We start from the raw sequence: 224,974 nt of genomic DNA, 5'->3' as shown, positions 1-224,974 counted from the left end.
ATAATCTCTTTCACCGCTTCTCCGACAAATACAAGGCCCTTACTTTTTATGCGAAGTAATAGTTTGTTTTTATTTTACACTGATGTCGGTTGAATTGAAGGCATTGCCCTACCGCATTCCATAATTTAATTCCAACTAATGGTTTAGACTCAATTTATTGCCCCCTCCCCCCTGTCACATACTGTTCTCGTTATATTGTTAAACTTAATTTGAAAATAATCTCTTTCACCGGTTCTCTGACAAATACATGGTTACGAAACTACAAGCTTAATATACAGCAATCTCTTTTTGCTTAAAACTGTTTTAATTTGACAGCCAAAACAAAACCCTTTGACTAGACCGATAGCGTGAACACACCGGAAAAAGGGTGACAGCTAATTATAGGCCTCACATTGGAGTATTGTGTCAAATCAGAGCAGGCTAATAACAACAGAGCGATGGATGTCTCAGTTAGAGAAAAGATTACAATTGAGAAAAGCCAAAATTTAACGAAAGGATAATTATTTCTTTTTGCGAGAATTTGGGGTTGTAAAACAATGGGTTAGGGTAAAAAGAATATATTTTATGTTTTCCATTGATTATAATGATGTTTGTATGGTTTGGGGGGGGGGGGAGGGGTTTGGGGTAAAGGAATATATTTACGTTTTAGCTGAATATACTGGAGGATGTCCAAGGAAAATTCGTTTGAAAATAAAAATGCACTTACATTGCTAATTGCGGCTGCCAAGACCTCAAGCTCATCAATACTATCCATTCTAGGTGTTTACACTGTGTCAAAATACTTTCTGATAATTTAATCACATTGCATGTCCGTTATATACGAAATCTCACGGGCGATTTGTTATGTAACGGGTAAAAATATATGTAACCAGCCCTCTGATTGGCTGAGATGGGGGATGTAACCGACTCGCTGATTGGCTGAGAAGGAAACACGTGATCTAACTGTTTCCGGGAAACTCTTAACATTTGCCTCGAGGAACAACAACAAATACTATTTCTGGACACCATGACATTCACCTCGAGCGTACCAAAAACAACAACAACAACATCGACCTTGACATTCGCTGAGAGCGTGCACTTACAACAACATCAACATCGACCGTAGAAATTTAGGTCATTGACCCCATTAACCACGTGTTCTCCCTAATGACTCTATGCCCAAATTTGGTGTGGGCGTGGGAGTCTATGCCCTTATTTGGTGTGGGCGTGGGATCAATAGGGGCCTTTCTACTCGGGTCTGACAAAAAAAATTTTTTTGGGGGGGGGGGTTAAATCTCCCTTTCTGGACACGCCCCTGGCTCTAGAGTACCTTTTTTTACACATCCTGAAAGTTTTTATAGGTCAATAATTTGTAGTTTTTTTTTTCTTTAAAGCCGGATTTTTGAAGGGCCGTCTGACTACCCGTATGGGCCTACATGAGCAGACTGTTAACTGACTTTGGATTTTTTTTTTTTTTTTTTTTTTCCTTGGACGAAACAAGCAAATATTTGAAGAGTCAATCTACCCAGAACGGGATGTTATTCCGGCCAAGATACTTTCATTCTCGAAATTCGCATATACAGTAAAATTGAATTGACTTTAATCAAACTTTATGAGTGCTCCAGGAATGCTAAAGCTTCACTTAGTTCCATTTCAAGGAAAGCTTATTCCTTTTCAATGACATCTGCCATCCCGTTCCTACAAGACGCAACACCAATTGACCTTTCTCATAAGAACAAAATAGGAACGATTCGAAGCGAATCCGCATTAGGCTACATTTTTAGGCATTTTTATCTTATTCCTTACTTAAATCAAAAGAAATTATTTGCTTTTTACTATCATCGCCGCGGTTTTTTTTTCTTTTATTTCTATCCAAAAACTTCTGCAACACCGTTCATGACAAATTTAAATCCTGATTTGATATCCACTTTCTGAATATCGTAGGTAAGAATTTACTACGGTCGAGAAACTTCCGATTATTTAAAATTATTGTCATATTTCTTTTGTAAAATTGAAATAATTGCTTCTTGAATTTTTTTGCCATAATATTTTTTTTTCGATTTAATAGATGTTGAATCCTCATTCTTAGCCGGTGTCAGCCGTATTTTTTTTTTTTTTTTTTTTTTTCGTGGTCAGAACAAGCGAATCTTCCTCGGCGAGAGAAATTTACTCTGGCCATCACGGAAAGCTTACGGTACTTTTTTTTTATCTTTTTTTCGAAGACATCTACCATTCCATCCGTACAAAATACAACACAAATTGTATATTTTCAAAAGAATAATAAAAAACGATTTTTAGTGTTAATTCTCTTCAGCTAGAACTAGCTCCTGTCAAGAAACCTTCCATTTTTGGGGTAAATTATTTCTTACTTAAATTTAAATAGTTCATTGCTTTTTGGAATCATTATTTCTATTATATATTATCTCTATTATATTTGTCTATTATATTTAAATACCACTACAACGCCATCCACGCTAGACATAAATCGAAATTGACAAGGCCGTATCCAGGGAGGGGGGGGGGGGTTACCCGGTTTGAACCTTCCCCCCCGAAATTTTTTACCGAGTCGAAAATAAGTCGAAAATTAGTCAAACCTAGGTAAAAATCAGTAAAATTAGTCGAAAACTGAGTCAAAAATTAGTACCCCCCCCCCACGAAAAAAAATCCTGGATCCGCCCTTGGAAATTGACAACTTTCGCATGGACACCCTAGCCAAGAATCTTTCATAGCTTTTGTATCAAAATTAAAGCAATTGCCTTTTGTATTTTTCAACACAGTAATTTTTTCGTTTTCTGCCCCCCAGTTCAATCCAGAAACCAAACTACTACTACTATTACAAACAACTCACAGCAGCATCAAGCCACTTGAGGCCAAGCAGGGGCGGATCCAGGGGGCGAGGGGCGCGCGCCCCCCTAACACAGTCTAAAGTAGTGTAATTTATTAAATTAGCACAAGTTTACGTTAATTAAACTTACTCCTAACGCAAGTTTATCGGATCAACCATTCCCCCCCCCCTAAAAAATCCTGGATCCACCACTGAGGCCACGAGAGCTGCACATGCTCCTCCTCAACCCTAAAGTTTCACTCCTTTCCCCCTTCCATGAAGTTCCCCTTTAGATCCTTCAATGTGACCTCTTTCCATCCTGTTCGTAGTGGACCTACTTTTCGTTTGAACACGGACGGACGGACGGCCAACAGACACAATCTTTGACAACCTCTCATTATTCATCCATAAAACAAGGCCTAATCATCTAAATCTTTGATGCATCATAGCCTTAAAAAGTAGAATCGAAGCACATTTTTTCTATACAGTGTATTGTTTGATATACGGTTATATCAAACGTGTATACAAAAGAGTGATATACAAGCGAGTACCCAAGAGTATTCTTACGCAATTCCTCTGGAAAACATTAAACAGATCCTCCTCAGCCTTTCCAAGCACCCACGAGTAAGAGCCATACTTAACCCTTGTCATTACTGTGGCTTCCAATATTCTCAGTTCGAAGACTAATCGTCTTATTCTTCTGAACTTTTTTCAACTTGGAAAAAACACCGCGGGCCTTGACTATTCTACTTTTATATTACCAGATGAACTTTCGCAACATTATTTTCAAACCTATTCCTGCACCCTGAATTCTCAAAAATCTCAAAAAAATCATTCATCTTTCTAACATTTTCATCTAAGATACTCAAAATCCCATTTTTCTTTTATTTTCACGTGGACAAAACAAGAGAATATTTCCAAGTATCAATCATTCTCAGCAAAAATTTACTCCATCCAAGGTAATTTCCATCTTAACTAAATCTCATCTGCCAGAAAATAAAGCTGACTTTAATCAAACTTTATGAGTACTCAAGATAAACTGAGGACCTATTAAGATCCATATCCGAGAAGGAGCTAATTTTCTAAAGGACCGAAAACCCTGACAACGACAGGGTAATTTGGGGAGCCGGCTTCGCTATTGGGAGGGAATAACCAGTTTGTTTAAGTGGTCTCTTAATCAAAGCATATCAGATTGGCTAGCAGTTTAGCTTAGATTAATTAACAGCCGTAAAGGAAACTTAATGACTTATTCTTCCGGGGGACGTAAAAAGGAAAATGACAAATATTTTATACGACATATGATGATAAAAACAGTTGTACACTTAAACAGGCTTGAAGAATAACTAAGGAGGCTACACTGCTTTCATCATACAAGTATTCCAAGAAATGGACTTTTTCAACAGAGACATTGAGAAGGCAAACTTATATATATGAAAATGCATATATACATATATATTCGAATCTATATATTATATACTACTACTAACAACTCACAGCAGCATCAGGCCGCCTGAGGTCAACACAGCTTGACCTCCTGAGGTCAACACAGCTTGAGGCCTCCCTCCTTATACCCTCCCAAGATGTTCCCATTTCTCTTAATTCTTTCCTTACAACATCCTTCCACCTCATTCGGCGATGACGCGCTTTGGCACCTAGACAGTTGGCGAAAAAGGAAAATCTTCGGCAATATGTCATCCTTCATCCACAGAACAGGTCCTAACCATCTCATCCTTTCTCTCATTACAGCCCTCGAAAGCGGGATTAAACAACTCTGGAGTTATTTTTAGAATTTTTATTGTTTTTTTTTTTCTATTTTGTTGAATATGGCTATTCGGTACACAGCAAAAATATGCGTATAGATTAATTAGTCTGTCACTGTCTTAATTTAAAAAAGCCAAACTTATTAGAATTCATTTGTTCCAACACAGGGTCTTCAATTGCTATAGGACGGGGGGGGGGGAGAGGTCCCTCCGAGACCAGGGACTACCACCGGGTGGCAGCGAGGTGGAGTCAATTGGGGGCTAGATCCACTCACCCTCCCCCCCCCCAGACTGGGATAATACCCTTTTTGGTATTTTCATGGAAAACAACTTTTTTTTTGTATTTTCTTGAAAAAATCTTTTCTGGTATTTTCATTGAAACGAAATATAAAAAAACGAAATTCACCCCCCCCCCCCCCCTCCTCTGGATTCTGAAGAATATATTTTACCAGTTAATGGTAAAAAGAACTGCAAAACAGTAAATAAAATAACTTGCATATTGAAAAAAAAACGGTAAAATGCTCCCACAGAAACGGAGAATGATCAAAAATTCTTTCAAAGAGTCAATAATTAAAGTGTTATTCAATAAGTCAATTCGAGTGAAGTTTTAACCAAAGAATATGTTAGAACAATATTTAGAAATCCAAGGACGCCATAGTATCTGGAAACAAAATTTGGAGTAACAAACGGGAAAATATTCATAAAGACAAGATTAGAACTTCTTTATTAGCCAACCTAGTGAGCTTTGCAAGAAAAAAGACACAAAATAAGAGAGCACAGCTCCTTCTCTTTTTTAGAATTTTTTTTTTTTTTTTTTTTTTTTTTTTTTTTTTTTTTTTTTTGGGTTTGTTAGGGTATCCAACATATGAAAAGAAGTGTCGCCATCTAGACGTTCGAAAAATCCCAATGGGTTTTAGTACTGAACGGTAAAAAGAACGATAAAACGACACAAATTAACTTGTTCACTAAATAAACGCTAAAAAAAGGCAGAAATTGAAAGGGTAAAAAAAAATTTCCATCGAGTGGGAAAGGACAATCAGGTACTGCTTCAAAGAACTAATAAAGGAAATTTCATTCAAGCAGTCAATTTGAAGTAAGTTCTATTGAACTTTAATCAGAATGAAAGGAAACCCAAGAAAGCCATATCTGATAATAAAATCTTCGGCTTCAAATGAAACGTACAAAACACATAAACAAGCAAGGAAAATACCTTAACAATTTAATTTTTAGGAGGTATAAAAGAAAACGACAAAACTATGTTGACATAACATGACGTAAAAACTGCTATAAAGCTCAAAAGCTGTTTAAAAATTTACTAAATTAAAATTAATTAAGGACTGTTGCCTCGGACAGGGCAAAGTTATGAAACTCAGAATATTCTTAAAAACATAATAAAGGGAAGGGAGTGGCTGTTTCTTCAGAAGTGGTGAAAACAATGTGAAGAACAAATAGACAAATTGCGTGTTAATCAAGGACATAACTGAACAAAGTTTTATTCGTGGAAACTTGCAATTATTTTTTAGCTGGTAAAATAAAAATTTAAGAGAAATCTAAAAAGGGAGAATTAAAATTTGTTGGTGATAAAATAAAAACTAAATCTACAAAAGAACTAGGAAAACAAAATCTAGAAACCGAGAATTTTTTATGAGAATGTGGCTCTTGCAAGAATTTGAAAGAAATTAAGACGGTGACAACCACAGTATATAAATTATAGGCAGTATGATCTTTCCCTATCTCACCCATTATAAAAACCCAGACCGCGGTGCGAGTGCTCCAGAGAACGTAGAAACATAAGCGACATTAGACCTTTTCACGGGTAGACAAGTCAGATTTCTCTTGAACGCGAAACTTGGCTTCAACGTTGGAACAATAAATTTTGAAGAAACTAATTTTAAATTAATTTATTCCAATACATATATGAAAATCGGTAATTAGTAGTGCAATGTTATTATTGAATGTTTTTAGGAATTAAAAGTAGGTTTCGAAGTCTCAAATTGGTTTCAAAGGCATTTTGAGAAAGTTTCTGCCGAAATACGTGTTCCAGGGTAATTGGACCGCTGATGGCAGATCAAATGAGAGGAGCTGTTTGTACGCGCTATTGCAAGAAGAAGTGGGAGGAGCTGTTTGTACGCGCTATTGCAAGAAGAAGTGGGAGGAGCTGTTTGTTCGCACCGAGAATGAAGAGCCAGAAATTATCTGCGGTAAACTTACTGCTATATCTTTATACTGTGGTGACAACAGAGAATTAACTCAAAAGAAGTGACACAACCCTAACAAGAAAGGAAGGTAATACTTATTTTGTTTTTATTTCTCTTTAAGGAAAGGAAATATAGTTAATGTTGCAACAGTGAAAAATGATTATACTTCAAAATCTGAGAAATTGGGCGAAAGAGTCAAACACACAAGAACATAAACTTGAATGAAGGACGCAACTGGAGCAATCTTTTGTTGAATTTGAAGCATATAATGCCAGTTATGTGTTTTTAGTTATGTGTACTATGTGTTAGGATAAGCCAGTTAAAAGACGATTTTGTGTGAAAGGACACTTTTTACATACTTTGAAGAAAAATTTGTAGAAAGAAAATAATAACCACATTTATAGACCATACTATTTTATGAATTTCAGGAAAATCGTTAAATAGTAGCCTACGCCTCTCAGAACCCCCTCTACCAACCGGAGTCCCCTGTAATTGTCAAGACACATATCTTTAATATATTCAACGTGGTAAGTTTAGCATGGCACAACATGGCACATGTTGGCTTTAGATTATAGAACAGTCAGATACAAAACTTAAAATTCAGAAAATCAGAGTATCGAACAGGATAAAGTAAACTTCTCAGCCCGACTGTAAAACAATAAATATTTATGGGCAGGGGTGTCAATTTAGGGTGTTAGGCAAAACCCACCCAAATTTTATTTCCCTTCCCCTCTAAATTAAAAAAGAATTATTTTTGGTGTATTTTCATTACAAAAATACCCCTCCCCTTGATAGATTAAAAAAGAACACTTTTTTGCACCTTCGTTAAAAAAATGCAAAAGATCCCCCCCTCCTCTAAATTCTCATTAAATCGCCACCCTTGCTTGTTTGTGGAAGTCGTTTTTGGAACAGTTACGACATTTATACTACGAATGAGAAAATTTCTTCATTAAATTTCAGTAGCCTACTTTCCAAAATTTCTAAGGATTCTATAACCTTTATTTTACTCAATATTTAAGTCGGTATCAAGGTTAAATCGTTTTGAAAGAGAATTTACCCATGCCATGGCTTCTTCGAGACTTAATTCTCCGTCGCGCGCCATCTGTAAAACACGCCGTCTTTGAGTTTTCGGGTCAGTTGTCAATAATGCAGGCCTGGGGTATATAAGAGTCATTGTTTTGCAATTCTAAAACAAGAAAACTAAAGATTAGAGGAAAACACCTTCTGAAAAAATTGTTCTGCCCCGAAAATTACTTTTTTTGTATTTGCTCTCTTTGCGCACTGAAGAGACGATTCTTTTTAAAGACAAGAGATCAGATAACCTCTCGAATCTGAACTATTCTAAAGACGAAAGCAAAATTTCAAATAAATATTTTCACTCAAATGAAGCAAGGAAAGTTAATAACAAAATATAACTCAGCAATCAAGTTAGGAATTTTTAACACATCTTTGAATCACATATGCAAGATCTCAATCCAGAAACGGATTCAGGAATTTTTATAACTTTGGTAGGGACCTAAGCAATAAAAAAAAACTGCAAAAAGAAGGATAATCAGAAATTTACAAAATAATGAAGGACATCGCATACATCTTTAGAGGCCCGCCAACATGCCTCACTCAAAAAGTCAATCAGCGACTCGGCTCAATAGTAACCGAAGCTCTAAAGAACGGATTTTGATATCAATAGATGCATCAAAAGAATCATCTTATTTAACTGATTCCAAATATATATAGCACATCAAGTTTAGTATTACCCAATTTTTTATTTAATTCTGGAATTATATAAAAGTCCCAATTGTGGCTGAAATTTTATTTGATATTACATGAAAAAATACAAAAACTTAACAGACACATCCCCTCCAAATGCCACAGCATGATAATGATAATTGAAATTCAATCTCAATTTGACACAGGTTTCGTGGGTCACTGCGTCATTTGAGCTTTACCGAAAACAAAATATGTTTCTTATTATATATTAAACAGTCAGTCTAATTTCATTCGTTTTTTTTTGCAATTAAATAAAAAAAAATTTCAACTGAAAGTAGGAAGTAAAACTTAAAACGAACGGAAATTACTCTGTATATGAGGTTCTTTAAAAATACTTCTCATTCAAATTCGTGCTTGAGCAGTCTTTCTTAAAGAATTGTTTCAAGTCAAACTTTAGCGTAAAGAGCGAGGGCTGCGGAAGCGGTAACCCCCCTGATAAACAGAATACTTTCTTTTCGTTAACAGTTTTACTGTTGCTCCTTACTTTCAGTTGAATGAACTTGTTTGTTAGTTTTTTTTAAGTTTCTGGCCGTTTTCCAAATCAAGCCAGGATATTCCATCTCCTCGTGTAAAATTTCCCTTGAAGACCCTCCAGCAAATTTTCCCCCAATGGCAAATTCTCCCCCGTGAAAATCCCCCAGGAAAAGTTCCGTATATTTCCCAACAACAAGTACTATATGTGAACAACGAGCAAATTCCGTAACTTCACAGGGACTATGGAAGGTCATGTCATCCACAGAGACAATTGGGCCTTTCAACTATGCTGAGTAAAATGGTTATCTCAAATTTTTGATTGGACGTCTTTGGGTGGAAAAGAGGCATTAGAGGGGGACTAGTTGTCCTCCAATCTTTTGGTCACTTAAAAAGCACACCAGAGCTTTTGATTTCCGTTCGAATGACCTCCCTATCGACCTTCTAGGATCATTGGTTCGATAAGATCAGCACTGAGAAAAAAACGAACTAAAAAGAAAAAAACAAAGACGCATCCGTGATCTTTCTTCTCAAAAAAAATATAAAATTCCATATTTTTGTAGATGGGAGCTTGAAACCTCTACAGTAGAATTCTCTGATATACTGAATCTGATGGTGTAATTTTCGTTAACACCACTTGACTTTTTGAAGGTGTTTTCCGCTTTTTCGAAAATAAAAATTTGCTCAGGCTAATAGCTTTAGATGGTTAACACTAGACTTAATGAATTTTGTATATTTGGAATCAACATAAAAAATTTAATTTGTTTGATGTGCCAATTGTAACAAAAATTTCGTTTTTTAGAGTTTCGATTACTATTGGGCCGAGTCGCTTCTTACTCACAGTTCATTACCACGAACTGTTTGATCTTGGTTATACTTGGTTATCTTGGTTACGGTGATATTGTTTTTTTTTTTTTTTTTTTTTTTTTTTTTTTTGATGTTAAGACAAACATAAATACACTGTTCTAAATAAAGATTATTTTCAGTATAACACAAATGACTCTCTGGCCTTTAGAAAGTTTGGGGGGCGTTAGTCCTACTCCTGCTTGTGGTAATTTCTGTTCGTTTTAAGTTTGGACTTGACTATTCAATGCAATTTCTGTTCATTTCGGGTTTCATTTATTGATTTGTATTGGCGTTGTTTTTTTTTATGTTTAACATTGTTTTGCATGTGACTCTTTTGTATGTGTTTTCTTTTTATTACTTTTGTTACTCCACTTTATTATAATATTAGTGGGTCACAAAATTAATTATTATTATTTATAGAAATTTATGTTCGTCTTAAGCTTAACTTATTATTTGACTTTATTTCTGCTTATCTTTTATTTAATTTAGCTCTTTACATTGATGAAAGAAAATAAGTTTTTTCAACTGAAAGTAAGGAGCAACATTAAAACTTAAAATGAACAGAAATGGTTACTTATATGAGGGGGGTTGCCCCCTCCTCAACACCTCGCTCTTTACGCTAAACGCTTACGCTTACCTTGTGTTTCAGGAGTCGTTCTTAAAGAATACAAAATTCAAACTTTAGCGTAAAGAAGGAGGTGTTCAGGAGGGGGCAAGCCTCCTCATATAAGTAACAATTTCTGTTCGTTTTAAGTTTTAATGTTGCTCCTTACTCTCAGTTGTAAAAACTTGTTTTTTTTTATATTTAATTTCTGATCGTTATTAAATAATGCCAGGACATCTGGCTCCACCTCCACGGAAAAATCCCTCGTCCCCACAGATATATCCTCTAGACAATTCATACCTGGTGAAAATTTACCCTCTACAGTTGCCCTTAATATCTCCATGCGTAAAATTGAGTCGGCAAAGAGAAAGCAAGACATAAGAAGAATTTCGCATAGGAATCCTGGCAAGTTTCCCCCAGTGTAAAATTTATTCTGAAAAACTTATCCCCTGGAAACTTCCCTCCCGACAGAAAATTCCCCCCGTGGAAAATCGCCCCCAGCAGAAAATTCATCCCCTCGCCCGAAAAATGTATGCATACTTCCCAATAACAAGAAATACTATACGTACACAATGGGCAAGTTTTATAACTTAAAGACCTTCCCCAGGGGCTGTGGTGGGCCATGTTGTCCCTAAAGGCATAGTTACTGGGCTTTTCAACTATGCTTAACAAAATGGCTCTCTCAAAATTTTGATCAGAGGATTTTGAGGAAAAACAGGGGTGGTAAGAGGCTAGTTGCCCTCCAATCTTTTTAGTCCCTGAAAAGGGCACTAGAACTTTTAACTTCCGTTCGAATGAGCCCTCTCCTGATGTTCTAGGACCACTGGGTTGATACGATCACCCCTGAGAAAAAAAACAACAAATAAACACGCATCCGTGATCTTTCTTCTGGCGAAAAGTACAAAATTCCATATTTTTGCAAATATGTGCTTAAAATCTCTACAGTGGAGTTTTCCGATACACTGAATCTGATGGCGTGATTCATTGTGAGTCATTGAGATTCAATGATTTTTAGGGGGTGTTTTCTTCTTTTTTCGAAAATCAGGCATGTTTTCTCAGGCTCGTAGTCTTTGATGGGTAAGACAAAACTTAATGAGATTTATATATTCTAATCAGCATAATAAGCCGATTCTTTTGATATATCTATCGGTGTCAAAATTCCGCTTTTTAGAGTTTAAGTTACTATTGAGCCGGGTTGCTCCTTACTTAAAGTTCGTTACCACAAACTATTTGGAAAACTTTTTGGGAAAAAGCTTTTTTAATGAATGTAGTTTTAATGACTGTGTCAACTACCATATAGTAAATTACAGTGACAGCAAATCACCATAGACCAGAGTTTAAACGCACTAAGTAGGGAGTAAATTCTTCATACCGCTGCAAAATTGGCAGCTTACATTTATACAGAATTTATTTAATAAAAACAGCTGAGAATCTAAAATCAGAATAAACTGCAAATAAATAGTTTCAGGATTGGACAGCCAAACATAATGGTTCAATTATGCTGTCTCGCATATTGATGGCACATTTTCTAAACTAGAATTTTTTTTTTTTTAGGAAAGGGTGCTATAAACCAGAGATCACTACTTTCCCTTTTGACAACGAAATAAGCAAAGGATGAAATTCCCTTTTGCGAGAAAATTACATCGCGGAATAGGCTTTCCTCTGGAACAGAAAATCAGCTTTAACAGCCACTAGCCATCTTGCAGCTGGAGGTACTGACTTCATAAACTATAAAGACCGGATAGATTAAAAGTTCTAACGGGAAAGAAAGCACTTCTAGGAAATTACTTAAGATTTAAATCCTTCTGCTCAAAGTAGAAATTTTCAATGGAGTTTTGCTACAAAAGGAAAGTCATAACTAATATGAAAAGTTTTACAAGGTCACTATTTCACAGCCATGTTTAATCAGTGTAACAGCTTTGGCTAAATCAATCTTCGAAATAAATGTTTCGCATTGTTCATGGACATTAATTATAGAATTCTATAGGTCATTTCTAACTAAAGAAGTTTTAACAATGAAATAATAATTTTACCCAGTCAAAAAACATAGTTGCATTTGTTGATGAAGTTAAGATTGCGCACAACTACAGCGCCAATTATTACGCTGTTCCTAATTTCTCAAGCTGAACATAGTTCATGTTTCAAGAATAAAATTCGCAATTGACCAATCAGCGTCAAGAGTTAATGCATACTTTCTTAAAACTAGAGATGATGACAGCTTGGAACAACTTTTTTTTTTATCTGTAACAGCCATCAAACAGTTCGTGGTAACGAACTGTAAGTAAGGAGCGACCCGACTCAATAGTAACCGAAACTCTAAAAAACGGAATTTTGATACTAATAGATGCATCAAAAGAATCAGAGATTTATGCTGATTTCAAATATATAAGTTTCATCAGGTTTAGTCTTACCAAAAGTAACCCGCCTGAGAAAATTTGCCTTATTTTCGAAAAAAAAGGAGGACCCCCCCCCCTAAAAGTCATAGAACCTTAATGAAGATAACATCATCAGATTCAGCGTATCAGAGAACTCTAATATAAAGGTTCCAAGCTCCTATCAGCAAAAATGTGGAATTTTGTATTTTTGCCAGACGAAAGATCACGGGATGCCTGTTATTTGTTGTTTTTTTTCCCCAGGGGTGATCGGATCGACCCAGTGGTCCTAGAATATCGCAGGAGGGCTCATTTGAACGGAAATTAAGTTCTAGTGCCCTTTTTAAGTGACCAAAAAAATGGAGGGCAGCTAGGCCTCCTCCCACGCTCATTTTTTCCCAAAGTCACCCGAACAAAATTTTGAGAGAGCCATTTTGTTCAGCAGGGTCGAAAATATAGTAACTATGTCTTTGAGGATGATTTAACACCAAATGTCCCCCGGGGAAGGGCTGCAAGTTATGAACTTTTCCCAATGTTTACATATAGTATTGGTTATTGGGAAGTATACAGACGTTTTCAGGGGCGATTTTTTTCGGTAGTGAGGGGTGGTTGGGTCGGGGGTTACGTGGGTGGATCTTTCCATGGAGGAAGTTTTCATTGGGGAAAGGACATTGCTATTAAGGAGGCACCAATTTCCCAGCATTATTTAAACAAACGATCAGAAATTAAATAAAAAAAACAATTTTTTTTAACTGAAAGTAAGGAGCGACATTAAAACTTAAAACGAACAGAAATTATTCCGTATCTGAAAGGGGCTGTCCCCTCCTCAACGCCTCGCTCTTTACGCTAAAGTTTTTTATTGTTTTAAAAAATAAAGTTGTGAGTCGAACTTTAGCGTAAAGAGCGAGGCGTTGAGGAGGGGACAGTCCCTCTCAAATACGGAATAATTTCTGTTCGTTTTAAGTTTTAATTTCGCTCCTTACTTTCAGTTAAAAAATTTGTTTTTTTTTATTTAATGTGGAAAAAGACACAGTATTAGTGTAGGATATTTGGGAACAAGTTAGCGATGACAAAAGCTTTGCTAACCAATCTTGTATTAATTTTCCACTTCTGCAACGAAAATGTGAAGTTAAAATTAAGTTAAAAAAATATAGCATTCATAAATCTTGGCTATTTCGTTGACAGTTGTGACTATAGGGTGGCTCGGTATTACGGTTCACGGCAACAAAAACTAAGAGCTAGAAGATGAGTTTTCATTCCCTAACTGAATCTGGTTGTTACTATCTACTAAGAGATGTAATTTCAAAACGAATTATGGCCAGGCCAAATTATAAGCACATTTTTGAATAAAGTCAAAATAACGCACGACTCGAAATAAGACCAAAAAATAAATCTTCTTTCAAAAATAACATAAAGAATTTATTGATGAGAAGAAATGGGTGAGGAGTGGTAAATGTCTTCTGTAAGTATCGGTTCAATGTTTCTATGAGGTTAAATTTTTGTAAAAATTGCAGTTTTTCTTTTTTGTTCTTTTAAATATATATATATACATATATTAAATGATAAAAATATTGATTCCTGCCACAAACAAATCAGTATAGATTTGCATGTGGCATGTCTGTTGATATAATTTTTTTTTAATATTGTTCCTTAGCTAAAACCAATTTTTCTGTCTCAACTTTGCACCCAGTCCGTAATTTATCATGTTGAACATCTTTCGACTTTCAATCATAAAATTTCCGATTGACCAATCAGGGTAAAGATTAAATGCATAATTTTGAGAAGCTCAAAAAAATAGAAGCTTTAACTATTAGCTTACTATTAACATTTATTATATGTTAATAACAACAATTAATAAAAAGCAATGTTGATTATAATCAAAACATAAAAAATAACAACAATTATTTACTATCAACAAATAAAATGACTCTCCTTATAAAAAGGAGCAATTAACAAAAACTTATAATTGCAAAACATATGAAAAAATGATTCAGATTTAAACCTTGTACTATTTGACCAAAAGTTTGGCCAAAGTAGATCTTTCAAGGGGTATAAATGGAAAACAAAAGCAGCTTGGAACCTGCAAAAAACTTACCAAAATTAGATATAAGATAGAACGTTCTTAGAAAAGCAAAACCTCCCTTTTGAGTAAAAATGCATTTTTAACGAAAACCTAGCCAGTTTTAGAAAGACACGCTAACATATTGTTTAACATAAACTTTATATTTCAATTGAAATAAAATAATTTTCAATAAATGATTTATTCATTCTGAGAATTTAATTTTTGCGTTATTTTACTAGTTTTAAGTGCATCGTTGTTTTTAACCTCTTTTTGATGTGTTTGTCCTGTTTTTGTTTACTGACCCCGAAACTCCAGTTTAGCCCTTCAGGGCTTGTGATAGCGATTTTTTAAAAATAAATATCTTGTCTTATTCCCCATCTTAAATCAGCATTGTATGTGTTAAGATTCGACCTTAGCGCCATTTTTTTGTAAATAAGTGTTTCATTTTTTTTGGGGGGGGTGTATACTTATTAAGATTTAATAAGTAAAAAGGTTCAATAGAAATACTTATTAAGGTTTCTATTGAATTTTTAAGATGACCAAACTACTTTTTTTTGTCGCATCTAAAAATTCAATATCAACGCAGAAGCGATTTTTTTGCGACACTTACGTGGCTAAAAATTATAATGGCATCCATACTAATTTTGGTTAAGTAACTAAAGCTTTTATTTACATCAATTACAACAAAAAAAAGGATGGCTTGTACTTCATACTGCAAAACACACGAAAAAAAAAACAATTTTAAATAACCTGAGGCCGACACAAAGCCTCATATCCCACTACGGGAATATCCAAAGAAGGGGGGTACTGGGTTTGAACCCCCACCCCGTAATATTTCTCCGGATCGTAAATAAGTCAGGAAAATACAGGTAAGAAAAACCTTAAACCGACCCCCCCCCAAAAAAAAAAAAAATATTGGTAACCCCTCCCACTCCTATCGAATAAAAATTCTTCTAGTAACCTCCCATCAAATAAAAATTCATTTGGTATACCTCCCCATGAAAAAGAAAGGTGAATATGGTCCTGTAGTTCGCCCTACTCAAACGCTTATGCGCCATAACGAAGAACAAACAGAAATGGAACTTGAAAATTAATTTTAGAAAAATACATCTTTGAATTTAAGGAATTTAAAGGTGGCTGGAGGGTATATAGCGTATATTAATTAGTATATTAAAATATTAGTATATTATTATATTAATAATTAATATATTAATATATTATATTATATATTATATTAATATATTAATATTAATATTAATATTAATATTATATTATATTTTATTATTTAATATTATATTATATTAATATTATATTATATTATATAATATAATATTATATTATATTAATATTATATAATATATTAATATTATTATTAATATTATATTATATTTTATTATTTAATATTATATTATATTAATATTATATTATATTATATAATATATTATTATATTATATTAATATTATATAATATATTAATATTATATTAATATATATTATATTATATATTATATATTATATTATATTAATATATTATATTATATATTATATTAATATATTAATAATTATTAATAATTAGTATATTAATAAGTATATTAATAGCGTATATATTTTTATTTCAAAAAGGGCTCTTTCCAAGCGCAAGAGTTACTAACAGCCTTCTCTATTCATAAGGCAAGAATTTTAAGTGTTAGGTTAGGTGTTTTAGGTGTTTTTAAGTGTTAAAGTTTAGCTGTCCGTACATTGTGCCTAGTGTACGGTAGCCTAGAGCTGACCCTGAAGAGAAATGCAAACATTATTTACAAAAAAAAGAAGAAAAATTCCTGTGAGATGCAATGTCGCATAGGAACAGTGTTGAATGAGCACTCATGGCGCGAAATATCATTACCAACATGTTCATTTGTACAGTTGATGGAGCTGAAGTAAGTCAATGTTTGTTTTTATAGTTCTTGTAGAGTCAGCTCTTAATAAATTCCAGCATGGATGAAAAATCTTCGAGACAGGCGTTACCATTGAAAAAAGGGAGACAAATTATGTACTTCTAGTCTCTTCGCTTATGCCCGCCAGAACTGAAATTACTACCCTTTGAAAACCAGCTGTTAGTTCCAGCGCCGAAGAACAGCTTAGAAAAAAAAAATATTTTCTTTCCCCACTTACGAAATCATAATTTGGTCTAAGATATTTGATAGTATATCTGGTTGCTCAGATCGTATCAAAGGCAACGGTTAATCGAATTGGTGTCCTGGGATACCTAATTAAATAAAACTGACGAAGAATGCTATGACAAGGAAAATACGACAATTTTGTGTGGGATCTATCAATTTTATAAAGATCTATAACATAAAATATTATTTTTCATAGACTATATTTTATTCAGCATTTTGTAGATATTTGTAATTATATTTCCCTCACTAAAGGCTATGTGTGGCTCTTCACTAAGCTACAAAGGTAGCTGAATGTTCTAAGTTTACAGTGTTGTGACAACAAGTCATTTCGGAAAAATCAAATTTTCCGAAATGACTAAATTTTCGGCCAAATTTACAAAAATGCAGATTCATTTTTGTAAATTTGGCCCTGACCACGGTCTGTTACAGTTCTTTTCGTAGTTTAATTTAATTGCTAGTGTTTGTTGAGTTTTTTTTCTCTCTTTTTTATTATTATGTACTCCACTTGTAATACTTTTTGTTAGTTGTGGGTAATAAATGATTGATTGATTGATTGATTGATTAGGCAAGACGAAGGTTTAAGACCACGTACTCGGTTCAAAACATTATTCTTCAAAATGTGTCAAGCAAATTGCCTGTTTTTTTGCGTTTTGTAAAATTCAAAGAAACAAATGGAGGAGACGGACACTTTTAGAGTGTCTGTTTGCTTATTCCTGACTTATCAACAGTTGCTATTAATCTGTTAACTGAAAATACTGACATTTGAAAGTCTATTATCTTTCTTCTGCCAAGCAAATTGCTTCGCCGCCGGGACCCGGCACGCGGCCGGCATCTATATATGGTTTCTCATTGTTGCTTGTCTTCTGACCTCAGACGATTTGAGCCGTTTCCTGATGGCATTAGGTCACCACTTCTTGATGTTGTGACGTCACCATAGGTTCGTTACAACCACCCTGGGAAAAAAACCAATGTTCCTTAAGGTCCTGACCTATTTAGATTGTTCTTGTGACCTGAAATGCTCTAATTGTCGTTTTCGCAAATCTTCTAACCGCCCGTGTCTTTGCTCTTCATTTTGATTTTTTGACTCGCTCAGATTCTTGTTGTCGCTTGTCTTCTAACCGCGTATGACTTTGCTCTTCATCTTCATTTTTGACACGCTCTAATTCTCCTTTTTGCATATCTTCTAACCGCCCGTTTCTTTGCTCTTCATTTTCATTTTTGACACGTTTTGATGCACTGACATTATAAAACTGGTTGCGTTCAAACCTGTAAGCTTTATCACTTAGCGAGTTGATTTTATCTAAACATAGAAACAAACTATTTCAAAAATTTTCAGGTATTTTTCAAGTTTGAATTAAAACATTAAATTTATTCCTCAGGCACCACAAATATTTTTGCAGTTTACATAAATAACTTTAGCTATTAACAAATTTTTCAACTTTTTTTTCATGTCTTAAAAAGACATTGTATGTACTTATAACAAAAGAAATTCGATAATAATGTTTTTGGAATGTGAATTGAAAATGGTATGTCTATACTGCCTACTAAGTTTCAAACTTTTGGTTTTCTTTTTAATGTTTTTGAACTATTTTAATCCCTTGTTAAAATATATACAAATATTTTTGCAATTCCCAGTTTTTTTTACTTATTATGCAATTTAATGTATTTTCATACTGCAGTCTTTTCTAGCAAAGATATTTATTCTTCTAGCAATGCCGATTTTTTTTTTCTCTAAAAAAATAAAGGCTCTTATCAAATTTTCTCAACCTCCTGACCTATCTAGATAGTTTTTTATTAGGCCAGCATATCCCAGAATGCCATAATTTCCCGAAAAACAAGGAGCCGTTTTCTAAGAAGAAAGTACATACACACATACACAAACATTGCTCGTTTATATATATATATATATATATATATATATATATATATATATATATATATATATATATATATATATATATATATATATATATATATATATATATATATATATATATATATATATATATATATATATATATATATATATATATATATATATATATATATATATATACGCTCTGAAATATCTAAATTACGCATTACAACTATTTTCGTGCTCACTTTTTTATTTTAAGGAATAGGATGGCAAAATCAGCATCTTCTAATATAAATAGAAAAAAATGAAACTTAGAGAGGAAAGAAAATAACAAAATGAAAAATCAAATCAAAAAAGGTGAAAAAACGAGGATTTTGTCTAAGAATGTATCAATATAATTAGGAAATTCTGGCGTGCAAATATGCATATATATATATTTATATATATATATATATATATATATATATATATATATATATATATATATATATGTATATGTATGTATATATGTTATATATATATATATATATATATATATATATATATATATATATATATATATATATATATATATATATATATATATATATATATATATATATATATATATATATATATATATATATATATATATATATATATATATATATATATATATATATATATATATATATATACATATATATTTATATACATATATATTTATATACATATATATTTATATACATATATATTTATATACATATATATTTATATACATATATATTTATATACATATATATTTATATACATATATATTTATATACATATGTATACATATATATTTATATACATGTATATTTATATACATATATATTTATATACATATATATTTATATACATATATATTTATATACATATATATTTATATACATATATATTTATATACATATATATTTATATACATATATATTTACATACATATATATTTATATACATATATATTTATATACATATATATTTATATACATATATATTTATATACATATATATTTATATACATATACATATATATATACATACACATATACATATACATACACACACACACACACACACACATATATATATATATATATATATATATATATATATATATATATATATATATATATATATATATATATATATATATATATATATATATATATATATATATATATATATATATATATATATGTATGTGTGTGTGTGTGTGTGTGTACTTGAAGGGCTGAAAGATATGTAACTGTTAGTTATTTCAGCCCTTAGGCACTCCTAATTTTTGTAGAAGTAGTACTTTGACAGTGTATCTGGTTGCTCGGATAGCATCAAAGACTAGGGTTAATCGAATTGGTGTCCTGGGATACCTAACTAAATCAAACTGACAAAAGGATACTTTGACTGAAACTGAAAAGGACAAAAGATGAAAAGCAGGACAATTTCATTATTGGGCTAAAATCTTATCCTTTTCCTGAATATCTTGAAGAAAAGTTGCATGCAATCTTTCCTCGAAAAACTGAACAATTCTTTCACACTGATGGATTGCCAAAAAATTGAGTTTTATGGAGATCGAGCGGATATAAGGATATGTATATATATATATATATATATATATATATATATATATATATATATATATATATATATATATATATATATATATATATATATATATATATATATATATATATATATATATATATATATATATATATATATATATATATATATATATATATATATATATATATATATATTTTATCCATATATATATATATATATATATATATATATATATATATACATACAAGCCATCCATTTTGTTGTTGTAATTGATGTAAATAAAAGCTTTAGTTACTTAACCAAAATTAGTATGGATGCCATTATAATTTTTAGCCACGTAAGTGTCACAAAAAAATCGCTTCTGCGTTGATATTGAATTTTTAGATGCGACAAAAAAAATAGTTTGGTCATCTTAAAAATTCAATAGAAACCTTTATAAGTATTTTTATTGAACCTAATTACTTATTAAATCTTAATAAGTATACCCCCCCCCCAAAAAAAAAAAATGAAGCACTTATTTACAAAAAAATGGCGCTAAGGTCGAATCTTAACACATACAATGCTGATTTAAGATGGGGGATAAGACAAGATATTTATTTTTTTTAAATCGCTATCACAAGCCCTGAAGGGCTAAACTGGAGTTTCGGGGTCAGTAAACAAAAACAGGACAAACACATCAAAAAGAGGTTAAAAAACAACGATGCACTTAAAACTAGTAAAATAACGCAAAAATTAAATTCTCAGAATGAATAAATCATTTATTGAAAATTATTTTATTTCAATTGAAATATAAAGTTTATGTTAAGCAATATGTTAGCGTGTCTTTCTAAAACTGGTTAGGTTTTTGTTAAAAAGACATTTTTACTCAAAAGGGAAGTTTTCTTTTCTAAGAACGTTCTATCTTATATCTAATTTTGGTAAGTTTTTTGCAGGTTCCAAGCTGCTTTTGTTTTCCATTTATACCCCTTGAAAGATCTACTTTGGCCAAACTTTTAGGTCAAATAGTACATAGGTTTAAATCTGAATCATTTTTTTCATATGTATTTTGACAATTATAAGTTTTTACAGTTAATTAGCTACCTTTTCTATAAGGAGAGTGCATTTCGTATCTTGTTGATAGTAAATAATTCGGTTGTTATTTTTTATGTTTTGATTATAATCAACATTGCTTTTTATTAATTGTTGTTATTAACATATAATAAATGTTAATAGTATGCTAATAGTTAAAGCTTCTATTTTTTTGAGTTTCTCAAAATTATACATTTAATCTTTACCCTGATTGGTCAACAACTTCACAAAAAGACAGTATCAAACAACAGTGGCCTTACTTTCTAACTGGTTTAAAAGCGAAAAATAGTGTCAAATTTTCGATCCCAAATAGCCGGCATCCTCTCTGCGAACATTTTAATCCAAAATCCAAAATTTTAACCGAACCAAATTATTACTAACCAACTTTTAAAGAGGACGTGTAAGAAGTGCTCTTACTATTTTTGGAAAAGGCACTGAGTGACAGAGAAGTTGGAAACGTATTTACATAACGGATGCCTTCAATGATATTGTTACGAGGAATGAAGGGCAGATTTCTAAGAGTTAAGTTTCCTACATCAAAAGAAGAGACTATCCTCAAAGGAAAACTTAGACAAAAAAGACCGCTCAAAGGGTAACCTACTTGAGATTCAAAACAAGTTAAAGATTAATCAGCAGTTTTCACCTTTCCCCTTTTTTTCCGTCTTTGACAAAAGCTGGATAATATTGCCTTCAAAAATTGGTTTATAAATGGAGACAAAAAAAAAATCATCTTTCCAAGAAATATTCTCGGCATTATTAGCATCATAATTGACAACAACGTCGAGATATAAAATTCAGAATCAGATAAAAACAATAAAATGAAACTACACCAAGTCAGTTGAGGCAGTTAAAACGTATTCATCTCTGACAATCGAATTTTATTTCATTTATTTCATACAATTTAGGGACGATTTAGGGCCAAAAATAATTCACCAAATTCTTGTATAATCACTATTTATAAGCCAGTCTAGATTTGATTAATAAAACATTATTGATGATCATTTTCAGTCCCTGACAGAGTAGACAACATTTCATACAAGAATTGATTTAGAAAAAGTGACAAAATAATTTTCTTGTAATTCAAATTCCAATTTCCAGCTGACGAAACATTACATTTTTGAGCAAGTTAAGATTTTATCAATAAACATTATTTTCAGAATGAAAATGAATTATTCTTTACGTGTCCTTTGGTTGTCATTACACTCTTTGATAAGGCATATAGCCTACTACCCTCCCAAGTACATAATACGTATCTCAAATTTTGGTACAAACATTTTACTAGGCCGTCCAGCATAGCTATTTAAAGGCTCGGTAAATGCAATTTCGAGTCGTATCACAGTAAGATACTATTCGTTACCGTACTGATGCATATACCAAAGACTACGGGTAACCTATAAGAGTGGAAACTGGCACTAGTGTCGGTAAAAAAATCCTCAACACCATCTAGCGTTCGGCGATACTTGGCCTTTTCTCAAGCTTTGGATTTTTTTTTTTTCAGGAACTGAGATAAGACACTTATTACTAAACTAATTCTACCAACGACATAAATCAAATCAATTATTCCTATTATTACACTGAAAAATGCCAAATGTCGCCAACATTAGATAACGTTGAGGTTTTCTTTGTCGAGACTAGAACAAGTTTTCACTATTGTAAATTGGCCATACTCTTTGGTATATCCCTTTGGTATCCCTTGAAATTTTAGGAAATAAAAAGAACTAAATTATTAAGTTTTCGAACGATTAAAAACGTGGAAAAAAATGCAAATTGGCCCACATCGAGATGGGGGAGACCAGCTTTGGCATATATGCACAAGAAGGTTTTTTTTTGTCGCTAATTTTGTATAATTTGAAAACAAGATTTATCTCTAATCTAAAACGCCAATTGACTCGTCCACAATTCTGTAGCAGAGAAACAGAGATATCCTTTTTTAAGCCAGGATAACTTTCACAGTGAAAGCACAAATATAGATTTACCTGAGGAGTGTTTTTTCGTCCTTGTCTTGAATGTGACTGGCATACATGTCTCGGCGACTTCTCACGTCTAACCCTCAGCGTTCGCAATAGTTTAGAAATTCCCCCAGGCTTCTTCTTTTGAGCCATCGAAAATTTTCCACCAGGAAATACACTGAAGCAAAAAAAAAATTAATTTATTATTTTAAATACTCTAAGTTCAATCCCGTCTTGTGGATTAATTCCTCTTACTCTTTCTTTTCAATACCATCATCATTAATTATATAACTTATTATATAACATGAGACACCTTTTCATACAACGCATGGCACACCTCATACCACCCACAGGAGACTTCGCCCCACGCATGGCACACTTCACGCCAAGCTTAAGCCTGTTTTCTGTCGGTGCTTCATGATTTCTGTACGTGATTTCTGAAAGTGGGCACCTCCTAGGATTCCTTGCTCTCCTTGCTAGCACCTCCTCGAGTAAATCTAAGAACTTCACTTTTCCTGCATAAGGGGTACACTTACGTCATATGGCGCTTTTTTGCACTACGTTTGGCACAGCTCAAACTATTAACGGCAGACTTCGCATCACGCATGGCGCACTTCATACCAAGCCTAAGAAGGTCTCAAAATTCACAAATACAGACAAAACATTGCTACAAATAAAACAAAATGAGTAGTTGTTTGGCAAAAAGAGCGTTAGAGTTCCATGACTAAAACAGTATTCAAGAGTAGGCTATTTATGAAAAGAATGGTGCTTCTTTAAGGCTGAAGCACGCGGGGAGTGACTTCAATCCTGATCCCCCCTCCACAAAATTTTAATATGCTTATGAGTTGTTTTCATACCCTTCGACATATTTCATACCATCCTCATTCTTACTTATTTTTTTTTTATTTTTTTAAATTTCCCCTATCCTCTGAAAAAAAAACGCCTACTTACGTGTCTGTTACTCTCGTTCATTTCAGTTCTACAACAAATGAGGTTATATACAATACAAATACTCTTCGGTAATAACCATACATCAAAGTGTAACCTATTTATTACATTTCAAGTCAGCTAGTGAAAAGAAATAGTTCCAGTTCAAAGAGCAAAACGCGTTGATTTCCAAGGCCTTTGAACCCTGAATAGCTATCTCTTGGGTGTTCTTACTGAAAATACACCACCACAAATATACATTTTGATTGCATTTACTTTCCTTTCTCTCACGAACCATCAATTTTTCTCATAGTATGATTGCCAAAATCGTGACTTAAATTTAATTCAAAAGAAATCTTTGAAATTAACATGAATATAACAAATTGGATGGTAAATTTTGAGACGATTCCATTACTCACGTAAAGACAGGGCACACTATTTGATGCCTTTTTTATGTTCTTTTTTAAATATAATAATCGTTTCACTCGCGAATCCAGTTTAAAGCCCTTAAATGGACCCTAAAGTGGCATCTAATTTCAATAATTCCATTGAAATATATAGACCAAGTGGTTTTCACATGCCCAGTAAACCAATTCAGCAAACCCATTCAATTCAATTCAGCAAACCCATTAAAAAAAAGAAAATTAAACTAAAAAACAAACAAACAAGTATAAACAAGCGTAAAGGATTAAGTGTAAAGAAGTAAATAACAAGTGTAAGGAGCAACATTATAACTTAAAAGGAACAGGAATTATTCCGTATATGATTGGTGCTGCCCCTTCCTCAACACGCCCTCCCTGGTTACACTATAGCCTAAAATTCTTTAAAAATGCATCTCATTAAAACTCAAGGGCACTTGTGTTTGAGCAGTCTCTCTTAAAGACAAGTGACAAAAAGTTAAACTTTAGCACCTAGAGCGAGGGCTGAGGAATGCAATTTTGCGACACATCTACAGCTTTACCAGCTGAACTTGCCTGACTGGAGCTGAACTTGAAATAGAAAGACAAGATATTTATATCACTGGATTTGTTAGTTCCAGAACTATCCATTCACCGATGCAGAATAATAATATTACTAATAATTCTTTTTAGACAATGATCTAAGCTTGGTTAAAAAGTAAGGAATTTACCATTTTCTTCCGTTTCCAACTTATTTCCGAATCTAGAAAAATAGCAAGTAAACATAAATGTAATTCGGTAAATGGATAGGGCTGAATTTCAACTATCGAACAGCAATAAAACTTACGTACATTACGTACGTAAATCTTACGAAAGTCCTAAGTCTTACGTACATTAATAACGCAGAATAGCAAAACTTATAGAGAAAACGTAAACCTTGATACCATTTATAGTCCTGTTTAAATGCGAAGTAAATAGCCTACACAAGAGCTTCGGCACCGTATTTTAAAGGTATTCTCGCACTAAAAGCGCTTTAAATTTGACTACTCTTTCTTTCTTATTTAAATGTGCAATAAAATGGTTTCCCATGACAAAAGCCAAAATCAAGCAAGCCAAACTGCAATAAAACTGCATTTGAATCATTCGCTACGAGGATGTGGGAAGGACATCTTTTTCCAAACCCGTTTTTGTTTCTTTTTAACTAAATTCGAGGTTATATTTCTGTTCAGGAGCTATCTATTTCATGATTTGCTTCTAAATAATTATTAATAAAATAAATATTGTAATTTTAATCAATCTGATTTCTTATAGACGGTAAAAAACAGCTTACTGACCAAGACTATAGTGATTAAAATATTATAATACAAAATAAAAAAAAGTGTCGAACATGTTTGTTTACTGTTATTAAAAATACTCCTGAACAATTAAAAATACGTGTGATACACAGAGGTACAACCTTCAGAGAAATCAGCGACTTCATCTTGAAGAAAAGGTGTTGAAAATACAGGAAAAATATTTTTTTTTGCCAGTGTGCACCAATTTTTCCTTGTGGAAGGCATCCTTTTAACACATCTCAGAGAGAGACCCCCCCCCTCTACTTACATGTAGGCAGATATGTAGACGAGGTTACAAGAGTGAAATAATTTTTACAAGATGGAAAAATAATACCATCAAAACAGTCAAATATTCTTTGGAATGACCTTCTAGAAGACTTTTAAGTGTGGTAAGGCCATTGGCCGAGACCCCTACCCCCTCCTTTTACATGTAGACAATTGGCAAACAATTGGAATAGCTTGATCCCAAATTGCTTTGGAGTAGGCTGAAATGCTGGAAAAAGGGGATTTTCAAGTCTTATAATGTATAAAATTATCAAGAAAATTATATTTTCAGGGTTGAGAAGCAGTAACTTAAATGATGTATGCTAACGCACCATACATTTTAAAAGGGACTGAAAAACTGGAAATGTGATTTAGGTACCCCTGTACTAAACGGACTCCTTTATATACTGCAATGCAAACCAGTCACGAAATAGACCGAGACGCGTGATGAAAAACAGGTTTACGCTGCCTTCTGGGATATAAACTAAGGCATGAACTTTATTTAAACAGTTGTTTTTGGGGTTTACGGCGGGGGGGGGGAGGTGCCTAGGCTATGTTAGGTTACGTATTTAACATATGGTATGCTTTGCCCCTCACCCCCCCCCCACCTAATGTGCAAAATATATGGCCCAAATTTGTTTCTAAACTATTATATATTCATTCTATTTTATTTCATTAGCATTAACCAAACTAGCACTATATAAAAGAGTCCGTTTAGTACAAGAGTACCGTTGATTTATTTAATTTCTTAACTAGTATTTTTTTCTTCTTTTTTTTTCACTGGTAGCTTTTAGTTTTTAATCTCTTTCAGTTCTTCGTTGATTATATTTGTTTTGATTTCTTGATTTTCCCCTTTTTTAAGGTCGAGATTACTTTTACATTTTTAATGTTTTGTGTTTCTTTTTCGCTTATGCGGACGCTCTGTCATTTCTACAGGTGACTTATTTGCGACATGATTTTCCTTTTGAATTTATCTGTCCTAAAACTTCCGTTTTTAGCTATTTATTTACTTATTTTTCGATGTTTTTTACTTTCTTAAAACCATGTCAATTTTTCCAGAAGAAAATGTGCGTTAATTTTCTTAAAATAAAACCCCTATTTTTTTTAATTCATTGAATGTATTCAGGTTTAGGAACAACGTTGTCAACAGGTCATTCTACGATTACTGTAATTATTTAATAGTTATAAGGTTCAATATTAAAGCAAATCTTAGCCGCGTTTGAATTAGCAACTCTGTCGAAACGACAAGAAATTTTGCACTTTTATTTTATTCGTTTTATTTTGCCGTTTATATCAGGAATTTCGCCGTTTTATTTCATTCGTTTTATTTTAGTCGTGTTTTATTATTTTATTCGAATTTTGCCTAGAAGGATTTTATTCTCCATCGGCACAACGGGCGTTCGGTTTACTTTGTAATACCAATTAAAACATGGTTCAAGTATAATTGACTAGTAATAAACATAATCTCCAAAATTATTTTATCCGAATTTCGCCTAGAATGATTTTATTCTCCATCGGCACAACGGGCGTTCGATTTACTTTGTAATACCAATTCAAACATGGCTCAAGCATAATTGAGTAGGAATAAACATAATCTCCAAAATAACTACAGTTAAACCTTAATAAGGTCTATTACTATTTGTTTCACTGTTTAATTCGAAGGACCTGGGGGTTGGCTTAAACCATATAGTGATTGTTTTTGTGAATATTTATCATACTATAGGTTCTATCCTTTTAAGAAAAATGATGAAACTATTTAACAACAACAGTGGCAAAGGTTAATTATAATCATTAGCCTAAATTAGGCCCTTTTGGGCTAATTTCATCTTCTTTTTTTTACTGAACGAGTTTTTTTTTACCTACTTTTTGTCCCCCGACAGGCTAGTTTCAATGAATAGTATCTATAAAATTCCCATTTTCCTAGCTCAATAAGCTGAAAATAGCCAAAATTGAGTCCACTTATTAATAAAATATAACTAAACAATATACATATATAAGATAAGATAAGTTTTATTCTTCATTATAAATACACATACAATATTACATGCTATTATTCCCCCAAAGGCTCATTGGCCTGTACAAAGGGGGAAGACATATGAAATGCTTACTCAAAAATGAAAAACAAAACACTTGCTCACATACAAAGGAGAAGAAAAGAAAATATAGATACAATGAAAACTATAGAAGAAATAGAATAAATAAGCTAAATTAATTAATTAGATTAAACAGACTATAAAAAAAAAAAAAAAAAAAAAAAAAAAAAAAAAAAAAAACATAAATAAAAATAACATCTACGAAGCCAAAAATTTTTAACAATTTTTTTTTTTTTTTTTTTTTTTTCTAAACAAATCGAATGAGTGGCACCCTCGAGCTGATTCAGGCAACTTATTCCAAACAATATGACACGCCATTAGAGGATTAAAATCTGACCTTATACAAGGAGTAAAAGGAGTAAAGAAGGAGTAAAGAAGCCCCAAGACCTTTTTTGTATTTATTCCTTAGGAGCATTACGGAGCATACACACATGCACTTATAAATACGCACTAAGTCCTGAAACTATTTTCGAAAAGATAATTGGTGGAGTTAAATTAAAACGTAGATTTTTGTTCTTTATCACTATTCTCTGTTGTTTTCTGGTGTTGGTAATGAATTTATAAATATACTTAAAATCAAATGACTGTTTATTGTCAAAAAGTTTTACCCGTTTTTATACTTTCTTGTCATTTTAAATATAGCTGGAAATGCAATGTAGTCGAAGAAATTATTTACGATGGACAAATGGACCACTGAAATTTTTGGCCACAAATGCATAAATATCTTGCATACATATTGTGTATGGTTACATCTATAAATGAAGATTCTTTACCTGGCTAGACACTTTTTTAACTGAATTCACTGCATATAAAAAATTTATAAGAATCATGAAAATTCGGCACTTGTCAATTCAAAGAAACACACCCAAAAATAGAACTTACGTTAATCCTAATGATGTATACCAAAACATGGTGATAATACATACCTTCGAAACAAAATTATGAAAACTACGACAAAGAATTATGGAAAGCAGGCTACGCGCAACCCATTATATTAAATACCTGATCCAACTTAACCTAGCCCCTAACCATCTCTGTATATTAAAAAAAAATAATTAAAAAATATATATATATATATATATATATATATATATACAACTTCTTTTAAATAAATCTTCTGTCCTGCCCATGAACTTCCAAGAACAAGCTATCCTAGGGGCGTGTTTAAGGAATAAAAATTTCCTTAAGACTGATTATAACCATATAATAATACAGTACACAACATACTGATAATGCAAACAATTACATACATGATGTCTTTCCTCGATGAGCTGCTACTGGAGTAACACTAATAACAATAATAATAACAAAAACATCAAAACATTTCACCATACTCAACCACACACCTCAAGCAACCATTGAAAAATCAAGACTCAAATATTAAACCAAAACTCATAATTAGAATACATTTTTCCCTTAATTTTATTTTTAAATGCTTCAAACCAATTTTTTAATAATTTTAGTATTACATCTATCCAGAATTGTTATTAATTAAAATAAAGGAGAAGTTAGATGGTAGTGATTGCACCTGAAGCACCTATATCCAAAGGCATAATTATTGGACCTTTTAAACCGTGATGAACAAAATGGCTATCTCAAAATTTTGATCGGACGATTTTGGGAAAAAAGCGGTGGGGAAAGGGGCCGTGTTACCCTCTAATCTCTTTGGTCACTCAAAAAAAGCACTAGAACTTTTAATTCCGTTATGAAGAGACCTTACACGATATTCTAGGACCACTGTGTCGATTACGATCACCCCTGGAAAAAAACTGGCTCGTTCCTCGTGTGAGTATTCAATCAATCAATCATTCTATTTATAACCCATCACAAAAATCTGGGCAGAGCCCAGAAAAAGACAGATTAAAATCAAGAAAAATAAAAAAGAAACAACAGAAATAAAAACACACAACTACAGACAAGGGATAAACAGAAATGACCAAAGATGTAAAGACTTCTGGCATTCAGTAGAGAAATCACAAATACGCTTCTCAATAACCCCAGCTGGGTTTACCAATTGATACTTTCTTTGCAGAAGAGTTAGTTCTCCAAGTTGGAAGTTCCATTAAATACTTTGCAAATTTAAAATAAAGGTGATGAACTTGCTTTCTCTTACCACAATTAAAAAAAGACCATTTTTTTTATTGTAATTGGGACAATCAGATCTAAGCTGAAATATGTCTGGAAAGTACACAGGTAAATTATTATTATTATATTTAAACATAAAAAGTAGGTAATAAAAATCCCATAATCCAGCAAGCCAGTAAAATATAACAGAATTACTTAAAGACTTAACGCACAGCAAATGAATATAACAATTTTTTTCAAAATCGGTATTGGATTTACTAGCAACAGAAACGTCCCAAACCATACCGAAAAATAATGTAAAATATACAGATATTTTTATACAAATCATATAACGATCTTAAAATGCGATTTGGGACATTCCGTGATAATATCTTTGATATACTCAAAACACTGTTCCTAAACGAAAAAGTTTCATCAAGTGTAAAACCTAAATTAGTTAATCTATGATTTCCTTTCAATTTCACCATCACTATATTTTAACCGGGTTTAGGTGAATCGCTAAATGCGAACAAAATTCATCTAATCCCAAATCACAGTAGACAGAATATAGCAGTATGATCATTCTCTATCTCTCCCATTATAAAAACCCGGACAGGGGTGCGAGTGGAAAGAAACAGGCTAAACAAGCTAAGGCAGAAAGAAGTGGGAGGAGCTTTTTGTTCACGATGACCAGAAACGATCTGCGATAAGCTTACTGGTATATTCAGAAACAGGCTAAACAAGCTAAGGCAGAAAGAAGTGGGAGGAGCTTTTTGTTCACGATGACCAGAAATGATCTGCGATAAGCTTGCTGTCTATAAACTGTGTCCCAAATGTACTAAGAACATTATGATAGGAAGTGAAATTGCCACGATTTTGCTTGAACTCGATTTTGCCGAAAAAAAGGGGGTTTCCTTTTCTTCTTTTTATCGTCGCCCCAATTCAGAATATTGGAGCGACGATTGGTACGCCACTAACCTAAATTTGCAACCAGGATGAAATTACATATTTGAAAATTTTGCTTTTATTGCTGGCGAAACACTAAACTTAAACTAGAAATTATTATTTTTCGTATTCTCCGTTCTCTAGCCGAAAGAATGGAGCCATTCTTACGACTCCAGCCATTCTCATGCCATTCCAGACCCCTCTGTCTGTATTTTGGCCTAATGTGGACTGTAAAAAAGGATTATTTTTTACATCATATGGAAACAACTAAGTGTCCACAAATTCATCGAATCCCAAATATAATAAGAACATTCTGATCGGAAGAGAAATTGGCATGATTTTGCTTGAACTCTACCAAAAAACCGATGTTTCTTTTCTTTCTTTTTTTCGTCACTCCAATCCAGAGGAAACAACATTTTTTAAACACAAAGAAAATAACTTACACAAAAAAATTTGGCTCTTCCACCGTTTGGCTCAATAAAACTTAAAAGCTTCCTCGCCCTAAAATCACTTTTAAAGTCACTTCAGTTTTTTAGTATGCATCATAAAATGGTTTTTCATATCACAAAGTCCAAATCAAACAAGTCATATATATATAAAAACCGCATTTCCAACATTCTTGACAAGGATGCAAGAAGGACACCTAGATAAATCGAAAACAAGTACCGCTACAAAACGAGAAAAACGGGATAGTTCCTTTTTTTTAACTCTTCCGCAATACTATTGGTAAGCGAATATTTTTAAGAAAAGAGGAGGATACACTGTTGTATGCATGGGAGGGTGGTTCCTTTTGGACCCCGACACCTTCCTTTGCAATGTCAATTACGAGATTACAATCAATATTTTTTACCATTTTTCGTAAAATACCCCTATTTTTTAATGAAGATACGGACAACAGAACAAGATTGAGCAAATTTATTCAAAACAGAGAGTTGCGGAGACTTCGCTGTTTGTATAAATCTTCGACTAAAAAAAGGATTTTTTTAGGGGGGGGGGGGTGTTTAGAAAGAAATAAAAACACTTCAAAAATGCGTTATATTCATTTTTGTTACGTTTTTACGTGTCATACAAACAGTTCGGGGGGGGGGGGTGCAAACCCCCTACCCACCTGGATACGGTCTTGATACGGATAAAGAAAACCGCAAGAATTTAAACTTTTTAGACACTTCAGAAGTATTCATCCACTTTTCAATAATCAGCTAGCAAAGGGTTCAATTGAGTTGGCGCCAAGCTGTCTAAGCATTGTTTACTACTAAATATTTGACATAAAAACGAATGCAAATTTAGTCGTGAGGTAACTCGTTTTAAAAGCTTCGTTGAATCGTTTTTATTCTTTAATTGGCTCCCACCGAACTAAATTCTACTAAAATAAATAAATATTTCTAGGTAAAAAAACGAGATGTTTGCAAAATTTGTTACAACCAGCTTTTACCGAAACTAATTCCATTCCTACTGCTTCCTCTTCCCACTGCTTCAGTTTAAACAATTTTGTTACAACAATAATAGTAATAATACAACGACCAAAGATATTGAAAGGGTTTTAGATGAATCACCCCCCCCCCCCTCATGGGCACCGACAGGGGTTAGCAAAAAAGAAAAAGATAAATAATCCCATTAAAATCCAGGCACACACAAAACTCTTGGTGCCACTTGTTCTCCAAGTCCCACACAGGGTAAATTTTCTGGTGCGCATATACTTACTATTATTCTGGTGCTGGTACGCACCAGTATGGCATTTAGTGCGCATATACTTACAATATACTTACTATACTTACTATTTGTTTTAGCACAAAAAATTGAGATTCTAGAATTTTGATAACTTTATTACAAATTGATATTAGAATGGGCTATTTTTTGTTATTTGCACCAGAAAAACAATAATAAATCGGCTAAATTTTCAATACGTGCCTAGCTAGAACATTGCTTCATGCCATTGTTACTACTAACTTGAAGATGTCGGCACAAAACCCGAATTTTTACCAGTACAGATTATGGAAACCAGCTCAATATAGTGTAAATGTACCTTGAAATCGGTTTTTAGATCGTTTTCTTCTCTATTGCTTATTTTATTAACAATAAAGATTTTTGTTGTCTTCCAGCATTAATCGCGCATGATTACGCTTCGGAATTTATTTTCAAATGAAGAAAGAAGATTAGATGAGATCTTACCAAGCGGATGAGCCAGTTTGTTCCCCTCCAAACCCATATATTACATCTTCTTCACAATGACTAAGGCAACTTGAAGGCTGAAAAAAATCAACGATGAAAGAAAAATCTAGAACTTTAACTATGAAAGTAATTTATTTTAATTAAAAAAAAAACTGGTGAAATTTGCGGAAAACACTAAAAATTACACTAAATAGCACAAAAAATACGAGATTTCTGGGAACGGGCAAAAATTTCCCTGTGTACGCGCTAGTCATCGATTTATACTTTAATATAAAAATTTTAAAGCATTTTCTGGCAGCGAATAGCAATCTCTTTTTGTTATGAGATAAGAAAAACTATTGTTTGAATGAGGCCCTTTTACATCTCTGGAATTTTCAAATCCTCGAAGCATTTCTTTTTTGTCTTCTTTTTGGAAATAGATTCAGATCTGTATAAACGATTTCTATTCCCAGGGAGGAAGGGTTGATTATATAGAGTCTCATGCTTTCTCTTTTTCAGACATTTATATAGCCAAGAGTGGCTGTGGTATTCCCTCTGCCATGTAGCCTATATTCAATATACCTTAGCTTTTAATTATGACGTTAATCTGTGTTATTTGAGTAAAAGTTGTTCAATTAATTTACAATGCTTCACCTAATTACTGTTAAATCAAATATATCAATTAATTAGTATCCAGAACAAGAGATTTCGTATTATTAGTAAGTACAAGTTATTCAGGCTAGTCTAAAAAAAACTTTATAGACTGGTCTATAGAATCTATGTGTTGTTCCTCTTGTGTTTTAACTTCTTTTTTTTTCGAAAATGATTGGTGGAATTTGAACCAAAATTCAAAAAATTTAAAAACAAAAATAAAACTTCAGCCCCCCAAAAAAAGTCATAAAAAATTGAAAATTAAACTTAGGACACTACAGTTAGCCCTAATTTAGCCCTATAGCTAAAATTTAGGCTTAAAATTTCGCACACAAAATTGTAGAAAAAACAGTTTGACGGCCTTTGTATTCTACAGTTTTGTATAATATTTTATAAGTGTTATGAAATTTAAAATGTTGTTTCAAAGGTTTGTTTACAGATGAAGGTGCTATTTCAAGTTTTCCATCCTATCACCGCATTTCCGCGAACTTTAAGTGACAAAATTTTTTAATTAACCAAATGTATTTGTCAAGGAAAAAAAGTTGGTAGCAATTGGGACGACGGACACAAGTTTTAGTCACGACAGCTTTCTGAGAAACACTAAGAACCGTAACCAAAAAAGACCCAATGGAATATGTTCAGCTTTTCTTTGAGAGGAAAGAAGATATTTATAGACAGGGTTGCCACCCGTTGAAAGAAAAAATGTCCAAATTTTAGTGATTTTGTAGTTGATTTAAGGGTTTTCTTTAATAATCTAGTGATTTATGTGCTGATTTTCTTTGTTTATGCAAAATAAAAAATCACTAGAAACAGTGATCAATCACTAGGGATGGTAACCCTGCTTATAAAGCAGTTCAACAACTTCTGCAACGTCTCAGCGGTTTTGCAAAACATAGCTTAGTTAGCGCGTACCCTGAAATCTAACGATTTTCAATGATGTATGATTTATTAAACCATTTTCTAAAATTGTCAAGTTTAGATTATTTAACACTAAAACTGTTAAATAATCTAAGATTGTTAATCATTTTGAAAAATAATTACTTAAAATGATTTATGACTTATTAAATTATTTTCAATTTTTTCACGGACAGGCTCAGGTAGAGTACTTGCGTAGTTCTTGTTCTTCATAGCTTCTGTTCATTTTAGGTTTCATTTATATATTCATGCTACTGTTTTTAAAAGAAACCTTTCCGCCAAAGGTCTCATTAAGTGTATCAGAGACCTTATTTGCATTTCCAACACCATGTAATCGATTTTTTTGCCAAATGATTGATAAATTAAAAATCTAAAATCCAAACTTAATAAAACATAAATAAAAATCTAAATAAACAAAAATATAATAAAAAATAAATCAAACAGTTCGTGGTAACTGTAAGCAAGGAGCGACCCGGCTCAATAGTAACCGAAATTCTAAAAAACGAAATTTTGATACCAATAGATACATCAAAAGAATCAGATTTTTATGCTGATTTCAAATATATAAGTTTCATTAAGTTTAGTCTTACCCATCAAAAGTTACGCGCCTGAGAAAATTTGCATTATTTTCGAAAAAAGGGGAAAACCACCCCTAAGAGTCATGGAACTTTAATAAAAATCACACCATCAGATTCAGTCCATCAGAGACCCTACTATCGAAGTTTCAAGCTCCTATCTGCAAAAATGTGGAATTTTGTATTTTTTGTCACAAGAAAGATCAAGGATGCGTGTTTATTTATTTTTTTTCCATGGGCAATTGTATCGATCCAGTAGTCCTAGAATATTGTGAGAGGGCTCATTCGAACGGAAATTAAAAGTTCTAGTGCCCTTTTTAAGTGACCAAAGAATTGGAGGGCAATTTGGCCCCCTCCCGCACTCATTTTTCCCCGAAGTCACCCAATCAAAATTTCGAGAAAGCCATTTTGTTCAGCATAGTCAAAAATCTAATTAATATGTCTTTGAGAATGACTTAATCCCCCACTGATCCCGGGGGGAAGGGGTGTAAGTTATGCACTTTGCCCATTGTTTACATATAGTATTGGTTATTGGGACGTATACAGGCGTTTTCAGCAGGAATTTTTTTCTGGTGGGGGGGGGAGGGGTCGGAGTAGGAGTTACGAGGGAGAATCTTTCCATGGAGGATGTTTCTTTGGGGGGAGGGACATTTCTATGAAGGGGGCGCCGGATTTCCCAGCATTATTTAAAAAACGATCAGAAATTTAAAAAAAAACAAGTTTTTTTCAACTGAAAGTAAGGAGCAACATTGAAACTTAAAACGAACAGAATTGATTACGTATGTGAGGGGGTTCGCCCCCTAGTCAATACCTCGCTCTTTGCGCTAAAGTTGTTTAGTACTTTCAAAAGAGCTATCTATTCAAATTAACCGGCCTTTGTGATTCAGGGGTTCGTGATTCGAACAAAATTCTAACTTTAGCGTAAAGAGCGAGGTATTGACTAGGGGGCGAACTCCCTACTATACGTAATAAAAACATACGAATATAGAAATTCGTTACGTGAGTTAATTCTTAAGCTACGTCAGAACAAAATTTCGAGAAAGCCATTTAGCCAAAAAATGAAAATTAATATGCGAATTTTGTTTTAATTATTCATGTACGGTGAGCCAAAATCAAAGCTGCATTAATTCAGAAACGTTCAGAAATAAAAAAAAAACAAGTTTTTGTAACTGAAAGTAAGAAGCGACATTAAAACTTAAAACAAACAGAAATTATTCTGTATATGAAAGGGACTGTCCCCTTCTCAACGCCTCGCTCTTTACGCTAAAGTTTGACTCTGTCTCACAATTTTATTTTTTAAAACGATAAGAAAAACTTTAGCGTAAAGAGCGAGGCGTTGAGGAGGGGGCAGCCCCTTTCATATACGAAATAATTTCTGTTCGTTTTAAGTTTTAATGTCACTCCTTACTTTCAGTTGCAAAAACTTGTTTTTTTATTTATTTAATTAAAATATAAACCAGCAGCCTTCTTTTTTTTTAGTTTTTTTTTTTTAAAAGGAAAGTCACTTTATTAAAACTCAACTTTATTTACTAACCTTTAATTACTAACTTCATTTATTACTATATTACTTTATTACTAACCTCAACTTTATTAAAAAACTATGTTTTCTATTCTTTTCAGCTATGCTTTTAGTATCTTCTTTTTTATTGTCTCCGTTTTTATTTTACGGATCTACGGATTAGGCATAAATAGTGTACTAACAGAAAAAGTGGAACAACTGAGACACTATACTTCAATTTTGGACGTTCAAATTTCATTGAGTATGAGGAAAGATTATTGAGACTTTCATACTCTTTTGAATTTTTAAATAGGATTTGATATGAAAAAACCAGGATGATAGAAGAAGCTAGGGTTGGAGGCATTTATATTAACCCTTTCTCCTCTCCAAAAAAAGAAGTCACCACTTCATCAACAGCAATTTTGTCATCCTCTTTAGTAGCGCTTGCCTATAGACAATACAGCAAAACATTAAAAACATATCAATCTAATATTTTCAATCAATTTTAGTCACGCCCGTCAAGTTGCTTTTCTTCTTCCTTTAAGGGTTTAGCGGCAAACAATATGTTAAACTTTACTAGACTGTTCACACACCCATTGATACAGAGTAAGTAAATATTAACATTTAATATCCTTTTATCAAGTTGTACAGCAGCACATACAGATTAAAATGTTTGCAGAACTCACTCTCACGGCAGGGTTGTTATCGAACATAAGCAAACAGAACTTTACAAAACATGGAGAACAAAGGAAATAACACGTCGAAGAAACAGGACAAGGACTGCCGAATAACCTGACATAACATTGGTGAAAGTATTTTTACAACATAAAATCGAGATTACGCACGACTACAGCGCCAATTGTGTATGCTGTTCGTAATTTCTCGTGTTGACTATTGCTAAACCTTCAGACATAAAATTGGTGATTGACCAATCAGAATCAAGATTTCGGTCAGTTTATTTTTTGAAACTAGAAAAGACACAAAGATATAATATTAGTAGGAATTAGCTGGGAACAAAATAGTGTTGACATAGGGTTTTCAGGTCAATTCCTTTCCAAATTAATTTTCCGCTTGGGTAATGTTAAAATTCACAAGAAATCCACGTCAGTGATAAATCTGTAGGTGACAATGATGTGTTCCGGGCAATTCAAGCAGTTGCTGGATATAGAATGCCGAATAATTTCGGGTCTTTATAGTTTTGATACCTCTCTGGAGATCCAGTAAGAAAAAAGTTATTTTTCAGCACAAAAGAAAAGATGTGATGCAATCAACCCCTCTTTCTAGGGCTATAATGAGAGAAGGGTTGGGATGGGTAGGACAAGTTCTACCGATGAAGGGTGACAGATTACCCAAGATCATCCTTGTCGGACAACCATTTAGGGTCAAATGTAAATCAAGTCACCCCCGAATGGGGTGGGAGAATGTCGTAAGAAATGATTTAAGGGAAATGGTAACTTCTTGGGAGGGTGCAAAGAGGGAGGCTTTAAATAGATTGGGATAGAGGAGGAGCGTGCGTAACTGTGCTGGCACCGGACGGCTGAGTGCTGCAGAGAGTTAGTAGTAGTAGTAGCATCAAAACAACCATAGGTCGTAATTTTGACTGCGTATACCTGCGCATTGTCAGACTGTTCAAATACCAAGGACAGTGAAAATGCAATCTGAGAATTGATTCAGTGGAAGCTTATACTCAATCATTTCTCAATCTAATTAGGAACATTGAGACTTCAATTTTTAATAAAAAGACCTCCATATGTAGCTATGCAGTTTTTGGCAGTAGCAAGCACCGAATAAAAAAAGAAATGTGGGTGAAAAATCAGAAAAAATAAACTAAAAACATATGTAACCCAACAACTTTAAGAATAAGTAGCTTCCCTTTGAAGGTGTACTTGTCTTTGGGTATCATCAGATCGTTAACGTTTGAATTTTTTCCAAATGAAAAGTGTTATTAGACCGATCTAATTGGTTTCATCTATTTATTTGACGGTTCAACGAGGAACACTGACACAAACATAATACTGTCTTAAAAACTTCATAATTTTGAAATAAACAACGGGAAAATACTGGGAAATCGCGAATATAAGGTACAAACAAGCATAGGAGGCAAATATGTTGTTATTTTAATGTCTTGGTACTTTAAGAGTTGGTTCCCACTATGCGTTGTGTCAGAATGACATAACATCGTCCGCCGTAATGGCTGGAAACCTCCTTTAGGTGGGTCACATCTTAACAGAGCAAAATAAGATTTTACTGGCAGTTTGTTATCCGCTGGCCTTTTACAGTATTCAAAAGATAAAATCTCCAAGTACTGTATAAAAGTAAAGCAATCGCACCCCGTTGTTTGGACGAATTAACTTACGTAACGAACTTCTATATTCATATATTTTTAATACGTATATTAGGGGGTTCGCCCCCTAGTCAATACCTTTCTCTTTAAGCTAAAGTTCGAAATTTTTTCAAATTATTTAAAAATTACCGCTTAATCACAAAGACCGTTAATTAGAATAAATAGCTCTTATGAAAGTACTAAAAAATTTTTGGCTTAAAGAGCGAGGTATTGACTAGGGGGTGAACCCAATCATATATGTAATATTTTCTGTTCGTTTAAAGTTTTTGATGTTGCTGCTGTTGCAGTTGAAAAACTTGTTTTTTATATTTAATTTCTGATCTTTTTTTTAAATAATCCTGGGAAGTCCGGCGTCCCCTTCATAGCAATGTCCCTTCCACCATGAAAACTTCCTTCGTGGAAAGATCCTCCCAAATAGCCCCCGACGTTGTTTCGACATCAAAATAACTAGCTCAGAGAAGTAAATGAAATGAAGAAGGGCATCTTGGAACAGCTGCCACAGCCACGTCATTGATAAATGAATACAAGTACGGCAACTTAAAATTCTATTGAATTCTAGAAACGATGACGGATACATAAGCAATTTGGTTCGAGTAGTTTTTCCGCGATGATCTAGATTTTTGATTTATGATTGTAAAAATTACATAATCCGTGACAATCTCGATTGGTCAAATTCGTTTTTTTATATAATTACCAGTCTGGATTATTACTTGAATAGAATAAACAAGAAATTCCGTTGAGAGCAAGATTCTCGACTGAGATTGCAAGAGCCGGCGACAACATTTGAAAATTTTAGTCATGAATTATGATAAATTCTTCAGAACTCATTATCTCTAATACTATCCTCGTAAAATTTGGCAAATCTGTCTACAAAGCCTTCATTCCGTTTGATGACAGTCTTAGTCTTTGTATATCTTACTCCATATGCCAATACAGAAATAGGATATTTGAACGTAGAAATGACAGCTCTAGCAGTATCATATCCAACATCAGTGTCAGAATCAATAAGGTCAATGGTTGTATTAATAACATCAATTGTGAGTTTTGAAATTTGTGGCATTTTTACGAGCTAAACGCCCAGTTGGCTCCATCCGAATTGATATTCTTCAATCTATATTGAGGTATAAATCCAGTAGATCCTCTAATCCAGTAGATTGTCGCGAAAAAACACCTTAGTTGTTTTATCAGTTCCTTTCACCAAACAAACCTAAATTCATATCATCAACGCCTGCTTATTTGTTTGGTCACATTTTACCCAAGGAGTATGAACGCCTAATCTAGAAGCGGTCCAGGCATCGGGTACATAAACAAACATTCGGCGAAATATTTTTGACCTAAAAGATAAGAGCTGCCGAATAAAAGATAAGAAAAATCACTTTTTGACTTTTTTTAGCAGAATTTTTTACTTCTGACTGAAGTACCAAAGGCAGTGAAAATGAATTCTGAATGTTTGAACTTGTTAAGCGGAAACTTACACAGACGCATATATGTTAAAAATTAGGGAAAATAGAGAATTTAATTTTTAACGAAAAACCTCCAAATCGATACACTGGAATGAAACTATCTTACCTCCAAATGTGATCCGACTGAAACAATCCTATGGCCAATACCGCTTTTTTTCAGGAGAGCTTATGAAGTTTTTAAGATTGTTTTTTCCAGTACTTCAAAAAGCGATTATAGGGGAACAACAGAACTGTAAAAGTTTCTTTTGTAATTATTGACTATGTAACTATGAAACTATCCCAAGTCCAAATAAGGACTTAGAATAGTTTCAGGGTGTGTTAAAAGTAACTTTGCAACATACAAAGAAAAGGGCGATTTGGAAGACATCTAGCGGTGTGATGTCAATTCTAACTGCAAATTTATATTCAGCACATAAATTCGCACAAAATAAACAACTAATCAACTTTATCGATTTTTGGACATAGGATAGTTTCAATCGGAGAGCATTTATGGAGGTAGAATATTTATATTCCAGCGTAGCGAAATGCATTTAAGTAGGTTTAGGTATCGGTAGATATCAAATTAAAAAAAAAAGAAACGCAGGTTAAAAATCAGCGAAAAAGAAGCTAAAAACATATGGCACCAATCAATTGAAGTGGGTGTTGCTTTCCTTTGAAGTTATAGTTGCCCTTGGGAATTGGGAACCAACAAGTTGTTAAAACTTATGGATAAAAAGCTTTGTTAAATTTAGTTAATTAGTTTTGCTTATTTATTTTCACAGTTCAATGTGGCAACACTGACGAAAATGCGATTTTTACCCGAATACATAGTTTTGAAGTAACCAAAACGATAATCTTACAAAATCGACGTTTTCAGGAATGAGACAAACCTAAGAAATGTTCAGTGGGTAAAAGAGGTTTTATTTTGATACCCATGGTATTTTATGGATATGCAGATCCTGCACTATTGTTGTCACCACGTGATCGACTCTAACGGTGAAGTGAGAACTGAGTCATTCAACAACAAAAAAAGCACGACATCTAGCACTGGAAGCTAAATTTTAAACAGCAAAAAATTGCACGATGGGAGACATTTTGAAAAAGTGAAAGCTATACTATTTGAGTAATTATAGTTTTTAAACGAATGAGCAGGTTGTAATTAGCGTCTACCGCTTGGGTAGGTACGCTTCAAAAGAGAACATTGCATATGCTTTCTTCTCCCTGCCTATTACGTTTTTTTTTCAGTTTAAGTTTAAGTTTTTTTATTATAATGAAATATTCAGTTTTGTGACAGACAATAAGGTCAGTTCAGGAATTACATACTTTTGAGGAAATAGATACAAGAAATTTTTATTCCAATTACATTGTTATAGTTTTTTGGAAATAAGAGTTTTAATTTGATAGTTGAGCTTTCTGAATCATGTGATGATGAGAAATAATAGACCGGGTGGCTCAACAACCTGGGCTCTATGCAAAGTGACTCAGAAAATTTTTAAGAACAAATTGGCCAATCATGCCGAAAAAGATAAATATAATTTTTAAATGACAAAAAAAATTGATGTTCACGCTCGAAGTATCGATAAAACGTGAACTCTTTCATTATAAAAGAAAACAAGCAGAAGGAAAAACGACGAACAAACTAACAACATCAATATGAAAAATAACACTGAAAACATGGTAAAAACAACTAAGAAATTAAAAAATGAAGAAGTGAAAAAAATTAATTATCTTGACAATTGAGGCCATTTCCAAGGAATAGCCTCCTGACCCCCTGAGAGATCAAGAGAAAGTAGAATTTGCCTAGGCAAAAATTAAAAAAAAATTAATGCATGGTACAACCCTACAATCGCGGTTGTCTTTTCTGTATTTGGAGATACCTCGGGCTCTTCAGTTTGAATTTGACTAGATTCACATATACAAAATGAAACAATTCATGGGAGTATTGGCGGCATAAGGTACGGATAATGGATAGAAAGATACCTCACAACGTATTATGTTGGATACCCCTTGGTCTTTGCGAGTCAAGAAGACCCTATGTAGCCCTCGACAGGCTGCTAAAGAGGAAGGCAAAGTTGGCGGGGACTTTGATGGGGGGAGATCTGTACGAAAGCTCAGAAAGGTCAAAGTAGCGAACTACTGTTGTTGCCCATTACATCTCTGGGCGTAGGAGGGATGAAGTCTAAGTAAGTAAGTCTGTAGGACACTTGAGGGGTGGGAGGTAGTTCCGCCTTTAAAGCGGAGGACGAGACCCCCTTGGTAGGACGCTCTTTTGAGTCGGTCATATTAGCAAAGCCTAAAACAAAAATTGGTGCTTAAAAGACGGCTAATTAGACAAAATTAAACTGTTATTAGCGGGTATAATAAGGGCATATCCGATCATTATAAAAAAAAAGCACAAATTGAGCCTAAAACGATGCGTTTTTAAACGTCGTGTTTGCTTGAGGAAGAGACTAAAAAGTTCAATTCTGAATATACTCAAGTCTTGTATTTTAGTTCCTACTTGAACCGCTTGAATCATTGATCGTCGAACAATTGCATTTCAAGCAGCTTGGCTAGCTTAATAACCCACTTTGCGGACAATTTGATTAGGCAAAAATATACAAGTACAAGTCTTCCAAATAATTATACGATCGTTTCAATGAATTATTCATGAAAGAGAACCCTGTTCACTCTCGACTACTTTTTGGACTCTGATAAAAGAAAAACATAGAGTGACCATGTCCATTTGGCCCATTTGGGTTTTAGCAGGCTGCAGTTTTGGAGTTATATGGTTTATCAGTGATCTATTAAAACGAAAGTGCGATTATTCCTTACCCGGGCGTATATGCACTTACAAGGAGAAAGTAATTTCCCAAAAGGAATACTCGAGGTCCTTGCGCAAAACTTGCTAGTCTGTAGAAACATGATAGGCAAAATGTACCTGCTGGTACTGCTGCTACTACTGTTACTACTGCTAATAATAATACGCTATTACTGTTATTATTGTTCCTACTGCTACCACTACAACTATGATAGTAGTACAATTAATGCTAAGCGTAGGCCTATGAAGGTGAAAATTTGACAGAATATTGAGCGGGAATTTGAACTAAATCAAAACACACTATGCCCATGCAGATTGTTAAAAGGGCGTATCTCAACAATAGATTTGGGTATTAAGTCGGAACGTCGTGTGTTTAAGGGAATGTTGAAAAAAACCAAAGGTGGCATGTGCATACTGCTACTAATGCTACTAGCTACTACACAAGCTAGGGTATTAAGGAGAAGCTTTCAAGGAATATTTAGGCAGATGTTGTTTTATTTAGGCAGATATTCGTTTTAAGTTTTGATGTTGCTCCTTACTTTCAGTTGAGAAAATTGTTTTGTTTTTTTTTTATTTAATTTCTGATCGTTTTTTTTAAATAATGCTGGGAAATCCGTTGCCCCCTTCATAGCAATGTCCCTTCCGCCATAAAAACTTCCTCCATGGAAATATCCTTCCACGAAACCCCCGAACCCCCCCCCCTCCCAAACTACCAGAAAAAATCCCCCTGAAAACTCCTGTATACTTCCCAATAACCAATACTATATGTAAACATTGGGCAAAGTTCATAACTTGAAGGCCTTCCCCGGGGACTGGGGAGGGGGGCGGGGTTAAGGCATCCTCAAAGACATACTTATTGTATTTTTCGACCAGACTGAACAAAATGGCTATCTCAAAACATAGATCGGGTGCCTTTGAGAAAAAAATTAGCGTGTGAGGAGGCCTAGTCGCCCTCCAGTTTTTTGGTCACTTAAAAAACAACTAGACATTTTTAATTTCCCTTCGAGTGACTCCTCCCGCGATATTCTAGGACCACTGAAAAAAAAAACAAGCATCTGTGATCTTTCTTCTGGTAACAAAAAATACAAAATTCCACATTTTTGCAGATAGGAGCTTGAAACTTCTATAGTCGGATTCTCTGATACGCTGAATCTGACGGTGAGATTTTCATTTAACTTCTATGACTTTTAGGGGATGTTCCCCCCTTTTTTGAAAATAAGGCAAATTTTCTCAGGCGCTCAACTTTTGGTGGGTAAGACTTGATGACATTTATATATTTGAAATCAGCATAAAAAACTGATTCTTTTGATGTATCGATTGGTATCAAAATTCCGTTTTTTAGAGTTTCGGTTACTATTGAGCCGGGTCACTCCTTACTTACAGTTCGTTATCACGAACTGTTTGATCAATTGCGACGAAACAAAAACTGGAAAAACAAGTTAGGGGCAGCGGCGGATCCAGGGGAGGGGCAAGCCCCCCCCCCCCTAACGTAGTCTAAAGTAGTGTAATTTACTCAATTAACGCAGGACTGCGTTTTTTAGAGTTTCGGTTACTATTGAGCCGGGCCACTCCTTACAGTTCGTTATCACGAACTGTTTGATCAATTGCGACGAAACAAAAACTGGAAAAACAAGTTAGGGGCAGCGGCGGATCCAGGGGAGGGGCGAGGGCCCCCCCTAACGTAGTCTAAAGTAGTGTAATTTACTTAATTAACGCAAGATTGCGTTAATTAAACTTGTTCCTAACGCAAGTTTATCGGATCAACCTATTTTGCCCCCCCCTAAGAAAATCCTGGATCCGCCCCTGGTTAGGGGTGGGAAAATGCATTGAAAACATAGAATCTGGGCTATTAGGGGGTGGGGATAAAGTAAAACGGGCCTGCATGCAAAATGTTTTAGCTACAATTGTTCTGCATATTATGAAGTAAGAATTGTTTAATTAGGATTAACCTAAACTTCACTTCTTGGGTGTGGTGGCTATAAGACATAAGGGTACTTGTCTAGAATCCAGAAAACACGCGAGAATTATATTGCAAAAATAAGATAGGCATTACCCGGTACTTATATGAGACGCTGTATAACAAAGGGTTTCTCACTCAGAGGACTATATAGAAACTTTAGTTTTTTGGGGTTTAGGGGGAATAAAAGGTAGTTATGTATTTAATATACGCTATACTTAACCCCCACCCCCTAATGCGCAAATATATAGCCCAAATTTGTTTCTGAACTATTATATTTTTATCCTATTTTGTTTTATTTCATTAGCATTAACGAAACTTCACTTCTCGCGTGTATTCTGGATTCTAGACAAGTACCGTATTTTTTTCAGCGAAGTCCAAATTATGTTCTGGTCTAGAGAAGGCATAGGGGCTGTGAGCCCTAATCATGTTAATGTCTGCTCGTTTTGAGTTTGACTCATCTATTGTAATTATTGTTCGTTTTGGGTTTCATTTATTTATTGATTCTGATTTGTGGTAGTTTTACGCTTGGTAGATTATTTGATTCTATTTTTGCTCATTTTTGGTTTAATAGTTCTTTACTTTTCCTTGAAAAAAATATTTTGTGGAATTTTTTTTTTTGAATTAATGCTATGAAGCATAAACTACTATAAATGAAACCACAACATGAAATCACTATATGTTTTTACGAATACGATCATAAGAGAAGACTAAAAAATTTAAATGATATAATTGATTGGCTGAACAGACCTCTTGACCGTCTGTGGTCAGTGATTTGTTTTAAGGGTAAATCAGACACGTATATAGAGGAGGGGTGTAAGCCTTGGTTCCAGGACCCCGAAACCCTTATATTCCTGAATTTCTGGACACTTCTTATTCAAGCCATCAAGTATATTTATTTTTATCATTATTGAGCCCACAAAAAGAAAAAAATTCAGCGGACGTGCCTAGAGTACAAGAAAAACTTTCGTAACAAATTCGTATATAGAGGACAAATTATCTAAGATGGGGATTAAGGGGTTAAATAGGGTAAGAGAGGAAAATTAAAAGATTTCTAGCAATTGCACTAGGCTTAAGTTTCTGCAAAATATCCCGGAATCAAACAGAAAAAAGCATGTACCTTTTCCGACAATTTAGCCAAGAGACTTTTCATCATTACGACTAGAGAAAAAAAAATACAACAAGACAGAAAGATAAATTGGCATTTATTTTCATTCCCGGAAACATGTTTCCGTTCGGACCATTACCTATCCCTCCTCAGGTACAACCCTCCTCTGTCTCTTGTTTGATAACTCTGTTTAACCGACCTTCGACCCAATGACGTTCCGTTCTTCTTCTTTCATGGTAATAATGTTTAATCTTTTAAAATATATTTGTACTTACGGAATATTTTCCCGGGGCGTATATCGTTTGGGGAGCATCCAAAAGTGAAGTTTGAGAATTGTGGACCATAGCACTTGTAACACCATTCACAGGTAAAATTGGAACTGGAAACAGAACTATTTAAAATAGATAAATTGCATTAATATATAACTTAATATAAAGTACAACTTAATATATAACTTAAATAGACTTGAAAACCTCTCAAGAACACTTGGGCCCAAGATTACATTTTGGAGATTCGTGTGTCTCCCCCGGCTATTTCAGGGGGCAGTTGAATATACAAAAAGCGCATTTGTCTAAATCAGGGTAGCTTAAAATCTGCTAGTAGCAAATATTACGCGTCTCAGTCGAAATTAGTGGAAGACTCCATAAAGCTCCATAGTAAATTCCTATTTACCAATAAACTATTTACTAGTAATAAAGCTACTATATTTTTATATTAACATTGATTACATAATAAAATTACATGATTAAAACACAAAAAAAGAGAGATTAGGGCGCTGTTACTTTGTCATTTTAGACTAATCTTGAAGAGAAGGGGGGTCAGTTCCTCTTGTCCTTCCGTTTGCACGTATTCGTGCATCTTAAATACCATGAACCTCTCGCCTGTTAGATAAGGCTCAGGAGCCTGTAGATTGTCTGCAGGAACAATTGTCAGAGCGAAATTGAAATTTCAGCCAAGCGAATTGAGAAGAAATCATGACGTTACAAGGTCGAACCTTAAAACGTACAGGGATTAGGAGGCACAGTTGGGGGGCTACCATTCCGTAAACCCCCCTCGTTCTCAGCCTTTAAATATAAAATAAAAATTCTTTAAACTGAAAGTAAGGAGCAACATTGAAACTTAAAACGAACAGAAATTATTCTGTACATGAAAGAGGCTGTGCCCTCCTCAACGCCTCGCTCTTTACGCTAAAGTTTGACTTTCTCACAACTCTTTTTTTAAACAATAAAAACTTTAGCGTAAAGAGCGAGGCGTTGAGGAGGGCACAGCCTCTTTCATATACGGAATAATTTCTGTTCGTTTTAAGTTTTAATGTCGCTCCTTACTTTCAGTTTAAAGAAATTTTTTTTATATTTAAAGGCTGCGAAAGCGGGGAGTTTGGGGGTGGTAGCCCCCCAACTGTGCCTCCTAATCCCTGTACGTTTTAAGGTTCGACCTTGTAACTCAGCCTCTTTAACTCTTTAGAAAACGTAGTTTTTTTCAAATAATTTCTGCACGTTTTTGTACAGTTTATTACTTATTATTGCTTGACTAACTGTTAGCTGATCGTGTCAGGAGTTAAAGTTGGGGGGCTGCCGCCCCCCAAACCATCCGCTCTTGAACATTCTTGTGTTAAGGCTTTTAATTCCTGAATACTCAAATCACGTCGTACAGGGTGCCTCCTAATCCCTGTACGTTTTAAGGTTCGAACTTGTGACTCAGCCTCTTTAACAGCCCCCCAACTGTGCCTCCTAATCCCTGTACGTTTTAAGGGTCGACCTTGTAACTCAGCCTCTTTAACTCTTTAGAAAACGTAATTTTTTTCAAATAATTTAAAAAAGAAACTGAGTTTCTTTTCAAAGTATATAAAAAAGTTTCTCTGATGGAGAATCGAACCCGGGTTTTTCGCCTGAAAATCGGGAGTAACAGCCGCTGGACTGTACAAACACAATATTGACTGTTGTTTAGCATATTGAAGCTATTTTCGACGCAAGCAAAGTCTCAAAAATCTTGATATGTGTTTTTTGGAAAACCGGGACGGAGTGATCAAATTGAGCTGAAATTTCGAGGATAAGCTTCCAGCCCCAAGGAAAGCTTGTCCTCTAAATTTCAGCCCGATCAGACAACGTTAAAGGGGAGTTTGTGGTGGGAAAAATTAACATGGGCTAATATAGGAAAACGAGGTTTTTCGTAAATGTAAATTCGGGGGATAATTTTTTCGGTCTGAAAATATCAAAAGGCCCTAACAGGTCGAATTCTGCTTCTAATGAGTCCTCATTCAACCGGATCCGTTGCCAACTGTGGCCTGTAGGTGTGGCTAAGAAAAAAAAAAGAAATTAATTTTAATTGGCTATATTTGGTTTTTTGAAAACAGGAAAGGAGTGATCGGATTGAGCTGAAATTTCGAGGATAAGCTACCGGGCCCTAGGAAAGCTTAACCTCTAAATTTCAGCCCAATCGGACAACGTTAAAGGGGGCTGTGGTGGGAGGGTCCAAACTTCCGGCCCAGTTTACCCCATGAAGATAAAGTCGGAGGAGGATGAAATTTTGCAAGTTTCTTAGTTTGAGCTTGGGCTACAAAATGCGATTACCGCCGTCTCTCTGCGACCTCTAGGACCTGAAATCGCTTAACATTGTGGTGGGTCGCCTCTTTATAGAGGCACAAGTGTGCCTCCTTGACTAAGCATTCACGTTTCTGTATATCAATATAAATATTCAAAACAGTCTAGTTCTTTGGTGAACCAAAAACACATTGAAAATTTGAAGTCTTGAAGAGTTCTCTTCAAGAGACACATAGAAAGGTTAAACATATGTGGATACTCTAGGGAAAGCCGGAATCTCAGCTATTCAAGGGTTATATCTTCATCCCAAAACTTTAACATAATTAAAAAAAAGCTCTTTTGCCTCTTAGAAACAGCTTCAGAGTAGATATCGAGCGGGATATTTTATTTTCAAATATCATTCGGGATATTTGAGAGCATGATGTACAGAAAAGGGGTAGAAAAATTGATTACCACCCCCCTTCTCATACATCATGGAAAAAGGGGTACTTGTAGTATATACCTCCTATATAATATTCTTCTAATATGTTTCTCTGGCGCTCAATCCTAATGAAATACACCAAAGTAAGTTAAAAATATAATACTTTAGAAACAAACTTGGGCTATATATTTGCACATTAGGGGGAGGGGGGTAAAGTATAGCGGGTCTACATGTCTGATGTGTTAGGTACAATTATTCTGCATATTATGTAGTAAGAATGTTTTCTAACTTCACATTGTCCAAATACTTTACCGTCCCCCCGCCCCTAATGTGCAAATATGTAACCCAAACTATAGGCTACATTTTTCATCTATTCTGTCACTTCTTTTGTCTTGTCTCAACGCTAAGCTGAAAGAAACTAACGCAAAAAAAACGGTTCTATAATGTTTCAATGAATGAACAACTTGAGCGGTAGGGCGTTTATCATACAAGTACCAAATAAATAAGTAAAAAATGCAGTTGATTCACTGGAAAAAATGTAATTTTTTTTCTTAAAAAACACATCCATCTAGATCAAGTCGTTAAGTGTTTACACCAAAATTGCATATTGGCTATACCTTTGACTAAAATCATGTCCTTTAACGACCATTCATAGGCAATAACATAAAGATACTGTAGATGTATTATTTATTTGGCTCTTATATAAATTATTTTAAAAAAAAACAAGTTTTTTTTAACTGAAAGTAAGGAGCAACATTAAAACTTAAAACAAACTTATTTTTTTTCTATAGTTTCTATTTTATTTATATTTTCTTTTCTTCTCCTTCATATGTGAGTAAGTGATCATTTTAAATTTTCTTTTGTTTTTTATCCTTGAGTATGTAATTCATATTGAGTATGTTTTTTATCCTTGAGTATGTAATTCATATGTCTTCCCTCTTTGTACAGGCCAATGAGCCTTTGAGGGATTTATAACATCTAATATTGTATGTGTATTTAATGAAGAATAAAACTTATCTTATCTTATCTTATCTAAACAGAAATTATTCTGTATATGAAGGGGGCCGTCCCCTCCTCAACGCCTCGCTCTTTACGCTAAAGTTTTTATTGTTTTAAAAATAGAGTTGTGAGAAAAGAATCAAGCTTTAGCGCAAAGAGCGAGGGATTGAGGAGGGGACAGCCCCTTTCATATACAGAATAATTTCTGTTCAATTTAAGTTTTAATGTCGCTCCTTACTTTCAGTTAAAAAAAATGTTTTTATTTATTTAATTTCTGAACGTTTTTGAATTAATGCAGGTTTTGATTTTGGCTCACCGTACACAAATAATAAAAACCAAATTTTCATATTGATTTTAATTTTTTTTGGTTAAATGGCTTTCTCGGAAGTTGTTTGATTTTATTTACGAACGTACTTATTAGTAATAAATATACGTAACTTACGAATTAAATTACGTAACGAACTTCTATATTAATATATTTTTATTACGTATATTAGGGGGTTCGCCCCCTTGTCAATACCTCGCTCTTCATGCTAGAGTTCGAATTTTGTTCCAAATCTTTAACAATTACCCCTTAATCACAAAGGCCGTTAATTAGAATAGATACCTCTTATGAAAGTATTAAGAAAAACTTTAGCGTAAAGAAGGAGGTATTGACTAGGGGGCGAACCCAATCATATACGTAATAATTTCTGTTCGTTTTAATTTTTGATGTTAATCCTTACTTTTAGTTGAAAAACTTGTTTTTTTTTTGTTTGTTTTTTTTACTTTCTGATCGTTTTTTTTAAATAATGCAGGGAAATCCAGCGCCCCCTTATAGCAATATCCATTCCCCCCTGAAAACGTCCTCCATGGAAAGATCCTCCTACGTAACCCCCGACCCCCCCCCCTTTACCAGCAAAAGTCCCCTTTGAAAATGTCTGTATGCCTCCCAATAACCAATACCATAAGTAACATTGGGCAAAGTTCTTAGATTGCAGCCCTTCCCCCGGGGACTATGGGGGATTCAGTCATCCCCAAAGAAACAGTTATTATATTTTTCGACCATGCTGAACAAAATGGCTACCTCCAAATTTTATTCGATTGACTTTGGGAAAAAATGAGCGTGGGAGGGGGCCTAGTTGCCCTCCATTTTTTGGGGTCACTTAAAAAGGACACTAGAACTTTTAATGTCCGTTCGAATGAGCCCTCCCGCGATATCCTAGGACCATTGGGTCGATACAATCACCCCTGGGAAAAAAAAATAATAAGAAAAAATAAACACGCATCCGCGATCTTTCTTCTGGCAAAAAAAATACAAAATTCCACATATTTGCTGATAGGAGCTTGAAACATCTACAGTAGAATTTTCTGATATGCTGAATCTGATGGTGTGATTTTTATCGAGGTTCAATGAATTTAAGGGGATGTTTTCCGCTTTTTTCGAAAGTCAGGCAGATTTTCTCAGACGTGTAACTTTTGATGGGTACGACTAAACTTGATGAATGAAACTTTCATATTTGAAATCAGAATAAAAATCTGATTCTTTTGATGTATTTATTGGTATCAAAATCCCGTTTTTTAGAGTTTCGGTTACTATTGAGCCGGGTCGCTCCTTACTTACAGTTAGTTACCAGGAACTGTTTGATACAAACAAATCACACGGATAGTCAAGTTGAAATAAAATTTTAAACATAAAGCGAGCGTAAATAATTCTATATATTAGAGGCGATATCTACCACACCTCTTTTCCTCCAAAGACATCCGACCGAAATTTTTAGCTAGCCACTTGATTCAGCGCAGTTGAAATGTCTAATAACTATGCCTTTGGGGATAACATGACCCCCATAGTCCCTGAGGATAAGGCCGTAAGCTACACAATTTATCGATTGTTCAAGATTAGCATTTATACGGGATATATACGATTTTTTTAGATGGGGGGGGGCGGAAATATTTGCAGTGGGATTTTCTGCTGGGAAAATTTTTCGTGGAGAAAAAACTAACTCATAGAATTTGACAATATTTTCATCCGTAAAAATTTAAACAACAAGAATTTGTTAGTTCCCAAAGCTAACTATGCTTTCAAAGGAAAGCTAAACCTTCTTAAACTTTTTGATGTCACATGTTTTTAGCTTAATTTTGATGATTTTTTACATAAATTTTTTTTTTTTTTTTTTTTTAGTTTGTCGTCCGCTACTGCCAAATATGCAAAGTTCATACGGAAATCTTTTCAACAAAAATGGATGTGCCGTTTTTTTAAAATTTTAAGACACTTAGGCTATGGTGTGTAAATTCCTCTTTTTCACTTTCCTTAGCACTTCACAACTAAACAAAAAAAAAGGACAAATCAAGTAAAATTCTCAAATTTAAAAAACCCTATTTTCCACGGGGGGGGGGGGGTGTTTTCCGCGGGGGGGGGGGGTATTTTTTGGGCCGCAAGAGGAGGGGGGTAAACGCTTAGAGCCGAATAAAAATGCTTGAATTACTAATTCATTCTGGTCGGTTGATATTTTGGCCCAGTTAAAGCCAAGATATTATGCTCCAAAGCACAAAATGGGGGACAGTAACTTAATGAGCCAAAATTTTGTTTATACTTAAAACTGACATGAATGTTAAATTACACCGTTTGAATGGTGTAATTTAACACCATTTTCTAAAACTATTTATAATCATTGCTAAAAATAGGGCACCCCTTTAGCAGCTTTTCTCCAGGTAATGAGGGGAGAGGAAGTCTAAAACCCCAAAAATGATTTTTCGGTCATAAATTTCAATTCTTGCATAAGGAAGAGGGGAGCATTAGTAAAATTTGTATCATTGTTAATTGTCTCCACCTTTCTCACCTCCAATCAGGCTGGCTACACATATGAATATAATCTTCCATTTTACAATCGAAATGGTTTCGCAATAAGGAGAGCTGCCCTCCCCTTATCACCCTTACTGCATGCTCAGTTCAAATATATCCCTTTGAATGAAGGAAAGTTAGAAGTCAACTCCCCTAAAAGATTTGGGGCGTATGTTCCACCCCGCAGCAGTAGGGGCTTTTAAACTGGAAGGTTATCTAAAGAGCTTAACAATGGTACTATACTGATTGGCTATTTCATAATGTTCATATTAGGCTATAGCATCTAAATCCGTCCCAACACTGTTATTTTACAGCACAAAATTGCGGAAACAATTCTCTTCCCGAGTGCTGGGACGATATCTCTTTTATTACTTAAAAAGGCGTTAGAGCTTTGAATTTTCTTTCAAACGAGTCTTATTCCAATACTCGGTAATCACAGGCTCAATGCAACTGCCCATGCAAAAAAAAAAAAAAAAAAAAAAAAAAAAAAAAAAAAAAAATAGATGAAAACAAATCCAAAATTTATATTTTTCTAGGGAAATCTTCACTCTCAGGTTTTCAGATCTGATAACGTAATGGTGTAATGTTCATCACGGTGTCACCAATTTTTATGTATGACCCCTCCCTTATTTTAAATATTTTATAGATTTACTTATCTTAATAACTTTTGGGAGGTAGCTTATAATGAATTTTACATATTTGGAATCAGCATAAAAGATCTTTATATGTATTGTTTTCAAACAATATATAATGTTGCTATATCTTGTTCTAAAGATTCATTTTTTATTTGCTTTTAAATATTAACCGACCAATCAGTATCATGGACAGTTTGATATTACATTATCCGACGAAAGAAAAAGTAAAATATAAACTGGGAATATAGAATATTATCCGCTCTACAAAACCTACCTTCTGCGATAATGAAAGTCACTGAATTTCAGTCCAATTTGTACCACTTTTCATATTTACATATCTTATGCAAATCACTAAAATTCGTCCCAATTTAGGAACAATGAAAAACCGACCATGTTTACTAAAAGGCCAGTTCAGCCTTTGGGAAGTTTTCCATTATTAATTGTTGTTACTTTGTTTTCTCATTCTACGTGATGGTGTGATATGATCACACCATCATATCACAGTGAAACAAATTGTTATTCTAATAAATGAAAACAAAAAAAAGGGAAAGGATAATACTACGAATATTTTCAATATTGTTTATTTATATTATGCAATCTTCCTTTTTCGCTGATCAGTCGGAAGTCTGTTGTTTCTATCTGTAAATATTATTGATTTTGGTTTTATTGCACCTCGTTTTACTTTTCACTCACTCTCCTTCTCTCTCTCATGGTTGCCAACCTGCACACTTTTCGTGTGAAATGCACTCTTTTTCACCTCATACGGGATGTGGAAGTGTGAAAAACACTCTTTATAGGTGTCGGTTTTAATTCGCTTGAAACGTTACTATTTAGCAACTTTGTCAGAAGTGCAATTAACCCTAGAAACATGCCAACTTGCACACTTGTCGTGTGAAAGGGACTCTTTTTTACCTCAAAGGGGATACGCGCACAAATTGCTTTACTTGCACTCTTTTTGAGCAAAAATCACTCTTTTTAAGCCTTGGCCCGCAATCTTTTCAGACGTCGGGGGTTGGCAACCCTGCTCTCTCTCTCTCTATTTTTTTTAATTAAATTCTGTTCGTTTTTACTGATATAGTATTTTTCATTGGTAAAGCAAAGAATACCTGAAATCTTTTCAGTTTCTTTTTCTATAGGAATCCAAATTTTGGCTTACTATTTTTATGTCGAACAAAATTTTTCGACAATTCTCAATAATATACACCCTTTTGAAAATCTGGACACACACAGTTTTCTTTGATTTAGTTTTACACCTCCTCATGTTTCTCTTAAACCTGAAATTTAATACGGGTAGGCTACCCTAAACTTAATTCCTAAAACATTGTATCTATGCTATCTTTTTGATTTCGTTCAATTGTAAGAGCAGAAGTAGTAATAATAGTAGCCCTGAAAGTTTCATTTTATTACTCTAAGTCTAAGTTCTAAGTAATTACTCTAAGTTCTTAAGATATTGCTGAGACGACTTATTGACAACCAATATACACATAGTGCCTTTTGATTTAGTTTTAAAGCGACATAAAGTTTTCTTAAAAGTTTCTACTTTATGCCCCATTCTTCTACTAAGATATTCCGCATGAATATCTTGACAGTCTGGATGACTCAAGCCATTTGATTTAGTTCAATAGTAGCAGTAGTAGTACTAAAAGTAGCAGAAAGAGATAGTAATAATATAATATATATTGAAAACCCGTCGTATGCAATAAATGTACAATGACAGAGTATACAAAAATGCGAAAAGAGGAAACAAAAAGATAATATACTAAAGAAAAAAAAATAATAACAACAAAAGCAAAACTTCTTAAATAGTATACAAAATAGTACGAAAAGTGGAAACAGAAAGATAACATACTCAAAGATTACAACAGAAACAACAACTTCTTCGAAAAAAGCAACAAAGACAACAACTTTTGGAAGGATAAAAAAATAAATAAAAAATAAAAGAAATAAAAAAGGGAAACAAGAGGGAAAATTAAACAAGCAAACTTGCCCACTCGTGCTTTAGAATTGCTGGTTTTGTTTTTTGTCGGCTAATAAGTGTCTCAACAGCTAGATTTGGGTCCGCTAGGTTGTAGCACCGAATCAGAAAACTATTGTTTGTCCAAAGTGACACTTTTAGTAGGTACTTTGCAAAACGGAAAAATAAAGAGCGGATTTTAGACTTTTCACGGTTTGCCAATAAATTCCAGAAAGGGGTCACATATAATATATGTGGCAGAGCGGTAGCGTTGTAAATACTTGCCAATAGTGGACGGTTAAATCTAAGAGTGGATTTAACGATCAAAGCATAGGAGCTGGAAATTCGCCGTTCAAGATGTGAGATCAGGAGGGAGCGGGTATGCTGCAATGAGGAACCTATTGGCAGTCCCAGATGTATTATTTTATCAACTGGTTTTACTGAGCAATCCCCTAGTGTGATATAAGTAGGAGGGTCTTTCTTCCAATTTTAAAGTAAGACTTCCGACTTTTGGGAGTTTAATCTCAGACCGACTTTCTCGTAATTGGACTGCAGACATGAGAATATTTCTGAAAGGCGATTAAGCGTCCGGCTGAGATTCAGCGTGTCATCAGTATAGCATACTAGGGAGATGTCAATGGAACTGAGAATGCATGATGAAGGACACCTGTCTTGAGGTTCAATAATGTAGTTGTTGAAGAAATTGGGGGGATAAAACTGCTCCCTGACGGGCACCTTTACGGACTGGTATCAAAGCTGACCGTGGGGCTGGCGGAAGGCCTTTATCGGGAGGGAGCTTGAGTCGCACGCGAAGGCGAGAATAAAGATCACGGAAAGCCCGGATGATATTTGAATTCAATCCTCTTTTAGCTGAGTTTAGCAACATAAGCGCATGAATCAATGAATCAAAGGCTCTCTGCAGGTCTAAGCTCCCAATCGCTAGACTTTCTCCTGATTTGTGTGGATCCAGGAGTGCATATGCAACGACATGGAGCGCTTCCGCACAACCAATGCCGCGTTGGAAACCGAATTGTCTTGGTGGACTGCAACACAGTTTTTCAAACTCATCTGCGAATAAAAGTTCAAATAACTTGCAGAGAGAGGTAGCAACCGTGATTGGACGGAAAGAGGAGCATTGCATGGTAACTTTTCCTTTTTTAAGGAACTGGCGTAATATCTCCAATTGAGAAAGTGGTTGGGACAATACCCTGAATGAGGATAATCTGCATCAGGAGGGTTACATGACTAATGAGAGCAGGCCCACCACTTTTTAGATGGAGTGCACTGATCCCGTCAATCCCAAAAGATTGTTTAGGTTTTAGATGAGAGATGGCCTTGCATACAGCTCCCTCCGTTACAAGATAATCACTCCGGGGACAACTATCTAAGAAGTCGTCCAACTCAGCTTCGTATCTTTCGTTGAGGTCGGGGTCAGGAGATATATTGGTAGGCCTGGAAGTTTCAGCTTAATACACTAAGCCCTTACTGAGAAATTGCTAATACATCCGTTTGATAAACCACATGTACATAGTGCGTTTTGATTCAGCTCAACACCGCCCTCACCGTCCTCTGAAAGTGTAAGTAGTAGGACACGTAGCATTAGCAATAGGAACAATATCAATGATAGCAGTAGTAGTATTAGTAGTAAGCAGAAATGGTACTTATATTGTGCTTTTTTCGGCACAATACCTTCCTCATGCCCTGATAGTATCACCTTGTTACTTTAAGCCGTTTCTGAGATATTACTGAAACGTCCTTTTTTGATCGTTTTCTTTCTTTATGAAACATCCTGTTCATAACCTGCATGCACATAATATGCACTGAATTAGCCGAACGTCCTCCTCAACAGCCCTGAAAGTTCCGCATCAATACCTTTAGCCTTAGTAATATTAGTACTAACAGTAGTAGTAGTACTACTACTTGTAAAATGCACATTGTGCATTTTTATTAGTTCAACATACCCCTCAACATCCCCTGAAAGTTTCAACCTAATACCCTAAGCTATTCCTGAGATAGAGCTGTTACGCCCTTTAATAGCCTGGATCCATACAGCGTGTTTCAATTTAGTTCACTATATTCTTCAACGTCTCCTGAAAGTTCCAGCATAACACCCTTAGCTTCATTAGTACTAGTAGTAGTCGTAGTAATAGTAGTAGTTGCAGATGTAGTAGTAGCTGTAGTAGCGCTACCGGTCGTAGTAGTAGTATACTTATTTTGGATTTTACCTCGTTCAACATCCCCCTTATCATGCCCTGAGATATTCAACTTGATACCCTAAACCATTACTGGGGTATTGCTGAAGCGCCCTTTTGATAACCAGCATGCACAGAGTGGTTTGATTTAGTTCAACATCCTCCTAGACATTCCCTGAAAGTTTCAACTTCCTACCCTTAGCTTCAGTAGTAGTAGTCGTAGTAATAATAGCAGAAGTAGCAGCGGAGGTAGTGGTATTAGCGGTATTCGCAGAGTGCCTTTTGGTTAGTTCAATATTCCTCTCAACAAGCCCTGAAAGTTTCAACTTAATACTCTAAGCTGTTCCTGAGAAATTGCTCAAACATCATTTTGGGAAAGAGAATGCACACAAAGTGTTTTGATTTAGTTCAATATCCGCCTAAATATTCCCTGAAACTTTCACCGTAATAGCCTTAGCCTCATTAGAAGTAGTAGTCTTGGCAGTCGTAATAGTAGCAATATTGAAAAAATGCATATAGTGCCTTTTGGTTAGTTCAACACCCCTCTCAGCATGCCCTGAAATTTTTAACTTAATACTCTAAGCCGTTCCTAAGATATTGTTTCTATGCCATTTTGACAACCTGAATGCATATAGTTTGTTTTGATTTAGTTGAAGCTCCCCCAAAACGCTCCCCCAATTACTCCCCCAATTACTGCTCCTATTTGCAGTAATTGTAGTAGTAGTATGCACATAGTGCCTTTTGGTTAGTTCAAAATCCACCTCAACATAAGCTTAAAGTTTTAACTTAATAATCTAAGAGATATATGAGATATTTCTGCTATACCCATTTGACAATCTGCATGCTCATAGCGTTTTTTGGTCTTAGTTCAACGTCACCCTGAACATTCCCTGAAAGCTTCATCTTAATATACTCAGCTTCAGTAGTCAGCAATAGCTGTAGTAGAAGTAGTAGCATTAGCAGCAGTATGCACATAACACCTAGTGTTTTTTCAACATCCCCCTCAACACAAGCTGAAAGAAACAACTGATTTCCGTAAATAGTTCCTGGGCCCTTGCTGATATGTCCTTTTGACAACCTACATGCATATCGCGTATTTTGATTTGGTTCAACAGTGTCTCAACACTCTCTGAAATTTTGCCCTTAATACCCTTAGATTTGGTAGCAATATTAGTAGTAGTAGAAGTAGTAATAATAGTAGTAGGGGTAGCAGTAATAGTAGTAGTAGTAGAACTAGTATTAGGAGCATGCAAACCTTTTTGTTACTTCAACATGCCCCACAACAAATTCTGCAAGCTTCAACTTCATACTTCAAGTCGTTCCTAAGATGTTACTGATACGCCATTTTGACAACGTGCATGCATACAGCGTGTTTTGATTGTTTTCCAATTCCCCCTCAATGTTTCCTGATATTTTAGTAGGAGTACTAGTAGTAATAATAGTGGTAGGATTAGTAGTAGTACTAACGGTAGTGGCACTTGTGGCAGTAGCAGTAATAGTATGTACATATTGTTTTTTGGTCAGTTGAACATACCCCTCATCAAGCCCTGGAAGTTTCAACTTAATACAATAAGCAGTAGCTATGATGTTGTTGATGTCCTTTTAATAACCTACATGCCCATAGTGGGTTTTAATTTAGTTCAACTTACCCCTCAATATTTCCTGAAATTTTCACCTTAATACTCTTAGCGTTAGTAGTAGCAGCAGCAGAAGCAGTAGTTGGAGTAGTAGTAGCAGTAGCAGCAGTAGTAGCAGTATTTGTAGTATCGTGCACACACTGTCTTTTGGTCAATTGATCTTCCCCTTAAGCATTTCCTGAATGTTCCACCTTAATACCCTAAGCCATTCCTGAGGTACGCCCTTTTGACAAGCTGCTTGCACATGGTGTGTTTTGACTTAGTTCAACTTTTCCGAGTACTAGTATCATAGTAGTAGTAGTAATTTTGTATTGGTAGTAGTAGCAGTAGTGTTGTATTTGTAGTAGCAGTAGTAGTGTTGTATTTGTGTTAGTAGTAGTAGTAGTGTTGTATTTGGAGTAGTAGTAGTAGCAGCAGCAGCATTAGTATTGGTTACAGAAGTAGTATGTACATATTGCCTTTCGGTCAATTGAACACCCCCCTTAAGATGCCCAGGAAGATTCAGCTTGATATGGTAAGCCGTTCCTAAGATATTGCTGATGCACCCTTTTGATAATCTGTATGCACATAAACTTTTTTGATTTAGTTCAATTTTCTCCTCAACGTTTCCCCGAATTTTCCCCTCAATATCCTCAGCCTTAGTAGTAGTAGCTACAGAAATAGTAGTTGTAGTAGCAGAAGTAGTAGCGGTAGTAGTAGTAGTAGCGTGCAAAAACGGCCTTTTTGGTCAGTTGATCATTCCTCTCATCATCCTGCTGAGACTGCAGGAAATGAAAGACTAACTTATAAGTCTCTCGACATTCTTTCACCAATTGTGATATCGACAAACTTTAGAATACAATTTTAATTTTCTATAAAACTCAAGTATGGTCAGTTTTCAGTAAAGCGATAGCCCACAGTTTATTTGAGCACGCTTTGTAGGCAAATCTTGCATAATCTCCGAACCAATAATGTTGCCTGTTTTAAGTTTAAACTTCACTCTTTACTTCCGAAAGAACACTTAAAAAAATTAATTAGTGGAATGGATTAAACAAAAGACAGTGGTTGGAGTATGTGGATGAAAGTTGCTAAATAGCGAAAATTGCCGAAAAGAAACTTGGGCCCTAGTTGGGACAGAATATCATCAGTTCTCATGTAAACATGGTGATTAATTTATGCATGACAAAACTAGAAACGTAAAGAGAGCAATGGAATGACCACAAGAGAAGGTATCAGATAACAATTTTAAGAAAGTCTTAAACAATACTTTTTGAATAGTTGGGACATTCCTTAGCGCACACCGGAATTCAGATCAACCAAGACTAGATTTACTCAAGAATTTACTCCTTAATCCACCCTTTAGAGGAAAAAAGACCAACAGCCAAAGTAGGGAAGGGGGAGTTAGTGGATGAAGATTAGCTAGATCTTTTCCAGAGAAATTGCATACGGATTGTTCTGGGTATCCGGCTGACTGACCGTATTTCAAACGGTAGGCTGTGCGAAAAATGTGGTTAAATCCCGCTTTCTAGGGCTATAATGAAAGAAAGATTGAGATGGCTAGGGCACCTTGTACGGATGAAAGATGACAGATTTCCAAGGATTGTTCTTTTTGACCGGCCGTATAGATCTAAACGAACCGCAGGTCGTCCTCGTCTTGGGTGGGAGGACGTCATAAAGAAAGATTTAAAGGAAATAGGAACTTCCTGGGATGGTGCAAAAAGGGAGGCTTTGAATAAATTGGGATAGAGGAGCAGCGTGCGTAGCTCTGTTGGCCTCAGGCGGCTTGGTGCTGCGGTGAGTTGTAAGTAGTAGTAGTAGTGGTATAGATTAATATTACTTTGAGAGACGATGGGCATGAAGGTGTTAGATAGATTTTTGCTTCATTGAGGAATTGGCAAAAGAACTGTCATCAGTGAGGGACTAGTTGCATTAACAGTATTAGTAGCAGCGTCAACCTCTCCGATTTTCTGTATTAAAGTTGTCAGAAAATTGACAAATTTTTTTTTGTTCTCTTTAATCAAATGAGTCAATCCTCAAGCCTTTCCCAAATAATAGGAATCGTGAGCATTCACTAATAAGACAGTAAACCAGCTCGCGAAGACCAATAAAAAATTTATTTTGAGAAAAAAGACTTGCTACTTGGGCAAAAACGAGGACATTTGACAATAGGCTGGTGTAGGATGGTAGGCAAAATATGACATTTAACAATGTCTGGGTCAAATTTCCAACTGTGCTCAGAGAGTGACATCTTAAAGCAAGAAAAAATCTACAAAGGGGCAGAGGTCATGTCAAGCAAAAACAGCGAAAAAAAAAACTAAAATGTCATTCTTAAAAAGTCCATTTGAGTACAGATACATATTTTTTTATTTTTTTTTATATAGAAATAGGGAAAATTCTAGAGAAAAACGGGAATGTTAATAGCTCAAAACTAAAATTGATGACATAACAGAGGATTTCTTACGAGAACATGACTATCATAAACCCAGATGGGCCGAATTCGCTATCAACTGATGAGATTCAATATATTAACTACATATGGGGGGAATTGTTCTATATCTTCCTGTGGATTAACTTGGGCAAAAACGACTACCTGACCTCCTCCCTTAGTCAAACGGACAGATGAAGCAAAAGAAAAAGAGTGGCTTGAAAATTGGAAGATTTCGTTGTTTTTTACACCAAAGGCGAAGACGGCAGGTAAAAAGAGTGGTTTGAAATTTCGACAGAACTGAGTGACTGGGTACTCATCCATCCGGTCAGATCATAGCACCAGAGAGAGCTGAAGAGCTTGCATCCCATGCTACCGTAAAAAATATTAAAACTAAATGAAATGTCCATACACTTAGCCTTTAATTGCCAAATGTGGTACAAACCATTTCACCAGAATAGAATCGCTCCCCCAATCCCATTCGGAAATGAAATAATTTTTGAAATTCTAATCGAACATAAATAAGTCAAATGAAATGTCGTTTAATTTTTAGATACACCTTAAGTCCAAATCCAGCCATTGAAAACAGCTGATGTGGAAGTCAATTCCGTATAATCACACCTTATGCGTGGCACAAGCCAGCGACAAACCATTAACAAATTAGAAAAACACAACATTATCAGTGATCATCTTACTGATTGATGAATTGTTGACGTGTCAATTAACTTGGCCCCGTTCAAGTGCATTATTGCATTAACGGACGGAACTTGTTTTAATGAATGTAGAATGAAGACTTATGTAGTTATTAAAGTACCAAGGACAGTAAAATAAAAATAATTTTGCCCCCTGGGCCCATCTTGGGTTTATTCATACCTGAAAACCACAATTTTCCAGTGGCGGCTCTGGTTTCTATTGCGCCCGGGGCAAAATCTTTATCAACCCCTTCCCTGTCCCTCAGAATCTTTCAGGTCAAATTTTAACAAAGATTTCTAATTAATTAACAAAATTTGAAAAAAAAAATCACAAAAAAATTAATTAATTTGGTCTACTTAATTTTATTTTCAAGGAATGGTGAAATGAAAACTTTAGATTCAATTTGCTTATACTTACTGCCAACTGCGCCCTCTACTTTATTTTAATAATAACAAATTCAAAAATTACAAAATAATTATAACCTCTAAATGATTTATTTGAAATTTTGCACATCTAAAATTTCTGCGCCTGGGGTAACTGCACTTCTGTCACCCCTAAAACCGACTCTGCGATTTTCCAAGATTTCTTCTTTGGTTGTTTCAAAATTATGAAAATTTTAAGGCAGTATTATATTTTGGTCAATGTTGCGATACTGAACAGTGAGAACAAATAAGCAAAACAAAAAGTTAAACAAAGTTTTACCATCAAGTAAAAAAATTAATATTTACTATAATGATATCAGAGGCTATTCATTCATTGTTGTATTTTTAATATAGAGATAAAACATGTTTCTATCGCCGGCAATATAAAAAGTTTTATTTTTATTAGTTAAGGAGAATCTGCAGATTCAAAAGGCAACTACAGCTTCAAAGCAAAGCTACATCTTCTGAACTGTTTGGCGCCATACATTTTAGCTTAGCTTCTTTGCCCGCGTTCTTGAGCCTCAATGGGGGGGGGGCATTTCTTCCCCTAGATTTTGTAAAATATCTCTTTTTGTACTTCTGTTGGAAAACGCCTTTTCCGGGTATACATTTTTACTTTACTTTATTAATTAACACGATTATAACACTTCACAATTTACAACTACTGCACTAATGAAAAAGCCTAAGTTTTTGCTGGTGTGGATTAAAACGGCTAGCCATTTAAAAAACACACGAACAAACAACAACTAAATTAACTAAAAATGGGGGGGGGAGCAAACCAAACTCCTTCACATTATCAATTCCAAATTAACATCTACCTCCCGACCTCCCTACCACAGAAGCTCCCATCCACCCGTCCCTCCCTACCATCTCCATTCACCCTACCACCCCATCCACCCATTCCTCCCTACCACCCCATCCGCCCATTCCTCCCTGCCACTCCCATTCACCCGTTACTCCCTGCCACTCCAACCATCCAAACCTCCGAACCACCCCTTGCTCATTAAAAAATAAACAAAATAATATTAATAATAATAAGTTAAATTAAATTCACACACTTATTAACCTTTTTTTTTATAAATATTCTTTTAGTTAAGGAGAATCTGCAGATCAGGTAAGGAGATACTCATCGAAAATATCGAAACAAATTGTTCGCCCTAGATTTTCAAAATACATCCCCCCCCCTACATTTTTGAGTTAATACTGCTGAACACAGTTCCTTCTTTTAATTTGGCGTCCATTGCCACCGAAAACTGAAAACTATGGAGGTCTTTTTCATTTAGTTTAATTCAAGATTTTTCCTAGTTTTTTGAGACACATAATTGATGGAAGATATCTATAAAGATTAAATCAAATTTATGTCTGTGTGCGTCTCCTGTATGCATTACTAAACTGTTCATCCAATCGCCAAGAAACTTTTTGAAGTTGTTGAGTACATTCTTGGTTTTAGGTATAATCTTCCCCATGGCCCTCTTGATAATTTTTACGCTGATTGATATTAGAGACCACTGAACACAGATACTTGATAGTTCATATTGTTCATATTTTCCTCAGAGGGTGTGTCTTCCGGGGGGGGGGTTGAAATTTTCCGGTGGGGAATTTTTCGGGGTGATTTCCCTTGAATTTTCTTTATTTTGAAATCGTAACAACGCGCGACGGATAAGCTATGTATACATTTATACAGTTCTAAAGCACGGTAGAAGATTGTCTAAATTATCTTACCAGAGTTAATTCCATCATGAAGCATCATTCTAGGAGACATATTTTTCCACTCTTCTATCCTTATCTCTTCGAGGACATTGAGGACATCATTGTAAAATGTCTTCAAATCGTCAGCGTAATGGGAAGCTAATCCTTCAAGATATCCCCTGTCGCCCGTCTGAAACAGAAATAAGGCTCTGTAATGGCAACAAAAAGGTAAAATAAATATTAGAAAGTATATTCTGGTTTTGTACTAGGAAAGGCTAAGTAAAGCGCGTTAAATTCCAACGTAGGACTATAGAAAAAACATAGCAGAACAGAAAATTCGAAACTGTTTAAGAAGTTGTGAATTTTAGTCACGTCTCATTTCTCTTAATCTTATTTTGTTGAAAATTCTTTGCAGAATCAAATAGTCCGTGCTAATGAACCGCAAAAAAAGAAATGACTCGGCTATATAGTAACCAAAACTCTAAAAAAGAAAATTGATAACAATTAATCCATCAAAAGAATTGCCTTTTTATGCTGATTCCAAACACATAAAAAAAAATTAAGTTTAATATTACCCATCAAAAATTACGAGCCTGAGGAAATTTGCCCGATTTTCAAAAAAAAGGAAAACACACCCAAAATACAAGTGATGTTAATGAAAATCACAAAATAAGATTCAGCATATGAAAAAACCCTACTGTAGAGGTTTTAATCTCATATCTACAAAAATGTAAAGTTTTGCGTTTTTCACCAGAAGAAAGATCAGGAATGCGTATTCATTTGCTTGTTTTATTTCAGAGGTGATCGTATCAAACCAATGGCCCTAGAAGATTGGGAGAACGCTTTTTCGAATGGAGATTAAAAGTTCTAGTGCCCTTTTTAAATTACCAAAAAGATTGGACGGCAAGTAGCCCCCATCCAACGCCCCTTTGCTTCCCCGAAGACGTCCGGTAAAAATTTTGAGGTAGCCATTTGTTTCGCAGCATAGTTGAAAGGTTCAATAACTATGCCTCTGGGGAAAGGGTTATGAGTTGGGCAGTTTGTCCATTGTTTACATAGCCTATAGTATTTGTTATTGGGAAATATACAGAATCTTTTCGGTAGAATTTCCATTGGGGGGGGGGGGGGTCCACGGAGAGGATTTTCCATGAGGAGGAAGTTTCCTGGAGTAATTTTTCAGGAGGAATTTCATAAGCAGGGAGGTGGATTTCCTGTCAAAATTAGAAGAACGGTCAGAAATTAAATTGTAAAAAAATATTTTTAACTGACATTAAAGGACAACAATAAAACTTAAAACGAACAAAAATTATTCCGTATATGAGGGGGGCTGCAAATTCTTCATCCCTCACTATTTATGTCAAATTTTGACTTTTTGTCCCAATTTTTTATAACAACTCTGAAACAAAAGGGCCATTGAATTTGAATGAGAAGTATTTAAAAAAAATAAAACAGAAAATTAAGACTCGATCGTAAAGAACGAGGGTTGAGGATTGGTTAGCTCCTTCAGGTATAGAATAAACTTTGTTCGCGGTAAGTTTTAAAGCCGCTCCTTACTTTCAGTTGAAAACACCTTCTTTTTTTTATTTGATCAATGCGTAGATTTTGACTAGTAGAGAGTAGCATTGATGAGATGAGTATATGCTGTCTCTCTGCTGGCAAGAGTTGTCACTGTAGCCTACATGCAAAAAAGGCGGAAAAAAGGATTTTGCCTTTTAAACATTACGCAAGTACCAATACGGGAACTCTAGCACACAACATAATTTTATAGAGTATCAAACACCTCCCTGGGAAAAACGTCCTAATCCCTCGGAGGAACAGCATTAATGTATTCCAAACTACATTTTCGAAAGGGACTAAAAACAAAAATAGCCTGAATCTGCAATCTTTCTTTAAATTTCAAGAATAATCTTTCTTCCAATATTCAGCATTTCTTGGAAAGCCAATCAAAGCGGAAACAAAATCAAGGAGACAAAGAACGTGCTTAAAGATGTGCGGTGAATCTAAAATTTAGAAGGATGGTTGCTATTTCAGAGGAACTACCACTTTGAGACGACATTGTTTTGTCTATAACCCGAAATGGGAATTTAAGCAGAATTGAAGTGGTCTTAATGAATCCCAAATATTGATTCACTCTCTAAAACCTAATCCCTGTTTTATCACTGATTTTATTTATTACTTCATCTCCTGTTGAATTAAACAAAAACTAAGATATATAAACAGATTGTTTAATTGAAAAAATATACCCATTAAGTATTTTTTATTAACAATTTAAAGTAATCGGGATGCTACGCTGATTGTAATTACAAAAATAACATTTAAACTTCCGAGTCCCCAAATCCACACGGTGGATTACAAGTTATTTTCTCATCAGAATTATCGCTTGGGGTAATCTACAACATAAATAACGGCAGAAAAAAATAAGGCAAAACCTTACTTCGGATGCCTCCATTGTCAAGGATTGAACACCCATAATAGTTGATAATTTTGGCTGGCTGCTGACCATCGTCAGCGGGCAAAACGACGGTAGATATTTACCAAATCATATTATTGAGTTTCAAATAAAGTGAATATACCATTCGATGCCTTTTTTTATGCTGATTACGAATATAACAATCATTTCTATCGCAAATTTAGCCCCCCCCCCCCTATATCTATATGTCAATTTAGGATATATATTTGCACATATGGGGGCGGGGGTTAGGTTAGGGAGGGGACTGCAATTCATTTCCGATAGAAATGATTATTATATTCGTAATCAGCATAAAAAAAGGCATCGAATTGTGTATTCACTTTATTCCTAACTCAATAATATGATTTGGTAAATATTTACCAAAACGTCGTCTGCGTGTATGATATACCTGCCCAATATGGACAAAAAGTGAACGCCACAAAAGGTTTCTAATATAATAAAATATAACACTTTTTGCTGGATTATATAAATATTAGCAAAACTCGGCGTTACAAATCATATACGAGTTGGAAAGAAATATAATAAAACTAATATAAAAACTTATCTTGAGCCTTTCTACAGCTTCTTAAAACTATTTATAATAAACTTAATACGCGTATATGATACATTGGAATTATTTCTGGTATCAACACGAACACTGAAAGGTAAAATTAAGAAATATGAATTTGAAAGCTGAAAACAAATAACAAAAGCTATAAAAATAAAACATTTGCACCCAATTTCAAAGTTATTCAAGCAAAGATCGCAGTGAGGGATAGCTCATAATTTAAAATTATAGACATCATGCGACACACAAAATTTGGCAGAACTGTACAACAACTGGCGCGAAGAGTAGTCATGTGCCTAAAGTAGCATATGCCACGCATGGCAGAATAAGCGGCGCTCCAAGATATACACCCACGTTGTGAGTGGACTACCTATCAGTTACAGTTACTAATATATAAAAAACGTAATTCTCCAGGATTATCAAAATAGTGTTATTATGTAACACTATGTCAATAGTACTTTTACACCTCCCATAAAACTTAATTGGAATAAGCACGCTAATTGCTTTTAACACTGGTTTCACTTCCCACAAATTCCTCTCGTTACGGCTAGATTGCAGACGACAATTATTACTTAAGATTGCTTAGCTAAGTTCTTGAAGGGAACTTAAAGAGTCACATAACATCTCAACTCCAAACACAACCGACGTCTCCAAGATTGAGAGCCGCAATAAAATACAGATAAGGAAAACAAGCTTGGCGGAATCACCAATGTTATGTAAAAGCTGAATTCAGACAAAATAATGATTCGGTTTATCAACTATGTTTTTTTGTTTGTATATTCTTTTGGTTGATACGTTTTTTGCCGAATTCATCGATTCTGATTATCATATTTCACACACAGTTCAAATAAATTAAACAATAGTAAGTCCGACATGTGTATAAGGGTTGGGCATGGAGTTCCAGGCCACCCCTAAATTTTATTGATTTTTAAAACTGTTTCTCTATTTCAAAAGACCTTCACAGATGAATTCGGTACTTACGTATTATAACAACCACACTGTCGTTCTTGATCTGTTTAAAACCGGTTTCTCTGTGTTCACTCGGAGATAATAAGCTTAGCCTGAGTGAGATAAATTACTATGCAGGTATATTTTAATTAAATATTCAATATATAGAATTGGTTATGTATTTTATATAATGCGTTCTGGGCTGCCTGTTTTCACTATTCTCTCTTGTCGTTACCATAATTTTGTTACTAAAGTATTATATTTTCATTATATCTGGTATATTTCATTAGGATTAAGCTAACTTCACTTCTTGGACGTGGTCGGTATAATAGGTCAGTACCATGAATTCTCTACACTCCCCAGAAAAAAACCTGTCCTTTATATACAGTAAAACTGATTTCTACGCAAAACGGATGATACATTGTATAACCTTTTGCTATAGAAAAACTATGCGGATGCGAAACCACAGAGTGTACGTAAGTTTTAAGTTCTGAACCTGCTTCCAACGCTATCAAATTCGTTATGCACCTCCAAGGTTTACCTTTGCATTTACGCCCGTCCGACCCTGCCTTCAGTTTGACTAAGGCAATCAAACAGTTCTTGGTAACGAACTGTAAGTAAGGAGCGACCCGGCTCAATGGTATCCGAAACTCTAAAAAACGGAATTTTGGTACCAATAGATACATCAAAATAATCAGAATTTAATTTTGATTTCAAATATATAATCTTCGTCAAATTTAGTCATACCCATTAATAGCTACGCGCCTAAGAAAATTTGGCTGATTTTCGAAAAAAGGGGGAAAGACTCCCTTAAAAGTTATAGAACCTTGATTAAAATTATACCATCATATTCCGGGTATCAGAGAACCCTACTGTAGAGGTTTCAAGCTCCTATCTACAAAAATGTGGAATTTTGCCATAAGAAAGATCACGGGTGCGTGTTTGTTTGTTTTTTTTCCCAGGGGTAATCGTATTGACCCAGTGGTCCTAGAATATCTTAGGAGGGCTCATTGGAACGGAAATTAAAAGTTCTAGTGCCCTTTTTAAGTGACAAAAAAAATGGAGGGCAACTAGGCCCCCTCCCACGCTCATATTTTTCTCAAAGTCACCCAATTAAAATTTTGAGATAGCCATTTTGTTCAGCATAGTCGGAAATATAATAAATATGTCTTTTACGATGACTTAATCCCCCACAGTTCCCAGGGGAAGGGCTGCAAGTTATGAACTTTGCCCATTGCTAACATATTGTATTGGTTATTTGGAAGTATACAGACATTTTCAGGAAGAATTTTTTCTGGTGGGGGGGGGGCTGGAGGAGGGGGTTACTCGGGAGAATCTTTCCGTGGAGGATGTTTCTTTGGGGTAAGGGACGTTTCTATGAAGGGGGCGCCGGATTTCCAAGCATTATTTAAAACACGATCAGAAATTAAATTTAAAAAAACAAGTTTTTTCAACTGAAAGTAAGAAGCAACATTAGAACTTAAAACGAACAGAAATAATAACGTATATGAGGGGGGTTCTCCTCCTAGTCAAAACCTCGCTCTTTAAGCTACCGTTATTTTAGTACTTTCAAAAGCGCTATCTATTATAATTAACTGGTCTGTGTGATTCAGAAGTTTGTAAATTAAATTTGGGTTTAACTTTTAACGTATTGAGCGTAGTCTCGATTAAGGGGAGAATCCCCTCATATACGTAATAACATATACGTAAAAAAAAAACATTAAAAAAAAACAAGCGATACGGCTCAATAGTAATCGAAACTTTTAAAAACGGAACTTTGATGTCAATAAATGTATCAATAGAATGGGCTTATAATGCTGATTCTAGATATATGCATTTTATTAAGTTTAGTATTACTCATCAATGGCTACGAGCCTGAGAAAATTGACCGGATTTTTTTAAAGAGGGGGGGGGGGGACCATCCCCTAAAAGTGAAAGAATTTTAATGAAAATCACACCGTCAGATTCAGCGTATCAGAAAATCCTATAACATAGGTTTCAAGCTCATATCTGCAAAAATCTGCACCTTTGTATTTTTTGCCAGAAGAAAAATATACGAATATAGAAGTTCGTTACGTAAGTTAATTTGTAAATTACGTCAGAACCAAATTTAGAGACAGCCATTTAGCAAAAGAAAAGTAAAATTTTTATGCCAATTTTGTTTACTTATTCAATGACGGTGAGCCAAAATAAAAGCTGCATTAACTTAAAAAACGATCAGAAATTAAATAAAAAAAACAAGTTTTTTAAACTGAAAGTAAGGAGCGACATTAAAACTTAAAACGACCAGAAATTAGTCCGTATATGAAAGGGGCTGTCCCCTCCTCAACGCCTCGCTCTTTATGCTAGTTTGACTCTGTCTCACAACTTTATTTTTTAAAACAATAAAAAACTTTAGCGTAAAGAGCGAGGCGTTGAGGAGGGGACAGCCCCTTTCATATACGGAATAATTTCTGTTCGTTTTAAGTTTTAATGTCGCTCCTTACTTTCAGTTTAAAAAACTTGTTTTTTTTTATTTAATAGCTGAATGAAGTCATATTAAGTGCAGCATTTAAGCTAAATCCAATCGACTCTCGACAGTCCATTACCTAAAGGTCAGAGGTTTCAAGTTGGAATGTTAGAAATGTTCCTTTGTACGCTTTCAAACACGCCCCTGGTTTAAACTTTGGTCTTTTCTCTCCCCCAGTTCATCAGCTTTACCGAGGAAAATATGAACGGGGACCAACTAATGAGATAAAATATGGACTAATAGAGAAATTTCGTCTCGAAGCTTACCCGTTTTGGTTGGCACCATCGATACGAGAACTTCTTTGATATTACATTGAGAAAGCCTAAACTCAGTTTTACAATACTCTGAACTTTCAAAGGAAGCAACGATTTTTGGAGGGGGGGTCTTCATAAAACTGTGTTTGTACGCTGAGTATTTGCAATTCCTTGAATCTTTGCAGTTTAACTTGCTTGTCTCAAATTTCCCTGGGGAGGAGAGGGTCATTGAGGCTATTACTAGTGAAATTAAATAATTAATAGTAATGTAGACATCCGAAGCGGTGCAGATATATAGTTTTTTTTTTTGTCTTTTTAGCAGTTCATATTTCGTCTACTCTGATATCTATGAAAAGATATACTTAAAAAATCATGATAGAGTAGTTATTTCTTGCCGAACAAATATGCTACTATCGAATGCATATATTCCTTTTTAAACAGCACATAGATAAAGCAATAACAAAGTAATACTATGGAATCTTAAATTTGTCAGAAACCTAACAAAACAACCATTTGGTGAATATTTCAAAAAAAAAATGTAGCCTACACAGTAAGTTCGCACAGATCCAAATCCCAAGAGGAGGGAGGGGGGGGGAATAAAACAATAAAGTGGTCTTTTATGCCACTAGTTTCCAAAGCTTCGGGAGAAGACCTTTAGACCGATCTCGGGGTGGCGCGGGGTTTATCCACGATTACCTTTATGCGCACCCCGCACACGTGGACATAAATAAGCGTGTATGATATCATAATAAAAAAAACGAAGCCAACAAAAATTAGAATGAATTCCTTGAAGCCAGTCAAGTTAAATAAAAAAAGACCGTGATAAGTTTAACAAAAAACTGTCTAGAAAATTTGTCTGACAATTTTGCAAACAAGGGTCCCAGATTAGATAGTAATTCTGATCAGATATAGGCCTAAGGCTAGTATTTTCATTTTTTTTTGGGGGGGGGGTGCGACACAAACCAAAGCCAAGTTTCGATTCAAGCTGAAAAAATATTTTTTTAGATAATTTTTGTAATGTTATAAATAATTGTTTTGAACAATTTTTGATGAGCGTTGGAAATGAATTCTTAACTAATAAACTTTTTATTTCTAGTTTTAAATAATCCCAACGTGGTGTTAGATTTTTGTCCTCTATATTCGTAAAGTAAGGTTGGGAACCACATGTTCCAATGCTGAAACATATAAAATATGAGAACAAACATATTTGTTTTCCTTTTACCCATCTTATGTGTATCTATACCAGATAGTCGCAATTTTCAGCGATATTTTTGGTTATTTGAAAATCGTGAATTTTTTCGGGCACTATCACTTTTCACCAATATTGCCACATTGAATCGTCGAAATAAATTAGTAAAACTGATTATTTAAATTTGACAACGCTTTTCACCCGTAATTAATCTTTAGTAATAGTAATCTGTTGGTTCCCAAAGACAACAACGCCTTCAAAGAGAATGTATACCTTCTTTAATTGTTTGGTGGCGTATGTGTTAACTTTTTTGCTGTTTTTTTTACCCAGGATTCTTTTTAAAGTTTTCATTTTCTGCTACCAAAAACTGATAAATACATATGGAGTCTTTTTCCTTAAAATATCGATTCTCGGTACCTCCATTTTTTTATAGATATATATGATTGTGTAAATTTCCATTAAATCGATTCAAACAATCTTATACCATTTTCACTGTCCTTCGGGCTCTAAGAATTGCCACTCACTCGGTGTTTTTAAAAGATCAGTGAAAAATTAAAAGATTGATTCGATAAATTTTGTTTCATTTTTTCTTACTCTCAACTAGTCAATTGGACCGTAAATATGAAAATATATGTAAGAAGAAGGTTTGAAACAGCATTGGAAAGTTCAAAATAAGCATAAAATTGGAATAAAAGGCTATGAAACACAAAGATCATTTAGTTATTTTCTTATATGAAGGAATTTAAAAATTTAATTTTTTTTTTAACGTCGTCATCTACACGTTTTCTCTCATCTCGGGTATTTGTCACAGGCAAAGAGCAGCTTTTTCTATAAAATGCGTTGGCGTGAAATTATGGAACAGTATTCCGCTGGAAATAAAGATTCTTTTTCAGTTCCGTCATTTCGATACAATTATAAAAAAAAAACATTTACTTTCTACTAGTACAAATGAATAATGTTTAGGAGGATTTTCTCTTTATTATGTAGTGCACAGTGCCTTTTTTCAGTATTCTTTCTGTTTCAAAATTTAACACTTTGTTGTGTTGACAATAGTCAGTGATAAATGAATATGAATACTCGACTTCTCCAGGGGCTAGATTTAGGCCCTAGGGATCATTGATCATTCCCTCGGGCTGTGTTTTATTTGTGTGTTTATATTCTTTATATGTGTTTTTTTGACAAAGTTCAAAGTTTTCAAATTTCGAATTTCGTAGCAAAATCTATAAATATCTTCTCCAATCAAGTTTCTAATTGTTAGAGAATTTTACTAACGATTACTTGTTAACTTGCGGAAACATGTGCGTTATTGAATTCAGTACTAACATTTTCAAACAGTTCGCGGTAACGAACTGTATATTTAAGTTAACAAATACACATTCAAATATTTAAGTTTCATTAAGTTCAGTCTTACCCATTAAAGACTACAAGTCTGAGAAAATTCACCTGACTTTCGAAAAAAGGGTGAAACACCCTCTAAAAGTTATAGAATCTTAATGAAAATCACACCAATCAGGTTCAGCATATTCAAAACCCTACTGAAGAGGTTTCAAGCTCCTATCTGCAAAAATGTAAAATTTTGTATTTTTTGCAAGAAAAAAGATCACAGATGCATTTTTTTTTCAGGGGTGATCGTACCGATCGTATTGTATTGCTTTCTCTTTTCAGTCTCAATTTGACGCGTGGAGTTGTCAAGGGTAATTGTCTGGGTAAATTGTCACCAGGATTGAATTGTCTAGAGGATTTTTCCGTGAGGAGGGGAATTTCTCCGTGGTGGTAGTGCCAGATTTCCTGGCATTATTAAAAGAAGCATCAAAAATTAAATTTAAAAAAAACAAGTTTTCTCAACTGAAAGTAAGGAGCAAAGGTTCGTTTTAAAAACTTAAAACGAACAGAATTATTACGTATATGAAGCGGATTGATCTCTCTTCAACGCCTCACTCTTTACGCTAAAGTTTGAATTTTGTCCCAATTCTTTGAGAAAGACTCCTGAAACACAAGGAACGTTTAATTAGAACAATAGGAAGTTTCTTTTTTGTTTTTTTAAGTGCTAAAAAACTTTAGCATTAAGAGCGAGTGGCCAAGCGGAATTATGCCAAAAACACAGATCTGATCCTTCATAGTAAGAGCGACAGATGTAAAAAAAAAAGGAGATAAATTCAAATATGCGTCAAGATTGATTTATTTTCATTACTTACAAAACTGACTAAGAATATAAAAAAGATGGAAGGAACGTGCTAGAAGATAAAAGTTGGACGATCTGTCTTTCTGATACTCACACAAAAACGGACAATCAGCAACTCTTTTTTTCAGCAGTCAAAACAGAGCATTGTTCCCAATTCCTGACAAGGCATTGCCACCTTGAACACTTTTAAGCCTCACAAAAAGGCTTTTCGAAATGCCGAAATTCCAAATAAGGATAAACTTATGGGACCATAGCTTATATGACTAGTAAGATTTCCTTAACAATGGTGTCGAAGATGTCTGATAAATAGACATATCGATGCACATTCTGGGGATAATGTTTCACTTGATTTATCAACAAGATGAATAAACATAAAAGCTAGCGCTCTAGGTAATCGGTAGCTTTAGACATATAATTTCATTAGAGCAAACTTAAAATCGAAAAGAGCGAGACGAGACTAGAAAAATAGAGAGCACGCACAAGAAAAGGCGGAGGGTCAGCCCATCGGGTAAGACAAAAATTTACAAAAAGTGAAAATGCTATGAAATTCAGAAAAAATGATGCTTTGGTCCCATAAATTCTCTTCTCCCCATAAAAAACTTTTTGGAAGCTCACTGACCTAGTAAAAACTGATACAGTCGCCCTTGGTTACAACGTGGGAGATACAATAAGGTCTCAAGTCCAAATTAGACTTCTTCAAGAAAAATTTAAGTAGTTTCAGGTCAATCGCTTTTGAGACAAATCATCAGTCTCTTAAGCTATACATCTGCTCAGATGCGAATATGCGGTGAAAGAAAACGGACAAATTTACTTAAAAAAAAGGATGTAGAGCAACTGGCTTGTTTTAACAGCTATAAGATTCCATCAATTACGGTAATATTGAATACATTTCTTTGGGTTACCGTCAGCCATGTGAGCATGGAGAAGGATTTCATACTATTACTCCCCCCTCCCCCACATCTTAATATGACTGTAATTTCTCTAAAAAAAATTTAGTGCTTTCGTATAGCCTAAAATGTCAATTTTCAGCGTTATTCAGCTGTATCGCCTTCCCCAGAAATGTTGCCTCACTCCTTCAGAACGACTTCGGAATGGATATTTGCCTTGCCAAACTGATTGCAGATATTGTGATAAATAACCAACGACAATAATAGATTTGAATAAAAACTAAAAACGAAAGAAATATTGGCCCTACCTCAATGAGTCAGCGCAAGGGATCAAGAAATAAAAACGGTAAGAGATCAAGAAAAAAAACGGTAAGTCGTATGTTGATCTTGGGCCTTGTCATCTCTTCGTTGCAATCTAGCTTTAAAAAGTAGCACAATATCTCGTCAAGGGCTGACTGACAGCCCTTGTCAATGCTTTCTTAATGCATGATTAAAGTACAGATTAATGACTTTGAAAACAAGGACTATTCAAATAAAGGAGTGGTAATTAAGATAAAAAAAGCCTATTATTATTTAAAAAATCATGGTCGAAGTAATAGTGAGGTCAAGCCTCAAACGATAGCCCCGTAAGACTTCCACTGAAATGTGTTAAATGCACATGCAATCTTCGTCACATTCCTTTGTCGGCTGGATTTGTTTTTCTTTGGGGAGGGGAGAGGTCAGACGAAGGAGAATTGAAAGATTATGGTCTTTGGTGATAAAATCACCGTCGTAAAAAGTTTATGGCCTGTTATTAGTTTTATTTTTGATTATTTAGTGTTAACGGATTGTCCCATTCGGACTTAAATTTCACCACTTCTCATCCAGGTCTTCAACTCTAGTCCAATTCCTGTTTAGCCCAGGGATAGTCCTGTTTAGACAGGACCATGGATAGTTCAAAGGCGTAGTCGTTTACACTTACAACTAATACTGCGAGAACCTTTGCATTTCAATTTGACTCAAGTGAAAGAAGTTGCATCAAATAGTGCAACTAATACTGGCGTCGCATCGCAGACTTCAGACACCCGAGGCTCACATATCCCAAAATCTCAAAACTGTTGATTTTTTACCAATCACCCCCTCTCCACCAAAAAATAACTCCAATGCACGTCCCATCTCATACATTAGCGACCACCCCACTCCCTGTAGGCTAATTAATAGAGGCGACTAAGGGATTCTTTCTTTGCGTCTAGATGATTCTTTACGGTTAAGTCACTTAAAAACATATTAAGTTCCTTCCCACACTCTGCCTAGTTGCAAATCAAGACAGAAAAAACCGGAAAACGTCGTTTTGATAAGTGAACTAGAGCTTGATTTCAGTTGCACAGTTTTTTTGCGTATTTGATAACTTGTCGAGTTTTATATTTAGCGGCTGTTCTTTCCTGTTTTTGCTAACAGTATCATGTTTAACTACCATCGTTATTTTACCAGACGGAAAATAGAGACCTCCCAAAATCAGTTCCGTTTCTGGGAGACAAAAGTGGAGAGGATCCTTTTTATCCAAAAACAAAGACCGAATGGAGGTTGTGTCTTCAACAGATTTGCCAGATGTTACTTTGAATTGAGTAATTATCTCCACCAATCTTCTTTTTTTGAAAAACAGCTAGTTGTAATGACTGTAATTGAGGGTTGAAAAAAGCTCTTTAAAATTCGGTCTTTCTGGAAAACTTATTTTACTTAATGAGGGACCAGGTGAAGGCAATTAGGCTTCTGTTGCCTTCTATCCGTGTGATATTTCATTTTATAGGATAAGCTAGGATTAAATTGTTTTCTATGTAAAAAAGACTGGTAAAAGATTAATTTCTGAGAATCAAAAGCGAGCCAAAGCTTAAAAAGAAAATCAGAAAAACTGACATTTTTCTTCTATTGATTTTTACCAGTTTTTTTTATAATTATTATTACTTCCAATGAGCCTACTGAAAACCAATCAAATAGAAAAAGACACAAGCCATTCTTATCTTTGGCATACATAACTAATACTGAAGTTCCTGATGTACAGAATTTGTCCCACCGCGTATATGAGACTTACTTTTTAGAAAACACTGTAAACTCATTCGGAATGGGGCACATATTTCAGGCTGTATTATACACTGGCCCACAAGAGTTTAACGAAACGGCAGCAGTGACAAAATGCGGGTGCTCTTGTCAGACACGCACACTTTCCCAAGTATTTTTAAACGTCAAACGTTAAGAATAAGCAATTGGAAGTTTTGTGCATTATTATACTTTCGCTTCATTTTATCAAACAGTTCGTGGTAACGAACTGTAAGTAAGGAGCGACCCGGCTCAATGGTAACCGAAACTCTAGAAAACGGTATTTTGATACAAATAGATCAAAAGAATCAGATTTTAATACTGATTTCAAATATATGACTTTCATCAGGTTTAATCCTACCCATCAAAAGTTAGGCGCCTCGCCTAACTTTTTTTTAACTTTTTTTTGTGAGAAAGTTTTACTTTCTCACAACTCTATTTTTTTAAACAATGAAAAACTTTAGCGTAAAGAGCGAGGCGCTGAGGAGGGGACAGCCCCTTTCGTATACGGAATAATTTCTGTTCGTTTTAAGTTTTAACGTCGTTCCTTACTTTCAGTTAAAAAAACTTGTTTTTTTTATTAAATTTTTTATCAGAGACGAACTAGCGTTTCCCTCATCAGGGTCTCAATCTCTGTCCACTATACCACCTGTCTCAAATACACTAAGCTCAGTTTTAACCACAGTAGACAGAATATAACAGTAAGCTTATCGCAGATCATTTCTGGTCATCGTGAACAAAAAGCTCCTCCCACTTCTTTCTGCCTTAGATTGTTTAGCCTGTTTCTGCATTAGCAGTAAGCTTATCGCAGATCATTTCTGGTCATCGTGAACAAAAAGCTCCTCCCACTTCTTTCTGCCTTAGCTTGTTTAGCCTGTTTCTGCATAAAAACCCCTGTCCGGGTTTTTATAATGGGTGAGCTAGAGAATGATCATGCTGGATAATATATGAACTGTGGTTTTAACGAAACCAAATGCAGCTATTATTGTACACCTTTTACATAAGGTCTCTGATTCAACTGTTGTCCTCCTCTTGATAGGGTATCAGACTCATTGAGCTCCATTAAGTGACTTGTAAAACTGTGCAGTAGGGGGCACCAGCCTCTGTGCAGTGGTCTTGGAGAGGTACCTCAGTTGCTTCAACACGTGTTGACGTAGCAGCTGTCAGCATCGTACAAGCGTATGCCCTACCCACCTTTTCGATAAATTCCGACATTACTACGAATGTCATACCAGTCAGAGTATAACTGTAAAGCGATGCTTCCGTTATCCCCGCATTTTCTGATATTTACCTAAAAGAAAATCTGGATTCTTCGAAATTTCCCCGAAAATCAACGATTTAAGTTTTCCAAGATATTTCAGAGAGCCCAATTTTCTTATGGGGAAATGTGTGGATACCCCGACAGCTATAACGACGGTAGCGCATAAGTAATATAAAAAAAAACACAAATAATACTTTACTGCCCAGTGGGTAAGTTTTTCTTTCTTGTAAGATATGCTTAATAATAATAACATTCAGCCTGGTAGTCGCTGCTTTTAGCTTCCAAAGTGCACCTGTTACCAAAGCAACCCTAAACAGTCTTAATGAATAAAAATCCCAACAAAACAAGAGCCTAAATCAATCAGAACATGTGATCATCCCATTGCCAGCGTCGACCCTCCTACTCAATTACCCCAATTTCAGACTCGTAAATCTATCACGCTAAAGATGAACAGTAGACAGTCGGCAGCGACTTTCCTACCTTTCAAATTCATTTTATAATTCGTATTTTCAAACCCCCCTCCGTCGATAGTGTAAACATTGAAAGCAATTAGAAAGGATTTTCAACTTAACCGTGATTGCTTAGAGATTCAAATGGAGGTAGGGACAAATATTGGGGAGAAATTGTTTAATCTACAAAGTCTTCTTGGCACCCAGGATGGACGCCAAACAAAGCATTTCAAAGAAATAACAGTCCGATTATTTCCTAGTTTATATTAGAACAGATAAACAAATCGAGAAACAGTTCCTACATAGATCGTTTCTGTGTATAAACATCCTGTCACCTTTATTTGAACAGAAGCAGCGTTATATGCGATAAACAGTTTATTGATAAAAAAACCAGACGCCCTCTTTTCAAGTAGTAAGTTCGTCCTAACTAACAATATTTAAACATGGGGCGAAAATGAGTCTCTGAGATGCTAAATCAAATTGAACCATTAGTATTCTTGTGAATATTAATTTCAAAGCAGTTCATTAGCTCTGAACTTTGTATGCTCGTGAGGATACTCTCCTCGGGGCCAACCCCGTGAAGACTTAAATCTTCCTGAATTTCTGGGTACTTTTATTCAAATTGTCATATAAAGTTTTATTTTATTTTTGTGTTCAGGAAAAAAATTCATACGCATATTACATGCCTGGCCTGAGATGCATTGTACAAGATTACTCCTGACTGACGAAAAGAGAGCCGAAGATTAATGAAGCGTTAAGGTATGTCCACGGTGGAAGATAGAGAAGCTTAAATAATTTGTCCGAATTCTATTCAAATCAACAGTCTTAAGAATTGGCGACAAACCTGAAGCATAAAGAACAGTTTACTGGGATCATAATTTCTAATTTGATCAGATCCTATTATAGGCTATGCTCACACTAAAGTTTTATTAATTCTGCAGACCACCAAAAAGCTTCGTTTGGAGGGGGGGCTCAGCCACACCAATTACATCTCAGGGAGCGGAGTCTCTGCCTCCCCTGTTTGTAGTCTATTTTTCCAATTATTTGTAAAGTAATAAATCAATAGCTGAAAACAAAAGAGCAATAAGGCAAAACAGAAATTATACTGTCCCCAACAAATTATGGGAGAATATTGTAATTTAATATTTACGTTTTCCCTAACAATAAACATTTAAAGAGCCAAGAGAAAGGGGACGAATGAGAGATGGGATGGGGGGTAATTATTGCTAATCCGTCTATAACAAATGCTATAAAATGTGCTGGAAGTTTTTCTTGATGCTCACGAAAGATCGATAAAACCATATTTAATAACTCAAAGCCAAGATTATCTTATAGTAATATTGTTCCTAATAGGGAAATATTAACTATATCTGATTTTTAATTCAAACGAAATTTAAGAGCAACACTGGAACTTAAAACACACAGAAATTATCCTAGGGTGTTGCTGCCTCCCTCAGCTTCCAAAAGTAGGAATCTTGTTCATTCACAATACTTCAACAAGGAAAGGGCTTGCTTATTCAAACTTGATTTAAAGTCAAAAACCCAAAAACACCAACTGGATGTGCTTGTTGCACTCAAAACGCTTTCAGGAAAGTACTAATCAAACTATGGCCTAGAGAGGGGAGTTGCGGGTACGGTACCTCCTTATATATGGAAGAATTTCCGTTAATTTTTAGGTTTTAATGACGTTCGTAATTTTCATTGGAAAGAAATTGTTTTCTTACACATTTAAAATCTAGGTTAGATGCTAATATCATATCCAGTTATATAACGTGTTAAAGGTAAATTATTCGATGAGAAACAAAAACCTGTCTATATATGAGGGAGGCTGCTGCCCACAACAGGCAAGAAACATAAGAACAAGGACTCGTTTAGGCGCATTTGCTTTACTGAATGAAATTGGATTTTCCAAAAACACAAGGGAGGTTTTCACTCCCAAGATATACCCGCAAGACATACTTGAGTTCAACTCTTCAACACAACGCTAAAGACTAAGGTTCCCGTTAGAAAACTACCGTTAGTGCGATAAGAGCTGTTATTCCCCCGCCCATGCCCTTAATGTCCGCTTAGTTCAAATATCTTCCTAAAAATGAAAAAAAGATCAGAGGTTAAATCCCCACCCCATATTTATCAGTAAAGCATCTCGGATGATTTGAAAATGTGTACCTAAAAAAATAGTATACATGGCTTTAGCACCCGCCCACACACATGCAAAAGCAGATTCAACCGGCTTCCCCCTAGTAGCTAGTCCACGGTTGTGCAATAATGCGTAACTGTTAGCACTACTAAATAAACCGCCTATTATAATCGTTCATATTGTACGGGATGCATGTCTGTTTTGACAGATCCGCTCACATACGGCAGTTTGGCCTCTGAAGTCGGGGTGTTATCAGTGGGGGTTCTGGCCTCTCTTGGGCCCGTGAAAACATTTTGATTAGGCCCCCCTCACTTGTCTCCCAAAAATTTTCAGGCGAAATTTCAACAAAATTTTCATTTACAGCATTTTCATCTATTGACAGTAATCTTCATTTATTGACAAAATTTTGAATTTATTTTAAGCTGACTTTCCTTACTTTATATGGGAAAAGACATAGGGAAAATGAAAATATCGGATTCAATTTGCTTATACCTACTGCTAACTGCGCCATCTAGTTTATTTTAGTAAAATAAAATTACAAAATGATTATAAATGTTAGATCATTTATTTTAAATTTTGCGCCACTAGAATTCCTCAGAAAGGGGCAAGTGCCCCCTCCCTATAACCGCCTATGGGTGTTATACAACTAGCAACAAAGTAACACAGAAGTAATTGAGGGTTATATTTGGAATACAAAATTAAGGTCCCAAAATCCAACTTCTTGACTGGACAGAGAAAATGAAGTAAACTTTGCAAAATCTTGGTACATTCACAGCGGCGAATTATGACATGCTTTGAATATTGATAAGGCAGAGACGCAGAGACGCAGTAACAAAAGAAGTGAAATAAAATAACTCACAATCCAAAGACCAATGTTACCGGCCTCAAATACGCATGAACTATTCTTGCAGTAATACTTTGAAATGACGGAGGATTCTAAACGTGAGATTAGCCTAAGGCCAAAGTTGTTAGTGATGTGACTCATCTCCTCAAGAAAATAGTACCTGACCAGGTTTTTCAAGTAGGAGTCATAAACAGCCCCTCCCCTGTCCGCGATTGTTCAACTCTTCCTCACCTGGGTATTACCTACACGAGTGCATGACAATTCCTTATTGGTTTTTGGATGTTTTCCAAAAATCAACAGGTTCTTTCGTAAATAAAAGTCAAGATGAAGGGTCACAACTATGAGGGTGTCACAGGGAGTGGTCTTTGGGACACATGCTCCCATTACCAAAGAAGGTTGAATATTGCACATATTACTGGGTAAGAGGAGCGAAAAAGCCAATGGGAGAGACCAAGTTTTTGTGGTACCCCCCCCCCCCATCCAATTACTAATTCTATATCTGTTCTTGCGTGTGTGTAAAAAACTTCTAGTATTCTGTGTTTTGCGCGACTAGCACGCAATCTACGTAATTATGATATCTGAACCAAGAAAATGCGAGAACTAAACTTTCTATTATGAGTTCTCGCCTCAACAACTGAATGAAGCGCAGTTATTCGGTTAATAACAAAATTATTTCATGCTCTCATATTTGGGGTGGCAGGAGGGGAACCCTTCAACGAGGTCTCACGTGAAACAAGCACAAATAGCCTGGAAACCACCTTAAGCAAGTGGGACACATACGTGCACACTGTGAAAATTATTCTGTTTATACATCTCAACAAAATCTAAACAATTATCCTGTCTCTCAAATCTGCCATAAATAATCAAAATAGCCTAAATGGTAACTGAGTTTACCTTAAGATTACATAAAACCCCGTCATGTTCACTTTAAAACTGGTAAAACTAACGTAAACTACATCTATAGCCTATATACTGTGTGAACACCAAGACTAGATTTATGGTTTCCGGGTCACAATTTCTTATGTCCTCTCAAGTCATAAATCCTCGACTTAATACCTTTCAACTAATGGGATCAATTGACTTAGCGAGGTTCTTGGTGCAATTATAAGCTGAGTCACCACCCATAGTGATATAGCCTACTCTTGCAAATGGTTCTAGGCCTCAATGCATATCGAAATTAGAGCCGTAATTGTCAATACACTTAGGAATAATACTGGGACATGGGGAAATAGTTTGGAATTACTCCCCTACCACTGGTTTTAGTCACATAGAAACAAAACATTATGTTCGCTATAGGCAAGTGGGTCAAAAAATGTATTTTACAAAACCTACCCCTTTGGGGCAAAGCACATCTCGTCCGTCCTAAAAGTAGATGCGGCCTAATGGCAACTATAATAATTCTCGCATAAATTTAATTGGAAATATTTTTGTCTGGCACATCCGTGTTTGATCAAGGAGTCATGCACAAGGCCATTTCGTGTATGCTTAGTCAGGACAGAATATATGACCCAGCATAGATATACAATCCCTTGGCTTGCCCTACTTGCTATAAAAAGTCATTAAAATCCTTCAAATTAGGGAATTGAAGTAGGAACTACAAGAATGCTTGAAATCTTTCTTTCTCCAAACATTGAAGGATAACCTAAGATTGATTTTATGTTATGCTAGCTGGAAACAAAATTGACATACCAGAGAATAAGAAAAAAAAATCCAAGCTCAGTCTCAACAAATTGAAAAACCATAGCTTACAAATAAATTTTGGTCGGTTTTTTTTTTTTTTTTTTTTTTTTTTAGGGGTGCTACTTATTTTTGTGGGTTGGTTATTCTCCAGTTTATTGCTCCTGAGATGAAAGTAATGAAATATGTGTTAAATTATGTCGACACTGCTCTTGCACACAGATGCAATGATTCACGTCAAACAATTAAATCTAAGTTTAATTTTCTACCTGTGCTATTTCTGAATGCATATCAGTACACAGGGTGGGGCCGTTGATTGCAAAAATTTCGTAAAAAAATGTGCATCGCATCAAAAAATGCACTTTTTCAGGTGTCTAATCCGTAGCATCCAAGAATTGTCTCCTCCCTTCCCTTTCGAGGCTTTTTCAATAAAAATTAAGTTCGTTCTGTTCAGCAAGAAGAAACTGTGAAATCAAAATTGGATTGGTCAAAACAACTCTTTCAGAAACACTAATGCAAAGGGGCAGTGTGATCCCATCTTCAAAGGGCAAGAATAAAAACACATTCGACTTGGAAATCCCAATTTCCTCAGTTAAACAAACTAAAATTGAAATCCACTGGAAAATCAATGCAAAATCTAGAGACATTATAAAACGAGTAGGCTTCTGAATATGGAGGAAAAATCCAGTCAACAATAGCTGAACAAATCAATTGAGCCTTTTCGTACACTGGATTGATACAAAATCAATAGGCATACTCTATATGTAGGCTTTCACCTGAACGGATCAATGCATCTATTCTTCGAGGTTTACAATAAACTTCGGCAATCAGAAGCAAAAACTTGTCTGACGGACTCACGTAGTGCGACTATTCTTTTATTTCACCAAGTTTACAAAAGATGGAATGACAAGGTTGGTAAACCAAAGCTTCCTCAAGCATACTTATTTACATGAACCAATGTAAGTAGTGGCGAAGACCACACTGCCTTTCCATCATAAACAACTAGTAGAACAATAGGGATTTTTTTTTTATTATTATTTAAGACAGTGGAACGCAACTTTAAATGAATATTTCGACCCTATAACCAAGGGCCGTATATAGGCCCGTGGATATAGGGTCGGAATATTCATTTAAAGTTTCGTTCCACTGTCATATAAAAAATTTCCCTATTGTTCTACTAGTTGTTTATGATAGAAAGGCAGTGTGGTCTTCGTCACTATTTACGTCTAGCTTAAGGGGAGTAGTTGACCTATGATATCTTTTATTTTATTAATTTAGGCAAAAAACACTCTAATATTATCAATCAACAAAAATTCTTAGAATCTTGCAGAAATGAAAACCTTATTCCTAAGTCTTTAAGATAAAAACTCCATTTAAATACTCGAAAAGAAGCGCTACGGCCCTTGGATATAGGGTCGAAATATTCATTTAAAATAGGGTTCCACTGTCTTAAATAAAAAATTTCCCTATTGTTCTACTTGTTGTTTATGAACCAATGTTCACATGCCTGTCTAGAATAAGCTCCGTGCAAAGGCGGTTGCCTTGCTGAAGACATTCTGAAACCCATGATGAGGGATGGATATAAAATTATATTGATCGGGGGGGGGGCAACGAAATTTGGGCTCATTCAAACTTGGGATAAAAACTAAACTTTAGCGTAATTCCAAATTCCAACCCCACTGAAAATTCCCCCCCCCGGACAATTCCCCCCAAATATCTCCACGTGTAAAATTACTGCGGCAAAGAGAAAGTAAGATAAATAAAAGGCATTTCATAAAAAATTCCCCTGGAAAGTTCAACCCCGAAAACTTCCCTCCCCACAGAAAATTCTCACCGTGGAAAATCCCCCCCCCCCGGAAAATGTCTGTATACTTCCCAATAACAGATACTATACATGAACAATGGGCTAATTTAATAGCTTACAGCCCTTTCCCCAAAGGCTGAGGGGGTGGGGAAATATATGTAGGCTATGCTTCCCAATAACAGATACTATACGTAAAAAAAATGGGCAATTTCATAGCTTAGATGCACAATAAGGCATAGTTAATGGAACTATCAACCATGTTGAACAAAATGGCTATGTCAAAATTTTGATAGGACGACTTTGGGGAAAAAAGAGGGTTGGGGGCTAGTTGTCCTTCAATTTTTTTGGTCATTTGAAAAGAGCACTAGAACTTTTATTTTTCGTTAGAATTATCCCTCTCTCGATATTCTAGAGCCATTAGTTCGACAGGACCACCCCTGGGGAAAAAAACAACAAATAAACGCGCATCTCTGATATTTCTTCTGCCAAAAAATACAAAATTCCATATTTTCGCAGATAGGAGCCTGAAACCCCAACAACAGGGTTATCTGATATGTTGAATTTGACACTGCAATTTTCATCAAGATTCCTTGAATTTTCTGGGGGGTTTCCCCCTTTTTCTCAAATCAGTCAAATTTTCTCAGGCTCGTAGCTTTTTATGAGCAACACTAAACTTATTGAATCATATTTATATTTGTAATCAGCATAAAAAGCAAATTCTTTTGATGTAAATTGACTGCAAAATTCCGTTTTTTAGAGTTTCGGTAACTATTGAGCCGAGTCGCTTCTTATTTTTGTCCATAACACAAAATGTTTTAAAAAATTTAAAGGTATCAAGCAACTAAAATGATTTTTTTTTTTTTTTTAAGATAGGATAATCCGATAACTTCACTACAATTTGCAAATTTAAATTCTAGCCTTTATTTTCAGCAAAAACAAGTATCTACGTCAAGATAAAAAAAAACACTATTACAGAGAAAGAAAGGATGTGGTTGGTCTTGGAGAGAGAGAGGGGGGTGGATCATGGAATTTTGACGGGTTAGGCGAATCCTTCCAATTTGGTAGGCAGTTTCAGGGGACATCAATCCACGAAAATTTAGCAGGGGTGGCGAAATGTGCTCTTCAAAACTTAGGGGGGAAATTCTGTGCCTCTTTCAATTTGTTTCAACAAAAATGCCAAAGACGGAATTTTTCGATGAAAATACCAAAAGATATTATTCAAAAACTAAGATGGAGTAAAAAAAAGATCTAGGGGACAGTTGCCCAACCCCCTCAATGATTGACGCACCTGGCAGGTACCTACAGCCAAGGAAACTTTCTCCAAGAAAGGTTTAACCCCGTACCTTTACAGCGAAGGCACTAGAAGAATTCAGTTTCGAACTCCGAGTTTGACCAGAAAATTTGAAGCCTGCTAGCTCTGCTACACAAAAGAGCCAGTAGTTTAAAATTCCTGGAGGAAAGTCTATTTAACTTTAGCGATGTGTCTAATAGATTTCAGGCTGTTTGGGTAATTTCGTATAGTAAATTGGTGCGGCTCGGAATCGGCATGAGTCTTTGAAGATCCATCATGACTGCCCTCTTAGCCTAGTATGCCTTCCCACAAGTTGAAGGTTCCCAAGTCTTCCCGGAGAACTCTCCTTGATTGCAGCTATGTACTCGCCAAATCTCAAACAGATCTGGGTACTTTCGTAATGATGAAAGATGGATTCCAAGAAGGGGCATCCGCTTCTGAAAATATGGCCCCCTTTGGCCAAAAGTAATTGTCCAGTAAGTAACAAGCGGGTATTATTGTTTCCGTGTAAAAATCAGAAAGGGATATATGCGTCTAAAAATCGGCACTTTTATGTCCAATTGGCCCAGATACTTGCCCGACCAGTTTAAAGTCGATCGATGAAAAAAATGCCTACTTTTCTGTTGAAGCCTTGGTATTGGAGGTAAGTCTAGAGGGGCCACGGGCCCATTCCCGTTCAAACAAGGTGCCCAGGGATTACGGACTCACTTCGCTCCTCGAATCATACAAACTGGAAGTCCTTAGACGATTCTAGTTCAAACCAGAGCAACATGCCTACCTTTCTGCTTAAAAGTGATAGGATGGGGGCTTCCGAGAGGCTACTGACAACGTTGGCTATCTTATCACACAGACTGAAAATCAATGAATTATTCCAGTTCAAATATGGTGCAATATGTCTACCTTTCTGCTAAAAAGTTATCAATAGTGCGGAGGGCCTTGGAAGGACCAGTGACCACGGTGCCTTTCTGATCACGTAGACTGAAAATCATTACATGATTCCAGTGGTGCAAAATCTCTAACTTTCTTCTAAATGTTGTTGGCTAGAGAGAAGGGGTGTTGGAGGTTCCGCTGACATGTTTCTTAAGAAAGTGTCAAAGACCTAATTTTTATATTCAATCATGCATATTTAAGTTCTTTTCATGATTCCAGTTTTAACAAGGTAAGATATGCCCACCTTTTACGACTAAATTGTAACTGTGAAGAATTGCACACCTTGTGTCGCTTGCCCTTGGGCCTTGTCCTCCTACCCTATGGATATACCTTTTTTAACTTTCAATAATTAAGAGTGAAATAGCTATCTCAAAACTATAATTCGGTGTCAGGATAAGTTACAATGGTGTACATAGACAAAAATGGGTACGGGAGAGGGCTTTTGCTCTCTAGTAACTTTTAACCCTTTTGCCTTGTTGTACTTTAGTAAGGGCAATAGACCCTAAATACAGACTCTTATCATAAATAGCTTCAGCTGCTACAGCACAGCAGTGATGATACTATCCTAAAGAATAGAAGGATTAAAGTTCAAAACAAGCCGTGACAATGAGGATCGCAGTGGAAGGACGGGAGCCAAGTTCCTATCCAGAACGCCATAACTTTTGTATTGTTTCTTATCGTCCCATACTCTTAACATAATATGTGTCTTCTTTATATTTTGACCAACCCACCCAACATCAGATGCATTCCTGTTTATGTTCCTAGACCGCTTTATTTGCAAAGATCTACATCAAGGTATAACACTCAAACTTCTTTCAGTAGTGATGTCAATTCGTCGAAACAGCAAAAAAAGGTGAAATATACGAAAATCATAGGGAAATACGAAACGAATCATAAAAATGAGATTGCAGTGCCCCTACCTCTTGCATCTTTATATCCGTAGTTTCTTGCTATAAATTCTTGGTAATATTCGAGATAGAATTTAACTCATGAAAAACCTTAGCTCCAATCTTCGGCTAAGTAGTATCATTGCGCCGAAGAATGATGCGAGTCATGCGAAAACCCCATAGAAAAGAAATCTTATTGAGCCAGATTTGTTTTTTACTTTTCAATGGGAAGATTCAAACTTCGAGCTTACCGCAAGAAGATTAACCCCTCCCTCCCCCTTCCCCTAATACAACCAATTCGCAATTTTTACGGCCTACATATCCATAAGATTTTCCCATAAGCTCCGGAAACACACCAAACCATACGCTAAAAAAAAAGGAAAACTTCAAAGGAAAACGGACTCTTAAACAACCTCTATCTATGTACAAAGCTTCTAGAACCGCAATTTCTTTTAAAAAGGCTTGACCAAGCACATATATGATATCAATCCAGACACCTCGATTGCTCTCTTCTATCTAAGAGGTAAACTAAGCTAAGTTTCTCAAAACATTGCTGAAAGTGTGTGCCAGGATTTTTTAAAAGCACCAATGACATTAAAACAAAAACTTCTTCGGTTCCCTGGACCCATCTAAGGTCTATTAATACCTGAAAAACACGATTTTTTGAAGATTTTCCTTCTGGTTGTTTTTAAATTATGAAGTTTTCAGGGCCTTACCATATTTTTGTCACCTAGCACGTTTAATCGTGAACACAAATCAGCAAAAGTGTCCGTAAAAATTCAAACATTAACAATCGGTAGATTCTCGAAGACAACTACACCCTTTAAAGGAAAGTTATAACTTTTTATACTGTTTGCTGCCATCTGAATTTAGCTTTTTTTTTGCTGATTTCTCGCCTAAGTTTTTTTTTTATTTTTTTGTGCCCGCTACTTCAGAAACTACAGAACTTCAGATGGATAAATTTTTCATTAAAAAATTTAATTCCCAAATTTTTTCCAATTTTAAATTATATACGGTTATGTAAATCCCCGCAATCAGTCCAACAATCATATTTCATTCTCACTGTCCTTAGTGCTTGAAAGTAGCACGTGTTAATCTCCGCAAAGTGAGCACACTCGAATATCCTCAAAGTATCTACTGTCTGTTCTATCATTTTCTTGTTATGGTATGAAACTGTCGCAGCGACAAAATTTTCTGCGACACATTTCTATGACCTGTTACGACCCAATCTGCCTATACGTACATACACCCTTACATAGGCATCTGGACCTGTACAGGGAGGGCTTCTAGGGCGGCCCTATAAGAATTATGCCGAAGAGAGGGGGAGAATTTTAAGGGGCATGTTGAACTAAATCAAACAATACTATGTGCATCCAGGAGGTCGAGAGGGTGAATCTCCAATATCTCAATAACGGCAAAGGGTATCAAGTTGAAAATTTCAAGAGATCTTGAGGAGGATGCTGAAACTAAATAAAAAGACACTATCTGCATCCAGGTTGTCAATAGGACATATCTACAACATCTCACGAAGGGCTACGGATATTTGGTGGAAACTATCTGGGAATGTTGAGACGGGCACTGGATTAAATGAAAAACCACTTTGTGTGACCAGGTTACCGAAAGGACGTATCTGCAATATCTTAGGAACAGCTAAGGGTATGAAGAAAACACTTTCAGGAAACGTAGTTGAACCAAATCAAAATACAGCTATGCTCATCCAGGTTTTGAAAAGGGAGTATTTGCAATATCTCAATAACAGCTAGAGCAATCAGGCTAAAACTTTCAAGGGACGTTGAGGGTGATGTAGAATGAAATAAAAAAAAACAATATCTCCATCCAGGTTGTTAAAAGGACGTATCAGAAATGTCTCAAAAATAGCTAAAGGCATTAAGGGTAATGACACTATCTTTTAGAAGGCTTATGGGACGCTAACCCTACTTCTGTTTAAGGTAATTTCAGTTCGTTTTAAGTTTGAATTGATTTTACCTTGAAATTTTTCTGTTCATTTTGGATCTCATTTAGTCATTAATAGTGATGTCTGTTGGTTTTAAATCTGAATTATTATTTTAATTTATTTCTACATTTCTTTGGCTTAACGCATGTCTTTATTTGTCTTTGAAAAGCTTATTTTTTGAATTTTTTCTTGAATTAGCTCTATAAAAGGTTGTAAAAAATTTTACTACATAGGACATTTGCTGAGCATTGTATTTTTCTCAACTCTTCTGTCTAATTGAAAACTACACCAACTCAAGAGCATCAAATTGGTTTGTTGTAACTTCAAGTTTCACCTTCGTTTTGGATTAGATATAAATTTAATATTCTAGTTATAGATCCAGATTGCCACAGATTTCCATCAATATCCAGATGAGATGCTACGAAATAAGGATAAATTTTTCGAGAAACAATTATTTTCTAAGATGAAAATTTATCTCAGCTCCTGTCAGACAGGGAGAATTAAAGAAGAAATAAAAAAGATGAAATTAATAAGGTCCTAACAGTATTTGACTGGCGTAATAATTGTCGTATATACGTCAATCCAAGGAGGTGAACAATCTGTATTGATAGTCGTGGGTGAACAGATGATCATACCTTCTTCGATTATGACCTGCGTACAATTCCGATAGGGGTTCATGATTTAAGCTTAGCGAAGGAAGAAAGTGTGTATTGTGGAAGCTTTCTCAGTAAAACTTCATGGTGAAACATAAAAAAAAATCCTGTCTTATACAACAGACAATATGAATTGTCCGTTTCTATATAGCTCAAATCGTAACCAGAAAAAAACTGCAAATATGCCAGGGGTCTAGCTATAGACTGTAAAGGTGTTTAAAGCTTTGACTGGCGTCATAATTGTCGTATAATGTATGGCAACCCAAGAAAGTACGTACTCTATATTGACAGCGTAGATGTAAAGATGCTCACGACTGTGCTATGGCCTCATGTACAATTCCGATTGAACTTGCCGGCTGAACTTATCGAAGGGAGTCGGTGTCTATTGCGGAAAATTTCTCAGCTGAACATTCTAGTGCAACATAAACAAGGCACTATCTTATGCAATGACACTACGAATCGTCTGTTTCTCAGCAGCTCAAATCCGCCCAGAAAACAACTGGAAATGTGCAAGAGGACCATCTATGCTCCCAATCCTTTATTTTGCTTGAACGTCTCTGCCTCCAACCCTGTTTCTGTGAATAGCTAGCGTAAATCAAAGTTTCACAAAAAGTGTAATCAAAGATCGAACTTGAGAATCATGATTGCAACAGCAACAACATAGTGAAGAGCGAATCCCAGCCAATTGAAGCCAAAAATTAAAACCGTCATTTTAAGTCAACTTTGACATGTAAAAGAATCACCATTTGACACTAATTCAAATATGGTAACTATTACCAATATTAAACTTAAAAAAACAAACAAATGACAACAAATTAATAGAATCAAAAAAGAGCTTGAAAATTTTGGGGGGAAAGCCACGGGTCTGAAAAAAAAACTATGCCATTGTAATCACCATGGTAAACGCCCTAAACAGGAGGTTTTGAACCACCCATCCTGAAAAACAATGGAAACCTTTTTTCCATGGGTTGCATGGGTTGATGTGTCTCCTTTTTTTCATTTTATGCCAAGTTTAAATACATACATCAAAAGAATCGACTTATTATGCTGATTCCAAATATATAAAATTCATTAAGTTTATCATAGCCAGCGCAATAGCGCTGCCTAAGTAAAGAACGATGTTGGCACTATGTATTATTATTTTTCATTTTTTTTTCTTGGTTTTAGACCAGGGCACTTCGTATCGAAGGAGTTGTCGTAGAGACTTCGAAAAGGGCTCATTCCATTGGAAATTAGAGAGTCTAGTGCCCTTTTTAATAGTCAAAAGTGATTGGAGGGCAACAAGCCCCCCCCCACGTCCATCATTCCCCCCAACACATCCAATCAAAATTTTTAGATAGCCATTTTGTTCAGCGTAGTTGATTTCCAGATAGAAAATATATTTTTGAGGAGGTCACTCCCCCAAAACCATCAGCGCAAGGGTTTTAAGTTATGCCCTGGGGGCATATAAGAACAATATTGGCACAAAGTATTATTTTTTTTTTCCTTTAGACCAGGGCACTTCGTATCGAAGAAGTTGTCGTAGAAACTTCAAAAAAGGCTCATTCAACTGGAAATTGGAGGGGTTTGTGCCCTTTTTAATAGTCAAAAGTGATTGGCAGGCAACTAACACCCCTTCCACGCCCACCATTTCCCAAAACACATCCAATCAAAATTTTGAGATAGCCATTTTGTTCAGCGTAGATGATTTCCCCGTAGAAAATATGTTTTTGAGGAGGACACTCCCCCACAACCCTCAGGGCAAGGGTTTTAAGTAATGCCCTGGGGGCATATAAGAACGATGTTGTCACAATGTATTATTTATTTATTTTTTTCATTTAGACCAGGGCACTTCGTATCGAAGAAGTTGTCGTAGAAACTTCGAAAAGGGCTCATTCAATTGGAAATCAATGTGGCTTGTGCCCTTTTTAATAGTCGAATGTGGATGGAAGTCAACTAACACCCCTTCCACGCCCGCCAATTCCCGAAACACATCCAATCAAAATTTTGAGATACCCATTTTGTTCAGCGTAGTTGATTTCTAGATAGAAATTATGTTTTTGAGGAGGACACTCCCCCACAGCCCTCAGAGCAGGGGTTGTAAATTGTAATATAAGGTTTTTATAGAAAGCTTTTACGAAACTTCAAAAAAGGCTCATTGGATTGGAAATTCAAAGGGCTAGTGCATTTTTAATAGTCGAAAGTGATTGGAGGGCAACTAACCCCCCTCTTACGCCCATCTTTTCCCCAAACACATCCAATCAAATTTTTAGATAGCAATTTTATTCAGCGTAGTTGACAGTTCTGGAAATTAGGTCTTTGAGGATGACAACCCCCCCCCCAAAGCCCGCAGGGCAAGGGTTGTAAGTTATGCCCAGGGGGCATATACGGTTTTTATAGAACGCGTTGTCGTAGAAACTTCAAAAAGGGCTCATTCGATTGGAATTTGAAATGGCTAGTGCCCGTTTTAGTAGTCGAAAGCGATGGCAAGGCATCTAACACCCCTTCCGCGCCCACCATTTCCCCAAACTCATCCAATAAAAATTTTGAGATAGCCTTTTTGTTCCACGCAGTTTAAAGTTCAGGAAATTATACCTTTAAGCAGGACACTCCACCCGCAGTCTTCAGAGCAAGAGTTAAGAGTTATGCCCTGGGGGCATGTAAGTTTTTATCGAAATCTTTGTCGTAGAAACATGAAAAAGGGTTCATTCGATTGGAAATTCAAAGGTCTAGTGCCCTTTGTAATAGTCGAAAGTGATGATAGATAGGGCAACTAACCCTCCTCTCACGCGCACCTTTTTCCCAAACACATCCAATCAACATTTTTAGATAGCCATTTTGTTCAGCGTAGTTGATTTCCAGATATAAATTATGTTTTTGAGGAGGACACTCACCCAAAGCCCTCAGTGCAAGGGTTGTAAGTTATGCCCTGGGGGCACATAAGGTTTTTATAGAAAGCGTTGTCGTAGAAACTACAAAAAAGGCTCATTCGATTGTAAATTCAAAGAGATAGTGCCCTTTTTAATAGTCGAAAGTGATTGGAGAGCGACTAACCCCCTTTCACGCCCTCCTTTTTCCCAAACACATCCAATCAAAATTTTTAGATGGTCATTTTGTTCAACGTAGTTGAAAGTTTTGGAAAGTATGTCTTTAAAGATGACAACCCCTCCACCTCCACAGCCCTCAGGGCAAGGGTCGTAAGTTATGCCCTGGGGGGCATATAAGGTTTTTATAGAAAGCGATGTTGTAGAAACTTCAAAAAGGGCTTATTCAATTGGAAATTGAAAGGGCTAGTGCCCTTTTAATATTCGAAAGTGATTGAAGGGCAACTAACCCCCCCTCTCACACCCACCATTTCCCCAAACAAATCCAATCAAAATTTGGTGATATCCATTTTGTTCAACGTAGTTGAAAGTTCTGGAAATTAGATCTTTTAGGATGATAACCCCATCAGAGCCCTCAGTGCAAGGGTTGTAGGTTATGTCCTGGGGGGATACAAGGTTTATATAGAAATTTGTAGTAGAAATTTCAAAAAGGGTTCATTTGATTGGAAATTGAAATTGTCTTTTTTAATAGTCGAAAGTGAATGGCGAGTAATTAACCCCCAATATTTCTCACGCCCAATATTTCCCCAAACATATTCAATCAAAGCTTATAGATAGCCATTTTGTTCAACGTAGTTGAAAGTTCTGCAAATTATGTATTTAAGGAACACAAACCCCCCAGAGCCCCAGGGCAAAGGTTGTATGCCTTGGGGGGCATATAAGGTTTTTATTAAAAGCTTTGTCGTAGAAACTTCAAAAGGGCTCATTTGATTGGAAATTGAAAAGGCTATTGGCTTTATTAATAGTGAAAGTGAATGGAGAACGACTAACGCCCCTCTCACGCCCACCATTTCCCGAAACACATCCAATCAAAATTTTGAGATAGCCATTTTGTTCAGCGTAGTTGATTTCAACATAGAAAATATGTTTTGAGGAGGACGCTCACGCACAGATCTCAGGGCAAGGGTTGTAAGTAATGCCCTATGGGCATATAAGAATGATGTTGTCACAATGTATTATTTATTTATTTGTTCCATTTAGACCAGGGCACTTCGTATCGAAGAAGTTGTCGTAGAAACCTCGAAAAGGGCTCATTCAATTGGAAATCGATGTGGCTTGTGCCCTTTTTAATAGTCGAATGAGATATAAAATATGAGAGATACATGTATTAAAAAATAAAACAAACACTATTTGCCTTTTGCCTGCCAAGAAAGGCAATAAGCTTGATAGGGCAAGCGAGGTTATCACTCTCAGCTAACTAAAATAACATTCATACCTTGCTTATCAACACACAAGAAAATTATCTAATGAAGGAATAAAGTAAAAAAGAGAGAAAGAGGAAAAGACAAGAACTAGATAGAAAAAAAAGAAAAAAGAAAAAAGCAAGCTAAATCGGGGAAATACCTTAAATAGAATGACAACCTGGAGTGGGCATAACACCAAATTCACTCACGAGATAGTCGAATGTGGATGGAAGTCAACTAACACCCCTTCCATGCCCACCATTTCCCGAAACACATCCAATCAAAATTTTTATATACCCATTTTGTTCAGCGAAGTTGATTTCTAGATAGAAATTATGTTTATGAGGAGGACACTCCCCCACAGCCCTCAGAGCAGGGGTTGTAAATTGTAATATAAGGTTTTTATAGAAAGCTTTGTCGTAGAAACTTCAAAAAAGGCTCATTGGATTGGAAATTCAAAGGGCTAGTGCATTTTTAATAGTCGAAAGTGATTGGAGGGAACTAACCCCCCTCTCACGCCCACTTTTTCCCAAACACATCCAGTCAAAATTTAGGATAACCATTCTGTTTAACGTAGTTGAACGTTCTGGAAATTAGGTCTTTGAGGATGACAACCCCCCCACAGCCCTCAGGGCAAGGGTTGTAAGTTATGCCCAGGGGGCATATAAGGTTTTTATAGAACGCGTTGTCGTAGATACTTCAAAAAGGACTCATTCGATGGGAAATAAAATTGGCTAGTGCCCTTTTTAGTAGTCGAAAGTGATTGGAAGTCAACTAACACCCCTTCCACGCCCACCATTTCCCCAAACTCATCCAATAAAATTTTTAGGTAGCCTTTTTGTTCCACGCAGTTTAAAGTTCGTGAAATTATACCTTTGAGCAGGACACTCCCCCACAGTCTTCAGGGCAAGGGTTAAGAGTTATGCCCTGGGGGCATATAAGTTTTTGAAAAAGGGCTCATTCGATTGGGAATTCAAAGGTCTAAAGAGCCCTTTTTAATAGTCGAAAGTGATTTGAGGGCAACTAAATAGCCATTTTGTTCAGCGTAGTTGATTTCCAGATATAAATTATGTTTTTGAGGAGGACACTCACCCACAGCCCTCAGGACAAGGGTTGTAAGTTATGCCCTGGGGGCATATAAGGTTATATAGAAAGCGTTGTCGTAGAAACTTGCTCATTCGATTGGAAATTCAAAGGGCTAGTGCCCTTTTTAACGGTCGAAAGTGATTGGAGGGCAACAAACCCCCCTCTCACGCCCACCATTTCCCCAAAGACATCCAATCAAAATTTTTAGATAGCCATTTTGTTCAACGTAGTTGAAAGTTTTGGAAATTAGGACTTTAAGGATGACAAACCCTCCACCTAACAGCCCTCAGGACAAGGGTCGTAAGTTATGCCCTGGGGGCATATAAGGTTTTTTATAGAAAGCGATGTTGTAGAAAGTTCAAAACAGGCTCATTCAATTGGAAATTGGAAGGGCTGGTGCCCTTTTAATATTCAAAAGTGATTGAAGGGCAGCTAACCCCCCTCTCACAATCACCATTTCCCCAAACACATCCAATCAAAATTTGGAGATATCCGTTTTGTTCAACGTAGTCGAAAGTTCTGGAAATTAGGTCTTTTAGGATGATAACCCCCTCAGAGCCCTCAGTGCAACGGTTTTAAATTATGCCCTGGCGACATATAAGGTTTGTATAAAAAGTTGTTGCAGAAATTTCAAAAAGGGCTCATTTGATTGGAAATTAAAATTGCCCTTTTTAATAGTCGAAAGTGAATGGAGAGTAATTAACCCTCCTCTAACGCCCACCATTTCCCCAAACAAATTCAATCAAAGTTTAAAGATAGCCATTTTGTTCAACGTGGTTGAAAGTTCTGCAAACTATGTATTTAAGGATGACAAACCCCAGGACGAAGGTCGTATGCCCTGGGGGGTATATAAGGTTTTTATTGAAAGCGTTATCGTAGAAACTTCAAAAGGGCTGATTTGATTGGAAATTGAAAGGGCTATTGCCTGTTTTAATAGTTGAAAGTGATTGGAGAGTGACTAACGCCCCTCTCACGCCCATCATTTTCCCAGACACATCTAATCAATCAATCAAAAACAGCCCTTAGGGTAAGGTCGTAATTTATGCCCTGGGGGCATATAAGGTGTTTATAGAAAGCGTTGTCGTAGAAACTCAAAAGGGGCTCATTCAATTGGAAATCGAAAGGCATAGTGCCCTTTTTAACAGTGGAAAGGGATTGGAAGCTTGATATTTTTATAGTAAAGATCGCTGTGGGTGTAATGCATTATTTTTTGTCGTTGTTGTTGTTTAGACCAGGGCACTTCGTATCGAAGGAGTGGTCGTAGAAACTTCGAAAAGGACTCATTCGATTGAAAATAGAAAGGGCTGATGCCTTTGTTAATAGTCGAAAGTGATTGGAGGGAAACTAATCCCCCTCCCATTTTCCTTTATGTTTGAAAACTAAATGTTGCCTTAAGATTAAATTAAAATGCACTGTGCTAATGCTAATTCCGAATAAGGCATCTCAGCAGTATCCCAAGAACGACTGAGGGTATTATGTTCAAACTTTCGGGGCTACTTCTGCTCTTAAAATCTAACCAAAACAAAATAGCGTAAGTGTATCCAAGCTATCAAAGAAAGTAAACAGATTTTTTTGAGAATGGTATCAAGTTTTCCATTTCAGGACAACGAGATGAGGTATGAAACTAAATTAAACACTACTATTTGTGTCCAGATTTTTAAAAGGGTGTATGTTGTTGAAAATCGCTGAAAAATTTTCTCCAGCATATAAATAGCAGGTCAAACTATAAATTCTTAAAGAAAAAACCGGAACGATTCAAGCTATTATTTTCTTTTTCCCTGACAAAAAAACTATGTCAATATAAAATGAACAGAAATTAATTAAAAAAACTTTTCCCACAAAATAAGTTTTTCAAAGAAAAGTAAAGAACTCCATTAAACGAAAAATGAGCAGAAATAAAATCAAATAATCTACCAAGCGTGAAACTACCACAAATCAGCATCGATAAATAAACTAAACCCAAAACGAACAAAAAATTACAATAAATAACCGAGTAAAACTCAAAACGAGCAGAAATTAACATAATTTGGGCTCAAAATCCCTATGCCTTCCCAAGGCCAGAACATAATTTGCACTTTACTGAAAAAAATACAAATGAATGTGCATTGTCAGTTTAATATACATATACTGATATTTAGTAATCAAAATGTTAATATTATTTGACTTATTAAAGTTATAAAAGTAAAAATATTTATTATTTTTTCAGTAAAGTGCAAATTATGTTCAGGCCTTGGGAAGGCATAGGGGTTTTGATCCCAACTTATGTTAATTTCTGCTCTTTTTTAAGTTTGACTCGGTTATTTATTGTAATTTCTGTTCGTTTTGGATTTCATTTATTTATCGATGCTGATTTGTGGTAGTTTCACGCTTAATATATTATTTGATTTTATTTTTGCTCATTTTTTGTTTAATGGAGTTCTTTACTTTTCTTTGAAAAACTTATTTTGTGGAATTTTTTTTTAATTAATAAACCATAAAAGGCACCCATAAAAGGCTACGAGCATGAGAAAATTTGCCTGATTTTCGAAAAGAGGGAAGACACCTTCTAAAAGTCAAAGAATCTTAATGAAAATCACACCATCTGATTCAGCGTATAAGTGAATTCTACTGTAGACGTTTCAAGCTCCTATCTACAAAAATGTGGAATTTTATATTTTTTGTCAGAAGAAAAAACAGGGATACGTGTATTTATTTGTTTGTTGTTGTTTTTTTCCAGGGATGATCGTATCGAACCTATAGTCTTAGAACATCGGGAAATGGCTCATTTGAACGGTAATGGGCTATGCTATGCTTTACGCTAAAGTTTGACTGTTTGTTCCGATTTTTAAGAACGACTCCTGAAACACAAGGGTCGTTGAAGCTTTTTTAAAAGTGCTAAAAACTTTAGCTTGAAGAGCAAGGTATTGAGGAGGGGGTCAACCCCTTCCTACAAGAAATAATTTTATTTGTTTTGATTTTTAATGTTGCTCCGTAATTTCAGTGGAAAAAACTTGTTTTTTATTTAATTTTCTATAAAAGAGATGGTTACTCATTTATCCCGAGTACTTACTTTTAGAGGGTATATAATGATTGAATGGTAACTGTAAAATGTTTTGTATTCTTGCAGAAGAATATAGTGATTCAGGGGCAGATCCACAGCAAAATCTTGGGGGAGGCCCAATGTGACAAGGGCACCAATGAGCAAAATCTTCGGGGGGGGGGGGACAATGTGGCAAAGATGCCAGTAATGAACCAAATTGACGAATTTATTCTAAAAAAAAGTAAAAAAAAAGAAAAAAAACAAGGAATGAAGGCACCGGAAAAAATCTTGGGAGACCCGCGGTTCCCCCCTGGATCCGCCACTGCAGTGATTGGATAGTAGCCTTAGAATATTGTACACTGTAAAAACTTAAATGCGTTACAGTTAAAAGATGAAAACCGGGTTTTTGAAAACCAAAAAGAACGACATCAAACTACCAGCAATTTTAAGAATGTGTCAACGACTAAGACAATTAAAAGATGAGAGATGCATTACCTATACAGCCAGCCGACAAAACATTACGAGGCTCGATTTTTATTTAGAGTACTATTAGGGATGAATTATCTTTGTATATAGAGGGAAGGGCAATTCCTCCTGACAACCTTGCAATGCCTCTCTTGGAATACTGTACAGTAAAACAGAGAAAGTACTAAAGTGCAAATTGAGCAGAATAGTAACGTAAGGTGGAGGAGATGGATAATAATTAGCGAGGATCTGGAAGATTCAGCCAGATGGCAACAAGGGAAATGATTGGCATGTTAAGAAAATGACAGGAAGTGATTTCTCATACTTGTACGTGTAAAAGATAGGAACGAAGCCTCAGTTAAAGATAAAGAAAGTGTTAAAAAGAAATGGAGTGGACGGTTGAGAACGTTAAACCGTTATACAATTGTATGAAATGATATAGAAAGGAATGAAAAAGTTTTTAACAATTTGGAAGTGAAGCAAGATTCAATTTCCAAGGAGGATTTCAAGACGGTACAAAAAGAAGTGGAAAACGATAAGGACACTAGGTGCTAATAGCATGGTAAATGAGTTGAAATATGCTGGTTACGCTGTTAAAGATAAGTTCATGAAGATAATAAATGTAATTTTTATAAAGGTGACATAGTAGCTATCCCCCCAGATATTGTGGTTTGGTGTTTACGTCTGAAAAATCTACAGGAAATTGATATTTAATTCATACTTCAGGTAGGGGCAAGGGAACAGGAAAATTCCCCAGGTTTGAAAAACAAAGACTATCGAATTTGGTAGTCAGAAAACCGTCCATTTTGGCGGTTTCAGACATTCCCATTGCCCCTCCGAAAAGATCTCCAAGTAACACTAAAGAGTGTGAACCTTTGTGATTTAGCTTTAAAATGGATATTCTTTGATATATTAGCTATTTTTCCCAGAAAACACCCTTTACAATTTTTCTTAACAGTTTGTACTTAAATACACAACAAAACGTATTAAGGAATGAATAAATCTCTTCAAGGGACAAAGTAAAATCAACAAAGCAAAATGTAAATTTGAATGTTCTAAATAAGAAAAGATCACAAAGAAGGTAAACAAAGAGCTAACGAAGACGCAGCGTTATTCCATGGCAAATTTTCAGATGTCTCTTTCGGATGAGTTAAAAACCTTACTAAATCCCGAGGCTATGTGCTACTTATAGTTGAATTAACATACCGTGGGAAAGTATTGTTTCAGGAGATTGTTCCAACTGAACAAAAGAAGGCGACGCTGAAGGTAGAGGGAGCTTCATGAATGAAAATTGCATAAGGATCAAGTATTGATCAACAGGTGCACACTCATTTTGAAAGCTAATAGCCAACTTAGTATGCTCAATAACGCTTCTGCAACAACGTTATCGGCTACTTTAAATAATAGATATAGCCTTCGCTTAAATGTAACTTCTGGCTATTGACGATATCACAATTAAAAATACAAACCTGGATAAGGGACTGCTGGCTAAGGGACTTCTTGATGAGGGACTGCTGGCTATCTTAGACACTAGTCGAGTTTGGTAAATGAAGCCTCAATAATGAATCCATGTCTAAAATATGCACCGGGTGATTGTCAAGCTACTATCTTTAACTCTTCCTAATTCCTATGGCTTAGAAGACTGCATACATGACAGGTTTATACCTACCTAAATTTTGTCAAAAAGTTTTACTTTAATTTCTTTTTAATTTGCTGTAATTTTCGAAAAACTAATTGCTATTGCATCAGCCGAAATTTGAAGTATCAAGCTTTTCTCTAAATTTTACACATCTTTAGAACCTTATAAATCAGGTTGAGCAAATGTGTGAGGCTCAAAACTGTTGCCTGGTACCTCATTTAAGTGACCCATCTATTTCTGAAGGTTTCACTTTTATAACACAAAGATTAATAAAGGTCATCAATGGTCAACGCTATTTGGGGGAAGAGTGGAGATAGTTTCTTCAAAATACCATCCCGGAGTATCATTAAGGCTCTGAATCCATTCCTGGGAGTTTCATACAATTAACTCAACTACTTTCCAAGAGAGCCAAAATCCCTTCATATGGAATTTTACCACAGATAGAGGAGTGTCTTTTCAGATATCAGACCCGAGAGCCCCCTACCCTCTTCCTCGAACAGATTCTTCGGGCCCTTCTCCAAAAGTTAGATAAGCACCTATTTGAAGATTCTGAGTGGAGCAGTTAAAATTCTATGTTTGTAGAAGGAAAAGAAAAAATAAATTTTTGGAAGACTCTTCGCTTCCATTGAGAAAATCATTTATCTCTCTCATAAAAGTTGAACTGACTTGCACCTATTTAAGACTCAAGAATGAAACAGTTCGTAATAACAAACTGCAAGTAAAGACTGCAGTAAATAATATGCTAATTCACGGAACCACTAGGGCACGTTTGAGGTATCAACCTCTACCCTCCCTTAAAAAGACCTTCTGCCCCCTCTTCTAAGGTCATATCTCTGTACAGCAATGCAAAGATCCTAGGACGCAAATATACCATTCGATAAAAGGACCTTTTTTAAATTCAAAAATGCATTCAATTGAATTTTACACACCAAGGTATAAAAGGGTTCCTCTAACAATCAGATGTTGTATGTAGGTTACTACTATTGAATTCTAACGGTACTATAAAGCAGAGTTGACATCCCTTTTGGATTCAACAGTTTATTTTTCCATCTCGTAATTTTTTATTCTGTAGCAATTTTAAGGAAATAACTGAATTTTAACTCTTTACATGATGGTTTTAAGTTCAAAGCTAAAGAAGTTTCTTTACAAATCAACCCAACCGAAATATTTGTTACATTTTGCTGTAACCTTCCGAAAAGCCGATTATTTTGACGAAAAAAGACAAATCGAGATACGATATTTGTAAATTCTTGTCCTAGAGGAGCAGCAATCCTAATGTAAATTGAAAATAGCAGTTTGCTGGATACATTTAAATTTAGAACGTTTACTCTCTAGAAAAAAAATAATACAAAACGGCATACATTTCGAGTTAAAATTTGATTTGCGTCAAAATTACGAACTGTCATTTTGAAATGACAGAAACGGGGAAAATGTCCCTTGCTTAACTTTCAAGGTTTGCCAAAGTTTAAATTTTATTGGAAGAAAAATTCAAATTTAGGCGAATCCAATTCTTTACGCTTTTTACCTTATCAATGAAAAAGCAGGAGTTACTACATTGCCATCAAGATATACGAAGTGATGAATATGAACTCTTTTCGACTTGCGATCAGTTCGGAAAACCTTAGCTTAACTGTGTAAATGGAATGATTTATTCCAAATTCATTCTTTTTATATAAATCGCCTATTTTGGGGATTTTGATGAATTTGGCTTCCATATCCCTCAGGAATGCCTTGCTTGACAATAGAAACGCAATATGCTGATTTTCTAAGACTAGGAGCATTGCCATAAAGTGGTAGTAGAAAAGTAGACAAGTACGCTGGGAGGAGGGGGTAGGCTTTTTGAACCAATTCAGGTCCGCGAAATATGAAGCTTTTTCACGACTTTGCCCATAATTCATGTTTGTTGGCAAAAATTAGTTTGCCTTTAAAAATGCAAAATAATTATTACATCTCATAAACCAGTCCCATATAATTATTATTGCATAGCACTGATTCTGAAAATAAAGTACCAAGGACAGTGAAAATTTAACCCAACTGTTTGAACTGGTTAGGGGAACCTTACGCAACCATATATGTTTTAGAAAAAATGGAAAAATCTGTAATCAAATATTCAATGAAAATGATCTCCATGGGCAGTTTTGCAATTTTTGGTAATAGCAGGCGTCGCATCTAAGAGTAGAAATGTGGGTGGAAAAAATAGCCAAATACTAGCAAAAAATAGCCAAAAACACCTGGCGCCATACTGCTTAAAAAGGCGCAGCTTTCATTTAAATGTTTAATTGTCTTTGCAAATCAACACACAGTTGAGGCTTGAATTTTATGGACGGAAAGCGCTGTCAAACTGAATAATCAATTTCGCTCATTCATTTTCATGGTCCCACGTGGCAACACTGGCGAAAGTATTATACTGCCCTAAAACGTTATAATTTTGAAAAAAGAAAATTCTCAAAAAACCGCAGTTTTCGGGTATGAATATTCGAGGGGGGTTGATTTCCTTTAACTGCTCTAGCTCTGGATAGTGTTGCTGAGGTCTCTGGTTATCATTGCAGCAATAGAAAGGTGGTATTATTACAATATATTAATAATAATATAGATATTATTACAATATATATACAATATATTACCCCTTTGTACAGGCCAACGAGGCTTTGGGGGAATAACAACATGTAATATTGTACGTGTGTCTAACGAAGAATAAATCTTATCTTGTCTTATTATATCAAAACACAAGTAATTGAATTGCAAACAGGTCAGCTATGGACTACTTTGCTCGACCATGTGTTTGCAAATCAGTAAAATTAACCAGGCACTCAAACCCTCAGGTTGTTTGCTCAAATATTTTGATAATTTGATGATCACGCCAAAAATTTCGCCTCGCACACAATCGCAGCCAAGTTAATCAAGCAGTAAAGAACTGCTTGAAAAAAAGAGAGCACTTATTAGTAGTGATAATAATAATAATTATAGGAATTTGTGTTTGAAAAAGCTACAATTTGATTTCCTTGTGGTTTTTTGCAAAACAGAATATTTCTTAATGGCAGCCATTGCACTTCCTGGCTGAAGGGCCACGAAACGGAGATCAGCACCACCGGTTTGGACCTTAAGTGTCTAGTGCCGTCATACTGCAGTCATTGTAGGAACCTCCAAAAAACACAGCCTCGGGCCAAAAAAAGCTGTGTTTTAGCTATTAAAAATTGGCATAAAATAGAGAATTAAAAAAATACCAAACCGAAAGATACAAAATATGAACTTTTAGCGCAAACATTTGGCGATTTTTGGAAGGGAAACAGAATAAAATTTTCTGGCTCATTCAGAACCAAACTGTTAGGTTGAATAACAAGAAAAAACAAATCAATTTTCATTCAACATCTTTAATTTCTCTATGCAAAATAAGGCACTTGTTCGATATCCCGACCCCACTCGAGAATTTTGATCTGTATGATCTGAGAAAAACCGGTTTGTCTGTCTGCAGTAGGTTTTAATATGCTTACTCTCATTGAGAAAAACTACGATGTGGATATATATTTAGGGCGGTCTGCTTTCCATAATTCTCTGTTGTAGTTTCCATAATTTTGTTACTAAAGTATTATATTTTCATCAGATTTTGGTATATTTCATTAGGATTAACCTAACTTCACTTCTTGGGTAGGGTGGGGATATTTAACAAGTACCCAAAGTAACGAAAATAAAATAATGAATAATAAACATAATCATAGCCGGCGCAATCGCGCTGCCTCAGTAAAGAACGATGGTGGCACAATGTATTATTTTTTTTCTAGACCAGGACACTTCGTAACGATGGAGTTGTCGTAGAAACTTCGAAAAGGGCTCATTCGATTGGAAATTGGAGTGGCTAGTGCCCTTTTTAATAGTCGAAAGTGATTGGAAAGCAACTTACACCCCTTCCATGCCCACGATTTCCCCAAACACATCCATTCAAAATTTTGAGATAGCCATTTTGTTCAGCGTAGTTGATTTCCAAATAGAAATTATGTTTTTGAGGAGTACACTCCCCCACAGCCCTCAGGGCGAGGTTTTTAAGTTATATCCTGGGGGCATATAAGATTTTTTATAGAAAAAGTTGTCGTAGAGACTTCAAAAAAGGCCCATTCGATTGGAAATTCAAAGGGCAAGTGCCCTTTTTAATAGTCGAAAATGATTGGACAGCAACTAACCCCCCTCTCACGCCCACCTTTTCCCCAAACACACCCAATCAAAATTTTGAGATAGCCATTTCGTTCAACGTAGTTGAATGTACTGAAAATTAGGTCTTTGAGGATGACAACCCACCCCCGCAGGGTTATAAAGCAAGGGTTAGGGTTATAATTTATGCCCTGGGGGCATATAAGGTTTTCATAGAAAGCTTTGTCGTAGAAACTTCAAAAGGGGTTCATTCGATTGAAAATTGAAATCGCTAGTGCCCTTTTTAATAGTCGAAAGTGATAGAGGGCAACTAACACCCCTTCCACGCCCACCATTTATCCAAACACATCCAGTCAAAGTTTTGAGATAGCCATTTTTTTCAACCTAGTTGAAAGTTCTGGAAATTATGTCTTTGAGGATGATAACCCCCTCAGAGCAAGGGTTATAAGTTATACCCTGAGGAGCAAAGAAGGTTTTTATTGAAAGCTTTGTTTCAGAAACTCAAAGAGGCGCATTCGATTGAAAATTCAAAGGGCTACTGCCCTTTTAATAGTCAAAAGTGATTGGAGGGCAACCTACCCCCTTCTCACGCCCACCTTTTCCCCAAATACATACAATCAAAATTTTTAGATAGCCATTTTGTTCAACGTAGAAGAAAGTTTTGGAAATTAGGTCTTTAAGGATGGCGACCCCCCTCCCCACAACCCTCAAGGCAAGGTTTGTAAGCTGTGCCGTGGGGGCATATAAGGTTTTTATAAAAGGCATTATCGAAACTTCAAAAAGGTCTGTAGAAACTTCAAAAAGGGCTTATTCCATTGGAAATTGAAATGGCTAGTGGCCTTTTTCATAGTCAAAAGTGATTGGAGGGCAACTAAGCCTCCTCTCACGCCCACCATTTCCCCAAACACATTAAATTAAAATTTTGAGATAGCCGTTTTGTTCATCGTAGTTGAAAGTTCTGGAAATTATGTCTTTGAGGATGACAACCCACCACAGCCCTCGCGGCAAGGGTTGTAAGTTATTCCCTGGGGGCATGAGGTTTTTATAGAAAGCGTTGTCGTAAAACTTCAAAAACGGCTTGTTCGATTGGAAATTAAAAGTGCTAGTGCCCTGTTTAATAGTCAAAAGTAATTGGAGGGCAACTAACGCTCCTCTCACGCCGACCGTTTCCCCAAACACATCCAATCAAAATTTTATGACAGACATTTTGTTCAACATAGTAGAAAGTTCTGGAAATTAGGTCTTTACCAGCGTTGTCGAAGAAACTTCAAAAAGGACTCATTCAATTGGAAATTGGGAGGCTTGTGCCCTTATTAATAGTCAAATGCGATCGGAGGGCGAATGCCCCCCCTCCCATACCCATCATTTCTCCAAACACTTCCGATCAAAATTTTGATGTAGCGATTTTGTCGAGCGTAGTTGAAGGGTCCAGAAATTATATTTTTCAGTATGACAACCCCCAACAGCCCTCAGTGATAAGGTTGTAAGTTATGCCCTGGGGGCATATAATGTCATATAGAAAGTGTTGTCGTAAAAACTTCAAAAAAGGCTCTTTCGATTGGAAATTGAGCGGGCTATTGCCCTTTTCAATAGTCAAAAAGTAATCAGAGGGAGAATTACCCCCTCCCCTCCCCAACACCCATCATTTCCCCAAACATTTCCGATAAACATTTTGATATGGCCATGTTGTTCAACGTATTTTAAAGGTCTGGAAATTATGTCTTTGAGGATGACAACCCTCCCCCATAGCCCTCATGACAAGGGTCGTAAGTTATGCCCTTGGGTCATATAACATCTTTATAGAAAGTTCTTTCGTAGAAGGTTCAAAAAGAACTCATTCAATTGGAAATTGAGAGGACTATTGCCTTTTTTATTAGTCGAAAGTGATCAGAGAACAAATGTCTCCCTTCAAGCCTATCATTCCCCCAAACACTTCCAATCAAAATTTTGATATAGCCATTTTCTTAAGCCTATCAGAAAGGTCTGAAAATTTGGTCTTTAAGGATAACAACCCCCTCCCCCCAGCCCTCAGGGTAAGGGTTGTAAGTTGTGCCCTGGGGACATAGGGTTTTCATAGAAAGTGTGGTCACATAAACTTCAAAGGGGGCTTATTGGATTGGTAATCAGACGCTCTAGTGCTCTTTTTAAGTCGAAGTGATCATAGGGCAGCTACCCTTCCGCCCCTACACATGCATCATATTGTCCCGAAATGCGTCTAATAGAAATTTTGAGATAGCCATTCTATTCAAAATAGTCTAAGTATCATATAACAAGGCTTTTGGGGTTGAAACAGACCCCAGAGATTAGGGGTAAGGGTTGTAAGTTATGCCCAGGGGTATTGAAGGTTTTTATGGAAGGGATGGTTGTTTAACTTCAGAAGAGGCTCAGTCTCTCTCTCTGAAAAAGACTATGTCAATATAAAACGAACAGAAATCAATCAAAAAAACTTTTTCCACAAAATAAGTTTTTCAAAAAAAAAGTAAAGAACTCCATTAAACAAAAAATGAACAAAAATAGAACCAATAATCTACCAAACATACAACTACCACAAATCAGTATCAATAAATAAATGAGACCCAAAACAAACAGAAACTAAATTAAGTCAAACTCAAAACGAGCAGAAATTAATCTGAGTAGGGTTCTAAACCCTATGCTTTCTAAAAAAACAGAATATAATTTGTACTTTACTAAAAAAATTCTTTTAAATGTTTTCAGTCATAACCTTAAGAAATCAAAAACTAATTAAGATTTTAATGTATAAATATCAGCATATGCATATTAAAGTGACATTGCGCATTTTTTTTCAGTAAATTCATATGAACTTGTTTGTACAAAATACAAATCATATTCTGGCTTTTAGAAAGCGTAGGGTTTAGAGACGTACTCATATTAATTTCTGCGCGTCTTGAGTTTGATTTACTTTAATTTCTGTTTGTTTTTTTTTTTGGGGGGGGGTCATTTATTTATTGATACTTATTTGTGGTAGTTGTATGCTTGGTAGATTATTTGATTCTATTTTTGTTCATTTTGGTTTAATGGAGATCCTAGCTTTTTATTGAAAAACTTATTTTGTGCAAAAAATGTTTGATTAATCTTAAGAAACAACAACAATACTTACTTACTTAGGTCCCGGTCATCCTCGTGGGACGTTTTGGGGCCACTCCTCTTGCTAGCTCATGCGTAAGGGCTCGGCACAACAACAATAAGGGGCACGAATATCGAAAGAAGTACCCATCACTATGGACAAGTATACAGCACACTACTTTCTGTGCAAATCACCTGCATGCTGTTTCTATTTATTGTCATTGCCGACTGAAAAGGAAATCCATCTACCATTGTCGGGGAGCAATTACTAGCAATTTTTTACTCACTCATTTGGGACTATGTAAGGCTACATCATGTTCATCAAATATATACATAATATTCGGTAAGGCGGGGTTGGGAGGGCAGGGAAGAGAAGGGGAGAGTTGAGTATTGAAGAGTGATGGAGACTGGATTTATTATTATTATTTTTCTTCTATATTTTTATTTATCTTTTATTGTTTTTAATTCAGTTTTTTTCAATTTTTCAGCGCGAAAGTGTTGTTTAGTTTACTTATTTATTTATGAGTGTGAAAATAAAAACCTTAATTTATCTCTATTGCAATATGAAAAGAAAAAGAAATTTTAAAAACAGCAATTTAAAGGGAAAAATTTGTGTTGAAAAGCCTTATTATGTAGGCTACTGGGCAATCAAAGATATAAATGGAATCCAAACTGCAAGAAAAAGACTTTAAAGACAAAAAGCAGCTGTAGACCCAATACAGTAAGTTCAACAAATCAAGCTCAGTACAAGCGTTTTGGCAAATTTCCAGCAAATTTCTGCGATTCTTTTTTCAGAAAAGTTCTGACAGGAAATGGCAAATTTTTACATAAAATGAAAAATTACCACAAAGAGGCCCAAAAGTTCCAAACGCTAGAAGACAAATATAAAACTTTAGACGTCATGTCAATGGGTCGTTAAAATCCTTATAAACTCTATTTGCGCTGGAAAATTCATGACGCAGTAACAGGCCACAACATTCAAGCCAGCCTAGTAGAGGAGTTGATCTGACCAAAGAGAACAATAATATATATATATATATATATATATATATATATATATATATATATATATATATATATATATATATATATATATATATATATATATATATATATATATATATATATATATATATATATATATATATATGTATGTGTGTGTGTGTGTATATGGCTCCATAACCAGGAAGTTGGGGCAATTCAGGAAGATCAGAAGATTCACTACTTTAAAAATAGCATAGGCTACTGATTTTGGTTTGGGACTTATTGAGCAATGCATGTCATTTGGCGTGCCCTTCTAATTATTAATGCTCTTTTCCAATGAATCCAGTTTATAATCAGCAATTTCAATTAATTTTCGCACATTCTACGACAAACAGCTCTGCTAGTTCGATCATTCAAAAGATCATGGGACTAAAAACTAAAATTGCGATCACGCCTACATAAAAAATTTCCAGTTTTGGCTACCTATAAGGAACAATAATCTGGAAAGAAAGAGGTGAGGGGGTCTATATCCCCTTCAATGAAAAATGAATATATAGGTTACATGCTATTGTTATTGTTTAATGCGTATTTTGCTAACGCTTCCTAATTCCTTCGTCCGTCTACAAAAAAAAACAAAAAACATATACACATAATAAAGGCTATTCACCAGATCTGCTGCTATTTATTTGGATAATTGCCAAAAAATGTTGTTAAAAACCGAAGTAACTCAACTAAATTTTCAGTAGCACATTAGATTTTCTAAACAAAGTGTAACTTGGAAAAGCAGAACACGAATGTCGTTTGAACAAGAAAAACATAATTTTCTTTGGGCGCCATAAACATAAAACTTTTTTCACCCATAAAAGCAAAACGTGAGCATACAATATAGAAAGAATCTCAGCTTGAACCCAAATAGTCTAACCATTTTCGAAAGTCATAAAATATAGAACCATAAACAAGAGACTTCTCGGAAAAGCGCCAGCAAGGGATATAAGATAAGAATCTCAAGAACCAAGGAAAAAATAATACAATTTTAGAAGGAAACTAAGCTTGATATGGAGTGATAAAATTTTTCAGAACAAATCCAAAAATAACGCTTTCTTTTTCTATCAATGTTAGAGGAAAAACTTTCGTTCTTACCATGAACCAAACTGTATTTAATCATCTCAAGTCGTGCGACGTTTCGTTTCAATTACGCTTGAGGTTTGGAGAGTTGACACAGGCAGCCAGGACCTGAAGCGAAGGAACAAAACCAAAGCACTCGCAGGAAGTCACACATTGCGCACAATTGCAAAAGAAGGTGCGCAGCCATTTGACAAAGCCAAACTAACTCGTAAACAAATACTTACCTGTCATAATGGTGACTGGAATTTGATATTTTTGCATATTCAAACACGATATAGAAAATTCAAGTTTTTTTTTATAGACATCTTCCTTCTTGTTGCAAGAAAAACTTTGTGGTCCAATAGAATCTTCGCACGGGTTGAACCGCTGGGGTTTCTGTAAGCATAAGAACAATTGTGCCAATACAAGCCTGGGATTCTAGGATGTACTAGGTCGAAACATGTGGCCAACTCCACTCCAACCCACTTAAGACCTGGTTTTCTCGACTAAGATCTTCGTCCAGGGGACCCTCCCCTCACGAGAAACTCCTCCGTAGAAAGTGAAATTCTCCCTGAACAATGCCATTTTCTCTGAAAATCTCCCCAAGGTAAAAATTTCTCGCGGACGATTCATCCTGAAATTTTTCTCCTTAGCATACATTCATTTGAAAAAGACTTTAATTTCCAGTCGTTTTTCCAATCACTGGAATTCTCCCCTTCCGTGGAAATCATTTCTCAACAATCCCACCCGAAATAAACTCTGTATACTTCCCAATAACAAATACTATACGCAAACATGAGCAAATTTTTTAACTTACAGGCCTTTTACCTAGGCGCTGTGGGGGGGAGGAGGGTCATGTTACCCCTAAAGGCATAATTATTAGATCTTTCAACTATGGTGAACAAAATGGCTATCTAAAATTTTGATTAGACGACTTTGGGGAAGAAGATGCGTGGGAGGGGGCGTGGGAGGTTGCCCTCCAATCCGTTTGGTCACTTAAAAGGGGCCCTAGAACTTTTAATTTCCGTTCGAATGCACCCTATCCCGATTTTCTAGGACCATTGTTTCGATACGATTACCCCTGAGAAAAACAAACAAACGAACAAAAAAATGATAAACACACATCCGTGATCTTTCCTCTGGCAAAAAATGCAAAATGCAAAAAAGAGATGTAATTTGTCGCACTGTCTGGTTCAATTCACTTTAACCCACCCCGTCAATTTTTCTCGATTAAAAAACGAGTCGATGGCGCAAGGAGAATCTTCACCTGGGTTAAGATACCGGGGTTTCGGTGAGCACAAGATTAATAATAACTACCTTACCAGGAACGGAAACTTTCCAAACAACAAAAAAATAAACTAATTAACTTACCGCAGAAGAATATGGAGGATTAAAAAGTTTGATTCCATCTTGTCGTAATTTATCTTTGATAAGTCTCTGCAATTTAGCCAATGCTATTCGAGTTGTATCACAAGTACTAGAAGAAGAAAAATTATTTACTAATTATTTGTTGCTTCTCTTTAATTAATATGTATATTGGCATAGACATGACTTTGGAGAACCCACATCCAGATAGATATGACAAAATTTGAGCATGCGTATGCCAAAAAAAGGCTGTAGGCTATATGCCTACACATAGGAGAAATATGGGGGATTCCTAAGGTAGGTCCGAAGGTTTTCACAAGGAACGTTTGAAAAATTTGGACCTATAAACACTTTTTGGCTGAAGCGAGGTTTAGTCCCCTCCTTCGAAAGGTCCTTTACTCTTCTCAAAAAATTTCAATGTCAAAATTTATCAGGACCGTATCCAGGATTTTTTTTCGGGGAGGGGGGAGGGTTACCAAGAATTTTTGGGGGGAGGAGGGTTGCAATAAAAACTTTGAAAAACGCATCAAACTTTATTTATATCTTTTTTGTTGCGTTTTTAAGAGTCGGACAAACATTTCGGAGGAAGAGGGTCAAACCCCATACCCCCCCCCTGGATACGGCCTTGAAATTTATAAAGGGACTTACAAACAAGTACAAGCCTCACGAATGGAGTATTAAATGCCTTTTTTCAGGAAAGTGGGTTAAAACACAAATGAAACGCCCTATGCGCCATCAATGACTCTGTAGGATATATGGTAAGATCCGCCTCTGCCCCCCCCCCCATTTATGTATGCATGTACATATTTGGATGCAGACATACAATAATTCCCGAAGAATACCAAGACGCCACGCAAACACAGGAACGCATTTTTAATATTTAAAAAGGAGATAAAATGATTTGACCAAGGGGGTTTGAATCCACAGAAAAGTTCATTTTCGGATCTAACTTTCTCTATAAAATCCCCCATGCCAATCCTATCCTGTATGTTCATGTAATATTGGCATTTTCAAGCAATTGCTTGGACATAAAAATATGAAATGTGTGAGGCTTGCTGTGTCAATGTGTTTGCTTTTGTAAATTACAGGAGCGAACTTCTGCAGAGAAAAGTCTCAAAAACCCTTGAAAAAATAATCGGTGTTTATTGGGATTTGGTAGAAGGATTTTCAAATAAAGCCCTTAAAATTTAGCAATAATATTAGGAGGCTATAATTTACAAAAGGCGACAATATTATTGTTTAGATGATTTCACAAGCAAAGCCTTTTCAGACCAGCTAAGAAAGTAGAGAAGCAATTTTTTCCAGCTATAGCTATATCAAATGAGTCATTATTTAGTCCGGTGAAGCATGTTTATGAAGGCTTAGGGCTTGGCTAGGGTTTCAAAAACCGTAAAATTTATTATGTTTATTTTCGAGTAACAAAGAAAAACGGTTTTTACAGTACAGGACACTATGGAAATGCTATTCGGGCCTAGAGGACCTATCTCGGGAAATTGCAAGAAAATACATATGTATCAGTTATTTAATGGCAAATGAGGAGCTTTCCGATGATTGCAATCCCCCAAATGGCTTGACCCTCTTCCCCGCAATCAAAGTCCTCAGTACAGCTTTGTGAATATACTAGCACTATTATTTTCTCTTCTTGAAGAGAATAAACATGGCATAATTATCGATGATTTGACGACAAATAAGGATATTTTAAATATTTATACTCCTCCCAAACAGCTTGACCTTTCGCCCGAATCAAAATCCTGTGTATGTCCCTGGGAAAATACTTCCATTTTTTATTTTACCTCTTAGAGAAATAAAAAGTTAAAAGTCAACGGTCAAATTCTAGCTAGAAATAGTGCTTAGGAGCCAAGAGCTCCTTAAATGTTTCTTTAAACTTATGGTTAAACTTATGCTTTAAACTATAAATGTTTAAATGTTTTAAATGTCTTTAAATGTTTCTATCGAATTCTTAAATATTTACTTTCAGCATATAAGAAAAATAATTGATTGAACTCAAAACAACAAGCCCCTCCCACTCCTGGAAAAAAAAATAGAGGAACGACAGCAAGCAATGAAGTTCGCTCATTAAAATCTCTAGATAAACAATCCCTAAAGTTTGTAAAAGCATAACAGGATGAAAACTTTGACCCTGATTTGGCAAGCACAATTCGACGGATAATTAGAATCCCACCTTTAAGTTTTCTCAGCCGACTATAAATACTTCGCGACAAAATCTAGGAGTTAAAATCCCATTTTTAGTTACTTAAAAGGACATTTGTGTCCTTTTAAATTCCTAGGACATTGTGTATAGGCCAAGTTTTACAGGACTGAGTTTTACTTGGCGGAATTTTGCCAGATTGAATTTTACGTTGATTTGCTTTGTACATTGATTCTTGGGTGCATAATTTGCTACATTTGGCTTTAAAATGTAATGCCACGATACCGTCCGAAATTTTATTTTCCACTCTCCTATGGCTTAACAAAATCTTTGGTTTATCTAATTGAACTAAATCAGTTTTAATGCAGTGGTCAAATACGGAAAAATTCATTTCGGAGTGGGGGGGGGGGGTCCCAAAAAATAAAATTCAGGAGATATACGAATGTGGGCATTGTGGGGGAAATAGTAAAATCCTGGAGTCTGTACGTGCTTTGTCCTATAAATTCCTAGGTTGTATAAGATACATCTCCTGGGCGGGGATAAATCTGCCACCAAGATTTATCTAAAAACCCTTCCCTATAGGAAGTAATTTTGCAATGGTTAATTTTGCAAAAATTCATAAAACTTGGGTCAGAAAGGAAAGCATTTTTTATTTAAATCGAGTAAAACAGGGCTTTTTTCTGGAGTGAAATGTACACAGAGACACAAATCCCCTGAAAAAATGTCGTCTCCACTTCTCAGAGAATACTTTGAAAAATAAGATGAGAGGTGCTAAAATGAAAAATATTTGAATATTTGCTTTCAGAAACGTAGTTTCAATCGTCCAACACCGACTCCCAATACATCCAATTGAAAATGTTCTCTGTATCTTCACTTACAGAGCAGGGTTGCATTCTATCCTCATTTATACGGATCATTTTGACGGACTTCGTCCTAAGGAGCACAACAAAGGCAATGGGAGAACATGAAATCAAATGAGGAAATAAAACTCTCCTAGACTTAGATTATGCTGATGATTTAAGTATCCTAGATAAAAAAAAAATATTGCCAAAATGAATGAGCTTTTAGAGACTTAGCGAGTTCAGGATGCAAGAATAGTTTGAAAATTAATGTCAAGAAGACTATGTTGCTAACACAGGAAGAAGTGAAGCTGAAGAGGTGTGATGGTGGTTAACGAGAACATCGATCAAGTTGACAGCTTTACTTACCTAGGTAGTATTATTCGTAAAGATGGTGGGTGCAGTGAAGATACGAAACGTAGAATAGCCAAGGCCAAGAGGGTTTTTTCAAAGTTGAAGAAAGTTTCGAAGAATATAATGATAATACAATGATGACAGTAATCAAGTATTGTTTTGAAACGTGAGCGCTGCGAAAGGCGTAAGAGTTGCTAGAAGTTTTCCAGATAAATTGCCATTAAATTGTTTTTGGTACCCGATTGACTGACCGTATCCCAAACAGTGAGCTGTGAGAAAAATTTGGTATAATCCCGCTTTCTAGGGCTGTAACGAGAGAAAGGATGAGATGGGTAGTACACGTACTGCAGATGAAGGATGACAGATTTCCAAAGATTGTCCTTGTCAGCCAACCTTCTAGGGTCAAACGAAAAGAAGGTCTTCCCCGAATGGGTAGGAAGCATTTCGTACAGAAATATTTAAGGGAAATGGGGACTTCTTGGGAGGGTGTAAAGAGGGAGGCTTTGAATAGATTGGGATGGAGGAGGAGCGTAAGTAGCTGCATTGGCCTCAGGCGACTTGGTGCTGCAATGAGTTGTTGGTAGTAGTATCTTCACATAGCTGTAACCTAGAATGGTCCTTGCAGTGACTAATACTATTTAATAGTATGCAACTGTAACTGTGTGTGACTAACTCTAACACTGTGAAAAAAAAAACAAAAAAAAACGATTGGCCTATAGGCTACCTGCCATTTTATGGGGTTTGTACACAATCTAAGCTAAACGAGCAAAATTTGGCAAATTGGTTAAAATAACACGGCTAGTGTAATAGTTTATAATAGTTACAGATAGATTCAAACAGGATGGACCTTTCCTTTTCTCAAAGTGCATTTTTAAGCCCAATTGCCACAAAAACTTCTTGGGTGCCTTTCGGTCTAGTCTTGGGAGGAAGGAATTACTCCTCTATCTTCCCTCAAAAAAGAACATACCATACATTTCAACCGCACTTTTAGTTCGCATTAGAGTGCAAGAAGTATGAGACTTGATGACACTCAGCCAAAAAATCACACGAAAGAATGCCCCCCCCCCCTCCCAAGGAATTATACTGCCTCAGAATGTACGTTGTCGTGCTTACCCCCTCCCCAAAAAAAAAGAAAAAAAAGACTATTCTGCCCCTTCCATACAGGTCAGACCTGTGTGCACTGTAGCGTGAGTATGAAGATAGGCTAGCAAATCGCTGAAACCAGTAAAATGAATATGCGAGTAATATATTCATTACAATTGATCGACCAATGCAATGAATACATACATAAAATTAAAGCTATGCAAGATCTGGCAGAACAGAACCCATCTGTCTTGCCTCTAAAGAGGTCACAGATTTTCGCAAAAGGGGTAGAGTAATACTTCCGGATTCTGAAGGCCACCTGAAGTTTGCAAATCAAGCTTTCAAAACCACCGTCTTTAAAATTCAGCTTAGCAGACGCTCAATCTTGAACCGAATTAAATAAAAAAAAGTTTTTTTTTCACCTGAAAACACGGAGCGAAATCAAAACATACAACGAAAAAAATGTTATACGGTGTGTGAGGGGAGGTGCCTCCTTCTCAATACCTTACTCTAACTAAACGACTTTTGTGTTTCAGGAGTTGTTCTTAAAGAATTGCGACAAAAATTCAGAATTTCGCGTTAAGAGCGAGGTATTGAGGGGGCCGCCCCTCCTATACGGAATAATTTCTATTCGTTTTAAATTTCAATGTTGCTCCTTACTTTCAGTTTAAAAAACTTTTCTCACTTAATTTCTGATTGTTTTTCAAATAATATCAGGAAATTCGCCTCTCCCTTCAATTAGAAAATACCACCCCCACCCCACAAAATAGTCCTCCATGGAAAGTTCCTCTCGCGTCAAATCCCCCCTGACATTTCCATCCTCGCTGAAAATTCGTTGCACTCTTGTATTTTTACTCATTTAAAAAATGCAGTAAAACTTTTAATTTACGTTCGGTTGAGCCCTCTCCCGATCTTCTAGAACCATTGGTTCAATACGATCGCCCCTAAGAAAAAACAACAACAAATAAACAAATATCCTTGGTTTTTCTTCTGGCAAAAATACAAAATTCCACATTTTGCGGATGGGGGCTGAAACCCCTACAGTAGGGTTCTCCAGTACGCCGAATCTGATGGTGAGATTTTCACCAAGATTCCTTGACTTTTTGGGGGTGTTCCTCCCCTTTTTTTGAAAATCAGGCAAATTTTTCCAGGTTAATGGGTACTTTTACCAGGATGGGTTAAGTTAAACTTAGAATAATGAACTTTAGCCTATATATTTAGGATCAGCTTGAAAAGACAATTCTTTTGATTTATCTGTTGTTGTTGTTTTTAGGGTTTCGGTTACTATTGTGCCGTGTCGTTCCTTATGTTCTTGGCCTTGAACTGTTTGATAGATTTGGGAGTCACTTTGAACAAGCCTGCTTGAAAATGTCTATTTTCAACCAAACATTAGGCCTGTTTTTTCACTCATCAATGTGCTAAGATCTTACATCTTTTGTCAGAAAACGCCTAAAAGTGAAATCTTTGAACAAAGATCTTACATCTTTGGTCGTTTTTGTGCAAACGTCTTTCATCATTCTGCTCTGATCAGCGGTCTGAGAACAATGATGAGTAGATCATCAAAGTTCTCTTATATGGTTCTATATGGTAAAACAGTGGCGGTCTTCACACTTTTTGCTAACATCAGTGAGATGTAAGATCTTAGAACAAAGATGAGTTAAAAAACGATAATCTTTGCAGAAAGATGTAAGATCTTAGTGCTAAAAAACGGGCCTATTCAAGTTCAATCAGCTTCCCGTGATGGTAAGCCCAGGTCTATTTTTAAGGACTATCTTCAATCAGGGCCTCAGGGGATACGATTCTCTAAAATACCCTCTTTTTGTTTCAAATAGTATATACTGTGTTTCGAGCCATTATGGTGACATTCCCCTCCCCCTCCGAATTCCCCTCCCCTTCCCCCCAGGCTGAAAAATCGTGTCTTAAGATGCAAGTTTTGGTATATTTGCGCCCACCCCCTTCCTGGGGAAAAAAATCTTATTCCACCTCTAGAAAGCGTTGGATCAGTGTGCACCTAAGTATGTATATAGTTATGGTGTTTCTTCACTATTTTTTTTTTTGGGGGGGGGGTTGTTGGGAATACACAGAGGGATTTCTTCCTTACAGTCCCTATGGAAAAGTATGACATGAAAATGTGCAAACTTACTTTTAAAAACCTAAGGTTAACTCCAAAGTCACAGCATGTTACAGTGGAAGAGACTAATGAATATGACCTTGGTGGTTTCTGCAAGAGCCTTTAAGGTTAACTGATTAGAACTGATTTAAGTTAATAGTTACCTGTCAAAGATTTGTCCTCAAAGTGTACAAGAACCAAAGCATTTCTTTTTCCTCTTAGAAAAGAAAGTCTTTCTTTTTAGAAAAGAAAATCAGCTAAAGCTTATTATTCACATAAATAAAAATTCTGGTATGGGCTTCCAGCACCAATCAATATCCAAATTTCCTTCAATCAAGTTTAATTTTGGAAATGATTCCAAATTGCCTACAGCCCAAACTTCCCAATTCTGGAAGATAAACAAGTTTGTTTTTTGTTTTTTCTTCATCACTTGGACTATTGACACTCAACTCAATTTTTAAGCTTCTTAACCTTTAAATATTTAGTTTCTTTATTCTTTTAAGAAAAAAATTCCTTTCTCAGAGAAAAGTAAAGAGCAGTATAAAGACCTAAGATGGTTGCATAATAATTCACGCTTAAATGAACAGAAATTTATATGAATAAATAAATGAAACCTAAAGAACTGAAATTATAATGACTAATCAAGTCAAACTTAAGTGGAAACTATAAATAACAAATTAAATGGATATTTTTTTTTAAATAATTAAGTCAAAATTAAAGCAAACAGAAATTATAGTAAACAATACTTCAAACTCAAAAATGCCATTAGCACTTTGCTGGAAATAATATATATTTTCAACACTATATTCTTTATTCTTATGACACCAACAAGAAAATGTCAAAATACTAATAAAGTTTACAGGAAAGAAAAAAGAATAATTTATTGGCCTCAATAAATTGGTGACTTTCAATTTAGTTTTACTATTTGCAAATGACACCTTTTTTGTTCATTCTTTTCTCTTTGATTCTATTTCATTTAAAAGCATAAAAGATGAATACCTGAAGAGGTATTCATCTATATATATATATATATATATATATATATATATATATATATATATATATATATATATATATATATATATATATATATATATATATATATATATATATATATATATATATATATATATATATATATATATATCTATATATATATATATATATATATATATATATATATATATATATATATATATATATATATATATATATATATATTTTTATTTTTATATTTTTTATTAGTAATTTATATCTGATATTTTTATATATATATATATATATATATATATATATATATATATATATATATATATATATATATATATATATATATATATATATATATATATTATATATATATATATATATATATATATATATATATATATAGTTTCTAATTTGCTCAATGTTTACCATCTTTGGTAAAATTTTAGATGAAAGGATTTTTGCTATTTTAGAAATCAGTTGGGTTTGATAAATAAAACTTTCAGGAATTGATCAAGAAATTAAACTAATGCCCAGGAATGTCTCTTGAAGTTTCTACCTCAACTCCCTCCAAATGGGTACTGACCTTTGATGAAGTCAGACAAGCTTTTGTTGTAAGAGCATGTTGTGCTATGGAAATAAAGCTTTTAGAAGTAAATCTAGAGTACAAAAGGTCCAAAGAAAGTGTATAGAGCCTCATATCTTTGCTAAGTTCTGATTTATGAGGTTTTAAAAAATTGTAAAAAATATATCTTAAAGTTGAAAAAGAACTCAACTGCCAGTTAGAATCTTATCCAAATCACTGAAATTGTGTTTGGAAACCTGAAGTCAAAGAAAAGTAAACTCAAACCAAAATTAAATAACTACCTTCTTTGCTAGAGTTTAAAAAAGTTATTTTTGTGCATGTGTGTGGCTTTACCATTACTCTGTGTGTTTATTTCTCATTAACAGTTGGGTCATAATACCATTTAAAGCCAATTTGAAAAAAAGGTGAAATTCTATTTCTGGAGCTTTGTGCTATCTTGGAAAGTAGTTGAGTTAGATGACTGAAACTTTTAGGAATGAATTTAGGGCCAAAAATGTATCCTGAGAAGGAATTGCCAACCTACTGTGTCTACCCTTTTGTTATTTCTAGGGCTTGGAGGATTCCATACATGACAGGTCTATAGCCTACCTATCTCAATTCTGACAAAAAATATTTTACCCTAATTTTAAGTTTTCAATCTCTTTTCCATTGGCTTTAGTTTTCGAAAATGTGACTCCTGTTACATCAGTAGAATTTTAAGCTATATCAAGGATTTTCCACTAAATTTAAGAAATATATTTGCAGACCTTTAGGACCTTAAAAACTGAGATTGAGAAAAGGAGTGATGCCCAGAATACTTTTCTTGTACTTCATTTCAGCAGAAGATATATTTTGTAACATTCCAGGTTTATAATCCGACCGTATACACGCTATTAACAAGCTTGACCAATCGATTCTGGAATCGGTGCAGCGGAGAGCAACGAAATGCATAAGGGGTTTTCAAAATTTGCCATATTCTACCAGACTCCAGAGGCTCAAAATACCATCTCTCACATACCAACGTAAGCAAGGAGATGTATTGATGACATTCAAATTGATCTGCAACCACGATATCATCCCTGACTTATTCCAGTTAGATAGTTCATCAAGAACAAGAGGGCACCCCCTAAAGCTCTACCGGAAATGCGCTAATACCAGGCTGCGAAACAAATTTTTCTCCAACCGTGTGGTTGGCTTATGGAATTCCCTTAGCCAGAATGCAGTCATGTCCCCTAATACTGAAGCCTTCAAGTCAGCTGTTGACAGAGATTGGTGCAGCAAGACATGGCGCACAGTTTGGAATGCGCCCGATGAGCTGAGCCACCATCATCATTGACCGGCGTCTACAGGATTCGTCCTTATCGCTGGCTAGTGCGATTTAAGGTAATTTAAGGTAATAGTACAAAGATTGTTAAAGGTCATCAAAGGTAATTGCCCTCTGGAGGGAGGAGTGGAGGTGGCTGCTTCAAAATACCATCCCAGGAGATCATTAAGACTCTGGATGCATTCCTGAATTTCATTCACCTAAGTCAACTACTCACCAAGATATAAAAAAAGCCCCTAAATTAGAACTTTACAAAAAAAAAAAAATAATCAAAAATCAGCCTTCTTTCATATGGTCTAGGAGGGGTGGGGGCTGTGATGCAGTTGAAAAAACAGTGATTGTCATCTTTGGAAAAAGCCATGAATGAGGAATAAAAGGGTATGGTACATCTCTTTTTCCTTAAGCAGTGTTCACAAGCATGTCTAGCTAGAATCCCATGTCTAGCCAGAATCCAATGTCTAGGCAACAACCATTCACATGTAAAATTTGGTGCTTAGCTAAAACTACAAATTTAGTTTCAAATTGTCATTTCTAGCCAATCAACAGAGCTTATGCAGGAAAAACTTTCAAATATTATAATCCCTATTTTTACTGTCAGAAGCTAATGGATGAGATAAGCAAAACAATTGCCTTAGTGTGCTTCATTATTATGTCTGGTGTTGCATATTTGCCTAAAATGAAAAAAACAATTAATGAGAAAACAAAAATTAAATCTCAGATTACAAATGTAAACAAAAATGATAAAAATAGTGGATCTTGACACATTCTGATTGGCTGTAATCGAAAATCCTAGACATTGAGTTCTAGAGGCTAGAACTCAATGTCTAGCCAAGCACCTTGTCTAGCATGTCTAGCTGAGCACCAAATTTTACTTGTGAATGGTTGTTGCCTAGACATTGGATTCGGGCTAGACACATGTCTAGACATGGGATTCTAGCTAGACACACTTGTGAACGCTGCTTTATCTGATTTCTATCCTATAAGTAACCTTAACCTGAGATAGAAGAAAATGGTTTGCAATAAGTCTTTGTCATATTTTACATCAATAATACACAAAATTTCTACTAAGTGTGAAGTCAATTTTTATTCAATGTGCACATAATTCATTGAAGGCCCAATATTATAATAACAAGCTAAAGGCTTACTGAATTCATAAACTGATTTAGCTCCCAGATCAAAAAGTGTCTTGCAAAATCTAAATGAAACAAACTTATTGCTTTTTTTCAATTTTGTCAAAGAAAAATACCATAAAAAGGTGCAGAGCAGTAACTTTCCAGAAGCAGACACACTAAAGTAAAAAGAGAGGCACTTTTAGATTGCTAATTTTATTATCTTTTTGTGGTTAAAGTTGCATTTGTGACAATTCAACCAGCCCCCTTCTTAATGGTCCTATGTGTAGCCGTAGTACATATATGAAACTAAACAACATCACTTTGCTGAAACATTGAAATTCTTATTTTACAATAGCATAAAATTGGGAACATAAAGTTGATTCTTTTATTCTACTAAGATGTTTCCTTCTAGGGAGTTGCTACTCTGCACCTTTGCCTATTTTTCAAAAAAAAAAAAAGAGTCATTTTTCATAACCATTACCCTATGCCTAGCCCAAAGACTTTGTTAGATGGGCCAACAAAAAGCCCTTCAGCTACAACTTTTACCCCATCTTTTTTCTGTTCCTTTAAATTGGCTTGCTAAGCCTATATGAGTCTGATTGAATATTAAGGGAAACAGTGTGCATATTGTGGGCTAATCAATAATCCTACATAAAATAAGCTAAAATGCTCACTTCTCAATATTCAAGTCTTTATTGCTGCCACTGGGACATTTCTCTTCACTGGACATTGAGTTGGGCCTTGACTGTTTGATCTTTTCACTTCCTGCAAGGGATTCAGATTTATTCCTTTTCATATACTCCTCAATTGCTAAATAGACAGCTGTCCCTCCATTCACTTTCAAGCTATTCACAGCATCCAGGATCCTTAGCCTTTCACATACATTTAGTACACCAATAGCATCTAGATCTTGTTCACCAATTTTCTTACAAATTTCAAGATCATCATAGCCATTATCAATAAAGGAAGGGCCATAATGGCAGAGTGATAATGACCTTAGCCACTCAAGAACAATATTTTCTGAATTTTCCATATTCTTAAAATTAGGCCTATATCTGAAAAATAATACCTTAGGCCTCGGCTATGGCCTTTTATGTAAACGGTAAAACAAAAGAAGTAGGCCTACAGACCTTTAGTAGCCTAGCCTAGGCTGCGCCAAGCTTTAATTGTTGGTTTCTCTGGGTTAGGACAACCCTAATCAAAAATAGCTGATAGCACTAGGTTCACATTTGAAATCAACAATATGCTTCCATAGGATTGTTACACAAACGTTTCAATAGTTATCTAAACTGCTTTTTATATCCATATATTCTACCACAGGCTGTGCAAGTTTCTCTAATAAGATAGAAAGGCAGACTGAGATGAGGTTCAACAACTTGCCAAAACATTAAAGGCTGCCATGAAATAGAAACTTACTAAAGTACTAAGACGTTCGGCCACTTGTGTGCCTATTTCCTTTTGCTTGTTTCTGACTGTTAGATCGAGTACTTCACCAACATCAATCTTTAGTTGTGAATATTAATCTGGATCGCTAATATAGTCTAAGCCAGTCTCCATTTGGCAGATTCTGCAAATCTGCACCGCCAATCTACAAATTTTGTTTCAATGGAGACTTCTTTTCCGGCTCCGCATTGGCAGTCTTCAGATACTGCAACCTTCGACGCTGCTTTTTCTGCAAGATGGCAGAATCTGCACTGCCTTTAAGAGAAAGGATAGATAGACATTTTTGTTCGTTTCCATTTATTGTTTTGTGGACAAACTGGAAAGTAAATCAACCAATGTAACTGCCCTTAATACATCACTCGCAATTTTAATTTGCGCAATGGTTAATTTACTCTCTAATTTGTCTGTCAAATGGAAGCGCGACGAAATCCAATTTGTGAAACTTTAACTTCTGCTTGGATTTAGAGACTTATAGCAGGAGGGGGGGGGGGTAAACTCGTTAAAGCAAAGGATAAATCTGGAAAATTTTACAAAAATGATAGGTGAATTGGGAAGAAATTTTGAAATCTTTGTATTTCAGGAGAATAGTTGGCACGGGATGGAGCATTTGCTTCATTAATAATCCTGAAATGATACGCATTGTGTTACAGCATCCCAAGTCTGAGCTTGTTTCATAACTGCCCAGCAAAAATTGTTGCAAGAGAGCTGAACACGTTGTCAGTACAATGACACCATACTTTTTACTAAAATAATTTTTGTTAGAACAGAGACTGAATAAGTCTCATAACTGAAGCTTGCACATCCCCTCAAGCTAAAAGGTAAAAAAAATTGTCTTTTTTTTCAATAGTTCCCCATCTGTATCTTGGCCCGCAAAAAAATATCAGGCCTTAGTATTCACCCTGCTCTCCTGTCAGAGCAAAATTTTGGCTACACCAAAGATGTTCCTGGAGCTTTTTCCATCGTCCCAAGACCTACAATGACACCATACTTTTTACTAAAATAATTTTTGTTAGAACAGAGACTGAATAAGTCTCATAACTGAAGCTTGCACATCCCCTCAAGCTAAAAGGTAAATAATTTTTTTTTTCAATATTTCCCCGTCTGTATCTTGGCTCGCAAAAAAATATCAGGCCTTAGTACTCACCCTGCTCTTCTGTAAGAGCAAAATTTTGGCTACACCAAAGACGTTCCTGGAGCTTTTTTCCATCGTCCCAAGACCTTGTTTACGTAATTTCAAACCTTTTTTCAAAACCCCCCACAATTACATTGCTGCTAAATTTTGGATTTATCTAATGTTTCTTTCGGAGGGAAACAAATCTACATGCAATTTTTAGTGGAGAATTTTGTTGTTTTTTTAGGGGGGGGGGGGTAAGGTTAGTAGATGTTGTAAAATATTTTGAATCCTTAAAATAAAGGGAACCCAGGTTAATTTTACTTAATTCTTGTAAAATCTGGGATGCTGAACAATATAAATATAATATAGGTGTATACATTTAGAAGTCGAGCTAATCTCTTTCATAACTATAATTGTATTGGTTATCTAAAACGCGTCTACTCAGTAAGTAGGATAGAGGAACAATAGCACTGGGGAATTTCCCCTAAATCCCCCCCCCCCTCCATATATTTACATAATGCCTCTTTTTGGTATTTTCACTGAAAAAAAAAGCAAAAACGACACCAAATGCTAGGAATGGAAGCTTAAGTTAGTATTTAAAAAATACAACAAGATATCACCATCTAGCGTTCCTCGTAAATTCTCAAAGATATCCAAGGCCAATTCCAGGGGTTTAGGGGGTCTGAGCCCCTATCCCCCACGAAATGTTTGTCCGACTCGTAAAACGTAACAAAATACATACAAAGAAATTTCTAATGCGTTTTTATAAAAATTTTTTTGTAGTCCCCCTCACCGAAAAAATAGCCCTCCCCCAAAAAAATGCCCCTTCCCGAAAAAAAAAATCCTGGATAGTGGATACAACCCTAAATATGTCTATGTGTTTTATTTCCCCTCTGCCACTATACTGCTTGTGTGATTAGTACTATTAAAATATTTTAATACTTTAGTTTAGTTGGTCACACTGAAGTATTCTCCCAAGGCGATATATATGTTCCTTGGGATAGATGTACATGATTCGCTATATAGGTATGGGTATTGTTTTACCTTAAATCCCCTTAAACTTCCGTAATGTAGGCGTTGAAGGATGGCTCCTTGTGGTACGCCTACTAGTGTTGACTTGAAAGGTTGGTTGAGGACATTGGGACATCCCAGTGTAGACGTCACTTTTTCCACTCCCAGTCCTTGTTCAAACCGAGATTGAATGACTCCAGGTTTGAGATTCAATTATTTGATTGATTGGAGAGTTCCAAAGCGGAGCAACACGGTTGGGGTAGAAATGATGGCGTTCTCTGTAGCTAGTAGTTTTATAGTAGATTGTCTGGAAATATACAGGTATCCTTTTGTTTCTCTTTGTTCTCACTTAATATGTAATGCATATTCGACATAATCTAGCCCGTTTTCTATCCAAGAAGAAAAGTTTAATGAAAGACACTCAAAAAGATGGCAAGAGTGAGTTGTTAGGTCGATGGCAAGTGTAATCACAGAGGTGTTAGCTCGAATACTGTGTGAAGCAAATTACGTAGCATTTTGAAACTTATTATTTTTGTCTATTAATATCAAACATGGCTATATTCACGCTGCTTACCTATGATATGGTGTAGACAAGGTTTTAATAAAAGAGCAGTGTTGCTTAAGAATAGGAGAGGATAGGCTGAGAAAATTTTCAGATTGAGATTAACAATTGAGAAGTAAGATAAGATATTTATTTTGAAATATTACTATCACAAGCCCCGAAGGCCCAAATTTGAATTTTGGAGTCCATAAAAAAAACAAATAAGTAAGAAAATCATAACAAAAGCACAACAAATGGCCCTTTACAAGCTGAGCTTCTTGGGCGTGTAAAAACCTTATGTTTGTAATTGTTTTTTTTTAGTATTAATAAATTGATTGATTGATTGATTTGATTGTAAAATGTCATCTAGTTAAAAAGATAAAAACGATAAAACCTAAAAAAAATTAATAATATATACATTAAAAAAGGTTTGAAAATAACATTAAAAGGGGGGAGGGGACAAAACAAGGCAACGAACAAAAAACTTGGGCATCCCTTATACCAAATAATAATAATAATAAAAGACAACCAGCTGTTTAATTTATCTGTAATGAAGGGGACAAAGGTTTTTATTCATATCTGGAGGTAGAACAATGAATAAGAACGGGTTCAGAAACAGTCTGTGGCAGGTGGTGTCTTCGTGGGGAGCGTCTTTTGGGGAAAAATGTTTCCGTGCGATGGTTTATTATTGCAGTTTTTGCAAAACGGAGACGCAGCGTACCTCTCCGTGCTCAAGGGTTTCTAGCCTGACTTTTTCTAGAAGGAGTAAGTATGATACGTGTCTGACTCGCGAAGTGTCTAAATTGTCTTACCCCTTTACTCCTTTTTTTGTAGATTGTGACCATGCATTTTATTCAGCTGATAAAGATTAGAGAATCTTTAACGAAGGTCCTATCCCTGCATGGCACACAAGGTAAGTACATTGAAGTGACAAATGCGATACATGTACGAGAATAAATATTGTTCCGGTGTACGAAGTGATGTTAATGGTTAGTTCAGTTTGGAATCAGGAGGAAGGCAGGGTTGTAAATAAAACCCGTTTTCATGGGTTATTTTGATGGACTTTGTCCCAAGGAACTTTGTAATAACCATGGGAAGAAATGGCATCAAACAAGAAAGTGAAACTCTCCTGCAATTAAAATAGGCAAACCTATTAGCGAAATGAATAGATTTTAGGAAGTTGAGAGTTTGGGTGTAAGAATAGGCTTGATAATTACTGTGAAGAAAACCAAGTCATACCAACTGAATGAGGATGATCAGGTGATGCTGGGTAACTTTAAAATTGATCAATTGTTAGCAGGGGTGTAATTTGCTGTGGGTCAGGGGGACTGCCCCTCTAAGACCTCGGTTTGCCCCCCTCCAGATCCCAGTTTCCCCCCTCCCCCCTCCAGCTGAAATTTATTTTCTTCCAAAATCTTATCAAAACTAAAATAAACCTGCATAATTTAAGCATCAACAGAAACAAATCAGTTTTTTTTAGTACATATTTACCTCTATAGTACTATAAATTTCCTTTATAGTACTTTTATAGTACTGAATAGTACCTTTATGGTACCAAATGGCTCATTTTTTAGTTTTTACTGTCATTTTCACTTGATTTGGGGAAATTGGCCCCAACTTTGCCCCCCGCCCAGGATTTTGATGAAATTACGCCACTGAGTGTTAGGCTTTCAGTTGCCTGGGTAGTCTTAAAGATTCTAGACATAGTTAAAACATAAAAGTAAAAGTGTTAATATACGGGATGTTCTATTGACGAACTAAGAACTTTTTTGAAGTCTTCAAACTAAGATTAGAATGTTTGAAGTCGTGGTAATGACAGTGTTCAACAATGGATCTTTTTAATCCCACAATTTCTATGGTCATAATGAAGGAAAGATTAAAAAAAGAAAATATTTAGTCCAATCCATCAGACCAAGCGAAAACCAAAAAGGTCATCCTCGAATTCGATGGGAAGAGCTAATAAGAAATAATTGAAAGGAAAACAGAACTGCATGGGTGGCAATAAAGAGTGAAGCTTTGAGCAAATTAGGATGGAGAAGAATCATACACAGCTCTTTTGGCGTCTTACAGATTTCTACTATAATGAATTTTATTTGCATTAGAATATGAAATTTGCTTAGCATATACTGATGATATTGATCTACTTCGCGATTACCTTCTTTTTCCCTCCGGGAATGCTTAGAAAAAGAAATTTTGATATTAAAGTAGTTTTTTCAGTTTTTTAAAGTCTAAAAAATTATCTTTGTTGGATAAAAGAGCCATCAGTATCGGCCAAGCCACTCAAAAATTAGAATTAACAGGTTTTTTCCTTCTCTTTCCGGAATTTATGGTTTGATTCAAAAGCGGATCTAGAGCAAAATCTTGGAGGGGGGGGAAGGAAATGTGACAAGGGAACCAATAATTGACAAGTTTATTTAAAGAAAGGCTAAAAAAAAAGAAAAAGAAACTGAGGGTGCCATAAAAATCTGGGGGGGGGGGGCATTTATTTAACAGAATTTTCAACTGAAAGGCATATCAAAACAAAAAAAATAATATTAATTTGGAGGCTATACTAACTTTACAGCTGAAAGAGAAGGAGATTTGGCGCAAATTATTTAGTCAAAGATTTGGTCAAGAATTCAAAATTTGCTTTAGCTGTGTTTTCTGTGTCATAATTTAAGCACTGGGTTTTTGTAAAAATTGGAAGTTTTCCCTATTTATAAGATGGCATAATGGAGCAGACCCGGTACTCTCATAATAGGCAGAGTCTAAGAAATCCTAATTAAGAAGTTATATTTATCCTTTTTAGCTAAAATAATTTAACATGCCATTTGTGTTTTTTTTTTTTTTTTTTTTTTTACAACTTTTCAAAACGTTATAAGCTCCCATGACACCTGTATTTGCGCAAATGGTTCGATAAGTGAGTTCGGTTTAGTAAGTTTGTATTTTACAATATTTGAGCGAAAAATTTCAAATCTTAATCTGTGGATTGGTTTTTAAGTAATGAATGTTTGGAGCAATGTAAGTCTGTAGTTCCTCTGTTAATTTTATTTCAGGAATGGAAATGTGTTTTCAAGATTAAAATTCTAGATGTTCGACTCTTTGCTAGCTTAGAGAGGTTTTGATCTAGGAGACAAAACTACTAGGCACAGGCATAATTTGCTATGGGGCAGGGGGGACAACTGCCCCCTCCAGACCCTAGTTTTCCTCTTAAAGAGACTCTAGTTTACCTCCCAGCTGAAATATATTTTCTTCAAAAAATCTTGTTGAAACTGGCATAAGCCTGCATAATTCAAGCATCCAGAGAAACAGGTCAGCTTTCTTTAGTAGGCCTATATTCTTGCCTTTATGGTACTATAGCCTATGGCTCATTTTTCGGTCAATATATACAAAATCATATTATTGAGTTAGGACTAAAGTGAATACACCATTTGATGCCTTTTTTTTATGCTGATTACAAATATAGCCTAATAAGCATTTCTATCAGAAATGAATTTCAGCCCCCCCCTATGTATGCCAATTCAGGGTTAGGTTAGGTTAGGTTTAGCCTATATAGGGGGGGGGGGGCTGAAATTCATTTCCGATAAAAATGCTTATTATATTCGTAATCAGCATAAAAAAAGGCATCAAATGGTGTATTCACTTTAGTCCTAACTCAATTACCTTAAATTGCACTTGCTAGCGATAGGACGAATCCTGTGTCCGCCAGCTTCAGTGATGATAGTTAATCATCATCAGTGGCGTCTCAAATGGTGCACCATGGTTTGTTGAGCCACTCCCTATCCACTGATGACTTGAACGCATCCACGCTGGTAGAGGTTACTGTTTTTTCACTAAGGGAGTTCCACAAGCTGACAACTCTATTTGAAAAGAACTTGCTCCTTAGTCTGGTGTTGGCTCGTTTTCGGAAAAGCTTTTGAGAATGACCACAAGTTCTGTTTGAATTGTCCGGTTGGAAAAGGCCAGGAATGGTATCCTCAGCATTTAGGAGCTTGTATGCTGTTATCACATCGCCTCATTTGCAACGATATGTTAGAGATGGTATTCTAAGCTTACAGAGACGGGATGGATAAAGGACATCATAGAGGTCTCTAATACATTTCGTTGCCCTCCTCTGGACTGATTCTAGAGCTGCTTGGTCTGTCTTATTGATTGGGCATGCGATACACATTCCAAACTCAATAATATGATTTTGTATATATTGACCCATTTTTCACTGTCTTTCACGTGATTTGGGAAAATTAGCTCCAACTTTGCCCCCCTAGGACTAAGAAAAAATTACACCACTGCTTCTTTGCCCACTAACAACTCATTTCATCACCAAACTGACAGGCCTAAGGCATAGAAGGATTTAATTAAGTATTTTAGCCTAGGATTTGAAAAATATGTCTTTAGAGTTTTATAGTGTTTCCTTGAATTCTTTATTTTATGCTGTTTCCAAATATCCTGGCTGCTTTTCTGACTATGTACACCCCCCCCTTTTCCCCCTGATGGACCCATATATAGTTTCAGCATATGCCTAAAACTAAGAGAAAACTTTAAAGCTTACTTACCTTAGATCTGCCTATGCCTCCAGTGGCACCAAGGGTATAAAAAAAGAGCTGCAAATTTGCTGCTGCCAGAATATTCTCCCACTCAGGCTGGATTGAGGTGTTTAGGTTTTACCTTAATAACCTTAATTTGTACTTTGGAGCAAAAGAAGGTCCAATTTTGGATCTGTTGGGCTCCGTTGTTGAGAAGGCAGTTAAAAAACAATTTGCACAAAAATATAAAAAGAACAGGGCTGTGACTGTGTTTATGGCCCAGTGACATGCCTTCTGACTAAGAGTGTGCTAGGATAGATGCAATTTAAGCCCACTTGGTAACTGACCACAGATAGGTATGATCAAGGGGACCATTCTTCTGTGGTTGAGAGTAGAAACCACTGCACAATGTCAATTTCTGATAGAGTATGCAAGTTGGTTGGGTTTGACAAGCAGTATCAGATTCCTAGCACAACTCTGTTGTATGTACACATATATCAATCACTATTTATGAGACACCAATGAAGGGCAGTTCCTGTTGTATCTTGAACGTTCGGCTTCCCATTCTTTGTCGAGTCTCCTTTTAAAAATTTCAGCTGATGTTGAAGACACTCTCTCCTTGCTTAAACAGTTCCAATCATTAATGGCCCTTCGGCTAAAGAAATGGTGTCTGATTCTACTTTAAACTCAGGACTTATGAAGCTTCTAAGAATGACCTCGTGTTTGTCTTTCGTTGGGTAACTGGTTAAAGAGCTTATATTGGGGTTGGTTGACAAATTTTTTATGTGAGTAGCATGTCACTCTGCTTGCATTGGAAAGTCAAATATGGGAGTTTTAGGTTAGATAGCCTTTCACCATATGGTTTCTCATCAAGTCCAGAGATGCACTTGGTGGCCCTCCTTTGTACACCTTCAATCAACCGTAAATCACCCTTGTAAAAAGGACCAGCAAGGCAGGTTCCAAAATCAAGAACTGGTCTCACAATTGCCTTATAAAGCTTCAAGAAGACTCTGTGTGATTGGCTAGTATGTACTCTTTTAATTAGTCCAAGACTAGAATTTTGCTTTGGAAACAGCTTGTGTAGAGTGTTCATGGAACTTCAGAAGATTATCTACAATGACTCCCAGGTCCCTGCCACTGGTTAAAGTTTGGAGGGGAATGGAGGAAGATGTCTGGTTATCATTCATAGTGTATTGGTGCAGAGGATTATTGTTACCAAAATGAATGGTGACCCATTTTGATATGTTGAAAGAGAGAAACCACCTATCTACCCATGCCTGAGATGAAGTCAAGGTCAGATTGTATTGATGGTTTATCAGGTACACCAAATAGTTTGGATTCATCAGCATAAAGGGTTAAGTGGTTGTTGACTTTGGTAATCATATCATTTACATAAAGAAGAAACAGTATGGGTCCCAAAACTGTTCCCTGGGAACACTGCTTAGAACATTACAGGGCTAGGAGTAGGTACATTTTCTATATGTTGTGAAGATCCGTACAGTCTGAGATCTACCAGTCAGGAAGTCCATTAGCCAGTCTACTAATTCATGGTGGATTCCTGCTGCTATTAGCTTAAAACTAAAAATTGAAGTATTAGCTTAAAAGCCAATTATGTGGGACTTTTATCAAATGCTTTGGCTAGGTCTAAAAGAATCAAATTGACAGGAAGGCCTTTGTCAAGTTGCTGGGTAACCTGTTCGTAAGTGTCTAAAAGGTTAGTTTCTGCAGATTGTCCTGGGAGAAAGCCATGCTGCCTGTTGGAGATAAATTCATTAGTAACAAGGTGTTGAAGAAGTGCAGCATTAACAATCCTCTCAAGGACTTATGCAACAGCAGACGTGAGGCTGATTGGCACATAATTTTCTACTTTGAATTAATCCCCCTTTTTAAAGATAGGTGTGATATAGGCTAGTTTCCATTGGGAGGGGACACACTTATGATTAAGGGAATGTTGAAAAATTGTAAATAGTTCAGGGACAATTTTACAAGCAGCTTCTTTTAGGAGACGAGGATAAATGTTATCAGGACAAACTCTTTGGTTGTTGTCAATGCTTTTGTGTTGTATTGTTTTTGAGTTTTCAACCATAGAAGTAGTAACTCTAAGGCGACTCATTTGCTTCTGGATGTTGTACTTTAAGTCGGGAATGGGAACATTATCAGGTTCATTAGTGAAGACTGATGCAAATTGCTCATTTAGAAGATCCACTATATTTTGGGTGCCAATGACTTCGTTTCCATCACTTGTTGTTAAGTGTTTTATGGATCTTCAGTTGTGATCTCTGCTTGATACATAATCCCAGAGTTTTTTAGGGTTCAACTTAATCTGGCTGGCGAGTCTTGTCTCAAAATTACAGTACAGTTGTTTGGTGAGATTCCTTAATCTATTTTGGGCTTTGACATATTTTTCATAATGGCCTAGCTTATCCTTTTTTCTCCAATGGCGTTTCTTTAAGTTTCTTTGTCATCTTATGCTAGCTCTCATCTATGTTAAGGTCTTTGGTATTGGAGATAAAACTTTCTATTGTGTTCTGTTGCCAACTTTCCATGAGTAGATCCAAGAATTTCTCACACTGCTTGTTGATCCCATCCTGAAGGGTGAACTCCCAGTTAATTTGCCTCAATGTGACCATAATCACCTCGTATTATGTATATATCTTTTTTATGTCCATTTTTTGCTTTGTGTCTATGGGTAACTAATTAATGGGCGAGCTGGTCACTTTAATAATGGGTAGGAGATAATTTATCCCTTGGATCAGTTCATTTATTAACAGAAACTCGGTAAAGTAATATTGTTTCCTGGTGTGGGCAACAATGTGTGGCTTTGCTGATCGCTTGGAAGGCAGAGAGATAATGAATAAAATCAACAAAAGGACTGATGGTGGATGAACTAAAAGTAACTGGGTTATACAGAAAGCCTTCCTTCGACAAGATATTAGGAAAATTGAAGTCACCTCCTATAAGAAAATCATCGTTGACATTTTCTATGGCTTTCCAGAAAATATTTGAGAGAGCATACTTTGTATTGATGGAGGAGGGTGCTGAGGGACTACAGTATACACATCCAATCCTGGTTTGGCATAGGTCTTGGCCTTGGTCTGTGATATGAAACCAAATGGCCTCCACAGATGGCAGGCTAGATTCTATATGAAGTTCCTGGACAATATATGCTGCTTTTATATAAGCTAGGACTCCATGCTTGCATTCTTTTGATGGGAGGTTAGAGATGATTTGGTTCACTTTTACCAATAGGCGGGAGATACTTTATCCTTTGGATCAGTTCACTATTGTTAACAAAGACTAGGTCAAGTAATGTTGGTTGCTGGTGGGGGCGAAAACAATTGAATATGTGTATCGTCTAATCTACTCTTCTTAGGGCATACTTCTTAGGGTATTCTTAGGGCATACTTCGGTAAGCAGAACCAGATCATAGTTTTGCAGATCTGTCTGGCACATTTGGTGCATGGTGTTTCTGGCTCTACCTATGCAGTGTCTACCCAGTGGTTGCTAGTGGAGTGCTGTATTTGGTAGCAAGGGATTTTCTATATTTCAGGGTCAGGGTTGTTAATAGCTAAAATGTTTGGGGGGGGGGGCAAGGATTTTACCCACATGCTGGTCACTTTTACTGATTGTTGTTATCAATAATTAGCATAATGTCCATTTTGAATACAATATGTAAAATTGCTACACAAGTCAGTAAAGCTGTTACATTTACTGACCAAGATTGAGATTTTGGTATATGTTATGGCACTATTTTCATGCTATTTATTTTACCAAATGGAACACTGTGGCACTATCTATAAAATCTTGTCAGAAGTAGGTAAACTGCTGTGTTTACCAAACAAGTTCAAGATTTCTGTAGATGAGATGTCAGTGTTTTTGTGGTCTTTATTTAACTAAACGAAAAATTTTGGTGTTATCAGAAAAGTTGTGGCACTTCACACCACAATTTTACCCACTCATTTTTTTTTCCAAGTACCCAAAAACATTTGGGGGGGGGGTATGTACCTTTCCCAAACATAGACAACAATTCTTTAATTCTGGACATAATTTGCATAACTTTAGATATGCTGGCTGGAATTGTTTGATTACAATCTTGAAAAACTTTTTTCTCCCTTATAGACAATGGATGCTTTAGGCAGTAGATGCTAGATCAATAGATGTTCTAGGATTACAAACATTATAATCCTAAGATACTCTTTCCAATTATAATGTTTTATATATAGCCTTGAACTAAATATAGGATCATTAGAGAGGGCATCCTTTTGTCTTACTAACAAATATTATATTTTAAAAGAGGGTCAATTAGGGAATCAAATGGTACTACTCTTTTTTTATTTTAGTGTTTTGTTGAGAAAAGCCATTATTCTCCAACTTGACCAGACTAGACAAAATTACCCTTACAGCCTAGTCTTTTTAAATGCAATTACTCTTCTTCACAACACTTGTGTTAGATTAAATCTATCCATGATTTATATTCTTGTTCTAACTTTAAGATTATGTATCTAAGATTGGGATACATAAGATTAGGTTGAAGCATTTTCTAAGATTAGGTTGAAGCTCAAAATGTTGTGTCTGCAATTAGGCTTTACTCTTGACCCATCTCTATGGTTCAAATAGTTAGCATTGTATGTGGCAAAATATTCATGTGATCATATGCTTATCAAATTTTGGAAATATCTAGTAGCCCTAATTGAAGAATCCAATTTCTAGTTGGTGTAATATAAATTATGATTTAACTGTAGAAGTGGTGATTAGCTGTCAATTACTGGGTATCTTACCCCAGGTCTAGTTATCTGCTGCAACAAAACAGCTGAGAAAAAACTAGGCAATTTCTTGGAAATCAAGAAGTAATGATGGTTTTGGAAAGAAGAAATATATTCAACCTTGATGAAGACTTAATTAAAAAAAACAAAGTATTTCCAAGGGAAGTAAAGAGCAAAGTTGAAACTTAAAACGAACAAATATTATTACCTCCCAGCCTATCTAACATATATCAATAAAACTATTGCAAATAAATCAAATGATGATATTTCCCTATCTTTGTAGGATTACAGCAAACTAGTACTTTACTGAAAGCACAAAAGCCAAGCATAAAAAACAAGAATATTGATTTAGGGGTCAAAAGTAAATACATAGCATCACAACAACAAACTAGTCTATAACGCTTTTCATAGTCTTACTGGAGCTGTAATATTAGCAACTTTTGGAATTGTCAATTCCAAAGTGGAATTTTGGAATTGTCAAGTAAACAATTTGAAAATAATTTGAAGTATAATAATAAGTACTTCTTCTTTTAATATACAACTTTGAGCAGTTACAGAACCACATGCCTACTCTTCTCCAACCACTAAATGGCAAGGGGTTGGGGTTAGGGGTGTAAGTTTCTATAGGGCAGAGTGGGCAACTGCGCCTCCCAGACCTCAGTTTTCCTTCAGACCCCAGTTCCCCCCCTCTGCTCAAATTTAGTTTCTCCAAAAATGTTGTCAAACCTAAGATAAGCCTGCATAATTCAAGTATCCACAGAAACAGATCAGTTTTCTTTAGTACATCTTTACCTTTTTTGTTACTATATGGCTTGTGTTTCAGTTTTCTTTGTCATTTTTACTTGATTTGAGAAAATTGGCTCCAAGTTCGACCCCCCCCCCCACACACACAGAATTTTGGCAAAATCATGCTATTTGTTTTTGGTATGGATTTAGTGATTTACTAAGAATGCTGTTGCAAACAATAGAATGGATGACCTCTATTCCCTTTTAAATCAAAGTGCTTGACAAAATACATTCCCGGGATATGCATTAAAAAAAATGAGTGCATCACATTTACTTAAACAGTGAAATATCTGAAAATGATCATATAGAAGGGAGACAAAACCATGATTGAAAAAAAAAAAACTCAAGTAGGAATAAAATGCAAGACACTCTAATTTGAAGTCCAATGCTGTACTAACAGCACCACACCTCTAATAATCTAATTTGATATATTGGTGTTTGTACCTTAATTGCGTAGCTTATTAAGGAGGATTGGAGGAGGAACAAACAGGAGGTGTTCTGGCAAACTTCCAGTTAAGAGTTTTGGATTATAATTATTACAATGATGATATTGTTTTGTACTTCCAAGCTTTTTTACATCAGAAGTTACACCGAAAGTCTTGTTTTTAGTGTTATATCATACTTACGGATAGTAGAATTGATAAAAATCACGTAGATATGAGCAATAGCTTTCAAAGGAGCCACTAAATGTCACTAACAAGATCTGGTATGCCACTAGCCCCAGCTTTGCCACTTGCGACATGGCACAAAAAGTTCCATTTTTAGTTCCATTTGGAACTTGCTGATGGTGGAATTAATAGGAAGGACGTAGATATGAGCAATATCTTTTATATGAGCTATTAAATATCTGTCTAAGATACCTGCAATACCAATCCACTCATACCAATACATTTCATATTGATATGTCCAATACCAATACAGCATACAACCCTTTCCCCAGGGAATATGGAGGTTCGTATCATCACCAAAACCATAGATAGTTAACCTTTGAACTATGTTGAAAAATAGCTATCTCAAAATTTTGATTGGATAACTTTGGGGGGAGGGGCCTTTAGGGGGGGGGGGCTAGTTGCCCTCCAATCTTTTCGGACACTTAAAAAAGGCTCTAGCAAATTTAATTTTCATTTAAATGAGCCATTAAACATCTCTCTATGGTGTTCTGGTCATTTGCTAGCCCTGGTAGAAAAAAAGAAAAAAAGGAGACACAAAAAAGTGATTTTCCTTGGTGTTCAAGCTGGAGGATTGTAATTGTCCTAATAAAGGTTTTCGACCATGCTGATTCCAATGGTGGCAACTTTTAATTTCGATTTGATGCCTTTTTCAAGGGGCTCCAGGCTCTCTTTCGAAATCACCATAAATTTCTATTTGCAATGAACTTTTGCTTTTAAAATCAACCAAAACAATAGTTACCATTCCTGATTCAGTGTCAGATGGCAATTTTCTTTCCCTAGGCAGTTTTTTTAAAAACGCGCTTTTCAACTTTTGGTTACTATGGGCTGCAGTTTGTTCTTTACTATGTTGGAGCTACTGCTGCAACCATGATCAAATGTAATGAATTGCAATAGCTGTAGGCAGGGGCGTCCCAAGACTCATTTCATTGGGGGAGTGATCTTCGTAAATCTTACCGAATCACTACCTGATTTATGCCGAATTTTCTGCAGAAATCAAGAATTTTGCTAAATTTCAGCCGATTTTGCAAAATTTCTGCCGAAATTTTCGCCTTTGGCGAAATTTTTACTGAATGCCAAAACAGTTGGGAGGGATGGAGAGCCCCCCCCCCCGCAGGACGCCCCTGGCTGTAGGCAATGGCTTTGTACAGACTGTCTTGATATGACTGAGCTGGAGTATGCTCTTTTTGAAAATGACTAAGTAAATTGGATGTGAGTAGAATTGCCCTTTGGGTATGGATGACAAACAAGCTAGACCAAAAATATCAAATATACAAAGTGCCATTACAAAATTCCTTAAACCGCTTCAACCTGTCTTAGCAGCCATTCAAAATCTTAATTTAAAAATCAAGGAATCTGATAAGAGGTCCTTTAGCAAGCTCAAGTGTGAAATGATAGAAGACTTGGTAAGTAGATTTAAAGCTATTAAAATGCATATGTAAACTTTTGAATAAATGTTCGATGCCACTGTTGACTAAGATTTGCTGATCCTGATCAACATCACTTAGTTAACTGAAATAACCAAACTGGCAACATGCCTATTATGTTTTCTTTTGCCAACTTCACAACAAATTTCCTAGATATCACATTAAAATAAGAACAACTGGGATAATCCAGTTCAGAAACAACATATCAAAAGCCAGCCATACCAAGAGAACCAAACTGTACAAAGAGCTCCAGGTTTGACAAGCAAAGGGATTGATGGGTATTGTAATTGCAGGAGGTAGAATCATTCTAAAAAACTTCCCACCTCCTGCCCCTCCAACTCAGATGCAAATTTAAGTGGGACCCATAACCTTCTAAATGGGTTCTCTTGTTGTACATCACTGAGCGATAGTTTCATCAGTGAAAAGTCAGTCTTCTATTGCAAGATCTAAACAATCCCCAACTCTGCAAGCTCTAAAAAATCCTGAACCTCTTCTGAAAGTACCAGTAGTTGAAAAAGTAGTGGATTTGGTAGTGTCTTCAGCAATGTTGATTGTATAGCTTCAAAGTTGCAAGAAATCAAGCTTGCTGTTACATCAAAGGCGTTGGACTTTTATGCATTTTGTGAATGGAATACTAAAGGACTAATGTTAATCCAATAGATTCAGATACCAGGATACAAACTAGTCAGCAACCTATACAAGCAGGAAGGAAGGCATATTGTACTTTACATCTGAGAAACTTTCTAGCTAGGAAATATTGATAATAGTTCTGATTGTGAGCTTGTGTGTAGGTTAAATTGTGTGTAGGTTATACACTCAACAATAAATAAATAACACTAATACTGGAAGAGAAAGACGGTCCTTTAATTCTCCACGTGGCAAAAAAACAACAACAACAAAAAGAAACAAAAAACGCCCAATAAATTCGAAATAACCTTATAATAAATAAATAAAATGTGGAGACTCCCCCCAGAATTCAACTTAAATTAATAACTAGTAATTAATGATTCTTTAAACTAATATATTCATTGCTGGATACTTAACCATACCTTCTGTTGAGTGGATTAATGGCTACTCCTATTCGAGACAGGAATCTGTTCCAGTGTCCTTCAGTGAATCTTCAGTGTCCAGCTAACCATTCACTTTATAAAACAGTTAATTTCCCAACTGGGTGTTTGGATAGTGCGAGTCTATCATAATTCAACGTTGTATTAGTAGACGACTATGGAGCATTACTAGATGTAATCCCACGCCCGCCCATCAGTGTAAACAATTCTATTGCTATAAAATGGCCACCTAGACTGTACCAAAAACAATTAGCTTTTTACTAAACATGTGTACAGAGATAACAGTCTAATGAAGCAAGATTTTGCTGGATAGGAGTGATACTCTCTTAAGTAGTGTTGATGAATCCTGGAACAAAATGAAGAAAATACTGCTAGAGGTCTCAGAAAATTATGATGGACTCATACCCCCCAAAACTCTATTTTTCATGACAAAAGAACTGATTAGATCAGCAAATACAAAGAAAAAGTACCAGAGATTACATAAGAAGAAAATACAGCATAAGAATCATTACAAAAAAAACAAACAAATGAAGGCGTGAAATCAAGCAGGGATCTTTCCAGGAGGCTATGTGAGTACTATGAGGAGGCTGTTGCAGCAGCAACCAAGTAAAAAACTCCTAGAATTATGCCTTGTCTTTTAAACCTAGTCAGCATTCTATAACACAAATTAAAGAGGATACCTAATTGACAAATGGCCCAAAGGAAATTGCTTATGCCTTAAATAAGTAGTTTACCTATTTATATACTGCACATGAAGATTCTCCCCTCACATACCCCTCTACCTATGATATTATAGGTATAATACTATGTCCCCAATTACTGTCCATAGGGTAGACTTAGAGGATCGTTTGAATAAGCTGAACCCAAATAAGTTGGTGGGACCTGACAGTTTACACTCAAGGCTTCTTAAAAAAATGCATGCTGAACTATCAAGCCCTCTTACTCACTTCTTTGAGAAATCCATAGATGAAATGAGTATCCCCAAGGATTGGAGTACAGGCTACATAACCCCCATAAATAATGGTGGTGGCATGGAAGACACAAGATATTAGCAGCCAATCAGCATTACTTTTCCAGTTAGAAACCTATTCAGAGGGATAATTAACATGGCTGCTGTGTCAAGGATCCTTGTATTGCTGTGTAACAGAAATCCTGGAACACTTGACAACCTGTAAACTATTTTCATTGTTTCAATATGGCCTTAGAACTGAGCAGTCGGCTGAAACAAGTATAATGGACTGAAATGAATATATCACCAAACTTCTAGACCAAGGATTGCCAGTCAACATCATGCTTCTGAACTGGCAAAAGCTTTTGATAAAGTCTTCTATAAAATTCTCCAAATCAAGGTTCAAGTCATTGGAGTAAATTAGGATGTAGTTTAGTGGGTGGTGGCTGAAATTAGAAGTGTAGTGCCCCCAGGTAAGTTTTGAGGCCTTCCCTATTCAGTATATACTTAAATGATGTGCCTACTATCCTAGATAACAAAGTAAGCCTCTACACAGATGACTAAAAACTCATTGGTCAAGCAGCCACAGGAGAGAATATTCAATCAACCTAATAAGACCTTAATGCATTTAAATACTGGGCTAACCCATAGAAGCTGGAATTCAATATGTACAAATGAAAGACCATCCATTTTGGGTAGAAAAAACCGCGCACCCAGTACCTGCCTCAAACCTGCCTCTTTTAATAATGCCTCAAAACCACACCCTTACCCACAGCACCCTTCTCATAAACTTCAACCCCAAATAACTCCATCCCGAATTGAAAAAAAATCCCAATACCCAAATCGGTTTAAATTTCCAACTTTCCTACTGAACAATGCTGAGAGCCTGAATTTTGACAAAATTACCGAACTCGAGGGTATCTCTGAAATTCATAAAATTAATATTATTGCTGTGACAGAGATTCAGTCCCAGAACCCAGATTTCCTAAAAATCAGCAATTATGCTCAGTTTATAAGACTTCGCCCTCCCGATCACCCTCTCGGGAAAAAAAGGGGTGGTATATTATTTTTTGTCCGAGATAACCTCCAACCAAAACTCATCCCCACCTCCAACTTATCAGATTATGATGAAATTCTATGGCTGAGCCTTAGACCGAAAGTACTTCCCCGCCCTTTCAATTTAATTGTAACCGCCGTCTTTTATCATTCCCCTAACCAAAGTATTGACCAGAAACGCAAATTTATCGAACAATTTCTTATAAGTGCTGACTTTGTGTTATCAAAGTATCCGAACGCTGGTATTTGCTTACTTGGTGATGCGAATGATCTGAGGATAGACTCTATCTGCACCTCTCTTAATATTAAACAACAGGTTAAAATATCTACAACAAAAGGTAACACCTCTCTGGATGTTATTTGTTCAAACATGAAGAAGTATTACAACTCCCCGCAAGCACTGCCACCACTAGGAGGCAGTTACCACTATTGTCTTCTTTTTTCTCCCTCCTCAGCCATTGAACATTCCTTTACTACCTCCATTGAGGTTTGCCGTCCCCTCAGTGACACAGGACTTTTTCTTTTGGATCTTGGCTGACCAGTGAAAGTTGGTCAGACCTTTATAATTCTAATAACCTTGATGACAAAATTTTGATTTTTCACAAAAAACTAATTGATTCCTACTCATTATGTTTCCCAGAAAAAAAAAATCAGAAAGTGCTCCAGTGATAAACCGTACATAAATAATCACATAAAAATATTAATCCGCACGAAAATAAGCTTATTTAACAGGGGTAATTTAGCTGAAGCAAATAAGTTAAGAAAGGAATTAAAAAGTCAAATTAGAAAAGCTGCCCGAGCCTATTATAAAAATAAAATTAAATACTTGTGCCATGATAAACCAAAGAACTGGTACTCTGAAATTAAAAAAACTTACCGGCAAGAGTCAAGAACAACTAAATTTTAATATAAATGAACCTCCAAAGACCACAGCTAATAACCTCAATAAGTTTCTGGCTTCTATTGTCCAGAGTCTCCCACCACTATCTTACGAATTTCCAGATATTCCTGATCCTTTTTCACTCCCACATATTTCTCCACTTGATGTTGTAAAAAAAATTGAAAAACTAAAACGATCAAGCATTTGCCCTTTAGATATTCTTGTTCCTCTGATTAAAGCTGTCAGTGATTACCTCTCAAAACCCCTATCCACCCTGTTTAATGGAATTACCGAATCTGGACAGTTCCCTTAATATTGGAAACAAGGCTTTATTACCCAAGTCAAAAAGAAAAATGGGAAGCCTGGCTTTTATGGCATTCGTCCTATTACCCTCACCTCAATTTTTTCAAAATTTTATCAAAGTTTTCTCGCAGACTGGCTTAAGGTGAAAGTCCTCCCCCTCATTGATCTTAGACAGTTTGGTAATCTCAAATCCGCGTCAACCTCTCATTACCTGATCCATCTTGTTGATACCATGCGTAAATTACTTGAAAAACCTAACACTTGGCTTAATCTAATTTCTATTGATCTTCAAAAAGCCTTTGATTTGATTAACCACAATTTACTCATAGATAAACTTATAAATGAATTCCACATTGAAACTTTCCTTGTTAAGCTCGTTGCCTCTTTTCTTTCTAATAGATCTCAAGCAGTTAAATATCTAAATTGCTTCTCAGATCATCTCCCCATATTTAATGGCAGTCCTCGGGGGACTATTCTAGGTCCTCTCCTTTTTTCTCTTATGATTAACAGCCTTTCAACCCTTTATGACAATAGATGGAAATTTGTCGATGACTTGACAGTTTTAGAGATGTGTCATAAAACATCTTTAGCAACCCAATGGGCATACTCCAAGATATTGCCTGTGAGGCCTCTTCCCTTGAAATAACAGTTAACACTTCTAAATACGCAATAGTCTCAGCAATTTTCCTTAAATCCCCTCCTCTTTTTCTTCATTCTATTCCTCCTGAAACCTCTGTCACATCTCTTAAACTCATTGGGGTTACAATTTCTTCCAGTTTGAAATGGGATGCCCACATAAATAATAACCTACGACAAGCAAACTCCTCACTTTCCCTCCTTAAACTTTTAAATAAATTCAGTTGCCCCCAATCACATTTACTGCAAATATACATTTCTTTTGTGCGTCCCATATTAGAGTACGCTTGTCCTGTGTGGCACCCTGGCCTCTCTAATGAAGCAACACAAAAAATTGAAAATGTCCAAAAGAGAGCTCTAAGAATTATTTTTAAAGAGGGCATGATACCATATTTGTATTTGTTAAATATTTCAAACCTAGAGACCCTCGAGGGACGAAGAAATAACTTGTGCATCTGTTTTGTTAAGATGGCACTTTTGAACCCCGGTACTGCGTCTTTTTTCCCTAATTGCCATTTACCTGATAGAAATCGTCCTCCACAAACTGTGTCTCAGCCTATCCCCACCTTATCTACCATTCTTTGTACTACCTTGCGGTAAATGAAATCTTTTATCCCTTTTTTTACTGATATAATAAATAGTGGTTAATTTGTACATAAATTTTGTCTTTTCTCTTATATAATAAAAGAAACAGTTCGTTTTTCTCTATACTCTTTTTATTTTGTTCCCTATCCCCTTTTTATCTTGTTTTTTAAACATTTGTTAATGTGTATATTATTTATTTTTTCAGTTTTATCTTTTTAACTAGTTGCCATTTTGCAGTTTTTAATATAAGTGACAATGGAATAAATTAGCATTCCTTTGCCTTTTTGTATCGCTCTTTTTTTTGTTGTTTTTCGCTTATTCCCCCCCCCCCTTCCTTTTTTTTATGTCTGTTCTAATTCTTTTTCTGATTCGTATTTGTGTAAGTTTAGTTTGACCATTTTTTATCTTTTTAACTTTTTAATTGACTTTTTAGTTTTTTAATTATTGACTGTTAAAAGATTGTTCATAATGATTTTTATATTTCGTTGTTGTTTTGTGCATTTTGCCAGTTTTAGTGCAACCATTTATAATGTTGACTCCGAAGTCCGAATTCGGCCCTTTCTGGGCTTGTGATAGTGATCATTTTGAAATAAATATCTTACCTTATCTATCTTACCATATGACATATTACTATGAATCCTGCAAAGACACGTCCAGCAGCTGTGCAGAAAGAAAGCTTGGTGTACTAGTTGATGATGGGCTTAATTTTCATCTCTATGTGCAAGCAGCTGTTTCCAAGGACAATTAGGCACTTGGGATAATTAAAAGGCCATTCACTACCAGGTCAAACTCTACAAGAGTTTAGTTCAACAAAGGCAAGAGTTTGGGATGTGTATCGCACGTCCAGGTAATAAGACTGATCTAGTAGCTCGTGAGTCAGTCCAGCAAAGTGTAATAAAATACATTAAAGGTGTCTATGATGTCAATTATTCATCATGTCTCCAGAAGACTCAAATCTTTTTCCTCTCTTATAGTCACAATTGGGGTGATGTGATTGCAGCTTATAAGATTCTGAATGCTAATAACCCTATTTCTGGCCTTTTTCAACCTGATGACTCCAAAGGATTGGCGAAAATGAGCAAACACAAGACTGAGAAACAAATTCCTTACTAATAGAGTTGTCAGCTCTCTTAGTGTAAGATAGATTGACCTCTGCCAGTTTGGATGCGTTCAAATCGTCAATGGACAAGGACTGCTTTAACAAACCACAGCGCACCACTTGGGACACCATAGACAGGTCAGCTTACTACCATCACTGAAATTGGTAGGTATAGTATCCATCCTATCACCAGCAAGTGTTATTTGAGGTAATGTTAGTAGACACTACAGAAATAGCAGAAGATCTTAAAATTCTTAAGGGATTACCACTAGATTCAACAGTAAACATTTGAAGAAAGACAAGTGGTAATTTTGTATAAAGGTTAGGAGTGTCAATGGGGGGGGGGGGTACTTAATCCTGGATTTTGAAAAAATACGTTTTTGGTATTTATTTGTTTAATAGAAAACCCGTCTACAAAAACTTGTGAAGGACAGAGCATAAGATGGAAAAAAATAAAGAAGACAAATAGCCAATAAAATTCAAATAAGAACGCCAAAATATAAATAAATCAGGGACAAAATAAGAATCAGAACAAAATCAAAACAAAGTAAAATCACGGACTAATAAGAATAAAATCAAACAAAGCAAAAGTAATAGATTGATACAAAATCAACATAGTCATACATAAATGAACCAAAAATAAATCCCCGCAATAAAAAACGCATTAAACACAAATCACTTGCTTTAATTAAATAAATACTTGAATATTTGAAAACCCATCATAATTACTACTTTAGTACTCGCACCCATTCATTTGGACGATGTTGACGAAAAATGCGTAAGGTACATACGCATACGCTGAATCTATGCAACCCGAACTGAATCCAGGGACTCGGGCTGAATTTATGCGACCGAGTCCCGAACCAAAATAATAAGATAACGGCGCGGACAGATGTTTGAGCTGGAAACTATCATTCGCCGCCGCCATCTCTCCTGGTTCGGCCATGCCTGTAGCAGGCATGATAACTGATTTGTTTCTAGGGCACTTCGTTGCAAACCCCTCCTAAGCTGAAAAAAGGCATGGAGGACAATCATGGATGAACATCATCAAATTCGACCTCGAACTCATTGGTGGATTCAGACGACACTACCGCCGATGGCACCCCACCTCAATAGGTCAATAGTAAAATGTCTGCCCCTTTTACTAGTGACCGCACCCAATGGAATGCTACTGTCTGCCACCTGCTAGCGCCAGTGAGAGCTGCCAAGCTTGTATCCTGATTCATGTACAGGTAGGTATAGTACAGTTAAAAATAATCCAAATAGAATTGCTTGGAGGAGGGGGGGACTATGCGTCCCTAAAATTAGTGAAAATATTTTTTTTAAAGAGTGAGGCACAACTTGAAAAAAAGAGTAAAATTGACAAATCATATAGAAAACTAATAAGTTGCTTAGAAATTTTTTAGTCATGGTCCCAAATTGCCACCTTTTTGTATGCCTGTGTAGGATAGTACATGTTTCGACTATTGTTTGAATATGTGTTGTGTAGAACATGCATTGCTGGTAATAATGTGAGATGAATTCTTTCAGGTTCTGGTGGCTATATACGGTCCGTTTCCTGAAAGCCGTCTTGGAAATAGTCATCTATGCCTGATTGTTGATGAATATAGTACGTTCTCTTTCATATTTCCACTTGATGATAGAAATTTAGAATCTGTTGTGGATCACCTTTTCACAGTCTCTTCCATTTTTGGATTGACAAAATTTTCTGTAATCAATTTTGAAGAAGAAGAATTTTCAACTCTTAAGGAAAGGTAAAAAATTTTCTGTAATCGATTTTGAAGAAGAAGAATTTTCAACTCTTAAGGAAAGGTAACAGAATTTCTGGTTCTCTTAGAAGTTATACCTATACAAGATTATATGATAAATGTATACCATTTAAATAAATGCAAAGCACTTTGTGCATATTTAGAGGCATACCTGCACGCAGAGGGATAGAAGCTCCTTGGAATGGTATGAAGGACTACCCCCTCCGTTATGCCCCCTCCGACTATCTTTGTCATTTCTTATCTGATAAAATTCATCTTTGGTAGTTTTCTGGACTCGAAATGTGTCGCGGTATAATTACTTTTCTGATTTTCTATAGTAATTTGGTGTATGGACAGCCTTGGTAAATTGGTCTTTCTCTATTGGCCTTTTTTCTGCGGTGTGTAGCTGCGTATTGGTTCACCATATTAGCGCTCCTGGCATGGTGTATCGAAAAACCATTATCAAAGTTGATTCCTCTTATATTATAAATAGTTGAAGCTCTTATATATATAGTTGAAGGTCTCAATCTAGAAAGAGTAGGAAACTAGGCACAATCTTGGAACGTAAACATTGACCAATTATAAGACAACTATTAGAAGTTAAGTAGAAAAATTTCACATGTTTACATTTCAGGAGGGAGGGGACTGGAAAAACATCTGAATAACGGTGGAATGTTGGAACTTAAGGGGAGAGGGAGAGGCTTCACTTCTTCTTTGCTGCCTGCTTGATTGGCATCCAAAACTGAGGGCCTATTGAAGCTGGGATAGACGGGAGGTTTTTGCCAGAGTTTGCCAGAAACGCTGTAGGTTCTTTCATCTCTTTGTAAGTACTTTCTTAGTTTAAAATGATTGAAGGAGAGACAACGTGACGATGTGAAGAAAGACAAAAGTAATAAAAAGAATTCATTTGCTCATTTTATCATTCCCTCGGACAGAATGCTTGTTCTCGTCGTAATTTTCATGATACAAAGGCTACAAGCAAGTCTTAACTTTGTGACGACAAAGTATCCATATGCCGTTATTTTTATAGCAGGAGACACAAACGAACTAAGTCTTACTTATCTGTGCAAAGACCAGAAGCTTAAGCAAATTGTTGATTTCCCCACTACAAAAGGTGGAACCAGTTTGGATGTTATTTCGACCAACCTTAAAACCTTTTACAGTACTGCAACTCCCCTTCCCCCCTCGGTGGTAGCTACAAGTTCATGCTACAATTGAAACCACTGCTAGTTTTTAAAACAAATTACTCAGTTTCTGAATTTCTGAAATTCATACCAATCGATAACAAGTCAAGGTCTTTTTGATTTTGAATCATGGATTATGCCTGAGGGTTGGAATGATGATGTGTCGTGTATAAGCAAACCTCTGCAATGGTTTAAGAAAGTGCAAGAAATAGGAGGTTGCTCTTACAAGAACCTTGATTTTATTCTGGATGAACCGCCTGAACAGACAGCCAATGAGCTTAATAAACACCTAGCTAGCATTGTGCAAACGTTCCCTCTCTCGGAAAACCATCTAACCCCTGAAACTCCAAAAGATAAAATACCGTAAATTTCAGCGAAGCAAACAATAGGAAAATACAGAAACTGGAAAAAACTAGTATTTGTCACATTGATATCCCAATTGATCTAATAAAAGTATTCCTTGAAAAACTGTCAACACCTCTTTTTAGTATTTTTAATGATATTAGTAATTCCAGATTTTACCCGTCGTGCTGGAAGCTGGGCTATATTACTCCAATCCAAAAGAAGAGAGGCCTGAATGAGTTTTACTCAAAAATGTATGAGGGTTTCTTAGCTAACTGGTTAAAGCCAGAGATTCTTGAACTTATTGACTTACAACAGTTTGGAAACCTGAAGGAGACAACTACTTCACACTACCTTGTGAGTCTTCTTGACACCATTCTTTAAAACCTTGAAAACCCGGATACGTGGTTGAATCTTTTATTAATTGATCTCCAGAAAGCGTTCGACCTAATTGACCATAATATCCTTGTAAATAAACTGCTGATGGAGTTTCAAGTGAGTTCTTTTCTTGTTAAAATTGTTGCCTCCTTTTTAACAAATCGTTCTCAAGTGCTTAAGTATAAAAATGTTCATTCCGATCCCCTTCCTATCTTCTGTGGGGTCCCCCGGGGAACCCTGATGGGTCCAATTTTATACCTCGTAATGGTTAATAGCCCCATGACTGACCACACAGAGCGATGGAAGTATGTGGATGACCTGTCTGCACTTGAGGTTTCTCGAGGAAATATTAAAAGTTCAATTATGACATTACTTGACGATGTCACACAGGAGACTTCTTTGTCGACGATGAAAGTTAACGCTAATAAATCTTCATTTATGACAGTTATTTATTGTAGAATCACCCCCTTCTTTCGCAAACTCCATTTCTCCCAAAATCTGTCACATGCATTAAACTACTTGGTTTAATTCAGTGTGGCATTTCGGTCTTTCTTTAGAGCATACTTACAAGATTGAAAACGTCCAAAATCGAGCACTTAGAATCATAAATGATGAAGGGAAGGTTCCATATCATTATCTTCTATGCAAATTCAAGTTCACCACGTTGGTCGAGAGAAGGGACCTCCCGTGCCTTCGTTTCGGTATCAAGACCCTGTCTGTTTCCCGATTACGTTCTATCACCCCCGAACCCTACCTTCCCGCCCGCAACAGACCGTCCCGTATAAAATCCCAAAAAGTCCCAAAACTGACTCCCATCCCCGCTAAACATGAAAGATATTGGAAAAGTTTTGTTTCGAGTTTTGTTGAGTTGTATAATAGCCAGGAAAACTAGACTAGTCATTGATTTTATTGTTATCTAGTTATTTTTTCTTTTCCACCTTTTAACTAAGTTTTGACTCTTTTTTGTGTATTTTCTACAATGGAGTATGTTTGACGTGAATGTCACATAAAATTGAAATTCAGCAACACTACTTTGAATGAAAATTTTAAATTCAATTCTAAGAAAAAAAAAGACTGAGAGAGAGAGAAGGTTTCAATTTAAGATGATATTTCACTTAAAAATGGCTAGCACAAGCTACACAGTTAGATAAATTTTTCATTTTAAGTAAAAAATAAAACAGATAACAACGGAAATATATGTGCAATCGGAAACTACAAGAAACACTCAAACTGGCACGGAGGAAAATTTAAAGGGAAGCAGAAACAAAGAGAGAAATAGGATACACGTTGGAATTATTGAAATCAATGACACAGAGAATAGCATTAATTTAGTAACTAGGCTCGTCGTAAAGAGTGCTTAAAATGTGATCAAGTTTCTTGAAAGCTGGCCAAGTTTAAAGCAGTAGTATCAGTATTTTTCTTTTTAGTAATAAAAGTAAATCTAGACCACAAAAGAAATTTCAAGCTGTCTTAAACCTATTTGAACTTAACTGGAACTTATAGTCATTAATTTTCTTTAGCTGGAAGCTCCATAGCCCTTTAGGGGGTTCAGGTGAGAGGGGGCTAAAAGTTCGATTTGACCTTTCTACATTGGGGTAGGGGGCAAAGGGAGAGGTTTACAGTTTTTATAGCTACTTCGTATTTTTTACTTTATAAATTTTATTTTCAGATTTGTTGAGCGACTAGAAGAATTTTCTAAGTTCTGTAATATAAGTTGGAATAAAGAAAGCGTTGCTGTTGTGTTAAATGGCTCGACAGAAATTGACAAACTAGTAGAAGAGTTTATATTAGATTTTGTGTCTGATAATCCAACCACATGGGATCAAGAGTTGGACCTTATACTTCTAAAGGTAATCTTCCCTGGAGTAGCTAAGGTTTAGAGCAGTGCTTCCCAACGGATTTTGGGCCATGCCCCATCTAGGCATTTAGAAAATCCTGTTGCCCCCCTAGTAATATTTAAATTTTGTTACTGAAAATTTCACGCCTATTTACCTGAAGGAAACTTATGTATCTTTTTTGGGCCGTCTTCTAGGCATATTTTATACTAATGGAATTTTTTTTGTGTATACAACACCTTTAATACAGTGCGTAACGTCATTGCAATTCTATCATGTATCTTTTTTGCTTTTTAATGCATTTAAATGTGACGTCTATCACGTAAAAAATGTGCTTTGTTTTTCAAAATTATGGTTCTACAATAACGTCAGCCGAAGGGTACAGGTCCTGCACAGGACCAACCACAATATTCCCATGTCCTTCTTCGGGGTTCGTGCTCCACGTTGGGAATCATGGCTTTAGAGGCAAGGCCCTCCAGAAGGTTTTTGAAAGAACTTCAGCTCCTCACTCGCTATAGTCGACAGCTCTATCCTTTTACCCTCACAGACAGCATGTTCCTCCTTTAGGTGATGCCCAAATGAACTGCTGTTCATTAAAGACTTCTTTCCCCTCCTTTCTTCTTTCCTCTTGTTACTATAGCCTCTGTTTTTTATAAAGTGATTCATTCTAGGAATTCACTTCACATTCTTACTCAACCATTGTTGTTCTAAACACAGTTTGTTTGTTTTTAGCCCTGAAAAATATTCTGCAATTACCATTAACACATTAAACTCTTGCAGTTTTATTGGCTAGCTTTATCTAAGAATGCGATAATGTCCTGCATAAGGGGTTTAACACGAGTTTTGATTATTTGTAGGCTATAAAAAAAGAAAATGCAACTTACTTGGCTTTGGTTTAAGATTGGCGAAAAATGTGGAAGTTACACGGTAATCCCCTACTTTCATCGTTATGCTTTTATTTCCTGATATGAGGGTGTAACACAAGGAAGACCTAGCCAGATCAATCTCTACCCTCTTTAGCCTGGGATAGTACATCCTAATATACAGTAAATAAACGGGCATTACAAATGTTATGGTCTTTTGTTTTAGAGAAAGCAAAAAAAAAAAAAAAAGTTGAGTGCCCACTGAAGGGGAAAAGATGAAAAAGAGTGAGAAGTCATAAGAGTGAGAAGGTTAAAAGAGTGAGAAATAGTAAAAAGGATGGAAGACATGAGTATTGAATAAAAATTAGGTGAAAAGTGTAAGAATCAGTTTCAAGGTTGAACTGCACAGATTGAGGGCTTACCGTACCGTCTGACTTTCTCTAACTGACCCTCATTCAGTTAGTTATAGAAAACCCAAAGTGGATTCTGGATTGACCCGCGCCCCCCCCCCTCTTATGTATGCTCTAATGTATTAAAAAATGCTACGTACTGTACTTTTATTTTAATTCCTTATAATTTTATTTCGTTTGTGTCATTCGATTTCTTAGGAAACGAGATTATTGCTAGTATTTTATTTAGGCTTTCAATTAAACAGCTTTCATTTCTGGGGGACTTGAAGATACAAATGTTAAAATTACCGTTATCTTTACTAGGTTTATACATAATTTCTTTCAGTCATGATTTAGAATTGTTAAAGAACAAACAGTTTATTGTACATGAGATTAAAATTTTTTTTATGATTTCATTGAAATTATTTTTGAATAATGACGTTGCTGGGGTAACTCAAAAAGCGTCATGCGACATTTGGTTAGACATAGATTTTATTCTGCTTTCTTAAATTCAATATGCTCTGTTAATTGGTTCAATCCATTCTTTTTTATCTTGCTTTTTTTCTTTTGCTCTTGAGATTTTGGAAATTTCTGTTTAATCCAAGATGCGTAATATCTCCTTTTCTCGCTCACAAATATAGGTAGGTAGGAAATGAATTTTGGGATCTCAAAATTATTTTTCCAATTTATTTGGTTTCTAGAAAGAACTTATTTGTACTTGCTGTTAGTTTGGATTTGTCTAAAAAGACAAAAAAAGGAAACCCGGCACAGTGCTTCAGTCAGCCCCGTACTAATGTATGGAGCGGAGGCGCGGCCAGCCAAAAAAATTGTCCTCCACACCGTCGATGTCATTCAGACCAAACATTTTCGAAGAATTAGGGTCTTTACTGTCCGCCTCATTCATCTGCCACATGAAGCCCCAGCACGGGTTGTGTTTGACTTCAACCCCTTTCCTGCACTGAAGACAGTGCAGGAACAGGACATTTCCCGCACGGATGGAAATGTCCCAGAGGACGACCTCCACTTGGTGGAAAGACAAAGCCAACGAACTCCTTCCCTAAGCCCACATCCAAGTTGAAGAACTCGCGAACCCGGCAAGCGATAGGCCAGCCTAGAGGCGCCTGGTCTCATCGTTCTCTACGCCGTTCTGGCAAGTACCTTAAGTCAAGTCTTTTTTGTCTGCTCAGTGCGTGACTTAACGTTTCGAATAGGACACATTTTCAATATTTTAATAAAAAATTGGATGCAGTAAATTCAAGAAGCGTTAAGGGACTTTTTTTGTCGGAATGAGACTCGTAATCTATATTCTTGAACTCAGCATACTATCGATTGGTTAAGACCTCACTATCTAAGGGAGTTTCTAGAACTCACTCTGTTCAAAGATTAATTATTTTTTTTTTTTAGCTAAGAATTGGACACAGGCCTGAATTAGGGTGCAGCCCATACTACCTTATGTTCAAAAAAGACTTTCCAAATATAACAAGTTCTCTGAGTGGCAAAAGGAGAAGAAAGGTAACTTCATTTCTCATCAATTTGAATTTGTTTCCATTCAAGACTTTAGACTAAGCACTTATTCACAGGAGCCAAGTTGTTGATTAGCCTCTTGGTTAATATTGGTAAAATATCACAGGAAACTTATAACACTTCAAACTCAAGTATGTAGAGATAGATCTTCGTAACTATTTAAAACTTACTAGACAATAAATCTTTGAGACTCATTACTCAATGTAGCTCGCTCGAATCATAAATCTTCGAGGCAATCTAATATTTCAGGGTAAGTCTGTAATACCGTCTCTATTGAGGTGCGACCCTCCAGTAAATGTATAATTACAGTTTTGCAATTATAAAAAGTAGATACATAGGTACTACGTATTACGTCTTTTTTTCAGGCTCGATGTTAAATGCAGTGTAAAAAAAACATAAAAACTATAATTCACTCATCTCACAAATCTTTGCAACCCCTTACTATCCGACTATAATTTGGTTTTGTATTTATAAAATGTAGTTACAAATATATGTATTACGTCTTTTGTTTCAGGCTTGAGATTAAATGCAGTATTAAAAAAAAACTCGCAACAATTCACTCAGCTCTCAATTCTTCGCCATCCCCTACTATCTCAGAGTAAGTCTAAAAGCTGTTTGTGCTGTCTGTAACGACGTCTGTGCTGCACACTGGCCGCTGTCATTTGTTTTCTTTTTCTTAGTCTTCAACAATTTTTTTTTATTATTATTAATTAAAAAAACAGTTTAAAAGAAATAAGTTTTCACGGAAAAATAAATAACTCCATTAAAACAAAAAATAGCAAATATCAAATAAAATAATCTACCAACCTTTAAACTGCCACAAACCAACATCAATAAGTAAATGAAACTCAAAATAAACAGAAATCACAATAAATAACCGAGTCGAACTCAAAACGAGCAAAAATTAACATAAGCTGGGCTCAAAACCCCTATGCCTTCTCAAGGACAGAACATAATTTGCACTTTACTGAAAAAAAATAAATGTTCTTACTTTTATAACTTTAACAAACCAAATAATATTAACATTTTGATAACTAAATATCAGTATATGTATATTAAACTGACAATGCACATTCATTTGTATTTTTTTCAGAAAAGTGCAAATTATGTTCTGGCCTTGGGAAGGCATAGGGGTTTTGAGCCCAACTTATGTTAATTTCTGCTCGTTTTGAGTTTGACTTGGTTATTTATTGTAATTTCTGTTCGTTTTGGGTTTTATTTATTTATCGATGCTGATTTGTGGTAGTTTCACGCTTGGTAGATTATTTGATTTTATTTTTGCTCATTTTTTGTTTAATGGAGTTCTTTACTTTTCTTTAAAAAACTAATTTTCTGGAAAAGGTTTTTTTTGATTAATTTCTGTTCGTTTTATATTTACATAGTCTTTCCAAAAAAAAAGAATATAATGCTCTCAATTTTTTCGTTTTTTTAATGCTCTATAATTTCGCCTAATGTTAGTATGCTGGAGAAACATTATCAGCAATGTTTAGCAGAACGCGTCCTTTTAAAAATATAGAAACAAATAGTAGTATGTAATTAATCCTTATGCCTCCACTAGTTGACCTGAAATGGAAAACTTGGTACCATTCGCAAAAAAATCTGTTTACTTTCTTTGATAGCTTGGATACACTTACGCTATTTTGATTTGGTTGAATTTTAAGAACAGAAGCAGCCCCAAAAGTTTGAACATAATACCCTCAGTCAATCTTGGGATACTGCTGAAATGCCTTATTGGGAATTAGCATTAACACAGTGCATTTTGATTTTAATCTTATGGCAACATTTAGTTTTTAAACATAAAGTCAAATGGGAGGGTGGGCGTGGGAGGGAGATTAGTTTCCCTCAAAGCACTTTCGAATATTAAAAAGGGTATCAGCCCTTTCTATTTTCAATCGAATGAGCCCTTTTCGAAGTTCCTACGAAGACTCCTTCGATACAAAGTGCCCTGGTCTAAGCAGCAACAACAACAAAAAAATAACATATTATACCCACATCGATCTTTACTATAAAAACATCAAGCCTTTCGATTACTTTCGACTATTAAAAAGGGCACTAGGGCTTTTGATTTCCAGTCGAATGAGCTTTTTTTGAGTTTCTACGACAACACTTCCTATAAACACCTTATATGCCCCCAGGGAGTGAATTACAACTCCTACCCTAAGGGCTGTGAGGGTGGTTTTCATCCTCTAAGATCTAATTTCCAGAACTTTCAACTACGTTAAACAAAATGGCTATCTCAAAATTTTGATTTGATGTGTCTGGGAAAATGGTGGGCGTGAGAGGGGCATTAGTCTTTCTCCAATCACTTCTAACTATTAAAAAAGGCACCAGCCCTTTCAATTTCCATGAGCCCTTTTGAAGTTTCTACGACAACGCTTTCAATAAAAAACTTATATGCCCCATGGGATAACTTACAACCCTCACCCTGGGGGCTGTGGGGGGGGGGGGTGTGTCATCCTCACAGACCTAATTTCCATAACTTTCTACTACGTTGAACAAAATGGCTATCTGAGAATTTTGATTGGATGTGCTTGGGGAAATGGTGGGCGTGGGAGCAATTACTCTCCACTCACTTTCGACTATTAAAAAGGGCAATGTCAATGTCAAATCAAATGAGCCCCTTTTGAAATTTTTACAAAAACTTTCTATAGAAACCTTATATGCCCCAAGGGTATAACTTACAATCCTTGCACTGAGGGCTCTGATGGGGTTATCATCCTAAAAGACCTAATTTCCAGAATTTTCGACTACGTTGAACAAAATGGATATCTCAAAATTTTGATTGGATGTTTTTGGGGAAATGTTGGGCGTGAGGGGGGGGTTAGTTGCCCTTCAATCACTTTCGACTATTAAAAAGGGCATTAGCCCTTTGAATATCCAATAGAATGAGCCTTTTTTGAAGTTTCCTCTTCTAAAACATATTTTCTATCAGGAAATCAACTACGCTAAACAAAATGGCTATCTCAAAATTTTGATTGGATGTGTTTGGGGGAATGATGGGCGTGGGGGGGGGCTAATTACCCTAGAATCACTTTCGACTATTAAAAAGGGCACTAGCCCTTTGAATTTCCAATCGAATGATCCTTTTTTGAAGTTTCTACGACAAAGCCTTCTATAAAAAACCTTATATTCCCCAAGGGCATAACTTATAACCCTTCCCCCGAGGGCTATGGGGGAGTGTCCTCCTCAAAAAGATATTTTCTATCTGGAAATCAATTACGCTGAACAAAATGGCTATCTCATAATTTGCACTTTACTGAAAAAAATATAAATGTTTGTACTTTAAATCAAATAATATTAACATTTTGATTACTAAATATCAGTATATGTATATTAAACTGACAATGCCCATTCATTTGTATTTTTTTTCAGTAAAGTGCAATTTATGTTCTGGCCTTGGGATGGCATAGGGGTTTTGAGCCAAACTCGTGATCATTTCTGCTCGTTTTGAGTTCGACGCGGTTATTTATTGTAATATCTGTTGGTTTTGGGTTTCATTTATTTATCGATGCTGATTTGTGGTAGTTTCACGCTTGGTAGATTATTTGATTTTATTTTTGCTCATTTTTTGTTTAATGGAGTTCTTTACTTTTCTTTGAAAAACTAATTTTCTGGAAAAGATTTTTTTAAATTAAATTCTGTTCGTTTTATATTTACAGAGTCTTTTCAGAGGAAAAGAAAATAATACTTTAAATCTTTTCTTTTTTTTAAGAATTTATAGTTTGGCCTGCTGTTTGTATGCTGGAGAAAAATTTTCAGCAATTTTTAACAACATACACCCTCTTAAAAATCTGGACACAAATAATAGTTTCTAATTTAGTTTCATACCTCCTCTAGTTGACCTGAAATGGAAGACTTGATACCTTTCGCAAAAAAATCTGTTTACTCTCTTTGATAGCTTGGATACACTTACGTTACTTAGATTCGGTTGAATTTTAAGAACCGAAGCAGCCCCGAAAGATTGAACATAATACCCTCATTCGTTCTTGGGACACTGCTGAGATGCCTTATTGGGAATTAGCATTAACACGGTGCATTTTGATTTAATATTCTGGCAACATTTAGTTTTTAAACATAAAGTCAAATGGGAGGGTGGGCGTGGGAGGAAATTAGTTTCCCTCCAATCACTTTCGACTATTAAAAAGGGCATCAGCCCTTTCTATTTTCAATCGAATGAGCCCTTTTCGAAGTTCCTACGACAACTCCTTCGATACAAAGTGCCCTGGTCTAAACAGCAACAACAACAAAAAAAATAACATATTATACCCACATCGATCTTTACTATAAAAACATCAAGCCTTTCGATTACTTTCGACTATTAAAAAGGGCACTAGGCCTTTTGATTTCCAATCGAATGAGCCCTTTTTGAGTTTCTACGACAACACTTCCTATAAACACCTTATATGCCCCCAGGGAATGAATTACAACTCCTACCCTAGGGGTTTTGAGGGTAGTTGTCATCCTCTAAGACCTAATTTCCAGAACTTTCAACTACGTTAAACAAAATGGCTATCTCAAAATTTTGATTTGATGTGTCTGGGAAAATGGTGGGCGTCAGAGGGGCATTAGTCTTTCTCCAATCACTTCTAACTATTAAAAAAGGCACCAGCCCTTTCAATTTCCAATCAAATGAGCCCTTTTGAAGTTTCTACGACAACGCTTTCAATAAAAAAAACTTATATGCCCCCATGGGATAACTTACAACCCTCACCCTGGGGGCTGGGGGGGGGGGTTGTTATCCTCACAGACCTAATTTCCAGAACTTTCTACTACGTTGAACAAAATGGCTATCTGAAAATTTTGATTGGATGTGCGTGGGGAAATGGTGGGCGTGGGAGCAATTACTCTCCACTCACTTTCGACTATTAAAAAGGGCAATTTCAATTTCCAGTCAAATGAGCCCCTTTTGAAATTTGTATAACAACTTTCTATATAAACCTTATATGCCCCCAGGGCATAACTTACAATCCTTGCACTGAGGGCTCTGATGGGGTTATCATCCTAAAAGACCTAATTTCCAGAACTTTCGACTACGTTGAACAAAATGGATATTTCATAATTTTGTTTGGGGGAATGATGGGCGTGGGGGGGGCTAATTACCCTACAATCACTTTCGACTATTAAACAGGGCTCTAGCCCTTTGAATTTCCAATCGAATGAGCCTTTTGAAGTTTCTACGACGACGGCTTCTATAAAAAACCTAATATCCCCCAAAGGCATAACTTAAAACCCTTGGCCTGGGGGCTGTGGGGGAGTCTCCTCCTCAAAAAGATATTATCTATCTGGAAATCAACTACGCTGAAAAAAATGGCTATCTCAAAATTTTAATTGGATGTGTTTGGGGAATGATGGGCATGGGGGGGGGGGGAGGCCAATTTGCCCTCCAATCACTTTCGACTATTAAAAAGGGAACTAGTCCCTCGAATTTCCAATCGAATGAGCCCTTTTTGAAGTTTCTACGACAACTCCTTCCATACGAAGTGCCCGGGTATGGAGAAGAAAAAAGAAAAAAAAGTAATACGTTGTGCCTACATCGTTCTTCACTTAGGCAGCGCTATCGCGCTGCCTATGATTATTAATACAGGCTTCACGGCTCTATCACAGATGATGAAAAATTTAGCTTTCCTTACTACTTCAAAGTGGTTTCACATAAATTGGGGTATATTAATGTTCGAAAAAACAAGTAAGAAGCTACGATACACAACATAGAAGATAATTAACCGGCCGCTTAGAGACCACACCGACTAAGCATGACAATACGATAAAGTAAGATAACCTAGGAGTTCTTTTGCTGTTTATTTAAGATTGATACTTCTCTCTTTTAATTTGTTTTGAGGCTTGTCTGTTTTGTACTCTTTCGTGAGTCTTCCTCTACCTTTTTTTATTTTCTTTGCACTGAGGTTGGCTGAAGTTCTTACTTGCTTTTTACAAATTTATCCAGTAAATTATCTTCTATGTTGTGTATGGTAGCTTCTTACTTATTTTTTCGAACATTAATACACTCCAGTTTACGCAACAGAACTTTGAAATAGTAAAGAAAGCTAAATCCGTTGAAGACTATAAAGAAGAAAACAAATGACCTTGACAAATTGCTAGATTAGATACTAGATATAAAATACTCGATTCCTTAGGTCTTAGTGACAGGAAATAAATTATACAGTAAGGCATTTTTAGTAACATGGCAAATCTTCTAAACGAATAGACTAGAGACACGGTTATCAAAAACCTAAATATACTTAGTAGCTTCTTCATTTAGCTTTTTTTTGTCAGAATTATCAGGCTAATGATATCCTGTCTGTAATGATGCGTTTGCTGTTCCTGCATGTAATACTGTTTATGATTTTCAATTCGAATCTTATAACGCGCATTTCGTAGCTCCGCTTTTATGACGCCCTCTGTCGTAAGGCTAAATTTGAAACTGCTGTTTTGAGTCATTCATTGTGCCGTCCTATATCAATATTAGCATTTTTTTTTTGCAAAAAACTGATCATCGCTGTTCAACTGCATACGCAGAGATAATCTCAAAACAAATTCCATTTGAGAATTTACGGGATTTTTATTGTATTACGTTGAAAGTTCTGCGAATTAGTATGTGTATTCTGCAAATTATTTTTGCAATGATTTTTTTTGCAAATGATTTTTTTGGTTCGTCATTTGTTACCGTACGTTCAAATCTGTATATATATTTTGTGTTTAAATTTCTGTTTAATAATTTTGTAATGTACAACCTTTAGATTCTTTTTATTTAAGCTAAACTACAGTATATTCTCTCTGATTTTCTTTTAAAATTTTTTAGTTCTACAGATTTCGTCTAAGGTTTTTCTTTGTATTTTGTGGTTGGTAGAAATAATTAATAGTCTATGAATTTGAGAAGCTTTGTATTAAACCAAGAATTCATTTCTGGCGATACCAGGTACTATATTTTTCCTGCCTACCATATAGAAATGTCGTAAACCTTAAAGAAAAATAAAAATATAACATGTTTTTGTCCCAAAAATTCGGGTCATAATTGCAATTTTTACTGCCATCTACATTTTACAAAGTAAGAAACTGATGCTAGCAGATGCTAATTTTTCGCACTTAACTGTCTAACTGAGGGTGTATTCGAGACCACAACTATCATGATTATAATTAATTATTTGTTGTTGCTTCCATTCCTAGACCGGCGGTGCTAACTCATAGAAATGTTGATGGCTGTGGGGGGATTTAAAAAAAATAAAGGCACAAAATAAAATTATTTTTCAAGTCTAGGGAACGAGGGGACCGGCATTTTTGTTTTTTTCAGTACCTTTCTTATTAAAAATACCAAAAAGTATTGTTAAAAACATACAGGGGGGGGGGGGAATAGATCCGTTGTAACCGTTTCGTTGCTGAAGATGAACCATGAACATTGTTAAAAAATATATGTCATTTCTGTCATTATTGTTGGCCTACTCCCTTGGCCTACTCCCTACTACCTTGGATAAGTCCATCACTTCTAAAATCTATCAAGGAAAAAAATAGACGGTATAAAATAAAAATGAAATACCCCTCAGCTCATAATGTACAGCGATTCAAAAATTATAAAAATTTGCTAGTTAAAACTCTCAGAAAAAGTGAAAAAATGTATTATGAAAATGTATTTAAAAAATCTGATTCACCTCGGACTACATGGAAATTAATTAAGGAAAAAATTAGAAACAATATTAAAAATCCACACCCTGAAGTGTTCATAAATGAAAATGGTGTTGAGTTGAAGGGGAAGGATGTTGTTGCAGAATATTTTTGTCATTATTTTTCTCATATTAGTTCTACCGTTGAACTGGAATCCCCTGAATCTCCATCTCATTCATATAAAGAATATCTCCCGCCATCCGAAAATTCCAGTATGTTCCTGACCCCTGTCACTTTCGGTGAGTTCCTTAAAGTAATTATGAATCTAAAGAGTGGTAATTCTCTAGGTCTAGATGGGCTCTCCACAAATATTCTGATAGGAACTTGCATGTGTAATCCACGTCCCGTTGCTTCATATTTTAAATGCATCTATGTCATCAGGGATCTTTCCGGAAGTATGGAAATCTGCACGAGTTATTCCAATTCATAAGAAAGGTGATAAGACAGATATATGTAACTATCGCCCAATAGCTATTCTTTCCCCTATAACTAAGGTTATTGAAAAAATTATTCAAAAAAGAATTGTCTCGTATTTTGGTAAAAGGAATTTATTTACTAAAAATCAGTTTGGATTCAGGGCGGGTCATTCTACTGAATAAGTTATTGCAGCGCTAATTTTGGAGATTAATGATTCATTAAATGATGAAAATCATGTATCTACTCTTTTCTATGATATAAAAAAGGCATTTGATATGCTAAACCATGAAATTTTATTGGAGAAAATTAATAATGCAGGTATTAGAGGTAAAGGCCTAGATCTAATTAAATCTTACTTGCATGGTCGAAAAATTCAGGTTGAAGTAAATGGGCACCTGTCAAGCCATATTGTTATTGATGATACTGGAGTCCCCCAGGGATCAGTATTAGAGCCATTACTATTTTTATTTATATAAATGATCTTTCGAGGTGTTTACCCCAAGATAGTAGTTTAACAGTAATTTTTGCAGATCATACGGCGGTGACAGTAAAAGCTAAAACCCCATCTTTCTCGGCTGAGAAAATGTTGACAGTAATGATTTCTTTGAATAAATGGTTTGCATATAACTACCTGGCTCCAAACTATTCTAACACAGAATTAATGATTTTTGGGCGGTCACAGCGGGCAGTAGATAAAATTACCATAGCAGAGTTAATTGTAAATCAATGTAGGATAAAAAGAGTAAATTCATTTCGTTACCTTGGGATTATTCTTGATGAGCTTTTATCTTTCCGTAAGCATTCTGATTATTTGAGATTGAAACTTGCCCATAACTTAGGTTGTCTTCATAGAATGAAACATGTACTTTCTTTTTCCATCCTTAAAATTTATATCATTCTCTAATTGAATCATATTTTAAATATTGCCCTGTAATATGCCTCAACACATTTATGGTCCATCTCCAACCTCTTCAGATAATTCAAAATAAGGCGGTTAGAATCCTGGGTACTTTTGTTCATCGCCCAGTGAGGCTTCAAAATCTTTCAGAAACCCAAACCTTATATCTTTTTCTCAATATACTTAATCTCAAACAACTGAAAGACCTGCATACAGCAATGTGGTATTATGATATCCAATCTTCGGCAAATTATTTCCATGATCTGGGCATAATTGAGACTCCCATTTCTCCTGCCCACCACGTCCACTCCAAGAAGTATTGCCTTCCCCCAATTAAATCTGAAAGAGCTAGATTCTCAGTCAGATACCAGATTCCTCATATTGCAAATACATTTAATTTAATAGATGTGTCCCCAAGATTCAAGAGCCAATTTTCTTTGAAAACATATTTCAAAAATTGTTCTTTGCCTGGATGTTGGGATTGGTGAATTTGGATTTTAGTATGAAATTTGTTGGGGTGTTCTCGCGCTGGGGTGGCCTCCTCTGTTATCTCCTACCATGTGTGTCTTTTTTTTTTCATTATTGATATGCTTTATTTATTATTTCGGCATTTTTTTTTTATGTTTTTGGCCGACACACCGAGCCCTGCTCCCCGTCGGCCAGTTTAGAAAATTATTTATTCATGTAATTTGTTTGTTAAATAAACTTATTCTTCTTCTTATTATTCTTCTTCTTCTACTCTTTCTGAATTGAATTTAAATTTTTTAGTTTTCTCATTTGTTGTGATTGGCTAATTTGATTTTAATAATTATTTTAATCAGCTCTTGCGGGAGACATAAAGTTTAGGAATCAAATTCTGCACTTAGACAAATTGGGGCACAAAAAGGTACAAGTGTTGTAAAACTTGACCCGCATTTGGTGCATTATACTAGGCAATGAATGGTCATTTATATCTATAAAAAAAAATCATCTGCATTAAGAATAAATTTATGCAGTTAATATTTAAATATCGTTAAATAGAAGAATTGCTTAAATGAAAGTTAGAAACGGTTCGTGCTTACAAATACTTGCACCAAAGATGGGAGGGGGGAGGGCCCATACGGATAGGTATGAACAACACTAAAAAAATGGGCCTAAAAATGTGTCTTTAATGAATAAGATTGGGTATTAACATTAAAAAAAAAAAAAAAAAAAAATCTTGGTCAGGTAGTATACTGCGTATTGATGTTTATTTCTAACTTATTCTTTTCTTTTTAAGGTAAAAGAGATAGTACATCATGAAACAAAGAGTAACTCCGATAGTGATGACAATGAATTGTCTTCCAATGAATCAGCACTGGACAACTCAGAAACCCGATATAAAAAAGGGAAACCAAAAAAGGGAGAACAATTATTAACCTTGGGGAAAAATGATCCGATCCGACCTACAAGACATGTGAAACTGAGTCTCGAAATGAGGGAAGAAATTGCCAAATACGCAATAGCTAGTTCATTTGCAAATTCAAGCAAAGTTTATTCAGAAAAGTTGAATGTACACCTCTCCACTTCAACGATACGAAATTTTGTGGCTATATTTCGTAAGCTAACGCCATCTTTGAAAGATGAAATTGGTAAAAGTATGGTTCACAATGGATATATTAAAACATGTGAAGAATATTCAAAATGTCTTGGTTTTAAGCTAAGTATACAATTAGCAAAATGTTTACAGGACTATTATATAAAGAAGAAAGAAGGCGTGACGGAAACTCTCGCAAAAAATTCAAAAGGGAAGCTGAAATTTTGTCAGCCCAGTCGTTTAATGATCGGACAGTTTGCAGTGGAACACGGATCAAAGGCGGCAGTTGAAGAGTTTAGTAAACGGTTTAAAAGGAGTATACCAGAAGGAACGGTACGAAAATTCAAGTGGGTTTACATGAACCAAATACCCAGAAAGAACTTAGGACCACCTAAAGATCCGCCAGAATACCCAAAGCTACCCGCATATCCTGGGCATCCTCAAGAGCGAGCTTCTGAGCTATTAAGAATGTCCAATGTTGAACTTAGAGAGGGCGATTCTGAAGTTAAGACTGTTACTATGAAAAACGAAAGATATGTAACATCCCAAATGTTAGATTATACTCATGATGATTTATGCGCGCCTCTAGGATCTAATCCTAAAGATATCCCAATTTTTGAACATCTAGCACCATCTTCTCGCCAAAATTTAGTTTCCTATTATAGATGGCCTTTTGATGCCAGCGCCAGTAATTCTTCATCATTACATAATACTGTGACCCAGTGTACACAAGTAGAAGAAACATTTTTGAAATCTCCTATAAATTTAAGTGTAGATGACAGAGTTGAAAATTCAAGCACCGTGAATGACCAGACCCAAAATGCCAATAATTTGGCAAGGATTGCTATTGAAGAAAGTGGTAATAGTTACAAAGGAAAACAGGGAACGAAACTTGGAAGAAAGCCAATTATTCCCGAGTATGAGCCTTTCATTAAAAAAAAATTGTTAGAAATTGCAAAAAATGGTGGTCAGGTCTCAGAACGTATTGTTCTTCAAATTGGTAAGCAAGTTGTATCTGCAGTGGATCCTGAACTGTCGAAAAAAATTTCTATTACTTGGGTCAAATCATTCCTGAGAAGAATGCGGAAAAGCTAATATACTTGTATCTCGTGATTTCAGAAGGACACCTTTGAGACCACTGCCATAGGCCCTAAAACAAAAAAAGGTAAATACAATTAGTATCGTGAAAGTAATGGGAGGGGGGGCGCAGATCCCCTCTCCTAAGAAAAAATTCCTAAAAGAGGTCATACATGCCAAACTACACGGATAATGTGTCATCTTTTAATGAGAGCTACTGACTGTATGCAATCTCTATAATTTGTCGTACTCGCTTGTCTTTATAGGCCTACTTCTGGCATAAAAACGTCTACTCTCTTATGAGGATCATAAACCTTCTGGTGCTTCAGTTGTCGTTTTTATCTCTTTGGACACTCTTCAGGGATCCGTTGTATATCATAGTATGATTTTTTTCAGAATAGTGATAGACTGGGATTTGTGGAACAATTATGTAAAGTATTATAATCCATCAGTATTGAGATGATCGTTTCCCCCTGCATTTTAATTATATTAAAGCTTATTCTTTACTTCCTTCAAGAATGCAATCATTTTCATTATTGTTATTATTATCTTCATTATTATTATTATATTCGTTTATATTATTACCTTCTTTTGATGCAGAAATTTTCAGTAAATTTAAGCTTTGCCATTTTGGCTTTGATGCAGAATCAAAATTCGAAGAAATCCCTTGGTACGTAAATAGGTATTTTATGGTTTGTTTTTATATTTGAAATAAAATATGTAAGAACTTGTTATCAATGTCAAGGTATGTCACGTTTTTTTTTCATTATTGATTATTTGTTTTTTTTAGCAGTGATTGCAATGTGTCTCAATTATATAAATCTCAAACTTCTATCGCTTTTAATTCGTATTTGATATACTGCATACATTTTACTATTTTATTCTTTATCTTACTCTGTTTTGTGTTTTACATGACGAACGTTTAAATCGTTAACGAAAAAGAGGTTCAGGTTACAGAATCTTATGAAGACTTTGGCAGGAAAAGGGTTGACAAGCTGAAACATTTGTAGAAACATGGAAACGACAGAACTTCAAGTAAGGATGACTCGGCCCAATAGTAACCGAAAATCTAAAAAGCAGAACTGTGATAGAAATAGATAAATAAAAAGAATTGGCCTTGTACACTGATTCCAAATATAGCCTATAAAATTCATTAAATGTGATGTTAACCACAAAAAGTTACGAGCATGAGAAATTTTCCCTGATTTTCGAAAAAGGGAGGAAATACCCCGAAAAAGGCGAGGGATCTTAACGAAAATTTCACATCAAATTCAGCATAATAGAGAACCCCCCTGTAGAGGTTTCAAAATCTTATCTACAAAAATATGGAATTTGTATTTTTTTTTCGCTAGAAGAAAGAAGAAGGGGCGGGGGGGGGGGGGAGGGTTCCTAGCATGAATTTAACAACGGTCAGAAACTAATAAAAAAAAGTTTTTTTCAACTGAAAGTAAGGAGCAACTTTAAAACGGACAGAAAGCATTCAGTGTATGAGGGACATTCTCCTTACTCAACCCTCGCTCTTTATGCTGACTTTTTGTCACAATTCTTTAAGGACGACTGCTCAAACCCAAGGGCCGTTGAATTTGAATGAGGTATCTTTAATGAGCTCTAAGACTATATATGAATACTAAGTAATCTGCTTGCTAAGGAGACCATCCCATTGCCTCTATAATTACCACATTCACTCTTATAACCTTTCTTATAGAGGGATTTAATTAAAGTTTTTCTAAAATCCCTAGATACTTCTTCTTTTTCAAAAATCATATTCCCAATCATCAGTAATTTATCTCTAACTTTACAACCACTTTATTTAAAAAACTCATTTAGTAAACTATCAGCACCTGGGGCTTTATTATTTTTTAATCCTTTTATTACTGTCTCTAGTTCTTCAGGAATGATAACTATCATTTCGACTAATTCCAATGGTGAAAGTTTATTGCTATGATAAATTTGTTGGGATCTCGAAAAATAGCCTGAAACTCCACAAAAGCGATGTCAGATCGAAACAAAAAGTGCTTTGTTGAATCTCCATAGCCTAAAACTCCATTTAGGAAAAATTTAAGTCCACCCCTCCCCCATCTTGAGCAACAAGGAAAATCACTTTCGCACGGGAATCAGTGATGTGTCTCCTTTTTTTCTCGCCTCTAGTGGGTCATTGAAAGATCACGGATTGAAAGATGTTTAAGTGATCATTTGAAAGGAAATTGCTTTATCTAGCGCATTTTGTATGTGATAAATGTAATTTTTGACAAAAACTTCATCTTCATATACGAGATGATACATCACGCGTATCTTTTGACAAGAAAACACAACACACATCTTTTGAAAGGTTACTTCTCTGGGGTATGCTTTCATATTTGAATGACTCCATTGCCTAATTCTCTGTGATTCGTTCTTTACAAGCATAAAAAGGGAAGGTCATTGGCTTTCCCTTTCATAAGCTTAAAGAATAATGTGATTATTTCGCAAAAATACGTCACGGACGTAAACCGATAAAACCAAAGCCCACTCTTTACCGCTTAATTATGGGAAGCAGTTTCTCTTTTGTTTGAATTAATGGAATTATTCTTTTCTCTCTGTGTCACTTCTAAAATATACGATCCCTATGGAACATCCTATAGGATCCCCTGCAAAGAATACATGAAAGTTTCGAAACTATGACCTTTGTTATGATCAAGGACTAATGTCTAGAGCTAGACGCTAGAGAACTAGGTTTTGATCTTACCGTTTGCCGAAGTCCTTTGTTTCATTCATAGCGAATCTCACCCTCTTGGCCAGTATTTCTATGTTGGTATATGGCGGCAGCTGTAGGCTCAAAGAACACACATGGCTTTCGGGTGAGCCATCTTCTTCCAAGCGACTTATTTCCAACTGCCCAGGATAATGAGCCACCCAAAAACTCCTGAATCCTCCAACAGGAAGGTTCTCAAACCCTGTCCAAAATTTTAAAAGCTGTCTTTTATTATTTTCACGAAGTGAAAATACAAAGTCCCAAAATAAAATAATGGTATTGTCATCAGGTTTCGAATCTGAATAAGTCGTACAATCCTTCCACTCCTTAACATCGATATGTTGAAGCCGAACAAGACTATCTTTCAGCTGCTTAGCTGTGGAGTTGCTCAGCAGCTCGTAGGGTATCATGTCATTGAAACCGCCAATTATACCATTTATTTCTTCAATGAAGCTAGTATCTACCTTCCAACAGAACATACTGGCACAGTAAAATTTTTTATTGTCATTAGTTACGTTGATAAACCGTCCCTCTTTAATGAGTCCCACTTCTTTACAATAGCCATCTTTAGCTTCCTCTACAGTAAATTGTAATCCAAGATCATCAACATCGTTTTCCATAATAAAGTAAAGTTTTGTAGGAATTGTTTTTCATATTCAAGATCACTACATTCGATTTCTTGCCTCAAGAACTGTTTATAAAATATCTTGGTGAAAGCTGGAAAACATGGGCAGTCATCTATCACAGACAGGGCAATTACTCTTCCCAAAAAATGGAACCATTGCAAGTGGTCAGTCTTGGTCTGGCAGTTTTGTTGATACAACACTCACTTCCAAGTTCGTCTGCAAACTCGAATAACCCAAAACTAGGATCCGTGATTCTATTGCAAAGTTCAATGAGCCACTCCCTGGTTAAACCGCAAAGATCTTCCCCCATTTTCTCGCGGAAACGCACAGCAAGGCGTTTCACAAAATCACCATTATGTCCTTCGAACATCAACACTTTAAACGAACTGTGTTCTATATCTTTACGACTGATACAAATATCTTAAGTTTTTTTCAAAGCCATGTATTCATGCAACCTTCCTTTATTTGGGCTATTATCAAGTATCCTCAAGCTCTGATCCAAAATTGCCGGAAGATCAAAACGTTCCTTATGAATGAAGATATGTTTGAGCGGTCCTCTTGACATTAGAAGATCTTCTTTGAACCATCCGAATGGCGATTTTGAGTAAAAATTGAGTTTATTCATATAAAACTTTCTTACTAATTGAGATATATCTGAGATTTGGGCTCGTATTTCCAATATAGGATCCTTCCCAGGCAAGTAAAGGGAAAATTGGTAGGGACAGCCTAACACCCTTCCAAGGCACACAAGACGCACAACTGTAAAATTTTGCCAGATTTCATCTCCATTTTTTTCTATATTTACATAAAAAATTGTACTAAGTGTAGCCGTACAAATGTAGGATTACGTGCTAGCTTTACTGAATCTAATTCCGAGGAAAGGGTAGCTGACAACTCATCCTTCGCTGTACCTCCTCCCAGATAAAAACCGATTTCGAACTCCTCGTCACATCGAGTCTCTTGTATTATTAGAGCAAAACTCACACCTGGGTCTAATACATATTTAAATAGGATGCCAAAATGGCAGTTTATCTATTTAGCATATTTTGTTGGTGAACAAGATCGTAGCGATATTGGACTGAATGTGGAATACTTATTAAAGGAATTATTTTGATATTTTTGATTTTCAAGTAAATCTCAAGTCCTTCAATTTTATAAGAGCTAATTTTAACTTCAAACATTACGTTCATCAACGTTGCGTTACGTTCACAAACATTAGTCTTATACTGTCTTATACTCTTATGAGTTACAACACTGAAGTACGATTTTTGTTTCCTAGAGAACGTAACGTCCTCTGTCTACAATTAGCCATGTCTAGATGCAACCTACTGCAAAATAATCGATAACTTCAACTATTAGGCAGGCATGCCTTTCCAAAAACTAACCTGACAAGTATGTGTCCAATAAGAGAGTCATGAATACTCCCGACATTTACCCGTGCCCCAGCCATTTAAACATTTGCCTCTCAATTACTTGGACTATCTGTCTTGGCTTTTCTCTGTCTACAATTAGCCATGTCTTGATGCAACCTACTGCAAAATACTTGATAACTTCAATTCAATGGAATTAGCATCGATCCTTTCAGTAGTACAGCATTGAAAATACTTTTTTCTACTGAATTTTGGCTTAGTTTAGCCATCAATAACTGGTAAGAAAGCCACCGACATAAGCTGTAAATAGTAAAAAAATCTCCAGGTCCCCAGGATTATAGCAAACAGGTCTACGGTTCAAAATTATAGTTCTGATAGAAGTAAAGAGTTTTGCTTTGCAGTCTATATATAACTAGCGCTCAGAGTTTATAAATAAAACAGTGCCGATCACGTGACTGTCTATGCACAAATACGTTTTTCAAACAGTTCCTTGGTAACGAACAGTAAGTAAGGAGCGACTTGGCCCAACACTAACCAAAACTCTAAAAAGCGAAACTCTAAATAGACACATAAAAAGAATTGATTTTTTATGCTGATTCCAAATATATCATTTTGATGTTATCCATCAAAGCTACGAGCCTGAGAAAATTTGCCAGATTGAAAAAAGCGATAAATAAGCTAAAAAGTCAAAGAATCTCAATGAAAATTTCACCACCAGATTCAACGTCTCAGAGAACCCTACTGTATAGGTTTCCAGTTCCCATCTGCGAAAATGTGGAATTTTGTATTTTTTTTCCAGAAGAAAAATCACGGATGCGTGTTTATTTATTTTTTCCAAAGGTGACCGCATCGAACCAATCATCCTAGAAGATCAAGAGAGGACTCATTCGAATGGAAAGTAAAAGTTTTAGTGCCTTTTTTTAGTGACCAAGAAGATTATAGGGAAACTAGGCCCCCTCCCACACCCCTTTTACCAAAAGTAATTCAATCAGAATTTTGAGATTGCCGTTTTGTTCAGCATGGTTGAAAGATCCATTTACTATATCTCTGGGGATGACATGACCCTCCGCAGCCTTTGGGGAAAGGGCTGTAAGTTATGAAATTTGGTCATTGTTTATATGTATTATTTGTTATTGGGAAGTATACAGACATTTCAAGGGGTATTTTCGACGGGAAGAGTTTTCCGTGGGGAGAGGAATTTCCGGGGGTAAACTTCCAAGGGAAAATTTTGCATAAAGAAAGAAAAACGAGCAAAAACGGGTTTTTATAGGCCAAATAAAAATACTGAAAAAACACAACAAAGCGAATATTTTGAGAGGACAAACGCCTCTCTTCTTCAGAAGGAAACGAAATAATGTATCCAAGGAAAGTGCCGAAGAAAAAAACAAGAAAAAACTAACGCGGAAAGCAATTTATAAAGAGCAAAAAAACCAAAGAAAAAAACAAAAACTTAAAATATGAATAAAATTCAATAAAAGCCAAAAATTATAAGAATTAAAACCAAATACCTAACAACCATAAAAGCGAGTTATTCGCCAATATCCGCGATTTGCACAAAATCCAAAAAATTATGAACTGCCATCGACGGGTACTAGCGAACAACTGAGAAAGAAAAGAAAACAATTCATTCACTCAAAAACGAAACGAACCAGCAATTAAACAAGTTGGAGAGCTTTGTCATCTGATTTCGGATTTTAATTAATGTATTTCTTGTAGACACCCTTTGAGACCTAAGGGGTTGTTCACGTGTTTGATTATATGACTGGGAAAGTGGTTCAAGGTTTATTTCAGGGATTACTAAAGTATCGGCTTCTCTTTTGAGAAAACCGAAATATGACTCGTTTATTCTTAAATTACCGGAATCTTTGTTTAAAGCTAGACCTAAATCATGGTATTTTTTAAATTTCAACAGCTTCTCTGTAGTGCTGGACAATACCTTTGTCATGCAAAATAAGGCTAGCTTGATTAAACAAAATAGTATGGTCTGGTTTTTCAAAAATGTGCTCTGCAAGGGCAGAGTCAAAATTTTCTGTTTTTTTTCTGTTTTTTAAGTGTATTATAAATTGAACTAGAGTGCTGAGTTAATCTATCCGTTAGTCGCTGATCAGTTCTTCCGATATACCAAAGACCACACGAACAAGGAATTCTGTAGACACCGGAGTTTTCACATATCGGGATAGGTGAGCCATTTTAGAAGATTGTAGGGAAACCAGTATTGCAGACGTACGTTGCATAAAGTGCGAAGCAATAACATTTGACCTTTTAAGTTTCAACTTCGTCCTAGAAAATTTAGTTTTTTTTAAATTATGATTTTTAGGTTTTAAAAATATAAGCAACAAATCTTACATAAGATCTTTGAACTTAGGCGAAGAAACTAAAGAAGTCATTATGAGTTTTTTTTAATAGGTTTTTAAACATATGTTATATTTCACACCTCTCTTAACCCCCCCCCCCCCAAAAAAAAATGCAAATTTTTCCCATAAAAATTCCACGGGGTATATTATCATACCCTCGTTATTTTTGAAGAGTTGCAAATACAAAATTTCTATTATTTATGAAATATTGTAGCATATGAAATATATAGAGATCTTATAAAACTGAAGGATATTAAAATAGTTTTTGATGTGTAGTTAATATAATTTAGAAAAATTCGTGCAATTTTTATGCCGTAATGCTGCAAAATAAGTTTGAACTTCTCATAAGAAAGTCTGCATTCATTATTTTTGCTTCTTAGACTTCAACATTTTAGGAGAATTGATCTTTACAATAATGGATTTTACTCCCTAATAGGATTATTCAAAGTTCACATTATTTTGCGCTTGTCAATTTATGGTAAAATCAACCTTCTTTTTTTTGTAATTTATAATACTCTGAAAACCAGTTTTTTTGGCGATATTTCAAGGGTATGAGGAAATATCAGGGACGGTGGTAACGGACTCACTCATATATGACACCATCCCCAGAGAAGCAACTTTTCATGAGATGTGTGTGTGTGTGTTTTATCACCTTGTCTATAAAGTTGCATTGACACCATTTTCGAGGGGTCTCAGGCTCTTTTTCGAAATTCCAATAATTTTTTTTTCAATAAGTTTTTACTATTAAGATTAGCCGAAATATTGTGATAATTATTATTATCGGCGTACTCACCAAAGTGAAACGAAGCTCAGGCTAAATATCAGTTATCATTCCTGAAATGGCTTCAAATAGACATTCTTCCTCACTTGACAGTTTTTCGCTTAAACGCCTTTTCAAACTTCCGGTTATTATGGGCCGGAGTCCGCTCTTTACTAGGTCGCCGCCACAGCTGCAACCATGATGCACCACAAAGCCAATCCTTCTTAAATAAGTCGTTCTTAAATAATTGGGACAAAATGTAAACTTTAGCGTAAAGAGCGAGATATTGAAGAGGAGACAGCCCCCTCATATACTGGATAATTTCCGTTCATTTTGTTGTTGCTCCTTACTTACAGTAAAAAAAAGTTTTTTCCTATTTAATCTCTGATCGTTTTTCAAGTAATGCAGAAAAATCTGCCTCCTCCTCCATGCAAAATCCCCCCCCCCCCGAAAAATTATTCCATGGAAAGTTCCTCCCGCGTAAAATACCCCGGACAATTCCATCCTCGCATAACATTACCCCGGAAAATTTCTTGCGGACGACTCCGCCTGAAAAATTCTCCTTAGCTTACTTTCGTTTGAAGAAAGACTTGTTTTTTATTTAATTTCTGATCATTTTTCAAATTCTTCACCTGAGCATCTTCATATGTAAGTTTGAGTCGCCATAGAGAAAGTAAGTAAATAAAAATGATTTCGTAGGCCTATAGGAATTCTGGCAAATTCCCCAGTAGAAAATTTCCCCTGGAAAGTCTACCCCAAGAAACTTCCCTCCCCGCGGAGAGTCCTCCCAGTGTAAAATCTCCCTTCTCCCCACAGATCCCACAAAAAAAATTTTTTGCTTGACAACAAAAATTATATATGTAAACAGTTTATACTTTTCTTAACAAACAGCCCATTCCCCAGCGGCTGTGGGGGTCATGTCATCCCCAAAGGCAAAGTTATCGGATCTTTCAACTATGCTGGAAAAAATGGTTACCTCAAAGTTTTGATCGAACGACTTTGGGGAAAAAGATAGCGAGAGAGGGGAACTTTTTGCCCTCCACTCTTTTTGGTCACTAAAAAAGACACGAGAACTTTTATTTCCCTTTGGACTGAGCAGTCTCCGGATCTTCTAGGATCATTGGTTTGATGCGATCACCCCTGGAAAAAAAAAAAAAAAAAAAAACAAAACAACAACAAATAAACACCCATCCGTGATCTTTCTTCTGGCAAAAAATACAAAGTTCCACATTTTTGCAGATGGGAGACTGAAACCACTACTGTAGGGCTCTCGGATACACCGAATCATTTTGGTGCGATATTTATTACGATATCTTGACTTATTGGGGGTGTTTACCCCTTTTTCAAAAATCGGTCAATTTTTTTCAGGGTCGTTGCTATTCATGGGTAAAGTTCAACTTAATGAATTTTATATATCTGTAATCATCACAAAAAGCCAATTCATTTGATGTGTCTAATTTTTTTTTCATCATAATTCCATTTTTTCAAGTTTCGATTACTATTGGGAGGAGTCGCTCCTCACTTACGGTTCGTTGCCGCAAACTGTTTGATACCATTTGATCTTATTTCTGGTCCTCTTTGGCTTACAGCAGCAGTTTAGTTTTCCTTGATTTTTTTTTTTTGAAAATCTATTTTAAGATAAAATTTAAGTTAACAGTTTTTTTTTTGTTGGTCAATAGAGGAAACACTTGCGAGGTTTTTTTTTACGGTTTTTCTGGTTAAGAATTAAGATTTTGTCTTGCTATTTATATTTCGCACACGATCTTGCAACAAATTTTAATAATATTTCCACTATAGAATGTTCGATGGATGGGGAGGAGGTATTCAAATAAATGGATTGAAAATCTGCTTAATTTTTGACCCTCTATACGGTCGAAGCCATCCCGAAGCCCATCTTGATAGAATTTTGAATATAGACTTGAATCCATCGGTCGTTTTATTATGAAATTCTTACTGTCTAATATTTTTTTTAACTGTTATTTTGATAAGATAAATTTAGCTCATAAATTAAAACAGACTTCCGATTTGTTGTTTGAAAAAGCAAAACAAAAATAATCCGTCAAGAATAATACAACCAGATTAATAATCAATTTAAAAACATTTTTTTTCAGAAATTTAGAACCCTTAATAAGCCCCTTTTGGTTTGTTACCTTCCCCTGAAAGCTTCAACTTAATACCCTTAACAGTTCCTGTGATATTGCAGATGACCTTTTCCCAGCTTGGATGAACAACGTCTTTTAATTTAGGTTAATATCCCCCTCAGCCTACCTGATTAGCTTCAGCTAAATACCCATAAACTGTCCCTGAGATATTGCTGGTACACTCTTTTGACAACCTGGATGCAGATACTGTCTTTCGATTTAATATCCCCCACAACAATCCTTGAAAGTTTCAACTTAATATCCTTGGCCCATTCTTCTTAAGATATCACTTATATGCCCTTTTGAAAGCCTGAATGCACATAATGTATTTTGATAAACATCCCCCTCAACATTCCCTAAAAGCTTCAACTTAATGCTCTTTGACGTTCTTTATATGTTGCAGATGCACCTTTTGACACCTGGTTGTATTTTGATTCACAGCAGTTCAACATCCCTTCAGCAATCTTTGAAAGTCACAACTTGACAGCCTTAGATTTTTCTGAGATATCGCAGATACGTCCTTTTGACAACATGGATGTACATAGTGTCTTTTGATTTTGTTGAACATCCTTCTTATCAGTTGCTGAGAGTTCCAACGTATTCCCCTTAGCTGCTCCTGAGATATTACAGATATGCCCTATTGATAACCTGGATACAAATGTCTCTTGATTTAATTTTGCATCCTCCTCAAGATGCCTACACTGTGGCAAGGTTGAGTAACAGGCTTTTTACTGGTCCTAGTAAAAAATACCCTGCAGTTGAAACATCAATTTGATGCCCTGTGCGCCAGTAATGGCTCTAAAGAATTTTTATCCTTGTCCTTTTTAGTCGTTCTCTAAATATTGCAGATGCACCCTTTTGACAACCCAGATGAGCATACTGTCTTTTGATTAATTCAACACCCCACTTAATAAGCCCTGAAAGTTCCAACTTAATACTTTCAGTCGTTCCTGAGATATTCCAGATACGCCATTTGACAACCTGCATACACATGCTAAACTTGGTTTTTGTTCAACATCCACCTCAGTATTCCCTTAGTTTCATCTTATGAAACTAAGGCCCCTTTTCCCAATCGTAAAGTGTCTTTGTTGATGTCTTGTTGCCTTCCGATTACTTTTGACTCATAAAACGGCACTAGAACTTCAATTTCCAATCTGCGACTGCTTCTTAAATACGAAGTGGCCTGTAAAAATAAATAATACATTGAAGCCTCATCGCTCTTTACTTAGGCAGCGCAATATGCGCTGCCTATGACAAATAAGTTTATGCAGACTCTCAGAAATGTGTGAGCCATGGAGTATAGGCCCTGCCTTGGATATCATAAACCAGTTCTTGAATTTATTGATAAGTTCCTTCTTCATCAATGCGACTTTTCCGTTGTTAAGAATTTTCGATTCTTTGAACGCTGTCCAAGCCGACAGAACGCTAGCTCTATAGATCTTAGTCTTGTAAGATTATTTAAAAATTATAATTTTAATTTAATTCTAATTAAATTTTAGCTTTACTTTTAATATTTTTTCATCTTACTTTTTAATTTTAATAAATTTTTTTTAATTTTAATTTGAAAATTAAGCTTTTAAAATCATTCACGTTTTTTTTTAACTGAAAATACTGGAAACATAAATGTGTCCTTTTTGATCAGAATATTTCTTTCAAAATATGTCAGTCTCCTCTGAGTAAGACAATCTAGGAACTTAGTCATAATGCGAAAACTCAAGTATGTGTTCCCTGATACTATTTTAAAGCTTCTTTATATTTCTCTTATTCAGTCTCGTATAAATTATTGTTCATTATCTTAGATAGGTACATTTCCTTCTTTTTTAAACATATTTCACTTCTTTATTATAAGGCTGGGCAGTTAGTCCTAGAGTCAAATAAATCAATAGCAAAGCCCCTTATCAGGTTGCATGATCTGGTTTTCCTATTGTGTTCGGTTTTATTTTTGGAGTATCTTCATACTTAACTGCCATCTCTTTTTCAAGCCAACTTCATTTCCGATGCTGCCAATTTTCCAGCTCACTGTGATTTAAAAATATTTTTGTTTCAAAGACTCACCTTGAGGTTAGATTTCAGTCCTCTATATTCACGCAGTAGCATTTAAAACTCACTGCTTCTCAATGTTAAGGGTTGCCACTCAAATTGACCTTTAGCGAATTGACCTTTTAAAAAAAATCAGTAAGATTATTTAGCTAATGTGATTCCTTTTTTTTCGTTCCCCCGTTCAGTCTTTTAGATCACCTTGGCAAATTTACTAATTTTTTTTATTTCTCTCTATCTGCTCAATCTAGTGTATAGCAAATATTTAGTGTTTGATAAAGAATTGAGTTTTTTATGTCGTGTTTATTTTCTTTTCTAAGTAACTTTTTTGTGTTATTGTGTTGCCCAATATTACAGCCTATTCAGTAACTTCAGTATTTTATGGAATCTTAAGTCTTGTTGAAAATTCCCTAGGTCCTCTTAATACTTTGTGCACTGACTGACATTAGAGACTCCTAAATACAATTACTTAACAGTTCCTTCCGGTATCATTATACACATTTTCTTGATATTCAAATAACAGGTTATTCAATTATGCATTCTGTCATCTAACACTTTCAAAATAGAAAAAAGTTTCCAATAAATCCTCTTAATGTGGTATTCAACAGTTTCGTTAATTTGCTGTTCAGCCTAATTTTACAAATAATTTTAAATTGAAAATACTATATTTACTTTGCATGCGGGAAAAATTCTCCACGAGGAAGTTTTCCGAGAGGGGTTACCGTGATTGATTTTCTTTTTTTGGGGGGAGGGGGGATTTCATTTTTTTTTAGATTGCAGCCAAGCGAAGGCATAAGCTAGTTGTATACAGGGGCGAATCTCCAGCATTTTTATTGGGGGGGGGGAGGGGGCAAGAGAGGTCTATATCCGGATAGTCAAGGGCCATGGGATACATAATATTTTTTTCTCCACATTATTGGGGGGGGGAAATCCCCTCCAAACGACGCCTCTGGTTGTATATAGAAACCCAAAATGGATTTCAGTGGGAAAAAAAGTTTTTCACAATGCCCCAAGAATAGAAGGGTTTATTGCCATAAGTTTGCTGAAATTAATAAGATTTTCACTTCAAATAATTTGAAAAAAAAGAAGTAAATACATTCGCAATTAACAATTGGCTATATTTGTTGTACATACTTTATTGTCGCACTACTTTCGCTTAAAAGACTATTATCTTTTTAAATATAATAGATTGACATTACCCGGGCATTGGCATTATCATTCTTCAAATTAAAAGAGAGGTAGATAACCGCCATTAATTTCTGGAAACTTTCAAAAGTTATATATTTAGAAAATAGAAAGTCTCATCAAGCAACTGCATAAGAGTAGATTATTTCTATTGGCGTGAAACTTTTCTTGTTAATGAAAATACCGATAGTGAAAACACCGAATTAGACTAATATATTCATAACCGTGTAAGCCATTAATATTTACAGGCATACTTGTTAGAGTACCTGCTTGATAATAAAGCTGCCAACCAGGTTAACGGCATTGCCATTTCTGTCGGTCCTTTTAACGTGGGGTAACCAGGTAATGAAACTAATTTCCGATCAACGGAATTTAAACAAGCTTTCTTCTCTTGTAAACAGTTACTATCATTTTCAGCCAAAGAGGGAAAAAATGCCTTCCAGTGAAAATTTTGAAACAATGAATTCAGAACTATCCAAAAGCTATTGATACGGTGCCCCAGTTTCCGATGGGAAAACACCACAGGCCAGCGCATTCGTTCTTAAAGATCAGCACTGCAACTCATTCGTTGCAGAACACAAAATATTCGATTATTATAGATACTTAGTTTCAAAGTTTTGTTTGACTTTGTTAATTCAGGGATGATTGAGTGGGTCGACAGACCCCTCTCCTGTCACGTTTCAGAGAGCGCTTGATCAGAAAATTGAGTGGTGACAATTTGTAAGTAAAGAGGTAGAAGAAAACATCGAGAAAAGTAAAAAGAAGGGCATGAAATGGATCCCTGTGGAAAGAAAAACAAGAATCTACGTGGTTGTCTTTATTATATATCAAGTGGATTCATATTATTCTTATTTACATAATTGCTATGCTACATATGTATATCGAACTCTTGCAGACTACCCAAACTAGAGGGTACCGTAGTTCACATTCTACTGGATAGAATTTCATTAAAGGTGGCTTCTAATACTCCAAGTTAAATACTTTTTCCTATTAATTCCTTTGAAATATTTAAATCTCCTTAATATACATCTTTAGTTTTAGTCACGGTGTACTAGGAGTACCCATGATAGGGGGTAAATCAGGATATACTGGAGAAACTTACTCATAGCGAAATATACCATATTCAAACCTATTGATAACTTGTAGTAGCCGTTTTGAATACTTTGTTCCTTTTCTTTGACAGAAAACACATCCTACCTTCAACTCCCATGGTCTTACTCTAATTTCTCTGTCAGAAACTTCAGATTTAGTCACGGTGAAAGATACAACTCTGGCGAACTGCCCATAACAGAGGGTGAAGTAGGTTCTACTTCAGAAAATTGCGGAGAAACGGACCTCTCAGACTCATACTCATTTAAACATTCTTCTAGTAATGGCTTTGAATGCTTGAAATCGCGCGTCTCGTCATCGACAGAGGAGCGATGACCCTCTTTCCACTCCCTTGGTCTTTTCCGACTTTTTCTGTCCTGATATTCAGATTCAGATCTTTGCCTCTGCTTATATGACTCATTTCTTCTATAATGATGCCTTTCATCATGAGATTTTCCATGCCTAGAATCTATTTTATTCTCCGAACTTTCTCTGGGCACCCGAGACATTAATTTTTGTTTAGGCTGCAGTCGCCTGTCTCTACCTACAGGGGTGTTTGCAATATCCCTGCGATCAGCATGTCTTCGTCTAGGCGGTGACCAATGATCAGAAGACCAGTCTAAATTGTGTCTCTCATTTAAACGTGCAGATTTAGAACTGGATTTATGGGGGTAGCGATGGTCATCCCCTTGAGATCTTTCAACGTTAGATTCGTGTTTTTCCCCATGGTGATATCCTCTTCTATCTCTACTCCGATTACCCTTTCTATGGTACAATCCCACCTCGGAAAGACCTCTACCATGTTTCTCATCGTCATTAACAAAGCGTTCATTTCGTCTGTTTTCATAAAACCGATCACGTGACCTACTTTCAGGACTGCAATATAGACTTGGACTTCTTTTTCGCTTTTTCAATAATGAATGTTCATGTCGGTCACTTCGAGTAGTTTCAGAGTCCCTGCCTTTGCTTCTTTGATAAAGCCGAGACGTTTTTGATCCTAGCTCTGAATGTCCATTGCGTTGAGACTGGCCTTTAAATTCCTTTTTTTCTGGCCTTTTATTATCGTTTACACGTCGCTCATCACTTCTTTCAAAGCCATTTCTTCTGCTTTTGCTACAAGAATTACTAGTACTAGGATTCGAAGAGTGGTAAGTATCATTAACAATTTCACCCTCACTTTCAGACGTATGCTTATCTTTATCTTTCTGTAAGGAATAATCTAAATACGGTTGGCACACATCACTACCTCCAGGGTCCTTTTCTGGCCTGGTTGGTGTAGAATCAACAATATCGCCAAAAGATCCAAACAATTTTTCAGAGGTAACTGAACTTTGTGCTGCTTCACTATCCTTCCCAGCAACAACATTTTTAACATCTTTTGAAAATTCGGTCATATCAAACAGCCGATTTTGACCCGAAGACAAAGGACTAGAGATAGGAGCTTCTTTTGAAGCATGGCCTAAATCTGTTTCAACATTTGCTGTTTTATTCGGTGATTTCTGATGAATCCCAGCATTTTCCGAACTGCTAACAACTCGGTCGATACATTTTTTAGATACATCTCTAGTCATATCAATTAGCTGATTTTGATCAGGAGACGATGGGCTAGGAATATGCTGGCTTACGTCTGTTTGAATATTCACTTCTTTATGTAGAGATTTCTGACGGCTCTTAGTGTATTTTGAAGTACGAGGATCCTTCACTCCTTTAGATCTTTGCTTCAGACTACGTATAAACTTGTCAGCAGTTGAAGTGAATTCCAATCTGGCTAGTTGATTATAATTTGGAGGCTTCAAAGAAGACGATTGGGATTCTTTGCTTTGCTCAGTTTCTTTTGAAATAGCATTTTCTACTACTGTTTGTTCTGACCGGCTAGCTGATTTTGTCTGGTCTGGAATATCTTTGATAGGAGATATTTGTCTTGTAAAGCAAGAGTATGAAACGTTTGGAGAAACAATGGTGAAACTTGCCTGAAATAAAAATATTAGATTTAGTTTTTCCGAAATCAATTGTAAACAAGCATTAAGGCGATACGATACCTTAAAAGTCATTTTGCGATCATCAGTGTCGGAGAACCGTCTCAATGACAAAGGGCCCATTAGAAAATTCTCAGAGGACTAGCTTTAATAGAAAGCTGTCAAGAATTTGTCGTGTGACTGTGAAATCTGACCAAAAAGACAGTTCGATTTTACTTCCCTTTTGTCAGTGAGATAGTCAATAAATGGGGGCGGCACCACAGGGAACTTCCGAAGTGGCAAAATTCCTCAGATGATAATTCCTTTCAACCAATTTTAGCGTTTTTCGAGCAGGTATGCTAGAACGGTTTTGGGGATTCCCTTTCCTGAACTTTAAAAAGAAAACATGCTTAATCGAAACAACAGTCCGGAATTTATTTCCGGACTATCCGGACTGTTCCAGTTTAATGGAAACAACAAAATTCACACTTTCTGATGATGTAACTTTCATTAAAACTAAATATCTCTATCTCCTGTGAAAAAATGGGGGAAGTTAAATGTTTTTTCTAAGATTTCTGGGAAAGTAGGCGTTGACTTTTGGTTTTATGTCGTTTATCCAGATTACTTATCCAAGCTCTACAAGTTATGGCAGGACTGCCCCATCAATTCTAAATAGTTTGGACATACAAACTAAAAAAATATAATCGATGAGGTAAGACGAGCCTTTAAGATATCGCATGGCCTTAACCAACTTCCTCAAGAAACATATAAGCAACTTGGTAAGTTTTTAAAAAGCTCGAAAAGGATATCTTTTCAGTTTTATGCATGTACGATACAATAGTTACTTCTTGAATTTGAAAGGCCAAAAGAGAATAAGGGAGATTACTTTCCTATAATTCCAAGGTAGAAAGCGTGCTTTATACCTGTGATGTATTTTCATAGACCATTAACATTATTCCTTATTTTTGGGGAGACAAATAACTTCGCTTTTTAAAATTAAATTGGTTTTTATATCTCCAGTTTGGAATTTTAAACCAATGAAAACAAAGAAAAGTTTTTGAATCACAAGGTTTTCTACGAGTGGTCCCTCTCTTTCTCTGTGGGTGTACCACAAAGATTCTTGTTTGGGAATTGAGCAAGAGAAGTTCTATACAAGGGCTCTTCTTTATGCAAATAAATTATCCCAAATGAGTGCCATAAAAATCAACGGCGTATTTCTAGTAGAACCAACCAGAGCCGTATCCAGGACTTTTTTCGGAGGATGGGGGGGGGGGGGGGTTACAAAAATAGATTTCAAAAACACAATATAATAAAAAAATATAACCGACATAAAAAATTTGGTTATATGCATTTTTGTTACGTTTATACGAGCCGGACAAACCTTTCGGGAGAGGGGGGTTCAAACCTCCTAACCCCCCTTGATACGGGCTAGAAACCAACTATTTTCTTTCTTGGAGAACAATATAGGTGACCCCCGGATTCTCTCAGCTCGACTTAACGTAGAATAATCCATGCACGGATTACGTAGATTAAAAATATGTACCTTTTATTAAAATCAAAACTATAATCAAGAACTTAATTTATAGGAGATATTTTATTCTAAAAAAGTGTCCCACCTTTTTATTTATACAAATATTGTGCTAGAAAGTACAAGCAGTGAGTGCCTTCATTCCCGAAAAAAAAAAAACATATTTGGAGTCAGTGTTGCATGAGGCATTTTTTGCAATACATATTTCCCGATTGGATTTTTTCCGTCTTAACGAAAACAGAATGGTCAATACTATCACCTGTCTTTTGTATCCCAGCCAAAATATAAGGGTTTTTTCATTGTTCAATCATTGACTAACATTAATTGTTAATTAAAATTGATTGTTAAGTCAGATCTCTGATCAACTGATGTTGCGTCGATGGAATTTTTACCGCCCAGTGTGTAAGCGCTAAAGTAGAAACGGCAAAAAACACCAAGTGTGTTTCGGGCATATGACCAATGCTAACCAAGCGGATACTACTGAGCGCTTATCCACTTACGAAAAGAATTAAGATTTACTGGCTATTGTATTGGAAAACATTTGTATAAGCATCAAGGACAGACTCCCAACGTTCAAACGATCAAAATTCGTTTCGTCTCTTGGTGTCGGTATGATTGGCATTACACGGTATCGCGATAGTACCGTTTCATATAGGCTATAGAGTGAAAAGGATTTGAAGTACCGACTAGGGTCCAAGTACCAAGTACGAGGGATACCAAGTACCAATTTTGAAGAGTTGAATTCAGAGGGCAATTATTCCTCATTGAGTTAACAGAATCTTAATAATCCGTTTAATTCTAAAACAGGCTCAATTATCCGCTATAACACAAATCAGGTCAGTAGTGAGGTTCTAGTAATCAAAAGAAAAAGAATTCTTGCCCAATGTAGTTTTAGAATGGTCTTTCATTGTTTTTGTCTTGTCCAGCAATCTTTTTCGATTCTTTAAAGAAAGAAAAAAAAAATTTAAAAAATATAAGAGGATAGCATTTTTTTTTAACGGATTTTTTTTCTTTTATGAAAATACAAGAAAAGATAATTTTTCAAAATCCAGGAGGGGTGACGGGTAATTGGCCGTTTTCCCGAGCAGGAAGCAAAACATTACGGCCGCGCGCTGCTCACGAGAATCAGTCATTACAAAAACGAAGAGCACGCAAAAAAAAAACAATCACATTAATTTTTACACAAACAGACCTTCTTCCGTGACGACAGCTGAGTTGAGGTGTGTTGGTGCATAAATTGCACCAACCCACCCACCCCCTCCCTGAGACACATTCTTTGGAGCTAAAAACAGTTTCAATTAAATGGTGATCTTTGATCCAACTGCCAGAGTGGGACACAGGGTAGAAAGGACGGGACACGGGACAGAAAAGGAGACTCGCTCATACTAGTTATGGTCCTCAAGAAGGCCACAAGAACTTCTAATGTGCGGTCAAAAGAGCACCCTCCCATTTTCTGAGATTACCTATTCTAAGCAACGAAGAGAAAAGATCAGTGGGAGGCAGCGTAGATTCTGACCCCTAAGACCCGTAACTAGATTATGAGGAAAGGGGATTGCGAATCCCCTTCCTAAGACTGGAAATCCCTCAAAGAAGATTACGACCCAAAATGTACTTTTTTGGGGTTTTAGCCTTCTCCTCAAAAAAGGTTACGCATGCACAAATACCAAAGCCTATAGTAATCTTAGCACACAATTAGTTTAACAGGGAAACACTATTTTAATATTGGGGATAATAGAGAGGAGCGGTATCAGATGACTTTTCTACGGGGTGAGATGGCTCATTATACCCCAAGAAGTGCCTTTTAGTTCCAAATAAGGAGTTTTTATTGATAATGTGGCCATAACGAGGACAAAAAATACACCTTTAATCTTTGCCCCGTAGGGTGGCCAATGGAATCAAGGTGTTGTTTGGCGAATCAATACCAATAAAAACTGAAGAGCAACTTTCCCATTTAGAGACATGATGTACGCTGACAAGCATCAGAGGGCTCAAGTGAACTGACAGCTTTTACCCACATAACAGACTTATACTATCTTTATATGTGAGCCATAAGTGTGTATATATGTATGTTCTCGAAAACGGCTTCATATTTTTTCGGGAAGACTGGTATCTTGGGATATTCTCGCATAAAAAACGATCTAGATTGGTCAGAAGTCTGAGAAAAATTCATGAAGAACCTTAATTTTGGTTTTTGCAAATGACGTCATGTACTATGTTAGTACATCATAAAAGCATTTCTTATATGGTGTCATGCATAAATAAGATTGTTGAGTTTCCTACGCAACAGTTATTTATATAATGTAATGTCGGTTGGAAGACCCCAAAAACGAAAATTTGTAGTTGCAGTTGCTATAAACCATGACTCTTTGGAATCAACACCTAAACTATCAAACGTAATAAGATTTGAAATTCGACATCCTGTACCATCAATTGCGACAACACCAATACGGACAACGAAAATAAAGGCCATTGCTAAACTGTCTGAAGTAATCAAATCCAAAAACATGTCAAAAATGAAAATGAAGAGCGAAGACACACACGGTTAGAAGACATGCGACACCGAACATGTGAGCAAGTCAAAAATGAAAATGAACAGAAAATACACACGGTTAGAAGAAAAGCGGCGGCGTGTCAAAAATGAAAACAAACTTTTTTTTCTCCCAACAATTTTTCTACTCCATATTTTTGATTTTCAAAGGTATTGTAGGCAATACCTCTTGCCTACAATACCTTATCCATGTCAAAATCCCGAGCCCAATCATCATCGCTATCATTTTCAATTTTGACACGTTTTGATTCTCGCTGTCCAGGTTTATTTTCATTGACTCGCTTACATGTTCGGTGTCGAACATGTGAACATGTGAACAAAAACTCCTTATTTGGAACCAAAAGGCACTTCTTGGGGTATAATGAGCCATCTCACCCCGTAGAAAAGTCATCTGACACCGCTCCTCTCTAGTATCCACAATATTAAAATAGTGTTTCCCTGTTAAACTAATTGTGTGCTATGATTACTATAGGCTTTGGTATTTGTGCATGCGTAACCTTTTCTGGGGAGGACCCTAAAACGCAAAAAAGTGCTTTTTGGGCCGTAATTTTTTTTTAAGGATTCCCAATCTTAGGAAGGGGATTCGCAATCCCCTTTCCTCATAAATCTAGTTATGGGTCTTAGGTGTCAAAATCTACGCACTAGTCTCCCATTGTTCTTTTCTCTTCGTTGCTTAGAATAGGTGATCTCAGAAAATAGGAGGGTGCTCTTTTGACTGCAGATTAGAAGTTCTTGTGGCCTTTTTGAGCACCATAACTGGTCTGAGCGAGTATCCTTTTCTGTCCCGTGTCCCACTATATTCGTACCCGTGTCCCGTCCTTTCTGCCCTGTGTCCCACTATGGCAATTGGATCAAAAATACAATGTCCCCTGAGTGTTTATTTCATGGAGCAGGGTTATTTTCTCTGCGCTTTGACTCCAAGGCCTGAGGTATGTTCTCTTTTTAATCTTATATGTTATTTGGTTATTGTTCTCTCTTTTTTTTGGTTGTTGCTTATATTGTATTTTTTTTTTGTCTCCCCCTTGTATCCCTGGCCATGAAGCCTTTCGAAGGGAAATAAGAGCATTCTATTTCCATTCTTATCAGTATTCTATTTGATAATAAGATAGCCCGTACCTCGTTCATTCGTATAATCTTCCCCATTTTTGAATCCATTATTTCAAAATCGTGAACACATGAAGGTCGATAGGTTTTGAGCCTTTTCAAGGCATCGTTAGCAATGTGTCTATCCAAAACGGCGGCTTTTCGAACAATCAACTCGTCATGACTAAAAGAAAAAATAGATCAAGAAATCAAGGTAAAAATATTTTTAGTTCAAAAGATACGTTATTTTTGTTTGCCTTATTTATTTACTTCTGAACCATAGTCCCCATAATTGAGATTAGAATGTAATTAATAACACCGTACGATTCATTTCATTTACTTATATGGTAAAAGCTATCAGTGGGGGAGCCTCCATACCCAGTCAAAAATCTTAGTTTGGTAGTTTATCTTCACGATTTTCAACAATTTCATACAACATAAGACTTTATTGCTATTTGACCATACAAAAATCTGATCGCATCTGTAATTAGAGAGGGAACATTGGGCGAAAACTTAATTACAATACTGAAATGTGTCATTGATAAGTGCTTCAGGGTAAATAAAGCTACAAAATAACAATTCTAAAATAATATAAAATAATACTTCAGCCTTAATAATCATTATTTTATTAATAATTAGAATAATTCCATATATTACCAAAAGTGGATAACCAAAAGAGACTGGAATAAAACGGACTGGTCTCAATATTTATCAAACTTTGCTCATCTTTTGTCTATGATTAAAGTTCCATTTAATTTAATCTGTAACAGTGTTATTTCACCACAAGCTCAAGTTAAGATCAATATATATTACAGCCAGATTGTTTCCTGCCTGAAAAAAGCTGAAGAAGTGGTTGTCCCGTTTTGTCGTTTTAAGCTGAAGACTAGATGTTCAATATGGAAATCTGACCCTGAAAAATTGTGCAAAATTGTGGCTTAGAATTTGGGTAACGTGTGGTCGCTCTTTAAGGGGTCACCTTTTTGACACTATACAGAAAACGAAGTTGGGATTTAAACGTTATCTTCGTAAAGTAAGGTACAATGGTGTGGAATTTCCGAAGACCTCTAGTCAGTGGAAACAAGTGATTAATGTTGCGAAATTGGATTCACCTCATATTTCCGATCAGATCACTAATGCCTCTTGGATTAATCATTATAATAAGATATTTCATATTATGAATTATAATGTTCACTCTCAGTTTGCTAGCCTCTGTTCTTATGTATTACCTGCGAGAATTTACCAAGGCCATGTGCCTCCCGTTTCGGCTGACCGTGTGATTCGTTGTGTTAAGAATTTAAAATCTAAATCGTATGATATCGATGGTATTAGTGTTTTTCACCTTCATATTCATTCGAAAGAATTGATTTATCATTTGCAGTTATTATTTCAAATTTGTTTATGTACGTCTTTGGTGCCTGATTCTTTTTTGTGCGGGAGTGTCACTTCGATTCTTAAACGTGGGAATGATCCGACTAATTGCGCTTCATATAGACCTATTACGGTAGCCTTTTCGCTAAGCAAAGTTTTTGAATATGTCCTGCTTCCTGAAATTCTTCCAAAAGTTGATTATGTGTCCAATCAATTTGGGTTAAAACCATATAGAGGTTGCCAACATGCACGTGGAGTTCTTATTTCGTTATTAATTCAAGCACAAAAAGATGGATCTGTAGTGCATTTATGTGCGTTAGATGTTTCAAAATCTTTTGACTCGGTTTGTGATAGCCAATTATGGTATTCTCTTACTCAACTTGGAGTGAATTTATCTGCTATGTTTGTTCTTCGTTATTGGTATGCAAATTCATATGTTTGACTTCGGTCAGGAGAGATCTTTTTTGGTAATATTCCTATTCGGTCTGGACTTAGGAAGGGGGGGGGTTCTGTTTCCATACCTTTTTAATGCTTGTTTATACCCTGTGCTTTCTCGTATTTTTCTGTCGTGTTTTACGGGTCTAACTAATTTATATTATATTGCTTATGCAGATGATTTATTTCTTATTAGCCGTTCAAAATTCACCCTAGCTGAGTCTACCCAGTTTGTTTCCAAGCTTTTTGAAAAAATTGGCTTCATGCTTAATGCTGAAAAATGTGAGTATTTAGTTTTCAATGCTAAAAACCCAAGTAGTGATTTGAGTTGTAGTTGTTTTTCAGTTAAGCTGGTTCCTGCGTTGCGTTGGCTCGAGATTAGTATCTGCTCTTCTGTTTCAGCTATCCGTTTTAGTGCACTTAAAGAATAAGAATAAGCTTAAAGCAGTTTATGCTAAAATTGTCCCAAATCGTGGCCGACATTCTCGTAAGGCCTTGGCTAAGCTCCATTCAACATATTGTGACAATTCCATTCTTTTTGTATCAGGTTTGCGCCCATTTTTTAATACCAGTGATATGCAGAATATAACAGTGTTGTACTTCCGTTATTTTAAATATCTTTTGTATTTGCCTCGTTGGTATAGAAACCGTAAGATTATTCCGATGTTTAATGCAACTGATATATTGACATTCTATAATAAGTTGGACTCCAAGTTAAAAGATGAGGTCTGCAAGCGGTTGGGTCCTTTTCATCCTCTTGTGCGATTGTTCTGATTTGCATTTGTAATTCTTTATATTGATATTGTTTTGCATGTGCTTTGTTTTGTCTTTTCCTTTGATTTTCTTTTGTTACTCGACTTTTTTACAATGTTAGTGGGTCAAAAATAAATTATTATTATATTTCAGCCTTAATAACTATTAAAGAAGAGATAAAAAATAAAAATAAAGAGGAACTACATAAATTTTAATAATTAACATCTTCCTTTTCGGCTTTGAATAAGCCTTATTTAAATATGGAATACCATGCCTTTTTAAATATAAATAACACAAAAAGTTTCCAATTGAAATCTGGAATTTTTTTTAATGAATTAAAAAACAAACAAGAAACTGAAGAGTACAGATGCCAAGAATAAATACATAACTCTTACTGCAAGAAAGAAAAAAAAAATGCAAATATTAAAGTTAGTAGTTAATTGTTCCTGAGAAGTTTGAAACAAAGATTCAGTTACTTTATGTGGTCTCTGTTAGGTTTTAATGATGAGGCAGTCCTTAATTAAATGCAGATTGATCAAGGGAATCTGTCCGTATTACCACAAAAGCCAACTGGGAGGCGAAAATCTTCATTTCGTCATAAAAAGGAGGGGAAATTTAAAACCCTAACTTCTTTAGGCTGTCGAAATGATATTTCAGGATTGTGCTGTGACAATGGGACTGAAAAACTGAATATTTAAACTTCTTTTGTTGTCAAAAATTAGTTTTTTGAATCTTGCTGTGGCACAGAAGCGAAGAAATTGATGTCATTACTTTTTTTGGTTGTCATAGAATTTGGGTTTGCTTTTTTTGCGAAGCGGGGTGGTTTTTACAACACTGTTGTTTTTTAAGGGGATTTGTATAATAGAAAGTAAATGTGTCAAAAGTGCAAATATATTATTAATTTACGTTTTGGACTTCGGTGAGCAAATAGTGGCCGCTTTACGGCCTATTCTCATCTAATCAAAGCTCTGGGTTATATGACATATCACCTCCTCTGTTCATCCTAAAACATCAAACAGTTCGTGGTAACGAACTGTAAGTAAGGAGCGACCCGGCTCAATAGTAACCGAAACTCTAAAAACCGAAATTTTCATACCCATAGATACATCAATAGAATCAGATTTTTATGCTGATTTCAAATATATAAGTTTCATTAAGTTTAGTTTTACCCATCAAAAGTTACACGCCTGAGAAAATTTGCATCATTTTCGAAAAAAGGGATAAACAACCCCAAAAAGTAATAGAACTTTAATGAAAATCACAACATCGGATTCAGCGTATCAGAAAACCCTACTGCGGAAGTTTCAAGCTCCTATCTGCAAAAATGTGGAATCTTGTATTTTTTGTCAGAAGAAAGATCACGGATTAAAACTTAAAACGAACAGAAAATATTCCGTATATGGAAGGGCTGTCCCCTCTTGAATACCTCGCTCTTTACGCTAAAGTTTGAATTTTATTTTTTAAAACAATAAAAAACTTTAGCGTAAAGAGCGAGGTATTGAGGAGGGGACAGCCCCTTTCATATACGGAATAATTTCTGTTCGTTTTAAGTTTTAATGTCACTCCTTACTTTCAGTTAAAAAAAACTTGTTTTTTTTATTTATTTAAAATAAAGGCCAAACTCTTTAGAAATATCTGAATTTTAATAAAGGTTCGTATAAGTATACACTTAAAACTAAGTATACGAGTAAAAGTACTCCTTCAAAAGTCGGGGTAATCATTTAACAAAAATAGATTTTCAAAATGTTTTTTTCAAAAAAGGCAACTAATTATGTGTTTATTTTTTTATTAATTGAAAAAACTTTTTCCACAAAATAAGTTTTTCAAAAAAAAGTAAAGAACTCCATTAAACCAAAAAAGAACAAAAACAGAACCAAATAATCTACCAAGCATATAACTACCCCAAATCAGTATTAATAAATAAATGAAACCCAAGACAAACAGAAATTAAAATAAATCATAGAGTCAAACTCAAAACGAGCAGAAATTAATATGAGTAGGATTCTAAGCCCCTATGCTTTCTAAAAGCCAGAATATAATTTGTACTTTACTAAAAAAATTCAAATGAATCTACTGAAAAATGTGCATTGTCAGTTTAATATACATATGCTGATATCTATTCTTTAAAATCTTAATTAATTTTCGATTTCTTAAAGTTATAAAAATAAAAACATTTAAAAGAATTTTTTTCAGTAAAGTAAAAATTATATACACTTTCGACTATTTCCAATCAAAGGAGCCCTTTTTGAAGTTTCTACGACAACGCTTTCTATAAAAACCTTATATGCCCCCAGGGCATAACTTACAACCCTTACCCTGAGGACTGTTAGGGGGTTATCATCCTCAAAGATCTAATTTCCAGAACTTTCTACTCCGTTGAACAAACTGAATATCTCAAAATTTTGGTTGTATGTGTTTGGGGAAATGTTGGGCAAGAGAGGGGGGGTTAGTTACCCTCCAATCACTTTCAACTATTAAAAAGGGCACTAGCCCTTCAAATTTACAATCGAATGAGCCCTTTTTAAGTTTTAACGACAACGCTTTCTATAAAAACCTTATAAGCCCCCAGGGCAAAACTTACAACCCTTGCCCTGAGGACTGTGGGGGGGGGTTTACTTGCCCTCCAATCACTTTTGACTAGAAAAAAGGGCACCAGCCCTTTAAATTTTCATTCGAATGAGCCCTTTTTGAAGTTTTTACGACAGCGCTTTCTATAAAAACCTTATATGCCTCCAGGGCATAACTTACAACCCTTTGCCCTGAGGGCTCTAGGGGGAGTGTCCTCTTCAAAGACATAATCTCCAGATCTTTCTACTACGTTGAACCAAATGGCTATCTCAAAATTTTGATTGGATGTGTTTGGGGAAATGGTGGGCGTGGAAGGGGTGTTAGTTGCCTTCCAATCCCTTTCAGCTATTAAGTAGGGCACAAGTCCTTCCAATTTCCAATCGAATTTTCTTTTCGAAGTTTCTACGATAACTCTTTCCATACGAAGTGGCCTGGTCAAAAGAAAAAAAATACATTGCGCCAACATCGTTCTTTACATAGGCAGCGTTATTGCGCTGCCTATGATCTAACCGGTATAGACAGGTCTCTGAATTCACAGTTTGAATCAGTGAAATGGCATCGATTTTTTTTTCAAACATTTACTAATGAAATGTTGGAAAAAAGTGGAAATTCACACCACTTGATTTAACCACGGAAACGGAATGCAGCTATAATATTACTTCAGAATTTCTCACATTCTCAATACGAACCAGTCACAAAATATAGTTATGTTTTTGTACAGGAGTTGCATATATTTGTCCATAAAATTGTATAAAATGATATGTATATGCCACTGCCGCTGAGTACTTATTTTGATACATGCCATCCAATCATATCTCCACGATTAGTTGTTTATAAATAAAAATTTGTACGAGACAATTCTCTTACTTAATGACAAATCAGAGCCGAATTTCAAATTTTATTTTTGTGCTTAACAGACATTATCGAGATTTAAACGTTTGAGTTGAATATCTGAAAATTTCAAGATTGAAAAAAAATAATATTAGAAATCTACCACAGCTTGACACCCTGAGAATTGAAATCACCAATCTATACCTATCAAATACAAAAATTGCAAACACATGACTATTTGTTTCTTTAAGGAGTATTTCGGCTCATATACTTAGTTTGAAGTACATACCTACATGCATCTTTATCAGAGTTCATATTTTTCTTATGATTTTGGTCTTTATTTGAATATTTTAGGATGAATAGAAGAAGAAATACTAACGATGAGTTCTAAAATGACAGGACTAGCTATTATAAACTTTCACCAAAATATTGCGGTAGACATCAACTGTGTAATAAACAGATATGGCGGGAGTAGAAATGAAGAAATAGACTTTTTCTTATAAAATTGTGAATTCTGTAATTTAAGCAAAATATATTGAACTTTAAAAAGTGAAAAGATACGCTACGTTGTTATGAAAAGTGAAATTTTGATTAGTGAATTTTTTGGATTTGGTCAAAGTTGACGCTTTTTGTTAAAATACTATTTTTAAAAAGAATTAGTGATTAGTTAATGCTTCATTGCCTATACTTAAAACCCTCGTATTAAATGCATTTTAAGTAATTCTATCTCTTTGTTCTATTTTCCTTGTTACACCCCTAAACGAACTAGTATTTATTGTTTAATACATCTTTTACAATATACAAGTTGTATCTTAATCCTCATTTCCTACACTTCATTACAATCATAATTACTAAGCGATGCCACAAAGTTAGGCGACATGCTAAATGGTTTGATCTATACAAATAGTCACAAAGAATGCATAACTCCAAAAGATGGTTCAAGACCAATTTTTTGACAACAAAAGCTTAACTCACTCGCTATAGTGGTCAGAAGTCCAAAGGTGGAAAATTGTACAGAAAATATTAAATATCATACTTTTTTTTTTATAAATGGTGAACATCTTTTTTTTATGGCGGGATGGTTTTTATAATTTACTATTTTTTGTATCAATATTTTTATACCATTTTAATTTCCAAAGATTTATTAGAACTTTAACCCTCACCAAATTTAGATTAAATTTACGACCATTTCCACTGCCTACCTACGACACATAATTGTCAAGGTTCCCTTTAAATTGTTGGTATTTCCTTGGTCGCAAGTTTATCGAAGCAAAGAAAATCCTGGATCTGCCCCTGGTTCCTGTGGCTGAAGATGAAAAAAAACCCTGCAAATCTTCAGGATTTGCAAGAGTTCAGCTCATAAGAAATAGTGAAATCTCTAAAACGAACCAATAGGCAAATAGCCAAAATCTCAATCATAAAAACAAAGCCAAAATTGCAAACACAGAAAAAAATCATTAAAGTCTACGAAACATGAATAAAACAGTATTACAAGCGAGAAGAAATTAGTGAACAAATTGACCAGGAAGAGCAATTGGAAGAAAATGACTTGCTAGAAAAAAAAAGAATTTAAATCATTTGTATTCTCTTTATGCACACATTGCTTCATCTAGGTAAAAAGTAGAGCATTAAATGGTTATATATATTTGCATTTTAATTACCAGAATTCACTTAAATTTTCAATGCTTTAAGGAGGTGATTTACCGTGAAAGTTTGCAAGACATTCATTTTCTATGGCTTTTTGACTTTCTATGCTTGAACATACATAGAATTCCAAGTCAAATTAATCTTCTTTGCTACCTGAGCCAACTTTATTGCTATTATAATTATTTTTTGTATCAAGGACTATAAAATCAATTGGCTATGCTGATATTTATTCCTAAACATAGGTTAAATCATACAACTCAAAACAAAATCCCATGTGCGTTTCGCAGCCTAATACTACTTTTGGCTTTATAATTCCCTCTCATCTCATTGTTTTTACCAACAATTTATATAACAGTTTTTACATTCTATATTCTTAACTAGAATACTTCTTCTTGCTTTTTTCTCATTATCCACAATAGCCGTTATAATTTTTACTAGCCTGTCTAATAGGCAAGCTTTTCTTTCCATTGGTTTTTCACGACTATCACTTTTTTGTCACTACGAAACATTTTGTTGTTGTTTTGTTAACATTGAAATGGTTAGCTGAACAAACAACACAACAACCAGGAGAGAGCTGACAGCCGGTGAAACAAACAGCTCTGTTACAGAAACAGACGGATCTTGTCACTCAAAGACAATAACTTTAAGAGAAAAGCTGAGCAGAAAGGTTTATATAACAGTTTATAAACCCGTTTTTACATTCTATATTCTTAACTAGAATACTTCTTCTCAACCAGAAACACAACAAGGGTCACAAATGCCCACGCCCTTTAAGTTGATGCCGCCTAGATCTACTATTTGGCAAAACTCTGCGACTTACACGTGTGTCGATTGTGAAGCATAATGAGAAGAAAATTAGGTCTACCTATACAGTTTCGGTTTCTTCGAATTGGAATTTAAATGTGTTACTGCGCGCTACAATTGTGCTGATGTAGCGTTGTGCCATATAATTGATGTTTCGCCGTTCTGAAAACTACTAATTAATCAGAATAAAGTAGCTAAAAGAAGAAGCTTCCTCAGGTACCTCAGGTTCCATTTGGAGCTGCCAAGCAATTTATATATAATAAGGCAGTACCTGATCCGGTATTGCTGTAGGATTGTGTTCGAAAAACTACTACAAAAGAATAGAGGCTATTAGCAATCCACGGGAGGCATTAATAACTTAGTTGTGTGTAGTTCTTTTCGTGTTGGTTGCGTTCCGTATTTGATGTTTCTCTTTTCTTTTTTTTCTTTTTTTTGTTCATCTTTTGTTTAATTGTGACGGATTTTATAGTATACTAAATAATGCATACACTCACTTATGATATATATTAGGGCCCAACCGAAATGGATTGTCGGAGTCCGATAACGATATATCGGCATCACACCGATACGATACAATTTGCCGATAAATTCCCCTCCGGAAATAAACCTTAGTAGTAAGCTTGTATAAGGTTTGACGATTACAAGCCCTGGGGCATGGATATGTATGCAGTTTCACAGGTACATGACTTACCAGGGTCATTCATCTATTACTAAAACATGTTTTTTCTAGGTTCAATTGCCAAAACTCGACTTCCTCATATCGCATATTAAAGGTGGTCTCTTTGTAAAAATACTGGTTTCTGGAGGGCATATAATCATATTTTTTCACTATAAATAAAGATGGAATTACTCAATTTCTGGATTAGTTGAAAAAACGAACTCGAAATAACCCTTTTATAGTTAAAATTTATTCATTTTCCAATGGAGAACTCTAAAAGAATCTTGATGGTAAGTGAATATACATTATTCGTGAATTATCATAAAAAACGTGATCTTTTTCGTTAACTATCTGCCATATGGGTTTTGGAGCGGACTACATATCTATTTGCAAAATTCATATGCTTTGTAACAGCTGTTCAGGTATTTTGACTAAATGGGTACTTAACTAAGAAACCCAAAAAGCTACAAAATTAGTTTAGCTTAGTTGAATGATCCTACTCAATTACAGAATTGCTTATTCACTCCGCTTTGTTATAATGGTGATTATAAAATAAAAACTAGGCATGCGAGAAACATTAAATAATATTAATAAACCCAATAAAAGAATTATCTAGATGGAATAACATCCGACGATGTCCAAATCTGGGCTGCTTTAAGCAGCGGCAAGACTCTAATTTTTGAAAAAAGTGAGACTTTTGGACTTTAAACGGTCTTTAAAATTGTGGAGGGTCATAGGGAAAGGTTTATATAAAGAGATTCACCAGGGCTGTTGCATAGTTTTCTGCATCCTCTTTTGCATTGTCTTTGCATCAGTAAAAAAAACAAACTAAATAAAAATTAAACTCAATAAGAGGAATAAAATTTGGGTTGGCTGGATATGAGACAGGTAAATTAGGCTATTATAAACAGTCGTTGGTGATGTCTATATGCCTGGGTAAAGAGAACTTTAGACCAATCACGGCTGTTTATAAACAAATAATAATTTTCTTTGGAGTATAATTCTGATTGTCTGAAACAGCCACGAATTTTGATTCTGCCAGTCCTAACTCTGGTTATTGATTTTAAACTTGAAGTGTGTGAAACTATATCGTTATAAGTTACCTAGTGAATAAAAAGAAATTAATTTTTATTCTAGGACACTGATGATCAAACCCCCGACCAAAAGCGTTCAAAACTGGATGTCGCTCTTGACAACAGTGAAAGACACCTAACACTATCTTTGAACTTGATAAGGACACCTGTAATTCGTTATGCACCCTGTTCAGATGGACAACAGGTTTCTAACGATCTACTTGCAATTTCTAACGTAAGTCCATTCATCAGATAACTCCATATTTTGTTTTATGTTTATAACACACTCACAATTTTGCAAATTTATTTTTTTAAACAAGTTGCGCATTATTTAACTTTCAAGCCTTGATTAACCATAGATGGCCTCCATGTGGGATAGCTAAAAAAAATGGGAAAAACCAGATTAGCGTGCGTGTATTTACTCAAGGGGTTAATTATTGAAGAAAAAAGAACATTGAGGGGTGAAAAAATAGGTTATCGCTTCCTAGTAAGGTATTGGCAACTCCGTTACAGATATTTTTTTTTATCATACTTCTAATTATTTTATTGGCATTAGCCATACTTTACGTTGTGTATGCCTACAAACTAGTAAATATGTATCGGGCTTTTTTCTGCTCAATTATTTTCAGTGAAATTAATATCATACAAATAGCGAAATAAAAAATTGATTCAAAACTCTAATTTTTGAAAAAAGTGACGCTTTTGGAGTTAAACGGTCTTTAAAATTGTGGAGGGTTAGAGGGAAAGGGTTAGATGAAGAGATTTACCACTGTTGCATAGTCTTTTGCATCAGAAAAAAAATAATTAAACCCAATAAGAGGACTAAATTTGGGCTGGCCGGATATGAGACAGGTAAATTAGGCTATTATAATCAGTCGATGGCGATGTCTATATGCCTGGGCAAAGAGAACTTTCGATGAATTACGGCTGTATATAAACAAATAATAATATTTTTTGGAGTATAATTCTGTTTGTCTGAAACAGCCACGAATTCTGATTCTGCCAATCCTAACTCCGGTTATTGATTTTAAACTTGAAGTGTGTGAAACTATATGGTTATAAGTTACCTAGTGAAAAAACTTAAATTAATTTTTATTCTAGGACACTGATGATCAAACCTCCGACCAAAAGCGAGTGAAGTTAGATGTCGCACCTGACAACACTGACAGGCACTTAATACAATCCTTGAACTCGATGAGGCCAACTGTAATTCGTTACGCATCCCGTTCAGATGGACAAGAGGTTTCTAACGACCTACCTGCAATTTCTAACGTAAGTCCATTTATCAAATAACCCTATATTTTTATTTAGGTTTATAACACACTCACAATTTTACAAATTTCTTTTTTATACAAGTTGCGTATTATTTAACTTTCAAGCCTTGATTAGTCATAGATGGCGTCCATGTGGCAAAGTTAAAAAAATAATACAAAAAGCCGATCAGCGGGCGCCTATTAGCATAATGAAATGCAGAAAGCTTCAAGGTATAACGAACCTTGCATACGAATACCCGATTCTGATTATGCATTCTTGTAAGTGATATCTATATTTCTCGAAAGGAATTAACTTGAGTTAAAAAAAAGATATTTTTCATTCGGGCATTTTTTTTAAACTATCGTTTAAGTTGACAAGAGGGGGCTAGATATAAAAAACCTTAATCAGATAGGGCTTTAACTTTGATACATGACTTTAGGTACTTATTTGGTAACCGGTAAACATGTGACTAGAAGCGTATTGAAATGCTTTAGGAAAAAAAAAATAGGTTATCGCCTCTTAGTGAGGTGTTGCCAACTATATGACAGATATTTTTTTATCATACTTCACATCGTGTATGCATATCAACTAGTAATTAAGAACCTGGCTTTTTTTCTGCTCAATTATTATCTGTGAAATTAATATCGTAAAAGAGCAAAATATGAAATTGGTTAAGCTGTCTACAGGTACCTAATGATTGAAGTGGGCAAGTATTTAGGCAATATATAGCTAAGGTGGAAGTTAAGTATTGACGGGGTTAAAAGTTGGCATAGTTTTTGACTTAATAAAAAAGTGGATATTGCATATGGAAAATAAATTTTATTCTTGTAGATTAAGATCAGCGAATTAGCACCACCACCACCATCAGCTCAAGAAGCAGTTATTTGCAGTGAACCTGCGCTAATCATTACACCGCCAATGGAGTTTAGAGATGCGGATACTTTAGTTGTTGTTGATAATATGAAGTAGGAAAAGGGTTTTCTAAATGATTGTTTCGGGGATATAACTAGCCTAGACGACTTAAAATTTGATTTTGATATGATGGAGGACCCGGAATGGACAAATAGGTTTATGAATGAGCATTTGGGTGATAGTAGCACAAGTGCATTTAAACCGGGTTCTCATAAAGAAATTCCGTCATAGGACAACACAGGCTGGCTAGATCAACTATCCCCAAATACCATGGAAGCCATACTCAGCGAATTGGGTGATTTTACACCATGGGTAACTAATGCAATTGAACAGACTGGGGGTGGTGCTATTGACGATTCTATGCCCCCCACCATTGAGGTTGATGATAGTAGTAGTAGTGAAACATTACCCCCACAAAAATTTACAATTCCAGATTTTTTCCTTTATAACTCTGCCTTGCACCATACATATGTCTACTGCGCAAAATTCGGTTACCCCTTTAACTCCTTAATGTCAGGGGATATAATAACACATCCCCTGGATATTACTCATTTATATGTTAACAAGATTCCTTATCAAGAGCCCTTCTTGAAAAACAGATGGGGGTGTGGGGAGGGAGGGACAGTTTAAAAGCATCAATAGCACTAAAAAATTTTTTTAATGAAAATGCGAGTGAGCTCTATTCCAAATACTTACATACAGAGATGTTAGCAATTCGCCCGCATTCATCAAATTATGAGGAGTTTTTTTTTAGATTGGGTAAGCAGCATTGTGACTAAACTAGATAGTTATAACGAGTGGGGTAGTGGGTCGGTTGTTTTATTTATTGAGAGTTTAAGCGTTAACATCTGTGGAGTTAAAAAGGACTTTATTTTAAGAGGTGGAGGTGGGGAGAGGGCAATTGAATTAAAATATCATCCAGATTTAGAGGGTTGTCAGGGAATACAACGAATCTGTTTCGATGCGAGGTTACAGTTTTCAAGTATAACTTTTTAATTACCGCCTATAGACCTCTGCGCGGAAATGCCTCTAAGAAAAAGTTGGAAAAATTAGCAGTTAATGGGAGGGAGGGGTTAATGTTCCCCATAGTACGGTTTTATCGTTCATATGGTCCATTGTCTTTGATACTAAAAGAGGTAGATAATTTTGAGCAGGCTAATGAAAATTAAAAGATTGGTTTACGGTGTTACAATATGAAACAGAATTTGAGGAGGGCCAGCGTTCTGATAAAAGGATGTATTATTTCCAGTGAGGGTTCCGTCCATTGAGTCAGTGAAGCATTGGGTCTGGCTTCTATACACGCCACCCACAAAGCCTGATCCATTAGGACATTTTAATACAATTAGGGATATTAGTAGAGTTTTGGGGGAGGGTAAAAACGGGTGTGTATGCTATTACTGTCCAACATCTCTCAAGATTTTGTTCTGATTTAAAGTTAAAGCATCACATGAGACACTGTAACCGTCAAGGATTCCAGGCTTTGGAAACGGTTAGTGGAGACGGAGCGATCCTACATTTTAAGAACTTCCAGAACAGGCTTATACATAGCAATAAGATCGCTTTGGACTGCGAAGCGAGACTCACAGATGTGTACCAATCGTCAAATCCTAAGCATGTTGAAATGTATGAAGCCTTAGGGAGCTCTTACGCTCAGGTGCAACAAGATTACAGTAATACCATGCAAGTGTTGGATGTAGTTAAGTCGTTTAGCGGTGAAGACTGCATGCGCTCTGCATTGACCAGTCTAATCAAAACAGCAAACGTTGCAATTTCTCGCCTTCGTTACACAAACTGTCCTATGCTCCTATCACCAGATGACAGATTGGCCAGTTATACTTCTTGTGTAATTATACATGTGCCATAGACACTAAAAACGATACAACAACCCCTGAGGCGAAGATGACATATTTATGCTCTTGAAATGTGCTCATAAATAAGACGTCACTCACGTGAGTTTTTCTTCCAAAATTATTAGGGATCAATACACCCTGGTGGAACAAGTATTCATCAAATGATTTATATAAATAGGAAAATGAGAAATATTACCAGTTAAACCTGAATGAAAACAAAGCTGCTTTTAGTACTTGCCACCCTCCTCCCCATACCTGAGGTTTTTCCACGTGCATCTTTTTGATGGAGTGCTCCACCGCAGGGTATTACTGTCATTGAAACTAGAAAGCTCCTTTTGTTGTTATTTAAACATGTGAGTAAAATTTTCAATTTCCTTTCTAATTAATATCCGAAATTATCCGGGAGATTTGGGGGGGAATTCTTCACGGGGAGGGGGAGGGGCTAGGACCGAAGACCATATTGACTATATTATCAGAGTTTTATAGAACCCTGCTCTTACTAAGAGAAAACCTTTTTATGATCCACTTTCCAAGGAACGGTTCATTTTACCCCTTGGCTGGTGATCAGTTTAGCTAAGAATTCTAATTTACTTCGGGAGTTCCCAGCCGTTTTCTAGGAATACACCCCATTGAATATCTTAGCAAAGTCTTCACAACAGTCTATCTAGTTTTGCTGATTCACTACTTTACATAAACCCAGCATTAGGTAATTATAAAGAAAGCCTTTCTAAAATTATCCCACATATCCTTCTCCATAACCACGGAAACCCTTTCTCAAATCCCAATGGTATATTCACTCATAGTAGCAAGTTTTCTAAGTTCAAGCACATCAAAATTCAGTCAGTTTAATCCATGGTGGTCTAATGAAAGAAAAAAATAGTCGTGCTATATTGCCGTCATATTATGTAAGCATGACTTTTTTTTGTAGCATGAATTAAATACAAACACCACTTTATTCATGCATATAGCTTTTCTGATAAAAACTATTTCTGATCATGGCACATACCAAAGGTTTCTCCGAGTTTTTTTTTTAAATGTACCTCTTAATTCAACTCAACCAATCATTATATTTTGCATTCCGCAATAAAAGGGAAGCTGTCAGCACCTGCATTGCACGTTTAGTCAAGTTTTCCTTCAGATGAATTAGGGTATGAGAAAATCTCGCCTCGTTGTTGATCTGAAGGAATTCGCACAGAAAGTTGAAACTACCAAAAATATGTTTTCAAAGGCTTCTGGTTTTGCTTCAGAAAAGGTGACATTTGCAGAAAATAATGACAAAATCATAAGACAATTAAAATTTAGGTAGGAGGAGAAATTACTTTATGGCCTCTAACCTCCATACAAGCCCGAGAGAAGTACTTTGAACTTGTCATATGAACAATTTCTGGGGATGGCATATACCATGGGTCTCCTCCAAATTGTTTGGTATGGGGCCTCTTAACCAAGTCAAGCAATCTTATTATTTTAACAGGTAAGATTGTCGAAATCATTAGACTTCTCGTTCATAATTTATCCTTGTTCAAAACAAAATATGGACTATTACTTCCATACGGTCCCATTATTTCAAACGGAATTTGCTTAAACCTGGTTGATTGTAAGGAATGCGTTTTGATTTGGATGGATGAGCTAGTTCTAAAAAGATATCTCTCAGTAAAGCCATCTGCACCGGATTTCTACTATTTCTAGTGTTTTTCACAAAAGTATTGACTTTCCAGTCCATTTGAGCTGCATAAAAGTAATGCTTTTGGCATTTCTCTTCTTAAACGGTACAATTCCCAAACTATTACTGCTACTACTAACAACCACCACTAACTATTTTGATTTACTTCAACAGTAGCAGTAGTAGTCATAGAAGTAGTAGCATAGCAACATTGGTAGTAATACAAATAGCCCTGGAAAGTTTCAGCTCAATACCCTAAGGCGTTGCTAGGACATTGTTCATACACTACTTTGATAAGCCATATGTACCTAGTACATTTTTATTCAGTTCAACATCGCCCTTAACATTCCCTTAAGTTTTACAAATACTCTTAGCTTTAGTAATAGTAGTAGTCGGAGTAGCAGAAGTAATAGTAGAAGCACTGGGAGCAGTATTAGTGATAGCAATAGTAGTATCAGTAGCAGTAGCAGAATTAGTATTCACATTGTACCTTTTTGGTGTAGTTCAACATCCTCTCCTCATGCCCTGATAGTTTCAACTTAACCTTTTAATATATTTATGAGATATTGCTGATACACCCTTTTGAAAGAATGCATGCACAGAGTGTGTTTTAATATAGCACAATATCCGCATTAACGGTCTCTGAAAGTTCCACATTAATACCATTAATCTTAGTAACAATAGTAATCAGCAGTAGCAGTACTACTACTACTTATGCTCATAGTGCATTGTTTATTAGTTCAACATACCCCTCAACATGCCCTGATAGTTTCAATCTAATTCTATAAGCCATTAATGCTAATATGCCCTTTTGACAGTTGCATACACATAGAGTACTTCAATTCAATTTAACATACCTTCAACATTTCCTAGGAATTTCTCTTTAATGCCCTTAGTAGTAGTATTAACCATAGAAGCAGTAGTATGCATGTAGTACCTTTTGGTTGGTTCAACATTCTACTCAGCATGCACTGAAAGTTTCAACTTAATGCTCTTGGCTGTTCCTGGTATATAGCTGTTACGTCCATTTAATAACCTGAATCAACATAGTACTTTTCGATTTAGTTCAACATCCTCCTCAATATTCCCTAAAGTTTCACTGTACCACCCTTAGCTTCAGTAATACTACTAATAGGAGTCTTAGTATAAGTAATAACAGTTATAGTAGGCCTAGTAGTTGTAGTCACAATACCAGTTGTGGTAGTAGAGTATGCACATAGTACCTTTTTATTAGTTCAAAAAGACCCTCAACATGCCCTAAAAGGTTCAACCTAATGCTCTAAGCTGTTCTTGAAATACTGCTGATACACCCTTCAGCATGGCGTTTCAATTTAGTTCAACAGCCATCTCTGAGTTTCACTTCATCACCCTTAGCTTCAGTAGTACTACTAATAGAAGTCATAGTAGTAGCAGTAGCAGTACCACTTATAGTAGTAGGAGCAAAATATGCACATAGTGCCTTTTGGTTAGTCCAACGGTCTCCTCAACATTCCCTGAAAGCTGCAAACAGTTCACTTGAATACCCTTGTTTTTTTTTATGCAAAAAGTCAAGCATACCCCCTTACCCAAGGGGGGTATCATCCCTAAGGACATAATGATTGGACCTTTTAATTATGCTGAACAAGATGACCACCTCAAAATTTTGATTGAATGTCTTTGGGGACAAAATGCGTGAGAGAGGGGCTACTTGCCCTCCAATCACTTTTGCATCTTAAAACGGGAGCTAAAACTTTCAATTTCCAATCAAATGAGTCCCTTCCAAAGTTTATCCAACAATTCCTTCCCTACAAAATGCCTTGGTGAAGAAAACCAGCAAAATAATACATTATGCCCACTTTGCTTAGGCAGTACTATTGCACTACCTATGGTAGTAAATTAACATGTTACCATATGTTAGCTCCATGCCCATTTTCGAAAAATATATACTATCCTATATTATGAAATCTTAAAATTGCAAAATATTTTCTTTTTGCAAAATATTTTAAGTTCCAGGTGCAAACCGGGGAATAATGGCCCTTGTATATTCAGGTATTAATATCCTCAAATAATTCTTTTTTAAGGTGTTAATTAACTTCAATAATATTAATGTTCATTAAGAATATTACCATGGGGTTAAAACAGAAATATACCTTTTTTGACATTCTGACAGCTGAGATTTCAGCCTTTGAATTTCTGCAACTGCTGTTCTGTAAAGACTTGAAATGTTTCTTTTTAACTTGAAGGATGCATTGGACAATGTTTGGACACTTTCTTCTAGCTTCTTGATCGTCTGTTTTAAAGCTGCATTTTCGTTTTGTAGCTTTACTATTTCATCTTCATAATGCTAAAAAAGAATGAAAAAAGAATATGAGTACATTAAGTAATGAAACTAGAGATGTAGCACTTGATCTGGCAACAGTGGAGACGTGGCACTTGAATGGATGACAAGTGAAATTATGAGCTGCCTTCAGTATGGTTTGAACTCACTGCAGTCATTTGCTTGTCCAGACGATTGTTTTGGAGAAACAGTTTTTCTACTGCATTCTAAAAATGAATGCCATCAATTTTTGAAGAACAGTGTGCTATCAGGTTTTGTTTCAGTCTTGGGCACAGTACAGTGAAAATGATCCCTATTTTCTGGAACAAGTTATTACTGGTGATTAGCCTTAGGTGCTTGAGTACATCAAAGATACCAATAGCCAGAGAATGGAGTGGTACACTTTAACCTCTCCAAGGACTAAAAAATCAATGACAAGGAAGTTGAAAATCAAATTCTTGATGACTCGTTTTTTCAGCATTGACAGAATTGTCCACAAAGAGTGTGTACCTCAAGATCAGACAGTCAATCAACACTTTTACCAGGAGGTTCTTGATAAACTTCATCAAAGTGTCATTTCCCTGAGACTAAGTATCAAGAAAAACAGGGTTCTGCATCACAATAAACTGAAAAATGAGGTATTGTAAATAAATCGCTTAGTGAATTTAAAATACATCATTTTCAAGCTAATATTATTGCATCTTTTCTGTCAAATAGAAGTCAAGTTGTTAAGTATAAAAATGTTTACTCTGATTCATTCCCTATTTCTTGTGGAGTTCTGCAGGGTACACTTTTAGGTCCTTTATTATTTTGGATAATGATTAATAATCTTGCTAATTATTCAGTTGATCAATGGAGGCTTGTGGATGGCATGTCATTGCTCAAAAGGTACAGAAGAAATATTCAGAGTAGTGCAATGGAAATTCTCAAAGACTTTACAAGTGAAGCCGCCCAGTCAAAAATGAAAGTGAATTCTCAAAAATCTATTATTATGACCCTCCTTTTTCTTAAATCAAAGCCATTGTTTACAACTTCAATACAAAAATTCTTAGGGGATACACTGATGAGTGATTTGAAATGGAAGGCTCATGTTTGTTCTATTATTAAACAGGCTAGTGCATCTATGTCTCTCCATAAGCTATTTGCTAAATTTTCATGTCCAAAAGCACACATCCTCTGCCTTTATATATATTTCATCCATCCACTGCTTGAGTATGCTTGCCCACTCTGGCATTTTGGCCTTATGGTGAATCAGTCTGATAGGCTATAAATTATCCAGAAGAGAGCCCTGAGAATTATTTATGGTCAGGACAAAGTGCCTTACATTCTCCTTCTCAAGGAATTTTGCCTCCCAAACTTGGCAGCTGATCATGTTACCCTTTGCACTAATTCTGGGAATAATTTGTGTCTTAACACATGTTTTCAATATCAAAACCATGTACCCCCCCCCCCCCCGGATGCAGCCATGAATATAGCCTATCTGAAACACAAATTAATTAAAACAACATATTTTTTTTTATATTCAAAATCTAGAAAACTAAAGGGCATTAAACTTCTCTCAAAATGTGTTTTTTAACTTTTGGTTACTCTGGGCTGTGGTTTGCTCTTTACTAGGTTGTTAAAGGGACTGAGAGGGGTATCACTAAAAAGGTGGGATTATAAAAATCTCATTGTTGGTTTTCAACTTTATAGGTTTGTATGGTATCTTTTTCATGCTTCCCAGTGTTTCTACTCAAGAAATTGCACCAAAAAATGTCATTTTTAGTGCAATACCAGGCCAGGATTTACCAATAGGCCCACTAGACCTGGGCCTGTGATTTTCTTGTGGTGGTTCTGAACTTTCTTAGCAAACTTTTTCTTTGTTGTGATGCAGATGAAATTAATCGGATCAGACCATGGTTGGTTGCATTCAATTGATAGATGTAACCAAAACTTTGCCAAATCACAAGATAGGGAGAGACTTTGATTTTCATAACACTTGTGAACTGTTCCTGGATGGCAATACTCCAATGGAACAGCACAAGATTCTGCATATTGAAAAGCATGGCATATCTCTGCACAATAAATATCAAGGAAAATGTGTTTTTCCACAGCGAGGAGCTGTGAGTGCTTGACTAGCAGGACAAATGGTACCTTAATCTTGGAAAGGATTGCAGAAGCACTATCCCAATACAGTTCAAGGTCAATTAATACCCAATTACATAGGCTATCTATGATGGATTTGGTGCTCTTATCAATATATCATTTAATGCTCTTATTAGGTGCTCTATTGCACATGATTTGGAAGCCAAAATTTATAGGCTGATGATAATGATTCTAGAAAGATGATATTATTGCTTGCATAAAATATTTTGTAATGAACTTGCAAATATTTTTGAAATATAGTTAGGATCATCCAATAATCAATGAAATAAAGCTAGGAAATTCAAGTTGAGTTGATCCCCTTGTGCTATCTACAGACCTTGTAAACACATATAGAAAAGAAGTAACAATACTGACAGCATCAAAAATAAGGACAATTCATGGAAAATAAATAATTTGGGCTATATATCTGATAACTAAGGGGGGGGGGGGAGTGAAGTGTTTTCAGGAATAGGGTAAGACTCTTGTACTTGGAGAGTGCCTAAAAAATATTGTCTTCAACAATATCTTGATTAAAATGCTTAGTTTACGCCTAGATTAGGAACTATTGAGAAGGAAAGATGTTAAGAAACAATTCTTACTTCATAATACTTAAAATAATTAGAGCCCATTTAACATATTTTGAATACAGCTCTACTACACTTTACCCCTTCCAGTCCCCCTAATGTGCAAATCTACAGCCCAAATTATATATCTCCTATATCATGCAATCATAAGAAGACAAATCCTCTTGTTTGAACCTATGTAGGTCTACCTGTAGAAATTAAATCAACTCTGATGAAATCAAGAAATGGAAAATACATGGGAAATACATAATGTTGACTATATTTTAACATTGGTGGGGGATGGGTATAGTATAGTGGAGCAGTACTTCAAATGTGTTAACTAGGCTAAGCCTTTAATTGTACTGTATATTATGAAGTAAGATTTGTTTTCTTAACATGTTTCCTTTTCAATAGCCCTAATTACCTTAAATTGCATTGTCTAGCAAAACAAGGAAAAAATCCTGTAGAGTTGCTGGTCAGTGACAATGAGGATCCATTGCTTTGGCAGTGTCCCACTCTGTTTTCCATGGTTTGGTGGCCCAATTCTTATCAACGGCAATCTTGAATGCATTGATAGAGGGAATGGTGACAGCTGCATTGGGAAGACTGTTCCAGGGGGCCACCACTCTATTGGAGAAATAGTGGTTGCAGAGTCTGCTGTGAGCTCTCTTCTAGAGCAGCTTCTTACTATGCCCTCTTGTCCTGGATAATTTGTCTAGTTGGAAATGCTCCTCAGAAGAGGAATCAGCATGCAGTAGCTTGTAAGCCAAGATGACATTCCCCTCTGTTGTCTGTAGATTAGTGTTGGGAGCTGTAGTTTATTCAGGTGAGATGGATAGTTGAGGTTCTTGCATCCATCAACAGCTTTGGCTGCACGCCTTTGAACAGATTCTATTTTCTGTTGGTCACCCTTATTCAGGGGCATGGCAACACACATCCCAAATTCCAGCAATGGTTGCACAAGCCACTTGTACAGCTTTGTCATGACTTTGGATGATCTGCTACATACTGTATGCTTAATTATTCTGAGGGTCTGAGATACTTTGGCAACCACTGTTTGTGTGTGTTTACGGAATTTTAATTCTTCATTGACAACTATTCCCAAATCTCTTTCAGCTGCCAAAGAACGAATTGATTGCCTAGAGCCATCCTCTCTACTTATATGGTACTGCCACTTCTCATTCTTTTTCCCAAAATGTACTGTCTTGCATTTCTAGATGTTAAACTGAAGCTTCCATTGACTCGCCCAAAGGGAAAGTGAATACAGGCCTTCCTGTATGGTGGCTCTTGTTGCTGTCAACTCTGCAGGCTCAATAAGCTTTGAATCATTGGCATAAAGGCTCATCTTATTTCTTATAGCCCATGGAGCATCATTAATGTAAATATTGAAAAGTATTGGGTAAATATTTACCAAATCATATTATTGACTTACAAATAAAGTGAATCTAGCCTACTACTTGATGCCCTTTTTTCTGCTCTTGACAAATATAATAATAATTTTTGTTTGAAATGAATTTTAGCCCCCATCCCTATATATACCAACTCAGGGTATATATTTGCACATTAGGGGGTGGGGGTAATTTTATTTCTGATGTAAATGAGAGGTAAATTTAAACTTTCCCCTACCCCCTAATGTGCAAATATATACCCTGAATTGGTATATATAGGGTTGGGGGCTAAAATTCATTTCCGACAAAAATTATTATTATATTTGTAAAGAGCACACAAAAAGGCATCAAGTGGTGTATTCACTTTAGTCATAACTCAATAATATGATCTGGTAAACATTTACCAAGTATCGGGCCCAAGATCATTCCCTGGGGCATGCCACTATCAACTCCAGATTCAATTCTAGGCTACCTATAACTACTGTTACTACCTATAAACATACTAGTCTTCTCAGGCATAACCTAATTGGTCAATTTTTTGCAGTTCATATTATTGACTTAAAAATAAAGTAAACATACCACTTGTTGCCTTTTTTTATGCTCTTTCCAAATATAATAATCATTGTTGTTTTAAATGAATTTTACCCCCACCACTATATATACCAATTCAGGGTATATATTTGCACATTAGGGGGGGAGGGGGGGGGTAAATTTTAATTCTGATGTAAATGAGATTTAAGTTTAAACTTTACCTCCACCAGCCCCCTCCCATATATGCAAAAAAATACCCTGAATTGGTATACACAGGGATGGGGGTAAAATTCATTTCCAACAACAACGATTATTATATTTGGAAAGAGCATAAAAAGACATTGAGTGGTATGTTTACTTTATTTGTAAGTAAATAATATGAACTTCAAAAAAATTACCACCTAATTTAAGCTGTGGAACTACGCCTAGGCTAGCCTATTTATGGAAGTTTCCCTTATACCTCCCTTAGCCCAATTCAACAAAGTCTACATTCCAAGATGATGAGAATTGTAACTTTTGAAAATTTTGATGGAGAAAGGAGCTTGAGAAAGGAGCTTCAATCTGGACTTCAATTTGGGGTATATTTTTAGCGGTCAAGCTGAGATTCAGGTAAATTTTTACCAAATCATATTATTGACTTACAAATAAAGTAAACATACCACTCAATGCCTTTTTTATGCTCTTTCCAAATATAATAATCATTTTTATTGGAAATGAATTTTACCCCCACCCCTGTGTATACCAATTCAGGGTATTTATTTGCAAATTAGGGGGGTGGGGGTAAATTTTAGGTAAATTTCTACCAAATCATATTATTGAGTTATGAATAAAGTGAATACACCATTCCATGCCTTTTTTTTATGCTGATTACGAATATAATAATCAGTTCTATCGGAAATGAATTTCAGCCCTCCCCCCCCCCTAAATATACCTAACCTAACCCTGAATTGGCATATATAGGGGGGGGCTGAAATTCATTTCCGATAGAAATGATTATTATATTCGTAATCAGCATAAAAATGGGCATCGAATGGTGTATTCACTTTTGTCCTAACTCAATAATATGATTTGGTAGAACTTTACCCAATTTTATTTCTGATGTAGGTTAAATGAGAGGTAAGATTAAACTTTCCCACCACCCCCCTAATGTGCAAATGTATAGGGTAAAAGACCTCTTTTTGTAGACCACTTTTCTTTGGCATTCCGGAAAAATAGCAATGGGTTTTTGGACCACCCCTTTTTACTACAACATGAAGCAATGTGAGGGCAGTAACAAGAACCCCCCTTCTTGGTCAAATTTTCCCCAATGATCTGTCAGCACAAATTGAAAATGTGGTATCTGTTTTGATAAGCATTTGGAAAGAAAAATTATATTTAAGATTTATGGAATAGATATCAAGCAATAAAAGTTATAGTTTTAGAAACAGAAGAAAATCAGCTTTCTGTTAATATATGAATAAAACTGAAACACTGGAAGGATATATACATCAAAATAGGATATTTGGTATTTCCCAAAAAGAGGTCCCTGCATGTAAGTCAATAAACCAATGGTTTCAAGTGGTTGATCTTAAATTATCTGAATAATAACCATATTGATGCATAGCTTAGACTTTTAGCTATTCATTAATATATCCAATCCGGTAAAATTCTACTTTAGTTACTTTTGGCTATCTTGGAAAGGAGTTGGGTAAGGAAAATGAAACTTTCAGGGATGGATGTACATGCTAAGGTTTGTCCCGGGAAGGTACTTTGAAGTGCCTACCTCCACTCCTCCCCCCTCTATATAATGGTAAATTACTGCACATTACTAGTTGTTTTAGCTTACATTTCATTCTCTATTACTACCAAAATTATAAATCACTGCTTACCTTACACAACTTCAGCTTTTAACTTTATTCATTCAAATATATTCCAAAATCCTATTTTCATTTAACATTCATCTTTTTAAACTTATTTACTATCTAGCTGACCTGCTTATGGAACCTGTTTATGATGTCACAACTTTGCTTATCATAACCCCTTTAAGGGTAGCATGCAGGTGCCATGGGGTAGAAGACAACTCTGTGTTGATAAGCTGTTTAAACTTTATTAATTTAGGAAAGGATTTGACAAGAGATAGACCAGTAAAAAAAAAAATCCAAATTGTTTTTAGAGGACAAATTATGTTATGAGAAGATGTTTTTATTTTCATAGGTACATGTGCTCATAAAGTTTCAGTTGAGTTTATTGAAAAACTAGCATGGACTTTGTGTATGCCTAGTTACGGACTCTCCATAAAACGTTTAAAAGTGCAAAGATGCACCTTAGCCAGGGGGGAAGTTGTGCTTGGGGTGGATTTCTAAGGGGAGAATTTTCCTTTGGGAGGGAAATTTCAGATGAGTGAATATTCTGGGGGAAATGTTACACTAAGGGGTATTGACAGAATTACTATATGAAATTCTTTTTAACTGTTTTACATTCTCTTTGCCAAATTTTTATATGGAGATGTTCCGGGGCTTTTTTCTGTGAGGTTTGTTTTCTGGGAAATAATTTCCACGGAAGAGGGCAATTCTGGAGTGACCGAGAAACCGATGTATAGATTAAAGTCTTATTCCAATGAGAAAATGCTAAGGAGAATTTTTCAGGGTGAATTGTCAACAAGCAATTTTACAGAGTGGGGGGATTCTCAGCGAGGAAAGAATTGCCTGGAGAGAATTTGACAGGGGGAGGTGCACTTTACGTTGGATGAAATTTTCACGGAGGAGTTCCATGAGGGTGAGGGGTATATTTCATAGAGGGTGAGCCAGATTTAGCAGCCTTATTCGAAAACAAACAGAAATTATGGCATATATGAAGGATTGCTCCCTCCTCAATACCTTATTCTTTATGCTAAAGTTTGACTGTTTACTAAAATTGAAACACAGGGGCTTTTTAATTAGAATAGGAAGCTTTTTTAAAAGTGCTAACAGCTATTGCGTGAGGAGAAAGATATTGGGGATGGGGCGACCCTTCATATCCGGAATGAATCTGCCAAAATTAATATGCAAATTGTGTTTTAATTTTTCATGCAGTGTGAGCCAAAATCGAACCAGCATTAGTTGAAAAACGTTCAGAAATTAAATAAAAAACAAGTTTTATTAACTGAAAGTAAGGAGTGACGTTAAAACTTAAAATGAAAAATAATTATTCCTATATGAAAGGGGCTGTCCCCTCCTCAACCCCTATCTCTTTACGCTAAAGTAACGTTAAGAGCAAGTCGTGGAGGAGGGGACAGTCCCTTTCATATACGGTATAATTGCTGTTTGTTTTAAGTTTTAATGTTGCTCCTTACTTTCAGTTAAAAAAAAAATTATTTTTATTACTTAATCTCATAAAGACGATACTTTTGTCAGCATATGAAAAACCGTGCATATTGCAATTATATCTGTCTGGTTTATATGCAAAGTAACATAAGAGACAAAAATTAATGTACAAGAGGGTAGTGAAGAATTATGGTATACAAAGTAATATTTGGCAGGGATAGTCACTAGTGATAAATCACTAGGGGTGGCAACATGATTGGATGATTTTCGGGAATTTGGGGAACCAATTTTTTTTTTGGGGTGGCACATAGATTTTTGGGGAAATCCCCGAAAATTTGGGAACAGTGCAAGCCATGCTTGATTTCTAATCAGGAAAATTGAAATAATAAAACCACACGAGAAAAGAAAAGCTTTAACTTTGCGGTTGACGCAATAAAGAATTGCCGCAAAATTAATTCAAAGTCATTCAAACACCGCCGCCTGTTCCGGCGGCGCCGCGACACTTCAACAGCGGTCAACTGAGCCTCTTGTTGGCGGCGTTCGGTTGATGCGCCGGCATGGTGCTGGGGTCTAGGTAAGACACAGAGCGCTACGAACATCAGAATAAACTTTAGAGGACAAGTTATGTCATGGGGAGATGTTTTTGAACCCCCTTTGCCCCAAACTCAAAATTTTCCAAAATTCTACTTTAGAAGCTTTTTAAATATTTCTATAGTACCAAGAGATAGAGCACTAAATATATCAGAATCGAATTGAGAGGACGGATTATGTTATGGGAAAATGTTTTTGAAATCTCCCTTCTTCCAAAACTCAAAATTTTCTAAAGTTCTGCTTTAGAAACTTTTTAAATATTTCTAAAGGACTCAAAAATAGATAGCTAAAAACATCAGAATCGACTTCAGAGGACACGTTATATCACGGTAAGAGGTTTTTGAAATCCCCTTTCCCCCAAACTCAAAATTTTCTAAATTTTCCAAAATTCTAGTTTAGAAGCTTTTTTATTTATTCCTAAAGCGCTATGACATAGAGCACTACAAACATCAGAATCGACTTTAGAGGACAATTTATTTCATGGGAAGATGTTTTTGAAATCCCCCTTTGCCCCAAGCTCAAAATTTTGCAAAATTCTACTTTAGAAGCTTTTTTAAATATTTGTAATGCGCTAAGACATAGAGCGCTACAAATATCAGAATCGACTTTAGAGGACAATTTATGTCATGGGAAGATGTTTTTGAATCCCCCTTCCCCCCAAACTAAAAAATTTCCAAAATTTTACTTTAGAAGCTTTTTTAAATAATTCTAAAGTGCTAAGACATAGAGCGCTACAAACATCAGAATCAAATTTAGAGGACAAATTATGTTATGGGAAGATGTTCTTGAAATTCCCCTTCCCCCCAAACTCAAAGTTTTCCAAAATTCTACTTTAGAAGCTTTTTTAAATATTTCTAAAGCGCTAAGACACAGAGTGCTAGAAACATCAGAATCGACTTTAGAGGACAATTTATGTCATGGGAAGATGTTTTTGAAATCCCCCTTTGCCCCAAACTCAAAATTTTCCAAAATTCTACTTTAGAAGCTTTTTAAATATTTCTAAAGCAAAAATAGATAGAGCGCTACAAATATCAGAATCGACTTCAGAGGACAAATTATGCTATGGGAAGATTTTTTTGAAATCCCCCTTCCCTCCAAACTCAAAAATTTCCAAAATTTTACTTTAGAAGCTTTTTTAAATATTTCTAAGGTGCTAAGACATAGAGCACTACAAACATCAGAATCGACTTTAGAGGCCAAATTATGTTATGGGAAGATGTTTTGAAATCCCCCTTCACCCCAAACTCAAAATTCTGTAAAATTCTAGCCTTCTTTTTCGTGGGGGGGGGTATTTTCCCTAGGGGTTAAAGTATTTGGACAGTTTGAAGTCAGAAAATAATTATTTCTAGGTAATAGGGCCACTAAAAAATTACATAAGAACACCAAGGTATCTGGAAATGTTGTTAACTAAAAAAAAAAAAAAAAAAAAAAAAAAAAAAAAAAAAAAAAAAAAAAAAGGCTTCAAATACTGCCTCCAAGGGAGGATTTCATGATCAACAATGTTACTTGTTGTAAAAAAAAACCTTTGTGGATTGGAACCAGTTCTACAGAGAGGTTTGTATGAATATATATCATTCAAACTCCGCTCCTTTGGGAGGAGAAGGAGTCATTGTTGAGATAGATGAAGCCAAATTTGGGAAGCGTAAATATAATCGTGGTCGGATTGTTGCGGGTGCTTGGGTACTTGGTGGAATAGAGCAAGGAACTGGTAATTCATTCATGGTTTCTGTGCCAGATAGAAGTAGTGCCATGATGTTGGGAATTATCCAAAACCGAATCCTGCCAGGGACAACAATTATCAGTGACTGTTGGAGGGCCTACGATTGCTTGGCTAGCCAGGGCTATCAGCATTACGTGTCAACCACAGCATAAATTTTGTTGACCCTGCAACAGGTGCTCACAAACAAAACATCGAAAGACACTGGCGTGAAGTTCGAGACAATATACCCAAATATGGCAGAAGAGAAGAACATATGGAAGGATATCTGGCAGAGCACTATTTCAAAAAAAATATTCAATCTCCTCAAGAATGCACCATTTCATGAAACATATATCGGAGCTTTATAACCCCAACTAATTTGTTTTTTATGGCTATTATTTACTAATTAATTTTTAAAACGTTGTAACTGAAAATTTGGCAATTACGGTATCTAACCCCATTTGTTCTTAAAGCAATTCAAATGTTTTTTTCCAAATAGTTTAGTGTAGCAATCTTCATTCTTGAAGCTACGAGACGTTATTGAAGTGTAAATAGGGAGGGGGAGAGAGGCGGCGGAAGTAAATATTTGACTATAGAATAATTGGTACTTATGCATTATAAATAACCCACCACTATACACAAAAGAAGTTAAGTTTGGTTACTGCTAATAAAGTAAAATAAAATTGTATGAAAATATAAGTTTAGAAACAAATTTGGGCTATATATTATCACATTAGGGGGTGGGGGGTAAATAATAGCATATATTAAAAACGTAACCTAACCTAGGTACCTTCTTCTTCTATTTAACAGCAGGCGGGCTTTTCAGTGATACTACCTTTTTCCCTCCCTAAACCCAAAAAACAACAGTTAAAATATTGTAAACGCAATAAGAAATCACGCTTCGCAATCCATTTGTCTAACAAATACCCGTTTGTATGGTTTCCTTGTACAGTCTATAGCGGTGGGTTATTTATAATGCACAAGTACCAAATAATCTATGTTCGTTTTGATTATTTTTTTTGGAAACCCCTTATCATTTTGAGTTGGGTAACCACATAAAACATATTCAAATAGCTTAATCCTATAATGTTGAGAAATTTTGCTTTTCTTTTTTACATCCGCAATTTAAAATATGTATAAAATGCTGGAACTTATATAAAATTTTTCTTTCGAGGGTGGAAAGGTTAGCTGCAAGGGGATTTGATAGCTGGGGGTGGGGAAGGGAGGGGGCGGTGGTCAGCAACCTGCTCGCGGTGCCCCTGCTTATACTAATCTAAGCTGACCATTTCGTTGCAACGTGTAGCACTGGAATCATACTCTAAAATCTGGTTGATAATTTGCCTGTCTAGAACATTTGTCTGAGTTTCGTAAAAGGGGGAAACAACCCCTAAAAGTCAAAGATTTTAATAAAACTCATACCATCAAATTTGTGGTTCTTGGGAAATACCCACCGGAAAATCCCCCCAGAAAATACTTCCCCGCGGAAAATACCCCCCCACCCCACGGGAAATACCCTCACGGAAAATCCCCCCCCCCCCAAAAAAAAATACCCCCGTGGAAAATAAGGCTTTTCAACTTTCAAATTATCAACCAGATTTTAGAGTATGAAGGGGGAATGGTCTGAATGGTAAGGGGGATTTCAAAAACTTTGAATGACCTATAAAAATCTGTGAGTTATAGCAATGGAACCTTGCAAAATACAACAAAATTGTTTTCAGCTTCAAAACTTTGCTCAATCCCAACTTATAATGTTTCAAAGATATGCAAATACATTTCCTAAATTTTGGAAATAAAACATTGATATGGCTTAAAATTCTGCTCAAATAACTGAAATTGCATTTTCAGAACTAAAGCCAGAGAAAAAGAAACTGATAACTGAAAATTATGGTAAAATGTTATTTTGTCAAAATTTCAATGGGTAATGGGTATTTCAAAAACATCTTCCCATGACATAACTTGTAACATTGATATGGCTTGAAATTCTGCTCAAATAACTGAAATTGCACTTTCAGAACTAAAGCCAGAGAAAAAGAAACTGATAACTGAAAATTAAGGTAAAATGTTGTTTTGTCAAAATTTCAATGGGTAATGGGTATTTCAAAAACATCTTCCCATGACATAACTCTGTAGACATTGACTATGGACTTAAAATTCTGCTCAAATAACTGAAATTGCGTTTTCAGAACTAAAGCCAGACAAAAAGAAACTGATAACTGAAAATTAAGGTAAAATGTTGTTTTGTTGAAATTTCAATGGGTAATGGGTATTTCAAAAACATCTTCCCATGACATAACTTGTCCTCTAAAGTTGATTCTGATGTTTGTAGCGCTCTATGTCTTAGCACTTTACAAATATTTAAAAAAACTTCTAAAGTGGAATTTTGGAAAATTTTGAGTTTGGGGGGAAGATGGGATTATTGTAGAATTAATTTGGCCTCTAAAGTTGATTCAGATGTTTGTAGCGCTCTATGTCTTAGCGTTTTAGAAATATTTAAAAAGCTTCTAAAGTAAAATTTGGGAAAATTTTGAGTTTTCGGGGAAGGGGGATTTAAAAAACATCTTCCCATAATATAATTTGTCCTCTGAAGTCGATTCTGATATTTGTAGTGCTCTATCTATTAGTGCTTTAGAAATATTTAAAAGCTTCTAAATTAGAATTTTGGGAAATTTTGAGTTTGGGGCAAAGGGGGATTTTAAAAACATCTTCCCAGGACATAAATTGTCCTATAAAGTCAATTCTGATGTATGTAGCGCTCTATGTCTTAGTGCTTTACAAATATTTAAAAAAGCTTCTAAAGTAGAATTTTGGAAAATTTTGAGTTTGGGGGGAAGGGCAATTTCAAAAACATCTTCCCATAACATAATTTGTCCTTTAAAGTTGATTCAGATTTTTGTAGCACTCTATGTCTTAGCGCTTTAGAAATATTTAAAAAAGCTTCTAAAGTAAAATTTTGGAAAATTTTGAGTTTGGGAAGAAAGGGGATTTCAAAAACATCTTCCCATGACATAAATTGTCCTCTAAAGTCGATTCTGATGTTTGTAGCGCTCTATGTCTTAGCGCTTTATAAATATTTAAAAAAGCTTCTAAAGTAGAATTTTGGAGAATTTTTTAGTTTGGGGGGAAGGGGGATTTCAAGAACATCTTCCCATGACAAATATTGTCCTCTAAAGTTAATTCTGATGTTTGTAGTTCTCTTTGTCTTATCACTTTAGAAATAATTTAAAAAAGATTCTAAAGTAGAATTTTGGAAAATTTAGAAAATTTTGAGTTTGGGGGGACGGGGGATTTCATAAACATCTTACTGTGATATAACGGGTCGACTGAAGTCGATTCTGATATTTTTAGCCCTCTATCTTATAGCGCTTTAGAAATATTTTAAAAGCTTCTAAAGTAAGAATTTTAGAAAATTTTGAGTTTGGGTGGAAGGGGGATTTCAAAAACATCTTCCCATGACATAACTTGTCCTCTAAAGTTGATTCTGATGTTTGTAGCGCTCTATGTCTTAGTGCTTTACAAATATTTAAAAAAGCTTCTGAAGTAGAAGTTTGGAAAATTTTGAGTTTGGGGCAAAGCAGATTTCAAAAACATCTTCCCATGACATAACTTGTCCTTTAAAGTCACATCAACTGCAAAGTTGAAGCTTTTCTTTTCTCATGTGGTTTAAGTATTTCGATTTTCTTGATTAAAAATCAAGCAGGGCTTGCACTATTCCCAAATTTTAGGGGATTTCCCCAAAAATCTCTGTGCCACCCCAAAAAAAATTTGGTTCCCAAAATTCCCGAAAATTATCCAATCATGTTGCCACCCCTAGTGATTTATCAGTAGTGACTATCCCTGCCAAATATTACTTTGTATACCATAATTCTTCACTACTCTCTTGTACATTAATTTTTGTCTCTTGTGTTACTTTGCATATAAACCAGACAGATATAATTGCAATATACACAGTTCTTCATATGCTGACAAAAGTATTGTCTTTATGAGATTAAGTAATAAAAACAAGTTTTTTTTAACTGAAAGTAAGGAGCAACATTAAAACTTAAAACAAACAGCAAATATACCATATATGAAAGGGACTGTCCCCTCCTCCACGCCTTGCTCTTTATGTTACTTTAGCATAAAGAGCTAGGGGTTGAGGAGGGGACAGCCCCTTTCATATACGGAATAATTATTGTTCATTTTAAGTTTTAATGTTGCTCCTTACTTTCAGTTAATAAAACCTGTTTTTTATTTAGTTTCTGAACATTTTTCAACTAATGCTAGTTTGATTTTGGCTCACAGTGCATGAAAAATTAAAACACAATTGGCATATTAGTTTTGGCAGATTTATTCTAGATATAAGGGGCCGCCCCTCCTCAATACCTTGCTCTTTATTTTAAAGCTGTTAGGACTTTTAACAAAGTTTCCTATTCTAATTAAACTGCCACTGTGTTTAAATTTTAGCAAGCAGTCAAACTTTAGTACAAAGAATAAGGTATTGAGGAGGGGCAACCCTTCATATATGGCATAATTTCTGTTTTTTTTTCAAATAGTGCTGCTAAATCTGGCTCACCCCCAATGAAATATACCCCTCCCCCTCACAGAATTCCTCCATGGAAATTTCATCCGACGTAAAGTGCACCTCCCCCGTCAAATTCCCTCCAGACAATTCTTTCCTTGCTGAGAATCCCCCCTCTCTGTAAAATTGCTTGTGGACAATTGACCTAAAAAATTCTCCTTAGCATTTTTTCATTGGAATAAGACTTTAATCTATATATTGGTTTCTTGGTCACTCCAGAAATACCCCCTTCTGTGGAAATTATTTCCCAGAAAACAAAATGCACAGAAAAAAGCCCCCAAAAAATCTCCATATAAAAAATTTGGCAAAGAGAATGTAAAACAATTAAAATGAATTTCATATAGTAATTCTGTCAATACCCCCCAGTGTAACATTCCCCCCAGAATGTTCACTCATCTGAAATTTCCCTCACAAAGGAAAATTCTCCCCTTAGAAATCCACCCCAAGCACAACTTCCCCCCTGGCTAAGGTGCATCTTTGCACTTTTAAACGTTTTATGGAGAGTCTGTAACTACACAAAGTTCATGCTAGTGTTTCAATAAACTCAACAGATTTTATGACCGCATGGACCTATAAAAAATAAAAACATCTTCTCATTATATAATTTTTCCTCTAAAAACAATTTGGATTTTTTTTACTGGTCTATCTCTTGTCAAATCCTTTCTCTAATTAATAAAGTTTAAATAGCTTATCAACATAGAGTTGTCTTCTACCCCATGGCACCTGCATGCTACCCTTAAAGGGGTTATGATAAGCAAAGTTGTGACATCACAAACAGGTTCCATAAGCAGGTCAGCTAGATAGTAAATAAGTTTAAAGGGATGAATGTTAAATGAAAATAGGATTTTGGAATATATTTTAATGAATAAAGTTAAAAGCTGAAGTTGTGTAAGGTAAGCAGTGATTTATAATTATGATAGTAATATAGGATGAAATGTGAGCTAAAACAACTTGTAATGTGCAGTAATTTACCATTATATAGAGGGGGAAGGAGTGGATGTAGGTACTTCAAAGTATCTTCCTGGGACATACCTTAGCATGTAGATCCATCCCTGAAAGTTTCATTTTCCTAACCCAACCTCTTTCCAAGATAGCCAAAAGTAACTAAAGTAGAATTTTACCCCCAATCCTTCTAAATTCCTCTTTGGTAACAAGATGTGAGAGTTTGAGTTTTACATAATTTTGCTGAATTGCATAGGGCCTACTGGTTTTTAACCTACCCTGAATTTGTATATATAGGAGTGGGGGCTAAAATTCATTTCTGACAAAAATGATTATTATATTTGGAAACAGCATAAAAAAAGGCGGTAAAATTCTACTTCAGCTACTTTTGGCTATCTTGGAAGGGGTTTGTGTTATGAAAATGAAACTTTCAGGTATGGGTCTACAGGCCGAAGAATGTCCTAGGAAGTTAATTTGAAGTATATACCTCCACTCCTTCTCCCTCTAGAGGGTCTTGAAATTTTCCTGTATGACAGGTCTATACCAATTGAAATTTTGAGAAAACAAAATTTTACCTTAATTTTCATTTTCCTTTTCTCTGGCTTTAGCTCTGAAAATGCAATTTCAGTTATTTGAGCAGAATTTTAAGCCATATCAATGTTTTATTTCAAAAATTTAGGAAATATATTTGCGTATCTTTAAAACCTTATAAATTGGGATTGAGAAAAGCTGTGAAGCTGAAAACAATTTTGTTATACTTCATTTAAGCAGAAGATCTATTTTGCAAGGTTTTACTTTTATGACACACAGATTTTGCAGGTGATCAAAGGTAAGGACCCTCTAGAAGGAGAAGGAGTGGAGGTAGGTACTTCAAAGTACCTTCCCGGGACATACTTTAGCCTGTAGACTCATCCCTGAAAGTTTCATTTTCCTAACCTAACCCCTTTCTGAGATAGTCAAAAGTAGCTAAAGTAGAATTTTACCAAAAAGGCATCGAGTGATATATTCACTTTATTTGTAAGTCAATAATATGATTTGGTAAAAATTTACCTAGATTCATTCCTAGGCTAAGCTCAACAACTTTCCAAGTAAACAAAAGCATCCGAAATAGAGTTTCAGATTTTTGAATTATGCCTAGTATGCATACATTTATTTTGCCATTATCTTACCTTAGTCACATTGGGAAAGCCAGATACATCACTGTAAATATCGAGTTCGTAGTCATTCATTTTAAATTTGAAGATTTTGCTTTAATAGCGGGGATCTGCATAAAAACTAAAAAGTTTGAATAGAGAGCGCAGTTTAAGAATAATCCATAGCTGGGATGGGACAACCGGGGTTTATATTTAGAGGCGTCGATTTTAGGTATGCTCCATAAATATTTCATCGAATAGCCCTGGATTTTGGTGCTTGTTTTTGGACTATCTTTTTTTGGTTTACTTATTGCATTTTTGTTCACTATTGTACATTAGTTTTATTTTCTTATTGCAATAATGAATTCCCTTTGTTTGAGGTGCAAGCTGTTTAACTATAATCTGAAAACCTAACCTTTGTCCAACTTATTCCATCTGGGTGGTGAGCAAAATGAAGATTTGTATTCCTTGCAACTAGGGTTGTCACCACGGCCAGTTTCTAAATTGCTACAATTGGCCAAATTTTCGTGCTACACAGAAATTTTTGGTGCTATAGTCAAAAATTGACTGTAATAGTGCTAAATAATGTCAAAATAACAATCTAGTGCTGTTTTAAGCACTATTTTAGAGTCTTCAATTAGTCTTGAATGTGATAACACTTTTTTGGATTTTATCAACTTGAAACTGGGTAGGATCTTAAATTAATTCAGTGACCAGAGTTAATTGTGTGACAAAACATTTTTATATTGATTAAAAATGTTGTAATCTACTGACCTAGTTTATGGACATTTATTTACACTTTACAAAAATAGATTTGTGCTGATTTCAATTTTGCGTAACCCAAATTGACAAGCAGAAGAGGGGCAGTAAACCCGTGGCAAGTGCCGTTGTACCTCCCGGGAGAGTCTCCCTTAAACTGTGGGGATAAGGTAACGGGGGCTGACGCTTCCCTTGTCTTTTGGGGTGATAGATGGAACAAGAATGACGGAAAATACCGTGGTTTTAAGTCCAGTGTTGAACTTTATACAGAGGCATATGGAAAAAAAACTAATAAGGATATTGTTATAAGGCAGTCGAAGTTTTTCTCAAAGGAAGCTCTGAAAGATGCTATTGATAAATGCAAATCAATGCTCGTCAAATACATTAATCAGAGTCGTAGGGGCTCTCACCCGGCTTCCGCCTTTTATGGCGATATTTATGAGGTTATGTCACAAAGGTTTGCAAATGAAGTTTTGACCCCTCGTTTTGCCATTCGCGACCCAGCTGACGTTCCCACCATTCCTGAGGATATGAGTACGATTGTTACCTCACGATTGAATGATTGTAAAGTGATGCTAAGTTTTCTTGTAGAGAAGCACGAAACCTCTGCAGTACCTAGCTCAGAGAACCAGTCACCAAAATGGCCATCTCTGCCCCGACCAGAAAGGACTATCCCAGTTGTTTTGTCGAATCTGCCCGCAAGCTTGAGTGCTAATCCTACCAAGCAAAAGGAGTTCTTGAGGAAAATTGGACCCAGTGATGAAATAGACAGAATCGAACAACGAAGAGACAGGTTGTTTGTACATATGAAAGACGAAACATCCACAAGGGTTGTCGCCTCCGGGGCCCAAGGCGAGCAAAATATACATAGCAAGGTACTGCGCTCAGAATACCTCGGGATCATTTACGTTGAGAAAGATTACGACGTTTCAAATATTCCCAACCTAATTAGCGGTGTTTCCCAAGCCAAGCCCTTTGGAAATTCCTCAGTTGTTCGGCTCACGTTTGTTACTAAGATTGACTTCGATCAGGCTCTCAAGTTTGGAATCAAAGTGGAATACACCATGTTACCTGTGTCAAAACCCCTTACAAAGCCGCTGCAGTGCTATAAATGTCAAGGTTTCGGTCATCGTGCAAACAAGTGTCAGAAGGACACTAAATGTAGCAAGTGTGCCGGTGATCATAGCTACTCCGAGT

General features: G+C 35.5%; 3 protein-coding genes across 4 annotated transcripts; 1 reads left to right on the top strand and 2 right to left on the bottom strand.

Annotated features, from left to right (window-relative positions):
* Positions 1-7,764: 7,764 nt before the first annotated feature.
* Positions 7,765-125,347, bottom strand: LOC148954991 (uncharacterized). The gene is made up of 7 exons (XM_089105928.1): positions 124,674-125,347; positions 113,483-113,588; positions 65,408-65,564; positions 47,243-47,346; positions 33,699-33,775; positions 23,532-23,682; positions 7,765-7,947 (listed from the first exon to the last, which is right to left on the bottom strand). Exons 1-7 carry the CDS (start codon positions 125,030-125,032, stop codon positions 7,765-7,767), a joined length of 1,137 nt encoding a protein of 378 aa, XP_088962054.1. The 5' UTR covers positions 125,033-125,347.
* A 5,712-nt stretch (positions 125,348-131,059) lies between these two features.
* LOC148954990 (uncharacterized) lies at positions 131,060-167,424 on the top strand. Of its 2 annotated transcripts, none has more exons than XM_089108012.1 (5): positions 131,060-131,108; positions 148,360-148,583; positions 152,151-152,331; positions 154,973-155,080; positions 165,319-167,424. In XM_089108012.1, the coding sequence occupies exons 1-5, from the start codon at positions 131,091-131,093 to the stop codon at positions 166,708-166,710; spliced, it is 1,923 nt and encodes a 640-aa protein (XP_088964138.1). In that variant the 5' UTR covers positions 131,060-131,090; the 3' UTR covers positions 166,711-167,424. The 2 variants fall into 2 exon arrangements, with proteins under 2 accessions (XP_088964138.1, XP_088964137.1); XM_089108011.1 differs by lacking the exon at positions 131,060-131,108 and adding an exon at positions 147,454-148,061.
* Positions 167,425-180,715: 13,291 nt separating this feature from the next.
* Positions 180,716-223,127, bottom strand: LOC148954989 (uncharacterized). Its single transcript, XM_089108010.1, has 4 exons — positions 223,055-223,127; positions 206,042-206,235; positions 188,133-188,283; positions 180,716-182,955 (listed from the first exon to the last, which is right to left on the bottom strand). Exons 1-4 carry the CDS (start codon positions 223,112-223,114, stop codon positions 181,147-181,149), a joined length of 2,214 nt encoding a protein of 737 aa, XP_088964136.1. The 5' UTR covers positions 223,115-223,127; the 3' UTR covers positions 180,716-181,146.
* Between the last annotated feature and the right edge of the window lie 1,847 nt (positions 223,128-224,974).

Source organism: Artemia sp. Qi Xiang Cuo, chromosome 2 (genome assembly GCF_049724085.1).
Source record: "Artemia sp. Qi Xiang Cuo chromosome 2, ASM4972408v1, whole genome shotgun sequence".
Taxonomy (NCBI): Eukaryota; Metazoa; Arthropoda; class Branchiopoda; order Anostraca; family Artemiidae; genus Artemia; species Artemia sp. Qi Xiang Cuo.
Note: the sequence above shows the minus strand (reverse complement) of the source record. Positions and strands in the feature narration are given on the sequence as shown.

Coding starts and splice junctions, on each gene's coding strand:
- LOC148954991 (XM_089105928.1), bottom strand. CDS start 125,032: ATGGAAAATTCAGAAAATATTGTTCTTGAGTGGCTAAGGTCATTATCA. Junction 33,776..47,242: donor ACGCCCCGGGAAAATATTCC/GTAAGTACAAAT, acceptor GATTTTTTTCAG/CCTTCAAGTTGCCTTAGTCA. Junction 23,683..33,698: donor CAAACTGGCTCATCCGCTTG/GTAAGATCTCAT, acceptor TTTTTGCTTCAG/TGTATTTCCTGGTGGAAAAT.
- LOC148954990 (XM_089108011.1), top strand. CDS start 147,990: ATGGAATGCTACTGTCTGCCACCTGCTAGCGCCAGTGAGAGCTGCCAA. Junction 148,062..148,359: donor GTATCCTGATTCATGTACAG/GTAGGTATAGTA, acceptor GAATTCTTTCAG/GTTCTGGTGGCTATATACGG. Junction 155,081..165,318: donor GTGGCAAAAGGAGAAGAAAG/GTAACTTCATTT, acceptor TTTCTTTTTAAG/GTAAAAGAGATAGTACATCA.
- LOC148954989 (XM_089108010.1), bottom strand. CDS start 223,114: ATGAATGACTACGAACTCGATATTTACAGTGATGTATCTGGCTTTCCC. Junction 206,236..223,054: donor GCTTTCCCAATGTGACTAAG/GTAAGATAATGG, acceptor ATTCTTTTTTAG/CATTATGAAGATGAAATAGT. Junction 182,956..188,132: donor AGATTATACGAATGAACGAG/GTACGGGCTATC, acceptor TTTTTATTTCAG/GCAAGTTTCACCATTGTTTC.